At 42.6% G+C, this 257,639-nt stretch overlaps 1 protein-coding gene across 2 annotated transcripts; it reads left to right on the top strand.

The window, feature by feature from the left end:
• Positions 1 to 61,003: 61,003 nt before the first annotated feature.
• On the top strand, positions 61,004 to 197,556 carry atp10a (ATPase phospholipid transporting 10A). 2 transcript variants are annotated; one of them, XM_036978985.1, is made up of 21 exons: positions 61,004 to 61,211; positions 83,694 to 83,898; positions 94,259 to 94,344; positions 101,861 to 101,967; positions 102,524 to 102,655; positions 104,608 to 104,738; positions 111,937 to 112,189; positions 119,917 to 120,140; positions 123,621 to 123,815; positions 132,214 to 132,778; positions 145,398 to 145,501; positions 156,081 to 156,207; positions 160,747 to 160,931; positions 167,069 to 167,420; positions 173,382 to 173,458; positions 177,524 to 177,649; positions 181,674 to 181,874; positions 182,949 to 183,029; positions 184,187 to 184,291; positions 185,185 to 185,372; positions 193,319 to 197,556. In XM_036978985.1, exons 1-21 carry the CDS (start codon positions 61,198 to 61,200, stop codon positions 194,463 to 194,465), a joined length of 4,605 nt encoding a protein of 1,534 aa, XP_036834880.1. In that variant the 5' UTR covers positions 61,004 to 61,197; the 3' UTR covers positions 194,466 to 197,556. The 2 variants fall into 2 exon arrangements, with proteins under 2 accessions (XP_036834880.1, XP_036834808.1); XM_036978913.1 differs by lacking the exon at positions 61,004 to 61,211 and adding an exon at positions 62,430 to 63,274.
• Positions 197,557 to 257,639: the final 60,083 nt, after the last annotated feature.

Genomic DNA, 257,639 nt, shown 5'->3' on the forward strand with positions numbered 1-257,639 from the left:
ATACAGTAGGAAGGTATGTTACTGACCCACATACAGTAGGAGGGGCTGTTATTGACCCACATACAGTAGGAGGGGCTGTTACTGACCCACATACAGTAGGAGGGGCTGTTACTGACCCACATACAGTAGGAGGGGCTGTTACTGACCCACATACAGTAGGAGGGGCTGTTACTGACCCACATGGGGCCATATACAGCATTCCTCACTAATATTCCTTGAATTCATATTGGACCTTGTAGTCATGGCAGGTAATATTCCCTGGATCAGTCATACCCTGGATCAGTCATACCCTGAATCTGTCATATTCTGGATCAGTCATACCCTGGATCAGTCATACCCTGGATCAGTCATATCAAGGATCAGTCATATCCAGGATCAGTCATACCCTGGATCAGTCATATCCAGGATCAGTCATACCCTGGATCTGGGTTTGTCCTGTGGAATAAATATTGTAGATCTAAACGTTTTTTTCTCATAATCCTGGACTATCAGACTAGCATCTTATTATGTTTGCAATCTCAACAAATAATCTGCTCAGACGGCAACCAAACATTATCAAAATCTAGGCTATACATTCTCAGACAACCCAAAAATGCCCTTCCAGACTCCCTCCACCTCCCCAAGGGCGTCGAAGTTAACCACCTAACCGAGGATCTAAACTAACCTAACCACTTTGATGTCCTAACCCTGACCACTTTGATGTCCTAACCACTTTGATGTCCTAACCCTAACCACTTTGATGTCCTAACCCTAACCACTTTGATATCCTAACCCTAACCACTTTGATGTCCTAACCCTAACCACTTTGATGTCCTAACCCTAACCACTTTGATGTCCTAACCCTAACCACTTTGATGTCCTAACCCTAACCACTTTGATGTCCTAACCCTAACCACTTTGATGCCCTAACCCTGACTACTTTGATGCCCTGACCCTGACCACTTTGACCTAACTCTAACACAGAGGTTGGAACCAAAAATCTCAAATTTGGACTCATTAGACCAAAGCACACATTTCCACCGGTCTAATGTCCATTGATCGTGTTTCTTGGTCCAAGTAAGTCTCTTCTTCTTATTGGTGTCCTTTAGGAATTCGACCATGAAGGCCTGATTCACACAGTCTCCTCTGAACAGTTTATGTTGAGATGTCTGTTACTTGAACTCTGTGAAGCATTTATTTGGGCTACAACTTCTGATGCTGGTAACTCTAATGAAGTTATCCTCTGCAGCAGAGGTAACTCTGGGTCTTCCTTTCCTGTGGCGGTCCTCCTGAGAGCCAGTTAACTCTAATGAACTTATCCTCTGCAGCAGAGGTAACTCTGGGTCTTCCTTTCCTGTGGCGGTCCTCATGAGAGCCAGTTTCATCATAGCAGAAGTAACTCTGGGTCTTCCTTTCCTGTGGCGGTCCTCATGAGAGCCAGTTTCATCATAGCAGAAGTAACTCTGGGTCTTCCTTTCCTGTGGCGGTCCTCATGAGAGCCAGTTTCATCATAGCAGAAGTAACTCTGGGTCTTCCTTTCCTGTGGCGGTCCTCATGAGAGCCAGTTTCATCATAGCAGAAGTAACTCTGGGTCTTCCTTTCCTGTGGCGGTCCTCATGAGAGCCAGTTTCATCATAGCAGAAGTAACTCTGGGTCTTCCTTTCCTGTGGCGGTCCTCATGAGAGCCAGTTTCATCATAGCAGAAGTAACTCTGGGTCTTCCTTTCCTGTGGCGGTCCTCATGAGAGCCAGTTTCATCATAGCAGAAGTAACTCTGGGTCTTCCTTTCCTGTGGCGGTCCTCATGAGAGCCAGTTTCATCATAGCGCTTAATGGTTTTTGCATCTGCACTTGAAGAATCTTTCAAAGTTCTTGAATTGTTCCGTATTGCCTGACCTAAATGTCTTAAAGTATTGATGGACTTTGGTTTCTCTTTGCTTATTTGAGCTGTTCTTGCAATAATATGGACTTGGTATTTTACCAAATAGGGCTATCTTCTGTATACCACCTCTACCTTGTCACAACACAACTGATTGGCTCAAACGCATTAAGAAGGAAAGAAGTTCCACAAATGAACTTTTAAGAAGGTTTACAGTTTTTGAACATCTACATCTACTGTAATCTCTAATATACTACTGTCTGACACATACTACTGTCATCTCTAATATACTATCTGTCACATTCTACTGTAATCTCTATACTACTATCTGTCACATTCTACTGTAATCTCTAATATACTATCTGACACATTCTATAGTAATCTCTAATATACTATCTGTCTCATTCTACTGTAATCTCTAATATACTATTATATGTCACAATCTACTGTAATCTCTAATATACTATATGACACATTCTACTGTAATCTCTAATATACTATCTGTCTCATTCTACTGTAATTTCCAATATACTACCATCTGTCTCATTCTACTGTAATCTCTAATATACTATATGACACATTCTACTGTAATCTCTAATATACTATATGACACATTCTACTGTAATCTCTAATATACTATTTGTCTCATTCTACTGTAATCTCTAATATACTACTATCTGTCACATTCTACTGTAATCTCTAATATACTACTGTTTGACAAATTCTACTGTAATCTCTAATGTACTACTGTTTGACACATTCTACTGTAATCTCTAATATAATACTGTCTGACACATTCTACTGTAATCTCTAATATACTATATGACACAATCTACTGTAATCTCTAATATACTATCTGTCTTATTCTATTGTAATCTCTAATATACTATCTGACACATTCTACTGTAATCTCTAATGTACTACTGTTTGACACATTCTACTGTAATCTCTAATATACTGTCTCATTCTACTGTAATCTCTAATATACTACTGTCTGACACATGTGCTCCCTCTCCGGCCTCTTTATCACCAGGATACTCGTTTGTGGCGTACACCTGCCACCATTGTTACGCACATTTAGGCATAATGACATTCACCTGGACTCCATCACCTCCTTGATTACCTGGCCTTTATATATCCTGTTTGGCCCTGTCCGAGGGTGTCCTCGGATGGGGCCACAGTGTCTCCTGACCCCTCCTGTCTCAGCCTCCAGTATTTATGCTGCAGTAGTTTATGTGTCGGGGGGCTAGGGTCAGTTTGTTATATCTGGAGTACTTCTCCTGTCCTATTCGGTGTCCTGTGTGAATGTAAGTGTGCGTTCTCTAATTCTCTCCTTCTCTCTTTCTCTCTCTCGGAGGACCTGAGCCCTAGGACCATGCCCCAGGACTACCTGACATGATGACTCCTTGCTGTCCCCAGTCCACCTGGCCGTGCTGCTGCTCCAGTTTCAACTGTTCTGCCTTATTATTATTCGACCATGCTGGTCATTTAGGAACATTTGAACATCTTGGCCATGTTCTGTTATAATCTCCACCCGGCACAGCCAGAAGAGGACTGGCCACCCCACATAGCCTGGTTCCTCTCTAGGTTTCTTCCTAGGTTTTGGCCTTTCTAGGGAGTTTTTCCTAGCCACCGTGCTTCTACACCTGCATTGCTTGCTGTTTGGGGTTTTAGGCTGGGTTTCTGTACAGCACTTTGAGATATCAGCTGATGTACGAAGGGCTATATAAATCAATTTGATTTGATTTGATTTGATATCACTCCCTTTGGTTCCTTCCTCAGTCGTTGTTCCTGTTTCATGTCGGTGCGGCTGTTGGTTCTTGTTTTGTTAATTTATTAAATGTATTCACTCCCCGAACGTGCTTTCCGACTCGCAGCATTACAATAGTAGAGATCAATCAATCAAATGTATTTATAAAGCCCTTCTTACATCAGCTGATATCTCAAAGTGCTGTACAGAAACCCAGCCTAAACCCCCAAACAGCAAGCAATGCAGGTGTAGAAGCACGGTGGCTAGGAAAAACTCTCGAGGAAGAAACCTAGAGAGGAACCAGGCTATGAGGGGTGGCCAGTCCTCTTCTGGCTGTGCCGGGTGGAGATTATAACAGAACAAGGCCAAGATGTTCAAATGTTCATAGATGACCAGCAGGGTCAGATAATAATAATCACAGTAGTTGTAGAGGGTGCCTATACAAGTCCAGGTTAAACTATTCCTAATGTTCAAAACCCTCACCTCCCCTTCCTTTGTGTTTTTCCACCTGGATGATCATGTTGTGAAAACATGCTTATATTTATATTACTGTACCCTGAGAGATGAAGTGAATGAAATGAAACGGTGTGGAATGATTCGACGATGTATAACGCAGCAAAGTATTTTTGCAGAGTTGGAGATTGAAAGCACTTAGTCGGTTCCACTGTTTTCAAGTTTCCATCAACTTCTACATCAGGAGTTGAGAAACGCTCAGTAAGCAGTTTTAAAAAACACACACATTTCAAAAAAGCACTCCTTGAAAGGCTGAAGCCAATGATTTGTGTTTTAAGCAACTTCGAAGGAGGCTACTTTTTTGTTGGTGAAGTCCAGATTTCCAAAACCAAGATTGATCATCAATTATAGGTGCCTCCACACTGCTTCACAATGTAGACAGATCCCTAAAATATTCATCTGGGTGTCCTCTCTGAGGTGGTCTCCCTTTGTCCTTGTTGTGGACACATTTCAAAAACTACTATGTTAGACTGAAGATAATTGCTTTTTTAATGACTTGTGTTTTAATGACTTGTGTTTTAGGCCTGTTGTGAATGAACTTTGAGGCTACTTTTTTGGGGGAATTTATCTAAAATTGGAGACTTCCAAAGTAAGAGTGATCAAACATGCAGTCTAGAGACATCCCCATTGTAAGTCTCCATGCTGTTTCACTGTACAGAATCCTCACAAAAAGTTCCCCCTGTTCTTCTTGTGGGAAGCAGTGAGCAACATTGTCTTAATGTTGTCTTAATGTTGTCTTAATGTTGTAGCAACATTGTCTTAATGTTGAGGCATCCAACAGAAGACCTGACATGCTTCCTCCCTGACTGGCCATCTTTACACCAGACCTGACATGCTTCCTCCCTGACTGGCCATCTTTACACCAGACCTGACATGCTTCCTCCCTGACAGGCCATCTTTACACCAGACCTGACATGCTTCCTCCCTGACTGGCCATCTTTACACCAGACCTGACATGCTTCCTCCCTGACAGGCCATCTTTACACCAGACCTGACATGCTTCCTCCCTGACAGGCCATCTTTACACCAGACCTGACATGCTTCCTCCCTGACAGGCCATCTTTACACCAGACCTGACATGCTTCCTCCCTGACAGGCCATCTTTACACCAGACCTGACATGCTTCCTCCCTGACAGGCCATCTTCACACCAGACCTGACATGCTTCCTCCCTGACTGGCCATCTTTACACCAGACCTGACATGCTTAATCCCTGACTGGCCATCTTTACACCAGACCTGACATGCTTCCTCCCTGACAGGCCATCTTTACACCAGACCTGACATGCTTCCTCCCTGACAGGCCATCTTTACACCAGACCTGACATGCTTCCTCCCTGACTGGCCATCTTTACACCAGACCTGACATGCTGCCTCCCAGACTGGCCATCTTTACACCAGACCTGACATGCTCCCTCCCTGACTGGCCATCTTTACACCAGACTTGACATGCTTCCTCCCTGACAGGCCATCTTTACACCAGACCTGACATGCTTCCTCCCTGACAGGCCATCTTTACACCAGACCTGACATGCTTCCTCCCTGACTGGCCATCTTTACACCAGACCTGACATGCTTCCTCCCAGACTGGCCATCTTTACACCAGACCTGACATGCTTCCTCCCTGACTGGCCATCTTTACACCAGACCTGACATGCTTAATCCCTGACTGGCCATCTTTACACCAGACCTGACATGCTTCCTCCCTGACAGGCCATCTTTACACCAGACCTGACATGCTTCCTCCCTGACTGGCCATCTTTACACCAGACCTGACATGCGTCCTCCCAGACTGGCCATCTTTACACCAGACCTGACATGCTCCCTCCCTGACTGGCCATCTTTACACCAGACTTGACATGCTTCCTCCCTGACAGGCCATCTTTACACCAGACCTGACATGCTTCCTCCCTGACTGGCCATCTTTACACCAGACCTGACATGCTTCCTCCCTGACTGGCCATCTTTACACCAGACCTGACATGCTTCCTCCCAGACTGGCCATCTTTACACCAGACCTGACATGCTCCCTCCCTGACTGGCCATCTTTACACCAGAATTGACATGCTCCCTCCCTGACAGGCCATCTTTACACCAGACCTGACATGCTTCCTCCCTGACAGGCCATCTTTACACCAGACCTGACATGCTTCCTCCCTGACTGGCCATCTTTACACCAGACCTGACATGCTTCCTCCCAGACTGGCCATCTTTACACCAGACCTGACATGCTTCCTCCCTGACTGGCCATCTTTACACCAGACCTGACATGCTTCCTCCCAGACTGGCCATCTTTACACCAGACCTGACATGCTCCCTCCCTGACTGGCCATCTTTACACCAGACTTGACATGCTCCCTCCCTGACAGGCCATCTTTACACCAGACCTGACATGCTTCCTCCCTGACTGGCCATCTTTACACCAGACCTGACATGCTCTCTCCCTGACAGGCCATCTTTACACCAGATCTGACATGCTCCCTCCCTGACAGGCCATCTTTACACCAGATCTGACATGCTTCCTCCCTGACAGGCCATCTTTACACCAGACCTGACATGCTCCCTCCCTGACTGGCCATCTTTACACCAGATCTGACATGCTTCCTCCCTGACAGGCCATCTTTACACCAGACCTGACATGCTCCCTCCCTGACTGGCCATCTTTACACCAGACCTGACATGCTTCCTCCCAGACTGGCCATCTTTACACCAGACCTGACATGCTTAATCCCTGACTGGCCATCTTTACACCAGATCTGACATGCTTCCTCCCTGACTGGCCATCTTTACACCAGACCTGACATGCTCCCTCCCTGACTGGCCATCTTTACACCAGACCTGACATGCTTCCTCCCAGACTGGCCATCTTTACACCAGACCTGACATGCTTCCTCCCAGACTGGCCATCTTTACACCAGACCTGACATGCCTCTGTATTTGTATTGTTCAAAAATAATAATAAAGTGTTACTACAGTGTTTCCTAGCATGGCATGAACCATACTTTCCCATGATTCCATTCTCTGATCCCAACATTCCCATGAGCCTCTGTGTTCCAGTAAGTGGTGATGCTGAGGAACCTGTGGTCGCTGGGTTACCAGGTGATTGTCTCCTGTGAGCACAGCATGGTCAGCCTCTATAGCGACCTTTGGGCCAACAAGTGTAAAGCCGAGGATCTGATCCAGGAGTTCGAACACAGGAAAAACATGGCCGCACAGGTAACCTGCAGATGGTTACATATTGCTCTGAAATATTGTGCAGAGTAAGGATTATCTAACACTGCCAATCATGGGGCAGCTGGTAGCCTAGTGGTTAGAGCATTGGACTAGTAACCGAAAGGTTGCAAGATCAAATCCCCGAGCTGACGAGGTAAAAATCTGTGCCCCTGAACAAGGCAGTTAACCCACCGTTCCTAGGCCGTCATTGTAAATAAGAATTTGTTCCTAACTTTCTTGCCCAGTTAAATAAAGGTTAAAATAGAAGTGCTGCTGTGCACTTATAAGGGCCGATAATGTACGCACTTCTCAGTATAATGTATTCACTTCTCAGTATAATGTACGCACAATAATGTACGCACTTCTCAGTATAATGTACGCACTTCTCAGTATAATGTACGCACAATAATGTATGCACTTCTCAGTATAATGTACACACTTCTCAGTATAATGTACGCACTTCTCAGTATAATGTACGCACAATAATGTACGCACTTCTCAGTATAATGTACGCACTTCTCAGTATAATGTACGCACTTCTCAGTATAATGTACGCACAATAATGTACGCACTTCTCAGTATAATGTACGCACTTCTCAGTATAATGTACGCACAATAATGTATGCACTTCTCAGTATAATGTACGCACTTATCAGTATAATGTACGCACTTCTCAGTATAATGTACGCACTTCTCAGTATAATGTACGCACTTCTCAGTATAATGTACGCACTTATCAGTATAATGTATGCACTTCTCAGTATAATGTACGCACTTCTCAGTATAATGTACGCACTTCTCAGTATAATGTACGCACTTATCAGTATAATGTACGCACTTCTCAGTATAATGTACGCACTTATCAGTATAATGTATGCACTTCTCAGTATAATGTACGCACTTCTCAGTATAATGTACACACTTCTCAGTATAGTGTACGCACTTCTCAGTATAATGTACGCACTTCTCAGTATAATGTACGCACTTCTCAGTATAATGTACGCACTTCTCAGTATAATGTACGCACAATAATGTACGCACTTCTCAGTATAATGTACGCACTTCTCAGTATAATGTACGCACAATAATGTACGCACTTATCAGTATAATGTACTCACTTCTCAGTATAATGTACGCACTTATCAGTATAATGTACGCACTTCTCAGTATAATGTACGCACTTCTCAGTATAATGTACGCACTTCTCAGTATAATGTACGCACTTCTCAGTATAGTGTACGCACTTCTCATTATAATGTACGCACTTCTCAGTATAATGTACGCACTTCTCAGTATAATGTACGCACTTCTCAGTATAATGTATGCACTTCTCAGTATAATGTACGCACTTCTCAGTATAATGTACGCACTTCTCAGTATAATGTACGCACTTCTCAGTATAATGTACGCACTTCTCAGTATAATGTACGCACTTCTCAGTATAATGTACGCACTTCTCAGTATAATGTATGCACTTCTCAGTATAATGTACGCACTTCTCAGTATAATGTACGCACTTCTCAGTATAATGTACGCACTTCTCAGTATAATGTACGCACTTCTCAGTATAATGTATTCAGTTGCTTTGATGATCGGATGTTGTTGTTGTGTGTATGTTCTGTCATTTGTTTTATTTATTATACAAAGTATTATATACAACAATGTGACTTGTGCCTTCACTTTCCACATTTTGTGTTACAGCCTTGAATATGGATTAAATTCTGATTTGGTGTCACTGGCCTACACACGATATACACACCTCATATTGTCAAAGTGGAATTATGTTTTTATAAATGTTAACTAAGGAATTAAAAATGAAACGCTGAAATGTCTTGAGTCAATAAGTATTCAACCCCTTTGTTATGTCAAGCCTAAATAAGTTCAGGAGTAAATATTAGCTTAACAAGTCACATAATAAGTTGCATGGACTCACTCTGTGTGCATTACTAGTAGTTAACATGATTTTTGAATGACTAACTCATCTCTGTACCCTACACATACAATTATCTGTAAAGTCCCTCAGTCCAGCAGTGCATTTCAAACACAGATTCAACCACAAAGACCAGGGAGGTTTTCAACCACAAAGACCAGGGACGTTTTCAACCTCAAAGACCAGGGAGATTTTCAACCACGAAGACCAGGGAGGTTTTCAACCCTAAAGACCAGGGAGGTTTTCAATCTCAAAGACCAGGAATGTTTTCAAACACGAAGACCAGGGAGGTTTTCAATCACAAAAACCAGGGAGGTTTTCAATCTCAAAGACCAGGGAGGTTTTCAATCTCAAAAACCAGGGAGGTTTTCAACCACGAAGACCAGGGAGGTTTTCAATCTCAAAGACCAGGGAGGTTTTCAATCTCAAAGACCAGGGAGGTTTTCAATCTCAAAGACCAGGGAGGTTTTCAATCACAAAGACCAGGGAGGTTTTCAACCTCAAAGACCAGGGAGGTTTTCCAATGCCTCTCAAAGAAGGGAACCTACTTCTAAAAACACAACTCTGACCACTACAAGGTCCGGAGACTGAGGGTTTTCTGTTCTATCTGAAAATTAATTACACCCACCTGGTGTCCCAGGTCTAAATCAGTCCCTGATTAGAGGGGAATCACCCACCTGGTGTCCCAGGTCTATATCAGTCCCTGATTAGAGGGGAATCACCCACCTGGTGTCCCAGGTCTAAATCGGTCCCTGCTTAGAGGGGAATCACCCACCTGGTGTCCCAGGTCTAAATCAGGCCCTGATTAGAGGGGAACAATGGAAAAATGCAGTGGGTCGGGCTTCACGGTCCTCGGGTGGGTTTGAGGGCTATAGAGTGTACTCGCCTATACTAATTACCATGGAGAATAATTGAACATTTGAATGATCCATCTTAATTCCTTTCATCTCTGTCATTATTAGGTGGAGGGAAGGACCAGATATAGCTAACTAGCTACACCATATAGACAATTGCTGCTAATTAGTTCACACTCACTTGATGGCAGAGAGAGGGGGATGGTCAAAACTTGGTATGTCAAGCAGTGTTAGCTGGGGCTGAACGATCCTTGGACAGTGTACAGACAGACAGACAGACAGACAGACAGACAGACAGACAGACAGACAGACAGACAGACAGACAGACACCAGTTTGATATGATAGCTAGCTAGCTTTTGCCTTTAGCTCAATGCTTGGTGGCTTTCAATATAAGTCCCTGTCTTGTCTGTCATTAGTGCCACCAAGCATTGAAGCAAGGCAGCTAACTAGCTAGTTAGCTAACTAACTAATGTTACTTGTTGGGGGCCCTTATTATAACTAACCTGGCGAAAGCTACTTGGCTGGAGCGATAGTCATTGAACGTATCCAGTTGTTTTACTTTGAAAACCGCTACGAACACGTAACCTGTTGCTCCTCCTCTCCCCACCCACACGTCTCTGTGTATTCATTCAATCTTGTGGACGGCATTAGAAAAATGTATTAATGTAGTCAAAATTATTATCTGTCTTCGTTATTTAATTTTGGATATTGATTGAACGAACGATACACAGATAGCCTAGGTTCTATTTCCACTGGTTAATCTTTTCTCATGGCCACAGGTCTGTTATAATACAGGCAACAGGTATGTTATAATACACGCAACAGGTCTGTTATAATACAGGCAACAGGTCTGTTATAATACGGGCAACAGGTCTGTTATAATACGGGCAACAGGTCTGTTATAATACGGATAACAGGTCTGTTATAATACAGGCAACAGGTCTGTTATAATACAGGCAACAGGTATGTTATAATACAGGCAACAGGTCTGTTATAATACAGGCAACAGGTCTGTTATAATACAGGCAACAGGTCTGTTATAATAACAGGTCTGTTATAATACGGGCAACAAGTCTGTTATAATACGGGCAACAGGTCTGTTATAATACAGGCAACAGGTCTGTTATAATAACAGGTCTGTTGTAATACGGGCAACAGGTCTGTTATAATACAGGCAACAGGTCTGTTATAATACGGGCAACAGGTCTGTTATAATACGGGCAACAGGTCTGTTATAATAACAGGTCTGTTATAATACGGGCAACAGGTCTGTTATAATACGGGCAACAGGTCTGTTATAATACGGGCAACAGGTCTGTTATAATACAGGCAACAGGTCTGTTATAATACAGGCAACAGGTCTGTTATAATACGGGCAACAGGTCTGTTATAATACGGGCAACAGGTCTGTTATAATACGGGCAACAGGTCTGTTATAATACGGGCAACAGGTCTGTTATAATACGGGCAACAGGTCTGTTATAATAACAGGTCTGTTATAATACGGGCAACAGGTCTGTTATAATACGGGCAACAGGTCTGTTATAATACAGGCAACAGGTCTGTTATAATACAGGCAACAGGTCTGTTATAATACAGGCAACAGGTCTGTTATAATACGGGCAACAGGTCTGTTATAATACATCAACAGGTCTGTTATAATACAGGCAACAGGTCTGTTATAATACATCAACAGGTCTGTTATAATACAGGCAACAGGTCTGTTATAATACGGGCAACAGGTCTGTTATAATACAGGCAACAGGTCTGTTATAATACAGGCAACAGGTCTGTTATAATACAGGCAACAGGTCTGTTATAATACGGGCAACAGGTCTGTTATAATACGGGCAACAGGTCTGTTATAATACATCAACAGGTCTGTTATAATACGGGCAACAGGTCTGTTATAATACATCAACAGGTCTGTTATAATACGGGCAACAGGTCTGTTATAATACGGGCAACGGGTCTGTTATAATACAGGCAACAGGTCTGTTATAATACAGGCAACAGGTCTGTTATAATACATCAACAGGTCTGTTATAATACATCAACAGGTCTGTTATAATACAGGCAACAGGTCTGTTATAATACATCAACAGGTCTGTTATAATACAGGCAACAGGTCTGTTATAATACGGGCAACAGGTCTGTTATAATACGGGCAACAGGTCTGTTATAATACAGGCAACAGGTCTGTTATAATACAGGCAACAGGTCTGTTATAATACGGGCAACAGGTCTGTTATAATACGGGCAACAGGTCTGTTATAATACATCAACAGGTCTGTTATAATACGGGCAACGGGTCTGTTATAATACATCAACAGGTCTGTTATAATACATCAACAGGTCTGTTATAATACGGGCAACAGGTCTGTTATAATACATCAACAGGTCTGTTATAATACAGGCAACAGGTCTGTTATAATACGGGCAACAGGTCTGTTATAATACGGGCAACAGGTCTGTTATAATACAGGCAACAGGTCTGTTATAATACAGGCAACAGGTCTGTTATAATACGGGCAACAGGTCTGTTATAATACATCAACAGGTCTGTTATAATACGGGCAACGGGTCTGTTATAATACATCAACAGGTCTGTTATAATACATCAACAGGTCTGTTATAATACGGGCAACAGGTCTGTTATAATACATCAACAGGTCTGTTATAATACAGGCAACAGGTCTGTTATAATACGGGCAACAGGTCTGTTATAATACGGGCAACAGGTCTGTTATAATACAGGCAACAGGTCTGTTATAATACAGGCAACAGGTCTGTTATAATACGGGCAACAGGTCTGTTATAATACATCAACAGGTCTGTTATAATACGGGCAACAGGTCTGTTATAATACATCAACAGGTCTGTTATAATACAGGCAACAGGTCTGTTATAATACGGGCAACAGGTCTGTTATAATACGGGCAACAGGTCTGTTATAATACAGGCAACAGGTCTGTTATAATACATCAACAGGTCTGTTATAATACAGGCAACAGGTCTGTTATAATACAGGCAACAGGTCTGTTATAATACGGGCAACAGGTCTGTTATAATACAGGCAACAGGTCTGTTATAATACATCAACAGGTCTGTTATAATACAGGCAACAGGTCTGTTATAATACGGGCAACAGGTCTGTTATAATACGGGCAACAGGTCTGTTATAATACAGGCAACAGGTCTGTTATAATACATCAACAGGTCTGTTATAATACAGGCAACAGGTCTGTTATAATACAGGCAACAGGTCTGTTATAATACGGGCAACAGGTCTGTTATAATACGGGCAACAGGTCTGTTATAATAACAGGTCTGTTATAATACGGGCAACAGGTCTGTTTTAATACGGGCAACAAGTAACATTTTGATGAATGAACACTGCATTATCTCACCTAACAAATATGGGAGCCTGTCAAAATGTAATTTGTTTTCTAATTATTTGTGTGTCCTTGCATCTGAGGGAAATATGTGTGTCTCTAATATGGTCATACATTTGGCAGGAGGTTAGGAAGTGCAGCTCAGTTTCCACCTCATTTTGTGGGCAGTGTGCACAAGGCCTGTCTTCTCTCAATAGCAATAGTGTCTGTTCAGTGCAATAACAAAAACTGTTTAGGGCTAAATCGAATTTTAGTTTACTTTGAGATTTTGTGATGTCTACCCACTAGGGAATATCATTTTATTTTTGTTTGGTGATAATTCGTGCCAGATTGTCCGAGTGCAGTCCTGAGACTTTGTTGGGTTGGTCATTAGACAACTGAGCCTCAGAACAAGCTGGCTGAGGGGACTCTTCTCTATGGTCACCTCTTGGTATCTGAAGTTTTTGTTTTTGGTAGGAGTGGAGACTGCTTGTGTAGTAACCTGGTATACAGTGCCTTGCGAAAGTATTCGGCCCCCTTGAACTTTGCGACCTTTTGCCACATTTCAGGCTTCAAACATAAAGATATAAAACTGTATTTTTTTGTGAAGAAACAACAACAAGTGGGACACAATCATGAAGTGGAACGACATTTATTGGATATTTCAAACTTTTTTAACAAATCAAAAACTGAAAAATTGGGCGTGCAAAATTATTCAGCCCCTTTACTTTCAGTGCAGCAAACTCTCTCCAGAAGTTCAGTGAGGATCTCTGAATGATCCAATGTTGACCTAAATGACTAATGATGATAAATACAATCCACCTGTGTGTAATCAAGTCTCCGTATAAATGCACCTGCACTGTGATAGTCTCAGAGGTCCGTTAAAAGCGCAGAGAGCATCATGAAGAACAAGGAACACACCAGGCAGGTCCGAGATACTGTTGTGAAGAAGTTTAAAGCCGGATTTGGATACAAAAAGATTTCCCAAGCTTTAAACATTCCAAGGAGCACTGTGCAAGCGATAATATTGAAATGGAAGGAGTATCAGACCACTGCAAATCTACCAAGACCTGGCCGTCCCTCCAAACTTTCAGCTCATACAAGGAGAAGACTGATCAGAGATGCAGCCAAGAGGCCCATGATCACTCTGGATGAACTGCAGAGATCTACAGCTGAGGTGGGAGACTCTGTCCATAGGACAACAATCACTCGTATATTGCACAAATCTGGCCTTTATGGAAGAGTGGCAAGAAGAAAGCCATTTCTTAAAGATATCCATAAAAAGTGTCGTTTAAAGTTTGCCACAAGTCACCTGGAAGACACACCAAACATGTGGAAGAAGGTGCTCTGGTCAGATGAAACCAAAATTGAACTTTTTGGCAACAATGCAGAACGTTATGTTTGGCGTAAAAGCAACACAGCTGAACACACCATCCCCACTGTCAAACATGGTGGTGGCAGCATCATGGTTTGGGCCTGCTTTTCTTCAGCAGGGACAGAGAAGATGGTTAAAATTGATGGTAAGATGGATGGAGACAAATACAGGACCATTCTGGAAGAAAACCTGATGGAGTCTGCAAAAGACCTGAGACTGGGACGGAGATTTGTCTTCCAACAAGACAATGATCCAAAACATAAAGCAAAATCTACAATGGAATGGTTCAAAAATAAACATATCCAGGTGTTAGAATGGCCAAGTCAAAGTCCAGACCTGAATCCAATCGAGAATCTGTGGAAAGAACTGAAAACTGCTCTTCACAAATGCTCCCCATCCAACCTCACTGAGCTCGAGCTGTTTTGCAAGGAGGAATGGGAAAAAATGTCAGTCTCTCGATGTGCAAAACTGATAGAGACATACCCCAAGCAACTTACAGCTGTAATCGCAGCAAAAGGTGGCGCAACAAAGTATTAACTTAAGGGGGCTGAATAATTTTGCACGCCCAATGTTTCAGTTTTTGATTTGTTAAAAAAGTTTGAAATATCCAATAAATGTCGTTCCACTTCATGATTGTGTCCCACTTGTTGTTGTTTCTTCACAAAAAAATACAGATACTCCAGATACTCAACTAGTCTAAAGGCCAGTTTTATTGCTTCTTTAATCAGAACAACAGTTTTCAGCTGTGCTAACATAATTGCAAAAGGGTTTTCTAATGATCAATTAGCCTTTTAAAATGATAAACTTTGATTAGCTAACACAACGTGCCATTGGAACATGGATTGGGTCATTGTCCTGTTGAAAAACAAACGATGGTCCCACTAAACCCAAACCAGGTGGAACGGCATATCGGCATATCAGAGTCAAATGAAGCCCTTTATCTACTGACCCGGAGTCAGATAAGGCCCTTTATCTACTGACCCAGAGTCAGGTGAGGCCCTTTATCTATTGACCCAGAGTCAGATGAAGCACTTTATCTACTGACTCAGAGTCAGATGAGGCCCTTTATCTACTGACCCAGAGTCAGACGAGGTCCTTTATCTACTGACCCAGAGTCAGATGAACTCCTTTATCTACGGACCCAGAGTCAGATGAGGTCCTTTATCTACTGACCCAGAGTCAGATGAACTACTTTATCTACTGACCCAGAGTCAGATGAAGCCCTTTATCTACTGACCCAGAGTCAGATGAACTACTTTATCTACTGACCCAGAGTCAGATTCAATTTTTTTTGTGGAAGTCTATGGGTATCTTTTAGCATAGTAGTACATACCAATAGACTTCCAGTCATTGCGCGGAAGTTAGCAATGGCTCGCGAAACTACCTCTTAACTTCAATACCTTTTAGGTCACCACATACCAGCACATTACCTTCAAAATGGCAGATCTCAATTACAGGTCAAAGAATGTGATGTAAATAGTCTGGATACTCAGAGGGTGGTACATACAGTTAAAGTGGGAAGTTTACATACACTTCTGTTGGAGTCATTAAAACTCGTTTTTCAACCACTCCACAAATTTCTTGTTAACATACTATAGTTTAGGCAAGTCGGTTAGGACATCTACTTTGTGCATGACACAGATAATCTTTCCAACAATTGTTTACAGACAGATTATTTCATTTATAATTCACTGTATCACAATTCCAGTGGGCATGAAGTTTACAAACACTAAGTTGACTGTCCCTTTAAACAGCTTGGAAAATTCCAGAAAAAAATATGTCATGGCTTTAGAAGCTTCTGATAGGCTAATTTACATAATTTGAGTCAATTGGAGGTATACCTGTGGATATATTTCAAGGCCTACCTTTAAACTCAGTGCCTCTTTGCTTGCCATCATGGGAAAATCAAAAGAACTCAGCCAAGACCTCAGAAAAAATATTGTAGACCTCCACAAGTCTGGTTCATCCTTGGGAGCAATTTCCAAATGCCTGAAGGAACCACGTTCATCTGTACAAACAATAGTACGCAAGTATAAACACCATGGAACCACGCAGCCGTCATACCTCTCAGGAAGGAGACGTGTTCTGTCTCCTAGAGATTAACGTACTTTGGTTCGAAAAGTGCAAATCAATCCCAGAACAACAGCAAAGGACCTTGTGAAGATGCTGGAGGAAATAGGTACAAAAGTATCTATATCCACAGTAAAACGAGTCCTAAATTGACATAACCTGAAAGGCCACTCAGCAAGGAAGAAGCCACTGCTCCAAAACCACCATAAAAAGGCCAGACTACGGTTTGCAAACTGCACATGGGGACAAAGATCGTACTTTTTGGAGAAATGTCCTCTGGTCTGATGAAACAAAAATAGAACTGTTTGGCCATTATGACCATTGTTATGTTTGGAGAAAAAAGGGGGGGCTTACAAGCCGAAGAACACCATCCTAACCGTGAAGCACGGGGGTGGCAGCATCATGTTGTGGGGATGAATTGCTGCTGGAGGGACTGGTGCACTTCACAATATAGATGGCATCATGAGGCAGGAAAATGATGTGGATATATTGAAGCAACATCTCAAGACATCAGTCAAGTTAAAGCTTGGTTGCAAATGGGTCTTCCAAATGGACCCCAAGCATACTTGCAAAATGGCTTAAGGACAACAAAGTCAAGGTATTGGAGTGGCCATCACAAAGCCCTGACCTCAATCCCATAGAAACATTTTGGGCAGAACTGAAAAAGCTTGTGCGAGCAAGGAGGCCTACAAACATGACTCGGTTAAACCAGCTCTGTCAGGAGGAATGGGCCAAAATTCACCCAACTCATTGTGGGAAGCTTGTGGAAGGCAGCCTGAAATGTTTGACCAAAGTTAAACAATTTAACCACAATGCTACCAAATACTAATTGAGTGTATGTAAACTTCTGACCCACTGGGAATGTGATGAAAGAAATAAAAGCTGAAATAAATATTTCTCTCTACTATTATTCCAACTTTTCACATTCTTTTCTAGGATTAAATGTAAGGAATTGTGAAAAACTGAGTTTAAATGTATTTGGCTAAGGTGTATGTAAACTTCCGACTTCAACTGTATGTGGAACAGAAAAATACATCTCTTTGTGAGGGAATTCATTATTTTGGGATTTTCAACCAATGTGATTTTTTCCCATTTTTAGTGTTTGTTTGTTTGCTGAAGAGTTAAAGCCCTGTAAATTCCAGCAACTGATATTGAAAGAATGCCTTCTAAACAAAAACAATTATTTTCAGTTAAAAGATGAACGAAACATATTGTCACGATCGTTGAAAGATGGATTAGACAGTGCAGCGTGGTAAGCGTACATATTCTTTACTTGATTAACACCAAAAACCCACCAAAAACGAACTAACGTAACTTATTGTAGCGCTAACACAGCAACTATACAAAAAAAAACAAGATCCCACAAACTAAAGGTGGAAAAAAGGCTGCCTAAGTATGATCCCCAATCATAGACAATGATAGATAGCTGCCTCTGATTGGGAACCATACCAGGCCAACAAAGAAATTAGAATGCCCACCCAAATCACACCCCGACCTAACCAAATAGAGAAATAAAAAGTATCTCTAAGGTCAAGGCGTGACACATATAAAAGCTCTCTCTCTCTCTCTCTCTCTCTCTCTGTCTCTCTGTCTCTCTGTCTGTCTGTCTGTCTCTCTCTCTCTCTCTCTCTCTCTCTCTCTCTCTCTCTCTCTGTCTCTCAATTCAATTTCAATTTAAGGGTCTTTCTTAGCATGGGGAACATAGGTTACATTGTCAAAGCAATTTAATAGATAATAAAAAATAAACATTACACTCACAAAATACATATAAAATGTTATATTATGCATATATGCAGTGTTGTAATGTTATGCAAATAGCTAAGTACAAAAGGGAAAATGAATAAACATAAATATGGGTTGTTTTTACAATGGTGTTTGTTCTTCACTGGTTGACCTTTTCTTGTGGCAACAGGTCACAAATCTTGCTGCTATGATGCAACACTGTGGTATTTCACCCAGTAGATATGGGAGTTTATAGAAATTGGATTTGTTTTCAAATTATTTGTGGGCAGCTCAGTTTCCACCTTATTTTGTGGGCAGTGGGCACATAGCCTGTCTTCTCTTGAGAGCCAGGTCTGAGTCTGTACATGGTCAATGCTTTCCTTAATTTTGAGTCAGTCACAGTGGTCAGGTATTCTACAACTGTGTACTCTCTGTTTAAGTCCAAATAGCATTCTAGTTTGCTCTGTTTTTGTTGTTAATTCTTTCCAATGTGTCAAAGTAATTATCGTTTTGTTTTCTCATGATTTGGTTGGGTCTAATTGTGTTGCTATCCTGGGGCTCTGCGGGGTGTGTTTGTGAAAAGAGCCTCAGGACCAGCTTGCTTAGGGGACTCTTCTCCAGGTTCATCTCTCTGTTGGTGATGGCTTTGTTATGGAAGGTTTGGGAATCACTTCCTTTTAGGTGGTTGTAGAATTTAACTGCTCTCTTCTGGATTTTGATAATTAGCGGTGATATTACCAACCCTTATTTTGACTCTGGTGATGTTACCAACCCTTATTTTGACCCTGGTGATGTTACCAACTCTTATTTTGACCCTGGTGATATTACCAACCCTTATTTTGACCCTGATGATGTTACCAACCCTTATTTAACCCCCATTGATATTAACAACCCTTATTTAACCCCCAGTGATATTACCAACCCTTATACACCCAGTGATGTTACCAACCCTTATACCCCCAGTGATGTTACCAACCCATATTTCAACACGTGATGTTACCAAGTACCCCCAGTGATGTTCCCAACCCATATTTCAACCCATGATGTTACCAACCCTTATACCCTCAGTGATGTTACAACCCTTATACCCCCAGTGATGTTACCCACCCTTATACCCCCAGTGATGTTACCAACCCTTATACCCCCAGTGACGTTACAACCCTTATAACCCCAGTGATGTTACCAACTCTTATTTAACCCCCAGTGATTGTACCAACCCTTATTTAACCCCTGGTGATGTTACCAACCCGTATTTAAACCCTGGTGATGTTACCAACCCTTATTTAAACCCTGGTGATGTTACCAACCCTTATTTATCCCCCAGTGATGTTACCCACCCTTATAACCCCAGTGATGTTACCCACCTTTTATACCCCTAGTGATGTTACCCACCCTTATTTAACCCAGTGATGTTACCAACCCTTATACCCCCAGTGATGTTACCAACCCTTATACTCCCAGTGATGTTACCCACCCTTATTTAACCCCAGTGATGTTACCAACCCTTATACCCCCAGTGATGTTACCAACACTTATTTAACCCCTGGTGATGTTACAACCCTTATACCCCCAGTGATGTTACCAACCCTTATTTAACACACAGTGATGTTACCAACCCTTATTTTGACCCTGGTGATGTTACCAACCCTTATTTTGACCCTGGTGATATTACCAACCCTTATTTTTACCCTGGTGATGTTACCAACCCTTATTTTGACCCTGGTGATGTTACCAACCCTTATTTTGACCCTGGTGATGTTACCAACCCTTATTTTGACCCTGGTTATATTACCAACCCTTATTTTGATCCTGGTGATATAACAAACCCTTATTTTGACCTTGATGATGTTACCAACTCTTATTTTGACCCTGGTGATGTTACCAACCCTTATTTTGACCCTGGTGATGTTACCAACCCTTATTTTGACTCTGATGATGTTACCAACCCTTATTTTGACCCTGGTGATATTACCAACCCTTATTTTGACACTGATGATGTTACCAACTCTTATTTTGACCCTGGTGATGTTACCAACCCTTATTTAACCGCAGTGATGTTACCAACCCTTATACTCCCAGTGATGTTACCAACCCTTATACCCCCAGTGATGTTACCAACCCTTATTTAACCCCCAGTGATATTACCAACCCTTATTTTGACCCTGGTGATGTTACCAACCCTTATTTAACCCCCAGTGATGTTACCAACCCTTATTTTGACCCTGATGATATACCAACCCTTATAACCCCAGTGATGTTACCAAACCATATTTTGACCCTAATGATATTACCAACCCTTATTTTGACTCTGGTGATGTTACCAACCTGTATTTTGACTCTGATGATGTTACCAACCCTTATTTAACCCCCAGTGATATTACCAACCCTTATTTTGACCCTGATGATGTTACCAACCCTTATTTTGACTCTGATGATGCTACCAACCCTTATTTTTACCCTGATGATATACCAACCCTTATAACCCCAGTGATGTTACCAACCCTTATTTTGACAATAATGATATTACCAACCCTTATTTCGACTCTGGTGATGTTACCAACCTGTATTTTGACTCTGATGATGTTACCAACCCTTATTTAACCCCCAGTGATATTACCAACCCTTATTTTGACCCTGGTGATATTACCAACCCTTATTTTGACCCTGATGATGTTACCAACCCTTATTTAACCCCCATTGATATTAACAACCCTTATTTAACCCCCAGTGATATTACCAACCCTTATTTTGACCCTGATGATGTTACCAACCCTTTTTTTGACTCTGGTGAAGTTACCAACCTGTATTTTGACTCTGATGATGTTACCAACCCTTATTTAACCCCCAGTGATATTACCAACCCTTATTTTGACCCTGATGATGTTACCAACCTGTATTTTGATTCTGATGATGTTACCAACCCTTATTTAACCCCCAGTGATATTACCAACCCTTATTTTGACCCTGGTGATGTTACCAACCCTTATTTAACCCCCAGTGATGTTACCAACCCTTATTTTGACCCTGATGATATACCAACCCTTATAACCCCAGTGATGTTACCAACCCTTATTTTGACCCTAATGATATTACCAACCCTTATTTTGACTCTGGTGATGTTACCAACCCTTATTTTGCCCCTTGTGATAATACAAAACCCTTATTTTGACTCTGGTGATGTTACCAACCCTTATTTTGACCCTGGGAATGTTACCAACTCTTATTTTGACCCTGGTGATATTACAAACCCTTATTTTGACCCTGGTGATGTTACCAACCCTTATTTTGACCCTGGTTATATTACCAACCCTTATTTTGATCCTGGTGATATAACAAACCCTTATTTTGACCTTGATGATGTTACCAACTCTTATTTTGACCCTGGTGATGTTACCAACCCTTATTTTGACCCTGGTGATGTTACCAACCCTTATTTTGACTCTGATGATGTTACCAACCCTTATTTTGACCCTGGTGATATTACCAACCCTTATTTTGACACTGATGATGTTACCAACTCTTATTTTGACCCTGGTGATGTTACCAACCCTTATTTAACCGCAGTGATGTTACCAACCCTTATACTCCCAGTGATGTTACCAACCCTTATACCCCCAGTGATGTTACCAACCCTTATTTAACCCCCAGTGATATTATCAACCCTTATTTTGACCCTGGTGATGTTACCAACCCTTATTTAACCCCCAGTGATGTTACCAACCCTTATTTTGACCCTGATGATATACCAACCCTTATAACCCCAGTGATGTTACCAACCCTTATTTTGACCCTAATGATATTGCCAACCCTTATTTTGACTCTCGTGATGTTACCAACCCATATTTTGCCCCTTGTGATAATACAAAACCCTTATTTTGACTCTGGTGATGTTACCAACCCTTATTTTGACCCTGGGAATGTTACCAACTCTTATTTTGACCCTGGTGATATTACAAACCCTTATTTTGACCCTGATGATGTTACCAACCATTATTTTGAAGCTGATGATGTTACCAACCCTTATTTTGACTCTGATGATGTTACCAACCCCTATTTTGACCCTGGTGATATTACCAACCCTTATTTTGACTATAGTGATGTTACCAACCCTTATTTTGACCCTGGTGATGTTACCAACTCTTATTTTGACCCTGGTGATATTACCAACCCTTATTTTGACCCTGATGATGTTACCAACCCTTATTTAACCCCCATTGATATTAACAACCCTTATTTAACCCCCAGTGATATTACCAACCCTTATTTTGACCCTGATGATGTTACCAACCCTTATTTTGACTCTGATGATATTACCAACCCTTATTTTGACTCTGGTGATGTTACCAACCTGTATTTTGACTCTGATGATGTTACCAACCCTTATTTAACCCCCAGTGATATTACCAACCCTTATTTTGACCCTGATGATGTTACCAACCCTTATTTTGACTCTGATGATGCTACCAACCCTTATTTTTACCCTGATGATATACCAACCCTTATACCCCGAGTGATGTTACCAACCCTTATTTAACCCCCAGTGATATTACCAACCCTATTTTGACCCTGATGATGTTACCAACCATTATTTTGAAGCTGATGATGTTACCAACCCTAATTTTGACTCTGATGATGTTACAAACCCCTATTTTGACCCTGGTGATATTACCAACCCTTATTATGACTCTGGTGATGTTACCAACCCTTATTTTGACTCTGATGATGCTACCAACCCTTATTTTTACCCTGATGATATACCAACCCTTATAACCCCAGTGATGTTACCAACCCTTATTTTGACCATAATGATATTACCAACCCTTATTTTGACCCTGGTGATATTACCAACCCTTATTTTGACACTGATGATGTTACCAACTCTTATTTTGACCCTGGTGATGTTACCAACCCTTATTTAACCGCAGTGATGTTACCAACCCTTATACTCCCAGTGATGTTACCAACCCTTATACCCCCAGTGATGTTACCAACCCTTATTTAACCCCCAGTGATATTACCAACCCTTATTTTGACCCTGGTGATGTTACCAACCCTTATTTAACCCCCAGTGATGTTACCAACCCTTATTTTGACCCTGATGATATACCAACCCTTATAACCCCAGTGATGTTACCAACCCTTATTTTGACCCTAATGATATTGCCAACCCTTATTTTGACTCTCGTGATGTTACCAACCCTTATTTTGCCCCTTGTGATAATACAAAACCCTTATTTTGACTCTGGTGATGTTACCAACCCTTATTTTGACCCTGGGAATGTTACCAACTCTTATTTTGACCCTGGTGATATTACAAACCCTTATTTTGACCCTGATGATGTTACCAACCATTATTTTGAAGCTGATGATGTTACCAACCCTTATTTTGACTCTGATGATGTTACCAACCCCTATTTTGACCCTGGTGATATTACCAACCCTTATTTTGACTCTGGTGATGTTACCAACCCTTATTTTGACCCTGGTGATGTTACCAACTCTTATTTTGACCCTGGTGATATTACCAACCCTTATTTTGACCCTGATGATGTTACCAACCCTTATTTAACCCCCAGTGATATTACCAACCCTTATTTTGACCCTGATGATGTTACCAACCCTTATTTTGACTCTGATGATATTACCAACCCTTATTTTGACTCTGGTGATGTTACCAACCTGTATTTTGACTCTGATGATGTTACCAACCCTTATTTAACCCCCAGTGATATTACCAACCCTTATTTTGACCCTGATGATGTTACCAACCCTTATTTTGACTCTGATGATGCTACCAACCCTTATTTTTACCCTGATGATATACCAACCCTTATACCCCGAGTGATGTTACCAACCCTTATTTAACCCCCAGTGATATTACCAACCCTATTTTGACCCTGATGATGTTACCAACCATTATTTTGAAGCTGATGATGTTACCAACCCTTATTTTGACCCTGATGATAATACCAACCCTTATTTTGACTCTGGTGATGTTACCAACCCATATTTTGACCCTGGTGATGTTACCAACTCTTATTTTGACCCTGGTGATATTACGAACCCTTATTTTGACCCTGATGATGTTACCAACCATTATTTTGAAGCTGATGATGTTACCAACCCTAATTTTGACTCTGATGATGTTACAAACCCCTATTTTGACCCTGGTGATATTACCAACCCTTATTATGACTCTGGTGATGTTACCAACCCTTATTTTGACTCTGATGATGCTACCAACCCTTATTTTTACCCTGATGATATACCAACCCTTATAACCCCAGTGATGTTACCAACCCTTATTTTGACCATAATGATATTACCAACCCTTATTTCGACTCTGGTGATGTTACCAACCTGTATTTTGACTCTGATGATGTTACCAACCCTTATTTAACCCCCAGTGATATTACCAACCCTTATTTTGACCCTGGTGATATTACCAACCCTTATTTTGACCCTGATGATGTTACCAACCCTTATTTAACCCCCATTGATATTAACAACCCTTATTTAACCCCCAGTGATATTACCAACCCTTATTTTGACCCTGATGATGTTACCAACCCTTTTTTTGACTCTGATGATATTACCAACCCTTATTTTGACTCTGGTGAAGTTACCAACCTGTATTTTGACTCTGATGATGTTACCAACCCTTATTTAACCCCCAGTGATATTACCAACCCTTATTTTGACTCTGATGATGCTACCAACCCTTATTTTTACCCTGATGATATACAAACCCTTATAACCCCAGTGATGTTACCAACCCTTATTTTGACCATAATGATATTACCAACCCTTATTTCGACTCTGGTGATGTTACCAACCTGTATTTTGACTCTGATGATGTTACCAACCCTTATTTAACCCCCAGTGATATTACCAACCCTTATTTTGACCCTGGTGATATTACCAACCCTTATTTTGACCCTGATGATGTTACCAACCCTTATTTAACCCCCATTGATATTAACAACCCTTATTTAACCCCCAGTGATATTACCAACCCTTATTTTGACCCTGATGATGTTACCAACCCTTATTTTGACCCTGATGATATACCAACCCTTATAACCCCAGTGATGTTACCAACCCTTATTTTGACCCTAATGATATTACCAACCCTTATTTTACTCTGGTGATGTTACCAACCCTTATTTTGCCCCTTGTGATAATACAAAACCCTTATTTTGACTCTGGTGATGTTACCAACCCTTATTTTGACCCTGGGAATGTTACCAACTCTTATTTTGACCCTGGTGATATTACAAACCCTTATTTTAACCCTGATGATGTTACCAACCATTATTTTGAAGCTGATGATGTTACCGACTCTTATTTTGACTCTGATGATGTTACCAACCCCTATTTTGACCCTGGTGATATTACCAACCTGTATTTTGACTCTGGTGAAGTTACCAACCTGTATTTTGACTCTGATGATGTTACCAACCCTTATTTAACCCCCAGTGATATTACCAACCCTTATTTTGACCCTGATGATGTTACCAACCTGTATTTTGATTCTGATGATGTTACCAACCCTTATTTAACCCCCAGTGATATTACCAACCCTTATTTTGACCCTGGTGATGTTACCAACCCTTATTTAACCCCCAGTGATGTTACCAACCCTTATTTTGACCCTGATGATATACCAACCCTTATAACCCCAGTGATGTTACCAACCCTTATTTTGACCCTAATGATATTACCAACCCTTATTTTGACTCTGGTGATGTTAACAACCCTTATTTTGCCCCTTGTGATAATACAAAACCCTTATTTTGACTCTGGTGATGTTACCAACCCTTATTTTGACCCTGGGAATGTTACCAACTCTTATTTTGACCCTGGTGATATTACAAACCCTTATTTTAACCCTGATGATGTTACCAACCATTATTTTGAAGCTGATGATGTTACCGACTCTTATTTTGACTCTGATGATGTTACCAACCCCTATTTTGACCCTGGTGATATTACCAACCCTTATTTTGACTCTGGTGATGTTACCAACCCTTATTTTGACCCTGGTGATGTTACCAACTCTTATTTTGACCCTGGTGATATTACCAACCCTTATTTTGACCCTGATGATGTTACCAACCCTTATTTAACCCCCATTGATATTAACAACCCTTATTTAACCCCCAGTGATATTACCAACCCTTATTTTGACCCTGATGATGTTACCAACCCTTATTTTGACTCTGATGATATTACCAACCCTTATTTTGACTCTGGTGATGTTACCAACCTGTATTTTGACTCTGATGATGTTACCAACCTTTATTTAACCCCCAGTTATATTACCAACCCTTATTTTGACCCTGATGATGTTACCAACCCTTATTTTGACTCTGATGATGCTACCAACCCTTATTTTTACCCTGATGATATACCAACCCTTATACCCCGAGTGATGTTACCAACCCTTATTTAACCCCCAGTGATATTACCAACCCTATTTTGACCCTGATGATGTTACCAACCATTATTTTGAAGCTGATGATGTTACCAACCCTTATTTTGACCCTGATGATAATACCGACCCTTATTTTGACTCTGGTGATGTTACCAACCCTTATTTTGACTCTGATGATGTTACAAACCCCTATTTTGACCCTGGTGATATTACCAACCCTTATTTTGACTCTGGTGATGTTACCAACCCTTATTTTGACTCTGATGATGCTACCAACCCTTATTTTTACCCTGATGATATACCAACCCTTATAACCCCAGTGATGTTACCAACCCTTATTTTGACCATAATGATATTACCAACCCTTATTTCGACTCTGGTGATGTTACCAACCTGTATTTTGACTCTGATGATGTTACCAACCCTTATTTTGACTCTGATGATGCTACCAACCCTTATTTTTACCCTGATGATATACCAACCCTTATAACCCCAGTGATGTTACCAACCCTTATTTAACCCCCAGTGATATTACCAACCCTTATTTTGACCCTGGTGATATTACCAACCCTTATTTTGACCCTGATGATGTTACCAACCCTTATTTAACCCCCATTGATATTAACAACCCTTATTTAACCCCCAGTGATATTACCAACCCTTATTTTGACCTTGATGATGTTACCAACCCTTTTTTTGACTCTGATGATATTACCAACCCTTATTTTGACTCTGGTGAAGTTACCAACCTGTATTTTGACTCTGATGATGTTACCAACCCTTATTTAACCCCCAGTGATATTACCAACCCTTATTTTGACCCTGATGATGTTACCAACCTGTATTTTGATTCTGATGATGTTACCAACCCTTATTTAACCCCCAGTGATGTTACAAACCCTTATTTTGACCCTGGGAATGTTACCAACTCTTATTTTGACCCTGGTGATATTACAAACCCTTATTTTGACCCTGATGATGTTACCAACCATTATTTTGAAGCTGATGATGTTACCAACCCTTATTTTGACTCTGATGATGTTACAAACCCCTATTTTGACCCTGGTGATATTACCAACCCTTATTTTGACTCTGGTGATGTTACAACCCTTATTTTGACTCTGATTATGCTACCAACCCTTATTTTTACTCTGATGATATACCAACCCTTATAACCCCAGTGATGTTACCAACCCTTATTTTGACCATAATGATATTACCAACCCTTATTTCGACTCTGGTGATGTTACCAACCTGTATTTTGACTCTGATGATGTTACCAACCCTTATTTAACCCCCAGTGATATTACCAACCCTTATTTTGACCCTGGTGATATTACCAACCCTTATTTTGACCCTGATGATGTTACCAACCCTTATTTAACCCCCATTGATATTAACAACCCTTATTTAACCCCCAGTGATATTACCAACCCTTATTTTGACCCTGATGATGTTACCAACCCTTTTTTTGACTATGATGATATTACCAACCCTTATTTTGACTCTGGTGAAGTTACCAACCTGTATTTTGACTCTGATGATGTTACCAACCCTTATTTAACCCCCAGTGATATTACCAACCCTTATTTTGACCCTGATGATGTTACCAACCCTTATTTAACCCCCAGTGATGTTACCAACCCTTATTTTGACCCTGATGATATACCAACCCTTATAACCCCAGTGATGTTACCAACCCTTATTTTGACCCTAATGATATTACCAACCCTTATTTTGACTCTGGTGATGTTACCAACCCTTATTTTGCCCCTTGTGATAATACAAAACCCTTATTTTGACTCTGGTGATGTTACCAACCCTTATTTTGACCCTGGGAACGTTACCAACTCTTATTTTGACCCTGGTGATATTACAAACCCTTATTTTGACCCTGATGATGTTACCAACCATTATTTTGAAGCTGATGATGTTACCAACCCTTATTTTGACTCTGATGATGTTACCAACCCCTATTTTGACCCTGGTGATATTACCAACCCTTATTTTGACTCTGGTGATGTTACCAACCCTTATTTTGACCCTGATGATGTTACAAACCCCTATTTTGACCCTGGTGATATTACCAACCCTTATTTTGACTCTGGTGATGTTACAACCCTTATTTTGACTCTGATTATGCTACCAACCCTTATTTTTACTCTGATGATATACCAACCCTTATAACCCCAGTGATGTTACCAACCCTTATTTTGACCATAATGATATTACCAACCCTTATTTCGACTCTGGTGATGTTACCAACCTGTATTTTGACTCTGATGATGTTACCAACCCTTATTTAACCCCCAGTGATATTACCAACCCTTATTTTGACCCTGGTGATATTACCAACCCTTATTTTGACCCTGATGATGTTACCAACCCTTATTTAACCCCCATTGATATTAACAACCCTTATTTAACCCCCAGTGATATTACCAACCCTTTTTTTGACTATGATGATATTACCAACCCTTATTTTGACTCTGGTGAAGTTACCAACCTGTATTTTGACTCTGATGATGTTACCAACCCTTATTTAACCCCCAGTGATATTACCAACCCTTATTTTGACCCTGATGATGTTACCAACCCTTATTTAACCCCCAGTGATGTTACCAACCCTTATTTTGACCCTGATGATATACCAACCCTTATAACCCCAGTGATGTTACCAACCCTTATTTTGACCCTAATGATATTACCAACCCTTATTTTGACTCTGGTGATGTTACCAACCCTTATTTTGCCCCTTGTGATAATACAAAACCCTTATTTTGACTCTGGTGATGTTACCAACCCTTATTTTGACCCTGGGAATGTTACCAACTCTTATTTTGACCCTGGTGATATTACAAACCCTTATTTTGACCCTGATGATGTTACCAACCATTATTTTGAAGCTGATGATGTTACCAACCCTTATTTTGACTCTGATGATGTTACCAACCCCTATTTTGACCCTGGTGATATTACCAACCCTTATTTTGACTCTGGTGATGTTACCAACCCTTATTTTGACCCTGGTGATGTTACCAACTCTTATTTTGACCCTGGTGATATTACCAACCCTTATTTTGACCCTGATGATGTTACCAACCCTTATTTAACCCCCATTGATATTAACAACCCTTATTTAACCCCCAGTGATATTACCAACCCTTATTTTGACCCTGATGATGTTACCAACCCTTATTTTGACTCTGATGATATTACCAACCCTTATTTTGACTCTGGTGATGTTACCAACCTGTATTGTGACTCTGATTATGTTACCAACCTTTATTTAACCCCCAGTTATATTACCAACCCTTATTTTGACCCTGATGATGTTACCAACCCTTATTTTGACTCTGATGATGCTACCAACCCTTATTTTTACCCTGACGATATACCAACCCTTATACCCCGAGTGATGTTACCAACCCTTATTTAACCCCCAGTGATATTACCAACCCTATTTTGACCCTGATGATGTCACCAACCATTATTTTGAAGCTGATGATGTTACCAACCCTTATTTTGACCCTGATGATAATACCAACCCTTATTTTGACTCTGGTGATGTTACCAACCCTTATTTTGACTCTGATGATGTTACAAACCCCTATTTTGACCCTGGTGATATTACCAACCCTTATTTTGACTCTGGTGATGTTACCAACCCTTATTTTGACTCTGATGATGCTACCAACCCTTATTTTTACCCTGATGATATACCAACCCTTATAACCCCAGTGATGTTACCAACCCTTATTTTGACCATAATGATATTACCAACCCTTATTTCGACTCTGGTGATGTTACCAACCTGTATTTTGACTCTGATGATGTTACCAACCCTTATTTAACCCCCAGTGATATTACCAACCCTTATTTTGACCCTGGTGATATTACCAACCCTTATTTTGACCCTGATGATGTTACCAACCCTTATTTAACCCCCATTGATATTAACAACCCTTATTTAACCCCCAGTGATATTACCAACCCTTATTTTGACCCTGATGATATTACCAACCCTTATTTTGACTCTGGTGATGTTACCAACCCTTATTTTGACTCTGATGATGTTACAAACCCCTATTTTGACCCTGGTGATATTACCAACCCTTATTTTGACTCTGGTGATGTTACCAACCCTTATTTTGACTCTGATGATGCTACCAACCCTTATTTTTACCCTGATGATATACCAACCCTTATAACCCCAGTGATGTTACCAACCCTTATTTTGACCATAATGATATTACCAACCCTTATTTCGACTCTGGTGATGTTACCAACCTGTATTTTGACTCTGATGATGTTACCAACCCTTATTTAACCCCCAGTGATATTACCAACCCTTATTTTGACCCTGGTGATATTACCAACCCTTATTTTGACTCTGGTGATGTTACCAACCCTTATTTTGACTCTGATGATGCTACCAACCCTTATTTTTACCCTGATGATATACCAACCCTTATAACCCCAGTGATGTTACCAACCCTTATTTTGACCATAATGATATTACCAACCCTTATTTCGACTCTGGTGATGTTACCAACCTGTATTTTGACTCTGATGATGTTACCAACCCTTATTTAACCCCCAGTGATATTACCAACCATTATTTTGACCCTGGTGATATTACCAACCCTTATTTTGACCCTGATGATGTTACCAACCCTTATTTAACCCCCATTGATATTAACAACCCTTATTTAACCCCCAGTGATATTACCAACCCTTATTTTGACCTTGATGATGTTACCAACCCTTTTTTTGACTCTGATGATGTTACCAACCCTTATTTAACCCCCAGTGATATTACCAACCCTTATTTTGACTCTGGTGAAGTTACCAACCTGTATTTTGACTCTGATGATGTTACCAACCCTTATTTAACCCCCAGTGATGTTACCAACCCTTATTTTGACCCTGGGAATGTTACCAACTCTTATTTTGACCCTGGTGATATTACAAACCCTTATTTTGACCCTGATGATGTTACCAACCATTATTTTGAAGCTGATGATGTTACCAACCCTTATTTTGACTCTGATGATGTTACAAACCCCTATTTTGACCCTGGTGATATTACCAACCCTTATTTTGACTCTGGTGATGTTACCAACCCTTATTTTGACTCTGATTATGCTACCAACCCTTATTTTTATCCTGATGATATACCAACCCTTATAACCCCAGTGATGTTACCAACCCTTATTTTGAGCATAATGATATTACCAACCCTTATTTCGACTCTGGTGATGTTACCAACCTGTATTTTGACTCTGATGATGTTACCAACCCTTATTTAACCCCCAGTGATATTACCAACCCTTATTTTGACCCTGGTGATATTACCAACCCTTATTTTGACTCTGGTGATGTTACCAACCCTTATTTTGACTCTGATGATGCTACCAACCCTTATTTTTACCCTGATGATATACCAACCCTTATAACCCCAGTGATGTTACCAACCCTTATTTTGACCATAATGATATTACCAACCCTTATTTCGACTCTGGTGATGTTACCAACCTGTATTTTGACTCTGATGATGTTACCAACCCTTATTTAACCCCCAGTGATATTACCAACCATTATTTTGACCCTGGTGATATTACCAACCCTTATTTTGACCCTGATGATGTTACCAACCCTTATTTAACCCCCATTGATATTAACAACCCTTATTTAACCCCCAGTGATATTACCAACCCTTATTTTGACCTTGATGATGTTACCAACCCTTTTTTTGACTCTGATGATATTACCAACCCTTATTTTGACTCTGGTGAAGTTACCAACCTGTATTTTGACTCTGATGATGTTACCAACCCTTATTTAACCCCCAGTGATATTACCAACCCTTATTTTGACCCTGATGATGTTACCAACCTGTATTTTGATTCTGATGATGTTACCAACCCTTATTTAACCCCCAGTGATGTTACCAACCCTTATTTTGACCCTGGGAATGTTACCAACTCTTATTTTGACCCTGGTGATATTACAAACCCTTATTTTGACCCTGATGATGTTACCAACCATTATTTTGAAGCTGATGATGTTACCAACCCTTATTTTGACTCTGATGATGTTACAAACCCCTATTTTGACCCTGGTGATATTACCAACCCTTATTTTGACTCTGGTGATGTTACCAACCCTTATTTTGACTCTGATTATGCTACCAACCCTTATTTTTACTCTGATGATATACCAACCCTTATAACCCCAGTGATGTTACCAACCCTTATTTTGACCATAATGATATTACCAACCCTTATTTCGACTCTGGTGATGTTACCAACCTGTATTTTGACTCTGATGATGTTACCAACCCTTATTTAACCCCCAGTGATATTACCAACCCTTATTTTGACCCTGGTGATATTACCAACCCTTATTTTGACCCTGATGATGTTACCAACCCTTATTTACCCCCCTTTGATATTAACAACCCTTATTTAACCCCCAGTGATATTACCAACCCTTATTTTGACCCTGATGATGTTACCAACTCTTTTTTTGACTCTGATGATATTACCAACCCTTATTTTGACTCTGGTGAAGTTACCAACCTGTATTTTGATTCTGATGATGTTACCAACCCTTATTTAACCCCCAGTGATGTTACCAACCCTTATTTTGACCCTGGGAATGTTACCAACTCTTATTTTGACCCTGGTGATATTACAAACCCTTATTTTGACCCTGATGATGTTACCAACCATTATTTTGAAGCTGATGATGTTACCAACCCTTATTTTGACTCTGATGATGTTACAAACCCCTATTTTGACCCTGGTGATATTACCAACCCTTATTTTGACTCTGGTGATGTTACAACCCTTATTTTGACTCTGATTATGCTACCAACCCTTATTTTTACTCTGATGATATACCAACCCTTATAACCCCAGTGATGTTACCAACCCTTATTTTGACCATAATGATATTACCAACCCTTATTTCGACTCTGGTGATGTTACCAACCTGTATTTTGACTCTGATGATGTTACCAACCCTTATTTAACCCCCAGTGATATTACCAACCCTTATTTTGACCCTGGTGATATTACCAACCCTTATTTTGACCCTGATGATGTTACCAACCCTTATTTAACCCCCATTGATATTAACAACCCTTATTTAACCCCCAGTGATATTACCAACCCTTATTTTGACCCTGATGATGTTACCAACCCTTTTTTTGACTATGATGATATTACCAACCCTTATTTTGACTCTGGTGAAGTTACCAACCTGTATTTTGACTCTGATGATGTTACCAACCCTTATTTAACCCCCAGTGATATTACCAACCCTTATTTTGACCCTGATGATGTTACCAACCCTTATTTAACCCCCAGTGATGTTACCAACCCTTATTTTGACCCTGATGATATACCAACCCTTATAACCCCAGTGATGTTACCAACCCTTATTTTGACCCTAATGATATTACCAACCCTTATTTTGACTCTGGTGATGTTACCAACCCTTATTTTGCCCCTTGTGATAATACAAAACCCTTATTTTGACTCTGGTGATGTTACCAACCCTTATTTTGACCCTGGGAATGTTACCAACTCTTATTTTGACCCTGGTGATATTACAAACCCTTATTTTGACCCTGATGATGTTACCAAACATTATTTTGAAGCTGATGATGTTACCAACCCTTATTTTGACTCTGATGATGTTACCAACCCCTATTTTGACCCTGGTGATATTACCAACCCTTATTTTGACTCTGGTGATGTTACCAACCCTTATTTTGACCCTGGTGATGTTACCAACTCTTATTTTGACCCTGGTGATATTACCAACCCTTATTTTGACCCTGATGATGTTACCAACCCTTATTTAACCCCCATTGATAGTAACAACCCTTATTTAACCCCCAGTGATATTACCAACCCTTATTTTGACCCTGATGATGTTACCAACCCTTATTTTGACTCTGATGATATTACCAACCCTTATTTTGACTCTGGTGATGTTACCAACCTGTATTTTGACTCTGATTATGTTACCAACCTTTATTTAACCCCCAGTTATATTACCAACCCTTATTTTGACCCTGATGATGTTACCAACCCTTATTTTGACTCTGATGATGCTACCAACCCTTATTTTTACCCTGATGATATACCAACCCTTATACCCCGAGTGATGTTACCAACCCTTATTTAACCCCCAGTGATATTACCAACCCTATTTTGACCCTGATGATGTCACCAACCATTATTTTGAAGCTGATGATGTTACCAACCCTTATTTTGACCCTGATGATAATACCAACCCTTATTTTGACTCTGGTGATGTTACCAACCCTTATTTTGACTCTGATGATGTTACAAACCCCTATTTTGACCCTGGTGATATTACCAACCCTTATTTTGACTCTGGTGATGTTACCAACCCTTATTTTGACTCTGATGATGCTACCAACCCTTATTTTTACCCTGATGATATACCAACCCTTATAACCCCAGTGATGTTACCAACCCTTATTTTGACCAAAATGATATTACCAACCCTTATTTCGACTCTGGTGATGTTACCAACCTGTATTTTGACTCTGGTGATGTTACCAACCCTTATTTTGACCCTGGTGATGTTACCAACTCTTATTTTGACCCTGGTGATATTACCAACCCTTATTTTGACCCTGATGATGTTACCAACCCTTATTTAACCCCCATTGATATTAACAACCCTTATTTAACCCCCAGTGATATTACCAACCCTTATTTTGACCCTGATGATGTTACCAACCCTTATTTTGACTCTGATGATATTACCAACCCTTATTTTGACTCTGGTGATGTTACCAACCTGTATTTTGACTCTGATTATGTTACCAACCTTTATTTAACCCCCAGTTATATTACCAACCCTTATTTTGACCCTGATGATGTTACCAACCCTTATTTTGACTCTGATGATGCTACCAACCCTTATTTTTACCCTGATGATATACCAACCCTTATACCCCGAGTGATGTTACCAACCCTTATTTAACCCCCAGTGATATTACCAACCCTATTTTGACCCTGATGATGTCACCAACCATTATTTTGAAGCTGATGATGTTACCAACCCTTATTTTGACCCTGATGATAATACCAACCCTTATTTTGACTCTGGTGATGTTACCAACCCTTATTTTGACTCTGATGATGTTACAAACCCCTATTTTGACCCTGGTGATATTACCAACCCTTATTTTGACTCTGGTGATGTTACCAACCCTTATTTTGACTCTGATGATGCTACCAACCCTTATTTTTACCCTGATGATATACCAACCCTTATAACCCCAGTGATGTTACCAACCCTTATTTTGACCATAATGATATTACCAACCCTTATTTCGACTCTGGTGATGTTACCAACCTGTATTTTGACTCTGATGATGTTACCAACCCTTATTTAACCCCCAGTGATATTACCAACCCTTATTTTGACCCTGGTGATATTACCAACCCTTATTTTGACCCTGATGATGTTACCAACCCTTATTTAACCCCCATTGATATTAACAACCCTTATTTAACCCCCAGTGATATTACCAACCCTTATTTTGACCCTGATGATGTTACCAACCCTTTTTTTGACTATGATGATATTACCAACCCTTATTTTGACTCTGGTGAAGTTACCAACCTGTATTTTGACTCTGATGATGTTACCAACCCTTATTTAACCCCCAGTGATATTACCAACCCTTATTTTGACCCTGATGATGTTACCAACCCTTATTTAACCCCCAGTGATGTTACCAACCCTTATTTTGACCCTGATGATATACCAACCCTTATAACCCCAGTGATGTTACCAACCCTTATTTTGACCCTAATGATATTACCAACCCTTATTTTGACTCTGGTGATGTTACCAACCCTTATTTTGCCCCTTGTGATAATACAAAACCCTTATTTTGACTCTGGTGATGTTACCAACCCTTATTTTGACCCTGGGAATGTTACCAACTCTTATTTTGACCCTGGTGATATTACAAACCCTTATTTTGACCCTGATGATGTTACCAACCATTATTTTGAAGCTGATGATGTTACCAACCCTTATTTTGACTCTGATGATGTTACCAACCCCTATTTTGACCCTGGTGATATTACCAACCCTTATTTTGACTCTGGTGATGTTACCAACCCTTATTTTGACCCTGGTGATGTTACCAACTCTTATTTTGACCCTGGTGATATTACCAACCCTTATTTTGACCCTGATGATGTTACCAACCCTTATTTAACCCCCATTGATATTAACAACCCTTATTTAACCCCCAGTGATATTACCAACCCTTATTTTGACCCTGATGATGTTACCAACCCTTATTTTGACTCTGATGATATTACCAACCCTTATTTTGACTCTGGTGATGTTACCAACCTGTATTTTGACTCTGATTATGTTACCAACCTTTATTTAACCCCCAGTTATATTACCAACCCTTATTTTGACCCTGATGATGTTACCAACCCTTATTTTGACTCTGATGATGCTACCAACCCTTATTTTTACCCTGATGATATACCAACCCTTATACCCCGAGTGATGTTACCAACCCTTATTTAACCCCCAGTGATATTACCAACCCTATTTTGACCCTGATGATGTCACCAACCATTATTTTGAAGCTGATGATGTTACCAACCCTTATTTTGACCCTGATGATAATACCAACCCTTATTTTGACTCTGGTGATGTTACCAACCCTTATTTTGACTCTGATGATGTTACAAACCCCTATTTTGACCCTGGTGATATTACCAACCCTTATTTTGACTCTGGTGATGTTACCAACCCTTATTTTGACTCTGATGATGCTACCAACCCTTATTTTTACCCTGATGATATACCAACCCTTATAACCCCAGTGATGTTACCAACCCTTATTTTGACCATAATGATATTACCAACCCTTATTTCGACTCTGGTGATGTTACCAACCTGTATTTTGACTCTGATGATGTTACCAACCCTTATTTAACCCCCAGTGATATTACCAACCCTTATTTTGACCCTGGTGATATTACCAACCCTTATTTTGACCCTGATGATGTTACCAACCCTTATTTAACCCCCATTGATATTAACAACCCTTATTTAACCCCCAGTGATATTACCAACCCTTATTTTGACCCTGATGATATTACCAACCCTTATTTTGACTCTGGTGAAGTTACCAACCTGTATTTTGACTCTGATGATGTTACCAACCCTTATTTAACCCCCAGTGATATTACCAACCCTTATTTTGACCCTGATGATGTTACCAACCTGTATTTTGATTCTGATGATGTTACCAACCCTTATTTAACCCCCAGTGATGTTACCAACCCTTATTTTGACCCTGGGAATGTTACCAACTCTTATTTTGACCCTGGTGATATTACAAACCCTTATTTTGACCCTGATGATGTTACCAACCATTATTTTGAAGCTGATGATGTTACCAACCCTTATTTTGACTCTGATGATGTTACAAACCCCTATTTTGACCCTGGTGATATTACCAACCCTTATTTTGACTCTGGTGATGTTACCAACCCTTATTTTGACTCTGATTATGCTACCAACCCTTATTTTTATCCTGATGATATACCAACCCTTATAACCCCAGTGATGTTACCAACCCTTATTTTGAGCATAATGATATTACCAACCCTTATTTCGACTCTGGTGATGTTACCAACCTGTATTTTGACTCTGATGATGTTACCAACCCTTATTTAACCCCCAGTGATATTACCAACCCTTATTTTGACCCTGGTGATATTACCGACCCTTATTTTGACTCTGGTGATGTTACCAACCCTTATTTTGACTCTGATGATGCTACCAACCCTTATTTTGACTCTGGTGAAGTTACCAACCTGTATTTTGACTCTGATGATGTTACCAACCCTTATTTAACCCCCAGTGATATTACCAACCCTTATTTTGACCCTGATGATGTTACCAACCCTTATTTAACCCCCAGTGATGTTACCAACCCTTGTTTTGACCCTGATGATATACCAACCCTTATAACCCCAGTGATGTTACCAACCCTTATTTTGACCCTAATGATATTACCAACCCTTATTTTGACTCTGGTGATGTTACCAACCCTTATTTTGCCCCTTGTGATAATACAAAACCCTTATTTTGACTCTGGTGATGTTACCAACCCTTATTTTGACCCTGGGAATGTTACCAACTCTTATTTTGACCCTGGTGATATTACAAACCCTTATTTTGACCCTGATGATGTTACCAACCATTATTTTGAAGCTGATGATGTTACCAACCCTTATTTTGACTCTGATGATGTTACCAACCCCTATTTTGACCCTGGTGATATTACCAACCCTTATTTTGATCCTGGTTATAATACCAACCCTTATTTTGACTCTGATGATGTTACCAACCCTTGTTTTGACCCAGGTGATAATACCAACCCTTATACCCCCAGTGATGTTACCCACCTTTATTTAACCCCAGTAATATTACCAACCCTTATTTTGACTCTGATGATGTTACCAACCCTTATTATCACCCCAGTGATATTACCAACCCTTATTTTGATCCTGGTTATAATACCAACCCTTATTTTGACTCTGATGATGTTACCAACCCTTGTTTTGACCCAGGTGATAATACCAACCCTTATACCCCCAGTGATGTTACCAACCCTTATTTAACCCCCAGTGATATTACCAACCCTTATTTTGACCCTGATGATGTTACCAACCCTTATTTAACCCCCAGTGATATTACCAACCCTTATTTTGACCCTGGTGATAATACCAACCCTTATTTTGACTCTGATGATGTTACCAACCTTTATTTAACCCCCAGTGATATTACCAACCCTTATTTTTACCCTGATGATGTTACCAACCCTTATCTAACCCCCAGTGATATTACCAACCCTTATTTTGACCCTGATGATATTACCAACCCTTATTTTGACCCTGGTGATAATACCAACCCTTTTTTTTACTCTGATGATGTTACCAACCCTTATTTTGACCCTGGTGATATTACCAACCCTTATTTTGACCCTGATGATGTTACAAACCCTTATACCCCCAGTGATGTTACCCACCTTTATTTAACCCCAGTAATATTACCAACCCTTATTTTGACTCTGATGATGTTACCAACCCTTATTATCACCCCAGTGATATTACCAACCCTTATTTTGATCCTGGTTATAATACCAACCCTTATTTTGACTCTGATGATGTTACCAACCATTATTTTGATCCTGGTGATAATACCAAACATTATTTTGACCCTGATGATGTTACCAACCCTTTTTTTAACCCCCAGTGATGTTACCAACCCTTATTTTGACTCTGATGATGTTACCAACCTTTATTTTGACCCTGATGATATACCAACCCTTATACCCCCGTGATGTTACTAACCCTTATTTTGACCCTGATGATGTTACCAACCCTTATCTTGACACTGATGATATACCAACCCTTATACCCCCAGTGATGTTACCAACCATTATTTAACCCCCAGTGATATTACCAACCATTATTTTGATCCTGGTGATAATACCAACCCTTATTTTGACTCTGATGATGTTACCAACCATTATTTTGATCCTGGTGATAATACCAACCCTTATTTTGACCCTGATGATGTTACCAACCCTTTTTTAACCCCCAGTGATGTTACCAACCCTTATTTTGACCCTGGGAATGTTACCAACTCTTATTTTGACCCTGGTGATATTACAAACCCTTATTTTGACCCTGATGATGTTACCAACCATTATTTTGAAGCTGATGATGTTACCAACCCTTATTTTGACTCTGATGATGTTACAAACCCCTATTTTGACCCTGGTGATATTACCAACCCTTATTTTGACTCTGGTGATGTTACCAACCCTTATTTTGACTCTGATTATGCTACCAACCCTTATTTTTATCCTGATGATATACCAACCCTTATAACCCCAGTGATGTTACCAACCCTTATTTTGAGCATAATGATATTACCAACCCTTATTTCGACTCTGGTGATGTTACCAACCTGTATTTTGACTCTGATGATGTTACCAACCCTTATTTAACCCCCAGTGATATTACCAACCCTTATTTTGACCCTGGTGATATTACCGACCCTTATTTTGACTCTGGTGATGTTACTAACCCTTATTTTGACTCTGATGATGCTACCAACCCTTATTTTGACTCTGGTGAAGTTACCAACCTGTATTTTGACTCGGATGATGTTACCAACCCTTATTTAACCCCCAGTGATATTACCAACCCTTATTTTGACCCTGATGATGTTACCAACCCTTATTTAACCCCCAGTGATGTTACCAACCCTTGTTTTGACCCAGATGATATACCAACCCTTATAACCCCAGTGATGTTACCAACCCTTATTTTGACCCTAATGATATTACCAACCCTTATTTTGACTCTGGTGATGTTACCAACCCTTATTTTGCCCCTTGTGATAATACAAAACCCTTATTTTGACTCTGGTGATGTTACCAACCCTTATTTTGACCCTGGGAATGTTACCAACTCTTATTTTGACCCTGGTGATATTACAAACCCTTATTTTGACCCTGATGATGTTACCAACCATTATTTTGAAGCTGATGATGTTACCAACCCTTATTTTGACTCTGATGATGTTACCAACCCCTATTTTGACCCTGGTGATATTACCAACCCTTATTTTGATCCTGGTTATAATACCAACCCTTATTTTGACTCTGATGATGTTACCAACCCTTGTTTTGACCCAGGTGATAATACCAACCCTTATACCCCCAGTGATGTTACCCACCTTTATTTAACCCCAGTAATATTACCAACCCTTATTTTGACTCTGATGATGTTACCAACCCTTATTATCACCCCAGTGATATTACCAACCCTTATTTTGATCCTGGTTATAATACCAACCCTTATTTTGACTCTGATGATGTTACCAACCCTTGTTTTGACCCAGGTGATAATACCAACCCTTATACCCCCAGTGATGTTACCAACCCTTATTTAACCCCCAGTGATATTACCAACCCTTATTTTGACCCTGATGATGTTACCAACCCTTATTTAACCCCCAGTGATATTACCAACCCTTATTTTGACCCTGGTGATAATACCAACCCTTATTTTGACTCTGATGATGTTACCAACCTTTATTTAACCCCCAGTGATATTACCAACCCTTATTTTTACCCTGATGATGTTACCAACCCTTATCTAACCCCCAGTTATATTACCAACCCTTATTTTGACCCTGATGATATTACCAACCCTTATTTTGACCCTGGTGATAATACCAACCCTTTTTTTTACTCTGATGATGTTACCAACCCTTATTTTGACCCTGGTGATATTACCAACCCTTATTTTGACCCTGATGATGTTACAAACCCTTATACCCCCAGTGATGTTACCCACCTTTATTTAACCCCAGTAATATTACCAACCCTTATTTTGACTCTGATGATGTTACCAACCCTTATTATCACCCCAGTGATATTACCAACCCTTATTTTGATCCTGGTTATAATACCAACCCTTATTTTGACTCTGATGATGTTACCAACCATTATTTTGATCCTGGTGATAATACCAAACATTATTTTGACCCTGATGATGTTACCAACCCTTTTTTTAACCCCCAGTGATGTTACCAACCCTTATTTTGACTCTGATGATGTTACCAACCTTTATTTTGACCCTGATGATATACCAACCCTTATACCCCCGTGATGTTACCAACCCTTATTTTGACCCTGGTGATGTTACTAACCCTTATTTTGACCCTGATGATGTTACCAACCCTTATCTTGACACTGATGATATACCAACCCTTATACCCCCAGTGATGTTACCAACCATTATTTAACCCCCAGTGATATTACCAACCATTATTTTGATCCTGGTGATAATACCAACCCTTATTTTGACTCTGATGATGTTACAAACCATTATTTTGATCCTGGTGATAATACCAACCCTTATTTTGACCCTGATGATGTTACCAACCCTTTTTTAACCCCCAGTGATGTTACCAACCCTTATTTTGACTCTGATGATATTACCAACCTTTATTTTGACCTTGATGATATATCAACCCTTATACCCCCGTGATGTTACCAACCCTTATTTTGACCCTGGTGATGTTACTAACCCTTATTTTGACCCTGATGATGTTACCAACCCTTATTTTTACCCTGATGATATACCAACCCTTATACCCCCAGTGATGTTACCAACCCTTATTTAACCCCCAGTGATATTACCAACCCTTATTTTGACCCTGATGATAATACCAACCCTTATTTTGACTCTGATGATGTTACCAACCCTTATTTAACCCCCAGTGATATTACCAACCCTTATTTTGACCCTGATGATGTTACCAACCCTTATCTAACCCCCATTTATATTACCAACCCTTAGTTGACCCTGATGATGTTACCAACCCTTATTTTGACTCTGATGATGTTACCAACCCTTATTTTCACCCTGGTGATAATACCAACCCTGTTTTTGACTCTGATGATGTTACCAACCCTTATTTTCACCCTGGTGATAATACCAACCCTTATTTTGACTCTGAAAATGTTACCATCCCTTATTTTGACCCTGGTGATATTACCAACCCTTATTTTGACTCTGTTGATGTTACCAACACTTATTTTACCCCCAGTGATGTTACCAACCCTTATTTAACCCCTAATTTATGTTACCAACCCTTTTTTAACCCCATTGATGTTACCAACCCTTATACCTCCAATGATGTTACCCACCCTTATACCCCCAGTAATGTTACCCACCTTTACTTAACCCCAGTAATATTACCAACCCTTATTTTGACCCTGATGATATACCAACCCTTATACCCCCTTTGATGTTACCAACCATTATTTAACCCCCAGTGATATTAACAACCCTTATTTTGACCCTGATGATGTTACCAACCCTTATTTTGACTCTGATGATATTACCAACCATTATTTTGATCCTGGTGATAATACCAACCGTTATTTCGACTTTGATAATGTTACCAACCCTTATTTAACCCCCAGTGATATTACCAACCCTTATTTTGACTCTGATGATGTTACCAACCCTTATTTAACCCCCAGTGATATTACCAACCCTTATTTTGACCCTGATGATGTTACCAACCCTTATCTAACCCCCATTTATATTACCAACCCTTATTTTGACCCTGATGATGTTACCAACCCTTATATTGACTCTGATGATGTTACCAACCATTATTTTGACCCTGGTAATATTATCAACCCTTATTTTGACTCTGATGATGTTACCAACCCTTTTTTAACCCCCAGTGATGTTACCAACCCTTATTTTGACTCTGATGTTGTTACCAACCTTTATTTTGACCCTGATGATATACCAACCCTTATACCCCTGTGATGTTACTAACCCTTATTTTGACCCTGATGATGTTACCAACCCTTATCTTGACCCTGATGATATACCAACCCTTATACCCCCAGTGATGTTACCAAACATTATTTAACCCCCAGTGATATTACCAACCATTATTTTGATCCTGGTGATAATACCAACCCTTATTTTGACTCTGATGATGTTACCAACCATTATTTTGATCCTGGTGATAATACCAACCCTTATTTTGACCCTGGTGATGTTACCAACCCTTTTTTAACCCCCAGTGATGTTACCAACCCTTATTTTGACTCTGATGATGTTACCAACCTTTATTTTGACCCTGATGATATATCAACCTTTATACCCCCGTGATGTTTCCAACCCTTATTTTGACCCTGGTGATGTTACTAACCCTTATTTTGACCCTGATGATGTTACCAACCCTTATTTTGACCCTGATGATATACCAGCCCTTATACCCCCAGTGATGTTACCAACCCTTATTTAACCCCCAGTGATATTACCAACCCTTATTTTGACCCTGATGATGTTACCAACCCTTATTTAACCCCCAGTGATATTACCAACCCTTATTTTGACCCTGGTGATAATACCAACCCTTATTTTGACTCTGATGATGTTACCAACCCTTATTTAACCCCCAGTGATATTACCAACCCTTATTTTGACCCTGATGATGTTACCAACCCTTATCTAACCCCCATTTATATTACCAACCCTTATTTTGACCCTGATGATGTTACCAACCCTTATTTTGACCCTGGTGATATTACCAACCCTTATTTTGACTCTGGTGATGTTACCAACACTTATTTTACACCCAGTGATGTTACCAACCCTTATGTTGACCCTGATGATGTTACCAACCCGTATTTTGACTCTGATGATGTTACCAACCCTTATTTTGACCCTGGTTATATTACCAACCCTTATTTTGACTCTGGTGATGTTACCAACACTTATTTTACCCCCAGTGATGTTACCGACCCTTATTTAACCCCCATTGATGTTACCAACCCTTATTTAACCCCAGTGATGTTACCCATCCTTATTTAACCCCCAGTGATGTTACCAACCCTTATACCCCCAATGATGTTACCCACCCTTATACCCCCAGTGATGTTACCCACCTTTATTATCACCCCAGTGATATTACCAACCCTTATTTTGACCCTGATGATGTTACCAACCCTTTTTTAACCCCCAGTGATATTAACCACACTTATTTTGACCCTGATGATGTTACCAACCCTTATTTTGACTCTGATGATGTTACCAACCATTATTTTGATCCTGGTGATAATACCAACCCTTATTTAACCCCCAGTGATATTACCAACCCTTATTTTGACCCTGATGATCAATCAATCAATCAATCAAATTTATTTTATATAGCCCTTCGTACATCAGCTGATATCTCAAAGTGCTGTACAGAAACCCAGCCTAAAACCCCAAACAGCAAGCAATGCAGGTGAAGAAGCACGGTGGCTAGGAAAAACTCCCTAGAAAGGCCAAAACCTAGGAAGAAACCTAGAGAGGAACCAGGCTATGTGGGGTGGCCAGTCCTCTTCTGGCTGTGCCGGGTGGAGTTTATAACAAAACATGGTCAAGATGTTCAAATGTTCATAAATGACCAGCATGGTCGAATAATAATAAGGCAGAATAGTTGAAACTGGAGCAGCAGCACAGTCAGGTGGACTGGGGACAGCAAGGAGTCATCATGTCAGGTATTCCTGGGGCATGGTCCTAGGGCTCAGGTCCTCCGAGAGAGAGAAAGAAAGAGAGAATTAGAGAGAGCATATGTGGGATGGCCAGTCCTCTTCTGGCTGTGCCGGGTGGAGATTATAACAGAACATGGCCAAGATGTTCAAATGTTCATAAATGATCAGCATGGTCGAATAATAATAAGGCAGAACAGTTGAAACTGGAGCAGCAGCACAGCCAGGTGGACTGGGGACAGCAAGGAGTCATCATGTCAGGTAGTCCTGGGGCATGGTCCTACGGCTCAGGTCCTCCGAGAGAGAGAAAGAGAGAAGGAGAGAATTAGAGAACGCACACTTAGATTCACACAGGACACCGAATAGGACAGGAGAAGTACTCCAGATATAACAAACTGACCCTAGCCCCCCGACACATAAACTACTGCAGCATAAATACTGGAGGCTGAGACAGGAGGGGTCAGGAGACACTGTGGCCCACTCCGAGGACACCCCCGGACAGGGCCAAACAGGAAGGATATAACCCCACCCACTTTGCCAAAGCACAGCCCCCACACCACTAGAGGGATATCTTCAACCACCAACTTACCATCCTGAGACAAGGCTGAGTATAGCCCACAAAGACCTCCGCCACGGCACAACTTAAGGGGGGGGGGGGGGGGGGGGCGCCAACCCAGACAGGATGACCACATCAGTGACTCAACCCACTCAGGTGACGCACCCCCTCCAGGGACGGCATGAGAGAGCCCCAGTAAAGCCAGTGACTCAGCCCCTGTAATAGGGTTAGAGGCGGAGAATCCCAGTGGAAAGAGGGGAACCGGCCAGGCAGAGACAGCAAGGGTGGTTCGTTGCTCCAGAGCCTTTCCGTTCACCCTCCCACTCCTGGGCCAGACTACACTCAATCATATGACCCACTGAAGAGATGAGTCTTCAGTAGAGACTTAAAGGTTGAGACCGAGTTTGCGTCTCTGACATGGGTAGGCAGACCGTTCCATAAAAATGGAGCTCTATAGGAGAAAGCCCTGCCTCCAGCTGTTTGCTTAAAAATTCTAGGGACAATTAGGAGGCCTGCGTCTTGTGACCGTAGCGTACGTGTAGGTATGTACGGCAGGACCAAATCAGAGAGATAGATAGGAGCAAGCCCATGTAATGCTTTGTAGGTTAGCAGTAAAACCTTGAAATCAGCCCTTGCTTTGACAGGAAGCCAGTGTAGAGAGGCTAGCACTGGAGTAATATGATCAAATTTTTTGGTTCTAGTCAGGATTCTAGCAGCCGTATTTAGCACTAACTGAAGTTTATTTAGTGCTTCATCCGGGTAGCCGGAAAGTAGAGCATTGCAGTAGTCTAACCTGGAAGTGACAAAAGCATGGATTAATTTTTCTGCATCATTTTTGGACAGAAAGTTCCTGATTTTTGCAATGTTACGTAGATGGAAAAAAGCTGTCCTTGAAATGGTCTTGATATGTTCTTCAAAAGAGAGATCAGGGTCCAGAGTAACGCCGAGGTCCTTCACAGTTTTATTTGAGACGACTGTACAACCATTAAGATTAATTGTCAGATTCAACAGAAGATCTCTTTGTTTCTTGGGACCTAGAACAAGCATCTCTGTTTTGTCCGAGTTTAAAAGTAGAAAGTTTGCAGCCATCCACTTCCTTATGTCTGAAACACATTCTTCTAGCAAGGGCAATTTTGGGGCTTCACCATGTTTAATTGAAATGTACAGCTGTGTGTCATCCGCATAGCAGTGAAAGTTAACATTATGTTTTCGAATAACATCCCCAAGAGGTAAAATATATAGTGAAAACAATAGTGGTCCTAAAACGGAACCTTGAGGAACACCGAAATTTACAGTTGATTTGTCAGAGGACAGACCATTCACAGAGACAAACTGATATCTTTCCGACAGATAAGAACTTGTCCGTGTAGACCAATTTGGGTTTCCAATCTCTCCAAAAGAATGTGGTGATCGATGGTATCAAAAGCAGCACTAAGGTCTAGGAGCACGAGGACAGATGCAGAGCCTCGGTCCGATGCCATTAAAATGTCATTTACCACCTTCACAAGTGCCGTCTCAGTGCTATGATGGGGTCTAAAACCAGACTGAAGCATTTCGTATACATTGTTTGTCTTCAGGAAGGCAGTGAGTTGTTGCGCAACAGCCTTTTCTAAAATTTTTGAGAGGAATGGAAGATTCGATATAGGCCGATAGTTTTTTATATTTTCTGGGTCAAGGTTTGGCTTTTTCAAGAGAGGCTTTATTACTGCCACTTTTAGTGAGTTTGGTACACATCCGGTGGATAGAGAGCCGTTTATTATGTTCAACATAGGAGGGCCAAGCACAGGAAGCAGCTCTTTCAGTAGTTTAGTTGGAATAGGGTCCAGTATGCAGCTTGAAGGTTTAGAGGCCATGATTATTTTCATCATTGTGTCAAGAGATATAGTACTAAAACACTTGAGTGTCTCTCTTGATCCTAGGTCCTGGCAGAGTTGTGCAGACTCAGGACAACTGAGCTTTGAAGGAATACGCAGATTTAAGGAAGAGTCCGTAATTTGCTTTCTAATAATCATAATCTTTTCCTCAAAGAAGTTCATGAATTTATCACTGCTAAAGTGAAAGTCATCCTCTCTTGGGGAATGCTGCTTTTTAGTTAGCTTTGCGACAGTATCAAAAAGGAATTTCGGATTGTTCTTATTTTCCTCAATTAAGTTAGAAAAATAGGATGATCGAGCAGCAGTAAGGGCTCTTCGGTACTGCACAGTACTGTCTTTCCAAGCTAGTCGGAAGACTTCCAGTTTGGTGTGGCGCCATTTCCGTTCCAATTTTCTGGAAGCTTGCTTCAGAGCTCGGGTATTTTCTGTGTACCAGGGAGCTAGTTTCTTATGAGAAATGTTTTTAGTTTTTAGGGGTGCAACTGCATCTAGGGTATTGCGCAAGGTTAAGTTGAGTTCCTCAGTTAGGTGGTTAACTGATTTTTGTCCTCTGGCGTCCTTGGGTAGGCAGAAGGAGTCTGGAAGGACATCAAGGAATCTTTGTGTTGTCTGTGAATTTATAGCACGACTTTTGATGATCCTTGGTTGGGGTCTGAGCAGATTATTTGTTGCAATTGCAAACGTAATAAAATGGTGGTCCGATAGTCCCGGATTATGAGGAAAAACATTAAGATCCACAACATTTATTCCATGGGACAAAACTAGGTCCAGCGTATGACTGTGACAGTGAGTGGGTCCAGAGACATGTTGGACAAAACCCACTGAGTCGATGATGGCTCCGAAAGCCTTTTGGAGTGGGTCTGTGGACTTTTCCATGTGAATATTAAAGTCACCAAAGATTAGAATATTATCCGCTATGACTACAAGGTCCGATAGGAATTCAGGGAACTCAGTGAGGAACGCTGTATATGGCCCAGGAGGCCTGTAAACAGTAGCTATAAAAAGTGATTGAGTAGGCTGCATAGATTTCATGACTAGAAGCTCAAAAGACGAAAACGTCATTTTTTTTTTTGTAAATTGAAATTTGCTATCGTAAATGTTAGCAACACCTCCGCCTTTGCGGGATGCACGGGGGATATGGTCACTAGTGTAGCCAGGAGGTGAGGCCTCATTTAACACAGTAAATTCATCAGGCTTAAGCCATGTTTCAGTCAGGCCAATCACATCAAGATTATGATCAGTGATTAGTTCATTGACTATAATTGCCTTTGAAGTAAGGGATCTAACATTAAGTAGCCCTATTTTGAGATGTGAGGTATCATGATCTCTTTCAATAATGACAGGAATGGAGGTGGTCTTTATCCTAGTGAGATTGCTAAGGCGAACACCGCCATGTTTAGTTTTGCCCAACCTAGGTCGAGGCACAGACACGGTCTCAATGGTGATAGCTGAGCTGACTACACTGACTGGGCAGACTCCACTATGCTGGCAGGCTGGCTAACAGCCTGCTGCCTGGCCTGCACCCTATTTCATTGTGGAGCTAGAGGAGTTAGAGCCCTGTCTATGTTGGTAGATAAAATGAGAGCACCCCTCCAGCTAGGATGGAGTCCGTCACTCCTCAGCAGGTCAGGCTTGGTCCTGTTTGTGGGTGAGTCCCAGAAAGAGGGCCAATTATCTACAAATTCTATCTTTTGGGAGGGGCAGAAAACAGTTTTCAACCAGCGATTGAGTTGTGAGACTCTGCTGTAGAGCTCATCACTCCCCCTAACTGGGAGGGGGCCAGAGACAATTACTCGATGCCGACACATCTTTCTAGCTGATTTACACGCAGATTTATTTTGATGATGTTACCAACCCTTATTTTCACCCTGGTAATATTACCAACCCTTATTTTGACCCTGGTGATGTTACCAACCCTTATTTTGACCCTGGTGATATTACCAACCCTTAGTTTGACCCTGATGATGTTACCAACCCTTATTTTTACCCTGGTGATGTTACCAACCCTTATTTTGACTCTGATGATGGTACCAACCCTTATTTAACCCCCATTGATGTTACCAACCCTTATTTAACCCCAGTGATGTTACCCATCCTTATTTAACCCCCAGTGATGTTACCAACCCTTATACCCCCAATGATGTTACCCACCCTTATACCCCCAGTGATGTTACCCACCTTTATTATCACCCCAGTTATATTACCAACCCTTATTTTGACCCTGATGATGTTACCAAACCTTATTTTGACTCTGATGATGTTACCAACCCTTATTTTGACCCTGATGATATACCAACCCTTATACCCCCAGTGATGTTACCAACCCTTATTTAACCCCCAGCGAATTTCCCAACCCTAATTTTGACCTTGATGATGTTACCAACCCTTATTTTGACTCTGATGATGTAACCAACCCTTATTTTGACCCTGGTGATGTTACCAACCCTTATTTTGACCCTGGTGATATTACCAACCCTTATTTTGACTCTGGTGATGTTACCAACCCTTATTTAACCCCCAGTGATGTTACCAACCCTTATTTAACCCCAGTGATGTTACCCATCCTTATTTAACCCCCAGTGATGTTACCAACCCTTATACCCCCAGTGATGTTACCCACCCTTATACCCCCAGTGATGTTACCCACCTTTATTTAACCCCAGTAATATTACCAACCCTTATTTTGACTCTGATGATGTTACCAACCCTTATTTTCACCCTGGTAATATTACCAACCCTTATTTTGACCCTGGTGATGTTACCAACCCTTATTTTGACCCTGGTGATATTACCAACCCTTAGTTTGACCCTGATGATGTTACCAACCCTTATTTTTACCCTGGTGATGGTACCAACCCTTATTTTGACTCTGATGATGGTACCAACCCTTATTTAACCCCCATTGATGTTACCAACCCTTATTTAACCCCAGTGATGTTACCCATCCTTATTTAACCCCCAGTGATGTTACCAACCCTTATACCCCCAATGATGTTACCCACCCTTATACCCCCAGTGATGTTACCCACCTTTATTATCACCCCAGTTATATTACCAACCCTTATTTTGACCCTGATGATGTTACCAACCCTTATTTAACCCCCAGTGATATTACCAACCCTTATTTTGACCCTGATGATGATACCAACCCTTATCTTGACCCTGATGATATACCAACCCTTATACCCCCAGTGATATTACCAACCATTATTTAACCCCCAGTGATATTACCCACACTTATTTTGACCCTGATGATGTTACCAACCCTTATTTTGACTCTGATGATGTTACCAACCATTATTTTGATCCTGGTGATAATATCAACCCTTATTTAACCCCCAGTGATATTACCAACCCTTATTTTGACCCTGATGATGTTACCAACCCTTTTTAACCCCCAGTGATATTACCAACCCGTATTTTGACCCTGATGATGTTACCAACCCTTATTTTGACTCTGATGATGTTACCAACCCTTATTTTGACCCTGATGATATACCAACCCTTATACCCCCAGTGATGTTACCAACCCTTATTTAACCCCCAGCGATTTTCCCAACCCTAATTTTGACCCTGATGATGTTACCAACCCTTATTTTGACTCTGATGATGTTACCAACCCTTATTTTGACCCTGGTTATATTACCAACCCTTATTTTGACTCTGGTGATGTTACCAACACTTATTTTACCCCCAGTGATGTTACCGACCCTTATTTAACCCCCATTGATGTTACCAACCCTTATTTAACCCCAGTGATGTTACCCATCCTTATTTAACCCCCAGTGATGTTACCAACCCTTATACCCCCAATGATGTTACCCACCCTTATACCCCCAGTGATGTTACCCACCTTTATTATCACCCCAGTGATATTACCAACCCTTATTTTGACCCTGGTGATGTTACCAACCCTTTTTAACCCCCAGTGATATTACCAACCCTTATTTTGACCCTGATGATGTTACCAACCCTTATTTTGACTCTGATGATGTTACCAACCCTTATTTTGACCCTGATGATATACCAACCCTTATACCCCCAGTGATGTTACCAACCCTTATTTAACCCCCAGCGATTTTCCCAACCCTAATTTTGACCCTGATGATGTTACCAACCCTTATTTTGACTCTGATGATGTTACCAACCCTTATTTTGACCCTGGTTATATTACCAACCCTTATTTTGACTCTGGTGATGTTACCAACACTTATTTTACCCCCAGTGATGTTACCGACCCTTATTTAACCCCCATTGATGTTACCAACCCTTATTTAACCCCAGTGATGTTACCCATCCTTATTTAACCCCCAGTGATGTTACCAACCCTTATACCCCCAATGATGTTACCCACCCTTATACCCCCAGTGATGTTACCCACCTTTATTATCACCCCAGTGATATTACCAACCCTTATTTTGACCCTGGTGATGTTACCAACCCTTATTTAACCCCCAGTGATATTACCAACCCTTATTTTGACCCTGATGATGATACCAACCCTTATCTTGACCCTGATGATATACCAACCCTTATACCCCCAGTGATATTACCAACCATTATTTAACCCCCAGTGATATTACCCACACTTATTTTGACCCTGATGATGTTACCAACCCTTATTTTTACTCTGATGATGTTACCAACCATTAATTTTGATCCTGGTGATAATACCAACCCTTATTTAACCCCCAGTGATATTACCAACCCTTATTTTGACCCTGATGATGTTACCAACCCTTTTTAACCCCCAGTGATATTACCAACCCTTATTTTGACCCTGATGATGTTACCAACCCTTATTTTGACTCTGATGATGTTACCAACCCTTATTTTGACCCTGATGATATACCAACCCTTATACCCCCAGTGATGTTACCAACCCTTATTTAACCCCCAGCGATTTTCCCAACCATAATTTTGACCTTGATGATGTTACCAACCCTTATTTTGACTCTGATGATGTAACCAACCCTTATTTTGACCCTGGTGATGTTACCAACCCTTATTTTGACTCTGGTGATGTTACCAACCCTTATTTAACCCCCAGTGATGTTACCAACCCTTATTTAACCCCAGTGATGTTACCCATCCTTATTTAACCCCCAGTGATGTTACCAACCCTTATACCCCCAGTGATGTTACCCACCCTTATACCCCCAGTGATGTTACCCACCTGTATTTAACCCCAGTAATATTACCAACCCTTATTTTGACTCTGATGTTACCACCCCTTATTTTCACCCTGGTAATATTACCAACCCTTATTTTGACCCTGGTGATGTTACCAACCCTTATTTTGACCCTGGTGATATTACCAACCCTTAGGTTGACCCTGATGATGTTACCAACCCTTATTTTTACCCTGGTGATGTTACCAACCCTTATTTTGACTCTGATGATGGTACCAACCCTTATTTAACCCCCAGTGATATTACCAACCCTTATTTTTACCCTGATGATGTTACCAACCCTTATTTTGACTCTGATGATGTTACCAACCCTTATTTAACCCCCAGTGATATTACCAACCCTTATTTTGACCCTGATGATGTTACAACCCTTATTTTGACCCTGATGATATTACCAACCCTTATTTTGACACTGAAGATGTCACCAACCCTTATTTTGACCCTGGTGATGTTACCAACCCTTATTTTGACCCTGATGATGTTACCAACCCTTATTTAACTCCCGATGATGTTACCAAGCCTTATTTTGACCCTGATGATGTTACAACCCTTATTTTGACCCTGGTGATGTTACCAACCCTTATTTTGACCCTGGTGATGTCACCAACCCTTATTTTGATCCTGATGATATTACCAACCCTTATTTTGACCCTGGTGATGTTACCAACCCTTATTTAACCCTCAGTCATATTACCAACCCAGTCATGTGGGCCCCCCTGGGTGAAATCTTTCTCAGTCCTGGGGTCTCCATTGGGAGTAGTCTTTCTCAGTCCTGGGGGCCCACCTGGGAGAAATCTTTCTCAGTCCTGGTCCTGGGGCCCCCCCTGGGATTAGTCTTTCTCAGTCCTGGGTGCCCCCCTGGTTGTAGTCTTTCTCAGTCCCGGGGGCCCCCCTGGGAGAAATCTTTCTCAGTCCTGGGGGCCTCCCTGGGAGTAGTCTTTCTAAGCCCTGGTCCAGGGGGCCCCCCTGGGAGTAGTCTTTCTCAGTCCTGGGGGTCCCTCTGGGAGAAAGCTTTCTCAGTCCTGGGGGCTCCCCTGGGAGTAAGCATTACATGGGCTTGCTCCTACCTATCTCTCTGATTTGGTCCTGCCGTACATACCTACACGTACGCTACAGTCACAAGACGCAGGCCTCCTAATTGTCCTTAGAATTTCCAAGCAAACAGCTGGAGGCAGGGCTTTCTCCTATAGACCTCCATTTTTATGGAATGGTCTGCCTACCCATGTGAGAGACGCAAACTCGGTCTCAACCTTTAAGTCTTTACTGAAGATTCATCTCTTCAGTGGGTCATATGATTGAGTGTAGTCTGGCCCATGAGTGTGAAGGTGAACGGAAAGGCTCTGGAGCAACGAAGCGCCCTTGCTGTCTCTGCCTGGCCGGTTCCCCTCTTTCCACTGGGATTCTCTGCCTCTAATGGTGTGGGGGCTGTGCTTTGGCAAAGTGGGTGGGGTTATATCCTTCCTGTTTGGCCCTGTCCGGGGGTGTCATCAGATGGGGCCGCAGTGTCTCCTGACCCCTCCTGTCTCAGCCTCCAGTATTTATGCTGCAGTAGTTTATGTGTCGGGGGGCTAGGGTCAGTTTGTTATATCTGGAGTACTTCTCCTGTCCTATCCGGTGTCCTGTGTGAATTTAAGTATGCTCTCTCTAATTCTCTCTCTTTTTTTTCTTTCTCTCTCTCGGAGGACCTGAGCCCTAGGAACATGTCCCCAGTCCACCTGGCCGTGCTGCTGCTCCAGTTTCAACTGTTCTGCATGTGATTATTATTATTTGACCATGTTATTTATGAACATCACTGCTATATACTACAATACTAAAAGTACTGTATAAATTGAATGGTAATATATATCACCCTCTCTCTCACAGCTGCAGGAATTTCCCCCTCATAGCATACACTCTGATTGCGTTTAGACACGCAGCCCAATTCATAATTTATTCATTTTGTATTTTTTTTATCTTGATTACGATCTTGTCTCATCTCTGCAATTCCCCAACGGGCTCGGGAGAGGCGAACGTCGAGTCATACGTGTCCTCCGAAACATGACCCACCAAACCGCGCTTCTTAACACCTGCTGGCTAAGCCAGCCGAACCGCCAAAAGGAGATGCTAGAGCGTGATGAGCCAAGTAAAGCCCCCCAGCCAAACCCTCCCCTAATCCAGGCGACGCTAGCCCAATTGTGCACCGCCCTATGGGACTCACGGTCACGACCGGTAATGACACAGCCTGGGATTGAACCCCAGGCTGTAGTGACGCTCAACACTGTGATGCAGTGCCTTACAACGCTGCGCCACTCGGGAGGCCCCACGCAGTCCAATTTGGATCTTTCGGTCAATCAGATCAGCTCTGAAAAGGATCTGATGTCAAAATATCAAATAATAATATCATATCAAATAATAATATCAAATGTCAAATAAAGCAGCCTTAGCGGCACAGTGATGAGAGGTCATCTAAAGCGGTTGCCGACATGCTTTGGACTGGAGAATCAGATGAATTATCGGGAGTTAATCCAGAGTTAATGGTTTTCTGAGAATCAGGTGAATTTATCATTATTCAACTTCCTCAATTTCTCTCGGGGTAATTTATCTGGAAGTTATAGGCCTTGATAGCCTATTCCCTACCATTTGTATTTGTATTTGTATTTATTATGGATCCTGGGGTCCAGCAAAATTAAGGCAGTTTATTAGGCAGTTTCACAGCTAATACAGTGATCAGTTAATAATATGAATTATTGAATATGAATTGAAGTTCAGTGTCATAAAGCAACATGAGAGAGAGAGGACAGAGAGAGGACAGAGAGAGAGGACAGAGTGAGGGAGAGAGAGAGGACAGAGAGAGAGGACAGAGAGAGGACAGAGAGAGAGGACAGAGAGAGGGAGAGAGAGAGGACAGAGAGAGAGGACAGAGAGAGAGGACAGAGAGAGAGGACAGAGAGAGGGGACAGAGAGAGGACAGAGAGAGAGGACAGAGAGAGAGGACAGAGAGAGGACAGAGAGAGAGGACAGAGAGAGAGGACAGAGAGAGGACAGAGAGAGGACAGAGAGAGACAGAGAGAGGACAGAGAGAGGACAGAGAGAGAGAGACAGATAGAGAACAGAGAGAGGACAGAGGACAGAGAGAGGACAGAGAGAAAGACAGAGAGAGAGACAGAGAGAGGACAGAGAGAGAGGACAGAGAGAGAGGACAGAGAGAGAGGACAGAGAGAGGACAGAGAGAGAGGACAGAGAGAGATGACAGAGAGAGGACTGAGTGAGGACAGAGAGAGAGGACAGAGAGAGGACAGAGAGAGCGAGAGAGAGATGGAGAGAAAAAGAGACAGAGAGAAAGAGATATCATACAACATGGAGCTTCCAGGCCTCCCTCCCTGGTAAACAGTATCCTGGCCTCCCCCATGGTAAACAGTGTCCTGCCTCCCCCCTGGTAAACAGTGTCCTGCCTCCCCCCTGGTAAACAGTGTCCTGCCTCCCCCCTGGTAAACAGTGTCCTGCCTCCCCCCTGGTAAACAGTGTCTTGGCCTCCCTCCCTGGTAAACAGCGTACAGGCCTCCCTCCCTGGTAAACAGTGTCCTGGCCTCCCTCCCTGGTAAACAGCGTACAGGCCTCCACCTGGTAAACAGTGTCCTGGCCTCCCTCCCTGGTAAACAGCGTACAGGCCTCCCTCCCTGGTAAACAGTGTCCTGGTCTCCCTCCCTGGTAAACAGTATCCTGGCCTCCCCCCTGGTAAACAGTGTCCTGGCCTCCCTCCTGGTAAACAGTGTCCTGGCCTCCCTCCCTGGTAAACTGTGTCCAGGCCTCCCTCCCTGGTAAACAATGTCCAGGCCTCCCTCCCTGGTAAACAGTGTCCTGGCCTCCCTCCCTGGTAAACAGTGTCCAGGCCTCTCTCCCTGGTAAACAGCGTACAGGCAGCCCTCCCTGGTAAACAGTGTCTTGGCCTCCCTCCTGGTAAACAGTGTCCTGGCCTCTCCCCTGGTAAACAGTGTCCTGGCCTCCCTCCCTGGTAAACAGTGTCCTGGCCTCCCTCCCTGGTAAACAGTGTCCTGGCCTCCCTCTCTGGTAAACAGTGTCCAGGCCTCCCTCCCTGGTAAACAGTGTCCAGGCCTCCCTCCCTGGTAAACAGTGTCCTGGCCTCCCTCCCTAGTAAACAGTGTCCTGGCTTCCCTCCCTGGTAAACAGTGTCTCATAAGTGATTAGATGACTCATAAGTGTCGTCTGTCACCTGTCATCGGAAGGAGTGGACCAAAGCGCAGTGTGAAAAGTGTTCATGATTTCTTTTATTATCAAAAAAACACTCTAACAAAGTAACAAAACGAAAGCGAACAGTTCTGTCAGGTAACAGAGACTAAACAGAAAATAACTACCCACAAACACAGGTGGGAAAAAGGCTGCCTAAGTATGATTCCCAATCAGAGACAACGATAGACAGCTGCCTCTGATTGGGAACCATACTCGGACAAAACAAAGAAATAGATCACATAGAATGCCCACCCCAAATCACACCCTGACCTAACCAAATAGAGAAATAAAACGTCTCTCTAAGGTCAGGGCGTGACAGTACCTCCCCCCCAAAGGTGCAGAATCCCGGCCTAAACCTGAACCTATAGGGGAGGGTCAAGGTGGGCATCTACCCTCGGTGGCGGCTCCGGTTCGGGACGTATCCCCCACTCCCTACGATGATCCCTCCGCTTCTGTGGAACCGGACCGTGGCTCGTCTCCGAGAACTCCGGACTGTGAATCGTTGCCGGAGGAACCGGACCGTGGATCATCGCTGGAGGCTCTGGACTGGGAACCTCCGTGGAGGCTCTGGACTGCAGATCGTCGCTGAAGACTCCGGACTGCGGACCGTTGCTGGAGGCTCCGGACTGGGGACCGTCGCTGAAGACTCCGGACTGCAGCTCGTCGCTGAATACTCCGGACTGCGGACCATCGCTGCAGGCTCCTTTCCATGGATCATCACTGGAGGCTTTGTGCCATGGATTACCACTACAGGCTCCGGGCCATGGCACATCACTGGAGGCTTCATGCCATGGATCATTACTACAGGCTCCGGGCCATGGATCATCACTGGAGGCTTCGTGCCATGGATCATCACTACAGGCTCCGGGCCATGGATCCTCACTGGAGGCTTCGTGCCATGGATCATCACTGGTGCCTCCGGGCCATGGATCATCACTGGAGGCTTCGTGCCATGGATTATCACTGGAGGCTTCTTGCCATGGATCATCACTGGAGGCTTCTTGCCATGGATTATCACTGGAGGCTTCGTGCCATGGATCATCACTACAGGCTCCGGGCCATGGATCATCACTGGAGACTCCGGGCCATGGATCATCACTGGAGGCTTCGTGCCATGGATCATCACTGGAGGCTTCGTGCCAAGGATCACCACTGGAGGCTTCGTACGTGGAGCCGGAACAGGTCTCACCGGACTGAGGAGACGTATTGGCAGCCTAGTGAGTGGAGCTGACACAACACGTCCTGGCCGAATACTCACTTTAGCTCGGTGAGCTGGCACAGGACGCACTGGGCTATGACGGTGCACTGGAGGCATAGTGCGTAGAGCCAGCGCAGGACACACTGGGCTATGACGGTGCACTGGAGGCATAGTGCGTAGAGCCAGCGCAGGACACACCGGACCGTGGAGGGGCACCATAGGTCCTGAATGCAGAGCTGGCACAACTCGTCCTGGCTGGATACCCCCCGTAGCCCGGCATGTGCTGGGAGCTGAAACAGGCCGCACTGGGCTGTGCTGGCAAACCGGAGACACCGTGCGTAGAGCTGGCGCAGGATAACCTGGGCAGAAGAGACACACCGGAGGCCAGGAACGCTGAGCCGGCACAATCCGTCCTGGCTGAATGCCCACTCTGCTTTTTAAGTAGGAAAACCTGCAAAATCGGCAGTGTATCAAATACTTGTTCTCCACACTGTATCTACCTCCATCACTCCAGTATCCCTGTCTCCTTCCTCCTATACATACCTACCTCCATCACTACAGTATCCCTGTCTCCTTCCCCCTATACATATCTACCTCCATCACTCCAGTATCCCTGTCTCCTTCCCCCTATACATATCTACCTCCATCACTCCAGTATCCCTGTCTCCTTCCTCCTATATATGTCTACCTCCATCACTCCAGTATCCCTGTCACCTTCCCCCTATACATATCTACCTCTATCACTACAGTATCCCTGTCTCTTTCCCCCTATACATATCTACCTCCATCACTCCAGTATCCCTGTCTCCTTCCCCCTATACATATCTACCTCCATCACTCCAGTATCCCTGTCTCCTTCCCCCTATACATACCTACCTCCATCACTCCAGTATCACTGTCTCCTTGCCCCTATACATATCTACCTCCATCACTCCAGTATCCCTGTACATTGTTAATATGGTACTGACCCTGTATATAGTCACCTTCCCCCTATACATATCTACCTCCATCACTCTAGTATCCCTCCATCACTCCAGTATCCCTGTACATTGTTAATATGGTACTGACCCTGTATATAGTCACCTTCCCCCTATACATATCTACCTCCATCACTATAATATCCCTCCATCACTCCAGTATCCCTCCATCACTCCAGTATCCCTGTGCATGTTAATATGGTACTGAACTGACTTTTAAAATATTTCCTGTATATAGTATGCTTACTTTTATTTACTTATTTATTTATTTACTTACTTTACTTTGTTTTTCATATTTCTTATTCTTATTTCTCTATTTTTTTAAACAATAATACATTTATCGATTATTGAATTTTTGGGTTATGAGTTTGCAAGAAAGTAATTTCACTGTAATTGTGCATGTGACTGTCACAGTCTGACCTTTATTTCCTTTGTTTTGTCGTTATTTAGTATGGTCAGGGCGTGAGTTGGGGTGGGCAGTCTATGTTTGTTTTTCTATGTTTGGTTTCTGTTTCGGCCTAGTATGGTTCTCAATCAGAGGCAGGTGTCGTTAGTTGTCTCTGATTGAGAATCATACTTAGGTAGCCTGGGTTTCACTGTTGGTGTGTGGGTGTTTGTCGCCACACGGTACTGTCTCGGTTTTTGTAGATTTCACGTTATCGTTTATTGTTTTTGTTCGAGTGCTCATTTGTCTTGAATAAATCATCATGAACACTTACCACACTGCATCTTGGTCCGATCCTTACTCCTCCTCAGACGAAGAGATCTGCCATTACAGTGACATTAAAACTTGAAACTGACAGGCCTGCAAAAAAGGAAATTGGCCTCACATTGCAGAGTAATTACAATACACTGTAACCCGTGGTTGACACCTGGCACCGGCCGTCTCGTACAATGATCATCAACAGGTAGGAGTTCCATAATGGCCTGAGATCATTTGGTGTAGAATTCTTACCTGATTATTTGTGGCCTTTTCAAACCTAAATCCACTGTCAGGAAGCAAAACAAAGGAGATGATGCCCCCCCCCTCCCCCCCCAAAAAATGCAGCGAAATGAATCCTTAATGGTCCTTGAATTTAGGTTGAAATACTGTATTTCAAAACAACATGACGAAACAAATACCATTTAGCTTCTGCCTACTTTGGAAGTCCCCAGAGTGGGTTTCTGTAGGCCAGGGATGGGCAACTTTGATAGGGTTGGAGGCCACAACATATCTGAACTCATCATAGTGCCACAGTTGCATTTACAAAAATTTTTTGTGTTATTTTTGTGCAATTCTACTCATTGTGTCATGGGGTTAATAGTACAATAGCTCATTTCTTGCATTTCTACACATTTCTCAGTAGGTTGGAGTGAAATGTTTGCAGTTTTTAATATGATATCTAAGTGAGACTGACCAACAAAAATCAATGGGAGCCCCCCAGGCTCTAATTTGGCCTTAATTACTACAGGTTTAGATAGCTGGCCACTAGACTAATTTACTAATCTAACTAATTCTAGCTGAAATGGGCTACTTGAGTGACTATCAGTGACTGATGTCACAAGAGGACAACTGTTAATGCACAACCATATTTCAAAATTGCACCCTGGGTATTCTACTTTTTTACCTTGAGTTTTACATCCCTGATCTATGCCTAATAAACAAAACAAAACTTTAAAAAAATATATATAACCCACGACACAAAAGCTGGTTGAATCAATGTTGTTTCTATATCATTTCAACCCCCCAAAAATATATGTAATGACATTGAATAATTGGATTTTGTAAAAAAAACTCGTCAACATAAGGACATTTCGTTTTTTTAACCTAAATCCAATGAGATGGTGAAATGTTTTGTTGATGTAATTAATTAATTATTACTCAATCAAATGTAAATCAAAACTAGACTGAACTCTGTGGCCAGTTGGTAACGTTTAATTATGAAATAGTTTATCTCTTGACACAATCTCATCATCCATAGATCATCCAACATGAGGACTTTGTGTTTGGGCAGAGACGGATAGTACTTTAACTTCCAGGTAGGACAGTTTGAACTCAAATAATACCGCGTCGGGCCGCGTGGCACTTCCACCCAGACGATGTAAAAAAAGTGCTGTTTGGGGAGAGGGAGGAGCGTGGGGGTCAGACCGTGTCAGTAGTGACGGCCCTGTGTCCCCTCCTCTCTCTCTCTCTCTGCGCACAATCTGCACAGATCCCAGGCTTTTTAAACACATGGCCCCGGACTTTGCCACGACATCCCAAAGTCAAAGTCTATCCATGTGTTCTACAACTCACCGACTGAACGGCAAAAGTTCTGTTCTTCACAACTATGCCCTCTAGCTTTCCGAAGCATCTCTAAACGGCAAAATGAAAACATGTTAATAGTATAATGCTTTCGTCTGAATACGGGAAATCGAGGTAGATGATAGTAAAGAAGAGATTAGCGTGAAAACAGAGAATAATACAATGTCATTCTGAAGGTATGGAGCTCCATAATTACATAGGACATTTCTATGTTTAAAAAACGTTAAAAAAAAGAAAAGGAAAAGTTTGGGAGAGTTTGAGGCAAAGTATGGCGCGAGAGAAGATTGGAGAAACCGAAGTGGTGAACGTGAAGAAACAGAGGAAAAAGACCAAGAAAGAGCACAAAACACGGACTGTTCATTCTAACATTTTATATGATCGAACCAAAGGCGAGGACAACCCAAATAGACACTATTCAGACAATGAGATTAAAACCACAAAATATACTCTTCTCTCTTTTCTGCCGAAGAATCTGTTCGAGCAGTTCCATAGGTTTGCCAACGTATACTTCGTGTTCATCGCCCTGCTGAATTTTGTTCCAGTTTGTAATGCTTTCCAACCACAGCTGGCCCTGGCACCAGTGGTCTTCATCTTGTCTGTCACTGCCATCAAAGACCTTTGGGAGGATTACAGAAGACACAGATCCGATAAAGAAATCAACCACATGGATTGTTTGGTCTATAGCAGGTACAGTAGTTATCCTACGGATTATATAAACTGTGTTCAATAAGTAGCCTATACGTGGTGTTCAATTAGTAGTTTATACGCTGTGTTCAATAAGTAGCCTATACGCTGTGTTCAATAAGTAGCCTATACGCTGTGTTCAACAAGTAGCCTATGCGCTGTGTTCAATAAGTAGCCTATGCGCTGTGTTCAATAAGTAGCTTATGCGCTGTGTTCAATAAGTAGCCTTATGCGCTGTGTTACATAAGTAGCTTATGCGCTGTGTTACATAAGTAGCTTATACGCTGTGTTCAATAAGTAGCCTATACGCTGTGTTCAATAAGTAGCTTATACGCTGTGTTCAATAAGTAGCCTATACGCTGTGTTCAATAAGTAGCCTATACGCTGTGTTCAATAAGTAGCCTATATGCTGTGTTCAATAAGTAGCCTTATACGCTGTGTTCAATAAGTAGCTTATACGCTGTGTTCAATAAGTAACCTATACGCTGTGTTCAATAAGTAACCTATACGCTGTGTTCAATAAGTAGCCTTATACGCTGTGTTCAATAAGTAGCTTATACGCTGTGTTCAATAAGTAACCTTATACGCTGTGTTCAATAAGTAGCCTTATACGCCGTGTTCAATAAGTAGCCTATACGCTGTGTTCAATAAGTAACCTATACGCTGTGTTCAATAAGTAGCCTTATACGCTGTGTTCAATAAGTAGCTTATACGCTGTGTTCAATAAGTAACCTTATACGCCGTGTTCAATAAGTAGCCTTATACGCCGTGTTCAATAAGTAGCCTATACGCTGTGTTCAATAAGTAACCTATACGCTGTGTTCAATAAGTAGCCTATACGCTGTGTTACATAAGTAGCCTTATACGCTGTGTTCATTAAGTAGCCTATACGCTGTGTTCAATAAGTAACCTATGCGCTGTGTTCAATAAGTAGCCTATGCGCTGTGTTCAATAAGTAGCCTATACGCTGTGTTCAATAAGTAGCCTATACGCTGTGTTCAATAAGTAGCCTATACGCTGTGTTCAATAAGTAGCCTATATGCTGTGTTCAACAAGTAGCCTATACGCTGTGTTCAATAAGTAGCCTTATACGCTGTGTTCAATAAGTAGCCTATACGCGGTGTTCAATAAGTAGCCTATATGCTGTGTTCAACAAGTAGCCTATACGCTGTGTTCAATAAGTAGCCTATACGCTGTGTTCAATAAGTAGCCTATACGCTGTGTTCAATAAGTAGCCTATATGCTGTGTTCAACAAGTAGCCTATACGCTGTGTTCAATAAGTAGCCTTATACGCTGTGTTCAATAAGTAGCCTATACGCGGTGTTCAATAAGTAGCCTATATGCTGTGTTCAACAAGTAGCCTATACGCTGTGTTCAATAAGTAGCCTTATACGCTGTGTTCAATAAGTAGCCTTATACGCTGTGTTCAATAAGTAGCCTATACGCTGTGTTCAATAAGTAGCCTATACGCTGTGTTCAATAAGTAGCCTTATACGCTGTGTTCAACAAGTAGCCTATACGCGGTGTTCAATAAGTAGCCTATACGCTGTGTTCAATAAGTAGCCTTATACGCTGTGTTCAATAAGTAGCCTTATACGCTGTGTTCAATAAGTAGCCTTATACGCTGTGTTCAATAAGTAGCCTTATACGCTGTGTTCAATAAGTAGCCTTATACGCTGTGTTCAATAAGTAGCCTTATACGCTGTGTTCAACAAGTAGCCTATACGCGGTGTTCAATAAGTAGCCTATACGCTGTGTTCAATAAGTAGCCTTATACGCTGTGTTCAATAAGTAGCCTTATACGCGGTGTTCAATAAGTAGCCTATACGCTGTGTTCAATAAGTAGCCTTATACGCTGTGTTCAATAAGTAGCCTTATACGCTGTGTTCAATAAGTAGCCTTATACGCTGTGTTCAACAAGTAGCCTATACGCTGTGTTCAATAAGTAGCCTTATACGCTGTGTTCAATAAGTAGCCTTATACGCTGTGTTCAATAAGTAGCCTATACGCTGTGTTCAATAAGTAGCCTATACGCTGTGTTCAATAAGTAGCCTTATACGCTGTGTTCAACAAGTAGCCTATACGCGGTGTTCAATAAGTAGCCTATACGCTGTGTTCAACAAGTAGCCTATACGCTGTGTTCAATAAGTATTCTATACATGGTGTTCAATAAGCAGCCTTCTTTAGGGTACAAGGCTGCCACAGAAGATGTACTGGTGTGCTGGTGGTGTTCTGTTGAGTAAAAAAGTATATTTCAATCAAACGGATACAATTACTGCTACTGTTGCCAGTTCCACCTTTCTTCTCTACATTTCTATATATTTTATATCATTTTACAGCCGTTTTAAGGCCCATGACAGAGTCTTCATCACTACAGGACCTTCAACACTATGGAGCTAACTTTATACCTAAACCCATGTTATAATTGTATTCCCTAAATAAGCATAATGGTGTTGAACTACCCTCAGGTTTTCAAGCATACAGGGAAATTAGTGCTCTTGGAACCCATCCCAGCTAGCAATGAGGAATTGGGCCAGATCCACTGTGTTAGCTGGGAGAGGGGAGTTGCCGGTTTCATGGCTGTTGTGTCCACAATGCACGACATAGACATGTCTAATGGCAACATTTGATGTCTAGGGTACAGCATACATTTGATGTGCTTTCATTGCCTACTTGTAGAAACTACAGCGCCTTCAGAAAGCATTCACACCCCTTGACCTTTTCCACATGTTGTGTTACAGCCTGAATGTAAAAAAAATGATTCAATTCAATTGTTGTGTCACTGGCCTCTACAACACTCCATAATGTCACAGTGGTATTATGTTTTTCATTTAGTTTACAAATGAATCAGAAAACGAAAAGCTGAAATGTCTTGAGTCAATAAGTATTCAACCCCTTTGTTTATGTCAAGCCTAAATAGGTTCAGGAGTAAAAAATGTGCTGAATAAGTCACATAATAATTTGCATGGACTCACTCTGTGTTCAATAATAGTGTTTAACATTATTTTTGAATGACTACCTCATCTCTGTATCCCACACATACAATTATCTGTAAGGTCCCTCAGTCAAACAGTGAATTTCAAACACAGATTCAACCACAAAGAGCCCCAAGGTACTTGGAGTCAAACAGACAGGCCTGGATGAGATCTTTAAGGTCAGGGCCCTCCCCAAGGTACTTGGAGTCAAACACACAGGCCTGGATGAGATCTTTAAGGTCAGGGCCCTCCCCAAGGTACTTGGAGTCAAACACACAGGCCTGGATGAGATCTTTAAGGTCAGGGCCCTCCCCAAGGTACTTGGAGTCAAACACACAGGCCTGGATGAGATCTTTAAGGTCAAGGCCCTCCCCAAGGTACTTGGAGTCAAACACACAGGCCTGGATGAGATCTTTAAGGTCAAGGCCCTCCGCGGCTCACAAAATAATTTTAGACCAAAGCCACCCCCTATACCCGGACATTGAACTACTTCCCTCTGGACGCGGGTATAGGGCACCCCTCAGCAGGAAAAACACAACTAGACAATCATTTGTGCCAGGTGTGATATCCCTCCTATATAGCTCGGGCTAATGTTCCTATCGACTCAGTAAGGCCAGCAGGCTAGTCTTTAAAAAAAAAAATGTTATATTGGTATTTAACTGTTATGAATGTAATTTGGTTTTGTATTTAAATGTGTACATGACACTTCAACAACATTTCATCATGGGGACAATAAAATCAGTAATTAAGTAAGACTGTCCCTATCCTACTGCCAGTCTCTATCTAATCCACTCCCTGTCCTACTGCCAGTCTCTAGCTAATCCACTCCCTGTCCTACTGCCAGTCTCTTTAGCTAATCCACGCCCTGTCCTACTGCCAGTCTAGCTAATCCACTCCCTGTCCTACTGCCAGTCTCTAGCTAATCCACTCCCTGTCCTACTTACCAATACACTCATAACAACCTAGGCAAAACTTTTATATTAGATCAAATAAACCACATGTAGCCAAATAAACTATTACCTTTTTTTGTTAACTGAATTCGATCCTCTCTTATTGACCTTCACACAACTCCCTGCTTGGTGAGCCACCTGCTGGAGAAGACAGATTTTGGGCCCAGTTATCCCTCTCGCTTCGCCTCTTCCTCTGTGGTGTGATTCACAAAATCTGTATAGCGGGAAGCATCATTCACCCAAGGTTTGTCAAAATCAGGCCAGCGCTATCTGAGATCGAGTGTGACTAACGTACAAAAGTCGAACAGACGGAGACCGATCTACATTCCCCTCCTGATTTCATCATGGGGGACACAATTATGTTACTGTAATGCCAATCAGACTTTTTTCTGTTGAACTACCCTTGACATAAACGATTTACTGTAGGGTTGACCCCTGTGGACTGTAGGGTTACGGCCCTGTGGACTGTAGGGTTACGACCCCTGTGGACTGTAGGGTTACGACCCCTGTGGACTGTAGGGTTGACCCCTGTGGACTGTAGGGTTACGGCCCTGTGGATTGTAGGGTTACGGCCCTGTGGATTGTAGGGTTGCGGCCCTGTGGATTGTAGGGTTGCGGCCCTGTGGACTGTAGGGTTGACCCCTGTGGACTGTAGGGTTACAGCCCTGTGGACATTAGGGTTGACCCCTGTGGACTGTAGTGTTACGGCCCTGTGGACTGTAGGGTTGACCCCTGTGGACTGTAGGGTTACGACCCCTGTGGACTGTAGGGTTACGACCCCTGTGGACTGTAGGGTTACAACCCCTGTGGACTGTAGGGTTACGACCCCTGTGGACTGTAGGGTTACAGCCCAAATGGCATTACTTTTGACCAGGGACCCAATCTAGGTCTGATATCTGATATCTGATATCTATCTCTCAACACGATCACTGGGAAGTTAGTCATTCAACCATTGATTTCCTTGAAATGTTTCATATGCGGATGTCTTCATTTTTATTTTCCTGACTCCCTGTGCTGTCTAGAGGGCCTGTATTTCCTGACTCCCTGTGCTGTCTAGAGGGCCTGTATTTCCTGACTCCCTGTGCTGTCTAGAGGGCCTGTATTTCCTGACTCCCTGTGCTGTCTAGAGGGCCTGTATTTCCTGACTCCCTGTGCTGTCTAGAGGGCCTGTATTTCCTGACTCCCTGTGCTGTCTAGAGGGCCTGTATTTCCTGACTCCCTGTGCTGTCTAGAGGGCGTGTATTTCCTGACTCCCTGTGCTGTCTAGAGGGCCTGTATTTCCTGACTCCCTGTGCTGTCTAGAGGGCCTGTATTTCCTGACTCCCTGTGCTGTCTAGAGGGCCTGTATTTCCTGACTCCCTGTGCTGTCTAGAGGGCCTGCATTTCCTGACTCCCTGTGCTGTCTAGAGGGCCTGCATTTCCCGGATGAAAAGCATCACTGTGGGTCTGGCTGGTATAGGCCATGGTCCACAGGAATCAAAAGGAGCAGTGTTTAAGGCCTCTATTTGAGCTAGACCTGTTCTCAACCTTGGACATAATTGGGTTTTGCTCTGTGACTCCTGTTACTTTGGTACTAAAGATTTGATTCTAAACATCTCACTGTGAGATTGTGGATCGTTTTAGGGACGGCCTCCCGGGCCCTGGTTAAACATTGTTCATCTACGACCAGGAATATCGGTCTTAATGGAAAACATTCAATGTGCAAGATTTCCCCTGTCTAAACCAGGCGACACTTATTGTGATATTGGAGATCATCTAGGGATGATTTCCCAGGCCCAGATCTCAATGGGACTCCCTGCTAAAATACTGTTTAAATAATATATGCCTATAGCCCTGGATTATCACTATTTCTTAATGGAAAATCTCCATTCAAAGTCTTTTAACAGCCCCATATTTAAGGAAATAAGATTGATGGTGATTTCAGTAGCAGGTGGTTGGATCATGGTACTTTTGATTCCTGTATGACATAACTGGAAGTCTAAAAGGATAAAAAAGCATTACCTAAATGATCATATTTATCTTTTTGCGAGAAATGAAGTGAGTTCTTTAACTGTAAATCCGCACCACCCAGAACCCACCCTGATAATGACTGTCATTATACACTAGGCCGGTCTCATTTCAAGTGGAACTGACAGCGTTTTAACTACTTTGCAGAGGTGAAACAAAAAGACAATCATAATATCAGTCAAAAATATCAAATTCCCTGTTTATGCTACAAAACCAACTTCATAGGAGGCTTTGAAAATAGGTTCTATTTGGCTCAACAGGACAGGACACAGAGACATTGTTGGTAGAATAGATGGATGTAGTTCAATGCATGATTAATATAATTCACCAATACTTGGTAGTCTAAAACATATTGCTGTCAGGTTGTAAATCACAGCTGGCCTGGTACATTGTTTGCTGCCTTCATTCAGGATGCACTGTTTCAGTTTCAATGACTCAATATTTTGAACAAAAACAGATGACTGTAACTATGGCTGGGAATGTCAATGCAATCGAACTAGCAAGGGAAATGATCACAAGTCAGTCATAACGCGACTAATAGTCTAGCGCACGTGTCAAACAAAGCCCGTGGGCCTAATAGGACACACGAGAACATAAATGACTCAACACTTGAGTCATCTACTAAACTCAGCAAAAAAAGAATGTCCTCTCACTGTCAACTGCGTTACATTTTCAGAAAACTTAACATGTGTAAATATTTGTATGAACATAACAAGATTCAACAACTGAGACATAAACTGAACAAGTTCCACAGACATGTGTCTAACAGAAAGGGAATAATGTGTCCCTGAACAAAGGGGGGTTCAAAATCAAAAGTAACAGTCAGTATCTGGTGTGGCCACCAGCTGCATTAAGTACTGCAGTGCATCTCCTCTTCAAGGACTGCACCAGATTTGCCAGTTCTTGCTGTGAGATGTTACCCCACTCTTCCACCAAGGCACCTGCATGTTCCCGGACATTTCTGTGAGGAATGGCTCTATCCCTCACCCTCCGATCCAACAGGTCCCAGACGTGCTCAATGGGATTGAGATCCGGGCTCTTCGCTGGCCATGGCAGAACACTGACATTCCTGTCTTGCAGGAAATCATGCACAGAATGAGCAGTATGGCTGGTGGCAGGGTCATGTCAGGATGAGCCTGCAGGAAGGGTACCACATGAGGGAGGAGGATGTCTTCCCCGTAACACACAGCGTTGAGATTGCCTGCAATGACAACAAGCTCAGTCCGATGATGCTGTGAAACACCGCCCCAGACCATGACTGACCCTCCACCTCCAAATCGATCCCGCTCCAAAGTACAGGCCTCGGTGTAACGCTCATTCCTTCGACGATAAACGGCGAATCCGACCATCACTCCTGATGAGACAAAACCGCAACTCGTCAGTGAAGAGCACTTTTTGCCAGTCCTGTCTGGTCCAGCGACGGTGGGTTTGTGCCCATAGGCAACGTTTTTGCCGGTGATGTCTGGTGAGGACCTGCCTTACAACAGGCCTACAGGCCCTGGGCCCAGCCTCTCTCAGACTATTTCAGACAGTCTGAGCACTGATGGAGGGACTGTGCGTTCCTGGTGTAACTCAGCAGTTGTTGTTGCCTTCCTGTACCTGTCCTGCAGGTGTGATGTTTGGATGTACTGATCCTGTGCAGGTGTTGTTACACGTGGTCTGTCACTGCGAGGACGATCAGCTGTCCGTCCTGTCTCCCTGTAGCGTTGTCTTAGGCGTCTCACAGTACGGACATTGCAGTTTACTGCCCTGGCCACATCTGCAGTCCTCATGCCTCCTTCCAGCATGCCTAAGGCACGTTCACACAGATGGGCAGGGACCCTGGGAATCGTTCTTTTGGTGTTTTTCAGAGTCAGTAGAAAGGCCTCTTTAGTGTCCTATGTTTTCTGTGACCTTAATTGCCTACCGTCTGTAAACTGTTAGTGTCTTAACGACCGTTCCACAGGTGCATGTTCATTAATTGTTTGTGGCTCTTTGAAGAAGCATGGGAAACAGTGTTGAAACCCTTTACAATGAAGATCTGTGAAGTTATTTGGATTTTTACGAATTATATTTGAAAGACAGGGTCCTGAAAAAGGGACGTTCCTTTTTTTTTTGCTGAGTTGAGCTTAAAAAGTGAATGTTCCCTCGTTAGGTTTTAGCTCGTCTTGCTCTGGCTAACATTAGTTGTTTATCTTGTTGTTGTTGATGTGTATAACTGAGGGAGAGAGAGCCGACCTTTTCATGGTTGTTTGATCAATAGGACTGTGAAGTTCCCAAATGTAAGAGGACTCCCTTGGTATTTACATATTTACAGAAATACATTCAGGTGTATTTTGTGTCTTTTGCCAAAGTGTTCTAATGATCTAAAGTCACGCTGTTGTTACTGCCTGTAAACACACAGTCCAGTTCATAGTGAATGATGACAGGCCCTACTGCCTGTAAACACACAGTCCAGTTCATAGTGAATGGTGACAGGCCCTACTGCCTGTAAACACACAGTCCAGTTCATAGTGAATGATGACAGGCCCTACTGCCTGTAAACACACAGTCCAGTTCATAGTGAATGATGACAGGCCCTACTGCCTGTAAACACACAGTCCAGTTCATAGTGAATGATGACAGGTCCTACTGCCTGTAAACACACAGTCCAGTTCATAGTGAATGGTGACAGGCCCTACTGCCTGTAAACACACAGTCCAGTTCATAGTGAATGATGACAGGCCCTACTGCCTGTAAACACACAGTCCAGTTCATAGTGAATGATGACAGGCCCTACTGCCTGTAAACACACAGTCCAGTTCATAGTGAATGATGACAGGCCCTACTGCCTGTAAACACACAGTCCAGTTCATAGTGAATGATGACAGGCTCTACTGCCTGTAAACACACAGTCCAGTTCATAGTGAATGATGACAGGTCCTACTGCCTGTAAACACACAGTCCAGTTCAAAGTGAATGATGACAGGCCCTACTGCCTGTAAACACACAGTCCAGTTCAAAGTGAATGATGACAGGCCCTACTGCCTGTAAACACACAGTCCAGTTCATAGTGAATGATGACAGGTCCTACTGCCTGTAAACACACAGTCCAGTTCATAGTGAATGATGACAGGCCCTACTGCCTGTAAACACACAGTCCAGTTCATAGTGAATCATGACAGACCCTACTGCCTGTAAACACACAGTCCAGTTCACAGTGAATGATGACAGGCCCTACTGCCTGTAAACACACAGTCCAGTTCATAGTGAATGAGGACAGGCCCTACTGCCTGTAAACACACAGTCCAGTTCATAGTGATTGATGACAGGCCCTACTGCCTGTAAACACACAGTCCAGTTCAAAGTGAATGATGACAGGCTCTACTGCCTGTAAACACACAGTCCAGTTCATAGTGAATCATGACAGACCCTACTGCCTGTAAACATACAGTCCAGTTCACAGTGAATGATGACAGGCCCTACTGCCTGTAAACACACAGTCCAGTTCATAGTGAATGAGGACAGGCCCTACTGCCTGTAAACACACAGTCCAGTTCAAAGTGAATGATGACAGGCCCTACTGCCTGTAAACACACAGTCCAGTACATAGTGAATGATGACAGGCCCTACTGCCTGTAAACACACAGTCCAGTTCAAAGTGAATCTTTCCCACTCTGTATTGGTCTGTGTAGACTCTGGTCCTGGACAAGACCACTCTGTATTGGTCTGTGTAGACTCTGGTCCTGGACAAGACCACTCTGTATTGGTCTGTGTAGACTCTGGTCCTGGACAAGACCACTCTGTATTGGTCTGTGTAGACTCTGGTCCTGGACAAGACCACTCTGTATTGGTCTGTGTAGACTCTGGTCCTGGACAAGACCACTCTGTATTGGTCTGTGTAGACTCTGGTCCTGGACAAGACCACTCTGTATTGGTCTGTGTAGACTCTGGTCCTGGACAAGACCACTCTGTATTGGTCTGTGTAGACTCTGGTCCTGGACAAGACCACTCTGTATTGGTCTGTGTAGACTCTGGTCCTGGACAAGACCACTCTGTATTGGTCTGTGTAGACGCTGGTCCTGGACAAGACCACTCTGTATTGCGATTTTCACAAATGCTTTACTATACGTCATTCCCAAACATTCTATGAATTTATGACAGTGGTCGCTTGTCAGACAATGTGGGTGTATGTTAAAATACTCAGTTCCATTAACTTTACAGTGTAGCCACGAGTCCAGAATGATCAAACATAGGATCATATACAAAGGATGGAGGACTGGACAGTGCACCTGTCAAACAGAGAATGTTTCTCCCCTTCCCTTACTGCCGGGATGTTTCTCCCCTTCCCTTACTGCCGGGATGTTTCTCCCCTTCCCTTACTGCCGGGATGTTTCTCCTCTTCCCTTACTGCCGGGATGTTTCTCCCCTTCCCTTACTTCCGGGATGTTTCTCCCCTGCCCTTACTGCCGGGACGTTTCTCCCCTTCCCTTACTGCCAAGACGTTTCTCCTCTTCCCTTACTGCCGGGATGTTTCTCCCCTTCCCTTACTGCCGGGATGTTTCTCCTCTTCCCTTACTGCCGGGATGTTTCTCCTCTTCCCTTACTGCCGGGACGTTTCTCCTCTTCCCTTACTGCCGGGACGTTTCTCCTCTTCCCTTACTGCCGGGACGTTTCTCCCCTTCCCTTACTGCCGGGATGTTTCTCCCCTTACTGCCGGGATGTTTCTCCCCTTACTGCCGGGATGTTTCTCCCCTTACTGCCGGGATGTTTCTCCCCTTCCCTTACTGCCGGGATGTTTCTCCTCTTCCCTTACTGCCGGAACGTTTCTCCTCTTCCCTTACTGCCGGGATGTTTCTCCCCTTCCCATACTGCCGGGATGTTTCTCCCCTTCCCTTACTGCCGGGATGTTTCTCCTCTTCCCTTACTGCCGGGATGTTTCTCCTCTTCCCTTACTGCCGGGATGTTTCTCCTCTTCCCTTACTGCCGGGATGTTTCTCCTCTTCCCTTACTGCCGGGATGTTTCCCCTCTTCCCTTACTGCCGGGATGTTTTTCCCCTTCCCTTACTGCCGGGATGTTTCTCCTCTTCCCTTACTGCCGGAACGTTTCTCCTCTTCCCTTACTGCCGGGATGTTTCTCCCCTTCCCATACTGCCGGGATGTTTCTCCCCTTCCCTTACTGCCGGGATGTTTCTCCTCTTCCCTTACTGCCGGGATGTTTCTCCTCTTCCCTTACTGCCGGGATGTTTCTCCCCTTCCCTTACTGCCGGGATGTTTCTCCTCTTCCCTTACTGCCGGGATGTTTCCCCTCTTCCCTTACTGCCGGGATGTTTCTCCCCTTCCCTTACTGCCGGGATGTTTCTCCTCTTCCCTTACTGCCGGAACGTTTCTCCTCTTCCCTTACTGCCGGGATGTTTCTCCCCTTCCCATACTGCCGGGATGTTTCTCCCCTTCCCTTACTGCCGGGATGTTTCTCCTCTTCCCTTACTGCCGGGATGTTTCTCCTCTTCCCTTACTGCCGGGATGTTTCTCCCCTTCCCTTACTGCCGGGATGTTTCTCCCCTTCCCTTACTGCCGGGATGTTTCTCCTCTTCCCTTACTGCCGGAACGTTTCTCCTCTTCCCTTACTGCCGGGATGTTTCTCCCCTTCCCATACTGCCGGGATGTTTCTCCTCTTCCCTTACTGCCGGGATGTTTCTCCTCTTCCCTTACTGCCGGGATGTTTCTCCTCTTCCCTTACTGCCGGGATGTTTCTCCTCTTCCCTTACTGCCGGGATGTTTCTCCTCTTCCCTTACTGCCGGGATGTTTCTCCCCTTCCCTTACTGCCGGGATGTTTCTCCTCTTCCCTTACTGCCGGAACGTTTCTCCTCTTCCCTTACTGCCGGGATGTTTCTCCCCTTCCCATACTGCCGGGATGTTTCTCCCCTTCCCTTACTGCCGGGATGTTTCTCCTCTTCCCTTACTGCCGGGATGTTTCTCCCCTTCCCTTACTGCCGGGATGTTTCTCCTCTTCCCTTACTGCCGGGATGTTTCTCCCCTTCCCTTACTGCCGGGATGTTTCTCCCCTTCCCTTACTGCCGGGATGTTTCTCCTCTTCCCTTACTGCCGGGATGTTTCTCCCCTTCCCTTACTGCCGGGATGTTTCTCCCCTTCCCTTACTGCCGGGATGTTTCTCCTCTTCCCTTACTGCCGGGATGTTTCTCCTCTTCCCTTACTGCTGTGATGTATTTATAGGTTTCTTCCCTCATAACTTCAGATTGACCTGGCTGAGGTTTGTGGCCTCTCTGACCTGGTTTAGTGTTTTTGTTGTCAGACACCTGGTTCTTGATAAAAGCCAGTGGAAACTAGAGATGCTAGGAGCCAGTCACGGACTTGGCTTAGACTTGATCATATATCAAAACATCGTCGGTTTCCCAGACACAGATTAAGCCAACAGGTTTTGATTTAGACCTTCCTAATATTGAGTTGCCCCCCCCGTTTGACGTCAGAACAGCCTCAATTCGTCGTGGCATGGAATCTGCAAGGTGTGAAAGCGTTCCACAGGGATGCTGGTCCATGTTGACTCCAATGCTTCCCACAGTTGTCAAGTTGTCTGGATGTCCTTTGGGTGGTGGACCATTCTTTATACACACAGGAAACTGTTGAGTGTGGAAAAACCCAGCAGCGTTGCAGTTCTTGACACACACAAACCGGTGCGCCTGGCACCTACTACCATACCCCGTTCAAAGACACTTAAATCTTTTGTTTTGCCCATTCACCCTCTGAATGGCACACATTCACAATCCATGTCTCAATTGTCTCAAGGATTAAAAATCCTTATTTAACCCGTCTCCTCCCCTTCATCTACACTGATTGAAGTGGATTTAACAAGTGACGTCAATAAGGGATCATAGCTTTCACCTGGATTCACCTGGTCAGTCTGTCATGGAGAGAGAAGGTGTTCTTAATGTTTAGTAACCTACAGTATTTACAGTGCATTCAGAAAGTATTCAGACCTCTTAACTTTTTCCACATTTTGTTACGTTACAGCCTTATTATAAAATGTATAAAATAATTTTTCCCCTCATCAATCTACACACAATACCCCATAATGAGAAGGCAAAATACGATTACCTTTTTGTATAAAGAATATAAAACCAAAATACCTTATTTACATAAGTATTCAGACCATTTGCAATGAGACTCGAAATTGAGCTCTGTGCATCCTGTTTCCATTGATCATCCTTGATGTTTCTCCAACTTGATTGGAGTCCACCTGTGGAAACTCAAATTGATTGGACATGAAAAGGCACACACCTGTCTATATAAGATCCCAAAGTTGACAGTGCATGTCAGAGCAAAAACCAAGCCATGAGGTTGAAGAAATTCTCCGTAGAACCCCAGAGACAGGATTGTGTCGAGGCACAGATCTGGGTAAGGGTACCAAAACATTTCTGGAGCATTGAAGGTCCCCAAGAACACAGTGGCCTCCATCATTCTTAAATGGAAGAAGTTTGAACCACCAAGACTCTTCCTAGAGCTGGCTGCTCGGCCAAACTGAGCAATCGGGGGAGAAGGGTCTTGGTCAGATGAGGTGAGCAAGAACCCCAATGGTCTCTCTGACAGAGCTCCAGAGTTCCTCTGTGGGAGATGGGAGAACCTCCCAGAATGACAACCATCTCTGCAGCACTCCACCAATCAGGCCTTTATGGTAGGGTGGCCAGACGGAAGCCACTCCTCAGTAAAAGCCACATGAGAAGCCCACTTGGAGTTTGTCAAAAGGCACCTAAAGAACTCTCAGACCATGAGAAACAAGATTCTTGATCTGATGAAACCAAGATTGAACTCTTTGGCCTGAATGCCAAGTGTCACGTCTGGAAGAAACCTGGCACCATCCCTACGGTGAAGCAGGGTGGTGGCACCATCCCTACGGTGAAGCAGGGTGGTGGCACCATCCCTACGGTGAAGCAGGGTGGTGGCAGCATCCCTACGGTGAAGCAGGGTGGTGGCAGCATCCCTACGCTGAAGCATGGTGGTGGCAGCATCACTACGGTGAAGCAGGGTGGTGGCAGCATCACTACGGTGAAGCATGGTGGTGGCAGAGGTGCTTCAACAAAGTACTGAGTAAAGGGTCTGAATACAGATATATATTATATTTTTTTATTTTATGTAAATGCAATTATTTCTAAACCTGTTTTTGCTTTGTAATTACAGGGTTTTGTGTGTAGATTGAGTTAAAACAATTGTTTTATTTATTTTTTAGAATAAGGTTGTAACGTAAGAAAACGTGGAAAAAGTCAAGGGGTCTGAATACTTTCAAAATGCACTGTATTTGTTATAATTGTTTACGTCGTTGATTTTGATGTTTACAAAGTGGGATTCAAATGGATTTCATGGTCATTTTTTTTGTTGTTAACAACAAAATACTCAGATATAAATTCTAACATTTAAAAAAAAATGTATAAACACATCTTGATCAGATAAGTGTTCAACCACCTGACTGTTTACATGTCAGAATCACCTTTTGGCAGTGATTACAGCTGTGAGTGTTTCTGGGTACGTATTGTGAGAGCCTGTATTGTGCAACATTTGCCCATTTGTATTATTTTCTAAGTTCTTCACGCTCTGTCAAGTTGGTCATTGCTATCCAACCATTATGAAGTTTTGCCATAGATTTTCAAGCAGATTTAAGTCAACTGTAACTAGGCCTCTCAGAAACATTCACTGTCTTCTTGGTAAGCAACTCCAGTGTAGATTTGGCCTTGTGTTTTAGGTTATTGTCCTGCTGAAAGGTGAATTATTCTCCTAGTGTCTGGTGGAAAGCAGACCGAACCAGGTTTTCCTCTAGGATTTGCCCTGAGCTTAGCTCCATTCCATTTATTTTTATCCTGAAAAACTCCCCAGTTCTTAATGATTACAAGCATACCCATAACATGATGCAGCCACCACTATGCTTGAAATTATGGAGAGAGTGGTACTCAGTGACATGTTTGGGGCAAATCCAATATAACACAACACTTTGTATTCAAGACAAATAGTGAATTGCTTTGACAAATGTTTTACGGTATTACTTTAGTGCCTTACTGCAAACACGAAGCATGTTTTGGAATAATTTTATTCTGTATAGATGTTCTTATCTTCACTCTGTCAAGAAGGTTAGTTTTGTAAACAACTACAATGTTGTTGATCCATCCTCAGTGTTCTATCACAGCCATTGAACTCTGTAAATGTTTTAAAGTCACCATTGGCCTCATGGTGAACTCCCTGAGCGGGTTCCTTCTTCTCTGGCAACTGTGTTGAATCTGTGTTTGAAATTCACTGCTTGACTGAGGGACCTTACAATTCTATGTATGTGTGGGGTACAGAGATGAGGTAGTTGTTCAACACTATTATGCAACTCATTATGTGACTTGTTAAGCACATTTTCACTCCTGATTTATTTATTGAGTAACACACTGAATGAATTCTCCTCAGCTGAGTTTAGAAAGACTTAATCAGGATACCTAGTAGCTTTCCCGTGACAATAGAAATACCTCTCATTTCCTGTTGAGGTCCAGACTCAAGCAGGTGTTGATGCATGACATTGTTACCCAATCCTGTGCTTTGTGTGGCTTTTAGATCCGTTTATATAAACGATCACAGCTGTTTTGATTTGGTTTGATATCATTTCCTGGTTTGATATCATTTCCTGGTTTGATATCATTTCCTGGTTTGATATAATTTCCTGTTTTGATATCATTTCCTGTTTTGATATTGCAGCCTTGGCTGGAGTTCAGAGACAGTTGCAAGTTCCAGAGGAACAAGAATGCTGAATATTTTCTGCGTATTTGCCCAGTTTTCTTTAAAATGCCAAAATGCAGTGTTTTTTTTAAATGTTAAATATCCGTATCAAAATCAATTTTGGGTAACAATCAAGTATCTTATTGTAATAGATTTCCATTAAAATGGGGGGGAAAAATAGCTTCTTTTTTTTTAGCAAGACTAGTACTGCATGGGAGTGGTCTGAGTGGGCTGGGGAAAACCAAAAACTGTCTGCTATTGTCAGTGTGGTTTGGAACGCTGTTTGTTATTGGTCTATTAATCAATTTACAGCGTGGTGATGTCACCATAAACAAACAACTCCCGCACATACAAAAACTGCTGATTAGAAGGTCCTATGTAAATTGTATTTTGAAACCGCAACTATTAGGAAATAACACTGATTCCAAAAGAATCATACTTTTACAGTGTTAGTTTCATCAGGGGTTGTACAATTTATAAAACACAAATTTTATGACTTGAACCACTCTTTTATGTTGAGTTGGTTTAAACTGGTTTAAAAATGACAGATGTACAACTCGATGTTTATCTACTGATGGTGTTAAACCAGGTTTTCTGGATTTTGCGAAAGGTGTCCTGAAGGATGCCATTCTGGGTCCTGTACTTTTTACTGTTTACATTAACAATATCGACTTGTCTGTAAAAAATAAAAAAATGTTTTATCTCCACTTGTATGCTGATGATACTGTTGTGTTTGACCCCAAGGTTGACCAGGCTCTATCTGAACTTTCCTGCCTTCAATGTATTACAGAAAAATGTTATTGACCTGAAATTAGTATTGAATGCAGGAAAAACTAAACTAAGTATATGCTCTCCAGAGCACATAAAAATAACTCTGATTTGAGGTGGGGGAGTTACCAGGGGAGGGGTGAGGAGGGGGAGTTACCAGGGGAGGGGTGAGGAGGGGGAGTTACCAGGGGAGGGGTGAGGAGGGGGAGTTACCAGGGGAGGGGTGAGGAGGGGGAGTTACCGGGGGAGGGGTGAGGAGGGGGAGTTACCGGGGGAGTTACCGGGAGAGGGGTGAGGAGGGGGAGTTACCGGGAGAGGGGTGAGGAGGGGGAGTTACCGGGAGAGGGGTGAGGAGGGGGAGTTACCGGGAGAGGGGTGAGGAGGGGGAGTTACCGGGAGAGGGGTGAGGAGGGGGAGTTACCAGGAGAGGGGTGAGGAGGGGGAGTTACCGGGAGAGGGGTGAGGAGGGGGAGTTACCGGGAGAGGGGTGAGGAGGGGGAGTTACCGGGAGAGGGGTGAGGAGGGGGAGTTACCGGGAGAGGGGTGAGGAGGGGGAGTTACCGGGAGAGGGGTGAGGAGGGGGAGTTACCATGGTAGGGGTGAGGAGGGGGAGTTAACTGAGGAGGGGGAGTTACCAGGGGAGGGGTAAATCCCCCTCCTCACCCCTCCGCTGTTAGGAGGGAAGGTTACCAGGGTCGGTTGAGGAGGGAAGGTGGGAAGAACGAACGAGAGGGAGGGTTTTCTGTCCTGCAGACAAGGACTCCGGGCAGTCAAATCGACCCTGCCTTCAGAGGAACAAGGAATCTGTCAGTCATATCGACCCTGCCTTCAGAGGAACAAGGAATCTGTCAGTCAAATCGACCCTGCCTTCAGAGGAACAAGGAATCTGTCAGTCAAATCGACCCTGCCTTCAGAGGAACATGGAATCTGTCAGTCAAATCGACCCTGCCTTCAGAGGAACAAGTAATCTGTCAGTCAAATCGACCCTGCCTTCAGAGGAACAAGGAATCTGTCAGTCATATCGACCCTGCCTTCAGAAGAACAAGGAATCTGTCAGTCAAATCGACCATGCCTTCAGAGGAACAAGGAATCTGTCAGTCATATCGACCCTGCCTTCAGAGGAACAAGGAATCTGTCAGTCATATCGACCCTGCCTTCAGAGGAACATGGAATCTGTCAGTCATATCGACCCTGCCTTCAGAGGAACATGGAATCTGTCAGTCATATCGACCCTGCCTTCAGAGGAACAAGGAATCTGTCAGTCAAATCGACCCTGCCTTCAGAGGAACAAGGAATCTGTCAGTCAAGTCGACCCTGCCTTCTGCCTTCAGAGGAAGTTACCTCTGCTGCAGAGGATAAGTTCATTAGAGTTACCAGCCTCAGAAATTGCAGCCCAATAGATGATTCACAGAGTTCAAGTAACAGACACATGTCAACATCAACTGTTCAGAGGAGACTTCGTGAATCAGATGGGATATGCTTATCCTCTGGATAACTTCATTAGAGATACCAACCAAGAATAATAATAAGAAGAGATTTGCTTGGGCCAAGAAACACGAGCAATGGACATCTGTCCTTTGGTCTGATGAGTCCAAATTTGAGCATGTGTGGTTCCCACCGTGAAGCATGGAGGAGGTGTTGTGATGGTTCTTTGCTGGGTGGCACTGACAGTGATTTATTTAGAATTTAAGGCACACTTAACCACCATGGCTACCACAGCATTCTGCAGCGATACGCCATCCCATCTGGTTTGGGTTTAGTGGGACTATCATTTGTTTTTCAACAGGACAATGACCCAACACACCTCCAGGCTGTGTAAGGGTTATTTGACCAATAAGGAGAGTGCTGGAGTGCTGCATCAGATGACCTGGCTTCCACAATCACCTGACCTCATCCCAATTGAGATGGTTTGGGATGAGTTGGATCACAGAGTGAAGGAAAAGCAGCCAACAAGTGCTCAGCATATGTGGGAACTCCTTCAAGACTGCTGGAAAAGCATTCCAGGTGACTACCTCATGAAGCTGAGTGCCTTGTGTGCAAAGATGTCATCAAGGCAAAGGGTGGCTACTTTGAAGAATTTAAAATATTTAAAATACGTTTACTATTTTATTTAACACTTTTTTTTGGTTACTACATTATTCCATATGTGTTATTTCATAGTTTTGATGTCTTCATTATTATTCTGAAAATAGTAAAAATAATGAAAAACCCTTGAATGACTAGGTGTGTCAACTTTTGACTGGTAATGTATATGGAAAATTAGTTTTTAAAATCTTGATTAGAAAAGTATTCACACCCCATATACATATATATAAGTTAAATCCATTATAATCCTTCTTTGTAAAATAACAAAATGTGTTAAAAGTAAAGGGGTGTGAATAACTACTGAAGGCATGATTGTAATAGTTTGTTTTCTTTACCAGGAATAGATGTTGGGAAATTGGACTGAGTAGGAGATTCTGTTCTATTCACGACCAGACAAGGAAGACTATTTAGGCCCTTCCCTCTGGAGTGGGGCAGATTGTTCACCCATAACTGCATGACTGATCCTCAACACGGGGGCCCCTCAGGGGCGAGTGCTTAGTCCCCTCCCCTCCTGTACTCCCTGTTCACCCACGACTGCATGGCCAAGCACGACTCCAACACCATCATTAAGTTTGCTGATAACACAACAGTGGTAGGCCTGATCACTGACAATGATGAGACGGCTTATAGGGATGAGGTCAGAGACCTGGCCTGGTGGTGCCAGGACAACAACCTCTCCCTCAACGTGATCAAGACAAAGGAGCTGATCGTGGACTACAGGAAAAGGCGGTCCGAACAGGCCCCCCATTAACATCAACGGGGCTGTAGTGGAGCGAGTCGGGAGTTTTGAGTTCCTTGGTGTCCATATCACCAACGACCTATCATAGTCCAAACACACCAAGACAGTCGTGAAGAGGGCACAACAAAACCGTTTCCCCCTCAGGAGACTGAAAATATTTGTCACAGGCCCCCAGATCCACAAAAAGTTATACAGCTGCACCATCGAGAGCATCCTGACCCTTTGCATCACCGCCTGGTATGGCAACTGCTCGGCATCTGACCGTAAGGCACTACAGAGGGTAGTGCGAACGGCCCAGTACATCACTGGGGCCGAGCTTCCTGCTATCCAGGACCTATATAATAGCCGGTGTCAGAGGAAAGCCCAGAAAATTGTCATAGACTCCAGTCACCCAAGTTATAGACTGTTTTCTCTACTACCGCACGGCAAGCGGTACCGGAGCGCCAAGTCTAAGACCAAAAGGCTCCTCAACAGTTTCTACCCCCAAGCCATTAGACAATTTATATCGACCCCCCCCCCCCCCCCCCCCGCCTTGTACACTGCTGCTACTCACTGTTTATTTGTTACCTGTGCAGAGTCACTTCACCCCCACCGACATGTACAGATTACCTCAACTAGCCTGTACCCCCACACACTGACTCGGTACCGGTGCCCCCTGTATATAGCCTCCACACTGACTCGGTATCGGTGCCCCCTGTATATAGCCTCCACATTGACTCTGTACCGTAACACCCTGTATATAGCCTCCACATTGACTCTGTACCGTAACACCCTGTATATAGCCTCCACATTGACTCTGTACCGTAACACCCTGTATATAGCCCCCACATTGACTCTGTGCCGGTGCCCCCTGTATAGAGCCTTGTTTTTCTTATTGTGTTACTTTTTCTTATTACTTTATTTTAGTCTGCTTGGTAAATATTTTCTTCTTGAACTGCACTGTTGGTTAAGGGCTTGTAAGTCAGCATTTCACGGTAAAATCGACACTTGTTGTTTTTGGCGCATGTGACAAAGTTTGATTTGATTATTATGAACCTTGCTGAAGAGTCGTTTTGGTCTCCCTCTCTTAAACATTGTTTAATACGAATTGAAGTTTGTCTTATTTGTATCCAGAATTTCTCCACACCTTGACCGGTTTTCAAGCCATATTGATAACTGTCCCCTGTCTTCTTCCTCTAGGCCAGAGCACCAGTACATGGAGCGGTTCTGGAAGGAGGCGCGTGTTGGGGATTTCATTAGACTGCGCTGTAATGAGATCCTGCCTGCAGATGTTCTACTGCTCAGTTCCAGCGACCCGGACCGCCTGGTCCACATCGAGACAGCTACCCTGGATGGAGAGACCAACCTCAAACAGAGACGGGTTGTCTGCAGCTTCCTAGACCTGGTGAGACTATACATTTAACAATCAACCTCAGACCTGGTGGTCCCCAGCTTCCTAGAACTGGTGAGACTATACATTTAACAATCAACCTCACACCTGGTGGTCCCCAGCTTCCTAGACCTGGTGGTCCCCAGCTTCCTAGACCTGGTGAGACTATACATTTAACAATGAACCTCAGACCTGGTGGTCCCCAGCTTCCTAGAACTGCGGACCAGTCAAACTACGTTTCTAGTCAATCCTCACGTACCCTAAAATGTGAATGTATTTCATACGGAAAAAAATTGTTAAATAAAAAAGTAAAATTAGCAAGTGAGCGTCCTCTTCGTCACGCGCCCAGAGACTGATTTCCAACTGTGAGTCCCTGTACCAAAACTCCAAATTATTCCTTGTTTTGGAAGAAATAAGCCTAAAACTTTGAACAGACTGTTGACATCTAGTGGAAGCCATAGGAATTGCAATCTGGGAGCTGGAATTGCATAGGACCCATAGCTTTCCATTGTAAGAGCATGGGATCTCAAAAAATATATATATTGTTTGGTTTTTCTTTGGATTCTCTCTTACCATATCAATTGTGTTATAGTCTCATACTGTATTTTAACATTTCTACAAACTTCAAAGTGTTTTCTATCCAATGGTACCAACTATATGCATATCCTAGCTTCTGAGCCTGAGGAACAGGAGGTTTACTTTGGGCATGTCAGTCAGGCAGAAATTCTGAATATAGTTCTCCCTAGTCCTAACAAGTTTTAATGCAGACAGAGAAGAGCTCCAACTTCTTAATCATAGCCTCAATTTTGTCCCGCACATTGAATATAGTTCTGCCGACCTGGGGCGGCAGGGTAGCCTAGTGGTTAGAGCGTTGGGCTAGTAACCGGAAGGTTGCAAGTTCAAATCCCCGACCTGACGAGGTACAAATCTGTCGTTCTGCCCCTGAACAAGCAGTTAACCCACTGTTCCTAGGCCGTCATTGAAAATATGAAAAAAAAAAAGAATTTGTTCTTAACTGACTTGCCTAGTTAAATAAAGGTAAAAAGAAAAAAAAATAGTTACTGTAATCCCAGATTCAGATCATTCAGGTGAGAAAAAACATCACCCAGATAGGCCATTCTTGTGAGAAACTCGTCATCATATAAACGGTCAGACAAGTGAAATTTATGTTCAGTAAAGAACTTTAAGCTCGTCTCTCAATTAAAAATACGTGTTGATGCTTTGCCCCTTGATAACCAGTGCACTTCTGTATGTTGATATGGTCGCTGCCCATATCAGTGCATAGTGCAGAAAATACACAAGAGTTCAGGGGCCTTGCTTTAACAAAGTTAACCATTTTCACTGTAGTGTCCAAAACATCTTTCAAGCTGTCAGGTTTTCCCTTGGCAGTAAGAGCCTCTCGGTGGATGCTGCAGTGTACCCAAGAGCCTCTCGGTGGATGCTGCAGTGTACCCAAGAGCCTCTAGGTGGATGCTGCAGTGTACCCAAGAGCCTCTAGGTGGATGCTGCAGTGTACCCAAGAGCCTCTAGGTGGATGCTGCAGTGTACCCAAGTGGTGTCGGGAGCAACTGCTTGCACGTGCGTTACCACTCCACTATGTCTCCCTGTCATGGCTTGTGCTCCGTCAGTACAGATACCAACACATTTTGACCACCAAAGTCCATTTGATGTCACAAAACTTTAAAAAACATCCTCTCCTGTTGTCCTGGTATCCAGTGGTTTGCAGAAGAGGATGTCATCCTTAATTGACCCCCGTAAACGGTACGGACATATACCAGGAGCTGTGCCAGGCCCGCCATGTTTGTTGACTCATCCTGCTGTAACGCATAGAATTCACTGGCTTGTATGTGAAGCAGTAACTGTTTCAAAACATCTCCTGCCATGTTACTGATGCGCCGTGAAACAGTGTTGTTTGATGAAGTCATTGTCTGTATAGTTTCTTGGGCCTTTTCCCCCAGTATTGTCCCAGACATATCTGTGGCAGTAGGGAGAATTAAGTCCTCCACAATAGTATGAGGCTTGCCTTGGACAATGGATCTGATCCCAGTAGGCGACCCAAAACAACGGCTCCGCAGAGGGGGCAGACGGAGCAGGTCAGGTTCCGTAGACGGGCACATTGCTCACCGCTCCCGAGTATACTACTCGCCAATGTCCAGTCTCTTGACAACAAGGTAGACGAAATCCGGGCAAGGGTTGCCTTCCAGAGAGACATCAGAGATTGTAACATTCTCTGTTTCACGGAAACATGGCTCACTTGGGATACGTTATCAGAGTCGGTACAGCCACCTGGTTTCTTCAGCCATCGCACCGACAGAAACAAGCATATTTTTCTTCACCTGACCTAGAATCTTGCCATCTTTATGTAATACATGTATCACTAGCCACTTTAAACAATGCTACTTTATATAATGTTTACATACCCTACATTACTCATCTCATATGTATATACTGTACTATATACCATCTACTGCATCTTGCCTATGCCGTTCGGCCATCGCTCATCCATATATTTATATTGACATATTCTTATTCATTCCTTTACACTTGTGTGTATTAGGTGGTTGTTGGGAAATTGTTAGATTACTTGTTAGATTTTACTGCATGGTCGGAACTAGAAGCAAAGCACAAGCATTTCGCTAGACTCGCATTAACATCTGCTAACCATGTGTATATGACCAATAACATTTGATTTGATTTATACACATACCAGGCTTCTTACATCACCAATATATACATATACTGTACATCACTCTGGAACTGCAGGGAAATGTAGCCGTTTAACATTAGAAAAGAAGGGAGCCCACATTGCATAGAATTTGTCTTCAGACCCATTGAGTGTGTTGAATTTTTTCCAACTATGAAATTCAAAACGGATTTAATCCAATTGCATGAGAAGGGGGTATAGATAATTCCCATCTAAGTCAAATGAATCGTCTCGCTATCATAGTGACAAAGTCAATTACATCCTTGTTCATTTTGGTCAGTTGTATTGTGGGTAAGGAAACCCCAAATAGTGCAATGAAAGGGTCTGGCTCGATCTGTGTGCCGCTTAATTCTGAGAGTGTGTTAAAGATGTCTTTCCAGAAACCAACAAGAGATGGGCAACACCAAAACATGTGTACGTGATTAGCAGGATTACATTGTACACAATTAGGGTTCACATCCTTGTAAATTTTGCATTGAATGAGACCGTGTCAAGCGCGTATATAGAAGAGCTCTATACCCTTTTGATTGCCCCTTCCCATAGTTCATCAGATATTTCCTCACCCAGTTCCTCCTCCCATGAGGATTTAATATTGTTTAATGAGATCAAATTTGACTATAGATTATTGACAATGTGCCTTTCAGAGTAGAAAGTGGGATAAGAAACGTGTCGAACATTTTTCCCAGGAAGGGAATCCTGGATCTATGCTGTGGACGTAATTCAGGACTTGTAAGAACCTGTTCTTATAGCCTTTAGCCGTACCCTCATCCTACTCCTCCTCTGGTGATGTAGAGGTGAATCCAGCCCTGCAGTGCCTAGCTCCACTCCCATTCCCCAGGCGCTCTCATTTGTTGACTTCTGTAAAAAGCCTTGGTTTCATGCATGTTAACATTAGAAGCCTCCTCCCTAAGTTTGTTTTATTCACTGCCTTAGCACACTTTGCCAACCCGGATGTCTTAGCCATGTCTGAATCCTGGTTTAGGAAGACCACCAAAAACCCTGAAATGTCCATCCCTAACTATAACATTTTCAGACCAGATAGAACTGCCAAAGGGTGCGGAGTTAGCCTGCAGAGTTCTGTCTTTACTATCCAGGTCTGTGCCCAAACAATTTGAGCTTGTACTTTTAAAAATCCACCTTTCCAGAAACAAGTCTCTCACCATTGCCGCTTTCTATAGACCACCTTCAGCCCCCAGCTGTGCGCTGGACACCTGATATGTGAATTGATTCCCACCCCCCATCCATCTATCTTCAGAGCTCGTACTGTTAGGTGACCTTAACTGGGACATGCTTAACACCCCGGCCATCCTACAATCTAAGCTTGATGCCCTCATTCTCACACAAATTATCAATGAACCTACCAGGTACAACCCCAAATCAGTAAACACAGGCACCCTCATAGATCTCATCCTAACCAACCTGCCCTCCAAATACAACTCTGCTGTCTTCAACCAGGATCTCAGCGATCATTGCCTGCATCCGTAATGGGTCAGCGGTCAAACAACCTCCACTCATCACTGTCAAACGCTCCCTGAAACACTTCAGCGAGCAGGCCTTTCTAATCGACCTGGCCGGGGTATCCTGGAAGGATATTGACCTCATCCCGTCAGTAGAGGATGCCTGGTTATTTAAAAACAATGCCTTCCTCACCATCTTAAATAAGCATGCCCCATTCAAGAAATGTAGAACCAGGAACAGATATAGCCCTTGGTTCTCTCCAGACCTGAGTGCTCTTAACCAACACAAAAACATCCTATGGCGTTCTGCATTAGCATCGAACAGCCCCCGTGATATGCAACTTTTCAGGGAAGCTAGAAATCAATATACACAGGGAGTTAGAAAAGCCAAGGCTAGCTTTTTTAAGCAGACATTTGCTTCCTGCAACACAAACTCAAAAAAGTTCATCACACGCTGTTGTTGCTGTGTATTATCTATCCTGTTGACTCATCACACGCTGTTGTTGCTGTGTATTATCTATCCTGTTGACTCATCACACACTGCTGCTACTGTGTATTGTCTATCCTGTTGACTCATCACATATGCTACTGTGTATTATCTATCCTGTTGACTCACCACACGCTGCTGCTACTGAGTATTATCTATCCTATTGACTCCTCACACGCTGCTGCTACTGTGTATTATCTATCCTGTTGACTCACCACACGCTGTTGCTACTGTGTATTATCTATCCTGTTGACTCATCACATACGCTGCTGCTACTGTGTATTATCTATCCTGTTGACTCATCACATGCTGCTGCTACTGTGTATTATCTATCCTGTTGACTCATCACATGCTGCTGCTACTGTGTATTATCTATCCTGTTGACTCATCACACGCTGCTGCTACTGTGTATTATCTATCATGTTGACTCATCACATATGCTACTGTGTATTATCTATCCTGTTGACTCATCACACACTGCTGCTGGTGTGTATTATCTATTCTGTTGACTCATCACACACTGCTGTTACTGTGTATTATCTATCCTGTTGACTCACCACACGCTGCTGCTACTGTGTATTATCTATCCTGTTGACTCATCACACACTGCTGCTGGTGTGTATTATCTATCCTGTTGACTCATCACATATGCTACTGTGTATTATCTATCCTGTTGACTCATCACATACGCTGCTGCTACTGTGTATTATCTATCCTGTTGACTCCTCACATATGCTACTGTGTATTATCTATCATGTTGACTCCTCACATATGCTACTGTGTATTATCTATCCTGTTGACTCATCACATATGCTACTGTGTATTATCTATCCTGTTGACTCATCACATACGCTGCTGCTACTGTGTATTATCTATCCTGTTGACTCCTCACATATGCTACTGTGTATTATCTATCCCGTTGACTCATCACGCAGTGCTGCTACTGTGTATTATCTATCCTGTTGACTCATCACATACGCTGCTGGTGTGTATTATCTATCCTATTGACTCATCACATGCTGCTGCTACTGTGTATTATCTATCCTGTTGACTCCTCACATATGCTACTGTGTATTATCTATCCTGTTGACTCATCACATACGCTGCTACTGCTGTGTATTATCTATCCTGTTGACTCATCACACACTGCTGCTACTGTGTATTATCTATCATGTTGCTTAGTCACTTAATTCCTAGTTACAGTATATGTACATATCTACCTCACTCCCCTTCACATCGATTCAGTACTGTGTATATCACCATGTTATTACCTGGTACTCTGTGTATATAGCCATGTTATTACATGGTACTTCCTGTAAATAGCCATGTTATTACCTGGTACTTCCTGCATAGAGCCATGTTATTACCTGGTACTTCCTGTATAGAGCCATGTTAATACCTGGTACTTCCTGTAGATAGCCATGTTATTACCTGGTACTTCCTGTATATAGCCATGTTATTATCTGGTACTCCCTGTATAGAGCCATGTTATTACCTGGTACTCTGTGTATAGAGCCATGTTATTACCTGGTACTCTGTGTATAGAGCCATGTTATTACCTGGTACTTCCTGTATATAGCCATGTTATTACCTGGTACTCCCTGTATATAGCCATGTTATTACCTGGTACTCTGTGTATATAGCCATGTTATTACCTGTTACTCCCTGTATATAGCCATGTTATTACCTGGTACTCTGTGTATATAACCATGTTATTACCTGGTACGCCCTGTATATAACCATGTTATTACCTGGTACGCCCTGTATATAACCATGTTATTACCTGGTACTCCCTGTATATAGCCATGTTATTACCTGGTACTCCCTGTATATAGCCATGCTATTATCTGGTACTCCCTGTATAGAGCCATGTTATTACCTGGTACTCTGTGTATAGAGCCATGTTATTACCTGGTACTCTGTGTATAGAGCCATGTTATTACCTGGTACTTCCTGTATATAGCCATGTTATTACCTGGTACGCCCTGTATATAACCATGTTATTACCTGGTACGCCCTGTATATAACCATTTTATTACCTGGTACTCCCTGTATATAGCCATGTTATTACCTGGTACTCCCTGTATATAGCCATGTTATTACCTGGTACTCCTGGTATATAGCCATGTTATTACCTGGTACTCCCTGTATATAGCCATGTTATTACCTGGTACTCCCTGTATATAACCATGTTATTACCTGGTACTCCCTGTATATAACCATGTTATTACCTGGTACTCCCTGTATATAACCATGTTATTACCTGGTACTCCCTGTATATAACCATGTTATTACCTGGTACTCTGTGTATATTACCATGTTATCGTTACTCACTGTGTATTTATTATTATGAGTTATACTTGTTTATTATTATTTTTCTATATTATTTCTCTCTGCAGTGTTGAGAAGGGCCCGTCAGTACCATTTCATTGTTACTCTACACCTGTTGTTTATCAAGCATGTGACAAATTAAATTGGAGTGGATTTTAACACCTTGATGAAACTTTGTTTCTCCTTGCTGAAACAAGAAAACACGTCTTCCGCGGCATAGGCAATGTGCCCCACAATGCAGCAGTAGCCACAACACACACAGAATTAGAATGAATAGAATGGGCTTGAAAGTTGTAACCTCTAACCTTGGAAATTTGCCTTGTAAACTCAGGGGTACACGCTCAATGGCTGCCTGGTATTGTGATGCAATTTCCATGGTAATGTAGAATGTTCATTCAAGTGATTTAAAAAAAACAAACTGATGTGGCTCGTCCAATGTAATGTTAGTTGAGTTGAATCAACAAATCACAGCATGGATTTGACTTCCTGCTTCGGTACACTCACGATGGCCGCCTGTCCACCCATTATGACATCATTGACTTGAAAGGGAATTCCCGTTCTATTCATTTGGTTTCAATCCCATTTTACATGCAGTCTGAATGGGTATTACGATGCCCGTGGTCATTTGGCTGGCCGATTACCGTCATCCAAAATTACATGTCCGTTACAGTCCTACAAAGGTGTGAAAAAGTCACATCCACCTGTATTGTCTCGCCATAACTAAAATATTATTTGTTTGGGAGTTGACTGTAGCTCACTCCAATGTGATGAAGAGACTACTTCTACCCCCCCCCCCCCCACACTAAATGGAATAGGGTACCATTTTAAAGTTGCAGACGTTTTTATCTTAATATCAAATCATTTCTGGGTAACAATTAAGTAACTTTGTTTTTCAATTAAAATGTAAAAAAATAAACAAATTGCTTCTTAGCAAAGAGCGATTTCTCAAGAAAGAGTTTTGCTAGGACTGTCTGGAAGTGGTCTGAGAGGGAAGGGGAAATAATGAAAACTAGCTGTTATTGGCACAGTTCTTATTGGTCTATTACAAATTTACCGCATGGTGATGTCACCAGGCAAGCGAAAACTCCCTCCAATCAAAACAGGCTGACAATTCAGGTAGTCCTTTCAAACAGCTCTTACACTAAACAAGGGCATTGTCATTTTCACAGTAAGACACAGGCAAATCACATTTTTGACTAAACTGGGCATTTTAAGACGTAACCATAGAGTCGACCTCTGACATGAAGATTCTAGAACCTAATAATGCTGTCCATGTGAACCAACATTCCACACAGACTAGCGTTGCATTTTGACAAGCTTCTCGGTACACTGACACTAGCTTTATTGTTTGCTCAGGTCTCACACCGATTTGATAAGAATGCTTTGGTCATGACGATTCCTCTTCTACCCTATATAACCTTTACCATCTGAGAGACCAGGGGCTGTATTCACAGTCTGAGTATGAGTGCTGATTCAGGATCAGTTTTATCTGGGATCATAATAAATATGATTATATGGACAGGGAGTACCTGATCCTAGATCAGCACTCCTTCTCTAGGACTCTGTGAATACAGGCATGTTTTCTCTGGTTCTGACGACTCTGCCTCGATTTCACTCTCACTTGTACACATTTTGGATTCCTTTTAGAAATCAATGAAAATGAAATGACCTACAGAAGAGATGTGGTTTATTGATGAATAGACGTGCATATACAGTGCCTTGCGAAAGTATTCGGCCCCCTTGAACTTTGCGACCTTTTGCCACATTTCAGGCTTCAAACATAAAGATATAAAACTGTATTTTTTTGTGAAGAATCAACAACAAGTGGGACACAATCATGAAGTGGAACGACATTTATTGGATATTTCAAACTTTTTTAACAAATCAAAAACTGAAAAATTGGGCGTGCAAAATTATTCAGCCCCCTTAAGTTAATACTTTGTAGCGCCACCTTTTGCTGCGATTACAGCTGTAAGTTGCTTGGGGTATGTCTCTATCAGTTTTGCACATCGAGAGACTACATTTTTTTCCCATTCCTCCTTGCAAAACAGCTCGAGCTCAGTGAGGTTGGATGGAGAGCATTTGTGAACAGCAGTTTTCAGTTCTTTCCACAGATTCTCGATTGGATTCAGGTCTGGACTTTGACTTGGCCATTCTAACACCTGGATATGTTTATTTTTGAACCATTCCATTGTAGATTTTGCTTTATGTTTTGGATCATTGTCTTGTTGGAAGACAAATCTCCGTCCCAGCCTCAGGTCTTTTGCAGACTCCATCAGGTTTTCTTCCAGAATGGTCCTGTATTTGGCTCCATCCATCTTCCCATCAATTTTAACCATCTTCCCTGTCCCTGCTGAAGAAAAGCAGGCCCAAACCATGATGCTGCCACCACCATGTTTGACAGTGGGGATGGTGTGTTCAGCTGTGTTGCTTTTACGCCAAACATAACGTTTTGCATTGTTGCCAAAAAGTTCAATTTTGGTTTCATCTGACCAGAGCACCTTCTTCCACATGTTTGGTGTGTCTCCCAGGTGGCTTGTGGCAAACTTTAAACGACACTTTTTATGGATATCTTTAAGAAATGGCTTTCTTCTTGCCACTCTTCCATAAAGGCCAGATTTGTGCAATATACGACTGATTGTTGTCCTATGGACAGAGTCTCCCACCTCAGCTGTAGATCTCTGCAGTTCATCCAGAGTGATCATGGGCCTCTTGGCTGCATCTCTGATCAGTCTTCTCCTTGTATGAGCTGAAAGTTTAGAGGGACGGCCAGGTCTTGGTAGATTTGCAGTGGTCTGATACTCCTTCCATTTCAATATTATCGCTTGCACAGTGCTCCTTGGGATGTTTAAAGCTTGGGAAATCTTTTTGTATCCAAATCCGGCTTTAAACTTCTTCACAACAGTATCTCGGACCTGCCTGGTGTGTTCCTTGTTCTTCATGATGCTCTCTGCGCTTTTAACGGACCTCTGAGACTATCACAGTGCAGGTGCATTTATACGGAGACTTGATTACACACAGGTGGATTGTATTTATCATCATTAGTCATTTAGGTCAACATTGGATCATTCAGAGATCCTCACTGAACTTCTGGAGAGAGTTTGCTGCACTGAAAGTAAAGGCGCTGAATAATTTTGCACGCCCAATTTTTCAGTTTTTGATTTGTTAAAAAAGTTTGAAATATCCAATAAATGTCGTTCCACTTCATGATTGTGTCCCACTTGTTGTTGATTATTCACAAAAAAATAGTTTTATATATTTATGTTTGAAGCCTGAAATGTGGCAAAAGGTCGCAAAGTTCAAGGGGGCCGAATACTTTCGCAAGGCACTGTATCAGAGGTTAGTTGTTTTTAATAAAGGACAGAATTACTAAGTAAAATGTGTATTGTTCTACAGGATTGTGATTTTGACCCGTCCAAATACAACAGCGTCATAGAATGTGAGAAGCCTAACAATGACCTGGCCAGGTTCCGTGGCTACATGTGAGTACGCCTTCATTCTCTTACGTTTATACTACTCAACTTATACTCTTCTCCTACTCTTCTTCTTCATCGTGTCTTGTCTTTTTATTACAGAGAGAGGTTATTTTAATATTGATAGACATCATATGGATAAAAACTACTTCAGTGAGCTGCATTTAATCATAATAAATTACATCTGGTTATCCGTTCCAGTTGCTCTTTCTGCATTGTGCAGAGATGATGGTGGGTAAAAGTTGATTAGGAACTGGAATCAAACTAACTGGAGGAATGGATGTTTCTGACCCGCACACGGGCTATGTCTCAAGTGGCACCCTATTCCCTATATACAGTAGTGCACTACTTTAGACCCTGTGCACTATATAGGCAATAGGGTGCCACTACCATTACCACCATTACCACTACCATTACCACCATAACCACTACCATTACCACCATAACCACTACCATTACTACCACCACTACTACCACCACCACTAATACCACCACCACTACTACCACCACCACTACCACTACTACCACTACCACTACCACCACCACTATCACTACCACCCCTACTACCACCACCACTATCACTACCACTACCACCACTACCACCACTACCACCACCACCACTACCACCACCACTATCACTACCACCACTACCACTACCACCACTATCACTACCAACACCACTACCACTACCACCACTATCACTACCACCACTAACACCACTATCACCACTACCACTACCACCACTATCACTACCACCACCACCACCACCACTACCACTACCACCCCTACCACTACCACCACTATCACTACCACCACCACCACCACTATCACTACCACTCCCACCACTACTACCACCACCACTACTACCACCACCACTACTACCACCACCACTACCACTACCACCACTACCACTACCACTGTCACTACCACCCCTACTACCACCACCACTATCACTACCAACACCACTACCACTACCACCACTATCACTACCACCACTACCACCACTATCACTACCACCACTACCACCACTATCACTACCACCACCACCACTACCACTACCACCACTACCACCACTATCACTACCACCACCACCACTATCACTACCACTCCCACCACTACTACCACCACCACTACTACCACCACCACTACCACTACCACTACCACTGTCACTACCACCACCACTACCACCACCACCACCACCACCACTACCACCACCACCCCTACCACTACCACCACTATCACTACCAACACCACTACCACTACCATCACTACCACCACTACCACCACTATCACTACCACCACTATCACTACCACCACTACCACCACCACTATTACTACCACCCCTACCTCCACTATCACTACCACCACCACCCCCACTATCACTACCACTCCCACCACTATCACTACCACCACCACTATCACTACTACCACTATCACTACCACCACTACCACTATCATCACCACCACTATCACTATCACCACCATCACTATCACCACTACCACCACCACCCCTACCACTATCACCACTACCACTACCACCCCTACCACTACCACCACTATCACTATCACACCTATCACTACCACCACCACCACCACTATCACTACCACCCCCACCACTACCCCCACCACTACCACCACCACTATCACTACTACCACTATCACTACCACCACTACCATCACCACTATTACTATCACCACCACTACCACAACTACCACTATCATCGCCACCACTATCAATATCACCACCATCACTATCACCACCACCACTATCACTATCACCACTATCACCACCACACTATCACCAACACCACTATCACTATCACTATCACCACCACTATCACTATCACTATCACCACCACCACCACCACTATCACTATCGCCACCACCACTATCACTACTATCATCACTATCACTACTATCATCGCCACCACTATCACTATCACGACTATCACTATCACCACCATCACTATCACCACCATCACTATCACCACCACCACTATCACCACCATCACTATCACCACCACCACTATCACTATCATCACCACCACTATCACTATCATCACCACCACTATCACTACCACCACTGTCACCACTACCACTATCACTACCACTACCACCCCTACCACCACTATCACTACCACCACTATCACTACCACAACTACTACCACCACCACTATCACTACTACCACTATCACTACCACCACTACCATCACCACTTTTACTATCACCACTACCACCACTATCACTATCAACACCACCACTATCACTATCACCACCACCACTATCACTATCAACACCACCACTATCACTATCACCACCACTATCACCACTCTCACTATCATCACCACCACTATCACTATCATCACTATCACTATCATCACTATCACCACTATCACTATCACCACCACCACTATCACCACCACCACTATCATCACCACCACTATCACTACCACCACTATCACTATCACACCTATCACTACCACCACCACCACCACTATCACTACCACCCCCTCCACTACCCCCACCACTACCACCACCACTATCACTACTACCACTATCACTACCACCACTACCATCACCACTATTACTATCACCACCACTACCACAACTACCACTATCATCGCCACCACTATCAATATCACCACCATCACTATCACCACCACCACTATCACTATCACCACTATCACCACCACACTATCACCAACACCACTATCACTATCACTATCACCACCACCACTATCACTATCACCACCACCACCACCACTATCACTATCGCCACCACCACTATCACTACTATCATCGCCACCACCACTATCACTACTATCATCACCACCACTATCACTATCACGACTATCACTATCACCACCATCACTATCACCACCATCACTATCACCACCACCACTATCACCACCACCACTATCACTATCACCACCATCACTATCACCACCACCACTATCACTATCACCACCACCACTATCACCACCACTATCACTATCATCACCACCACTATCACTACCACCACTGTCACCACTACCACTATCACTACCACTACCACCCCTACCACCACTATCACTACCACCACTATCACTACCACAACTACTACCACCACCACTATCACTACTACCACTATCACTACCACTATCACTACCATCACCACTTTTACTATCAACACCACCACTATCACCACCACCACTATCACTATCACCACCACTATCACCACTCTCACTATCATCACCACCACTATCACTATCATCACTATCACCACTACCACTATCACTACCACCACTACCACCACCCCTACCACTACCACCCCTACCACCACTATCACTATCACCACTATCCCTATCACCACCACCACTATCACCACCACCACTATCATCACCACCACTATCACTACCACCACTATCACTACCACCACTATCACTATCACACCTATCACCACCACCACCACTATCACTACCACCCCCTCCACTACCCCCACCACTACCACCACCACTATCACTACTACCACTATCACTACCACCACTACCATCACCACTATTACTATCACCACCACTACCACAACTACCACTATCATCGCCACCACTATCAATATCACCACCATCACTATCACCACCACCACTATCACTATCACCACTATCACCACCACACTATCACCAACACCACTATCACTATCACCACCACCACTATCACTATCACTATCACCACCACCACCACTATCACTATCGCCACCACCACTATCACTACTATCATCGCCACCACCACTATCACTACTATCATCGCCACCACTATCACTATCACGACTATCACTATCACCACCATCACTATCACCACCATCACTATCACCACCACCACTATCACCACCACCACTATCACTATCACCACCATCACTATCACCACCACCACTATCACTATCACCACCACCACTATCACCACCACTATCACTATCATCACCACCACTATCACTACCACCACTGTCACCACTACCACTATCACTACCACTACCACCCCTACCACCACTATCACTACCACCACTATCACTACCACAACTACTACCACCACCACTATCACTACTACCACTATCACTACCACCACTACCATCACCACTTTTACTATCACCACTACCACCACTATCACTATCAACACCACCACTATCACTATCACCACCACCACTATCACTATCAACACCACCACTATCACTATCACCACCACTATCACCACTCTCACTATCATCACCACCACTATCACTATCATCATTATCACTATCATCACTATCACCACTACCACTATCACTACCACCACTACCACCACCCCTACCACTACCACCCCTACCACCACTATCACTATCACCACTATCACTATCACCACCACCACTATCATCACCACCACTATCACTACCACCACTATCATCACCACCACTATCACTACCACCACTATCACCACTATCACTATCACCACTATCACTATCACCACCATCACTATCACCACCACCACTATCACTATCACCACCACTATCACCACCGCTATCACCACCGCTATCACTATCACTATCTCCACTATCACTACCACCATCACTTTCACTACCACTATCACCACTATCACCACTATCACTACCACCACCACTACCATCACCACCACTATCACTATCACCACTATCCCTATCACCACTACTATCACTATCACCACTATCCCTATCACCACCGCTATCACTATCACCACCACTATCACTATCACCACTATCACCACCACTATCACTATCACTATCACCACTATCACTACCACCACCACTATCACCACTATCACTACCACCACCACTACCATCACCACCACTATCACTATCACCACCATCACCACCACTACTATCACTACCACCACTACTATCTCACTACCACTACCACCACTATCACTATCACTACCACCACTATCACCACCACCACTACTACCATTAATACTACATTGCCATCACCACCACTACCATTACCACCACCATTACTACCATTACTACTACCATTACCACCACCATTACTTCCATTACTACTACCACTAACATTACCAACATTACTTCCATTACTACCATTACTATTTCCATTGCCACCATTACCACTACCATTACTACCACCACTACTACAGCCTCTATAGAGTTACTGTAGAGAACAGTGTTACTGAATACTACAGCTTCTATAGTGTTACTGACTACTACAGCCTCTATAGAGTGTTACTGACTATTACAGCCTCTACAGTGTTACTGACTACTTCAGCCTCTATAGAGTGTTACTGACTACTACAGCCTCTATAGTGTTACTGACTACTACAGCCTCTACAGTGTTACTGACTACTACAGCCTCTATAGTGTTACTGACTACTACAGCCTCTATAGTGTTACTGACTACTACAGCCTCTACAGTGTTACTGACTACTGCAGCCTCTACAGTGTTACTGACTACTACAGCCTCTATAGTGTTACTGACTACTTCAGCCTCTATAGTGTTACTGACTACTACAGCCTCTATAGTGTTACTGACTACTACAGGCTCTACAGTGTTACTGACTACTACAGCCTCTATAGTGTTACTGTAGAGAACAGTGTTACTGACTACTACAGCTTCTATAGTGTTACTTACTACTACAGCCTCTATAGTGATAGACTACTACAGCCTCTATAGAGTTACTGTAGAGAACAGTGTTACTGACTACTACAGTCTCTACAGTGTTACTGACTACTACAGCTTCTATAGAGTTACTGTAGAGAACAGTGTTACTGACTATTACAGCCTCTATAGTGTTACTGACTACTACAGCCTCTATAGTGATAGACTACTACAGCCTCTATAGAGTTACTGTAGAGAACAGTGTTACTGACTACTACAGCTTCTATAGTGTTACTTACTACTACAGCCTCTATAGTGATAGACTACTACAGCCTCTATAGAGTTACTGTAGAGAACAGTGTTACTGACTACTACAGTCTCTACAGTGTTACTGACTACTACAGCTTCTATAGAGTTACTGTAGAGAACAGTGTTACTGACTACTACAGTCTCTACAGTGTTACTGACTACTACAGCTTCTATAGAGTTACTGTAGAGAACAGTGTTACTGACTACTACAGCTTCTATAGTGTTACTTACTACTACAGCCTCTATAGTGATAGACTACTACAGCCTCTATAGAGTTACTGTAGAGAACAGTGTTACTGACTACTACAGCCTCTATAGTGTTACTGACTACTACAGCCTCTATAGTGTTACTGACTACTACAGCCTCTATAGTGTTACTGACTACTGCAGCCTCTATAGTGTTACTGACTACTGCAGCCTCTATAGTGTTACTGACTACTGCAGCCTCTATAGTGTTACTGACTACTACAGCCTCTATAGTGTTACTGACTACTACAGCCTCTATAGTGTTACTGACTACTACAGCCTCTATAGAGTTACTGTAGAGAACAGTGTTACTGACTACTACAGCCTCTATAGTGTTACTGACTACTGAAGCCTCTATAGTGTTAATGACTACTACAGCCTCTATAGTGTTACTGACTACTACAGCTTCTATAGTGTTACTGACTACTACAGCCTCTATAGTGTTACTGACTACTACAGCCTCTATAGTGTTACTGACTACTACAGCCTCTATAGTGTTACTGACTACTACAGCCTCTACAGTGTTACTGACTACTACAGCCTCTATAGTGTTACTGACTACTACAGTCTCTACAGTGTTATTGACTAATACAGCTTCTATAGAGTTACTGTAGAGAACAGTGTTACTGACTACTACAGCTTCTATAGTGTTACTTACTACTACAGCCTCTATAGTGATAGACTACTACAGCCTCTATAGAGTTACTGTAGAGAACAATGTTACTGACTACTACAGTCTCTACAGTGTTACTGACTACTACAGCTTCTATAGAGTTACTGTAGAGAACAGTGTTACTGACTATTACAGCCTCTATAGTGTTACTGACTACTACAGCCTCTATAGTGTTACTGACTACTGCAGCCTCTATAGTGTTACTGACTACTACAGCCTCTATAGTGTTACTGACTACTGCAGCCTCTACAGTGTTACTGACTACTTCAGCCTCTATAGTGTTACTGACTACTACAGCCTCTATAGTGTTACTGACTACTACAGCCTCTATAGTGTTACTGACTACTACAGCCTCTATAGTGTTACTGACTACTACAGCCTCTACAGTGTTACTGACTACTACAGCCTCTATAGTGTTACTGACTACTACAGCCTCTACAGTGTTACTGACTACTACAGCCTCTACAGTGTTAAGTGCCTTCTAAGGAAAGACCACAATGCATTGCAGCATGAAGATCTATCGAGCTGTTCAGTGCAACTCACACACAGGTGGTCTGAGTTCAGAGGAATGTTACGTGTTGATGGGACCTTTGCAGTCAAAGGTCTTTTTATAATATGCAGATTATTCTAGAGGAATTGATCATATGTACATTTTGTGTCTCCTAGTCATCCAGTGATATTGAATGCTCTGTATCTTGTCTGTGAACAGTACCCATCGCAGTGGAAGGAGAGATGGCCTGTACAAAGACAACTTGCTGCTGAGGGGCTGTACCATCCGCAATACAGAGGAGTGTGTGGGGATCGTCATCTACGCAGGTAAACACCCCGGCTCTTTCCTTTCTCCTTACCTCCTTACCTCCTTACCTCCCAATCACAATGCATTGGAGGACACGGTCAAGGAGGTAAGGCAGCCCGATATACACCCTGGCTCTCTCTCAAATGAGTCTTTCCTCAGTTCCTCTCATCCTCTCACCTCCTTCTCAAAACGCATTGGAGGAAAAGGTTTGAGAGGCGCGACCTTGACCAATCATCTCCTCCAATGGGGTTTAGAAGCGAGCAAGGAGAGGAGGAGCCTCTGTTTCGCACCCTGTCTGGCTCCATATCCATAGTGTCTGAGGCGGAGTGCTGATCTGAGATCTGTCCATATAATCCTATTCATTATGATCTAGAAGGAAAACTGATCTAAGATCTGTCCATATGATCCTATTCATTATGATCTAGAAGAAAAACTGATCTAAGATCTGTCCATATAATCCTATTCATTATGATCTAGAAGGAAAACTGATCTGAGACCAGCACCTACTCTGAGCTGCTTTGTGGATTCTGGCCCTGTACTGTATGAACTGTATGTTAACAGCCAGTTGTGTTGTAGGTCACGAGACTAAAGCCATGCTGAACAACAACGGCCCTCGCTACAAACGCAGTAAACTGGAGAAACAGATGAACGTGGACGTGGGCTGGTGCGTCATCATCCTATTGGTCATGTGCCTGCTCTCTGCTATCGGTACGTATCGCAATATAGTACCGCTGTGAGGTAAACTACGTTCCCCAAAGAGCTGAAGGGGTTTAAGTCAGACAGTCCTGTGGAAATCTATTGGCACGTTGAGGATGTCCTCTACAAAACGGACTCCTGTTTTTGAAAGAGTTCCAACATACGGGACGTTATTAAACTCAGCAACAAACAACAAAAAGAAACGTCCTCTCACTGTCAACTGCGTTTATTTTCAGCAAACTTAACAGGTGTAAATATTTCCATGAACATAACAAGATTCAACAACAGCGGCAGGGTACAACAGCGGCAGTGGTTAGAGCGTTGGGCTAGGAACCAAAAGGTTGCAAGTTCAAATCCCCGAGCAGACAAGGTTCAAATCTGTCGTTCTGCCCCTGAACAAGGCAGTTGACACACTGTTTCTAGGCCGTCATTGAAAATAAGAATGTTCTTAACTGACTTTCAAATAACTGAGACCTAAACTGAGCAAGTTATTGATTTTGTCCCTGAACAATGGGGGGGGGGGGGTCAAAATCAAAAGTAACATGAGCCTGCAGGAAGTGTACCACATGAGGGAGGAGGATTTCTTGCCTGTAACACACAGCGTTGAGATTTCCTGCAATGACAAGCTCAGTCCGATGATGCTGTGACACACCGCCCCAGACCATGACAGACCCTCCACCTCCAAATCGATCCCGCTCCAGATTACAGGCCTCGGTGTAACGCTCATTCCTTTGACGATAAACGCAAATCCGACCATCACCCCTGGTGAGACAAAACCGTGACTCGTCAGTGAAGAGCACTTTTTGCCAGTCCTGTCTGGTCCAGCGACGGTGGGTTTGTGCCCATAGGTGACGTTGTTGCCGGTGATGTCTGGTGAGGACCTGCCTTACAACATGGCTACAAGCCCTCAGTCCAGCCTCTCTGTCTGAGCACTGATAGGCGACGTTGATGCCGATGATGTCTGATAAATACCTGCCTTACAGCAGGCCTACAAGCCCTCAGTCCAGCCTCTCTCAGCGTATTGTGGACAGTCTGAGCACTGATGGAGGGATTGTGCATTCCTGGTGTAACTCGGGCAGTTGTTGGTGCCATCCTGTACCTGTCCCGCAGGTGTGATGTTTGGATGTACTGACCCTGTGCAGGTGTTGTTACACGTGGTCTGCCATTGCGAGGGCGATCAGCTGTCCGTCCTGTCTCCCTGTAGCGCTGTCTTAGGCGTCTCACAGTACGGACATTGCAATTTATTGCCCTCGCCACATCTGCAGTCCTCATGCCTCCTTGCAGCATGCCTAAGGCATGTTCACACAGATGAGCTGGGCTCCTGGGCATCTTTCTTTTGGTCTTTTTTAGAGTCAGGAGAAAGGCCTCTTTAGTGTCCTAAGTTTTCATAACTGTGACCCTAATTGCCTACCGTCTGTAAGCTGTTAGTGTGTTAACGACGGTTCCACAGGTGCATGTTCATTAATTGTTTAATGTTCATTGAACAAGCCTGGGAAACAGTGTTTAAACTCAATCAACAAACATGGATGTAGAATATATACATAACAGCCTGTAACAAGGCCACAAACATGGACGTAGAATATATACATAACAGCCTGTAACAAGGCCACAAACATGGACGTAGAATATATACATAACAGCCTGTAACAAGGCCACAAACATGGACGTAGAATATATACATAACAGCCTGTAACAAGGCCACAAACATGGACGTAGAATATATACATAACAGCCTGTAACAAGGCCACAAACATGGACGTAGAATATATACATAACAGCCTGTAACAAGGCCACAAACATGGACGTAGAATATATACATAACAGCCTGTAACAAGGCCACTTCTTTTCTAGCTGTCATGACCTGACCTGAATTTGATTTAATTGATTTGACCTAATTGACCTGTTGATTCTCCAGGGTTGTGGATGTAGTTAGTCTATAATGACCTTTGACCTTGTTGTGTTAGGTCATGGCTTGTGGATGTATCAGTACGGAGATAAGAGACCCGTGTTTGATGTCCTTAGTCCTGAAGGAGCCGAGCTGTCACCTGTCCTGTCTGCCGTCTATCTCTTCCTCACCATGATCATCGTCTTTCAGGTACGCCCTCTCTATTCTATTCAATTCGCTCTCACTCCCTCTCGACCAATGGGCTTTAATTGGCATGGAAAACATACACTGAGTGTACAACACATTAAGAATAAATCAAATCAATGTTTATTTGTCACGTGCGCTGAATATACAGTGAAATGCTGAATATAACAGGTGTAGTAGACCTCACAGTGAAATGCTGAATACAACAGGTGTAGTAGACCTCACAGTGAAATGCTGAATACAACAGGTGTAGTAGACCTCACAGTGAAATGCTGAATACAACAGGTGTAGTAGACCTTACAGTGAAATGCTGAATACAACAGGTGTAGTAGACCTTACAGTGAAATGCTGAATACAACAGGTGTAGTAGACCTCACAGTGAAATGCTGAATACAACAGGTGTAGTAGACCTTACAGTGAAATGCTGAATACAACAGGTGTAGTAGACCTTACAGTGAAATGCTGAATACAACAGGTGTAGTAGACCTCACAGTGAAATGCTGAATACAACAGGTGTAGTAGACCTCACAGTGAAATGCTGAATACAACAGGTGTAGTAGACCTTACAGTGAAATGCTGAACACAACAGGTGTAGTAGACCTTACAGTGAAATGCTGAATACAACAGGTGTAGTAGACCTTACAGTGAAATGCTGAACACAACAGGTGTAGTAGACCTTACAGTGAAATGCTGAATACAACAGGTGTAGTAGACCTCACAGTGAAATGCTGAATACAACAGGTGTAGTAGACCTTACAGCGAAATGCTGAACACAACAGGTGTAGTAGACCTTACAGTGAAATGCTGAATACAACAGGTGTAGTAGACCTTACAGTGAAATGCTGAATACAACAGGTGTAGTAGACCTTACAGTGAAACGCTTACGTACAGGCTCTAACCAATGGTGCAAAAAAGGTATTAGGTGAACAATAAGTAGGTAAAGAAATAAAACAACAGTAAAAAGAGAGGCTATATACAGTAGAGAGGCTGTATACAGTAGAGAGGCTGTATACAGTAGAGAGGCTGTATACAGTAGAGAGGCTATATACAGTAGAGGCTATATACAGTAGAGAGGCTATATACAGTAGAGAGGCTATATACAGTAGAGAGGCTATATACAGTAGAGAGGCTATATACAGTAGAGAGGCTATATACAGTAGAGAGGCTATATACAGTAGAGAGGCTATATACAGTAGAGAGGCTATATACAGTAGAGAGGCTATATACAGTAGAGAGGCTATATACAGTAGAGAGGCTATATACAGTAGAGAGGCTATATACAGTAGAGAGGCTATATACAGTAGAGAGGCTATATACAGGAGAGGCTATATACAGGAGAGGCTATATACAGGAGAGGCTATATACAGGAGAGGCTATATACAGAGGCTATATACAGTAGCGAGGCTATATACAGTAGCGAGGCTATATACAGTAGCGAGGCTATATACAGTAGAGAGGCTATATACAGTAGAGAGGCTATATACAGTAGAGAGGCTATATACAGTAGAGAGGCTATATACAGTAGAGAGGCTACATACAGTAGAGAGGCTATATACAGTAGAGGCTATATACAGACATCGGTTAGTCAGGCTGATTGAGGTAGTATGTACATGTAGATATGGTTAAAGTGACTATGCATACAATGCCTTGCGAAAGTATTCGGCCCCCTTGAACTTTGCGACCTTTTGCCACATTTCAGGCTTCAAACATAAAGATAGAAAACTGTATTTTTTTGAGAAGAATCAACAAGTGGGACACAATCATGAAGTGGAACGACATTTATTGGATATTTCAAACTTTTTTAACAAATCAAAAACGGAAAAATTGTGCGTGCAAATATTTGTTCTTCACTGGTTGACCTTTTCTTGTGGCAACAGGGCACATCTTGCTGCTGTGATTCACCCAATAAATATGGGAGTTTATCAAAATTGGATTTGTTTTCTAAGGTCTGAGTGGGTCTGGGTAATCTGAGGGAAATATGTCTCTCTAGTATGATCATACATTTGGCAGTAGGTTAGGGATAGAATAGAACTTTATTGTCCATCCAGGTTGGACATTTATCCTTTTGCATCACCTTCCATTAAAAGGATCCCATCCACATTTAAATTCAGTCCCATCGTATAAACGAACAACATAGAGGACATTGATATATTCACTCACAACCGACCACTGTTCCAACTGCATTAGATAGAGAAGGTCATACAGTAGCAGTCAACAGTTAAGACACACCTACTCAAGGGTTTTTCTTTATTTTTCCTATTTTCTACATTGTAGAATAATAATGAAGACATCAAAACTATGAAATAACACATATGGAATCATGTAGTAACCAAAAACATTGTTCAACAAATCAAAATATATTTGAGATTCTTCAAAGTAGCCACTCTTAGCCTTCTAAATGAGAATTGTGTTACATGGAAACTTGTGCCCAGTCAGTAGCGACGACCACGTGAGCTCAGAGTTCATGTCAACATGATGGAACCGCCTTTCCGACCAGAGTGCTTAAAAGGACTCGCTAACGACATTTACATTAGACCAAAACATGCCGGCATGTAAAGTAGTGTTAGCTGTACCCTGAATAATCAACCATTGAGACCAGAGAACGTGAGGATGTGGTCCACACGCTGAAATGGTCAAAACTACAAGATCAGACAGCGTGGTGGCTAAGACCCTCTGAAACTCTCGACGATTGAAGAAGGTAAAGACACTAGACCAAACATTCAGTCTGCAACTGGGTATGTACAGTAGTCTAGGACATTCAACCAAAGACGAGAGTGTAGATCATTTCCCCCTCACCACCGTGTGGTATCCATTCTAAGTATCCATTCTAAGAACACTCCAAGACAAAAAAGCCTATAACTAAGGACACTGTGACCCCTGGTGGACAACCAGAGAATTACACCAAACTACTCCCCATAGACGGATTGAGTGGTTTCTACAGAGACTACAGAGAAAGACATCTATGCATAAATATATATTGCATTTGTAATCCGAATGAGCGGTTGTTAGGGTGCTAAAAATTCTGGCTACAGTGAATGTTTCTTCTTGGCCACGGGCATTCTGAAGCGCCGGCCAGAGGGACGCCTCTGCAACTGAGAGTGTAGAGAGTGGGAGGGGTCGCCAACAAAGTGCAGCTCAGTTTCTACCTATAAACTGTGCCCCCTTAGTATGGTAGAACCCTTAATGTCCCCTTAGTATGGTAGAACCCTTAATGTCCCCTTAGTATGGTAGAACCCTTAATGTCCCCTTAGTATGGTAGAACCCTTAATGTCCCCTTAGTATGGTAGAACCCTTAATGTCCCGTTAGTATGGTAGAACCCTTAATGTCCCCTTAGTATGGTAGAACCCTTAATGTCCCCTTAGTATGGTAGAACCCTTAATGTCCCCTTAGTATGGTAGAACCCTTAATGTCCCCTTAGTATGGTAGAACCCTTAATGTCCCCTTAGTATGGTAGAACCCTTAATGCCCCCTTAGTTTGGTAGAACCCTTAATGTCCCCTTAGTATGGTAGAACCCTTAATGTCCTCTTAGTATGGTAGAACCCTTAATGCCCCCTTAGTATGGTAGAACCCTTAATGCCCCCTTAGTATGGTAGAACCCTTAATGTCCCCTTAGTATGGTAGAACCCTTAATGTCCCCTTAGTATGGTAGAACCCTTAATGTCCCCTTAGTATGGTAGAACCCTTAATGCCCCCTTAGTATGGTAGAACCCTTAATGTCCTCTTAGTATGGTAGAACCCTTAATGTCCCCTTAGTATGGTAGAACCCTTAATGTCCCCTTAGTATGGTAGAACCCTTAATGTCCCCTTAGTATGGTAGAACCCTTAATGTCCCCTTAGTATGGTAGAACCCTTAATGTCCCCTTAGTATGGTAGAACCCTAAGTGTCCCCTTAGTATGGTAGAACCCTTAATGTCCCCTTAGTATGGTAGAACCCTTAATGTCCCCTTAGTATGGTAGAACCCTTAATGTCCCCTTAGTATGGTAGAACCCTTAATGCCCCCTTAGTATGGTAGAACCCTTAATGTCCCCTTAGTATGGTAGAACCCTTAATGTCCCCTTAGTATGGTAGAACCCTTAATGTCCCCTTAGTATGGTAGAACCCTTAATGTCCCCTTAGTATGGTAGAACCCTTAATGTCCCCTTAGTATGGTAGAACCCTAAGTGTCCCCTTAGTATGGTAGAACCCTTAATGTCCCCTTAGTATGGTAGAACCCTTAATGTCCCCTTAGTATGGTAGAACCCTTAATGTCCCCTTAGTATGGTAGAACCCTTAATGCCCCCTTAGTATGGTAGAACCCTTAATGTCCCGTTAGTATGGTAGAACCCTTAATGTCCCCTTAGTATGGTAGAACCCTTAATGTCCCCTTACTATGGTAGAACCCTTAATGTCCCCTTAGTATGGTAGAACCCTAAGTGTCCCCTTAGTATGGTAGAACCCTTAATGTCCCCTTAGTATGGTAGAACCCTTAATGCCCCCTTAGTATGGTAGAACCCTTAATGTCCCCTTAGTATGGTAGAACCCTTAGTGTCCCCTTAGTATGGTAGAACCCTTAATGTCCCCTTAGTATGGTAGAACCCTTAATGTCCCCTTAGTATGGTAGAACCCTTAATGTCCCCTTAGTATGGTAGAACCCTTAATGTCCCGTTAGTATGGTAGAACCCTTAATGTCCCCTTAGTATGGTAGAACCCTTAATGTCCCCTTAGTATGGTAGAACCCTTAATGTCCCCTTAGTATGGTAGATCCCTTAATGTCCCCTTAGTATGGTAGAACCCTTAATGTCCCCTTAGTATGGTAGAACCCTTAATGTCCCCTTAGTATGGTAGAACCCTTAATGTCCCCTTAGTATGGTAGAACCCTTAATGCCCCCTTAGTATGGTAGAACCCTTAATGCCCCCTTAGTATGGTAGAACCCTTAATGTCCCCTTAGTATGGTAGAACCCTTAGTGTCCCCTTAGTATGGTAGAACCCTTAATGTCCCCTTAGTATGGTAGAACCCTTAATGTCCCCTTAGTATGGTAGAACCCTTAATGTCCCCTTAGTATGGTAGAACCCTTAATGTCCCGTTAGTATGGTAGAACCCTTAATGTCCCCTTAGTATGGTAGAACCCTTAATGTCCCCTTAGTATGGTAGAACCCTTAATGTCCCCTTAGTATGGTAGAACCCTTAATGTCCCCTTAGTATGGTAGAACCCTTAATGTCCCCTTAGTATGGTAGAACCCTTAATGTCCCCTTAGTATGGTAGAACCCTTAATGTCCCCATGTACCAGCAGCACAAAGTTCAATAAATGTCTCCAGATAAATGTACGTCTTCTATCGGAGTTACATATGACGATGTTGTCTATGTCTTAAGGTGTTAGTCACGTAAATGTCTCCGTCTACAACCTTGTCAGTCACAAGACACCTCAAGCTTAGTCTCCCACAAAGCTCTGTTTTTGTGTGAAATGGAATCTGTGGTATTTTCTCTCCTGTTCCTAAATGTGTTGATCAGATACAGCGGCAAGAAAAGGTATGTGAACCCTTTGGAATCACCTGGATTTCTGCTGAAATTGGTCACTTAACATTTGATCTGATCTTCATCTAGGTCAGAACAATAGACAAACACAGTGTGCTTAAGCTAATAACACACCAACAATTATATGTTCATGTCTTTACTGAACACACCGTGTAAACATTCACAGTGCAGGGTGGGAGAAGTATGTGAACCCTTGGATTTAATAACTGGTTGACCCTCCTTCTTAATCTTAGATCTCTTTTTGTTCGATGGATGGCTCACATCAGGCAGTGCTTCTTGTGAATAGCCAACTCAGGTCAGCTCTAACCAACATCTCCAATCTCGTCTCAATGACTGGACTCCAGGTTAGCGGACTCCTGACTCCAATTAGCTTTTGGAGAAGTCATTAGCCTAGGGGGGTTCACATACTTTTCCCAACCTACACTGTGAATGTTTAAATTATGTATTCAATATAGACGAGAAATACAATTTGTGTGTTATTAATTTAAGCACACTGTGTGTCTGTTGTGACTTAGATGGTCAGATCACATTTTATGTCAAATGTATGCAGAAATCCAGGTTCTTCCAAATGGTTCACATACTTTTCTTCCAATGTAGATGTCTCCCTTCACATCCCTGTCAGTTACAAGTCACCACAATGATTTTTACAATGTTTCCGCCAAAGACACAGGATGTTGTTCAAATGGTCCATAGGGTGCTGGTCTTAAGTAGCGCACTATATAGGGAATAAGGCTCTGGTCTAAAGTAGTGCACTATATAGGGAATAGGGCTCTGGTCTTAAGTAGCGCACTATATAGGGAATAAGGCTCTGGTCTAAAGTAGTGCACTATATAGGGAATAGGGCTCTGGTCTAAAGTAGTGCACTATATAGGGAATAGGGCTCTGGTCTAAAGTAGTGCACTATATAGGGAATAGGGCTCTGGTCTAAAGTAGTGCACTATATAGGGAATAGGGCTCTAGTCTAAAGTAGTGCACTATATAGGGAATAGGGCTCTGGTCTAAAGTAGTGCACTATATAGGGAATAGGGCTCTGGTCTAAAGTAGTGCACTATATAGGGAATAGGGCTCTGGTCTAAAGTAGTGCACTATATAGGGAATAGGGCTCTAGTCTAAAGTAGTGCACTATATAGGGAATAGGGCTCTGGTCTAAAGTAGTGCACTATATAGGGAATAGGGCTCTGGTCTAAAGTAGTGCACTATATAGGGAATAGGGCTCTGGTCTAAAGTAGTGCACTATATAGGGAATAGGGCTCTGGTCTAAAGTAGTGCACTATATAGGGAATAGGGCCCTGGTCTAAAGTAGTGCACTATATAGGGAATAGGGCTCTGGTCTAAAGTAGTGCACTATGTAGGGAATAGGGCTCTGGTCTAAAGTAGTGCACTACATAGGGAATAGGGCTCTGGTCTAAAGTAGTGCACTATATAGGAAATAGGGCGCTGGTCCTAAGTAGTGCACTATATAGGGAAAAGGGCTCTGGTCCTAAGTAGTGCACTATATAGGGAATAGGGCTCTGGTCCTAAGTAGTGCACTATGTAAGGAATAGTGCTCTGGTCCTAAATAGTGCACTATATAGGGAATAGGGCTCCATTTGGAACACATCCTCAGACTCTGTAATCTGTCCTGCTCTTGTTGTTGTCTCCCTCCAAAAGACGTCTTTGTCTGTAACAGAATCTCTTCCGTCTTTAGGTCCTGATCCCCGTCTCGCTGTTCGTGTCCATAGAGATTGTGAAGATCTGTCAGGTGTATTTCATCCATCAGGACCAAGACCTGTACGATGAGGAGACTGACTCTCATCTGCAGTGTAGAGCTCTGAACATCACCGAAGACCTTGGGCAGATGCAGTACATCTTCTCTGACAAGACCGGAACACTCACAGAGAACAAGATGGTGTTCAGGAGATGTACGGTGGCCGGGGTGGAGTATAGTCACGATGCCAACGGTGAGACCATACTGTGGGGTTACGGTGAGACTGTAGGGTTACGGTGAGACTGTGGGGTTACGGTGAGACTGTGGGGTTACGGTGAGACTGTGGGGTTACGGTGAGACTGTGGGGTTACGGTGAGACTGTGGGGTTACGGTGAGACTGTAGGGTTACGGTGAGACTGTAGGCTTACGGTGAGACTGTAGGGTTACGGTGAGACTGTGGGGTTACGGTGAGACTGTAGGGTTACGGTGAGACTGTGGGGTTATGGTGAGACTGTGGGGTTACGGTGAGACTGTGGGGTTACGGTGAGACTGTGGGGTTACGGTGAGACTGTGGGGTTACGGTGAGACTGTGGGGTTACGGTGAGACTGTGGGGTTACGGTGAGACTGTAGGGTTACGGTGAGACTGTAGGGTTACGGTGAGACTGTAGGGTTACGGTGAGACTGTAGGGTTACGGTGAGACTGTAGGGTTACGGTGAGACTGTACTGTAGGGTTACGGTGAGACTGTGGGGTTACGGTGAGACTGTGGGGTTACGGTGAGACTGTGGGGTTACGGTGAGACTGTGGGGTTACGGTGAGACTGTGGGGTTACGGTGAGACTGTGGGGTTACGGTGAGACTGTGGGGTTACGGTGAGACTGTGGGGTTACGGTGAGACTGTGGGGTTACGGTGAGACTGTGGGGTTACGGTGAGACTGTAGGGTTACGGTGAGACTGTAGGGTTACGGTGAGACTGTAGGGTTACGGTGAGACTGTACTGTAGGGTTACGGTGAGACTGTGGGGTTACGGTGAGACTGTGGGGTTACGGTGAGACTGTGGGGTTACGGTGAGACTGTGGGGTTACGGTGAGACTGTAGGGTTACGGTGAGACTGTAGGGTTACGGTGAGACTGTACTGTAGGGTTACGGTGAGACTGTACCGTAGGGTTACTGTGAGACTGTACTGTAGGGTTACGGTGAGACTGTACTGTAGGGTTACGGTGAGACTGTACTGTAGGGTTACGGTGAGACTGTACTGTAGGGTTACGGTGAGACTGTACTGTAGGGTTACGGTGAGACCGGACTGTAGGGTTACGGTGAGACCGGACTGTAGGGTTACTGTGAGACCGGAATGTAGGGTTAGAAGATAGTACTGTAGGGTTAGAAGATAGTACTGTAGGGTTACGGTGAGACCGTACTGTAGGGTTAGAATATAGTACTGTAGGGTTACGGTGAGACCGTACTGTAGGGTTAGAAGATAGTACTGTAGGGTTAAGGTGAGACAGTACTGTAGGGTTACGGTGAGACAGTACTGTAGGGTTACGGTGACACAGTACTGTAGGGTTACGGTGAGACAGTACTGTAGGGTTACGGTGAGACAGTACTGTAGGGTTACGGTGAGACCGTACTGTAGGGTTACGGTGAGCCGTACTGTAGGGTTACGGTGAGACCGTACTGTAGGGTTACGGTGAGACCGTACTGTAGGATTACGGTGAGACCGTACTGTAGGGTTAAAAGATAGTACTGTAGGGTTAGAAGATAGTACTGTAGGGTTACGGTGAGACCGTACTGTAGGGTTAGAAGATAGTACTGTAGGGTTAGAAGATAGTACTGTAGGGTTACGGTGAGACTGTACTGTAGGGTTAGAAGATAGTACTGTAGGGTTACGGTGAGACCGTACTGTAGGGTTAGAAGATAGTACTGTAGGGTTACGGTGAGACTACTGTAGGGTTAGAAGATAGTACTGTAGGGTTACGGTGAGATAGTACTGTAAGGTTACGGTGAGACCGTACTGTAGGGTTAGAAGATAGTACTGTAGGGTTACGGTTAGAAGATAGTACTGTAGGGTTACGGTGAGATAGTACTGTAGGGTTAGAAGATAGTACTGTAGGGTTACGGTGAGACTGTACTGTAGGGTTAGAAGATAGTACTGTAGGGTTAGAAGATAGTACTGTAGGGTTACGGTGAGACTGTACTGTAGGGTTACGGTGAGATGGTACTGTAGGGTTAGAAGATAGTACTGTAGGGTTACGGTGAGACTGTACTGTAGGGTTAGAAGATAGTACTGTAGGGTTACGGTGAGACCGTACTGTAGGGTTAGAAGATAGTACTGTAGGGTTACGGTGAGACTACTGTAGGGTTAGAAGATAGTACTGTAGGGTTACGGTGAGATAGTACTGTAAGGTTACGGTGAGACCGTACTGTAGGGTTAGAAGATAGTACTGTAGGGTTACGGTTAGAAGATAGTACTGTAGGGTTACGGTGAGATAGTACTGTAGGGTTAGAAGATAGTACTGTAGGGTTACGGTGAGACTGTACTGTAGGGTTAGAAGATAGTACTGTAGGGTTACGGTGAGACTGTACTGTAGGGTTACGGTGAGATGGTACTGTAGGGTTAGAAGATAGTACTGTAAGGTTACGGTGAGACCGTACTGTAGGGTTAGAAGATAGTACTGTAAGGTTACGGTGAGACTACTGTAGGGTTAGAAGATAGTACTGTAGGGTTACGGTGAGATAGTACTGTAAGGTTACGGTGAGACCGTACTGTAGGGTTAGAAGATAGTACTGTAGGGTTACGGTTAGAAGATAGTACTGTAGGGTTACGGTGAGATAGTACTGTAGGGTTAGAAGATAGTACTGTAGGGTTACGGTGAGACTGTACTGTAGGGTTAGAAGATAGTACTGTAGGGTTACGGTGAGACTGTACTGTAGGGTTACGGTGAGATGGTACTGTAGGGTTAGACGATAGTACTGTAGGGTTACGGTGAGACTGTACTGTAGGGTTAGAAGATAGTACTGTAGGGTTACGGTGAGACCGTACTGTAGGGTTAGAAGATAGTACTGTAGGGTTACGGTGAGACTACTGTAGGGTTAGAAGATAGTACTGTAGGGTTACGGTTAGAAGATAGTACTGTAGGGTTACGGTGAGATAGTACTGTAGGGTTAGAAGATAGTACTGTAGGGTTACGGTGAGACTGTACTGTAGGGTTAGAAGATAGTACTGTAAGGTTACGGTGAGACCGTACTGTAGGGTTACGGTGAGACTGTAGGGTTAGAAGATAGTACTGTAGGGTTACGGTGAGACTGTACTGTAGGGTTAGAAGATAGTACTGTAGGGTTACGGTGAGACTGTACTGTAGGGTTACGGTGAGATGGTACTGTAGGGTTAGAAGATAGTACTGTAAGGTTACGGTGAGACCGTACTGTAGGGTTAGAAGATAGTACTGTAAGGTTACGGTGAGACCGTACTGTAGGGTTACGGTGAGACTGTAGGGTTAGAAGATAGTACTGTAGGGTTACGGTGAGACGGTACTGTAGGGTTAGAAGATAGTACTGTAGGGTTACGGTGAGACCGTACTGTAGGGTTAGAAGATAGTACTGTAGGGTTACGGTGAGACTGTAGGGTTACGGTGAGACCGTACTGTAGGGTTAGAAGATAGTACTGTAGGGTTACGGTGAGACTGTAGGGTTAGAAGATAGTACTGTAGGGTTACGGTGAGACTGTACTGTAGGGTTAGAAGATAGTACTGTAGGGTTACGGTGAGACTGTACTGTAGGGTTACGGTGAGATGGTACTGTAGGGTTAGAAGATAGTACTGTAAGGTTACGGTGAGACCGTACTGTAGGGTTAGAAGATAGTACTGTAAGGTTACGGTGAGACCGTACTGTAGGGTTACGGTGAGACTGTAGGGTTAGAAGATAGTACTGTAGGGTTACGGTGAGACGGTACTGTAGGGTTAGAAGATAGTACTGTAGGGTTACGGTGAGACCGTACTGTAGGGTTAGAAGATAGTACTGTAGGGTTACGGTGAGACTGTAGGGTTACGGTGAGACCGTACTGTAGGGTTAGAAGATAGTACTGTAGGGTTACGGTGAGACTGTAGGGTTAGAAGATAGTACTGTAGGGTTACGGTGAGACCGTACTGTAGGGTTACGGTGAGACTGTAGGGTTAGAAGATAGTACTGTAGGGTTACGGTGAGACTGTACTGTAGGGTTACGGTGAGATGGTACTGTAGGGTTAGAAGATAGTACTGTAAGGTTACGGTGAGACCGTACTGTAGGGTTAGAATATAGTACTGTAGGGTTACGGTGAGACCGTACTATAGGGTTAGAAGATAGTACTGTAGGGTTACGGTGAGATAGTACTGTAAGGTTACGGTGAGACCGTACTGTAGGGTTAGAAGATAGTACTGTAGGGTTACGGTTAGAAGATAGTACTGTAGGGTTACGGTGAGATAGTACTGTAGGGTTAGAAGATAGTACTGTAGGGTTACGGTGAGACTGTACTGTAGGGTTAGAAGATAGTACTGTAGGGTTACGGTGAGACTGTACTGTAGGGTTACGGTGAGATGGTACTGTAGGGTTAGAAGATAGTACTGTAGGGTTACGGTGAGACTGTACTGTAGGGTTAGAAGATAGTACTGTAGGGTTACGGTGAGACCGTACTGTAGGGTTAGAAGATAGTACTGTAGGGTTACGGTGAGACTACTGTAGGGTTAGAAGATAGTACTGTAGGGTTACGGTTAGAAGATAGTACTGTAGGGTTACGGTGAGATAGTACTGTAGGGTTAGAAGATAGTACTGTAGGGTTACGGTGAGACTGTACTGTAGGGTTAGAAGATAGTACTGTAAGGTTACGGTGAGACCGTACTGTAGGGTTACGGTGAGACTGTAGGGTTAGAAGATAGTACTGTAGGGTTACGGTGAGACTGTACTGTAGGGTTAGAAGATAGTACTGTAGGGTTACGGTGAGACTGTACTGTAGGGTTACGGTGAGATGGTACTGTAGGGTTAGAAGATAGTACTGTAAGGTTACGGTGAGACCGTACTGTAGGGTTAGAAGATAGTACTGTAAGGTTACGGTGAGACCGTACTGTAGGGTTACGGTGAGACTGTAGGGTTAGAAGATAGTACTGTAGGGTTACGGTGAGACGGTACTGTAGGGTTAGAAGATAGTACTGTAGGGTTACGGTGAGACCTTACTGTAGGGTTAGAAGATAGTACTGTAGGGTTACGGTGAGACTGTAGGGTTACGGTGAGACCGTACTGTAGGGTTAGAAGATAGTACTGTAGGGTTACGGTGAGACTGTAGGGTTAGAAGATAGTACTGTAGGGTTACGGTGAGACTGTACTGTAGGGTTAGAAGATAGTACTGTAGGGTTACGGTGAGACTGTACTGTAGGGTTACGGTGAGATGGTACTGTAGGGTTAGAAGATAGTACTGTAAGGTTACGGTGAGACCGTACTGTAGGGTTAGAAGATAGTACTGTAAGGTTACGGTGAGACCGTACTGTAGGGTTACGGTGAGACTGTAGGGTTAGAAGATAGTACTGTAGGGTTACGGTGAGACGGTACTGTAGGGTTAGAAGATAGTACTGTAGGGTTACGGTGAGACCGTACTGTAGGGTTAGAAGATAGTACTGTAGGGTTACGGTGAGACTGTAGGGTTACGGTGAGACCGTACTGTAGGGTTAGAAGATAGTACTGTAGGGTTACGGTGAGACTGTAGGGTTAGAAGATAGTACTGTAGGGTTACGGTGAGACCGTACTGTAGGGTTACGGTGAGACTGTAGGGTTAGAAGATAGTACTGTAGGGTTACGGTGAGACTGTACTGTAGGGTTACGGTGAGATGGTACTGTAGGGTTAGAAGATAGTACTGTAAGGTTACGGTGAGACCGTACTGTAGGGTTAGAATATAGTACTGTAGGGTTACGGTGAGACAGTACTATAGGGTTAGAAGATAGTACTGTAGGGTTACGGTGAGACTGTACTGTAGGGTTACGGTGAGACGGTACTGTAGGGTTAGAAGATAGTACTGTAGGGTTACGGTGAGACGGTACTGTAGGGTTAGAAGATAGTACTGTAGGGTTACGGTGAGACTGTACTGTAGGGTTAGAAGATAGTACTGTAGGGTTACGGTGAGACGGTACTGTAGGGTTAGAAGATAGTACTGTAGGGTTACGGTGAGACGGTACTGTAGGGTTAGAAGATATTACTGTAGGGTTAGAAGATAGTACTGTAGGGTTAGAATATAGTACTGTAGGGTTAGAAGATAGTACTGTAGGGTTACGGTGAGACGGTACTGTAGGGTTAGAAGATGGTACTGTAGGGTTAGAAGATAGTACTGTAGGGTTAGAAGATAGTACTGTAGGGTTACGGTGAGACTGTAGGGTTAGAAGATAGTACTGTAGGGTTACGGTGAGACTGTAGGGTTAGAAGATAGTACTGTAGGGTTACGGTGAGACTGTAGGGTTAGAAGATAGTACTGTAGGGTTACGGTGAGACTGTACTGTAGGGTTAGAAGATAGTACTGTAGGGTTACGGTGAGACTTTACTGTAGGGTTACGGTGAGACTGTAGGGTTACGGTGAGACTGTAGGGTTAGAAGATAGTACTGTAGGGTTACGGTGAGACTGTAGGGTTAGAAGATAGTACTGTAGGGTTAGAAGATAGTACTGTAGGGTTACGGTGAGACCGTACTGTAGGGTTACGGTGAGACTGTAGGGTTAGAAGATAGTACTGTAGGGTTACGGTGAGACTGTAGGGTTAGAAGATAGTACTGTAGGGTTAGCAGATAGTACTATAGGGTTACGGTGAGACTGTACTGTAGGGTTACGGTGAGATGGTACTGTAGGGTTAGAAGATAGTACTGTAAGGTTACGGTGAGACCGTACTGTAGGGTTAGAATATAGTACTGTAGGGTTACGGTGACACCGTACTATAGGGTTAGAAGATAGTACTGTAGGGTTACGGTGAGACTGTACTGTAGGGTTACGGTGAGACGGTACTGTAGGGTTAGAAGATAGTACTGTAGGGTTAGAACAAAGTACTGTAGGGTTACGGTTAGAAGATAGTACTGTAAGGTTACGGTGAGACCGTACTGTAGGGTTAGAAGATAGTACTGTAGGGTTACGGTGAGACTGTACTGTAGGGTTACGGTGAGACCGTACTGTAGGGTTAGAAGATAGTACTGTAGGGTTACGGTGAGACTATACTGTAGGGTTACGGTGAGACGGTACTGTAGGGTTAGAAGATAGTACTGTAGGGTTACGGTTAGAAGATAGTACTGTAGGGTTACGGTGAGATAGTACTGTAAGGTTACGGTGAGACCGTACTGTAGGGTTAGAAGATAGTACTGTAGGGTTACGGTTAGAAGATAGTACTGTAGGGTTACGGTGAGATAGTACTGTAGGGTTACGGTGAGACTGTACTGTAGGGTTAGAAGATAGTACTGTAAGGTTACGGTGAGACCGTACTGTAGGGTTAGAAGATAGTACTGTAAGGTTACGGTGAGACCGTACTGTAGGGTTACGGTGAGACTATGGTTAGAAGATAGTACTGTAGGGTTACGGTGAGACGGTACTGTAGGGTTAGAAGATAGTACTGTAGGGTTACGGTGAGACCGTACTGTATGGTTAGAATATAGTACTGTAGGGTTACGGTGAGACCGTACTGTATGGTTAGAAGATAGTACTGTAGGGTTACGGTGAGACCGTACTGTAGGGTTAGAAGATAGTACTCCCACGACGTGAACAGTGAGGGAGGCCTGGGGTGTATTCATTAGACACTAAACAGAATGAAACAGGGTGGGACTAACTGCAAAAAAAAGTAAACGTGTTACGTTGCGTGACCTAATGAATATAACCCATCTCACACTGCAGTCTGCTAGATCACACTGTTGTTGTTTATCTAGGATTGAGGAAGTTTGGATTCTAGTAACAGCTTTGTATTATAATATTCTGTGTTTTCTGTCCTCCCCAGCGAGGCGTCTGGCCATGTACCAGGACCTGGTGGACTCAGAGGAGGAGGACTGTACGTCCCACAGTGGCACCTTGCCCAGACGGGACAGCGTCACCAGCAACCAGAGTGCTGCCAAGGTGGTGCTGCGCTCCCAGAGCACCAAGTCCCACCGCAGGACTGGCAGCCGGGCCGAAGCCAAGAGGGCCAGCATCCTGTCCAAACACACTGCATTCAGCAGCCCCATGGTACTTACTAAAACACACTGCATTCAGCAGCCCCATGGTACTTACTACAACACACTGCATTCAGCAGCCCCATGGTACTTACTACAACACACTGCATTCAGCAGCCCCATGGTCCTTACTACAACACACTGCATTCAGCAGCCCCATGGTACTTACTACAACACACTGCATTCAGCAGCCCCATGGTACTTACTAAAACACACTGCATTCAGCAGCCCCATGGTACTTACTACAACACACTGCATTCAGCAGCCCCATGGTACTTACTACAACACACTGCATTCAGCAGCCCCATGGTACTTACTACAACACACAGCATTCAGCAGCCCCATGGTACTTACTACAACACACTGCATTCAGCAGCCCCATGGTACTTACTACAACACACTGCATTCAGCAGCCCCATGGTCCTTACTACAACACACTGCATTCAGCAGCCCCATGGTACTTACTACAACACACTGCATTCAGCAGCCCCATGGTACTTACTACAACACACTGCATTCAGCAGCCCCATGGTACTTACTACAACACACTGCATTCAGCAGCCCCATGGTACTTACTACAACACACGCATTCAGCAGCCCCATGGTCCTTACTACTCCATTATTACTCAACACACTGAATTCAGCAGCCCCATGGTACTTACTACAACACACTGCATTCAGCAGCCCCATGGTCCTTACTACAACACACTGCATTCAGCAGCCCCATGGTCCTTACTACTCCATTATTACTCAACACACTGCATTCAGCAGCCCCATGGTCCTTACTACAACACACGCATTCAGCAGCCCCATGGTCCTTACTACTCCATTATTACTCAACACACTGCATTCAGCAGCCCCATGGTACTTACTACCACACACTGCATTCAGCAGCCCCATGGTACTTACTACAACACACAGCATTCAGCAGCCCCATGGTCCTTACTACAACACACTGCATTCAGCAGCCCCATGGTACTTACTACAACACACTGCATTCAGCAGCCCCATGGTCCTTACTACAACACACTGCATTCAGCAGCCCCATGGTCCTTACTACAACACACTGCATTCAGCAGCCCCATGGTCCTTACTACAACACACGCATTCAGCAGCCCCATGGTACTTACTACAACACACTGCATTCAGCAGCCCCATGGTACTTACTACAACACACTGCATTCAGCAGCCCCATGGTCCTTACTACAACACACTGCATTCAGCAGCCCCATGGTCCTTACTACAACACACGCATTCAGCAGCCCCATGGTCCTTACTACCACACACTGCATTCAGCAGCCCCATGGTACTTACTACAACACACAGCATTCAGCAGCCCCATGGTCCTTACTACAACACACTGCATTCAGCAGCCCCATGGTACTTACTACAACACACGCATTCAGCAGCCCCATGGTACTTACTACAACACACTGCATTCAGCAGCCCCATGGTACTTACTACAACACACTGCATTCAGCAGCCCCATGGTCCTTACTACAACACACGCATTCAGCAGCCCCATGGTACTTACTACAACACACTGCATTCAGCAGCCCCATGGTACTTACTACAACACACTGCATTCAGCAGCCCCATGGTACTTACTACAACACACTGCATTCAGCAGCCCCATGGTCCTTACTACAACACACTGCATTCAGCAGCCCCATGGTACTTACTACAACACACTGCATTCAGCAGCCCCATGGTACTTACTACAACACACTGCATTCAGCAGCCCCATGGTACTTACTACAACACACTGCATTCAGCAGCCCCATGGTACTTACTACAACACACTGCATTCAGCAGCCCCATGGTCCTTACTACAACACACTGCATTCAGCAGCCCCATGGTCCTTACTACTCCATTATTACTCAACACACTGCATTCAGCAGCCCCATGGTACTTACTACAACACACTGCATTCAGCAGCCCCATGGTACTTACTACAACACACTGCATTCAGCAGCCCCATGGTACTTACTACAACACACTGCATTCAGCAGCCCCATGGTACTTACTACAACACACTGCATTCAGCAGCCCCATGGTACTTACTAAAACACACTGCTCAGAGCTGTGTCTATCAGCTACAGCAGGGGAATTCCAATCTTACTCTACGAGGTTCAGAGTACTGCTGTTTTTGTTTTTTTTACCTGACCATTTATTGCACTCACCTGGTGTCCCAGGTCTAAATCAGTCCCTGAATGGGGGGTGGGGGGGGGGGAGAAGCAGTGGAACTGGCTTGGAAGGTCCATAGTTGAGTTTGAGGTGATCTAAAGTATGACCGTAGGGCAGCAGGTAGCCAAGAGGTTGGAGAGGGCATCATGTTGGAGAGGGCATCATGTTGGAGAGGGCAGCAGCATGTTGGAGAGGGCAGCATGTTGGAGAGGGCGGCAGCATGTTGGAGAGGGCGGCAGCATGTTGGAGAGGGCGGCAGCATGTTGGAGAGGGCGGCAGCATGTTGGAGAGGGCGGCAGCATGTTGGAGAGGGCGGCAGCATGTTGGAGAGGGCGGCAGCATGTTGGAGAGGGCGGCAGCATGTTGGAGAGGGCGGCAGCATTTTGGAGAGGGCAGCATGTTGGAGAGGGCGGCAGCATTTTGGAGAGGGCGGCAGCATGTTGGAGAGGGCGGCAGCATGTTGGAGAGGGCGGCAGCATTTTGGAGAGGGCGGCAGCATTTTGGAGAGGGCGGCAGCATTTTGGAGAGGGCAGCATGTTGGAGAGGGCGGCAGCATGTTGGAGAGGGCGGCAGCATGTTGGAGAGGGCGGCAGCATGTTGGAGAGGGCGGCAGCATGTTGGAGAGGGCGGCAGCATGTTGGAGAGGGCGGCAGCATGTTGGAGAGGGCGGCAGCATGTTGGAGAGGGCGGCAGCATTTTGGAGAGGGCGGCAGCATGTTGGAGAGGGCGGCAGCATTTTGGAGAGGGCGGCAGCATGTTGGAGAGGGCGGCAGCATGTTGGAGAGGGCGGCAGCATGTTGGAGAGGGCGGCAGCATGTTGGAGAGGGCGGCAGCATGTTGGAGAGGGCGGCAGCATGTTGGAGAGGGCGGCAGCATGTTGGAGAGGGCGGCAGCATTTTGGAGAGGGCGGCAGCATGTTGGAGAGGGCGGCAGCATTTTGGAGAGGGCGGCAGCATGTTGGAGAGGGCGGCAGCATGTTGGAGAGGGCGGCAGCATGTTGGAGAGGGCGGCAGCATGTTGGAGAGGGCGGCAGCATGTTGGAGAGGGCGGCAGCATGTTGGAGAGGGCGGCAGCATGTTGGAGAGGGTTGTTTGTTACAAGTCAGACGAGTCAAATCTGGTGGGAATCTAATTATCCTAGATGCCTTTTTCTTCCGTTGTTCCCTTGAAGAAGGCATAGCTGATCCTGGGCTATGTTTCTGTGTGTAGGTTTCTCGTGGTGGGTTAAATGCAAAAAAAATACAAATTTCCATGACCTGAAAATGACAAAAAACATTCTTCTGAACCTACTCTCTCTCTTCAACAGGAGAAGGACATCACCCCTGACCCTCAGCTCCTGGAGAAAGTCAACCACTGCAGCAGCCAGATGACCTTCAAGAGGTTCCACAGCCAGTCCCTCTCTCAGCTGCCCTCTGACCTCACGGACATCATCGACTTCTTCATCGCCCTCACCATCTGTAACACAGTGGTGGTGTCATCACCCAATCAGCCACGGCAGAAGGTAGGCACTGAGTGTACAAAACATTAGGAACACCTTGCTGATATAGAGTGTATCCCCCTTTTGCCCTCAGAACAGCCTCAATTCGACAGGGCATAAGACTCTACAAGGTGTAGAAAGCGTTCCATAGCGCCACCCGCGGGTAGATTTAGGTATTGGTGGGTAAGAATGTCTTTCACCATCCACGTTTGCAGGGCTCTACAGTACTATAGATCCACGTCTGCAGGGCTCTACAGTACTATAGATCCACGTCTGCAGGGCTCTACAGTACTATAGATCCACGTCTGCAGGGCTCTACAGTACTATAGATCCACGTCTGCAGGGCTCTACAGTACTATAGATCCACGTCTGCAGGGCTCTACAGTACTATAGATCCACGTCTGCAGGGCTCTACAGTGCTATAGATCCACGTCTGCAGGGCTCTACAGTACTATAGATCCACGTTTGCAGGGCTCTACAGTACTATAGATCCACGTCTGCAGGGCTCTACAGTACTATAGATCCACGTCTGCAGGGCTCTACAGTACTATAGATCCACGTCTGCAGGGCTCTACAGTACTATAGATCCACGTCTGCAGGGCTCTACAGTACTATAGATCCACGTTTGCAGGGCTCTACAGTACTATAGATCCACGTCTGCAGGGCTCTACAGTACTATAGATCCACGTCTGCAGGGCTCTACAGTACTATAGATCCACGTCTGCAGGGCTCTACAGTACTATAGATCCACGTCTGCAGGGCTCTACAGTACTATAGATCCACGTCTGCAGGGCTCTACAGTACTATAGATCCACGTCTGCAGGGCTCTACAGTACTATAGATCCACGTCTGCAGGGCTCTACAGTACTATAGATCCACGTCTGCAGGGCTCTACAGTACTATAGATCCACGTCTGCAGGGCTCTACAGTACTATAGATCCACGTTTGCAGGGCTCTACAGTACTATAGATCCACGTCTGCAGGGCTCTACAGTACTATAGATCCACGTCTGCAGGGCTCTACAGTACTATAGATCCACGTCTGCAGGGCTCTATAGTACTATAGATCCACGTCTGCAGGGCTCTACAGTACTATAGATCCACGTTTGCAGGGCTCTACAGTACTATAGATCCACATCTGCAGGGCTCTACAGTACTATAGATCCACGTTTGCAGGGCTCTACAGTACTATAGATCCACGTCTGCAGGGCTCTACAGTACTATAGATCCACGTCTGCAGGGCTCTACAGTACTATAGATCCACGTCTGCAGGGCTCTACAGTACTATAGATCCACGTCTGCAGGGCTCTACAGTGCTATAGATCCACGTCTGCAGTGCTCTACAGTACTATAGATCCACGTTTGCAGGGCTCTACAGTACTATAGATCCACGTCTGCAGGGCTCTACAGTACTATAGATCCACGTTTGCAGGGCTCTACAGTACTATAGATCCACGTCTGCAGGGCTCTACAGTACTATAGATCCACGTCTGCAGGGCTCTACAGTACTATAGATCCACGTCTGCAGGGCTCTACAGTACTATAGATCCACGTCTGCAGGGCTCTACAGTACTATAGATCCATGTTTGCAGGGCTCTACAGTACTATAGATCCACGTCTGCAGGGCTCTACAGTACTATAGATCCACGTCTGCAGGGCTCTACAGTACTATAGATCCACGTTTGCAGGGCTCTACAGTACTATAGATCCACGTCTGCAGGGCTCTACAGTACTATAGATCCACGTCTGCAGGGCTCTACAGTACTATAGATCCACGTCTGCAGGGCTCTACAGTACTATAGATCCACGTCTGCAGGGCTCTACAGTACTATAGATCCACGTCTGCAGGGCTCTACAGTACTATAGATCCACGTTTGCAGGGCTCTACAGTACTATAGATCCACGTCTGCAGGGCTCTACATTGCTATAGATCCACGTCTGCAGGGCTCTACAGTGCTATAGATCCACGTCTGCAGGGCTCTACAGTACTATAGATCCACGTCTGCAGGGCTCTACAGTACTATAGATCCACGTCTGCAGGGCTCTACAGTACTATAGATCCACGTCTGCAGGGCTCTACAGTACTATAGATCCACGTCTGCAGGGCTCTACAGTACTATAGATCCACGTCTGCAGGGCTCTACAGTACTATAGATCCACGTCTGCAGGGCTCTACAGTACTATAGATCCACGTCTGCAGGGCTCTACAGTACTATAGATCCACGTCTGCAGGGCTCTACAAAAAAGTTGTCAAAAGTAAAGTATGAGCATATGAGCGAGTTTTATGCTTTATTTCTGTTTTGTTTCATAGCTGCTAATCGCACAAAGGAATACACAGCAACAGCTTTGCACTGATAGATCCATGTTTGGAGGCGCTGGCAACAGGCATAAGCAGTATTCCACAATACTACTTATTAATACATGATGAAATCCAGCAGTATTCCACATTACTACTTATTAATAATACATAATGAAATCCAGCAGTATTCCACAATACTACTTATTAATACATGATGAAATCCAGCAGTATTCCACATTACTACTTATTAATACATGATGAAATCCAGCAGTATTCCACATTACTACTTATTAATGCATGATGAAATCCAGCAGTATTCCACATTACTACTTATTAATAATACATGATGAAATCCAGCAGTATTCCACATTACTACTTATTAATACATGATGAAATCCAGCAGTATTCCACATTACTACTTATTAATACATGATGAAATCCAGCAGTATTCCACATTACTACTTATTAATAATACATAATGAAATCCAGCAGTATTCCACATTACTACTTATTAATACATGATGAAATCCAGCAGTATTCCACAATACTACTTATTAATACATGATGAAATCCAGCAGTATTCCACAATACTACTTATTAATACATGATGAAATCCAGCAGTATTCCACATTACTACTTATTAATAATACATAATGAAATCCAGCAGTATTCCACAATACTACTTATTAATAATACATAATGAAATCCAGCAGTATTCCACAATACTACTTATTAATAATACATAATGAAATCCAGCAGTATTCCACATTACTACTTATTAATAATACATAATGAAATCCAGCAGTATTCCACATTACTACTTATTAATAATACATTATGAAATCCAGCAGTATTCCACATTACTACTTATTAATAATACATAATGAAATCCAGCAGTATTCCACATTGCTACTTATTATTAATACATGATGAAATCCAGCAGTATTCCACAATACTACTTATTAATAATACATAATGAAATCCAGCAGTATTCCACATTACTACTTATTAATAATACATAATGAAATCCAGCAGTATTCCACATTACTACTTATTAATAATACATAATGAAATCCAGCAGTATTCCACATTACTACTTATTAATAATACATAATGAAATCCAGCAGTATTCCACATTACTACTTATTAATAATACATAATGAAATCCAGCAGTATTCCACATTACTACTTATTAATAATACATAATGAAATCCAGCAGTATTCCACATTACTACTTATTAATAATACATAATGAAATCCAGCAGTATTCCACATTGCTACTTATTATTAATACATGATGAAATCCAGCAGTATTCCACATTACTACTTATTAATAATACATAATGAAATCCAGCAGTATTCCACATTACTACTTATTATTAATACATGATGAAATCCAGCAGTATTCCACAATACTACTTATTAATAATACATGATGAAATCCAGCAGTATTCCACAATACTACTTATTAATAATACATAATGAAATCCAGCAGTATTCCACAATACTACTTATTAATAATACATAATGAAATCCAGCAGTATTCCACAATACTACTTATTAATAATACATGATGAAATCCAGCAGTATTCCACATTACTACTTATTAATAATACATAATGAAATCCAGCAGTATTCCACATTACTACTTATTAATAATACATAATGAAATCCAGCAGTATTCCACATTACTACTTATTAATAATACATTATGAAATCCAGCAGTATTCCACATTACTACTTATTAATACATGATGAAATCCACTACGTGATGATCTGTATGTCATTGTGTCAGTCAGGGGACAACACTACATAATGATCTGTATGTCGTTGTGTCAGTCAGGGGACAGACAACACTACATAATGATCTGTATGTCATTGGGTCAGTCAGGGGACAGACAACACTACATAATGATCTGTATGTCATTGGGTCAGTCAGGGGACAGACAACACTACATAATGATCTGTATGTCGTTGTGTCAGTCAGGGGACAGACAACACTACATAATGATCTGTATGTCATTGGGTCAGTCAGGGGACAGACAACACTACATAATGATCTGTATGTCATTGGGTCAGTCAGGGGACAGACAACACTACATAATGATCTGTATGTCATTGGGTCAGTCAGGGGACAGACAACACTACATAATGATCTGTATGTCAGTCAGGAGACAACACTACATAATGATCTGTATGTCATTGTGTCAGTCAGGGGACAACACTACATAAGGATCTGTATGTCAGTCAGGGGACAACACTACATAAGGATCTGTATGTCAGTCAGGGGACAACACTACATAAGGATCTGTATGTCAGTCAGGGGACAACACTACATAAGGATCTGTATGTCAGTCAGGAGACAACACTACAAAATGATCTGTATGTCAGTCAGGAGACAACACTACATAATGATCTGTATGTCAGTCAGGGGACAACACTACAAAATGATCTGTATGTCAGTCAGGGGACAACACTACATAATGATCTGTATTTCATGATGAATGAAACATTTACTCTTCAGTTAACACACACCACTCTGTCTATCCCACAAAAACACACATGCCTCTCTCTTCATTCCCCCCACACACACACACCTCTCTCTTCATTCCCCCCACACACACACACCTCTCTCTTCATTCCCCCCACACACACACACCTCTCTCTTCATTCCCCCCCCCCACACACACACCTCTCTCTTCATCCCCCCCCCCCCCACACACACCTCCCTCTTCATTCCCCCCCACACACACCTCTCTCTTCATTCCCCCCCCACACACACACCTCCCTCTTCATTCCCCCCCACACACACAACTCTCTCTTCATTCCCCCCCACACACACACCTCTCTCTTCATTCCCCCCCACACACACACCTCTCTCTTCATTCCCCCCCACACACACACCTCTCTCTTCATTCCCCCCCACACACACACCTCTCTCTTCATTCCCCCCCACACACACACCTCTCTCTTCATTCCCCCCCACACACACACCTCTCTCTTCATTCCCCCCCACACACACACCTCTCTCTTCATTCCCCCCCACACACACACCTCTCTCTTCACTCCCCCCCACACACACACCTCTCTCTTCATTCCCCCCCACACACACACCTCTCTCTTCATTCCCCCCCACACACACACCTCTCTCTTCATTCCCCCCCACACACACACCTCTCTCTTCATTCCCCCCCACACACACACCTCTCTCTTCATTCCCCCCCACACACACACATCTCTCTTCATTCCCCCCACAAACACACACACTGCTCCCTTCCCGTCACATCTAGACATGGATATGTAGAATAGTCACATCTAGACATGGAAATGTAAATCAGTAGAATAGTCACATCTAGACATGGAGATGTAGAATAGTCACATCTAGTCATGGAGATGTAAATCAGTAGAATAGTCACATCTAGACATGGAGATGTAGAATAGTCACATCTAGTCATGGAAATGTAGAATAGTCACATCTAGTCATGGAAATGTAGAATAGTCACATCTAGTCATGGAGATGTAAATCAGTAGAATAGTCACATCTAGTCATGGAGATGTAAATCAGTAGAATAGTCACATCTAGACATGGAGATGTAGAATAGTCACATCTAGACATGGAGATGTAAATCAGTAGAATAGTCACATCTAGTCATGGAGATGTAGAATAGTCACATCTAGTCATGGAGATGTAGAATAGTCACATCTAGTCATGGAGATGTAGAATAGTCACATCTAGTCATGGAGATGTAGAATAGTCACATCTAGTCATGGAGATGTAAATCAGTAGAATAGTCACATCTAGACATGGAGATGTAGAATAGTCACATCTAGACATGGAGATGTAGAATAGTCACATCTAGTCATGGAGATGTAAATCAGTAGAATAGTCACATCTAGACATGGATATGTAGAATAGTCACATCTAGACATGGAGATGTAAATCAGTAGAATAGTCACATCTAGACATGGAGATGTAGAATAGTCACATCTAGACATGGAGATATAGAATAGTCACATCTAGACATGGAGATGTAGAATAGTCACATCTAGTCATGGAGATGTAAATCAGTAGAATGGTCACATCTAGACATGGAGATGTAGAATAGTCACATCTAGACATGGAGATATAGAATAGTCACATCTAGACATGGAGATGTAGAATAGTCACATCTAGTCATGGAGATGTAAATCAGTAGAATAGTCACATCTAGACATGGAGATGTAGAATAGTCACATCTAGACATGGAGATGTAAATCAGTAGAATAGTCACATCTAGTCATGGAGATGTAGAATAGTCACATCTAGACATGGAGATATAGAATAGTCACATCTAGTCATGGAGATGTAGAATAGTCACATCTAGACATGGAGATGTAGAATAGTCACATCTAGACATGGAGATGTAGAATAGTCACATCTAGACATGGAGATGTAGAATAGTCACATCTAGACATGGAGATGTAGAATAGTCACATCTAGTCATGGAGATGTAGAATAGTCACATCTAGTCATGGAGATGTAGAATAGTCACATCTAGTCATGGAGATGTAGAATAGTCACATCTAGTCATGGAGATGTAGAATAGTCACATCTAGTCATGGAGATGTAGAATAGTCACATCTAGTCATGGAGATGTAGAATAGTCACATCTAGTCATGGAGATGTAGAATAGTCACATCTAGTCATGGAGATGTAAATCAGTAGAATAGTCACATCTAGTTATGGAGATGTAGAATAGTCACATCTAGTCATGGAGATGTAGAATAGTCACATCTAGACATGGAGATATAGAATAGTCACATCTAGTCATGGAGATGTAGAATAGTCACATCTAGACATGGAGATGTAGAATAGTCACATCTAGACATGGAGATGTAGAATAGTCACATCTAGTCATGGAGATGTAAATCAGTAGAATAGTCACATCTAGACATGGAGATGTAGAATAGTCACATCTAGTCATGGAAATGTAGAATAGTCACATCTAGTCATGGAGATGTAGAATAGTCACATCTAGTCATGGAGATGTAGAATAGTCACATCTAGTCATGGAGATGTAGAATAGTCACATCTAGTCATGGAGATGTAGAATAGTCACATCTAGTCATGGAGATGTAGAATAGTCACATCTAGTCATGGAGATGTAGAATAGTCACATCTAGTCATGGAGATGTAGAATAGTCACATCTAGTCATGGAGATGTAGAATAGTCACATCTAGTCATGGAGATGTAAATCAGTAGAATAGTCACATCTAGTCATGGAGATGTAGAATAGTCACATCTAGTCATGGAGATGTAGAATAGTCACATCTAGACATGGAGATGTAGAATAGTCACATCTAGTCATGGAGATGTAAATCAGTAGAATAGTCACATCTAGTCATGGAGATGTAAATCAGTAGAATAGTCACATCTAGTCATGGAGATGTAAATCAGTAGAATAGTCACATCTAGACATGGAGATGTAGATTAGTCACATCTAGTCATGGAGATGTAGAATAGTCACATCTAGTCATGGAGATGTAGAATAGTCACATCTAGTCATGGAGATGTAGAATAGTCACATCTAGTCATGGAGATGTAAATCAGTAGAATAGTCACATTTAGTCATGGAGATATCGAATGGTCACATCTTAGATCGAGAGCCATTTCACTTTCCTACTGTTTCTCGTTTGTTTCCCTTGTCCTTTAGTAACGGTCTTATTCACACAATGCTCTTGTGCCTCAGCCAGGCCATCAGGGTTTTATGCCAGACTGTATACCTAAGAGTAGGCCGTATCTGTGGCCAGATGCCTGGTGCTGTCCCTCAGCACCCGAGGGAGACGGATTAGCGAGAGGGAGACATGTCTCTCTCCCTCCGGTGTGGATGAGATTTGAGCTAATGTTTCCAACCCTCTGTCCCTCTCTCTCAGGTGCGGATGAGGTTTGGTCTAATGTTTCCAACCCTCTGTCCCTCTGTCTCAGGTGCAGATGAGGTTTGGGCTAATGTTTCCAACCCTCTGTCCCTCTCTCTCAGGTGCGGATGAGGTTTGGTCTAATGTTTCCAACCCTCTGTCCCTCTGTCTCAGGTGCAGATGAGGTTTGGGCTAATGTTTCCAACCCTCTGTCCCTCTCTCTCTCAGGTGCGGATGAGGTTTGGGCTGAAGTCCCCAGTGAAGACTATCGAGGACTTCATCAAGCGCTTTACCTCTAGCCGTCTCACCTCCAACTCCAACAGTAGCAGCTCTTCCAGCCTCAACCGCTCCTCCCACCGTGAATGTTCCAGTGTCCTCTCCTCCCCCTCAGCCGAGAGCACCCTGACTAAATTAGATGAGGAGCATCACCTTGGAGGTTCGGTGGGTTTGGAACATGCCTTCTCCCCCGTCCCTCCTCACACTACCGAGGGAGAGCCCGGGGCCCTAGAGGAAGGAGAGCTCCGCTACGAGGCAGAGTCACCTGACGAGGCTGCCCTGGTGTATGCGGCGCGTGCCTACAAGTGTTCTCTGGTTGGCCGGCTACCTGATCAGGTGACGGTGGAGCTACCTGACCTGGGGAAGCTAAGCTTTGAGCTGCTCCACACTCTGGGGTTTGACTCCACCAGAAAGAGGATGTCTGTGGTGGTGAGACACCCGCTAACAGATCAGATCACCGTCTACACTAAAGGAGCTGACTCTGTCATCATGGACCTCATCACACTGCCATCTACAGGTAGGAGGACCTCACAGCAGGCCAGGGGATGGGTGGTAGGGGGACTGGTCACTATGATGCATGACTTTATTAGGTAGAATCTCACCTACAGTGCCTTCAGAAAGTAATCATACCCCTTGACCTATTCCACATTTTGTTGTTATACAGCCTGAATTGAAAACAACTTGTCACCATCTGCACACCTCATAATGACAAAGTTTAAACATGTTTTTAGAATATTATATTATATAGAGTAGAATATTTAAGTATTCACGCACCTGGGTCAATACTTTGTAGAAGCACCTTTGGTAGCGATTACAGCTGTCTTTCTGGGTAAGTCACTTAAGAGTTTTGCACACCTGGATTGTACAATATTTGATAATTATTCTTTCCAAAACGTATTCTTGCTCTGTCATATTGGTTGCCGATCATTGCTAGGCAACCATTGTAAAGTCTTGCCGTAGATTTAAATCAAAACTGTAGCTCGGCCACTCAGGAATATTCACTGTCTTCTTGTTTAGCAACTCCAGTGTAGATTTGGCCTTGTGTTTTAGGTTTTTGTCCTGCTGAAAGGTGAATTCATCTCCCAGTGTCTGCTGGAAAGCAGACTGAAAAAGGTTTTCCTCTAGGATTTTGCCTGTGCTTACCTCCATTCTGTCCAGGGGTGGTACTGAGGAGATACAGTTGAAGTCAGAAGTTTATATGCACTTAGGTTGGAGTCATTAAAACTCGTTTTTCAACCACTCCACAAATTTCTTGTCAACCTCTCTGCGATATGTGCGATGCTAGCGTCCCACCTCGCCAACAGCCAGTGAAAGTGCAGGGCGCCAAATTCAAAACAGCAAAAATCTCATAATTACAATTCCTCAAGCATACAAGTATCTTACACCATTTTAAAGATACAATTCTCGTTAATCCAACCACAGTGTCTGATTTCAAAAAGGATTTACAGCGAAAGCACCACAAATGATTGTTAGGTCACCACCAAGTCACAGAAAAATCCAGCCATTTTTCCAGCCAAAGAGAGGAGTCACAAAAAGCACAAATAGAGATAAAATTAATCACTAACCTTTAATGATCTTCACCGGATGACACTCATAGGACTTCATGTTACACAATACATGTATGTTTTGTTCGCTAAAGTGCATATTTTTACATTGGCCTGTTACGTTCAGTAGTTCTAAAACATTGATTTTGCAGAGAGCTACATCAAGTTACAGAAAAAGCAAACCATGCAATAATCTGAGTACAGCTTTCAGACAACAAGCAGACAAAAAGATACCTGCCATATTGGGTGGTCAACATTACTCAGAAATAGCATTATAAATATTCACTTACCTTTGATCTTCATCAGAATGCACTTCCAGGAATCCCAATTCCACCATAAATGTTTGATTTGTTCGATAATGTCCATCATTATGTCCAAATAGCCTCTCTTGTTAGGGCGTTTGGTAAATAAATCCAAATGTGCGTTCATGTCCAGCCAACGAAAAGTTCAAAAAGTTATATTACAGGTCGTAGAAACATGCCAAACTAAGTATAGAATCAATCTTTAGGATGTTTTTAACATAAATCTTCAATAATGTTCCAACCGGAGAATTCCATTGTCTGTAGAAAAGCAATGGAACGAGAGCTAACTCTCTCGTGACCGCGCGTCATGGGCCCAAGGCACTCTGCCAGACCACTGTCTCAAACAGCTCTCATGAGCCCCTCCTTTATAGTAGACTCCTCAAACAAGTTTCTAAAGACGGTTGACATCTAGTGGAAGCCTTAGGAAGTGCAACATAAGCAATATCCCACTGTATCTACAATAGGGGCTGGGTTTAAAAAAAAAACTACAACCCTCAGATTTCCCACTTCCTGGTTGGATTTTTCTCAGGTTTTTGCCTGCCATATGAGTTCTGTTATACTCACAGACATCATTCAAACAGTTTTAGAAACTTCAGAGTGTTCTCTATCCAATACTACTAATAGTATGCATATATTAGCATCTGGAACAGAGTAGCAGGCAGTTTACACTGGGCACCTTATTCATCCAAGCTACTCAATACTGCCCCCATGTCACCAATAAGTTAACAAACTATAGTTTTGGCAAGTCGGTTAGGACATCTACTTTACACAAGTAATTTTTCCAACAATTGTTTACAGACAGTGAATTATAAGGGAAATAATCTATCACAATTCCAGTGGGTCAGAAGTTTACATAACCTATGTTGACTGTGCCTTTAAATAGCTTGGAAAATTCCAGAAAAAATTGGCATGGCTTTAGTGGCTTCTGATAGGCTAATTTACATAATTTGAGTCAATTGGAGGTGTACCTGTGGATGTATTTCAAGGCCTACCTTCAAACTCAGTGCCTCTTTGCTTGACATCATGGGGAAATCAAAAGAAATCAGCCAAGACCTCAGGAAAAAATTGTAGACCTCCACAGGTGTGGTTCATCCTTGAGAGCAATATCCAAACGCCACGTTCATCTGTACAAACAATAGTACACAAGTATAAACACGGAGCCGTCATACTGCTCAGGAAGGAGACGCGTTCTGTCTCCTAGAGATTAACGTACTTTGGTGCGAAAAGTGCAAATCAATCCCAGAACAACAGCAAAGGACCTTGTGAAGATGCTGGAGGAAACAGGTACAAAAGTATCTATATCCACAGTAAAACGAGTCCTATATCGACATAACCTGAAAGGCTGCACAGCAAGGAAGCCACTGCTCCAAAACCGCCATAAAAAAGCCAGACTACGGTTTGCAAACTGCACATGGGGACAAAGATCATACTTTTTGGAGAATTGCCCTCTGGTCAGATGAAACAAAAATAGAACTGTTTGGCCATAATGACCATCGTTATGTTTGGAGGAAAAAGGGAGAGGCTTGCAAGCTGAAGAACACCATCCCAACCTTGAAGCACGAGGGTGGCAGCATCATGTTGTGGGGGTCCTCTACTGCAGGAGGGACTGTTACACTTCACAAAATAGATGGCATCTTGAGGAAGGAAAGTTATGTGGATATATTGAAGCAACATCTCAAGACATCAGTCAAGAAGTTAAAGCTTGGTTGCAAATGGGTCTTCCAAATGGACACTGACCCCAAGCATACTTCCAAAGTTGTGGCAAAATGGCTAAAGGACAAAAAAGTCAAGGTATTGGAGTGGCCATCACATATCCCTGACCTCCATCCTATTGAAAATTTGTGGGCAGAAGGAGGCCTACAAACCTGACTCAGTTACACCAGTTCTGTCAGGAGGAATGGGCCAAAATTCACCCAACTTATTGTGGGAAGCTTGTGGAAGGCTACCCGACATGTTTGACCCAAGTTAAACAATTTAAAGTCAATGCTACTTGAGTGTATGTAAACTTCTGACCCACTGGGAATGTGATGAAAGAAATAAAAGACTAAATAAATAATTATTTCTACTATTATTCTGACCTTTCACATTCTTAAAATAAAGTGGTGATCTTAACGGACCTAAGACAGAACATTTTTGCTAGGATTAAATGTCAGGAATTGTGAAAAACTGAGTTCAAATGTATTTGGCTAAGATGTATGTAAACTTCCGACTTCAACTGTATTTTGCATTATTACTTTAGTGCCTTGTTGCAAACAGGATGCATCTTTTGGAATATTTTTATTCTGTACAGGCTTACTACTTTTCACTCTGTCAATTAGGTTATTGACAGAGTGGAGTATTGTGGAGTAACTACAATGTTGTTGATCCATCCTCAGTTTTCTCTTATCACAACCATTAAACTCTGTGACCGTTTTAAAAGTCACCATTGGCCAAATGGTGAAATCCCTGAGCAGTTTCCTTCCTCTCCGGCAACGGAGTTAGGAAGGACACCTGTATTTTTGTACTGACTGGGTTTATTGATACACCATCCAAAGTGTAATTAATAACTTCACCATGCTCAAAGGGATATTCAATGAACCAACAGGTTAATTCCTGATATAGGGGATGAGGCCCAGCAGGTTTATTCCTGATATAGGGGATGAGGCCCGCCTGGTTCCTTCCAGATATAGGGGATGAGGCCCTCCTGGTTCCTTCCAGATATAGGGGATGAGGCCCGCCTGGTTCCTTGCAGATATAGGGGATGAGGCCCGCCTGGTTCCTTGCAGATATAGGGGATGAGGCCCGTCTGGTTCCTTCCTGATATAGGGAATGAGGCCCAGTAGGTTTATTTCTGATATAGGGGATGAGGCCCAGCAGGTTTATTTCTGATATAGGGGATGAGGCCCAGCAGGTTTATTCCTGATATAGGGGATGAGGCCCAGCAGGTTTATTTCTGATATAGGGGATGAGGCCCAGCAGGTTTATTCCTGATATAGAGAATGAGGCCCAACAGGTTTATTCCTGATATAGAGAATGAGGCCCAGCAGGTTTATTCCCGATATAGAGAATGAGGCCCAACAGGTTTATTCCTGGCTGTTGTAGGAGGGAAATATATAGTAGAGTAGGTCTAAAAATCCTTAAGGGCGAAGGTCTACACACACACACACACACACACACACACACACACACACACACACACACACACACACACGTTGTTAGTCAGCCAGGATCGCAAAGAGCTACAGAGGCACTTTTTCACTAATTCTGTATACACACCGTCACTAGACACCTGTCCATGATTGCTTAGCAAGTCAGTATTCTGTGAGCAGTTGTGACAGGCTTTTTAAAACATGGTACCCCATTCAGTGTGACCCTGCCAGTAAATGCAACAGGGTTTCTGTGATGAATCAAAAACTTTGTCCTTACCCTGCAATAATGTATTCAGTATTGGACCTGTGTGAATGCTCTTCATTAATGAAGGCAGGTTGAACTGTAGTAGAAAGTTATCATTGTATCACCTTGAATAAAGGACCTTGGTAACCCCCGTAAATCAAGAGAAAGTGGTGCTTTTTTATTCTGGCATCTTTACTCAGTTACTCTGAAACAATCCTGGATTCATTTGTGAACGATGATATTGATTTTTCCAGTCCCAAATGGCACCCTATTCCCTAAATAGTTCTTTACTTTTGACCAGGGCCCATAAGGGGTTGCCATTTGGGACACAACCTAGGTGTTAGAGAGTACTGAACGTCCATTATTTGAACGGTCCTCTGTAGCCAATCTCACAGGCTTTTTACTAAGTGAAAATTCAGGATGTGTGGGACCATTTTGTAGTTTAGTTTATAGAGTGAGGCAAGTCTTTGGGGACAGAGTTCTCAATCTCACCCCTAGCCCAGCTCCTCTGAATAGTGTCAAATATTTTTTTTATATCTAACCCAAGATGAACTACAGCCTGTTGTTTCCAATGGGAGCAGAATAAACCAGGAGGTGGGCAGAGAGGAGCTGGCGAGATCCTATTGGCTCGTTATGGCACGTATTCACATATTTCCGTTAGGGAATGCGTACTCTGGTCGTAACCGATTCAAGATTTGGTAAGAGAGAACTGTGTTGAGATTAAATGTTTGATAGATGAGAACATTTGCAGAATGTCGGCCAAAATCCATCTTTCCCAATGGCCAGCCACTTGGCTTCCTCACATCACCATATTTGGGGGTGACTGGAAATGCCAACGAGATGCTTCACATTTATATGCCATCTCGGTCCAAGGATTTTTACTGATCCCCCAACCCAGCTCTGAATAGGCCAACCCTGTGCCTCAGCCCCCAACCCAGCTCTGAATAGGCCAACCCTGTGCCTCAGCCCCCAACCCAGCTCTGAATAGGCCAACCCTGTGCCTCAGCCCCCAACCCAGCTCTGAATAGGCCAACCCTGTGCCTCAGCCCCCAACCCAGCTCTGAATAGGCCAACCCTGTGCCTCAGCCCCCAACCCAGTTCTGAATAGATCCCCCAGCCCAGCTCTGAATAGGCCCCTCAACCCCCAGCCCAGCTCTGAATAGGCCCCTCAGCCCCCAGCCCAGCTCTGAATAGGCCCCTCAGCCCAGCTCTGAATAGGCCCCTCAACCCCCAGTCCAGCTCTGAATAGGTCCCTCAGCCCAGCTCTGAATAGGCCCCTCAGCCCCCAGCCTAGCTCTGAATAGTTCTACCCTGTGCCTCAGCCCCCAGCCCAGCTCTGAATAGGCCCCTCAGCCCCGCTCTGAATAGACCCCCCAACTCAGCTCTGAATAGGCCCCCCCAGCACCCAGCCCAGCTCTGAATAGGCCCCCCAGCCCCCAACCCAGCACTGAATAGGCCCCCCAGCCCCCAGCCCAGCTCTGAATAGGCCCCCCAGCCCAGCTCTGAACCCTGTGCCTCAGCCCCCAACCCAGCTCTGAACCGTGTTCCTCAGCCCCTAATCCAGCTCTGAATAGGCCTCTCAGCCCTCGCCCCATCTCTGAATAGGTCCCTCTTCCCCCAGCCCAGCTCTGAATAGGCCCCCAACCCAGCTCTGAATAGGACCCTCAGCCCAGCTCTGAATAGGCCCCTCAGCCCAGCTCTGAATAGGCCCCTCAGCCCAGCTCTGAATAGGCCCCAAACCCAGCTCTGAATTGGCCCCTCAGCCCAGTTCTGAATAGGTCTACCCTGTGCCTCAGCCCCTCAGCCCAGCACTGAATAGTCCTACCCTCTGCCTCATCTCCCAGCCCAGCTCTGAATGGGTCTACCCTGTGCCTCAGCTCCCAGCCCAGCTCTGAATAGTCTGTGCCTCAGCCACTTGCGTTTCTATATTTTTTGTTTTTTGTTCAGTATATAACTAATGGTCAATGGGATCATTCGTTTGACCATGCTAAACTACTATGTTTAGATAGCTGGCAATTAGACTGGCTTACCAATCTAAACCTTTGTGGCTGACATGGGCTTATTAAGGGACTGTTGATACATAACCAAATTTAGAAATTCCACCTTGTGTCATTTATTTCAATATAACTCTCAACAGTAAGTAGAGACCAAGACTGAGCTACTGAGCCCCCCCAGTAAAAACTGTCTGGCTTGAATAAGCAGCCAATAAGCAGAGGCCACCATATATTTGTGTCATACAAAACAAAACATCTATATACAGTGCCTTGCGAAAGTATTCGGCCCCCTTGAACTTTGCAACCTTTTGCCACATTTCAGGCTTCAAACATAAAGATATAAAACTGTATTTTTTTGTGAAGAATCAACAACAAGTGTGACACAATCATGAAGTGGAACAACATTTATTGGACATTTTAAACTTTTTTAACAAATCAAAAACTGACAAATTGGGCGTACAAAATTATTCAGCCCCCTTAAGTTAATACTTTGCAGCGCCACCTTTTGCTGCGATTACAGCTGTAAGTCGCTTGGGGTATGTCTCTATCAGTTTTGCACATCGAGAGACTGACATTTTTTCCCATTCCTCCTTGCAAAACAGCTCGAGCTCAGTGAGGTTGGATGGAGAGCATTTGTGAACAGCAGTTTTCAGTTCTTTCCACAGATTCTCGATTGGATTCAGGTCTGGACTTTGACTTGGCCATTCTAACACCTGGATATGTTTATTTTTGAACCATTCCATTGTAGATTTTGCTTTATGTTTTGGATCATTGTCTTGTTGGAAGACAAATCTCTGTCCCAGTCTCAGGTCTTTTGCAGACTCCATCAGGTTTTCTTCCAGAATGGTCCTGTATTTGGCTCCTTCCATCTTCCCATCAATTTTAACCATCTTCCCTGTCCCTGCTGAAGAAAAGCAGGCCCAAACCATGATGCTGCCACCACCATGTTTGACAGTGGGGATGGTGTGTTCAGCTGTGTTGCTTTTACGCCAAACATAACGTTTTGCATTGTTGCCAAAAAGTTCAATTTTGGTTTCATCTGACCAGAGCACCTTCTTCCACATGTTTGGTGTGTCTCCCAGGTGGCTTGTGGCAAACTTTAAAGGACACATTTTATGGATATCTTTAAGAAATGTCTTTCTTCTTGCCACTCTTCCATAAAGGCCAGATTTGTGCAATATACGACTGATTGTTGTCCTATGGACAGAGTCTCCCACCTCAGCTGTAGATCTCTGCAGTTCATCCAGAGTGATCATGGGCCTCTTGGCTGCATCTCTGATCAGTCTTCTCCTTGTATGAGCTGAAAGTTTAGAGGGACGGCCAGGTCTTGGTAGATTTGCAGTGGTCTGATACTCCTTCCATTTCAATATTATCGCTTGCACAGTGCTCCTTGGGATGTTTAAAGCTTGGGAAATCTTTTTGTATCCAAATCCGGCTTTAAACTTCTTCACAACAGTATCTCGGACCTGCCTGGTGTGTTCCTTGTTCTTCATGATGCTCTCTGCGCTTTTAACGGACCTCTGAGACTATCACAGTGCAGGTGCATTTATACAGAGACTTGATTACACACAGGTGGATTGTATTTATCATCGTTAGTCATTTAGGTCAACATTGGATCATTCAGAGATCCTCACCGAACTTCTGGAGAGAGTTTGCTGCACTGAAAGTAAAGGGGCTGAATAATTTTGCACTGCCAATTTTTCAGTTTTTGATTTGTTAAAAAAGTTTGAAATATCCAATAAATGTCGTTCCACTTCATGATTGTGTCCCACTTGTTGTTGATTCTTCACAAAAAAATACAGTTTTATATCTTTATGTTTGAAGCCTGAAATGTGGCAAAAGGTTGCAAAGTTCAAGGGGGCCGAATACTTTCGCAAGGCACTGTATATGATGTATACAATACCTATGCATTCATACTATGAGTCTCCCAATCAATGTAATGTCAACAACCCTCATATGTCATGTATGCTAAAGGGTTTTATCTGGTTCTTCAATGATGGACGGAACAGACAAGGTTAATTTATATTCTATACAAGTAAAGACCAAACAAAATCCAACGTATTACATGGAATGTGCACAGGCTCCATGTTGGCCCAAAAAATACAAAAAGCTTAATGTTCTTGGACATTTAAAGATGCACTATGCAGAAATAGGTCATTTCCTGGTTGCTAAAGTTCTAATAGTTTGCCTAATTTCAGTTTATGTAACAACACAAGCAAGTATACTGTAGAGAATCTCATTGTACAATCTAAACAGCTGTGAATAATCATTTTCAATAACCAATAATATAGTATTTTCATCTGTTTGAAGCTGGTGTACAAAACCCAAAGGAAAAGACGCAAAGATGAAACTTAAGAACGGCAAGCATAGAACACACAGAACAGATCCACCTCTTCTTAGACTTGCTGTCAATGAGAATGACAGATCTACAACTCACATTTCTACGTGCATTTGGTCGGGTCGGCCAACAAGTGACATATTGCAGCTTTGAAGAGATGTTTCCTGCTAGAATTAAATGACCGAAAGGAGGTCTTGAACATTTAAAGAGGAGCTGGGTTGGAGAGGCCTATACTGCCTCACAGCATAGGAGCCTTACTTTTTTTCACCCACCTACCAATCGGTGCCCTTCTTTGAGGCATTGGAAAACCTCCCTGGTCTTTGGTTGAATCTGTGTTTGAAATTCACTGCTTGACTGGGGTACAGAGATGAGGTAGTCATTGAAAAATCATGTTAAACACCATTATTGCACAGAGTGAGTCCATGCAACTTATTATGTGACTCGTTAAGCACATTTTTACTCCTGAACTTATTTAGGCTTGACATAACAAAGGGGTTGAATACTTTTTGACTCAAGATATTTCAGCTTTAATTTTTTTATTAATTTGTAAAAATTTTGACAAATATAATTCCACTTTGGCTTTATAAGGTATTGTGTGTGTGTGTGGGGGTCAGTGACACATCTCAATTGAATACATTTTAAATTCAGGCAGTAACACAACAATGTGGCGTGAATACTCTCTGAACGTGAATACTCTCTGAAGGTGAATACTCTCTGAACGTGAATACTCTCTGAACGTCAATACTCTCTGAAGGTGAATACTCTCTGAAGGTGAATACTCTCTGAAGGTGAATACTCTCTGAAGGTGAATACTCTCTGAAGGTGAATACTCTCTGAAGGTGAATACTCTCTGAAGGTGAATACTCTCTGAAGGTGAATACTCTCTGAAGGTGAATACACTCTGAAGGTGAATACACTCTGAAGGTGAATACACTCTGAAGGTGAATACTCTGAACGTGAATACTCTGAACGTGAATACTCTCTGAAGGTGAATACTCTCTGAAGGTGAATACTCTCTGAACGTGAATACTCTGAACGTGAATACACTCTGAACGTGAATACACTCTGAACGTGAATACTCTCTGAATGTGAATACTCTCTGAATGTGAATACTCTCTGAATGTGAATACTCTCTGAATGTGAATACACTCTGAACGTGAATACTCTCTGAACGTGAATACTCTCTGAATGTGAATACTCTCTGAATGTGAATACTCTCTGAATGTGAATACTCTCTGAATGTGAATACACTCTGAACGTGAATACTCTCTGAACGTGAATACTCTCTGAATGTGAATACTCTCTGAATGTGAATACTCTCTGAACGTAAATACTCTGAACGTGAATACACTCTGAACGTGAATACTCTCTGAACGTGAATACTCTCTGAATGTGAATACTCTCTGAACGTGAATACTCTCTGAATGTGAATACTCTCTGAACGTGAATACTCTCTGAATGTGAATACTCTCTGAATGTGAATACTCTCTGAACGTGAATACTCTCTGAATGTGAATACTCTCTGAATGTGAATACTCTCTGAATGTGAATACTCTCTGAATGTGAATACTCTCTGAATGTGAATACTCTCTGAATGTGAATACTCTCTGAACGTGAATACTCTCTGAATGTGAATACTCTCTGAATGTGAATACTCTCTGAATGTGAATACTCTCTGAACGTGAATACTCTCTGAATGTGAATACTCTCTGAACGTGAATACTCTCTGAATGTGAATACTCTCTGAATGTGAATACTCTCTGAATGTGAATACTCTCTGAACGTGAATACTCTCTGAATGTGAATACTCTCTGAACGTGAATACTCTGAACGTGAATACTCTCTGAACGTGAATACTCTCTGAACGTGAATACTCTGAACGTGAATACTCTGAATGTGAATACTCTCTGAACGTGAATACTCTGAACGTGAATACTCTGAATGTGAATACTCTCTGAACGTGAATACTCTCTGAACGTGAATACTACGTTTTCTGACACTACGTTTTCTGTTTGAAAAAAAAACTAAAATTCAGTCACTACTTGCCTGAAGGACAATTAGCAAAACATTTTAATGTCAAGTCATGGAATGTAGGCTTACATTGAACAGCACACATTGGCTGCTACTGTAGAATAGCTATTGGCTGTTTCATAGAATAACTATTGGCTGTTTCATAAAATAACTATTGGCTGTTTCATAGAATAACTATTGGCTGTTTCATAGAATAACTATTGGCTGTTTCATAGAATAACTATTGGCTGTTTCATAGAATAACTATTGGCTGTTTCATAGAATAACTATTGGCTGTTTCATAGAATAACTATTGGCTGTTTCATAGAATAACTATTGGCTGTTTCAAAGAATAACTATTGGCTGTTTCATAGAATAGCTATTTCCATGTGAAGGTGGTATGATGGTAAGCCACTCTTATAGGTCTACATTATGATCAGATAACCACAGAAGCCTAGTTGGCCACTGTTAGTTTTAACTGCCTCGCGCCGGAATTTGCAGAGAACGTTCACGTTTCTGCTCAGCAGACCTGAAATTTGGTCAGTGCTGAAAAAAACCATTGGATCATTAAATCAGAACAAGGTGAGGTTGGCAGCCTCCCGTGAGGCTCCCGTGAGCCTCCCGTGAGGCCTCCAGACAGAGTTTTTGACTATTATCTGCAGATAAATATGGAAACATTCGATGAAGATGTTGAATCCTCACTGCAGGAACAATAAGGTAGTAGAGAGAGAGCCTCATTCTGGTCCAAAATATTATAAAAGAAAACCGATTTAATGTTATAAATGCTAATGTCATACTTGGTAATTAATTCCTTGCAGTAACACTGTAAATATGAATTTAATCTTGAGATTTAATGTTAAAAATAGCTTTTAATGTTCTTTAACTCAGAAAGTAGTCCTGATCATAATCGCCAAGACAATATCCAAAACAACTAACACACTGAATTCATACCTTTTCACTTATTTAAATTGTCTTCTTACTCATTTTACCAATCTGATAAAGTCGTTAAAGTGTTTAATCATTTAGCTATGTATTTCAGATGAAATCAAGGCGTTAGAATGTACCAGAGGAGGTCGTTCTGCACAAACTATTTCAGGGGCATGTCCCCCCCGGACTCCCACATCCCAGAACTCCCTGGCTGGCTACTTTTATATTTACTTACTTACAGAAAGCACTATAGACAGCACAAACAGATATGGGACCAAGCTAAGTCGACAATAGGTTCATTGTAGCAAAGCTATCATATTTTGACTTGACCAAATGGACAAGAAGAAATGTTGTCATACCACTGAAACTTCTGGATGCCAGAGCCTCGATTGAACAGGGAGGGAATGACTCTAATTACAGCGAAATTAATAGGTCTCAGTTGAAACCCGACTCTCAGAGCTGAGTCAGAAGCAGCATGTGGACTGGTTGTGGTGACGTTATAGAGGAAACTGTTACTGAATAGCACTTTAGAAGTTTCCTAAATGTTTGGTGATGATGTGTGGAGTAACTTTCCTGCCAGATACATTACAGGGACTTGATGTTAATGCAAACTTCCATTTGTTTAATTCATTCATCTTTCACTTTTCAGATGATTCCAAAGGGAAACGCCAAAGAAAGATCCTATACAAGACCCAGAATTACCTGAACCTCTATGCTGCTGATGGTCTTCGTACTCTCTGCATCGCAAAAAAGGTAACACAGCTTCAGCAATACAACAATACATCTTCAACAACTAATAGGACTTTTATTTTTAAACTATTTCCATCATTAAACTCAAACACATGAGAAATCAGGGCCTGGGCCTAGAGCAAGGAGAACTGACTATCCTAACGCCTTGTAGTGGACTGGAAAACATTCAGTAGTGGACTGGAAAACATTCAGTAGTGGACTGGAAAACATTCAGTAGTGTAGTGGACTGGAAAACATTCTGTAGTGGACTGGAAAACATTCAGTAGTGGACTGGAAAACATTCAGTAGTGTAGTGGACTGGACAACATTCTGTAGTGGACTGGAAAACATTCAGTAGTGGACTGGAAAACATTCAGTAGTGGACTGGAAAACATTCTGTAGTGGACTGGAAAACATTCTGTAGTGGACTGGAAAACATTCAGTAGTGGACTGGAAAACATTCAGTAGTGGACTGGAAAACATTCTGTAGTGTAGTGGACTGGAAAACATTCAGTAGTGGACTGGAAAACATTCAGTAGTGGACTGGAAAACATTCAGTAGTGGACTGGAAAACATTCAGTAGTGGACTGGAAAACATTCTGTAGTGGACTGGAAAACATTCTGTAGTGGACTGGAAAACATTCAGTAGTGGACTGGAAAACATTCAGTAGTGGACTGGAAAACATTCTGTAGTGTAGTGGACTGGAAAACATTCTGTAGTGGACTGGAAAGCATTCTGTAGTGTAGTGGACTGGAAAACATTCTGTAGTGGACTGGAAAGCATTCTGTAGTGTAGTGGACTGGAAAGCATTCTGTAGTGTAGTGGACTGGACAACATTCTGTAGTGTAGTGGACTGGAAAACATTCTGTAGTGGACTGGAAAGCATTCTGTAGTGTAGTGGACTGGAAAACATTCTGTAGTGGACTGGAAAACATTCTGTAGTGTAGTGGACTGGAAAACATTCTGTAGTGGACTGGAAAGCATTCTGTAGTGTAGTGGACTGGAAAACATTCTGTAGTGGACTGGAAAGCATTCTGTAGTGTAGTGGACTGGAAAACATTCTGTAGTGGACTGGAAAGCATTCTGTAGTGTAGTGGACTGGAAAACATTCTGTAGTGGACTGGAAAACATTCTGTAGTGGACTGGAAAACATTCTGTAGTGTAGTGGACTGGACAACATTCTGTAGTGGACTGGAAAACATTCTGTAGTGTAGTGGACTGGACAACATTCAGTAGTGGACTGGAAAACATTCTGTAGTGTAGTGGACTGGACAACATTCTGTAGTGGACTGGAAAACATTCAGTAGTGGACTGGAAAACATTCAGTAGTGGACTGGAAAACATTCAGTAGTGGACTGGAAAACATTCAGTAGTGGACTGGAAAACATTCAGTAGTGGACTGGAAAACATTCAGTAGTGGACTGGAAAACATTCTGTAGTGGACTGGAAAACATTCAGTAGTGGACTGGAAAACATTCTGTAGTGTAGTGGACTGGACAACATTCTGTAGTGGACTGGAAAACATTCTGTAGTGGACTGGAAAACATTCAGTAGTGGACTGGAAAACATTCAGTAGTGGACTGGAAAACATTCTGTAGTGGACTGGAAAACATTCAGTAGTGGACTGGAAAACATTCAGTAGTGGACTGGAAAACATTCAGTAGTGTAGTGGACTGGAAAACATTCTGTAGTGGACTGGACAACATTCTGTAGTGGACTGGAAAACATTCTGTAGTGGACTGGAAAACATTCAGTAGTGGACTGGAAAACATTCAGTAGTGTAGTGGACTGGAAAACATTCAGTAGTGGACTGGAAAACATTCAGTAGTGGACTGGAAAACATTCTGTAGTGGACTGGAAAACATTCAGTAGTGGACTGGAAAACATTCAGTAGTGGACTGGAAAACATTCAGTAGTGGACTGGAAAACATTCAGTAGTGGACTGGAAAACATTCTGTAGTGGACTGGAAAACATTCAGTAGTGGACTGGAAAACATTCAGTAGTGGACTGGAAAACATTCAGTAGTGTAGTGGACTGGAAAACATTCTGTAGTGGACTGGACAACATTCTGTAGTGGACTGGAAAACATTCTGTAGTGGACTGGAAAACATTCAGTAGTGGACTGGAAAACATTCAGTAGTGGACTGGAAAACATTCAGTAGTGTAGTGGACTGGACAACATTCAGTAGTGTAGTGGACTGGAAAACATTCAGTAGTGGACTGGAAAACATTCAGTAGTGGACTGGAAAACATTCTGTAGTGTAGTGGACTGGAAAACATTCTGTAGTGGACTGGAAAGCATTCTGTAGTGTAGTGGACTGGAAAACATTCTGTAGTGTAGTGGACTGGAAAACATTCAGTAGTGGACTGGACAACATTCTGTAGTGTAGTGGACTGGAAAGCATTCAGTAGTGGACTGGACAACATTCTGTAGTGGACTGGAAAACATTCAGTCGTGTAGTGGACTGGAAAACATTCTGTAGTGGACTGGAAAGCATTCTGTAGTGTAGTGGACTGGAAAACATTCAGTAGTGTAGTGGAAAACATTCAGTAGTGGACTGGAAAACATTCAGTAGTGTAGTGGACTGGAAAACATTCTGTAGTGGACTGGAAAACATTCAGTAGTGGACTGGAAAACATTCAGTAGTGGACTGGAAAACATTCAGTAGTGGACTGGAAAACATTCAGTAGTGGACTGGAAAACATTCTGTAGTGGACTGGAAAACATTCAGTAGTGGACTGGAAAACATTCTGTAGTGGACTGGAAAACATTCTGTAGTGGACTGGAAAACATTCAGTAGTGGACTGGAAAACATTCAGTAGTGTAGTGGACTGGAAAACATTCAGTAGTGTAGTGGACTGGAAAACATTCAGTAGTGTAGTGGACTGGAAAACATTCAGTAGTGTAGTGGACTGGAAAACATTCAGTAGTGTAGTGGACTGGACAACATTCAGTAGTGGACTGGACAACATTCTGTAGTGGACTTGAAAACATTCAGTAGTGTAGTGGACTGGAAAACATTCAGTAGTGTAGTGGACTGGAAAACATTCAGTAGTGTAGTGGACTGGAAAACATTCAGTAGTGGACTGAAAAACATTCAGTAGTGGACTGGAAAACATTCAGTAGTGGACTGGAAAACATTCAGTAGTGGACTGGAAAACATTCAGTAGTGGACTTGAAAACATTCTGTAGTGGACTGGAAAACATTCTGTAGTGTAGTGGACTGGAAAACATTCAGTAGTGTAGTGGACTGGAAAACATTCTGTAGTGGACTGGAAAACATTCTGTAGTGTAGTGGACTGGAAAACATTCTGTAGTGGACTGGAAAACATTCTGTAGTGGACTGGAAAACATTCAGTAGTGGACTGGAAAACATTCAGTAGTGTAGTGGACTGGAAAACATTCAGTAGTGGACTGGACAACATTCTGTAGTGTAGTGGACTGGAAAGCATTCAGTAGTGGACTGGACAACATTCTGTAGTGGACTGGAAAACATTCAGTCGTGTAGTGGACTGGAAAACATTCTGTAGTGGACTGGAAAGCATTCTGTAGTGTAGTGGACTGGAAAACATTCAGTAGTGTAGTGGAAAACATTCAGTAGTGGACTGGAAAACATTCAGTAGTGTAGTGGACTGGAAAACATTCTGTAGTGGACTGGAAAGCATTCTGTAGTGTAGTGGACTGGAAAACATTCAGTAGTGTAGTGGAAAACATTCAGTAGTGGACTGGAAAACATTCAGTAGTGTAGTGGACTGGAAAACATTCTGTAGTGGACTGGAAAACATTCAGTAGTGGACTGGAAAACATTCAGTAGTGGACTGGAAAACATTCAGTAGTGGACTGGAAAACATTCAGTAGTGGACTGGAAAACATTCTGTAGTGGACTGGAAAACATTCAGTAGTGGACTGGAAAACCATCTGTAGTGGACTGGAAAACATTCTGTAGTGGACTGGAAAACATTCAGTAGTGGACTGGAAAACATTCAGTAGTGTAGTGGACTGGAAAACATTCAGTAGTGTAGTGGACTGGAAAACATTCAGTAGTGTAGTGGACTGGAAAACATTCAGTAGTGTAGTGGACTGGAAAACATTCAGTAGTGTAGTGGACTGGACAACATTCAGTAGTGGACTGGACAACATTCTGTAGTGGACTTGAAAACATTCAGTAGTGTAGTGGACTGGAAAACATTCAGTAGTGTAGTGGACTGGAAAACATTCAGTAGTGTAGTGGACTGGAAAACATTCAGTAGTGGACTGAAAAACATTCAGTAGTGGACTGGAAAACATTCAGTAGTGGACTGGAAAACATTCAGTAGTGGACTGGAAAACATTCAGTAGTGGACTTGAAAACATTCTGTAGTGGACTGGAAAACATTCTGTAGTGTAGTGGACTGGAAAACATTCAGTAGTGTAGTGGACTGGAAAACATTCTGTAGTGGACTGGAAAACATTCTGAAGTGTAGTGGACTGGAAAACATTCTGTAGTGGACTGGAAAACATTCAGTAGTGGACTGGAAAACATTCAGTAGTGGACTGGAAAACATTCAGTAGTGGACTGGAAAACATCCAGTAGTGTAGTGGACTGGAAAACATTCAGTAGTGGACTGGAAAACATTCAGTAGTGTAGTGGACTGGAAAACATTCAGTAGTGGACTGGAAAACATTCAGTAGTGGACTGGACAACATTCAGTAGTGTAGTGGACTGGAAAACATTCAGTAGTGGACTGGAAAACATTCAGTAGTGTAGTGGACTGGAAAACATTCAGTAGTGGACTGGAAAACATTCAGTAGTGGACTGGACAACATTCAGTATAGGACTGGACAACATTCTGTAGTGGACTGGAAAACATTCAGTAGTGTAGTGGACTGGAAAACATTCAGTAGTGGACTGGACAACATTCTGTAGTGGACTGGAAAGCATTCTGTAGTGTAGTGGAAAACATTCAGTAGTGTAGTGGACTGGAAAACATTCAGTAGTGTAGTGGAAAACATTCAGTAGTGGACTGGAAAACATTCAGTAGTGTAGTGTAGTGGACTGGAAAACATTCAGTAGTGTAGTGGAAAACATTCAGTAGTGGACTGGAAAACATTCAGTAGTGTAGTGTAGTGGACTGGAAAACATTCAGTAGTGTACTGGAAAACTTTCAGTAGTGGACTGGAAAACATTCAGTAGTGTAGTGGACTGGAAAACATTCAGTAGTGTAGTGGAAAACATTCAGTAGTGGACTGGAAAACATTCAGTAGTGTAGTGGACTGGAAAACATTCAGTAGTGGACTGGAAAACATTCAGTAGTGGACTGGAAAACATTCAGTAGTGTAGTGGACTGGAAAACATTCAGTAGTGGACTGGAAAACATTCAGTAGTGGACTGGAAAACATTCAGTAGTGGACTGGAAAACATTCAGTAGTGGACTGGAAAACATTCAGTAGTGGACTGGAAAACATTCAGTAGTGGACTGGAAAACATTCAGTAGTGGACTGGAAAACATTCTGTAGTGGACTGGAAAACATTCTGTAGTGGACTGGAAAACATTCTGTAGTGGACTGGAAAACATTCAGTAATGGACTGGAAAACATTCTGTAGTGGACTGGAAAACATTCTGTAGTGGACTGGAAAACATTCAGTAGTGGACTGGAAAACATTCAGTAGTGTAGTGGACTGGAAAACATTCTGTAGTGGACTGGACAACATTCAGTAGTGGACTGGAAAACATTCAGTAGTGGACTGGAAAACATTCAGTAGTGGACTGGAAAACATTCAGTAGTGGACTGGAAAACATTCAGTAGTGGACTGGAAAACATTCAGTAGTGTAGTGGACTGGAAAACATTCTGTAGTGGACTGGAAAACATTCTGTAGTGGACTGGACAACATTCAGTAGTGTAGTGGACTGGACAACATTCAGTAGTGGACTGGAAAACATTCAGTAGTGTAGTGGACTGGACAACATTCAGTAGTGGACTGGAAAACATTCAGTAGTGGACTGGACAACATTCTGTAGTGGACTGGAAAACATTCAGTAGTGTAGTGGACTGGAAAACATTCAGTAGTGGACTGGAAAACATTCAGTAGTGGACTGGAAAACATTCAGTAGTGGACTGGACAACATTCTGTAGTGGACTGGAAAACATTCAGTAGTGTAGTGGACTGGAAAACATTCTGTAGTGGACTGGAAAACATTCAGTAGTGGACTGGAAAACATTCAGTAGTGGACTGGAAAACATTCAGTAGTGGACTGGAAAACATTCAGTAGTGGACTGGAAAACATTCAGTAGTGGACTGGAAAACATTCAGTAGTGGACTGGAAAACATTCTGTAGTGGACTGGAAAACATTCAGTAGTGGACTGGAAAACATTCAGTAGTGGACTGGAAAACATTCAGTAGTGGACTGGAAAACATTCAGTAGTGGACTGCAAAACATTCAGTAGTGGACTGGACAACATTCAGTAGTGGACTGGAAAACATTCAGTAGTGGACTGGAAAACATTCAGTAGTGCACTGGAAAACATTCAGTAGTGGACTGGAAAACATTCAGTAGTGTAGTGGACTGGAAAACATTCAGTAGTGTAGTGGACTGGAAAACATTCAGTAGTGTAGTGGACTGGAAAACATTCAGTAGTGTAGTGGACTGGACAACATTCAGTAGTGGACTGGACAACATTCAGTAGTGGACTGGACAACATTCAGTAGTGGACTGGAAAACATTCAGTAGTGGACTGGAAAACATTCAGTAGTGTAGTGGACTGGAAAACATTCAGTAGTGTAGTGGACTGGAAAACATTCTGTAGTGGACTGGAAAACATTCAGTAGTGGACTGGAAAACATTCAGACAATTGAGAAACAGATGTACCCTCTCGCCTCTGGTATCTTAACGAAGAAAAATGGGATAAGTGATGCTTTTAATCATTTCATCTCGGCTTTTCCTTTGACAGAAACGTTGGTTTTAATTGACGCTAGTAAGTCAATTGAATGCGTCCAAGCTTACACATCCCCTGCCTAAGCAAGTTCTTTCTGACTCTGGCAACATAACTGAGAAGAATGGGATAAGTGAACCTTTTAATCATAATTTTATCACGACAGGCTTGAGAGAAACAGTAGTTTAATTGACCCTGGACAGTCAATCGACTGCTCTTCCCTCTGCCAGCCTCCAGCTGACTCGATAGTTAACCCGTCAACATTTTAGTGAATCTTTTTTTTAGATTTCAACAATTTCCTGTCTGTGATGTGCTAGATGCCTTGCTTAAGATTGACGTAAACAATTAATCCACTCGGGCTGATATGCTTGATTAATTTCTGCTGCAGGCCCATGTATTCCTCCTAACCTGATGATTATACTTGGTACTATCCCCAAGGTCTGGAAGGAGGCCCATGTACTCCTCCTAACCTGATGATTATACCTGGTACTATCCTCAGGGTATGGAAGGAGGCCCATGTACTCCTCCTAACCTGATGATTATACCTGGTACTATCCCCAGGGTCTGGAAGGAGGCTCATGTACTCCTCCTAACCTGATGATTATACCTGGTACTATCCCCAGGGTCTGGAAGGAGGCCCATGTACTCTACCTAACCTGATGATTATACCTGGTACTATCACCAGGGTCTGGAAGGAGGCCCATGTACTCCTCCTAACCTGATGATTATACCTGGTACTATCCCCAGGGTCTGGAAGGAGGCCCATGTACTCCTCCTAACCTGATGATTATACCTGGTACTATCCCCAGGGTCTGGAAGGAGGCCCATGTACTCCTCCTAACCTGATGATTATACAGTGCCTTGCGAAAGTATTTGGCCCCCTTGAACTTTGCGACCTTTTGCCACATTTCAGGCTTCAAACATAAAGATATAAAACTGTATTTTTTGTGAAGAATCAACAACAAGTGGGACACAATCATGAAGTGGAACGACATTTATTGGATATTTCAAACTTTTTTAACAAATCAAAAACTGAAAAATTGGGCGTGCAAAATTATTCAGCCCCCCCAAGTTAATACTTTGTAGCGCCACCTTTTGCTGCGATTACAGCTGTAAGTCGCTTGGGGTATGTCTCTGTCAGTTTTGCACATCGAGAGACTGAAATTTTTTCCCATTCCTCCTTGCAAAACAACTCGAGCTCAGTGAGGTTGGATGGAGAGCATTTGTGAACAGCAGTTTTCAGTTCTTTCCACAGATTCTCGATTGGATTCAGGTCTGGACTTTGACTTGGCCATTCTAACACCTGGATATGTTTATTTTTGAACCATTCCATTGTAGATTTTGCTTTATGTTTTGGATCATTGTCTTGTTGGAAGACAAATCTCCGTCCCAGTCTCAGGTCTTTTGCAGACTCCATCAGGTTTCCTTCCAGAATGGTCCTGTATTTGGCTCCATCCATCTTCCCATCAATTTTAACTATCTTCCCTGTCTCTGCTGAAGAAAAGCAGGCCCAAACCATGATGCTGCCACCACCATGTTTGACAGTGGGGATGGTGTGTTCAGCTGTGTTGCTTTTACGCCAAACATAACGTTTTGCATTGTTGCCAAAAAGTTCAATTTTGGTTTCATCTGACACCTTCTTCCACATGTTTGGTGTGTCTCCCAGGTGGCTTGTGGCAAACTTTAAACGGCACTTTTTATGGATATCTTTAAGAAATGGCTTTCTTCTTGCCACTCTTCCATAAAGGCCAGATTTGTGCAATATACGACTGATTGTTGTCCTATGGACAGAGTCTCCCACCTCAGCTGTAGATCTCTGCAGTTCATCCAGAGTGATCATGGGCCTCTTGGCTGCATCTCTGATCAGTCTTCTCCTTGTATGAGCTGAAAGTTTAGAGGGACGGCCAGGTCTTGGTAGATTTGCAGTGGTCTGATACTCCTTCCATTTCAATATTATCGCTTGCACAGTGCTCCTTGGGATGTTTAAAGCTTGGGAAATCTTTTTGTATCCAAATCCGGCTTTAAACTTCTTCACAACAGTATCTCGGACCTGCCTGGTGTGTTCCTTGTTCTTCATGATGCTCTCTGCGCTTTTAACGGACCTCTGAGACTATCACAGTGCAGGTGCATTTATACGGAGACTTGATTACACACAGGTGGATTGTATTTATCATCATTAGTCATTTAGGTCAACATTGGATCATTCAGAGATCCTCACTGAACTTCTGGAGAGAGTTTGCTGCACTGAAAGTAAAGGCGCTGAATAATTTTGCACGCCCAATTTTTCAGTTTTTGATTTGTTAAAAAAGTTTGAAATATCCAATAAATGTCGTTCCACTTCATGATTGTGTCCCACTTGTTGTTGATTCTTCACAAAAAAATGCAGTTTTATATCTTTATGTTTGAAGCCTGAAATGTGGCAAAAGGTCGCAAAGTTCAAGGGGGCCGAATACTTTCGCAAGGCACTGTATCTGGTACTATCCCCAGGGTCTGGAAGGAGGCCCATGTACTCCTCCTAACCTGATGATTATACCTGGTACTATCCCCAGGGTCTGGAAGGAGGCCCATGTACTCCTCCTAACCTGATGATTATACCTGGTACTATCCCCAGGGTCTGGAAGGAGGCCCATGTACTCCTCCTAACCTGATGATCATATCTGGTACTATCCCCAGGGTCTGGAAGGAGGCCCATGTACTCCTCCTAACCTGATGATTATACCTGGTACTATCCCCAGGATAAGGAAGGAGGCCCATGTACTCCTCCTAACCTGATGATTATATCTGGTACTATCCCCAGGGTCTGGAAGGAGGCCCATGTACTCCTCCTAACCCGATGATTATATCTGGTACTATCCCCAGGGTCTGGAAGTAGGCCCATGTACTCCTCCTAACCTGATGATTATATCTGGTACTATCCCCAGGGTCTGGAAGGAGGCCCATGTACTCCTCCTAACCTGATGATTATATCTGGTACTATCCCTAGGGTCTGGAAGGTGGCCCATGTACTCCTCCTAACCTGATGATTATATGTCATCACCACATTCTCTATCAGACAGTTGGTTGGTCCTCTGTGATGTCACCTAGGTTGATACGTTGCTATGTTTTCATTTATAAAGCCCTTTTTGTAAAAGTCCCACTGTAACTAACATCATTACTAAACTATAGACATACAAGTTACCAACCCAGGTCTCAGGGCTGGCTAACTCTGGAAATTCCTGGTAAATCAGCTTGTAGTTTTCCTGCACCTTAGTTGTGGAACAATCTTCAAAAAAATTCTTAAATGGAATGTTCTGATGCCTCTAGGTCAATTCAGAAAGCTGATTTTGAGGACTTTATCACTGATGAATGTGTGTTCTTCTATGACCGTGTTTTTCTTGCTGCTTGCATTTGGTTTCTATATTTTGATGTGTGTGTTTTCTGTCATTTATGTCAAATACACCTTGGTCTCAGTATGACTCCCTGATAAATAAATATAAAAAATGATCTGACTAGTTTTTTTGTGTCTGTCTCTGTCTGTCTGTGTCTCTGTCTGTCTGTGTCTCTGTCTGTCTGTGTCTCTGTCTGTCTGTGTCTCTGTCTGTCTGTGTCTCTGTCTGTCTGTGTCTCTGTGTCTCTGTCTGTGTCTCTGTCTGTCTGTCTGTCTGTGTCTCTGTCTGTGTCTCTGTCTGTTTGTCTGTCTGTGGCAGGTTATGACTAAGGAGGAGTATGCTGTCTGGTTGCGACATCATCTGGAGGCAGAGACGGCCATACAGGGAAGAGAAGAGCTGCTGTTTCAGTCTGCTCTGAGACTGGAGATTAACCTGCATCTATTAGGTAAAGTTGTTACCCTTAACACTAGGACCGCTGGGCCTCCACGGACCCCCCACCCTTAACACTAGGACCGCTGGGCCTCCACGGACCCCCCTTACCCTTAACACTAGGACCGCTGGGCCTCCACAGATTTTTTTACGATGACGGCCTGACCAAAGTCCTCCTGTACATAAAACCTCTGGGGGCTTGATAACAACATCCAGGCTGAAAACCTCTGGGGGCTTGATAACAACATCCAGGCTGAAAACCTCTGGGGGCTTGATAACAACATCCAGGCTCAAAGCCTCTGGGGGCTTGATAACAACATCCAGGCTCAAAACCTCTGGGGGCTTGATGACAACATCCAGGCTCAAAACCTCTGGAGGCTTGATAACAACATCCAGGCTCAAAGCCTCTGGGGGCTTGATAACAACATCCAGGCTCAAAACCTCTGGGGGCTTGATAACAACATCCAGGCTCAAAACCTCTGGAGGCTTGATAACAACATCCAGGCTCAAAGCCTCTGGGGGCTTGATAACAACATCCAGGCTCAAAACCTCTGGGGGCTTGATAACAACATCCAGGCTCAAAGCCATTGGGGGCTTGATTACATCATCCAGGCTCAAAGCCTCTGGGGGCTTGATTACATCCAGGCTCAAAGCCTCTGGGGGCTTGATTACATCCAGGCTCAAAGCCTCTGGGGGCTTGATTACATCCAGGCTTAAAACCTCTGGGGGCTTGATTACATCCAGGCTCAAAGCCTCTGGGGGCTTGATTACATCCATTTCACATCAACTCCAACATTCACAGAAAAAAACACGATTTCCACTCCTGTAACTCCTGTATAACTTTGTTAGTTACAGCGAGCAAAGACAACCAGCACCATCGATCATAGTTAACGAGTTTTAATGTTATTCCGCCATTGCCACACACATACCACAGCTGTGGTAAACCATCACTCAGAACCCCATCAATACGGTCGGGACGGGGTGTCCGTTCTGTTGCTCCTGTGTGAGGGGGACGTCCTACATGGGATATTCAAGTCCAGGGTGGAGTGGTGGGCCAGGTAGGGACTGCTGCCTTGTAGAGGGGGATATTCAAGTCCAGGGTGGAGTGGTGGGCCAGGTAGGGACTGCTGGTTCATGGTTGGCTGTTGAATGGATAAATGGTTCATGGTTGGCTGTTGATTGGATAAATAGTACATAGTTGACGGTTGATTGGATAAATGGTAGTAGCCTGATAATAAACCAGTCAGAAAAAGAAACATGTCCAGCAATATGATTATGATTTAGACCAGGGGGTCGTCAAACTCTTATGCCCAGGGACCCCCTCACAGGAAAACCAGGGACCCCCATCATACATTAGCAACACAAAAAAAGGCCTACGTTTTAATGTTTTCATTAGGCCACTGCTCCACTCGGGAGGCCTCAGGCCTACGTTACGTTTTAATGTTTTCATTAGGCCACTGCTCCACTCGGGAGGCCTCAGGCCTACGTTACGTTTTAATGTTTTCATTAGGCCACTGCTCCACTCGGGAGGCCTCAGGCCTACGTTTTAATGTTTTCATTAGGCCACTGCTCCACTCGGGAGGTCTCAGGCCTATGTTTTAATGTTTTCATTAGGCCCCTGCTCCACTCGGGAGGCCTCAGGCCTACGTTACGTTTTAATGTTTTCATTAGGCCACTGCTCCACTCGGGAGGCCTCAGGCCTACGTTTTAATGTTTTCATTAGGCCACTGCTCCACTCGGGAGGCCTCAGGCCTACGTTACGTTTTAATGTTTTCATTAGGCCACTGCTCCACTTGGGAGGCCTCAGGCCTACGTTTTAATGTTTTCATTAGGCCACTGCTCCACTCGAGAGGCCTCAGGCCTACGTTACGTTTTAATGTTTTCATTAGGCCACTGCTCCACTCGGGAGGCCTCAGGCCTACGTTACGTTTTAATGTTTTCATTAGGCCACTGCTCCACTCGGGAGGCCTCAGGCCTACGTTTTAATGTTTTCATTAGGCCACTGCTCCACTCGGGAGGCCTCAGGCCTACGTTACGTGTTAATGTTTTCATTAGGCCACTGCTCCACTCGGGAGGCCTCAGGCCTACGTTACGTTTTAATGTTTTCATTAGGCCACTGCTCCACTCGGGAGGCCTCAGGCCTACGTTTTAATGTTTTCATTAGGCCACTGCTCCACTCGGGAGGCCTCAGGCCTACGTTACGTTTTAATGTTTTCATTAGGCCACTGCTCCACTCGGGAGGCCTCAGGCCTACGTTACGTTTTAATGTTTTCATTAGGCCACTGCTCCACTAGGGAGGCCTCAGGCCTACGTTACGTTTTAATGTTTTCATTAGGCCACTGCTCCACTCGGGAGGCCTCAGGCCTACGTTTTAATGTTTTCATTAGGCCACTGCTCCACTCGGGAGGCCTCAGGCCTACGTTACGTTTCTAATGTTTTCATTAGGCCACTGCTCCACTCGGGAGGCCTCAGGCCTACGTTTTAATGTTTTCATTAAGCCACTGCTCCACTTGGGAGGCCTCAGGCCTACGTTACGTTTTAATGTTTTCATTAGGCCACTGCTCCACTCGGGAGGCCTCAGGCCTACGTTTTAATGTTTTCATTAGGCCACTGCTCCACTCGGGAGGCCTCAGGCCTACGTTACGTTTTAATGTTTTCATTAGGCCACTGCTCCACTTGGGAGGCCTCAGGCCTACATTTTAATGTTTTCATTAGGCCACTGCTCCACTCGGGAGGCCTCAGGCCTACATGACGTTTTCATGTTTTCATTAGGCCACTGCTCCACTCGGGAGGCCTCAGGCCTACATTACGTTTTAATGTTTTCATTAGGCCACTGCTCCACTCGGGAGGCCTCAGGCCTACGTTACGTTTTAATGTTTTCATTAGGCCACTGCTCCACTCGGGAGGCCTCAGGCCTACATTTTAATGTTTTCATTAGGCCACTGCTCCACTCGGGAGGCCTCAGGCCTACGTTACGTTTTAATGTTTTCATTAGGCCACTGCTCCACTCGGGAGGCCTCAGGCCTACGTTACGTTTTAATGTTTTCATTAGGCCACTGCTCCACTCGAGAGGCCTCAGGCCTACGTTTTAATGTTTTCATTAGGCCACTGCTCCACTCGGGAGGCCTCAGGCCTACGTTACATTTTAATGTTTTCATTAGGCCACTGCTCCACTCGAGAGGCCTCAGGCCTATGTTACGTTTTAATGTTTTCATTAGGCCACTGCTCCACTCGGGAGGCCTCAGGCCTACGTTACGTTTTAATGTTTTCATTAGGCCACTGCTCCACTCGGGAGGCCTCAGGCCTACATTTTAATGTTTTCATTAGGCCACTGCTCCACTCGGGAGGTCCCAGGCCTACGTTACGTTTTAATGTTTTCATTAGGCCACTGCTCCACTCGGGAGGCCTCAGGCCTACGTTACGTGTTAATGTTTTCATTAGGCCACTGCTCCACTCGGGAGGCCTCAGGCCTACGTTACGTTTTAATGTTTTCATTAGGCCACTGCTCCACTCGGGAGGCCTCAGGCCTACGTTTTAATGTTTTCATTAGGCCACTGCTCCACTTGGGAGGCCTCAGGCCTACGTTTTAATGTTTTCATTAGGCCCCTGCTCCACTTGGGAGGCCTCAGGCCTACATTTTAATGTTTTCATTAGGCCACTGCTCCACTCGGGAGGCCTCAGGCCTACGTTACGTTTTAATGTTTTCATTAGGCCACTGCTCCACTTGGGAGGCCTCAGGCCTACGTTACGTTTTAATGTTTTCATTAGGCCACTGCTCCACTTGGGAGGCCTCAGGCCTACGTTACGTTTTAATGTTTTCATTAGGCCACTGCTCCACTTGGGAGGCCTCAGGCCTACGTTACGTTTTAATGTTTTCATTAGGCCACTGCTCCACTCGGGAGGCCTCAGGCCTACGTTTTAATGTTTTCATTAGGCCACTGCTCCACTCGGGAGGCCTCAGGCCTACGTTACGTTTTAATGTTTTCATTAGGCCACTGCTCCACTTGGGAGGCCTCAGGCCTACGTTTTAATGTTTTCATTAGGCCCCTGCTCCACTTGGGAGGCCTCAGGCCTACATTTTAATGTTTTCATTAGGCCACTGCTCCACCCGGGAGGCCTCAGGCCTACATTTTAATGTTTTCATTAGGCCACTGCTCCACTCGGGAGGCCTCAGGCCTACATATTAATGTTTTCATTAGGCCACTGCTCCACTCGGGAGGCCTCAGGCCTACGTTTTAATGCTTCTATTTGCCTACCATTATTATACTCCAAGTGCATAACTCCTCTATTCCCCCAAAATAACAATGTTAGCTTGCAATACAGTTCATCAACCACTAGAAGTTGTGCGTACACATGATTTGAGATTTGTGTGAAGATACGCACAGCACACTATCCCGTCAAATTCAAAATGGAGAAATACCAAACGTTGGTGTTGAATGAGGCCCCAGGGAGGTTCATACTGGTACTGCATCCCTTCAACACTGATGTCCCCTGAAGACCTCGTCAAAGATGATGTTTTAATGCAACAGCTGTTGATATTCGTATGGTTTTCTAGGAGCAACGGGTGTAGAGGACCGTCTACAAGATGGTGTCCCAGAGACCATTGCGTCGCTGCGGAAGGCAGGGCTCCAGATCTGGGTTCTGACGGGGGACAAACAGGAGACAGCCATCAACATCGCCTATGCTTGCAAGCTGCTGGAACCTGACGACGAGATCATCACACTCAACGCTGACTCTCAGGTGAGATCATCACACTCAACGCTGACTCTCAGGTGAGATCCTCACACTCAACGCTGACTCTCAGGTGAGATCGTCACACTCAACGCCATACTTGAGTAAAAGTAAAGATACCTTAACCCATTTAATCCCTATTCCCCCCCCACAGGCATGAAAATATCCTAATATTGTGCCTTTGAAATAATCTATCATAATTCTTTAACATTTTCTTGGAAAAGTAGGTGAAAAAGTGTGTTTAATGGTCGGTCACAATTGTGACTGATGGGATTAAATAGGCTAATAGAAAATGAGTTAAGTGAAAGTCACCCAGTCAAATTCTATTTGAGTAAAAGTCTAAAAGTATTTGGTTTTAAAAAACAAGAATATTGTGCCTCCTGGTTTGCTTAATATGAGGATTTTTTTGTTAATGGCATTTTTACTTTTGATACTTAAAAACCTCTTAGGGCTCCCCTGAATTATTTCAACATTTTGTTAAAAATCGCGCAACATTTCAACGTCCTGCTACTCATGCCAGGAATATAGTATATGCATAGGATTAGTATGTGTGGATAGAAAACACTCTGACGTTTCTAAAACTGGTTAAATGATGTCTGTGACTATAACAGAACGTGAACAGCAAGCGAAATCCCAAGAAAAACCTGGTCACAAGAACCACAAAAAAGTATTCATCCGCCAGTCTCTGAATTGTCTATCACAAGAGAAAATAGATAACGGTGATGTTGCAGTACCTACAGCTTCCACACGATGTCGCCAGTACTGGCATTTTCATTGGTTTAAATCCTTGGTGGAATAAGAAATAGGCCCTTCCTGTCATCCAGGAACAGGAAGAGGCTTATGGGAGAGAGACAATGCACACTGATTTCAAGAGTAGCTGCTATTGAATACAGATCGCCCAGTGATCAATTTGATCGATTATTAACGGTTACAAACGTAGTTTGAAGTGTTTTGTAAAAGTTTATAGGCAACTTTTTTAATTTTAAAAAATGACGTTGCGTTTTGGAACGGAGTTTTGCCATGGATCAGACGGGCTATATAAATTGACATTTTGGGTATTCTCTGCATGTGTGTTTTAATGGAAGTTTGAGTTTTATCGAGTACGATTAGCATTTGGCGTTGCGCATTTCCGCAGATTATTGGCCTTAAGAGGTTGCGACGAGCAATCCCGTATCCGGGATCCTATTTACAGGAGCGTAATTATAGCCTCAAGCTCATTACCATAACGCAACGTTAACTATTCATGAAAATCGCAAATGAAATGAAATAAATATATTAGCTCTCAAGCTTAGCCTTTTGTTAACAACACTGCCATCTCAGATTTTCAAAATATGCTTTTGAACCATAGCTAAACAAGCATTTGTGTAAGAGTATTGATAGCTAGCATACCATTAAGCCTAGCATTCAGCAGGCAACATTTTCACAAAAACAATAAAAGCATTCAAATAAAATAATTTACCTTCAGATGTTTTCAATGAGGAGACTCTCAGTTAGATAGCAAATGTTCAGTTTTTCCAAAAATATTATTTGTGTAGGACAAATCGCTCCGTTTTGTTCATCACGTTTGGGTAAGAAAAAAAACGAAAATTAAGTCATTACAACGCAAACTTTTTTCCAAATTAACTCCATAATATCGACAGAAACATGGCAAACGTTGTTTAGAATCAATCCTCAAGGTGTTTTTCACATATCTATCGATGATAAATCATTCGTGGCAGTTGACTTTCTCCTCTGAAGAAAATGGAACGCGCATGGAGCTGGAGATTACGCAATAATTTCGACGGAGGACACCGGGCGGACACCTGGTAAATGTAGTCTCTTATGGTCAATCTTCCAATGATATGCCTACAAATACGTCACAATGCTGCAGACACCTTGGGGAAACGACAGAAAGTGCAGGCTCATTCCTGGCGCATTCACAGCCAAATAAGGAGACATTGGAACACAGGGCATTCAAAATCTGGACCATTTCCTGTATGAAATTTAATCTTGGTTTCGCCTGTAGCATTAGTTCTGGGGCACTCACAGATAATATCTTTGCAGTTTTGGAAACGTCAAGAGTTTTTTCTTTCCAAAGCTGTCAATTACATGCATAGTCGAGCATCTTTTCGTGACAAAATATCTTGTTTAAAACGGGAACGTTTTTTATCCAAAAATTAAAAGAGCGCCCCCTATCTCAAAGAAATTAATTGACGGATAGCCAGGGGCGCACTCCCAACACTCAGACATCATTTACAAATGAAGCATGTGTGTTTAGTGAGTCCGCCAGTAGGGATGACCGGGGATATTCTCTGTTTAGTGAGTCCTCCAGATCAGAGACAGTAGGGATGACCGGGATGTTCTCTGTTTAGTGAGTCCTCCAGATCAGAGTCAGTAGGGATGACCGGGTATGTTCTCTGTTTAGTGAGTCCTCCAGATCAGAGACAGTAGGGATGACCAGGGATGTTCTCTGTTTAGCGAGTCCTCCAGATCAGAGGCAGTAGGGATGACCAGGGATGTTCTCTGTTTAGTGAGTCCTCCAGATCAGAGGCAGTAGGGATGACCAGGGATGTTCTCTGTTTAGTGAGTCCTCCAGATCAGAGACAGTAGGGATGACCAGGGATGTTCTCTGTTTAGTGAGTCCTCCAGATCAGAGACAGTAGGGATGACCAGGGATGTTCTCTGTTTAGCGAGTCCTCCAGATCAGAAGCAGTAAGGATGACCGGGGATGTTCTCTGTTTAGTGAGTCCTCCAGATCAGTTAATGGTTACATGGTTAGCAGATGTTATTGGTCACATGGTTAGCAGATGTTATTGGTCACGTGGTTAGCAGATGTTATTGGTCACGTGGTTAGCAGATGTTAATGGTCACGTGGTTAGCAGATGTTAATGGCCACATGGTTAGCAGATGTTAATGGTCACATGGTTAGCAGATGTTATTGGTCACATGGTTAGCATATGTTAATGGTCACATGGTTAGCAGATGTTAATGGTCACGTTGTTAGCAGATGTTAATGGTCACATGGTTAGCAGATGTTAATGGTCGCATAGTTAGCAGATGTTATTGGTCACATGGTTAGCAGATGTTATTGGTCACATGGTTAGCAGATGTTATTGGTCACATGGTTAGCAGATGTTATTGGTCACATGGTTAGCAGATGTTAATGGTCACGTGGTTAGCAGATGTTAATGGTCACGTGGTTAGCAGATGTTAATGGTCACGTGGTTAGCAGATGTTATTGGTCACATGGTTAGCAGGTGTTATTGGTCACGTGGTTAGCAGGTGTTATTGGTCACGTGGTTAGCAGGTGTTATTGGTCACGTGGTTAGCAGATGTTATTGGTCACATGGTTAGCAGATGTTATTGGTCACATGGTTAGCAGATGTTATTGGTCACATGGTTAGCAGATGTCAATGCGAGGGTAGCGAAATGCTTGTGCTTCTAGTTCTGACAGTGCAGTAATATTTAACAAGTAATCTAACAATTCCACAACAACTACCTAATATACACAAATCTAAAGGGATGGAATAAGAATATGTACATATAAATATATGGATGAGCGATGGCCGAGCGGCATCGGCAAGGTGCAGTAGATATATATAAAATACATGTGATATGAGTAATGTAAGATATGTAAACATTATTAAAGTGGCATTATTTAAAGTAACTAATGATACCTTTTATTAAAGTGGCAGCAGCCTCTCTGAGTTAGTGGTGGCTGTTTAACAGTCTGATGGCCTTGAGATGGAAGCTGTTTTTCAGTCTCTCGGTTCCAGCTTTGATGCACCTGTACTGACCTCGCCTTCTGGATGATAGCGGGGTGAACAGGCAGTGGCTCGGGTGGTTGTTGTCCTGGATGATATTTTTGGCCTTCCTGTGACATCGGGTGGTGTAGGTGTCCTGGAGGGCAGTTAGTTTGCCCCCGGTGATGCATTGTGCAGACCTCACTACCCTCTGGAGAGCCCTACGGTTGTGGGCGGTGCAGTTGCAGTACCAGGTTGTGATACAGCCCGACAGAATGCTCTCAGTTGTGCGTCTGTAAAAGTTTGGTTTTGGGTGACAAGTCATATTTCTTCAACCTCCTGAGTTTGAAGAGGCGCTGTTGCTCAACGTTGAGGAACTTAAAACTTTGTCTGTGGACCTGTTGGGGCGGTATGCAAACTGAAGTGGGTCTAAGGTGGCCGGTAAGGTGGAGGTTATATGATCCTTGACTAGACTCTCAAAGCACTTCATAATGACAGAAGTGAGTGCTACGGGGCGATAGTGATTTAGTTGAGTTATCTTTGCCTTCTTGGGTGCAGGAACAATGGTGGCCATCTTGAAGCATGTGGGGACAGCAGACTAGAATAAGTAATGATGGACTGTCATTTCTCTTTGCTTATTTGAGCTGTTCTTGCCATAATATGGACTTAGCCTTATTTGGTAAAATACCGTGTTCTGTATACCCCCCCCTACCTTGTCACAACATAACTGATTGGCTCAAACACATCAAGAAGGAAATACATTTCACAAATTAACTTTTAACAAGGCACAGCTTTTAATTGAAATGCATTCCAGGTGACTTCCTCATGAAGCTGGTTGAGAGAATGCCAAGAGTGTGCAAAGCTGTCATTAAGGCAAAGGGTGGCTACTTTGAAGAAACTCTAATATAAAATATATTTTGATTTGTTGAACACTTTTTTGGTTACTACATGATTCCTTCCATATGTGTTATTTCATAGTTTATGTCTTCACTATAATTCTATCCATGTCCTGCGTGAAACAGAATATTACAATTCTTCAGGTCCTGTTGATAGGATATTCTTGAGCGGAGCTCATCCAGTTTATTCTCTAGTGATTGTACATTCCATTAGCGAACGGACAATCAGGTAGAGGCAGTTTATTTACTCGCCAACGTAGTGTCTTCAGGATGCTGGCTCATTTTCCCTCTCTTGCTCCGTCACTTCCTCTTTCTAGTCCCGGGTATTAGGGCCTGTTTCGGAGTAAGAAGAATGTCCTGCCTACTCCGTAAAGTAGAAATTTACATCCAAATTGTGGTTAGTGATCGATGTTCTAATGTCCAGAAGTTGTTTTCATACATAGGAAATTATGGCAAAGACATTATGTACCAAAATAATTAAGATCAGGAGCCTGTAAAACGGCTTGTATCCACTGCAGCACCATCTAACTGGAGGGGAGTTTCTACTACTGCTATGTCTGTCTCTCTGACCCTATGCCTCTCTCTCCCTCTGTCTGTCTCTCTGACCCTATGCCTGTCTCTCCCTCTGTCTGTCTCTCTGACCGTATGCCTCTCTCTCTCCCTGTCTGTCTCTCTCTGATCCTATGCCTGTCTCTCTCTTTCCCTCTCTGCCTGTCTCTCTCGCTTTCCCTCTCTCTCTCTCTGCCTGTCTCTCTCTCTCCCTCTATGCCTGTCTCTCTCTCCCTCTCTGCCTGTCTCTCTCTCTCTGCCTCTCTGCCTGTCTCTCTCTCTCTGCCTCTCTGCCTGTCTCTCTCTCTCTGCCTCTCTGCCTGTCTCTCTCTCTCTCCCTCTCTGCCTGCCTGTCTCTCTCTCTCTCCCTCTCTGCCTGTCTCTCTCTCTCTGCCTGTCTCTCTCTCGCTGCCTGTCTCTCTCTCTGCCTGTCTCTCTCTCTGCCTGTCTCTCTCTCTCTGCCTGTCTCTCTCTCTGCCTGTCTCTCTCTCTCTGCCTGTCTCTCTCCCTATCTGCCTGTCTCTCTCCCTCTCTGCCTGTCTCTCTCCCTCTCTGCCTGTCTCTCTCCCTCTCTGCCTGTCTCTCTCCCTCTCTGCCTGTCTCTCCACCTCTCTGCCTGTCTCTCCACCTCTCTGCCTGTCTCTCCACCTCTCTGCCTGTCTCTCCCCCTCTCTGCCTGTCTCTCTCTCTCCCCCTCTCTGCCTGTCTCTCTCTCTCCCCCTCTCTGCCTGTCTCTCTCTCTCCACCTCTCTGCCTGTCTCTCCCCCTCTCTGCCTGTCTCTCTCCCTCTCTGCCTGTCTCTCTCCCTCTCTGCCTGTCTCTCCACCTCTCTGCCTGTCTCTCCACCTCTCTGCCTGTCTCTCCCCCTCTCTGCCTGTCTCTCTCTCTCCACCTCTCTGCCTGTCTCTCCCCCTCTCTGCCTGTCTCTCTCCCTCTCTGCCTGTCTCTCTCCCTCTCTGCCTGTCGGTCTCTGCAACAGGAGGCGATGGCAGTCCTTCTAGAGGAGAGTCTACACTACATCCAGGCTAAGTTCCTGTCCTCGGATCCTTCCAGATCCTTTCAGAAAGACTACGCTCCAGCCTACTCCTTCCCCCCTCCTCCTCCTCCCTCCCCCTCCTCCTCCCAGACCCAGTCCTTCCTGGTGCACCGGCTGGGTTTGGTGATTGACGGGCGGACGCTGGCCTACGCGCTGGACAGCAGCCTAGATGAGAAGTTCCTGGCGGTGGCGAGGAGCTGTCGGTCAGTCCTCTGCTGTCGCTCCACACCACTGCAGAAGAGTATGGTGGTTAAACTGGTCCGGAACAAACTGAAGGTCATGACACTGGCCATAGGTATGTACCAGTCTAGTTCCTCAACACTGGCCATAGTTATGTACCAGTCTAGTTCCTCAATGCTGGCCATAGGTATGTACCAGTCTAGTTCCTCAACACTGGCCATAGTTATGTACCAGTCTAGTTCCTCAACACTGGCCATAGTTATGTGCCAGTCTAGTTCCTCAACGCTGGCCATAGTTATGTGCCAGTCTAGTTCCTCAATGCTGGCCATAGGTATGTACCAGTCTAGTTCCTCAACACTGGCCATAGGTATGTACCAGTCTAGTTCCTCAACACTGGCCATAGGTATGTACCAGTCTAGTTCCTCAACACTGGCCATAGGTATGTACCAGTCGAGTTCCTCAACACTGGCCATAGGTATGTACCAGTCTAGTTCCTCAACGCTGGCCATAGGTATGTGCCAGTCTAGTTCCTCAACACTGGCCATAGTTATGTGCCAGTCTAGTTCCTCAATGCTGGCCATAGGTATGTACCAGTCTAGTTCCTCAACACTGGCCATAGGTATGTACCAGTCTAGTTCCTCAACGCTGGCCATAGGTATGTACCAGTGTAGTTCCTCAACGCTGGCCATAGGTATGTACCAGTCTAGTTCCTCAACGCTGGCCATAGGTATGTACCAGTCTAGTTCCTCAACACTGGCCATAGGTATGTACCAGTCTAGTTCCTCAACACTGGCCATAGGTATGTACCAGTCTAGTTCCTCAACACTGGCCATAGGTATGTACCAGTCTAGTTCCTCAACACTGGCCATAGGTATGTACCAGTCTAGTTCCTCAACACTGGCCATAGGTATGTACCAGTCTAGTTCCTCAACACTGGCCATAGGTATGTACCAGTCTAGTTCCTCAACGCTGGCCATAGGTATGTACCAGTCTAGTTCCTCAACGCTGGCCATAGGTATGTACCAGTCTAGTTCCTCAACACTGGCCATAGGTATGTACCAGTCTAGTTCCTCAACACTGGCCATAGGTATGTACCAGTCTAGTTCCTCAACACTGGCCATAGGTATGTACCAGTCTAGTTCCTCAACACTGGCCATAGGTATGTACCAGTCTAGTTCCTCAACACTGGCCATAGGTATGTACCAGTCTAGTTCCTCAACGCTGGCCATAGTTATGTGCCAGTCTAGTTCCTCAACGCTGGCCATAGGTATGTACCAGTCTAGTTCCTCAACACTGGCCATAGTTATGTGCCAGTCTAGTTCCTCAACGCTGGCCATAGGTATGTACCAGTCTAGTTCCTCAACACTGGCCATAGGTATTTACCAGTCTAGTTCCTCAACACTGGCCATAGGTATGTACCAGTCTAGTTCCTCAACACTGGCCATAGGTATGTACCAGTCTAGTTCCTCAACACTGGCCATAGGTATGTACCAGTCTAGTTCCTCAACACTGGCCATAGGTATGTACCAGTCTAGTTCCTCAACACTGGCCATAGGTATGTACCAGTCTAGTTCCTCAACGCTGGCCATAGGTATGTACCAGTCTAGTTCCTCAACACTGGCCATAGGTATGTACCAGTCTAGTTCCTCAACACTGGCCATAGGTATGTACCAGTCTAGTTCCTCAACACTGGCCATAGGTATGTACCAGTCTAGTTCCTCAACACTGGCCATAGGTATGTACCAGTCTAGTTCCTCAACGCTGGCCATAGTTATGTGCCAGTCTAGTTCCTCAACGCTGGCCATAGGTATGTACCAGTCTAGTTCCTCAACACTGGCCATAGTTATGTGCCAGTCTAGTTCCTCAACGCTGGCCATAGGTATGTACCAGTCTAGTTCCTCAACACTGGCCATAGGTATGTACCAGTCTAGTTCCTCAACACTGGCCATAGGTATGTACCAGTCTAGTTCCTCAACACTGGCCATAGGTATGTACCAGTCTAGTTCCTCAACACTGGCCATAGGTATGTACCAGTCTAGTTCCTCAACACTGGCCATAGGTATGTACCAGTCTAGTTCCTCAACACTGGCCATAGGTATGTACCAGTCTAGTTCCTCAACACTGGCCATAGGTATGTACCAGTCTAGTTCCTCAACACTGGCCATAGGTATGTACCAGTCTAGTTCCTCAATGCTGGCCATAGGTATGTGCCAGTCTAGTTCAACAAAGTTTAAAAAATATATATATATATATTGAATCTTTTAACGGTTACAGAGACACACCTACTCATTCAAGGGTTTTTCTGTATTTTTACTATTTTCAACATTGTAGAATAGTAGTGAAGACATCAACACTATGTAATAACACATATGGAATCATGTAGTAACCAGAAAAGTGTTAAACAAATCAACATATATTTGAGATTCTTCAAAGTAGCCAGCCTTTACCTTGATGACAGCTTTTCACACTCTTGAAATTCTCGCAATTCTCTCAAATTCTTACACAGCTATATAAGTCATACTTCACATACACAGCTATATAAGTCATACTTCACCCACCACATACACAGCTATATAAGTCATACTTCACCCACCACATACACAGCTATATAAGTCATACTTCACCCACCACATACACACTCAGATATAAGTCATACTTCACCAACCACATACACACTCAGCTATAAAAGTCATACTTCACATACACAGATATATAAGTCATACTTCACCCACCACATACACAGATATACAAGTCATACTTCACCCACCACATACTCAGATATATAAGTCATACTTCACCAACCACATTCACACTCAGCTATAAAAGTCATACTTCACCCACCACATACACAGCTATAAAAGTCATACTTCACCAACCACATACTCAGCTAAAAGTCATACTTCACCCCCCACATACACAGATATAAGTCATACTTCACCAACCACATACACAGATATAAGTCATACTTCACCAACTACATACACAGATATAAAAGTCATACTTCACCCCCCCACATACACAGATATAAGTCATACTTCACCAACCACATACACAGATATAAAAGTCATACTTCACCCCCCACATACACAGATATAAAAGTCATACTTCACCCACCACATGCACAGATATATAAGTCATGCTTCACCAACCACATACACACTCAGATATAAGTCATACTTCACCAACCACATACACACTCAGCTATAAAAGTCATACTTCACCAACCACATACACACTCAGCTATAAAAGTCATACTTCACCAGCCACATACACACTCAGCTATAAAAGTCATACTTCACCAGCCACATACACACTCAGCTATAAAAGTCATACTTCACCCACCACATTCACACTCAGCTATAAAAGTCATACTTCACCCACCACATTCACACTCAGCTATAAAAGTCATACTTCACCCACCACATACACACTCAGCTATAAGTCATACTTCACCAACCACATACACACTCAGCTATAAAAGTCATACTTCACCCCCACATACACAGATATAAAAGTCATACTTCACCCACCACATACACAGATATATAAGTCATGCTTCACCAACCACATACACACTCAGATATAAGTCATACTTCACCAACCACATACACACTCAGCTATAAAAGTCATACTTCACCCACCACATACACAGATATATAAGTCATACTTCACCAACCACATTCACACTCAGCTATAAAAGTCATACTTCACCAACCACATACACACTCAGCTATAAAAGTCATACTTCACCCATCACACACTCAGCTATAAAAGTCATACTTCACCAACCACATACACACTCAGCTATACAAGTCATACTTCACCCCCCACATACACAGATATAAAAGTCATACTTCACCCCCCACACACTCAGATATAAGTCATACTTCACCAACCACATACACACTCAGCTATAAAAGTCATACTTCACCAACCACATACACACTCAGCTATAAAAGTCATACTTCACCAGCCACATACACACTCAGCTCTAAAAGTCATACTTCACCAGCCACATACACACTCAGCTATAAAAGTCATACTTCACCCACCACATTCACACTCAGCTATAAGTCATACTTCAACCACCACATACACAGATGTATAAGTCATACTTCACCCACCACATACACAGATAAGTCATGCTTCACCAACCACATACACACTCAGATATAAGTCATACTTCACCCACCACATTCACACTCAGCTATAAAAGTCATACTTTACCCACCACATACACACTCAGCTATAAAAGTCATACTTCACCAACCACATACACACTCAGCTATAAAAGTCATACTTTACCCACCACATACACACTCAGATACGTCATACTTCACCCACCACATACAGACACTCAGCTGTTTGTAAGTACAGGAACCTTTGTGGGAACTGTTTCCTCTATGAAGCTGTAGTGTATTAGAGCTGACCGTGGAAACTGGACCTTACTGAGGTCTTCCCCTGTTTACTGACTTACTGAGGTCTTCCCCTGTTTACTGACTGTTACTGAGGTCTTCCCCTGTTTACTGACTGTTACAGAGGTCTTCCCCTGTTTATTGACTGTTACTGAGGTCTTCCCCTGTATACTGACTGTTACTGAGGTCTTCCCCTGTATACTGACTGTTACTGAGGTCTTCCCCTGTTTACTGACTGTTACTGAGGTCTTCCCCTGTTTACTGACTGTTACTGCTGGTCTTCCCCTGTTTACTGACTGTTACTGCTGGTCTTCCCCTGTTTACTGACTGTTACTGAAGTCTTCCCCTGTTTACTGACTGTTACTGAGGTCTTCCCCTGTTTACTGACTGTTACTGAGGTCGTCCCCTGTTTACTGACTGTTGTTACTGAGGTCTTCCCCTGTTTACTGACTGTTACTGCTGCTTGGGGTCTTCCCCTGTTTACTGACTGTTGTTACAGAGGTCTTCCCCTGTTTACTGACTGTTACTGCTGGTCTTCCCCTGTTTACTGACTGTTGTTACTGCTGGTCTTCCCCTGTTTACTGACTGTTGTTACTGAGGTCTTCCTCTGTTTACTGACTGTTGTTACTGCTGGTCTTCCCCTGTTTACTGACTGTTACTGCTGCTTGGGGTCTTCCTCTGTTTAGTGACTGTTGTTACGGAGGTCTTCCCCTGTTTACTGACTGTTGTTACTGAGGTCTTCCCCTGTTTACTGACTGTTACTGCTGGTCTTCCCCTGTTTACTGACTGTTGTTACTGCTGGTCTTCCCCTGTTTACTGACTGTTGTTACTGCTGGTCTTCCCCTGTTTACTGACTGTTGTTACTGCTGGTCTTCCCTTGTTTACTGACTGTTACTGGTGGTGGGGGTCTTCCCTTGTTTACTGACTGTTACTGGTGCTGCTGGGGGTCTTCCCCTGTTTACTGACTATTGTTACTGCTGGTCTTCCCCTGTTTACTGACTGTTACTGGTGGTGGTGCTGGTGGGGGTCTTCCCCTGTTTACTGACTGTTACTGCTGCTGGGGGTCTTCCCCTGTTTACTGACTGTTACTGGTGGTGTTGGAGGTCTTCCCCTGTTTACTGACTGTTACTGGTGGTGGTGGTGGGGGTCTTCCCCTGTTTACTGACTGTTACTGGTGGTGGTGCTGGTGGGGGTCTTCCCATGTTTACTGACTGTTACTGGTGGTGGTGCTGGTGGGAGTCTTCCCCTGTTTACTGACTGTTACTGGTGGTGGTGCTGGTGGGGGTCTTCCCCTGTTTACTGACTGTTACTGGTGGTGGTGGTCTTCCCCTGTTTTGCTGTTTTAGCACTAAGGTGGAGTACAGAGGACAAGGGGTTGGGAGCTACTAGCTCCTCTTACTGAGTGTGTCTCCCTCTCTCCCTCCCTCCTCCCCCTCCTCTCTCCCCCTCTCTCCCTCCCTCCTCCCCCTCTCCCTCCCTCCTCCCCCCTCCTCTCTCTCCCCTCTCCCTCCCTCCTCCCCCCTCTTCTCTCTCCCCTCTCCTCCTCTCTCTCCCCTCTCCCTCTCTCTCCTACCATCCCCCTTCCCTCCCCCTCTCCCTCCCTCCTCCCCCCTCCTCTCTCTCCCCTCTCTCTCTCTCTCCCCCCATCTCATTAATCTCAGGTGATGGGGCTAATGATGTCAGCATGATTCAGGTGGCTGATGTGGGCGTCGGCATCTCAGGACAGGAGGGCATGCAGGTAAAGAGAAACATGAGCTGGGCCTTGATGCAGGGAGAGGACGAAGGGAGGGTGGAGAGGGGGAGGTGGAGACAGAAAGGAGAGACTGATAGAGACAGTGAGAGCACGAGAAGGGGATGAGTGGGAAAAGAGGGGGGAGCCGAGGGAGGAGGAGAGATGGGGAGACAAGGAGGAAAAGAGAGGACGGAGGAAAACCACAGGAGGGGAGAGGACAGAGGAGGAGATCCAGAGAGGAGGAGATCCAGAGAGGAGGAGATCCAGAGAGGAAGAGATCCAGAGAGGAGGATAACCACAGAGGAGGAGAACCACAGAGGAGGAGAACCACAGAGGAGGAGAACCACAGAGGAGGAGAACCACAGAGGAAGAGAGGACAGAGAGGAGGAGAACCACAGAGGAGGAGAACCACAGAGTAGGAGAACCACAGAGTAGGAGAACCACAGAGTAGGAGAACCACAGAGGAGGAGAACCACAGAGGAGGAGAACCACAGAGGAGGAGAACCACAGAGGAGGAGAACCACAGAGGAAGAGAGGACAGAGAGGAGGAGAACCACAGAGGAGGAGAACCACAGAGGAGGAGAGGACAGAGAGGAGGAGAGGACAGAGAGGAGGAGATCCAGAGAGGAGGAGATCCAGAGAGGAGGAGATCCAGAGAGGAGGAGATCCAGAGAGGAGGAGATCCAGAGAGGAGGAGAACCACAGAGGAGGAGAACCACAGAGGAGGAGAACCACAGAGGAGGAGAACCACAGAGGAGGAGAACCACAGAGGAGGAGATCCAGAGAGGAGGAGATCCAGAGAGGAGGAGATCCAGAGAGGAGGAGATCCACAGAGGAGGAGAACCACAGAGGAAGAGAGGAGGAGAACCACAGAGGTGAGAGGACAGAGAGGAGGAGAGGAGGAGATCCAGAGAGGAGGAGAACCACAGAGGAAGAGAGAGGAGGAGATCCAGAGAGGAGGAGATCCAGAGAGGAGGACCACAGAGGAAGAGAGGACCAGAGAGGAGGAGAGGACAGAGAGGAGGAGAGGAGGAGAGGACAGAGAGGAGGAGAACCACAGAGGAGAGAGGACAGAGAGGAGGAGAACCAGAGAGGAGGAGAACCACAGAGAAAGAGATGACAGAGAGGAGGAGAACCAGAGAGGAGGAGAACCACAGAGGAGAGAGGACAGAGAGGAGGAGAACCACAGATGAAGAGAGGACAGAGAGGAGGAGAACCAGAGAGGAGAGAGGACAGAGAGGAGGAGAACCAGAGAGGAGGAGAACCAGAGAGGAGGAGAACCAGAGAGGAGGAGATCCAGAGAGGAGGAGATCCAGAGAGGAGAACCACAGATGAAGAGAGGACAGAGAGGAAGAGAGGACAGAGAGGAAGAGAGGACAGAGAGGAAGAGAGGACAGAGAGGAGGAGATCCAGAGAGGAGGAGATCCAGAGAGGAGGAGATCCAGAGAGGAGGAGATCCAGAGAGGAGGAGAACCAGAGAGGAGGAGAACCAGAGAGGAGGAGAACCAGAGAGGAGGAGAACCAGAGAGGAGGAGAGGAGGAGAGGACAGAGAGGAGGAGAGGACAGAGAGGAGGAGAACCAGAGAGGAGGAGAACCAGAGAGGAGGAGAACCAGAGAGGAGGAGAACCAGAGAGGAGGAGAACCACAGAGGAGGAGAGGACAGAGAGGAGGAGAGGACAGAGAGGAGGAGATCCAGAGAGGAGGAGATCCACAGAGGAGGAGAACCACAGAGGAGGAGAACCACAGAGGAAGAGAGAGGACGGAGGAGGAAAACCACAGAGGAGGAGGAGGAGTAGATAAGGAGAGAGGATGATAAAATATATAAAGTAATGAGGGATGAGGAAGGACAGGAGGGAGGGAACATGGTGGAACGGTGTGACTTGAGGTTGTTTGTTAGAGGTGACAGATGGGTGGTGCCTACCAGAGAGAATATAGATCTTTCCTTTTTGTTTGTGAGGGAATGAGTGCCATCTGGTCCTTGAAGTCTACACCAATACAAAGGACTCATGTAAAAGTCAGGATGGAAATATACTTTTCATAAACCCTTAAAACATTGGAAATCACTTCAAAACAACTATTCTTTTGTGTGGGTTGTATTAGCAACATAAATGATTACACACACATATAATAATATCACAATGAGTTCTGGTTCCTCCAGAAATGTCCCGTACCTCGGGCCTAAATAGAGCCCAGCCCGGTAAAGAAGTTCAGGGAACTCAAGTGACCTTAGTCACGCCATGTTTGTCCGTTCATACAAGTGTAGCATAAACCCAGTATTAATCATACAATCAACATGTCAAACTCTTTTACCACACAACCATAAAGTATCATATCTCAGTAGTCTTCAACTACAACTGAGCACAAGTCAATACGGTATAAATCACACTCAAACAAATTTAAATACCGTATGCAAAAAGGTTGTAGTCAGTCGGTCAGTCAGACAATCCAATCCGCCAACAGATCTCCAGCGGAGAAAGGCCACGAAGAATCAGCAGAGACCAACTGAGATGTGAAGTCCAAAGGAAGCAATGAGTGGATCCGATCCTGGTTAAACTTGAGACAAGGCTACAAAGCAGCACTTTCAAATACAACAAAACAAACGGAGTGAAGAAGCTTCGGAACTGAGGGTTGAACACTTCCTCATTCGCACCACCATCACAAACCCCACTTTTTGTGCAGCTGATGCTGGCTATTTAATAGGGAAGGGGGAAGCGCCCTATCGGAAGGAGAAGCACTGAGACGGTTCAGACACATTCAGGCCCGTCACAACAGATAGAAAGAAGGTGGTTTCTGTTGGAACAGAATAATCATTCTCTCTCTACATTTCACATTTGTAAAATAACGTGGTGATCCTAACTGACCTAAGACAGATAATTTTTACTAGGATTAAATGTATTTGGCGAAGGTGTATGTAAATTTCCGACTTCAACTGTATGGGAGGTTACCAAATTTGGATTTGTTTTCAAATTATTTGGGGGGGGGGTCTGTGTAATCTGAGAGAAATATGTGTCTCTAATATGGTCATACATTTGGCAGGAGGTTGAAACTAGATCCTAAAATCAGCAATGTGTTCACAACCCCCAAAAAGCAGTGGTTCAGAGCTCGTGACCCCCCCCCCACACACACACTAAAACATCCCAAACAGCAGGAAACAGCCGTTATCTATGGAGATGTCCTTACATCCACGTCTGTCTGCTCTCTCTCTCTGAGTATTCTGTGTGTCTCTCTCTCTGAGTATGTTGTGTGTCTCTCTCTGAGTATTTTGTGTGTGTGTCTCTCTCTCTCTGAGTATTCTGTGTGTGTCTCTCTCTGAATATTTTGTGTGTCTCTCTCTGAGTATTTTGTGTGTGTGTGTCTCTCTCTCTCTGAGTATTCTGTGTGTGTCTCTCTCTGAATATTTTGTGTGTGTGTGTGTCTCTCTCTCTCTCTCTCTGAGTATTTTTTGTGTGTGTGTCTCTCTCTCTCTCTCTCTCTCTCTCTCTGAGTATTCTGTGTCTCTCTCTCTCTCGCTCTGAGTATTTTTTGTGTGTCTCTCTCTCTCTCTCTCTGAGTATTCTGTGTCTCTCTCTCTCTCTCTGAGCATTCTATGTGTCTCTCTCTCTCTCTCTCTCTCTCTGAGTATTATATGTCTCTCTCTCTCTCTCTCTCTCTGAGTATTTTGTGTGTCTCTCTCTCTCTCTCTCTGAGTATTCTATGTCTCTCTCTCTCTCGCTGAGTGTTCTATGTGTCTCTCTCTCTCTCTCTCTCTCTCTCGCTGAGTATTTTGTCTCTCTCTCTCTCTCTCTGAGTATTTTGTGTGTGTGTGTGTCTCTCTCTGAGTATTTTGTGTGTGTCTCTCTCTCTGAGTATTTTGTGTCTCTCTCTCTCTCTCTGAGTATTTTGTGTGTGTGTGTCTCTCTGAGTATTCTGTGTGTGTCTCTCTCTCTCTCTCTCTCTCGCTGAGTATTTTGTCTCTCTCTCTCTCTCTCTCTCTCTCTCTCTGAGTATTTTATGTGTGTGTGTGTCTCTCTGAGTATTTTATGTGTGTGTGTGTCTCTCTCTGAGTATTTTGTGTGCCTCTCTCTCTACAGGCTGTGATGGCTAGTGACTTTGCCCTACCGCGTTTCCGGAACCTTCAGAAGCTCCTGCTGGTCCATGGTCACTGGTGTTACTCCAGACTGGCCAACATGATACTGTACTTCTTCTACAAGAACGCTGTGAGTCTCTCTCTCTCACTCACTCACTCACTCACACAGCTAAAAGTAATGGTTGGACTTGCGATCGTCTGCTGGGGCTCAAACAGTGGGGATTCAACATTGAGAACAGTCAGGAAATGAACAGGAAATTACTGCTGATGTTTGGTGGATTGTATCACAATTCCAGCGGGTCAGAATTTACATACACTAAGTTGACTGTGCCTTTAAACAGCTTGGAAAATTCCAGAGAATGATGTCATGGCTTTAGAAGCTTCTGATAGGCTAATTGGCATCATTTGAGTCAAGTGGAGGTGTACCTGTGGCTGTATTTCAAGGTCTACCTTTAAACTCAATGCCTCTTTGCTTGACATCATGGGAAAATCTAAATAAATCAGTGAAGACTTAAGAAACAAATTGTAGACCTCTAACCTCTACAAGTCTGGTTCATCCGTGGGAGCAATTTCCAAACGCCTGAAGTACCACGTTCATCTGTACAAACAATGGTTCACAAGTATAAACACTATGGGACCACGCAGCCGTCAATCCGCTCAGGAAGGAGACGCGTTCTGTCTCCTAGAGATGAACGTACTTTGGTGAGAAAAGTTAATATCAATCCCAGAACAACAGCAAAGGACCTTGTGAAGATGCTGGAGGAAACAGGTACAAAAGTATCTATATCCACAGTAAAACAAGTCCGATATCGACATAACTTGAAAGGCCGCTCAGCAAGGAAGAAGCCACTGCTCCAAAACCACCATAAAAAAGCCAGACTACGGTTTGCAAACTGCACATGGGAACAAAGATACTTAAATGTCCTCTGATCTGATGAAACAGGAATAGAACTGTTTGGCCATAATGACCATCGTTATGTTTGGAGGAAAAAGGGGGATGCTGCAAGCTGAAGAACAAAATCCCAACTGTGAAGCACGGGGTGGCAGCATCATGTTGTAGGGGTGCTTTGCTGCAGGAGGGACTGGTGCACTTCACAGAATGGATGGCATCATGAGGCAGGAAAATTATGTGGATATATTGAAGCAACATCTCAAGACATCAGTCAGGAAGTTAAAGCTTGGTCGCAAATGGGTATTCCACATGGACAATGACCCCAAGCATTCTTCCAAAGTTGTGGCAAAATGGCTTAAGGACAACAAAGTCAAGGTATTGGAGTGGCCATCACAAAGCCCTGACCTCAATCCTATAGAACATTTGTGGGCAGAACTGAAAAAAGCATGTGCGAGCAAGGAGGCCTACAAACCTGACTCAGTTACACCAGCTCTGTCACGAGGAATGGGCCAAAATTCACCCAACTAGTGTGGGAAGCTTGTGGAAGGCTACCCAAAATGTTTGACCCAAGTTTAACAATTTAAAGGCAGTGCTACCAAATACTAATTGAGTGTATGTAAACTTCTGTCCCTCTGGGAATGTGATGAAAGAAAATAAAAGCTGAAATAAATCATTCTCTCTACTATTATTCTGACATTTCACATTCTTAAACTAAAGTGGTGATCCTAACTGACTTAAGACAGGCAATTTTTACTAGTATTAAATGTCAGGAAAAACTGTGGAAAAACTGAGTTTAAATGTATTTGGCTAAGGTGTATGTAAACTTCAAACTTCAACTGTATGTGTATTTTTGGCCCTGTTTTTAACAACCTACACTAAATCAACTTGGCTTGATATGGCCATCAGGTATTGAATGTTCAACTGTACGTAGTTATACAGGTTCACATACAGAACAGATCCTCGTCATCAAGAACAATGAATAAACAGACATGAAACAGCCAACATCATCAGGCTAAATGAGCTGCTCTTCTGTCATTTTCTCTATAAAGACATGAAACAGCCAACATCATCAGGCTAAATGAGCTGCTCTTCTGTCATTGTCTCTATAAAGACATGAAACAGCCAACATCATCAGGCTAAATGAGCTGCTCTTCTGTCATTTTCTCTATAAAGACATGAAACAGCCAACATCATCAGGCTAAATGAGCTGCTCTTCTGTCATTTTCTCTATAAAGACATGAAACAGCCAACATCATCAGGCTAAATGAGCTGCTCTTCTGTCATTTTCTCTATAAAGACATGAAACAGCCAACATCATCAGGCTAAATGAGCTGCTCTTCTGTCATTTTCTCTATAAAGACATGAAACAGCCAACATCATCAGGCTAAATGAGCTGCTCTTCTGTCATTTTCTCTATAAAGACATGAAACAGCCAACATCATCAGGCTAAATGAGCTGCTCTTCTGTCATTTTCTCTATAAAGACATGAAACAGCCAACATCATCAGGCTAAATGAGCTGCTCTTCTGTCATTGTCTCTATAAAGACATGAAACAGCCAACATCATCAGGCTAAATGAGCTGCTCTTCTGTCATTTTCTCTATAAAGACATGAAACAGCCAACATCATCAGGCTAAATGAGCTGCTCTTCTGTCATTTTCTCTATTAAGATATTATTTTTGCGCATGTGCAGGATCCGCTGGCCTCTTCCCCCCTCTCCGAGTCCTTTCCATTCCTCCTCATTGACTCCGTGACTCTGCTGCCGTTTTGTAGTTCTTTGTCTTGAACAGTAATCGAAGCAAACGTAAGCACGACAGGAGGGGAGTTAGCCTGCATGCAGCTATTTAGACAAGCTATACGTACACAGTATGTCAACAAGCAAGATACAGCCAGTCAGTAGCGATTTAATGGGCAAACATTGGCTATTGGGAGGCAGTTTTTTTTTTTTCAGCAACTCTGGCTAATGGCAGCGTAACTAATGAAGATGACGTCACACAAAACACTGTTAGTTTTGCTCCAATGTGTAGACTGCATCTTGCTTGTACTACAGCAATATCCATTAAAACAGACAGCCTTCATACAGTGTGCATATTTTTTTTTTTGGGGGGGGGGGGGGGGGGGGGGGGGGGTGTTGGTTCAAATCTCCACCAAGGTTTTATTTGATTTCAGCTGTTCAGAAATATAAGGCAGAGGCTTCATCATCATGTTGATCAAACTGGTTTTATGTTCAGAAGAGAAGCTCAGAAATATAAGGCAGAGACATACAGAACCAGTCAACCGTTTGGACACAGATAATCATTCCAGGGTTTTTCTACATTGTACAATAAAGGTGAAGACATCAAAACTATGAAGTAACACATATGGAATCATGTAGTAACCAAAAAAAAGTGTTAAACAAATCAAAATATATTTTCTATTTGAGGTTCTTCAAAGTAGCCACTCTTTGCCTTGATGCCAGCTTTGCACACTCTTGGCATTCTCTCAACCAGCTTCATGAGGTAGTCACCTGGAATGCATTTCAATTAACATGCCTTCTTAAATTGTGGAATTTCTTTCCTCCTTAATGTGTTTGAGCCAATTAGTTGTGTTGTGGCCCTATACAGCTCGTTGAGTGCCGTCTTAGTGTCAGTATTTGTTTTTCTTTTCCTTGCATACAGAATTTTACAAAACGGTTAATTCTGGTCTTTGTTTTTCTCTGATATTTCGTTGTATTATTATTTTGAGTGCCATCCTGATACAGGTACAGGAATGTATGAGATATGAATGTATGAATATATCTGTGTTATACCTGTTACCCGCTTCTGTAAAATGACAAACTAAATCGAAAGTTGGTCACAAAAAAAGGCCCAAATCTACAAATCAATCAGCATTAGAAATAAAGTTCTGAATTTGTGAGTGGGCCGAGACTGGGCCGGGCCGAGACTGGGCCGAGACTGGGCCGAGACTGGGCCAGGCCGAGGCCGGGCCGAGACTGGGCCGGGCCGAGGCCGGGCCGAGACTGGGCCGAGACTGGGCCGAGACTGGGCCGAGACTGGGCCGGGCCGAGACTGGGCCGAGACTGGGCCGGGCCGAGACTGGGCCGGGCCGAGACTGGGCCGAGACTGGGCCGGGCCGAGACTGGGCCGGGCCGAGACTGCAGTGGTATCCTGAAAGAGCTGTACATTTATTTCTAGCCCACAGACTGAACAGCTGTAGAACCTCTGTCAGTCGACTCATCTCCTTCCCTCTCTTTGTCTCCCCATCTCCCTCTCTGTCCTCCCCAGATGTTCGTAGCGCTGATCTTCTGGTACCAGTTCTACTGTGGTTTCTCTGGGTCAGCCATGATAGACCAGTGGTATCTGATCTTCTTCAACCTCATGTTCTCTGCCTTCCCTCAACTCATCACCGGTACCCTGGATAAAGATGTATCCTCAGAGACCCTCCAAGAACTGCCTCAGCTCTACATGAACGGACAGAACTCAGAGGTGTTAATGACTATTGATAGATGATATGGTGTTAATGACGAGTGATAGATTAGAACTACGTTAGCTCTACATGAACGAGCAGAACTCAGAGGTTCAAACAATAAAGTTGATGTGTAAAGTAAATATATAACTAGTGACTAGATAACATGGATATATAATTAAGATATTTAATGATATTGTGGTTATCCTGTCTGGTATCTATTAAATATATATATATATATACAGACAAGATAACCATTGGATCAAGATAACACACTTCAAAGATGAGGAAGTTATTATTCTGTGCTTTTGTTCCTCTGGACAGCAGCATGTGTATCCCCCACTAAGTTGTAGTTGTAATCCATTGTGGGGGGGGAAAGTCTCCAGGGACAATAGTTTCAACTGAAGGACATCTTTATGAAAGTCTATGATAGAACTCATAGCGCTGGGTACAGTCCAACAGGGACATCATACCCAGCTGGCTGTGGTCCAACAGGGACATCATACCCAGCTGGCTGTGGTCCAACAGGGACATCATACCCAGCTAGCTGTAGACCAACAGGGACATCATACCCAGCTGGCTGTGGTCCAACAGGGACATCATACCCAGCTGGCTGTGGTCCAACAGGGACATCATACCCAGCTAGCTGTAGACCAACAGGGACATCATACCCAGCTGGCTGTGGTCCAACAGGGACATCATACCCAGCTGGCTGTGGTCCAACAGGGACATCATACCCAGCTGGCTGTAGACCAACAGGGACATCATACCCAGCTGGCTGTGGTCCAACAGGGACATCATACCCAGCTGGCTGTGGTCCAACAGGGACATCATACCCAGCTGGCTGTGGTCCAACAGGGACATCATACCCAGCTAGCTACAGTCCAACAGGGACACCATACGCAGCTGGCTGTGGTCCAACAGGGACATCATACCCAGCTGGCTACAGTCCAACAGGGACATCATACCCAGCTGGCTGTGGTCCAACAGGGACATCATACCCAGCTGGTTCTGTTTTAGAACACACCTGCTTGGTGGCTGCTGCTCTGAGGGTGTTGTTGATGATGTGAAACGCTCATGTGTTTGTGTTTCAGGAATACAAGCCATATATGTTCTGGATGACCATGATAGATGCCTTCTACCAAAGCCTGGTGTGCTTCTTTATACCCTACTGTGTGAGTTAGGATTGGTTACTTTATACCCTACTGTGTGAGTTAGGATTGGTTACTTTATACCTTACTGTGTGAGTTAGGATTGGTTACTTTATACCCTACTGTGTGAGTTAGGATTGGTTTCTTTATACCCTACTGTGTGAGTTAGGATTGGTTACTTTATACCCTACTGTGTGAGTTAGGATTGGTTTCTTTATACCCTACTGTGTGAGTTAGGATTGGTTACTTTATACCCTACTGTGTGAGTTAGGATTGGTTACTTTATACCTTACTGTGTGAGTTAGGATTGGTTACTTCATACCCTACTGTGTGAGTTAGGATTGGTTACTTTATACCTTACTGTGTGAGTTAGGATTGGTTACTTCATACCCTACTGTGTGAGTTAGGATTGGTTACTTTATACCCTACTGTGTGAGTTAGGATTGGTTACTTTATACCCTACTGTGTGAGTTAGGATTGGTTACTTTATACCTTACTGTGTGAGTTAGGATTGGTTACTTCATACCCTACTGTGTGAGTTAGGATTGGTTACTTTATACCCTACTGTGTGAGTTAGGATTGGTTACTTTATACCCTACTGTGTGAGTTAGGATTGGTTACTTTATACCCTACTGTGTGAGTTAGGATTGGTTACTTTATACCCTACTGTGTGAGTTAGGATTGGTTTCTTTATACCCTACTGTGTGAGTTAGGATTGATTACTTCATACCCTACTGTGTGAGTTAGGATTGGTTTCTTTATACCCTACTGTGTGAGTTAGGATTGGTTTCTTTATACCCTACTGTGTGAGTTAGGATTGGTTACTTTATACCCTACTGTGTGAGTTAGGATTGGTTACTTTATACCCTACTGTGTGAGTTAGGATTGGTTACTTCATACCCTACTGTGTGAGTTAGGCTTGATGACGTTATACCCTCCTGTGTGAGTTAGGATTGGTTACTTTATACCCTACTGTGTGAGTTAGGATTGGTTTCTTTATACCCTACTGTGTGAGTTAGGATTGGTTTCTTTATACCCTACTGTGTGAGTTAGGATTGGTTTCTTTTGGAACATTTTGATGGATGAACTTAAAATAAATGTAATAACCCTGTCATGACATCTTCTACTATCTCTCTCTCACACACAGACCACTGATCCCTTTGTCTGTCCGTCTCCTCCAGGCCTATGCTGACTCTGATGTGGACTTGTTGACCTGGGGAACCCCCATCACCACCTTGGCTCTGTTTACTATACTGATACACCTGGGCTTGGAGACCAAGACCTGGGTAAGAAGACACTCCTACGAATTTACTGATTGTCTAAATCAACTTATTTTGAAGTACTTTCAAAGCCTCAATTACAAAATATTGAATATGGGCTACTTTGTAAATCAATTAATTTGAAAACTAAGAGTTTTGGACATAGGCTTTTATTCAGCCCAAAAAATAACTGTCTACACCGCGTCACTCTGCACCGCGTCGCTCTGCACCGGGTCGCTCTGCACCGGGTCGCTCTGCACCGGGTCGCTCTGCACCGGGTCGCTCTGCACCGGGTCGCTCTGCACCGGGTCGCTCGGCACCGGGTCGCTCGGCACCGGGTCACTCTGCACCGGGTCACTCTGCACCGCGTCACACTGCACCGCGTCACACTCCGTGCCGCTTTGAACCGATCCTAGGTAGGTGGTTAGTCAGTCAGTGGTTTGGCGTCCTGTGTACTCATCTGGCTTTGAGTCTCTAATTCCGTTTGTTCCTCTCCCCTCTTCCTCCTCTTTCTCTCCTCTGTTCTTCCGCTCCTCTATTCCTCCGCTTCCTCCTCTCCTGTCTTCTCCCTCCTCTCCTGTCTTCTTCCTCCTCTCCTGTCTTCTCCCTCCTCTCCTGTCTTCTTCCTCCTCTCCTGTCTTCTCCCTCCTCTCCTGTCTTCTCCCTCCTCTCCTGTCTTCTCCCTCCTCTCCTGTCTTTCTCTCCTCTCCTGTCTTTCCCTCCTCTCCTGTCTTTCCCTCCTCTCCTGTCTTTCCCTCCTCTCCTGTCTTTCCCTCCTCTCCTGTCTTCTCCCTCTTCTCCCTCTTCTTCCTCCTCTCCCCTAATCTTCTTCCTCTTCCTCCTCTCCCCTCATCTTCCTCCTCTTATGTCCTCTCCCTCCTCTCCCTGCTCTTCCTCCTCTCCCCTCTTTTTCCCTCCAGACGTGGATGAACTGGGTGTCCATCACCTTCAGTGTGGGTCTGTTCTTTACTGTGGCTCTGTGTTACAACGCTTCCTGTCCCACATGCTACTCCCCCTCCAACCCTTACTGGACCATGCAGAGACTGCTGGGGGAACCGGTCTTCTACCTGCTCTGTGTCATCACTCCTGTAGCCGCCCTGCTGCCCAGGTTAGTAAGGGGGAGGTGTGTGAGTGTGTATGAGAGAGAGAACGTGTGGGATGTGCATGTGTAGGTTGTTGTTTAAGAGTCCTCTGTTATTAATTATAGCCTTTCATGTTTATTCCAAGGAGCTGGTATTTCTATCGCAGTGCGCCGTCTGGTGTGTCTGTCTCTGTGTCAAATCAAATGTTATTTGTCACGTGCCAAATACAACAGGTGTAGTAGACCTTACAGTGAAATGCTGAATACAACAGGTGTAGTAGACCTCACAGTGAAATGCTGAATACAACAGGTGTAGTAGACCTTAGTGAACTGCTAAATACAACAGTTGTAGTAGACCTTACAGTGAAATGCTGAATACAACAGGTGTAGTAGACCTCACAGTGAAATGCTGAATACAACAGGTGTAGTAGACCTTACAGTGAAATGCTGAATACAACAGGTGTAGTAGACCTTACAGTGAAATGCTGAATACAACAGGTGTAGTAGACCTTACAGTGAAATGCTGAATACAACAGGTGTAGTAGACCTCACAGTGAAATGCTGAATACAACAGGTGTAGTAGACCTTACAGTGCAATGCTGAATACAACAGGTTTAGTAGACCTCACAGTGAAATGCTGAATACAACAGGTGTAGTAGACCTTACAGTGAAATGCTGAATACAACAGGTGTAGTAGACCTTACAGTGAAATGCTGAATACAACAGGTGTAGTAGACCTTACAGTGAAATGCTGAATACAACAGGTTTAGTAGACCTTACAGTGAAATGCTGAATACAACAGGTGTAGTAGACCTTACAGTGAAATGCTGAATACAACAGGTGTAGTAGACCTTACAGTGAAATGCTGAATACAACAGGTGTAGTAGACCTTACAGTGAAATGCTGAATACAACAGGTGTAGTAGACCTTACAGTGAAATGCTGAATACAACAGGTTTAGTAGACCTTACAGTGAAATGCTGAATACAACAGGTGTAGTAGACCTTACAGTGAAATGCTGAATACAACAGGTGTAGTAGACCTTACAGTGAAATGCTGAATACAACAGGTGTAGTAGACCTCACAGTGAAATGCTGAATACAACAGGTGTAGTAGACCTCACAGTGAAATGCTGAATACAACAGGTGTAGTAGACCTTACAGTGAAATGCTGAATACAACAGGTGTAGTAGACCTCACAGTGAAATGCTGAATACAACAGGTGTAGTAGACCTTACAGTGAAATGCTGAATACAACAGGTGTAGTAGACCTCACAGTGAAATGCTGAATACAACAGGTGTAGTAGACCTCACAGTGAAATGCTGAATACAACAGGTGTAGTAGAACTTACAGTGAAATGCTGAATACAACAGGTGTAGTAGACCTCACAGTGAAATGCTGAATACAACAGGTGTAGTAGACCTTACAGTGAAATGCTGAATACAACAGGTGTAGTAGACCTCACAGTGAAATGCTGAATACAACAGGTGTAGTAGACCTTACAGTGAAATGCTGAATACAACAGGTGTAGTAGACCTTACAGTGAAATGCTGAATACAACAGGTGTAGTAGACCTCACAGTGAAATGCTGAATACAACAGGTGTAGTAGACCTCACAGTGAAATGCTGAATACAACAGGTGTAGTAGACCTTACAGTGAAATGCTGAATACAACAGGTGTAGTAGACCTTACAGTGAAATGCTGAATACAACAGGTGTAGTAGACCTTACAGTGAAATGCTGAATACAACAGGTGTAGTAGACCTCACAGTGAAATGCTGAATACAACAGGTGTAGTAGACCTCACAGTGAAATGCTGAATACAACAGGTGTAGTAGACCTTACAGTGAAATGCTGAATACAACAGGTGTAGTAGACCTCACAGTGAAATGCTGAATACAACAGGTGTAGTAGACCTTACAGTGAAATGCTGAATACAACAGGTGTAGTAGACCTCACAGTGAAATGCTGAATACAACAGGTGTAGTAGACCTCACAGTGAAATGCTGAATACAACAGGTGTAGTAGAACTTACAGTGAAATGCTGAATACAACAGGTGTAGTAGACCTTACAGTGAAATGCTGAATACAACAGGTGTAGTAGACCTTACAGTGAAATGCTGAATACAACAGGTTTAGTAGACCTTACAGTGAAATGCTGAATACAACAGGTGTAGTAGACCTTACAGTGAAATGCTGAATACAACAGGTGTAGTAGACCTTACAGTGAAATGCTGAATACAACAGGTGTAGTAGACCTTACAGTGAAATGCTGAATACAACAGGTGTAGTAGACCTCACAGTGAAATGCTGAATACAACAGGTGTAGTAGACCTTACAGTGAAATGCTGAATACAACAGGTGTAGTAGACCTTACAGTGAAATGCTGAATACAACAGGTGTAGTAGACCTTACAGTGAAATGCTGAATACAACAGGTGTAGTAGACCTCACAGTGAAATGCTGAATACAACAGGTGTAGTAGACCTCACAGTGAAATGCTGAATACAACAGGTGTAGTAGACCTTACAGTGAAATGCTGAATACAACAGGTGTAGTAGACCTCACAGTGAAATGCTGAATACAACAGGTGTAGTAGACCTTACAGTGAAATGCTGAATACAACAGGTGTAGTAGACCTCACAGTGAAATGCTGAATACAACAGGTGTAGTAGACCTCACAGTGAAATGCTGAATACAACAGGTGTAGTAGAACTTACAGTGAAATGCTGAATACAACAGGTGTAGTAGACCTCACAGTGAAATGCTGAATACAACAGGTGTAGTAGACCTTACAGTGAAATGCTGAATACAACAGGTGTAGTAGACCTCACAGTGAAATGCTGAATACAACAGGTGTAGTAGACCTTACAGTGAAATGCTGAATACAACAGGTGTAGTAGACCTTACAGTGAAATGCTGAATACAACAGGTGTAGTAGACCTCACAGTGAAATGCTGAATACAACAGGTGTAGTAGACCTTACAGTGAAATGCTGAATACAACAGGTGTAGTAGACCTCACAGTGAAATGCTGAATACAACAGGTGTAGTAGACCTCACAGTGAAATGCTTATTGAGAAGCCCTTAACCAACAATGCAGTTTAAAGAAAAATAAGTGTAAAGAAATTGAAAAGAAAAGTAACAAATAACAGCTGCAGTAAAATAACAATAGTCGAGGTAATGTAGGTAGAGTTAAAGTCACCGGTTAGTCGAGGTAATGTAGGTAGAGTTAAAGTCAACGGTTAGTTGAGGTAATGTAGGTAGAGTTAAAGTCACCGGTTAGTCGAGGTAATGTAGGTAGAGTTAAAGTCACCGGTTAGTCGAGGTAATGTAGGTAGAGTTAAAGTCACCGGTTAGTCGAGGTAATGTAGGTAGAGTTAAAGTCAACGGTTAGTCGAGGTAATGTAGTTAGAGTTAAAGTCACCGGTTAGTCGAGGTAATGTAGGTAGAGTTAAAGTCACCGGTTAGTCGAGGTAATGTAGGTAGAGTTAAAGTCACCGGTTAGTCGAGGTAATGTAGGTAGAGTTAAAGTCACCGGTTAGTCGAGGTAATGTAGGTAGAGTTAAAGTCACCGGTTAGTCGAGGTAATGTAGGTAGAGTTAAAGTCACCGGTTAGTCGAGGTAATGTAGGTAGAGTTAAAGTCACCGGTTAGTCGAGGTAATGTAGGTAGAGTTAAAGTCACCGGTTAGTCGAGGTAATGTAGGTAGAGTTAAAGTCACCGGTTAGTCGAGGTAATGTAGGTAGAGTTAAAGTCGCTGGTTAGTCGAGGTAATGTAGGTTGAGTTAAAGTCACCGGTTAGTCGAGGTAATGTAGGTAGAGTTAAAGTCACCGGTTAGTCGAGGTAATGTAGGTAGAGTTAAAGTCACCGGTTAGTCGAGGTAATGTAGGTAGAGTTAAAGTCACCGGTTAGTCGAGGTAATGTAGGTAGAGTTAAAGTCACCGGTTAGTCGAGGTAATGTAGGTAGAGTTAGTGACTGCGTAGATAATTTTTTTTTTATTTAATTTCACCTTTATTTAACCAGGTAGGCAAGTTGAGAACATCTTTATTTAACCAGGTAGGCCAGTTGAGAACAAGTTCTCATTTACAACTGTGACCTGGCCAAGATAAAGCAAAGCAGTTCGACACAAACAACACAGAGTTACAAACATACAGTTAATAATACAGAAAAATAAGTCTATATACGATGTGAGCAAATGAGGTGAGAAGGGAGGTAAAGGCAAAAAAAATGGCCATGGTGGCAAAGTAAATATAATATAGTAAGTAAAACACTGGAATGGTTGATTTACAGTAGAAGAATGTGCAAAGTAGAAATAGAAATAATGGGAGGGTTGTAAATAATAATTATTAACAGAGAGGGCCTCCCGGGTGGCGCTGTACTGCAACGCCAGCTGTGCCTGTAACCGGCCGCGACCGGGAGGTCCGTGGGGCGACGCACAATTGGCCTAGCGTCGTCCGGGTTAGGGAGGGTTTGGCCGGTAGGGATATCCTTGTCTCATCGCGCACCAGAGACTCCTGTGGCGGGCCGGGCGCAGTGCGCGCTAACCAAGGTTGCCAGGTGCACAGTGTTTCCTCCGACACATTGGTGCGGCTGGCTTCCGGGTTGGATGCGCGCTGTGTTAAGAAGCAGTGCGGCTTGGTTGGGTTGTGTATCGGAGGACGCATGACTTTCAACCTTCGTCTCTCCCGTACGGGAGTTGTAGCGATGAGACAAGATAGTAGCTACCAAAAACAATTGGATACCATGAAATTGGGGAGAAAAATGGGGTAAAATTTAACAACAAAAAAGAAGAAAAAAAACAGAGTTGCAGTAAAAGGGGGGGTTGAGGCCATTTGATTGGCTGTTCAGGAGTCTTATGGAACCTGGACTTGGCGCTCCGGTACTGCTTGATATGCGGTAGCAGAGAGAAGTTGGCTGGAGTCTTTGAACATTTTTAGGCCCTTCCTCTGACACCGCCTGGTATAGAGGTCCTGGATGGCAAACAGCTTAGCCCCAGTGATGTACTGGGCCGTTCGCACTACCCTCTGAAGTGCCTTGCGGTCGGAGGCCGAGCTGTTGCCATACCAGGCAACCAGTCAGCATGCTCTCTATGTATAGAACCTTTTGGGGATGTGACCCACGCCAATCTTTTCAGTCTCCTGAGGGGGAAAAGGTGTTCTCATGCCCTCTTCACGACTGTCTGTCTTGGTGTGTTTGGACCATGATAGTTTCTTGGGGATCAGGCCTACCACTGTTGTGTCATTGGCAAACTTGATGATGGTGTTGTAGTCGTTCCCGGCCATGCAGTCATGAGTGAACAGGAAGTACAGGAGGGGACTGAGCACACACCCGAGGGCCCCAGTGTTGAGGATCAGCGTGGCAGATGTGTTGCTACCTACCCTCACCACCTGGGGGCGGCCCGTCAGGAAGTCCAGGATCCAGTTGCAGAGGGAGGTGTTTCGTCCCATGGACCTTAGCTTATTGATGAACTTTGAGGGCAATATGGTGTTGAACGCTGAGCTGTAGTCAATGTTTACATACACCTTAGCCAAATGCATTTAAACTCAGTTTTTCACAATTCCTGACATTTAATCCTAGTAAAAATTCCCGGTCCTAGGTCAGTTAGGATCACCACTTTATTTTAAGAATGTGAAATGTCAGAATAATAGTAGAGAGAACTATTTATTTCAGCTTTAATTTCTTTCCTCACATTCCCAGTGGGTCAGAAGTTTATGTAAACTAAATTAGTATTTGGTAGCATTGCCTTTAAATTGCTTAACTTGGGTCAAACATTTTGGGTAGCCTTCCACAAGCTCCCCACAATAAGTTGGGTGAATTTTGGCCCATTCCTCTTGACAGAACTGGTGTAACTTAGTCAGGTTTGTAGGCCTCCTTGCTCGCACACACTTTTTCAGTTCTGCCCACAAATGTTCTATAGGATTGAGGTCAGGGCTTTGTAATGGCCACTCCAATACCTTGACTTAATTGTCGTTAAGCCATTTTGGAAGTATGCTTGGGGTCATTGTCCATTTGGAAGACCCATTCGCGACCAAGCTTTAACTTTCTAACTGTCTTGGGATGTTGCTTCAATATATCCACATAATGTTCCTTCCTCAAGATGCCATCTATTTTGTGAAGTGCACCAGTCCCTCCTGCAGCAACGCACCCCTACAACATGATGCTGCCACCCTCGTGCTTCACGTTTGGGATGGTGTTCTTCGGCTTGCAAGCCTCCCCCTTTTTCCTCCAAACATAACAATGGTAATTATGGACAAACAGTTCTATTTTTGTTTCATCAGACCAGAGGACATTTCTCCAAAAAGTACGATCTTTGTCCCCATGTGCAGTTGCAAACCGTAGTCTGACTTTTTATGGCGGTTTTGGAGCAGTGGCTTCTTCCTTGCTGAGTGGCCTTTCAGGTTATGTTGATGTAGGACTCGGTTTACTGTGGATATAGATACTTTTGTACCTGTTTCCTCCAGCATCTTCACAAGGTCCTTTGCTGTTGTTCTGGGATTGATTTGCACCTTTCGCACCAAAGTACATTCATCTCTAGGAGACAGAACGCATCTCTCTCCTGAGTGTTATGAAGGCTGCATGGTCCCATGGTGTTTATACTTGTGTACTATGGTTTGTACAGATGAATGTGGTACCTTCAGGCATTTGGAAATTGCTCCCACGGATGAACCAGTCTTGTGGAAGTCTACAATTTATTTTCTGAGGTCTTGGCTGATTTCTTTTGATTTTCCCATGATGTCAATCAAAGATGCACTGAGTTTGAAGGTAGGCCTTGAAATACATCCACAGGTACACCTCCAATTGACTCAAATTATGTCAAATATCAGAAGCTTCTAAAGCCATGACATAATTTTCTGGAATTTTCCAAGCTATTTCAAGGCACAGTCAACTTAGTGTAGTGTATTCTGACCCACCCATTGTGATACAGTGAATTATAAGTGAAATAATCTGTCTGTAAACAATTTTTGTGTCATGAACAAAGTAGATGTCCTAACTGACTTGCCAAAACTATAGTTTGTTAACAAGAAATTTGTGGAGTGGTTGAAACACAAGTTTTAATCAATCAAATCAATCAAATTTATTTTATATAGCCCTTCGTACATCAGCTGATATCTCAAAGTGCTGTACAGAAACCCAGCCTAAAACCCCAAACAGCAAGCAATGCAGGTGAAGAAGTGACTCCAACCTAAGTGTATGTAAACTTCCCACTTCAACTGTATGTGTTCTTTTTGTCCAGGTGTGAAAGGGCAGTGTAGAGTGCAATAGAGACTGCATCATCTGTGGATCTGTTTGGGTGGTATGCAAATTGGAGTGGGTCTAGGGTTTTTGGGAAAATGGTGTTGATGTGAGCCATGACCAGCCTTTCAAAGCACTTCATGACTACAGACACTAAGGCAGGTTACCTTAGTGTTCTTGGGCACGGGGACTATGGTGGTCTGTTTGGTCTGGTCTGTCTGGTCTGGGACTGTGTCCCTAATGGCAGCCAGCCCACAGGGCTCTTCAAAAGTAGCCAGCCCACAGGGCTCTTCAAAAGTAGCCAGCCCACAGGGCTCTTCAAAAGTAGCCAGCCCACAGGGCTCTTCAAAAGTAGCCAGCCCACAGGGCTCTTCAAAAGTAGCCAGCCCACAGGGCTCTTCAAAAGTAGCCAGCCCACAGGGCTCTTCAAAAGTAGCCAGCCAACAGGGCTCTTCAAAAGTAGCCAGCCAACAGGGCTCATCAAAAGTAGCCAACCCATAGAGCTCTATTCAAAAGTAGTTTGCCGACTGGGCTCTTCAAAAGTAGCCAACCCATAGGGCTCTATTCAAAAGTAGCCAACCCATAGAGCTCTATTCAAAAGTAGCCAGCCCATGGGGCTCTATTCAAAAGTAGCCAGCCCATAGGGCTCTATTCAGTAGTGCACTATATAGAGAGTATGGTTTCATTTAGGGCTCACCCTGACTCATTTCTCCTCTCCTTTCTCTCGCTCTCCATTCAGATACTTCTACAGGGCGTGTCAGAGCTCTCTGTTCCCCACTCCAGTCCAGGTCGGCAGGCAGCTGGACAAACTGCCCAGTGACACCCGTAGAAACATCCTCAGTCTCAGCCGAGTCCAGGCCGGGTCACTTCTGCATCTCAGACCGCCCTTCCTGTCTTCACTTTCCTTCACTGGACCCTTGACTAAAGACTGCAGCCACAGGGCCACTTCCACACAGAACCAGTACAGCTTCACCAGGGGCCCGGCCAAGAGTCCTGAGGGCCGTCTGGACCTGTCCTTACGGGGGGATGAGGCTGGGAAGGATCAGGGGAAGGGCTGGGGCTCTGGCAGTCCTGGAGACAGTCAGAGGAGGCTTGAAGATGATGATCAGTACACACTGGCCTCCACAGAGACTGATACTCTGCCGTATACCAAAGCCAAAGAAGCTCCTCGGCCTGAGGCAGGGTTTATGGCTGGAGCAGGGGCCGGGAGTATGGCTGGAGCAGGGGCTGGGAGTATGGCTGGAACAGGGGCTGGGAGTATGGCTGGAACAGGGGCTGGGAGTATGGCTGGAACAGGGGCTGGGAGTATGGCTGGAACAGGGGCTGGGAGTATGGCTGGAGCAGGGGCTAGGAGTATGGCTGGAGCTGGGAGTATGGCTGGAGCAGGGGCTGGGAGTATGGCTGGAACAGGGGCTGGGAGTATGGCTGGAACAGGGGCTGGGAGTATGGCTGGAACAGGGCCTGGGAGTATGGCTGGAACAAGGGCTGGGAGTATGGCTGGAGCAGGGGCTAGGAGTATGGCTGGAACAGGGCCTGGGAGTATGGCTGGAACAGGGGACGGGCCTGATTACCTTCAGGCTCCTCTCACCCAGGACAATGACTGTCAGGACATTACTCTTCTTGATCCCTCGGACCTAAATCTGTCCAGCTTTATCACCTCCACACCCCTTCTGACCACAACCCAGTCAGAGACCATCCAACTGACTCTGCCCCCTGCTGGTGGTTCCCAGTCTGCAGCCTACAGACGGAACTATGAGAACCATGACACTACGCCACACAGACCACCTGACCACAGGCTCCTCCCTCCTACAGACAGACCAGAACACCCCCAGGCCACGCCTACCTGTCCTAAAGAAAACGTGTGGCTCCAAACCACCTCTCTATGATGTATTATAGCCTTAATATCTATGTATTGTTCTTCTCAGATTTACATGATAGCTCTATTGAATTCTATTTTTCAAGAGGATTTATTTTATCAAAGTTATTATCATCATTATTCATGTACATTTAGATGTTTTATGTTATAGGTCCAATAGCAGCCGCTTTCATCTCCATATCAAATCATTTCTGGGTAACAATTAACTACCGTAACTGATTGTTTTCAATTAAAAGGGTCAAAAAGAAACATATCAATTTCTCAAGCAAGAATTTAGCTAGGACTGTCTGGGAGTGGTTTGAGTGGGGAGGGGAATACTAGAACTCTTTCTTATTGGTCTGTTAACTCATTTACCGCATGGTGATGTCACCAGGCAGGTCAAAACGACATCCCACCAAACAGGCTGAAATTTGAGGCGGTCTTTTCAAACAGCTTTTACACTAAAAGGGCATTATTATGATTTTCACAATTTCACAGTATTATTCCAATATCATAGTATGGAAATATACACTCACTGGACAGTTTATTGGGTACACCCATTTAGTACCGAGTCGGACCCCCCTTTGCCTCCAGAACTTTGTGTCTTTGTGGGCATGGATTCTAAAAGATGTTGGAAACATTCCACAGGGATGTTGGCCCATGCTGAGATGATGGCATCGCATAGTTGCTGCTGATTGGACAACGGTACGTTCATGCTGCCAGCGGCCTGCTCCTTCTCATCCCAAAGGTACTCTATTGGGTTTGGACAGCAACAATGTTCACATGCTGTGGCCTTCAATCCTTGCTCAATTGGTATCAAGGGACCTAAATGTGTGCAAGCAAAACATTCCCAACAGCGCCATCTTGTACCATTGAGACCAGGCAGGATGCTGACTCTGCCATGAGCATGACGCTACAGAAATCGTGTTTCGACGGACCAGGCGATGTTTCCACTCCTCAAATTGTCCAGTGTTGTTGCCCACTGGAACCTCTTCTTCTTGTTTTTATCTGATGGGAGTAGAACCCGGTGTTGCAATAGAACCATCCGTGACAAAGGCCGACGAGTTGTGCGTTTCCGAGATGCTGTTCTGCACACCACTGTTGTACTGTGTCGTTAATGGTCTGTTTGTGGCCCGCCTGTTAGCTTGCACGGTTCTTCTTCGACCTCTCATCAACGAGCTGTTTTCACCCACAGGACTGTCGCTGACTGGATGTTTTTGTTAGTCGCACCATTCTTGGTAAACCCTAGACACTGTCATGTGTGAAAAGCCCAGGAGGGCAGCCGTTTCTGACATACTGGATCCGGCGTTGTGATCCACTTTTGTGAACATGGTGTTGTACCTATTAAACTGGCTGGTAAAACACAGGGAAATCACGTTTTTGACTGCACTGGGCCTTTATATAAAAATACAAAACATTCAGAGTAGAGTTTATACAACTGGATTTTCTGTGTGTATTATCATTTTGGGAAGAAAGCTGTCCGTTATGTGAATACTGGAAGGGTTTGTTTGAAACCAGAGAGCAAGACCACACAGGCTTTCTGTTATCAGTGTGTTTGGAATGATTTCTTGTCTCTGATAGGAAGGGAAGCACAGAGCTGCTGTTCTGCTTCGTATCCATCCCCTCAGCCTGGTAACCTATTGACTGTGTACCAAAGTGCCGTTGCTCTTCAATCTTGTTAATAAGAATAATTAGCTGGGGGTTTATTTCTTCTATTTCACACATGTACAAGACTGTATTATTACACATGTGAATTGGAAATGTATTTTTTTGCACATCCCCCTGAGACACATCCTCAGAGTGTGGTCAAGGCCTGGGATATTAGCCATTAATGATGGTGACCCTGGACAACTCCCCGTGAGACACAGCCTCAGAGTGTGGTCAAGGCCTGGGATATCAGCCATTAATGATGGAGACCCTGGACAACTCCTCCTGAGACACAGCCTCAGAGTGTGGTCAAGGCCTGGGATATCAGCCATTAATGATGGCGACCCTGGACAACTCTGGACAACAATTCGAGCCAGCGACCTTTCGGTTACTGGCTCAACACGCTTAACCGCTTAGGTTCCTGCCTTTCAGTGTTCCTCCTTAATGTACTGTGAGCAGGACTTGATGCAGGGCTTGATGCAGGGCTTGATGCAGGGCTTGATGCAGGGCTTGATGCAGCCAATGCTACCTGCTTGTTTAGAAGTCTGCTTTTCAGAAGCAATGTGCCTTTAACAGTATGCTTGAAAATAAATCAACGTGACTCTGGATGAAAACATAATGATGTTTGTTTCCAACATTAGGGCTGTTTTCCTAAAGAAGTTAGATTTAGTTTCGTTGTTTTGCTTCCTTGCTTGTGTCTTCCCGGGCCCTATGAGTTACCTGTTATTGTGTCCCAAATGGCACCCTATTCTCTGTATAGTGACCTATATTTGACCAGGACTCATTGGGAATAGGGTACCATTGAGAACTAAAAGTTACTTAGTTAGCGCTATTGAGATTATCGCTGCGGTAGTTTTCCTACTTTAACCTCAATGTAATCCACTGTCACATTCCAATATGCAGAGAACTCTGTAACAAGTCATAAAATACACCAAGAAGTGGATTTAAAACTATTTTTGAATGATGTTTTCCTTTTCACAGTTGATGTAAAATGGGTAATTCTGTATGACATTCTTACAACAACAACAAAAATGTTCCTATGCTCTTTGTCTTGTTGTAGAATATTGACATGGAAGAGTTAATTGCAACCATACCAAAGCCAAATCTTTTGTTACTCAACGTTATTATATTATTAAGTTTAGATGAAGTTAAACCATCTCAAAAGTGTTGTCAGTGTCCATATTGTGATGCTCTCTTTAAGCCAAATACACACAAAGGAAGTGCTTGTTCCTGAATTGCAGGGACGTTTTAAGCAGTCTATGGTTTTCTTGATGTTTTTAAAACGACTGTTTGCTGCCTTTGTCTTTTCATAAATCAGACCAGCCTTTTATCAAATGTTCCTTTATGTGCCAGGAAGTGTGCCTTAACACTGGATTAATTAAATATATTTCTTCATACATGTTCATCATATTGTTCAGTTAATTGAGAAGGATAACAAATAAATGAATCGTTTTTCTTAATGTTTTTTAAACAGACACGATGCAGTGGTACATTTCTTTGTCTCTGTTCCCAGGTTAGTCTGTCTCTGTTCCCAGGTTAGTCTGTCTCTGTTCCCAGGTTAGTCTGTCTCTGTTCCCAGGTTAGTCTGTCTCTGTTCCCAGGTTAGTCTGTCTCTGTTCCCAGGTTAGTCTGTCTCTGTTTCCTCTGTCTCTGTTCCCAGGTTAGTCTGTCTCTGTTCCCTCTGTCTCTGTTCCCAGGTTAGTCTGTCTCTGTTCCCAGGTTAGTTTGTCTCTGTTCCCTCTGTCTCTGTTCCCAGGTTAGTCTGTCTCTGTTCCCAGGTTAGTCTGTCTCTGTTCCCAGGTTAGTCTGTCTCTGTTCCCAGGTTAGTCTGTCTCTGTTCCCAGGTTAGTCTGTCTCTGTTCCCAGGTTAGTCTGTCTCTGTTCCCAGGTTAGTCTGTCTCTGTTCCCAGGTTAGTCTGTCTCTGTTCCCAGGTTAGTCTGTCTCTGTTCCCTCTGTCTCTGTTCCCAGGTTAGTCTGTCTCTGTTCCCAGGTTAGTCTGTCTCTGTTCCCTCTGCCTCTGTTCCCAGGTTAGTCTGTCTCTGTTCCCAGGTTAGTCTGTCTCTGTTCCCAGGTTAGTCTGTCTCTGTTCCCAGGTTAGTCTGTCTCTGTTCCCAGGTTAGTCTGTCTCTGTTCCCTCTGTCTCTGTTCCCAGGTTAGTCTGTCTCTGTTCCCAGGTTAGTCTGTCTCTGTTCCCTCTGTCTCTGTTCCCAGGTTAGTCTGTCTCTGTTCCCAGGTTAGTCTGTCTCTGTTCCCAGGTTAGTCTGTCTCTGTTCCCAGGTTAGTCTGTCTCTGTTCCCAGGTTAGTCTGTCTCTGTTCCCAGGTTAGTCTGTCTCTGTTCCCAGGTTAGTCTGTCTCTGTTCCCAGGTTAGTCTGTCTCTGTTCCCAGGTTAGTCTGTCTCTGTTCCCAGGTTAGTCTGTCTCTGTTCCCAGGTTAGTCTGTCTCTGTTCCCAGGTTAGTCTGTCTCTGTTCCCAGGTTAGTCTGTCTCTGTTCCCTCTGTCTCTGTTCCCAGGTTAGTCTGTCTCTGTTCCCAGGTTAGTTTGTCTCTGTTCCCTCTGTCTCTGTTCCCAGGTTAGTCTGTCTCTGTTCCCAGGTTAGTCTGTCTCTGTTCCCAGGTTAGTCTGTCTCTGTTCCCAGGTTAGTCTGTCTCTGTTCCCAGGTTAGTCTGTCTCTGTTCCCTCTGTCTCTGTTCCCAGGTTAGTCTGTCTCTGTTCCCTCTGTCTCTGTTCCCAGGTTAGTCTGTCTCTGTTCCCAGGTTAGTTTGTCTCTGTTCCCTCTGTCTCTGTTCCCAGGTTAGTCTGTCTCTGTTCCCAGGTTAGTCTGTCTCTGTTCCCAGGTTAGTCTGTCTCTGTTCCCAGGTTAGTCTGTCTCTGTTCCCAGGTTAGTCTGTCTCTGTTCCCAGGTTAGTCTGTCTCTGTTCCCAGGTTAGTCTGTCTCTGTTTCCTCTGTCTCTGTTCCCAGGTTAGTCTGTCTCTGTTCCCAGGTTAGTTTGTCTCTGTTCCCTCTGTCTCTGTTCCCAGGTTAGTCTGTCTCTGTTCCCAGGTTAGTCTGTCTCTGTTCCCAGGTTAGTCTGTCTCTGTTCCCAGGTTAGTCTGTCTCTGTTCCCAGGTTAGTCTGTCTCTGTTCCCAGGTTAGTCTGTCTCTGTTCCCAGGTTAGTCTGTCTCTGTTCCCTCTGTCTCTGTTCCCAGGTTAGTCTGTCTCTGTTCCCTCTGTCTCTGTTCCCAGGTTAGTCTGTCTCTGTTCCCAGGTTAGTCTGTCTCTGTTCCCAGGTTAGTCTGTCTCTGTTCCCAGGTTAGTCTGTCTCTGTTCCCAGGTTAGTCTGTCTCTGTTCCCTCTGTCTCTGTTCCCTCTGTCTCTGTTCCCTCTGTCTCTGTTCCCTCTGTCTCTGTTCCCAGGTTAGTCTGTCTCTGTTCCCAGGTTAGTCTGTCTCTGTTCCCAGGTTAGTCTGTCTCTGTTCCCAGGTTAGTCTGTCTCTGTTCCCAGGTTAGTCTGTCTCTGTTCCCAGGTTAGTCTGTCTCTGTTCCCTCTGTCTCTGTTCCCTCTGTCTCTGTTCCCTCTGTCTCTGTTGCCAGGTTCCCTCTGTCTCTGTCACCAACCCTGTTCCTGGACCCTACACACCAGGGGTAGACAACCCTGTTCCTGGACCCTAAACACCAGGGGTAGACAACCCTGTTCCTGGACCCTACACACCAGGGGTAGACAACCCTGTTGCTGGAGTTCTGCAGGTACTGCAGGATTTTATTCCAACTAGACACCACACTAAGCTAATGAGTTAATTGATCAGTGATTACCTAAATTCATCACACCTGGTCTTCCAGTTTGTTTCAATCAAAAACATGAAGTGGCTGATGCCCTCTGGGACCAAGGTTGCATATGTCTGGTCTATATAGTGCACTACTTTTAACCAGAGTTCTTATCAAAAGAAGTGCATTATATAGGGAATAGGGCATAGAAGTGTAGTTCTAGTTCTGTGAAAAAGGGTGCCATTTAGGATGCATACATGGTTGTAACTCTTTCCCTGTTACATTTCATATGGTTGTTACTGTCGTCTTGTTCACATGGTTGTTACTGTCGTCTTGTTCACATGGTTGTTACTGTTGTTTTGTTCACATGGTTGTTACTGTCATCTTGTTCACATGGTTGTTACTGTCGTTTTGTTCACATGGTTGTTACTGTCGTCTTGTTCACATGGTTGTTACTGTCGTCTTGTTCACATGGTTGTTACTGTCGTCTTGTTCACATGGTTGTTACTGTCGTCTTGTTCACATGGTTGTTACTGTCGTCTTGTTCACATGGTTGTTACTGTCGTCTTGTTCACATGGTTGTTACTGTCGTTTTGTTCACATGGTTGTTACTGTCGTCTTGTTCACATGGTTGTTACTGTCGTCTTGTTCACATGGTTGTTACTGTCGTCTTGTTCACATGGTTGTTACTGTCGTCTTGTTCACATGGTTGTTACTGTCGTCTTGTTCACATGGTTGTTACTGTCGTCTTGTTCACATGGTTGTTACTGTCGTCTTGTTCACATGGTTGTTACTGTCTTCTTGTTCACATGGTTGTTACTGTTCTGTTCTAAGCGTTCTGGTCTTGTTTTAAAGGCATCATTCTGTGTTGTCTCTTACCTTCATGTGGGGGTTGTTTTTCATGCTGTATGTGCAGCAGTTATTGTTTCGTTGTCCGTATGTCTGATCTTCTGGTGATTATTTCTTATTACCTTGTTTGTTTTTAAGAACAATTGTCACAATATAATTCAAAATAAATGTTTAAAACTGATACAAAATAAGAACATGTGTATGCAGATTGTCATATTGTTTATTTATATTTTGATTCAGGGGTGGGATTGTAGCATATGTTCTCCCAGATTCATACCACTTCACACATCCCATGAAGAACCTTGAATGAGGCATAATTTGGCTCAAACTTTGTATTATTTTTTTTTACCTTAATTTTATAACTAGGCAAGTCAGTTAAGAACAAATTCTTATTTACAATGATGGCCTACCAAAAGGCAAAAGGCCTCCTGTGGGGACGGGGGCCTGGGATTCAAAATAAATTAAAATATAGGACAGAACACACATCATGACAAGAGAGACAACACTACATAAAGAGAGACTTAAGACAACAACATAGCATGGCAGAAACACATGACATGCCGATGATGCGTTTGAAGTCTGAGCAGAGCAGCTACAGTTGACTGAAATCGGTTTGAAAGTCAAGAAGAATTTTGAAAAGAATAATGGGCAAATATTGAACTATACAGATGTGCAAAGCTCTTCGAGACTTACCCAGAAATACTCACAGCTGTAATCACTGCCAAAGATGATTGTAACATGTATTGACTCAGGGGTGTGAATATTTATGTGAATTAGATATTATCGTAATTCATTTTCAATAAATGTGCAAACATTTCTAAAAACTTGTTTACACTTAGTCATTATGGGGTGTTGTGTAAAAATGGGTGAGGGGAATCCAAAAGAAAAGTTTTGAATTCAGGCTGTAACAAGAAAATGTGGAATAAGTCAAGTGGTGAATACTTTCTGAAGTCACTGTATCTATTCTCTGGGGAACAATGTGACCATCCATATTCCAGTTGAGCCCAGGGACAAAAAGCATCCCAAATGGCACCCTATTCCCTATAGTGGTGTACTACAGTCGAACAGAGCCCTATGGGCATCCCTACAGGCCCTGGTCTGGAGAAGTGCACTATTAAGGGAATAGTGTGCCATCTGGGATGTGTCTCTGGTGCTCCAGTGGCAGAGAAGTTGTATCCCTTTTAAACACAATTTCTTTCATGCAAATATGTACAAAAAGTATTTAGGCAGATTTTGTGCAATTTTGTTTGACTGAATTCATAGGAAATTACTTTTTGGGGGAGGGCAAACTTCAGTACAATCTTTTGAAAGTTATTTGAGCAATGCATGATGGGCAACGGTGTTCTACCCTGCCTTTTTTTTTTTGCCACATTTATTTACAAACGAACTAAATATTTGTATGAACATAACAAGATTCAACAACTGAGACATAAACTGAACAAGTTCCACAGACATGTGACTAACAGAAATGGAATAATGTGTCCCTGAACAAAGGGGGGTAAAAATCTAAAGTACAGTGCCTTGCGAAAGTATTCGGCCCCCTTGAACTTTGCAACCTTTTGCCACATTTCAGGCTTCAAACATAAAGATATAAAACTGTATTTTCTGTGAAGAATCAACAACAAGTGGGACACAATCATGAAGTGGAACGACATTTATTGGATATTTCAAACTTTTTTAACAAATCAAAAACTGAAAAATTGGGCGTGCAAAATTATTCAGCCCCTTTACTTTCAGTGCAGCAAACTCTCTCCAGAAGTTCAGTGAGGATCTCTGAATGATCCAATGTTGACCTAAATGACTAATGATGATAAATACAATCCACCTGTGTGTGATCAAGTCTCCGTATAAATGCACCTGCACTGTGATAGTCTCAGAGGTCCGTTAAAAGCGCAGAGAGCATCATGAAGAACAAGGAACACACCAGGCAGGTCCGAGATACTGTTGTGAAGAAGTTTAAAGCCGGATTTGGATACAAAAAGATTTCCCAAGCTTTAAACATCCCAAGGAGCACTGTGCAAGCGATAATATTGAAATAGAAGGAGTATCAGACCACTGCAAATCTACCAAGACCTGGCCGTCCCTCTAAACGTTCAGCTCATACAAGGAGAAGACTGATCAGAGATACAGCCAAGAGGCCCATGATCACTCTGGATGAACTGCAGAGATCTACAGCTGAGGTGGGAGACTCTGTCCATAGGACAACAATCAGTCGTATATTGCACAAATCTGGCCTTTATGGAAGAGTGGCAAGAAGAAAGCCATTTCTTAAAGATATCCATAAAAAGTGTTGTTTAAAGTTTGCCACAAGCCACCTGGGAGACACACCAAACATGGTCAGATGAAACCAAAATTTAACTTTTTGGCAACAATGCAAAACGTTATGTTTGGCGTAAAAGCAACACAGCTCATCACCCTGAACACACCATCCCCACTGTCAAACATGGTGGTGGCAGCATCATGGTTTGGGCCTGCTTTTCTTCAGCAGGGACAGGGAAGATGGTTAAAATTGATGGGAAGATGGATGGAGCCAAATACAGGACCATTCTGGAAGAAAACCTGATGGAGTCTGCAAAAGACCTGAGACTGGGACGGAGATTTGTCTTCCAACAAGAGAATGATCCAAAACACAAAGCAAAATCTACAATGGAATGGTTCAAAAATAAACATATCCAGGTGTTAGAATGGCCAAGTCAGACCTGAATCCAATCGAGAATCTGTGGAAAGAACTGAAAACTGCTGTTCACAAATGCTCTCCATCCAACCTCACTGAGCTCGAGCTGTTTTGCAAGGAGGAATGGGAAAAAAATTCAGTCTCTCGATGTGCAAAACTGATAGAGACATACCCCAAGCGACTTACAGCTGTAATCGCAGCAAAAGGTGGCGCTACAAAGTATTAACTTAAGGGGGCTGAATAATTTTGCACGCCCAATTTTTCAGTTTTTGATTTGTTAAAAAAGTTTGAAATATCCAATAAATGTCGTTCCACTTCTTGATTGTGTCCCACTTGTTGTTGATTCTTCACAAAAAAATACAGTTTTATATCTTTATGTTTGAAGCCTGAAATGTGGCAAAAGGTTGCAAAGTTCAAGGGGGCCGAATACTTTCGCAAGGCACTGTAACAGTCAGTATCTGATGTGGCCACCAGCTGCATTAATATTACGATTTTGTCATTTGAATTTGGCGCGGATGACAACATCACAGGATGTTGTCAATTTTGATCCCGGTGACGGGATCCGTGCGCTAAGAGGTTTTAAGTACTGCAGTGCGTCTCCTCCTCATGGATTGCGCCAGATTTGCCAATTCTTGTTGTGAGATGTTACCCCACTCTTCCACCAAGGCACCTGCAAGTTCCCGGGCATTTCTGGGGGGAATGGCCCTAGCCCTCACCATCCGATCCAACAGGTCCCAGATGTGGTCAGTGGGATTGAGAGCCGGGCTCTTTGCTGGCAATGGCAGAACACTGACATTCCTGTCTTGCAGGAAATCACGCACAGAATGAGCAGTATGATTGGTGGCATTGTCATGCTGTCAGGATGAGCCCGCAGGAATGGTACCACATGAGGAAGGATGACAACAAGCTCAGTCCAATGATCCTGTGACACACCGGCCCATACCATGATGGACCCTCCACCTCCAAATCGATCCCGCGCCATAGTACAGTCCTCGGTGTAATGCTCATTCCTTCAACGATAAACGCGAATCCAACCATCAGTCCTGGTGAGACAAAACCTCGACTTGTCAGTGAAGAGCACATTTTGCCAGTCCTGTCTGGTCCAGCGACGGTGGGTTTGTGGCCATAGGTGACATTGCTGCCAGTGATGTCTGTTGAGGACCTTACAACAGACCTACAAGCCCTCAGTCCAGCCTCTCTCAGACTATTGCGGACAGTCTGAGCACTGAAAGAGGGATTGTGCGTTCCTGGTGTAACTCAGCAGTTGTTGTTGCCATCCTGTACCTGTCCCGCAGGTGTGATGTTTGGATGTACCGATCCTGTGCAGATGTTGTTACACGTGGTCTGCCACTGCGAGGACGATCTGCTGTCCGTCCTGTCTCCCTGTAGCGCTGTCTTAGGCGTCTCACAGTATGGACATTGCAATTCATTTCCCTGGCCACATCTGCAATCCTCATGCCTCCTTACAGCATGCCTCATCACGCAGATGAGCTGGGACCCTGGGCATCTTTCTTTTGGTGTTTTTTCGGAGTCATTAGAAAGGCCTCTTTAGTGTCCTAAGTTTTCACAACTGAACTTAATTGCCTACCGTCTGTAAGCTGTTAGTGTCTTAACGACCGTTCCACAGGTGCATGTTCATTAATTGTTTAATGTTCATTGAACAAGCATGGGACACAGTGTTTAAACCCTTTACAATGAAGATCTGTGAAGTTATTTGGATTTTTACAAATTATCTTTGATAGACAGGGTCCTGAAAAAGGGATGTTTCTTTTTTTTGCTGAGTTTATAAAAAACAAACGTGTTAACAACACAATATTGTTAATCAACCAGGTTGTCACCTAAGTAATTATAATGTAATAGTAGCCTTACATTGATTTGTTTTTTATTCACCCCAATACTGTTTTCTATGCTTCTTTTCCCTTAATACTTTGGGATTCTGGTGCACTTGTAGTCAGAAAGGTCCTTTTCCTGTCGGCCTACACGATTTTCTTAATAACACATATTTCGTGGAGCCTACATTACACAATTTTCTAGCTGATGCATTTAATACAAGGCTCAACTTGTTTGTGTACATTACACCATTTCTTTTATAATGCATTTTATACAAGGCTATGTCAAATGTTCTGAGGGTGGTCAGATTGGAGAAAAAATACAGGTTTTTCTGTTTTATTTTTTGTTGTTGTGGTATTGATGAAGGTATTTTAATACATTTTATGATGGGAAATTATAATGTACACCATGATACATACATACACACCCCCACCAACACACATATACACACACACACTTTGTTTATACTCATGTTATAGCTAACTCTTGTCGTTTGTAGGAATATTTTTTAATTCAATATTTGTCATGTATTCATTATCTTCAACTGGTTAAATGTTTGTAGTTTTCATGTTTCAGATTTAACATGGTTAAATAAATAGTATTTTAGCTTTTGGTATATTTGGCATTTTTATACATATTCTGTATTTCCACTGAAGAAAGCAATAACTAATCAACACACTACTGTAAATAAATGAACACTGCCTGCTAAAAAATGGAAAATGCTCTCCGTAAATAAATGGTGAGAAATTCTCAGTCTGAAGCCATTCGGCTATGGGTTTCACAGCCCTATAATAATGATACAAGTTATATCAGCTCACCCAATCAAATACCTTCATCGATACCACAAAAAAAAGACAAATTCAGATTTTTTGCTCCAATCTGGCAACCCTCATCAAATCCGACATAGCACCAATATCCCAAAGTATGTAGTGAAAACAACCATAGGAATCAGAATTGCCATTAATAAAAAATTAAACATAAGGCTACTATTATATTATAAGTGTTTCAGTAACAACCTGGTTGATTAACAATATTGTGTTAACACGTTTGTTTTTCTATATAAATAAATGTGGGGGACAATTAAAAGCAGGGTAGAACACCATTGCCCAAAATGCATTGCTCCACTAACTTTCAAAAGATTGCTCTGAAGTTTTCCCACCCAATTTATTTTTCCTATGAATGAAGTCGCACAAAAATGTGTATTTTCACACAAATTAAAGCACACAGACGTGCACAAAATCTACTGAAATACTTTTTGTACATGCAGGGGGTGTAGAAGCACTGCCACAACATACTGCCCAATTGCACAAGAGGCCGCGCAGTGAGACACCTCTTATTAATTTCAATGGAAGGAAAGCGGAGAGGGCGGGGACCTTTTGGCGGTGCGAAGGTGGCGTGGGAGGCGGTGAAAAATATGAACTTAAATCACCAGCCGCCGACCCCTGGGCGATAACCAATAATTTCGGGTGGTTCCCATGATGAATTTGATGCTGCGCGACCCAAGGCTGGAGACTTTTTTTCACCAAAGATGGCTGGCAAAAATACTAGGATGGAAGCAAATGTAACATCATGTCTAATCATGCAAAAAAAATAGTTTACAGGAATATGTTAATGAAGAGACAAACAATTAGGCATACTTTTTTGTCATAAAGTTCATTTCCAAAAATTGCGATTTAACAAAGCTAGCTGACTAGCTAACATTAGCCAGCTAGCTGGCTAGCTTTATGGGTATTGTGACATGAGTATGAAATTGAAATTCTGTTTATTTAATGTTTTAGGGATTCCTGAAACAACCAGCAAACCAGTCTGTCGTCTTGTGAAACAGTGAATGTATTAGAATTATGCACTTCAACAGTGTCTACCAATCTTGGTCCTGGGACATCAGTGGTTACACTAACTATGCAATAGACTAGAAACATGATTTAACTAGTTAGAGGCTGATTTGTAGTTCATATATACAGAAATATATATTTTTTAAACAGTACACTACACTTCCAATGCATCATCTAAATACTGTAAAACCGGTTCATCACAGTATATAGTTTCCTTCATCTGCATTGATCTGATAAACACATGAGAGGTGTAGTATTTCATCAAATGAGAGACTTAATTTCAACCAGTAGAGAATGTGAAACACTTTATTGAAAGAAGTTCATCATCCAAGTGTTATAAATACACAATACAAGACAAAAATAAAGAACATAGGAGCAGGGAAGGCAGCATGTGATTAATGAATCACAGTGCTACCCTAATATTCTATCAGTTCATCACAATGACATAAGTCTCTGGTGGTGTCTCCTAACCAGCCTTGGGCCCCCAGTCGGCCCCCAGGTTATCTTCAGAGCGGGTGAGGTAGTGATGACGGGACTGGGGGTTGGCATCATTTCATGTCAAAACATACCTGCAGATGAGAGACAGATGGAGAGCGAGAACATGATTAAGCCTTGTGTTTTGTTTTTATTCTAATATCTTCAGTCATCATAATCATCAGGAGCGGAAATGCTGACCTTGGATCATTAACTCTGGGACTACTACATCTCTGTCTGTATTTCAATGTAAAGCATCTCTTTAATAATACTTCCTGTTGGAAGCACTGATTTCATTCTGATGAGCCTATGATGCACTGATTTCATTCTGATGAGCCTATGATGCACTGATTTCATTCTGATGAGCCTATGATGCACTGATTTCATTCTGATGCACTGATTTAATTTTCATGTGGCTGTGATGCCCTGATTTAACTTTGGTGTAAATAAATGAAACCAAGCAGAATCACTACTCTTGTAAGGAATTCTTTATTTATTTAACTCACAACTTGCAGGCTTGATTTATGAGTGATTTATGATTTATGAGTGTGAGAGAACCAGACAAAAAATGGGTATTTCCTAGTGTGAATATTTATCACTTCCTGGTGTCAATTCAGCTACAGGAGGCATTCTCTAGAGTTGATCCTCAACACTGAAAGGTGTTGCTGCTTAATACTGAGGGTGTTGAAAAAACACTCCCATGGGTCATTTGAAGAACTTATGAAGTGTTATATTTTAACACTCCAAGTGTTTCAATATGAACACTACCAAAAATGTTAAATTAACACCGACCTTATATAAACATTGGATGAGTGTTGAAAAAAACACTCCCTTTGGTCATTTGAACAACACCTGAAGTGTTATATATTAACACTTTGTTTCAATATTAAATTAAATTAACACTGAGAGTGGACCTATATAAACACTGGATGAGTATTAAAATTAACACACCTGGTGTTAAATTAACACTTGCAACTGTGCTGAGGAGGTTGACTGATAACCTGAACCAGGTAGCAGGTTACAGTTTGAAGCTTTTTCTTGAGTGGGCAGCTTGATGAAAGCCAGTCAATATTTAAATCACCCAGAAAATATACCTCTCTGTTGATATCACATACATTATCAAGCATTTCACACGTTATCCAGATACTGACTGTTAGCACTTGGTGGTCTATAGCAGCTTCCCACCAGAATGGGCTTTAGGTGAGGCAGATTAAGTAATATGGCTACAGGTTCAACAGTATTTAACACACCACCTCAGTGTTAACAGTGGTCTTCCTATAGGACACACCACCTCAGTGTTAACAGTGGTCTTCCTATAGGACACACCACCTCAGTGTTAACAGTGGTCTTCCTATAGGACACACCACCTCAGTGTTAACAGTGGTCTTCCAATAGGACACACCACCTCAGTGTTAACAGTGGTCTTCCTATAGGACACACCACCTCAGTGTTAACAGTGGTCTTCCTACTAGGACACACCACCTCAGTGTTAACAGTGGTCTTCCTACTAGGACACACCACCTCAGTGTTAACAGTGGTCTTCCTACTAGGACACACCACCTCAGTGTTAACAGTGGTCTTCCTACTAGGACACACCACCTCAGTGTTAACAGTGGTCTTCCTACTAGGACACACCACCTCAGTGTTAACAGTGGTCTTCCTACTAGGACACACCACCTCAGTGTTAACAGTGGTCTTCCTACTAGGACACACCACCTCAGTGTTAACAGTGGTCTTCCTACTGGGACACACCACCTCAGTGTTAACAGTGGTCTTCCTACTAGGACACACCACCTCAGTGTTACCAGTGGTCTTCCTATAGGACACACCACCTCAGTGTTAACAGTGGTCTTTCTACTAGGACACACCACCTCAGTGTTAACAGTGGTCTTCCTACTGGGACACACCTCCTTAGTGTTAACAGTGGTCTTCCTACTAGGACACACCACCTCAGTGTTAACAGTGGTCTTCCTACTAGGACACACCACCTCAGTGTTAACAGTGGTCTTCCTACTGGGACACACCTCCTCAGTGTTAACAGTGGTCTTCCTACTAGGACACACCACCTCAGTGTTAACAGTGGTCTTCCTACTAGGACACACCACCTCAGTGTTAACAGTGGTCTTCCTACTAGGACACACCACCTCAGTGTTAACAGTGGTCTTCCTACTAGGACATACCACCTCAGTGTTAACAGTGGTCTTCCTGCTAGGACACACCACCTCAGTGTTAACAGTGGTCTTCCTGCTAGGACACACCACCTCAGTGTTAACAGTGGTCTTCCTACTAGGACACACCACCTCAGTGTTAACAGTGGTCTTCCTGCTAGGACACACCACCTCAGTGTTAACAGTGGTCTTCCTACTAGGACACACCACCTCAGTGTTAACAGTGATCTTCCTACTAGGACACACCACCTCAGTGTTAACAGTGGTCTTCCTACTAGGACACACCACCTCAGTGTTAACAGTGGTCTTCCTATAGGACACACCACCTCAGTGTTAACAGTGGTCTTCCTATAGGACACACCACCTCAGTGTTAACAGTGGTCTTCCTACTAGGACACACCTCCTCAGTGTTAACAGTGGTCTTCCTATAGGACACACCACCTCAGTGTTAACAGTGGTCTTCCTATAGGACACACCACCTCAGTGTTAACAGTGGTTTTCCTACTAGGACACACCACCTCAGTGTTAACAGTGGTCTTCCTACTAGGACACACCTCCTCAGTGTTAACAGTGGTCTTCCTACTAGGACACACCACCTCAGTGTTAACAGTGGTCTTCCTACTAGGACACACCACCTCAGTGTTAACAGTGGTCTTCCTGCTAGGACACACCACCTCAGTATTAACAGTGGTCTTCCTACTAGGACACACCACCTCAGTGTTAACAGTGGTCTTCCTACTAGGGCACACCACCTCAGTGTTAACAGTGGTCTTCCTACTGGGACACACCTCCTCAGTGTTAACAGTGGTCTTCCTACTAGGACACACCACCTCAGTGTTAACAGTGGTCTTCCTATAGGACACACCACCTCAGTGTTAACAGTGGTCTTCCTATAGGACACACCACCTCAGTGTTAACAGTGGTCTTCCTATAGGACACACCACCTCAGTGTTAACAGTGGTCTTCCTATAGGACACACCTCCTCAGTGTTAACAGTGGTCTTCCTATAGGACACACCACCTCAGTGTTAACAGTGGTCTTCCTACTAGGACACACCACCTCAGTGTTAACAGTGGTCTTCCTACTAGGACACACCACCTCAGTGTTAACAGTGGTCTTCCTATAGGACACACCACCTCAGTGTTAACAGTGGTCTTCCTACTAGGACACACCACCTCAGTGTTAACAGTGGTCTTCCTACTAGGACACACCACCTCAGTGTTAACAGTGGTCTTCCTACTAGGACACACCACCTCAGTGTTAACAGTGGTCTTCCTATGGGACACACCACCTCAGTGTTAACAGTGGTCTTCCTACTAGGACACACCACCTCAGTGTTAACAGTGGTCTTCCTACTAGGACACACCACCTCAGTGTTAACAGTGGTCTTCCTACTAGGGCACACCACCTCAGTGTTAACAGTGGTCTTCCTACTGGGACACACCTCCTCAGTGTTAACAGTGGTCTTCCTACTAGGACACACCACCTCAGTGTTAACAGTGGTCTTCCTATAGGACACACCACCTCAGTGTTAACAGTGGTCTTCCTATAGGACACACCACCTCAGTGTTAACAGTGGTCTTCCTATAGGACACACCACCTCAGTGTTAACAGTGGTCTTCCTATAGGACACACCTCCTCAGTGTTAACAGTGGTCTTCCTATAGGACACACCACCTCAGTGTTAACAGTGGTCTTCCTACTAGGACACACCACCTCAGTGTTAACAGTGGTCTTCCTACTAGGACACACCACCTCAGTGTTAACAGTGGTCTTCCTATAGGACACACCACCTCAGTGTTAACAGTGGTCTTCCTACTAGGACACACCACCTCAGTGTTAACAGTGGTCTTCCTACTAGGACACACCACCTCAGTGTTAACAGTGGTCTTCCTACTAGGACACACCACCTCAGTGTTAACAGTGGTCTTCCTATGGGACACACCACCTCAGTGTTAACAGTGGTCTTCCTACTAGGACACACCACCTCAGTGTTAACAGTGGTCTTCCTACTAGGACACACCACCTCAGTGTTAACAGTGGTCTTCCTACTAGGACACACCACCTCAGTGTTAACAGTGGTCTTCCTATAGGACACACCACCTCGGTGTTAACAGTGGTCTTCCTATAGGACACACCACCTCAGTGTTAACAGTGGTCTTCCTACTAGGACACACCTCCTCAGTGTTAACAGTGGTCTTCCTATAGGACACACCACCTCAGTGTTAACAGTGTTGTTCCTCCTAGGACACACCACCTCAGTGTTAACAGTGGTCTTCCTGCTAGGACACACCACCTCAGTATTAACAGTGGTCTTCCTACTAGGACACACCACCTCAGTGTTAACAGTGGCCTTCCTATAGGACACACCACCTCAGTGTTAACAGTGGTCTTCTTATAGGACACACCACCTCAGTGTTAACAGTGGTCTTCCTACTGGGACACACCTCCTCAGTGTTAACAGTGGTCTTCCTACTAGGACACACCACCTCAGTGTTAACAGTGGTCTTCCTACTAGGGCACACCACCTCAGTGTTAACAGTGGTCTTCCTACTAGGACACACCACCTCAGTGTTAACAGTGGTCTTCCTATAGGACACACCACCTCAGTGTTAACAGTGGTCTTCCTACTGGGACACACCTCCTTAGTGTTAACAGTGGTCTTCCTACTAGGACACACCACCTCAGTGTTAACAGTGGTCTTCCTACTGGGACACACCTCCTTAGTGTTAACAGTGGTCTTCCTACTGGGACACACCTCCTCAGTGTTAACAGTGGTCTTCCTACTAGGACACACCACCTCAGTGTTAACAGTGGTCTTCCTACTAGGACACACCACCTCAGTGTTAACAGTGGTCTTCCTACTAGGACACACCACCTCAGTGTTAACAGTGGTCTTCCTACTGGGACACACCACCTCAGTGTTAACAGTGGTCTTCCTGCTAGGACACACCACCTCAGTGTTAACAGTGGTCTTCCTGCTAGGACACACCACCTCAGTGTTAACAGTGGTCTTCCTACTAGGACACACCACCTCAGTGTTAACAGTGGTCTTCCTACTAGGACACACCACCTCAGTGTTAACAGTGGTCTTCCTATAGGACACACCACCTCAGTGTTAACAGTGGTCTTCCTATAGGACACACCACCTCAGTGTTAACAGTGGTCTTCCTATAGGACACACCACCTCAGTGTTAACAGTGGTCTTCCTACTAGGACACACCACCTCAGTGTTAACAGTGGTCTTCCTATAGGACACACCACCTCAGTGTTAACAGTGGTCTTCCTACTAGGACACACCACCTCAGTGTTAACAGTGGTCTTCCTATAGGACACACCACCTCAGTGTTAACAGTGGTCTTCCTACTAGGACACACCACCTCAGTGTTAACAGTGGTCTTCCTACTAGGACACACCACCTCAGTGTTAACAGTGGTCTTCCTACTAGGGCACACCACCTCAGTGTTAACAGTGGTCTTCCTATAGGACACACCTCCTCAGTGTTAACAGTGGTCTTCCTATAGGACACACCACCTCAGTGTTAACAGTGGTCTTCCTATAGGACACACCACCTCAGTGTTAACAGTGGTCTTCCTATAGGACACACCACCTCAGTGTTAACAGTGGTCTTCCTACTAGGACACACCACCTCAGTGTTAACAGTGGTCTTCCTATAGGACACACCACCTCAGTGTTAACAGTGGTCTTCCTACTAGGACACACCACCTCAGTGTTAACAGTGGTCTTCCTATAGGACACACCACCTCAGTGTTAACAGTGGTCTTCCTACTAGGACACACCACCTCAGTGTTAACAGTGGTCTTCCTACTCGGGCACACCACCTCAGTGTTAACAGTGGTCTTCCTATAGGACACACCTCCTCAGTGTTAACAGTGGTCTTCCTATAGGACACACCACCTCAGTGTTAACAGTGGTCTTCCTATAGGACACACCACCTCAGTGTTAACAGTGGTCTTCCTACTAGGACACACCACCTCAGTGTTAACAGTGGTCTTCCTACTAGGACACACCACCTCAGTGTTAACAGTGGTCTTCCTACTAGGACACACCACCTCAGTGTTAACAGTGATCTTCCTACTAGGACACACCACCTCAGTGTTAACAGTGGTCTTCCTACTAGGACACACCACCTCAGTGTTAACAGTGGTCTTCCTATAGGACACACCACCTCAGTGTTAACAGTGGTCTTCCTATAGGACACACCACCTCAGTGTTAACAGTGGTCTTCCTACTAGGACACACCTCCTCAGTGTTAACAGTGGTCTTCCTATAGGACACACCACCTCAGTGTTAACAGTGGTCTTCCTATAGGACACACCACCTCAGTGTTAACAGTGGTCTTCCTACTAGGACACACCACCTCAGTGTTAACAGTGGTCTTCCTACTAGGACACACCTCCTCAGTGTTAACAGTGGTCTTCCTACTAGGACACACCACCTCAGTGTTAACAGTGGTCTTCCTACTAGGACACACCACCTCAGTGTTAACAGTGGTCTTCCTGCTAGGACACACCACCTCAGTATTAACAGTGGTCTTCCTACTAGGACACACCACCTCAGTGTTAACAGTGGTCTTCCTACTAGGGCACACCACCTCAGTGTTAACAGTGGTCTTCCTACTGGGCCACACCTCCTCAGTGTTAACAGTGGTCTTCCTACTAGGACACACCACCTCAGTGTTAACAGTGGTCTTCCTATAGGACACACCACCTCAGTGTTAACAGTGGTCTTCCTATAGGACACACCACCTCAGTGTTAACAGTGGTCTTCCTACTAGGACACACCACCTCAGTGTTAACAGTGGTCTTCCTATAGGACACACCACCTCAGTGTTAACAGTGGTCTTCCTATAGGACACACCACCTCAGTGTTAACAGTGGTCTTCCTATAGGACACACCACCTCAGTGTTAACAGTGGTCTTCCTACTAGGACACACCACCTCAGTGTTAACAGTGGTCTTCCTATAGGACACACCACCTCAGTGTTAACAGTGGTCTTCCTACTAGGACACACCACCTCAGTGTTAACAGTGGTCTTCCTATAGGACACACCACCTCAGTGTTAACAGTGGTCTTCCTACTAGGACACACCACCTCAGTGTTAACAGTGGTCTTCCTACTAGGACACACCACCTCAGTGTTAACAGTGGTCTTCCTACTAGGGCACACCACCTCAGTGTTAACAGTGGTCTTCCTATAGGACACACCTCCTCAGTGTTAACAGTGGTCTTCCTATAGGACACACCACCTCAGTGTTAACAGTGGTCTTCCTATAGGACACACCACCTCAGTGTTAACAGTGGTCTTCCTATAGGACACACCACCTCAGTGTTAACAGTGGTCTTCCTACTAGGACACACCACCTCAGTGTTAACAGTGGTCTTCCTATAGGACACACCACCTCAGTGTTAACAGTGGTCTTCCTACTAGGACACACCACCTCAGTGTTAACAGTGGTCTTCCTATAGGACACACCACCTCAGTGTTAACAGTGGTCTTCCTACTAGGACACACCACCTCAGTGTTAACAGTGGTCTTCCTACTAGGGCACACCACCTCAGTGTTAACAGTGGTCTTCCTATAGGACACACCTCCTCAGTGTTAACAGTGGTCTTCCTATAGGACACACCACCTCAGTGTTAACAGTGGTCTTCCTATAGGACACACCACCTCAGTGTTAACAGTGGTCTTCCTACTAGGACACACCACCTCAGTGTTAACAGTGGTCTTCCTACTAGGACACACCACCTCAGTGTTAACAGTGGTCTTCCTACTAGGACACACCACCTCAGTGTTAACAGTGATCTTCCTACTAGGACACACCACCTCAGTGTTAACAGTGGTCTTCCTACTAGGACACACCACCTCAGTGTTAACAGTGGTCTTCCTATAGGACACACCACCTCAGTGTTAACAGTGGTCTTCCTATAGGACACACCACCTCAGTGTTAACAGTGGTCTTCCTACTAGGACACACCTCCTCAGTGTTAACAGTGGTCTTCCTATAGGACACACCACCTCAGTGTTAACAGTGGTCTTCCTATAGGACACACCACCTCAGTGTTAACAGTGGTCTTCCTACTAGGACACACCACCTCAGTGTTAACAGTGGTCTTCCTACTAGGACACACCTCCTCAGTGTTAACAGTGGTCTTCCTACTAGGACACACCACCTCAGTGTTAACAGTGGTCTTCCTACTAGGACACACCACCTCAGTGTTAACAGTGGTCTTCCTGCTAGGACACACCACCTCAGTATTAACAGTGGTCTTCCTACTAGGACACACCACCTCAGTGTTAACAGTGGTCTTCCTACTAGGGCACACCACCTCAGTGTTAACAGTGGTCTTCCTACTGGGCCACACCTCCTCAGTGTTAACAGTGGTCTTCCTACTAGGACACACCACCTCAGTGTTAACAGTGGTCTTCCTATAGGACACACCACCTCAGTGTTAACAGTGGTCTTCCTATAGGACACACCACCTCAGTGTTAACAGTGGTCTTCCTATAGGACACACCACCTCAGTGTTAACAGTGGTCTTCCTATAGGACACACCTCCTCAGTGTTAACAGTGGTCTTCCTATAGGACACACCTCCTCAGTGTTAACAGTGGTCTTCCTATAGGACACACCACCTCAGTGTTAACAGTGGTCTTCCTATAGGACACACCACCTCAGTGTTAACAGTGGTCTTCCTACTAGGACACACCACCTCAGTGTTAACAGTGGTCTTCCTACTAGGACACACCACCTCAGTGTTAACAGTGGTCTTCCTATAGGACACACCACCTCAGTGTTAACAGTGGTCTTCCTACTAGGACACACCACCTCAGTGTTAACAGTGGTCTTCCTACTAGGACACACCACCTCAGTGTTAACAGTGGTCTTCCTACTAGGACACACCACCTCAGTGTTAACAGTGGTCTTCCTATTGGACACACCACCTCAGTGTTAACAGTGGTCTTCCTATAGGACACACCACCTCAGTGTTAACAGTGATCTTCCTACTAGGACACACCTCCTCAGTGTTAACAGTGGTCTTCCTATAGGACACACCACCTCAGTGTTAACAGTGGTCTTCCTATAGGACACACCACCTCAGTGTTAACAGTGGTCTTCCTACTAGGACACACCACCTCAGTGTTAACAGTGGTCTTCCTACTAGGACACACCTCCTCAGTGTTAACAGTGGTCTTCCTACTAGGACACACCACCTCAGTGTTAACAGTGGTCTTCCTACTAGGGCACACCACCTCAGTGTTAACAGTGGTCTTCCTACTGGGACACACCTCCTCAGTGTTAACAGTGGTCTTCCTACTAGAACACACTGCCTCAGTGCTGACTGTATAACTCTGGTTCATAGGCTCATAATTACTGCATACAATATCTGTAGAATCAGCAGAGGCATTCAGGGCAGTTAGAGGGACATAAATTAGGTTACTTACATTGTGTCTACCAGCACCCCTGGTATAATGTACATTTGCTAAAGCATTATTGTAATGGTCGTCGGTGGAAGAAGGTGAGGACCACCAGCTCACGTGGTACTTGTTCATGGTATTTATTTAAACTGAACACTACCAAACAAAGAAACAAAAAGCACAACGGAAACAGCTCCGTCAGGTGCAAAACACACTAAACAGAAAATAATCACCACACCACACAGGTGGGAAAAGGCTACCAAAGTATGATTCTCAATCAGAGCCAACGAACGACACCTGCCTCTGATTGAGAACCATACCAGGCCAAACACAAAACCACAACATAGAAAAAAGAACATAGACTACCCACCCAACTCACGCCCTGACCATACTAAAACAAAGACATAACAAAAGAACTAAGATCAGAACTTGACACTACCCTCTACCCCCCGCCCAAAGGTGCGGACTCCGGCCGCAAAACCTGAACCTATAGGGGAGGGTCTGGGTGGGCGTCTGTCCGTGGTGGCGGCTCTGGCGCGGGACGTGGACCCCACTCCACCATAGTCTTTGCCCGCTTCTTTCCCCGCCTCAGTGGCACCCTTAGAGCGGCGACCCTTCGCCGCCGACCTCGGACTGGGGACCCTAGCAGCGGGCCCCAAATGGACGGGAGATTCCGGCAGCACCGGACAGGCGGGCGGCTCTGGCAGCTCCTGACTGGCGGGCGGCTCTGGCAGCTCCTGACTGGCGGCGGCTCTGGCAGCTCAGGACAGACGGGAGACCCTGGCAGCTCAGGACAGACGGAGGACTCTGGCAGCTCAGGATGGATGGTGGGGACTCTGGCAGCTCAGGACGGATGGGAGACTCTGGCAGCTCAGTGCGAACGAGAGACTCTGGCAGCTCAGGACGGACGAGAGACTCTGGCAGCTCAGGACGGACGGGAAACTCTGGCAGCTCAGGACAGATGGGAGACTCTGGCAGCTCAGGACAGACAGGAGACTCTGGCAGCTCAGGACAGACGGGAGACCCTGGCAGCTCAGGACAGACGGAGGACTCTGGCAGCTCAGGACGGATGGGGGGGACTCTGGCAGCTCAGGATGGATGGGGGAGACTCTGGCAGCTCAGGACAGACGGGAGACTCTGGCAGCTCAGGACAGACGGGAGACTCTGGCAGCTCAGGACAGACGGGAGACTCTGGCAGCTCAGGACAGACGGGAGACTCGGGCAGCTCAGGACAGACGGGAGACTCTGGCAGCTCAGGACAGACGGGAGACTCTGGCAGCTCAGGACAGACGGGAGACTCTGGCAGCTCAGGACAGACGAGAGACTCTGGCAGCTCAGGACAGACGGGAGACTCTGGCAGCCCAGGACAGACGGGAGACTCTGGCAGCGCTGGAGAGGAGGAAGGCTCTGGCAGCGCTGGACAGGATGGAGCACCTGTAAGCAGAAGGCGGAGAGACAGCCTGGTGCGGGGGGCTGCCACCGGAGGGCTGGTACGTGGAGGTGGCACCGGATAGATTGGCCGGATAGATTGGACCGTGAAGGCGCATAGGAGGTCTCGAGCACCGAGCCTGCCAAAACCTACCTGGTTGAATGCTCCCCGTAGCCAGGCCAGTGCGGCGAGGTGGAATAGCCCGCACTGGGCTGTGCTGGCGAACCGGGGACACCATGCGTAGGGCCGGTGCCATGTACACCGGCCCGAGGAGACGCACTGGAGACCAGATGCACTGAGCCGGCTTCATGGCACCTGGCTCAATGCCCACTCTAGCCAGGCCAATACGAGGAGCTGGGATGTACCGCACCGGGCTATGCAAACGCACCGGGGACACCGTGCGCCTCACGGCATAACACGGTGCCTGCCCGGTCCCTCTCTCTCCGGTAAGCACGGGAAGTTGGCGCAGGTCTCCTACCTCCCTGTGTGCCGCCATCAATACATTTTTGGGGCTGCCTCTCGGGCTTCCTTGATCGTCTTGCCAACTCCATTCGCCGGTATCCCTCCTCACACTGCTCCAGAGAATCCCAGGCGGGCTCCGGCACTCTCCCTGGGTCGACCTACCACCTGTCTATCTCCTCCCAAGTTGTGACATAGTCCAGATCTCGCTCCCATGTCCAGGAGTCCTGTGATCGCTGTTCCTGCTGCTGCTGCCTGTTACCACGCTGCTTGGTCCTTTTTTGGTTGGTGGGTGGTTCTGTAACAGCTGTCGTGGGTGGAAGAAGGTGAGGACCAAGTTGCAGCGTGGTAAGTGTTCATGGTTTTTAATAATACTCAAAACTGAACACTGAATAACAAAAACAACAAAGAAACAACCGAAACAGTTCTGTCTGGTGCAAACAAACAAAGACTGAAAACAACCACCCACCAAACACAATTGAAAACAGGCTACCTAAATATGGTTCTCAATAAGGGACAACGATTGACAGCTGCCTCTGAATGAGAACCATACAAGGCCAAACACAGAAATAGAAAATCATAGAAAAACTAACATAGACAACCCACCCAACTCACACCCTGACCATACTAAAACAAAGACAAAACAAAGGAACTAAGGTCAGAACGTGACAACTGTCTCTATTATATTATGACAGACCATCTAGATCTACTGTCTCTATTATAATATGACAGACCAGCTAGATCTACTGTCTCTATGATATTATGACAGACGAGCTACATCTACTGTCTCTATTATATTATGACAGATCAGCTAGATCAACTGATCCTATTATATTATGACAGACCAGCTACATCTACTGTCTCTATTATATTATGACAGATCAGCTAGATCAACTGTTCCTATTATAATATGACAGACCAGCTAGATCTACTGTCTCTATTATAATATGACAGACCAGCTAGATCTATTGTCTCTGTTATATTATGACAGACCAGCTAGATCTACTGTCTCTATTATAGTATGACAGACCAGCTAGATCTACTGTCTCTATTATAATATGACAGACCAGCTAGATCTACTGTCGCTATTATATTATGACAGACCAGCTAGATCTACTGACTCTATGATATTATGACAGACCAGCTAGATCTACTGTCTCTATGATATTATGACAGACCAGCTAGATCAACTGTCTCTATTATAATATGACAGACCAGCTAGATCAACTGTCTCTATTATAATATGACAGACCATCTAGATCTACTGTCTCTATTATATTATGACATACCAGCTAGATCTATTGTCTCTATTATAATATGACAGACCAGCTAGATCAACTGTCTCTGTTATAATATGACAGACCAGCTAGATCTACTGTCTCTGTTATAATATGACAGACCAGCTAGATCTACTGTCTCTATTATAATATGACAGACCAGCTAGATCTACTGTCTCTGTTATAATATGACAGACCAGCTAGATCTACTGTCTCTATTATAATATGACAGACCAGCTAGATCAACTGTCTCTATTATAATATGACAGACCAGCTAGATCTACTGTCTCTATTATATTATGACAGACCAGCTAGATCTACTGTCTCTATGATATTATGACAGACCAGCTAGATCTACTGTCTCTATGATATTATGACAGACCAGCTAGATCTACTGTCTCTATGATATTATGACAGATCAGCTAGATCAACTGTCTCTCTTATATTTTGACAGACCAGCTAGATCTACAGTATCTATGATATTATGACAGACCAGCTAGATCTACTGTCTCTATTATATTTTGACAGACCAGCTAGATCAACTGTTCCTATTACAATATGACAGACCAGCTAGATCTACTGTCGCTATTATATTATGACAGACCAGCTAGATCTACTGTCTTTATTATATTATGACAGACCAGCTACATCTACTGTCTCTATTATATTATAACAGATCAGCTAGATCAACTGTTCCTATTATAATATGACAGACCAGCTAGAACTACTGTCTCTATTATAATATGACAGACCAGCTAGATCTACTGTCGCTATTATATTATGACAGACCAGCTAGATCTACTGTCTCTATTATATCATGACATACCAGCTAGATCTATTGTCTCTATTATAATATGACAGACCCGTTGGATCAACTGTCTCTATTATAAAATGACGCACTGGAGACCAGATGCACTGAGCCGGCTTCATGGCACCTGGCTCAATGCCCACTCTAGCCAGGCCAATACGAGGAGCTGGGATGTACCGCACCGGGCTATGCAAACGCACCGGGGACACCGTGCGCCTCACGGCATAACACGGTGCCTGCCCGGTCCCTCTCTCTCCGGTAAGCACGGGAAGTTGGCGCAGGTCTCCTACCTCCCTGTGTGCCGCCATCAATACATTTTTGGGGCTGCCTCTCGGGCTTCCTTGATCGTCTTGCCAACTCCATTCGCCGGTATCCCTCCTCACACTGCTCCAGAGAATCCCAGGCGGGCTCCGGCACTCTCCCTGGGTCGACCTACCACCTGTCTATCTCCTCCCAAGTTGTGACATAGTCCAGATCTCGCTCCCATGTCCAGGAGTCCTGTGATCGCTGTTCCTGCTGCTGCTGCCTGTTACCACGCTGCTTGGTCCTTTTTTGGTTGGTGGGTGGTTCTGTAACAGCTGTCGTGGGTGGAAGAAGGTGAGGACCAAGTTGCAGCGTGGTAAGTGTTCATGGTTTTTAATAATACTCAAAACTGAACACTGAATAACAAAAACAACAAAGAAACAACCGAAACAGTTCTGTCTGGTGCAAACAAACAAAGACTGAAAACAACCACCCACCAAACACAATTGAAAACAGGCTACCTAAATATGGTTCTCAATAAGGGACAACGATTGACAGCTGCCTCTGAATGAGAACCATACAAGGCCAAACACAGAAATAGAAAATCATAGAAAAACTAACATAGACAACCCACCCAACTCACACCCTGACCATACTAAAACAAAGACAAAACAAAGGAACTAAGGTCAGAACGTGACAACTGTCTCTATTATATTATGACAGACCATCTAGATCTACTGTCTCTATTATAATATGACAGACCAGCTAGATCTACTGTCTCTATGATATTATGACAGACGAGCTACATCTACTGTCTCTATTATATTATGACAGATCAGCTAGATCAACTGATCCTATTATATTATGACAGACCAGCTACATCTACTGTCTCTATTATATTATGACAGATCAGCTAGATCAACTGTTCCTATTATAATATGACAGACCAGCTAGATCTACTGTCTCTATTATAATATGACAGACCAGCTAGATCTATTGTCTCTGTTATATTATGACAGACCAGCTAGATCTACTGTCTCTATTATAGTATGACAGACCAGCTAGATCTACTGTCTCTATTATAATATGACAGACCAGCTAGATCTACTGTCGCTATTATATTATGACAGACCAGCTAGATCTACTGACTCTATGATATTATGACAGACCAGCTAGATCTACTGTCTCTATGATATTATGACAGACCAGCTAGATCAACTGTCTCTATTATAATATGACAGACCAGCTAGATCAACTGTCTCTATTATAATATGACAGACCATCTAGATCTACTGTCTCTATTATATTATGACATACCAGCTAGATCTATTGTCTCTATTATAATATGACAGACCAGCTAGATCAACTGTCTCTGTTATAATATGACAGACCAGCTAGATCTACTGTCTCTGTTATAATATGACAGACCAGCTAGATCTACTGTCTCTATTATAATATGACAGACCAGCTAGATCTACTGTCTCTGTTATAATATGACAGACCAGCTAGATCTACTGTCTCTATTATAATATGACAGACCAGCTAGATCAACTGTCTCTATTATAATATGACAGACCAGCTAGATCTACTGTCTCTATTATATTATGACAGACCAGCTAGATCTACTGTCTCTATGATATTATGACAGACCAGCTAGATCTACTGTCTCTATGATATTATGACAGACCAGCTAGATCTACTGTCTCTATGATATTATGACAGATCAGCTAGATCAACTGTCTCTCTTATATTTTGACAGACCAGCTAGATCTAACGTATCTATGATATTATGACAGACCAGCTAGATCTACTGTCTCTATTATATTTTGACAGACCAGCTAGATCAACTGTTCCTATTACAATATGACAGACCAGCTAGATCTACTGTCGCTATTATATTATGACAGACCAGCTAGATCTACTGTCTTTATTATATTATGACAGACCAGCTACATCTACTGTCTCTATTATATTATAACAGATCAGCTAGATCAACTGTTCCTATTATAATATGACAGACCAGCTAGAACTACTGTCTCTATTATAATATGACAGACCAGCTAGATCTACTGTCGCTATTATATTATGACAGACCAGCTAGATCTACTGTCTCTATTATATCATGACATACCAGCTAGATCTATTGTCTCTATTATAATATGACAGACCCGTTGGATCAACTGTCTCTATTATAAAATGACAGACAAGCTAGATCTACTGTCTTTATTATAATATGACAAATCAGCTAGATCAACTGTTCCTATTATAATATGACAGACCAGCTAGATCTACTGTCTCTATTATAATATGACAGACCAGCTAGATCTACTGACTCTGTTATATTATGACAGACCAGCTAGATCTACTGTCTCTATTATAATATGACAGACCAGCTAGATCTACTGTCTCTATTATAATATGTCAGAGCAGCTAGATCTACTGTCTCTATTATAATATGACAGACCAGCTAGATCTACTGTCTCTGTTATAATATGACAGACCAGCTAGATCTACTGTCTCTGTTATATTATGACAGACCAGCTAGATCTACTGTTCTATTATAATATGACAGACCAGCTAGATCTACTGTCTCTATTATAATATGACAGACCAGCTAGATCTACTGTCTCTATGATATTATGACAGCCCAGCTACATCTACTGTCTCTATTATATTATGACAGATCAGCTAGATCAACTGTCTCTATGATATTATGATAGACCAGCTATATCTACTGTCTCTGTTATATTTTGACAGACCATCTAGATCAACAGTCTCTATGATATCATGACAGACCAGCTAGATCTACTGTCTCTATTATATTTTGACAGACCAGCTAGATCAACTGTTCCTATTACAATATGACAGACCAGCTAGATCTAGTGTCTTTATTATAATATGTCAGAGCAGCTAGATCTACTGTCTCTATTATAATATGACAGACCAGCTAGATCTACTGTCTCTGTTATATTATGACAGACCAGCTAGATCTACTGTTCTAATATAATATGACAGACCAGCTAGATCTACTGTCTCTATTATAATATGACAGACCAGCTAGATCTAGTGACTTTATTATAATATGACAGACCAGCTAGATCTACTGTCTCTATTATATTATGACAGACCAGCTAGATCTACTGTCTCTGTTATATTATGACAGACCAGCTAGATCTACTGTCTCTATTATAATATGACAGACCAGCTAGATCTACTGTCTCTATTATAGTTTGACGGACCAGCTAGATCTACTGTCTCTATGATGTTATGACAGATCAGCTACATCTACTGTCTCTATTATATTATGACAGATCAGCTAGATCAACTGTTCCTATTATAATATGACAGACCAGCTAGATCTACTGTCTCTATTATATTATGACAGACCAGCTAGATCTACTGTCTCTATGATATTATGACAGACCAGCTAGATCTACTGTCTCTATTATATTATGACAGACCAGCTAGATCTACTGTCTCTATTATATTATGACAGACCAGCTAGATCTACTGTCTCTATGATATTATGACAGACCAGCTAGATCTACTGTCTCTATGATATTATGACAGATCAGCTAGATCAACTGTCTCTATGATATTATGACAGACCAGCTATATCTACTGTCTCTGTTATATTTTGACAGACCATCTAGATCAACAGTCTCTATGATATTATGACAGACCAGCTAGATCTACTGTCTCTATTATATTTTGACAGACCAGCTAGATCAACTGTTCCTATTACAATATGACAGACCAGCTAGATCTAGTGTCTTTATTATAATATGTCAGAGCAGCTAGATCTACTGTCTCGATTATAATATGACAGACCAGCTAGATCTACTGTCTCTGTTATATTTTGACAGACCGGCTAGATCTACTGTCTCTATTATATTATGACAGACCAGCTAGATCTACTGTCTCTGTTATATTATGACAGACCAGCTAGATCTACTGTCTCTGTTATATTATGACAGACCAGCTAGATCTACTGTCTCTATTATAATATGACAGACCAGCTAGATCTACTGTCTCTATTATAGTTTGACGGACCAGCTAGATCTACTGTCTCTATGATGTTATGACAGATCAGCTACATCTACTGTCTCTATTATATTATGACAGATCAGCTAGATCAAATGTTCCTATTATAATATGACAGACCAGCTAGATCTACTGTCTCTATTATATTATGACAGACCAGCTAGATCTACTGTCTCTATGATATTATGACAGACCAGCTAGATCTACTGTCTCTATTATATTATGACAGACCAGCTAGATCTACTGTCTCTATTATATTATGACAGACCAGCTAGATCTACTGTCTCTATGATATTATGACAGACCAGCTAGATCTACTGTCTCTATTATAATATGACAGACCAGCTAGATCTACTGTCTCTATTATAGTTTGACGGACCAGCTAGATCTACTGTCTCTATGATGTTATGACAGATCAGCTACATCTACTGTCTCTATTATATTATGACAGATCAGCTAGATCAAATGTTCCTATTATAATATGACAGACCAGCTAGATCTACTGTCTCTATTATATTATGACAGACCAGCTAGATCTACTGTCTCTATGATATTATGACAGACCAGCTAGATCTACTGTCTCTATTATATTATGACAGACCAGCTAGATCTACTGTCTCTATTATATTATGACAGACCAGCTAGATCTACTGTCTCTATGATATTATGACAGACCAGCTAGATCTACTGTCTCTATGATATTATGACAGATCAGCTAGATCAACTGTCTCTATGATATTATAACAGACCAGCTATATCTACTGTCTCTGTTATATTTTGACAGACCATCTAGATCAACAGTCTCTATGATATTATGACAGACCAGCTAGATCTACTGTCTCTATTATATTTTGACAGACCAGCTAGATCAACTGTTCCTATTACAATATGACAGATCAGCTACATCTACTGTCTCTATTATATTATGACAGATCAGCTAGATCAACTGTTCCTATTATAATATGACAGACCAGCTAGATCTACTGTCTCTATTATATTATGACAGACCAGCTAGATCTACTGCCTCTATGATATTATGACAGACCAGCTAGATCTACTGTCTCTATTATATTATGACAGACCAGCTAGATCTACTGTCTCTATTATATTATGACAGACCAGCTAGATCTACTGTCTCTATGATATTATGACAGACCAGCTAGATCTACTGTCTCTATTATATTATGACAGACCAGCTAGATCTACTGTCTCTATTATATTATGACAGACCAGCTAGATCTACTGTCTCTATGATATTATGACAGACCAGCTAGATCTACTGTCTCTATTATAATATGACAGACCATCTAGATCTACTGTCTCTATTATAGTTTGACGGACCAGCTAGATCTACTGTCTCTATGATATTATGACAGACCAGCTAGATCTACTGTCTCTATGATATTATGACAGATCAGCTAGATCAACTGTCTCTATGATATTATGACAGACCAGCTATATCTACTGTCTCTGTTATATTTTGACAGACCATCTAGATCAACAGTCTCTATGATATTATGACAGACCAGCTAGATCTACTGTCTCTATTATATTTTGACAGACCAGCTAGATCAACTGTTCCTATTACAATATGACAGACCAGCTAGATCTAGTGTCTTTATTATAATATGTCAGAGCAGCTAGATCTACTGTCTCTATTATAATATGACAGACCAGCTAGATCTACTGTTTCTGTTATATTTTGACAGACCGGCTAGATCTACTGTCTCTATTATATTATGACAGACCAGCTAGATCTACTGTCTCTGTTATATTATGACAGACCAGCTAGATCTACTGTCTCTGTTATATTATGACAGACCAGCTAGATCTACTGTCTCTATTATAATATGACAGACCAGCTAGATCTACTGTCTCTATTATAGTTTGACGGACCAGCTAGATCTACTGTCTCTATGATGTTATGACAGATCAGCTACATCTACTGTCTCTATTATATTATGACAGATCAGCTACATCAAATGTTCCTATTATAATATGACAGACCAGCTAGATCTACTGTCTCTATTATATTATGACAGACCAGCTAGATCTACTGTCTCTATGATATTATGACAGACCAGCTAGATCTACTGTCTCTATTATATTATGACAGACCAGCTAGATCTACTGTCTCTATTATATTATGACAGACCAGCTAGATCTACTGTCTCTATGATATTATGACAGACCAGCTAGATCTACTGTCTCTATTATAATATGACAGACCAGCTAGATCTACTGTCTCTATTATAGTTTGACGGACCAGCTAGATCTACTGTCTCTATGATGTTATGACAGATCAGCTACATCTACTGTCTCTATTATATTATGACAGATCAGCTAGATCAAATGTTCCTATTATAATATGACAGACCAGCTAGATCTACTGTCTCTATTATATTATGACAGACCAGCTAGATCTACTGTCTCTATGATATTATGACAGACCAGCTAGATCTACTGTCTCTATTATATTATGACAGACCAGCTAGATCTACTGTCTCTATTATATTATGACAGACCAGCTAGATCTACTGTCTCTATGATATTATGACAGACCAGCTAGATCTACTGTCTCTATGATATTATGACAGATCAGCTAGATCAACTGTCTCTATGATATTATGACAGACCAGCTATATCTACTGTCTCTGTTATATTTTGACAGACCATCTAGATCAACAGTCTCTATGATATTATGACAGACCAGCTAGATCTACTGTCTCTATTATATTTTGACAGACCAGCTAGATCAACTGTTCCTATTACAATATGACAGATCAGCTACATCTACTGTCTCTATTATATTATGACAGATCAGCTAGATCAACTGTTCCTATTATAATATGACAGACCAGCTAGATCTACTGTCTCTATTATATTATGACAGACCAGCTAGATCTACTGCCTCTATGATATTATGACAGACCAGCTAGATCTACTGTCTCTATTATATTATGACAGACCAGCTAGATCTACTGTCTCTATTATATTATGACAGACCAGCTAGATCTACTGTCTCTATGATATTATGACAGACCAGCTAGATCTACTGTCTCTATTATATTATGACAGACCAGCTAGATCTACTGTCTCTATTATATTATGACAGACCAGCTAGATCTACTGTCTCTATGATATTATGACAGACCAGCTAGATCTACTGTCTCTATTATAATATGACAGACCAGCTAGATCTACTGTCTCTATTATAGTTTGACGGACCAGCTAGATCTACTGTCTCTATGATATTATGACAGACCAGCTAGATCTACTGTCTCTATGATATTATGACAGATCAGCTAGATCAACTGTCTCTATGATATTATGACAGACCAGCTATATCTACTGTCTCTGTTATATTTTGACAGACCATCTAGATCAACAGTCTCTATGATATTATGACAGACCAGCTAGATCTACTGTCTCTATTATATTTTGACAGACCAGCTAGATCAACTGTTCCTATTACAATATGACAGACCAGCTAGATCTAGTGTCTTTATTATAATATGTCAGAGCAGCTAGATCTACTGTCTCTATTATAATATGACAGACCAGCTAGATCTACTGTCTCTGTTATATTTTGACAGACCGGCTAGATCTACTGTCTCTATTATATTATGACAGACCAGCTAGATCTACTGTCTCTGTTATATTATGACAGACCAGCTAGATCTACTGTCTCTGTTATATTATGACAGACCAGCTAGATCTACTGTCTCTATTATAATATGACAGACCAGCTAGATCTACTGTCTCTATTATAGTTTGACGGACCAGCTAGATCTACTGTCTCTATGATGTTATGACAGATCAGCTACATCTACTGTCTCTATTATATTATGACAGATCAGCTAGATCAAATGTTCCTATTATAATATGACAGACCAGCTAGATCTACTGTCTCTATTATATTATGACAGACCAGCTAGATCTACTGTCTCTATGATATTATGACAGACCAGCTAGATCTACTGTCTCTATTATAATATGACAGACCAGCTAGATCTACTGTCTCTATTATAGTTTGACGGACCAGCTAGATCTACTGTCTCTATGATGTTATGACAGATCAGCTACATCTACTGTCTCTATTATATTATGACAGATCAGCTAGATCAAATGTTCCTATTATAATATGACAGACCAGCTAGATCTACTGTCTCTATTATATTATGACAGACCAGCTAGATCTACTGTCTCTATGATATTATGACAGACCAGCTAGATCTACTGTCTCTATTATATTATGACAGACCAGCTAGATCTACTGTCTCTATTATATTATGACAGACCAGCTAGATCTACTGTCTCTATGATATTATGACAGACCAGCTAGATCTACTGTCTCTATGATATTATGACAGATCAGCTAGATCAACTGTCTCTATGATATTATGACAGACCAGCTATATCTACTGTCTCTGTTATATTTTGACAGACCATCTAGATCAACAGTCTCTATGATATTATGACAGACCAGCTAGATCTACTGTCTCTATTATATTTTGACAGACCAGCTAGATCAACTGTTCCTATTACAATATGACAGATCAGCTACATCTACTGTCTCTATTATATTATGACAGATCAGCTAGATCAACTGTTCCTATTATAATATGACAGACCAGCTAGATCTACTGTCTCTATTATATTATGACAGACCAGCTAGATCTACTGCCTCTATGATATTATGACAGATCAGCTAGATCTACTGTCTCTATTATATTATGACAGACCAGCTAGATCTACTGTCTCTATTATATTATGACAGACCAGCTAGATCTACTGTCTCTATGATATTATGACAGACCAGCTAGATCTACTGTCTCTATTATATTATGACAGACCAGCTAGATCTACTGTCTCTATTATATTATGACAGACCAGCTAGATCTACTGTCTCTATGATATTATGACAGACCAGCTAGATCTACTGTCTCTATTATAATATGACAGACCAGCTAGATCTACTGTCTCTATTATAGTTTGACGGACCAGCTAGATCTACTGTCTCTATGATATTATGACAGACCAGCTAGATCTACTGTCTCTATGATATTATGACAGATCAGCTAGATCAACTGTCTCTATGATATTATGACAGACCAGCTATATCTACTGTCTCTGTTATATTTTGACAGACCATCTAGATCAACAGTCTCTATGATATTATGACAGACCAGCTAGATCTACTGTCTCTATTATATTTTGACAGACCAGCTAGATCAACTGTTCCTATTACAATATGACAGACCAGCTAGATCTAGTGTCTTTATTATAATATGTCAGAGCAGCTAGATCTACTGTCTCTATTATAATATGACAGACCAGCTAGATCTACTGTCTCTGTTATATTTTGACAGACCGGCTAGATCTACTGTCTCTATTATATTATGACAGACCAGCTAGATCTACTGTCTCTGTTATATTATGACAGACCAGCTAGATCTACTGTCTCTGTTATATTATGACAGACCAGCTAGATCTACTGTCTCTATTATAATATGACAGACCAGCTAGATCTACTGTCTCTATTATAGTTTGACGGACCAGCTAGATCTACTGTCTCTATGATGTTATGACAGATCAGCTACATCTACTGTCTCTATTATATTATGACAGATCAGCTAGATCAAATGTTCCTATTATAATATGACAGACCAGCTAGATCTACTGTCTCTATTATATTATGACAGACCAGCTAGATCTACTGTCTCTATGATATTATGACAGACCAGCTAGATCTACTGTCTCTATTATATTATGACAGACCAGCTAGATCTACTGTCTCTATTATATTATGACAGACCAGCTAGATCTACTGTCTCTATGATATTATGACAGACCAGCTAGATCTACTGTCTCTATTATAATATGACAGACCAGCTAGATCTATTGTCTCTATTATAGTTTGACGGACCAGCTAGATCTACTGTCTCTATGATGTTATGACAGATCAGCTACATCTACTGTCTCTATTATATTATGACAGATCAGCTAGATCAAATGTTCCTATTATAATATGACAGACCAGCTAGATCTACTGTCTCTATTATATTATGACAGACCAGCTAGATCTACTGTCTCTATGATATTATGACAGACCAGCTAGATCTACTGTCTCTATTATATTATGACAGACCAGCTAGATCTACTGTCTCTATTATATTATGACAGACCAGCTAGATCTACTGTCTCTATGATATTATGACAGACCAGCTAGATCTACTGTCTCTATGATATTATGACAGATCAGCTAGATCAACTGTCTCTATGATATTATGACAGACCAGCTATATCTACTGTCTCTGTTATATTTTGACAGACCATCTAGATCAACAGTCTCTATGATATTATGACAGACCAGCTAGATCTACTGTCTCTATTATATTTTGACAGACCAGCTAGATCAACTGTTCCTATTACAATATGACAGATCAGCTACATCTACTGTCTCTATTATATTATAACAGATCAGCTAGATCAACTGTTCCTATTATAATATGACAGACCAGCTAGATCTACTGTCTCTATTATATTATGACAGACCAGCTAGATCTACTGCCTCTATGATATTATGACAGACCAGCTAGATCTACTGTCTCTATTATATTATGACAGACCAGCTAGATCTACTGTCTCTATTATATTATGACAGACCAGCTAGATCTACTGTCTCTATGATATTATGACAGACCAGCTAGATCTACTGTCTCTATTATATTATGACAGACCAGCTAGATCTACTGTCTCTATTATATTATGACAGACCAGCTAGATCTACTGTCTCTATGATATTATGACAGACCAGCTAGATCTACTGTCTCTATTATAATATGACAGACCAGCTAGATCTACTGTCTCTATTATAGTTTGACGGACCAGCTAGATCTACTGTCTCTATGATGTTATGACAGATCAGCTACATCTACTGTCTCTATTATATTATGACAGATCAGCTAGATCAAATGTTCCTATTATAATATGACAGACCAGCTAGATCTACTGTCTCTATTATATTATGACAGACCAGCTAGATCTACTGTCTCTATGATATTATGACAGACCAGCTAGATCTACTGTCTCTATTATATTATGACAGACCAGGTAGATCTACTGTCTCTATTATATTATGACAGACCAGCTAGATCTACTGTCTCTATGATATTATGACAGACCAGCTAGATCTACTGTCTCTATGATATTATGACAGATCAGCTAGATCAACTGTCTCTATGATATTATGACAGACCAGCTATATCTACTGTCTCTGTTATATTTTGACAGACCATCTAGATCAACAGTCTCTATGATATTATGACAGACCAGCTAGATCTACTGTCTCTATTATATTTTGACAGACCAGCTAGATCAACTGTTCCTATTACAATATGACAGATCAGCTACATCTACTGTCTCTATTATATTATGACAGATCAGCTAGATCAACTGTTCCTATTATAATATGACAGACCAGCTAGATCTACTGTCTCTATTATATTATGACAGACCAGCTAGATCTACTGCCTCTATGATATTATGACAGACCAGCTAGATCTACTGTCTCTATTATATTATGACAGACCAGCTAGATCTACTGTCTCTATTATATTATGACAGACCAGCTAGATCTACTGTCTCTATGATATTATGACAGACCAGCTAGATCTACTGTCTCTATTATATTATGACAGACCAGCTAGATCTACTGTCTCTATTATATTATGACAGACCAGCTAGATCTACTGTCTCTATGATATTATGACAGACCAGCTAGATCTACTGTCTCTATTATAATATGACAGACCAGCTAGATCTACTGTCTCTATTATAGTTTGACGGACCAGCTAGATCTACTGTCTCTATGATGTTATGACAGATCAGCTACATCTACTGTGTCTATTATATTATGACAGATCAGCTAGATCAAATGTTCCTATTATAATATGACAGACCAGCTAGATCTACTATCTCTATTATATTATGACAGACCAGCTAGATCTACTGTCTCTATGATATTATGACAGACCAGCTAGATCTACTGTCTCTATTATATTATGACAGACCAGCTAGATCTACTGTCTCTATTATATTATGACAGACCAGCTAGATCAAATGTTCCTATTATAATATGACAGACCAGCTAGATCTACTGTCTCTATTATATTATGACAGACCAGCTAGATCTACTGTCTCTATGATATTATGACAGACCAGCTAGATCTACTGTCTCTATTATATTATGACAGACCAGCTAGATCTACTGTCTCTATTATATTATGACAGACCAGCTAGATCTACTGTCTCTATTATATTTTGACAGACCAGCTAGATCAACTGTTCCTATTACAATATGACAGATCAGCTACATCTACTGTCTCTATTATATTATGACAGATCAGCTAGATCAACTGTTCCTATTATAATATGACAGACCAGCTAGATCTACTGTCTCTATTATATTATGACAGACCAGCTAGATCTACTGTCTCTATGATATTATGACAGACCAGCTAGATCTACTGTCTCTATTATATTATGACAGACCAGCTAGATCTACTGTCTCTATTATAATATGACAGACCAGCTAGATCTACTGTCTCTATTATAGTTTGACGGACCAGCTAGATCTACTGTCTCTATGATGTTATGACAGATCAGCTACATCTACTGTCTCTATTATATTATGACAGATCAGCTAGATCAAATGTTCCTATTATAATATGACAGACCAGCTAGATCTACTGTCTCTATTATATTATGACAGACCAGCTAGATCTACTGTCTCTATGATATTATGACAGACCAGCTAGATCTACTGTCTCTATTATATTATGACAGACCAGCTAGATCTACTGTCTCTATTATATTATGACAGACCAGCTAGATCTACTGTCTCTATGATATTATGACAGACCAGCTAGATCTACTGTCTCTATGATATTATGACAGATCAGCTAGATCAACTGTCTCTATGATATTATGACAGACCAGCTATATCTACTGTCTCTGTTATATTTTGACAGACCATCTAGATCAACAGTCTCTATGATATTATGACAGACCAGCTAGATCTACTGTCTCTATTATATTTTGACAGACCAGCTAGATCAACTGTTCCTATTACAATATGACAGATCAGCTACATCTACTGTCTCGATTATATTATGACAGATCAGCTAGATCAACTGTTCCTATTATAATATGACAGACCAGCTAGATCTACTGTCTCTATGATATTATGACAGACCAGCTACATCTACTGTCTCTATTATATTATGACAGATCATCTAGATCAACTGTTCCTATTATAATATGACAGACCAGCTAGATCTACTGTCTCTATTATAATATGACAGACCAGCTAGATCTACTGTCGCTATTATATTATGACAGACCAGCTAGATCTACTGTCTCTATTATATTATGACATACCAGCTAGATCTATTGTCTCGATTATATTATGACATACCAGCTAGATCTATTGTCTCTATTATAATATGACAGACCAGCTAGATCAACTGTCTCAATTATAAAATGACAGACAAGCTAGATCTACTGTCTTTATTATAATATGACAGATCAGCTAGATCAACTGTTCCTAATATAATATGACAGACCAGCTAGATCTACTGTCTCTATTATAATATGACAGACCAGCTAGATCTACTGTCTCTGTTATATTATGACAGACCAGCTAGATCTACTGTCTCTATTATAATATGACAGACCAGCTAGATCTACTGTCTCTATTATAATATGACAGACCAGCTAGATCTACTGTCTCTATTATATTATGACAGATCAGCTAGAACTACTGTCTCTATTATATTATGACAGACCAGCTAGATCTACGGTCTCTATTATATTATGACAGATCAGCTAGAACTACTGTCTCTATTATATTATGACAGACCAGCTAGATCTACTGTCTCTATGATATTATGACAGACCAGCTAGATCTACTGTCTCTATGATATTATGACAGATCAGCTAGATCAACTGTCTCTATGATATTATGACAGACCATCTATATCTACTGTCTCTGTTATATTTTGACAGACCAGCTAGATCAACAGTCTCTATGATATTATGACAGACCAGCTAGATCTACTGCCTCTATTATATTTTGACAGACCAGCTAGATCAACTGTTCCTATTACAATATGACAGACCAGCTAGATCTACTGTCTTTATTATATTATGACAGACCAGCTAGATCTACTGTCTCGATTATATTATGACAGATCAGCTAGATCAACTGTTCCTATTATAATATGACAGACCAGCTAGATCTACTGTCTCTATGATATTATGACAGACCAGCTACATCTACTGTCTCTATTATATTATGACAGATCATCTAGATCAACTGTTCCTATTATAATATGACAGACCAGCTAGATCTACTGTCTCTATTATAATATGACAGACCAGCTAGATCTACTGTCGCTATTATATTATGACAGACCAGCTAGATCTACTGTCTCTATTATATTATGACATACCAGCTAGATCTATTGTCTCGATTATATTATGACATACCAGCTAGATCTATTGTCTCTATTATAATATGACAGACCAGCTAGATCAACTGTCTCAATTATAAAATGACAGACAAGCTAGATCTACTGTCTTTATTATAATATGACAGAGCAGCTAGATCTACTGTCTCTATTATAATATGACAGATCAGCTAGATCAACTGTTCCTAATATAATATGACAGACCAGCTAGATCTACTGTCTCTATTATAATATGACAGACCAGCTAGATCTACTGTCTCTGTTATATTATGACAGACCAGCTAGATCTACTGTCTCTATTATAATATGACAGACCAGCTAGATCTACTGTCTCTATTATAATATGACAGACCAGCTAGATCTACTGTCTCTATTATATTATGACAGATCAGCTAGATCTACTGTCTCTATTATATTATGACAGACCAGCTAGATCTACTGTCTCTATTATATTATGACAGACCAGCTAGATCAAATGTTCCTATTATAATATGACAGACCAGCTAGATCTACTGTCTCTATTATATTATGACAGACCAGCTAGATCTACTGTCTCTATGATATTATGACAGACCAGCTAGATCTACTGTCTCTATTATATTATGACAGACCAGCTAGATCTACTGTCTCTATTATATTATGACAGACCAGCTAGATCTACTGTCTCTATTATATTTTGACAGACCAGCTAGATCAACTGTTCCTATTACAATATGACAGATCAGCTACATCTACTGTCTCTATTATATTATGACAGATCAGCTAGATCAACTGTTCCTATTATAATATGACAGACCAGCTAGATCTACTGTCTCTATTATATTATGACAGACCAGCTAGATCTACTGTCTCTATGATATTATGACAGACCAGCTAGATCTACTGTCTCTATTATATTATGACAGACCAGCTAGATCTACTGTCTCTATTATAATATGACAGACCAGCTAGATCTACTGTCTCTATTATAGTTTGACGGACCAGCTAGATCTACTGTCTCTATGATGTTATGACAGATCAGCTACATCTACTGTCTCTATTATATTATGACAGATCAGCTAGATCAAATGTTCCTATTATAATATGACAGACCAGCTAGATCTACTGTCTCTATTATATTATGACAGACCAGCTAGATCTACTGTCTCTATGATATTATGACAGACCAGCTAGATCTACTGTCTCTATTATATTATGACAGACCAGCTAGATCTACTGTCTCTATTATATTATGACAGACCAGCTAGATCTACTGTCTCTATGATATTATGACAGACCAGCTAGATCTACTGTCTCTATGATATTATGACAGATCAGCTAGATCAACTGTCTCTATGATATTATGACAGACCAGCTATATCTACTGTCTCTGTTATATTTTGACAGACCATCTAGATCAACAGTCTCTATGATATTATGACAGACCAGCTAGATCTACTGTCTCTATTATATTTTGACAGACCAGCTAGATCAACTGTTCCTATTACAATATGACAGATCAGCTACATCTACTGTCTCGATTATATTATGACAGATCAGCTAGATCAACTGTTCCTATTATAATATGACAGACCAGCTAGATCTACTGTCTCTATGATATTATGACAGACCAGCTACATCTACTGTCTCTATTATATTATGACAGATCATCTAGATCAACTGTTCCTATTATAATATGACAGACCAGCTAGATCTACTGTCTCTATTATAATATGACAGACCAGCTAGATCTACTGTCGCTATTATATTATGACAGACCAGCTAGATCTACTGTCTCTATTATATTATGACATACCAGCTAGATCTATTGTCTCGATTATATTATGACATACCAGCTAGATCTATTGTCTCTATTATAATATGACAGACCAGCTAGATCAACTGTCTCAATTATAAAATGACAGACAAGCTAGATCTACTGTCTTTATTATAATATGACAGATCAGCTAGATCAACTGTTCCTAATATAATATGACAGACCAGCTAGATCTACTGTCTCTATTATAATATGACAGACCAGCTAGATCTACTGTCTCTGTTATATTATGACAGACCAGCTAGATCTACTGTCTCTATTATAATATGACAGACCAGCTAGATCTACTGTCTCTATTATAATATGACAGACCAGCTAGATCTACTGTCTCTATTATATTATGACAGATCAGCTAGAACTACTGTCTCTATTATATTATGACAGACCAGCTAGATCTACGGTCTCTATTATATTATGACAGATCAGCTAGAACTACTGTCTCTATTATATTATGACAGACCAGCTAGATCTACTGTCTCTATGATATTATGACAGACCAGCTAGATCTACTGTCTCTATGATATTATGACAGATCAGCTAGATCAACTGTCTCTATGATATTATGACAGACCATCTATATCTACTGTCTCTGTTATATTTTGACAGACCAGCTAGATCAACAGTCTCTATGATATTATGACAGACCAGCTAGATCTACTGCCTCTATTATATTTTGACAGACCAGCTAGATCAACTGTTCCTATTACAATATGACAGACCAGCTAGATCTACTGTCTTTATTATATTATGACAGACCAGCTAGATCTACTGTCTCGATTATATTATGACAGATCAGCTAGATCAACTGTTCCTATTATAATATGACAGACCAGCTAGATCTACTGTCTCTATGATATTATGACAGACCAGCTACATCTACTGTCTCTATTATATTATGACAGATCATCTAGATCAACTGTTCCTATTATAATATGACAGACCAGCTAGATCTACTGTCTCTATTATAATATGACAGACCAGCTAGATCTACTGTCGCTATTATATTATGACAGACCAGCTAGATCTACTGTCTCTATTATATTATGACATACCAGCTAGATCTATTGTCTCGATTATATTATGACATACCAGCTAGATCTATTGTCTCTATTATAATATGACAGACCAGCTAGATCAACTGTCTCAATTATAAAATGACAGACAAGCTAGATCTACTGTCTTTATTATAATATGACAGAGCAGCTAGATCTACTGTCTCTATTATAATATGACAGATCAGCTAGATCAACTGTTCCTAATATAATATGACAGACCAGCTAGATCTACTGTCTCTATTATAATATGACAGACCAGCTAGATCTACTGTCTCTGTTATATTATGACAGACCAGCTAGATCTACTGTCTCTATTATAATATGACAGACCAGCTAGATCTACTGTCTCTATTATAATATGACAGACCAGCTAGATCTACTGTCTCTATTATATTATGACAGATCAGCTAGAACTACTGTCTCTATTATATTATGACAGACCAGCTAGATCTACTGTCTCTATTATATTATGACAGATCAGCTAGAACTACTGTCTCTATTATATTATGACAGACCAGCTAGATCTACTGTCTCTATGATATTATGACAGACCAGCTAGATCTACTGTCTCTATGATATTATGACAGATCAGCTAGATCAACTGTCTCTATGATATTATGACAGACCATCTATATCTACTGTCTCTGTTATATTTTGACAGACCAGCTAGATCAACAGTCTCTATGATATTATGACAGACCAGCTAGATCTACTGCCTCTATTATATTTTGACAGACCAGCTAGATCAACTGTTCCTATTACAATATGACAGACCAGCTAGATCTACTGTCTTTATTATATTATGACAGACCAGCTAGATCTACTGTCTTTATTCTATTATGACAGATCAGCTAGATCTACTGTCGCTATTATATTATGACAGACCAGCTAGACCTACAGTCTCTATTATATTATGACATACCAGCTAGATCTACTGTCTCTATTATAATATGACGGACCAGCTAGATCTACTGTCTCTATGATATTATGACAGATCAGCTACATCTACTGTCTCTATTATATTATGACAGATCAGCTAGATCAACTGTTCCTATTATAATATGACAGACCAGCTAGATCTACTGTCTCTATTATAATATGACAGACCAGCTACATCTACTGTCGCTATTATATTATGACAAACCAGCTAGATCTACTGTCTCTATTATATTATGACATACCAGCTAGATCTATTGTCTCTATTATATTATGACATACCAGCTAGATCTATTGTCTCTATTATAATATGACAGACCAGCTAGATCAACTGTCTCTATTATAAAATGAAAGACAAGCTAGATCTACTGTCTATTATAATATGACAGAGCAGCTAGATCTACTGTCTCTATTATAATATGACAGACCAGTTAGATCTACTGTCTCTGTTATATTATGACAGACCAGCTAGATCTACTGTCTCTATTATAATATGACAGACCAGCTAGATCTACTGTCTCTATTATACTATGACAGACCAGCTAGATCTACTGTATCTATGATATCATGACAGACCAGCTACATCTACTGTCTCTATTATATTATGACAGATCAGCTAGATCAACTGTTCCTATTATAATATGACAGACCAGCTAGATCTACTGTCTCTATTATAATATGACAGACCAGCTAGATCTATTGTATCTGTTATATTATGACAGACCAGCTAGATATACTGTCTCTATTATAGTATGACAGACCAGCTAGATCTACTGTCTCTATTATAATATGACAGACCAGCTAGATCTACTGTCGCTATTATATTATGACAGACCAGCTAGATCTACTGTCTATATTATATTATGACAGACCAGCCAGATCTATTGTCTATATTATAATATGACAGACCAGCTAGATCTACTGTCTCTGTTATATTATGACAGACCAGCTAGATCTACTGTTCTAATATAATATGACAGACCAGCTAGATCTACTGTCTCTATTATAATATGACAGACCAGCTAGATCTAGTGTCTTTATTATAATATGACAGACCAGCTAGATCTACTGTCTCTAGTATATTATGACAGACCAGCTAGATCTACTGTCTCTGTTATATTATGACAGACCAGCTAGATCTACTGTCTCTATTATAATATGACAGACCAGCTAGATCTACTGTCTCTATTATAGTTTGACGGACCAGCTAGATCTACTGTCTCTATGATGTTATGACAGACCAGCTAGATCTACTGTCTCTATTATATTATGACAGACCAGCTAGATCTACTGTCTCCATGATATTATGACAGATCAGCTAGATCAACTGTCTCTATGATGTTATGACAGACCAGCTAGATCTACTGTCTCTATTATATTATGACAGACCAGCTAGATCTACTGTCTCTATGATATTATGACAGACCAGCTAGATCTACTGTCTCTATTATATTATGACAGACCAGCTAGATCTACTGTCTCTATTATATTATGACAGACCAGCTATATCTACTGTCTCTGTTATATTTTGACAGACCATCTAGATCAACAGTCTCTATGATATTATGACAGACCAGCTACATCTACTGTCTCTATTATATTATGACAGATCAGCTAGATCAACTGTTCCTATTATAATATGACAGACCAGCTAGATCTACTGTCTCTATTATATTATGACAGACCAGCTAGATCTACTGTCTCTATGATATTATGACAGACCAGCTAGATCTACTGTCTCTATTATATTATGACAGACCAGCTAGATCTACTGTCTCTATTATATTATGACAGACCACCTATATCTACTGTCTCTGTTATATTTTGACAGACCATCTAGATCAACAGTCTCTATGATATTATGACAGACCAGCTACATCTACTGTCTCTATTATATTATGACAGATCAGCTAGATCAAATGTTCCTATTATAATATGACAGACCAGCTAGATCTACTGTCTCTATTATATTATGACAGACCAGCTAGATCTACTGTCTCTATGATATTATGACAGACCAGCTAGATCTACTGTCTCTATGATATTATGACAGATCAGCTAGATCAACTGTCTCTATGATATTATGACAGACCAGCTATATCTACTGTCTCTGTTATATTTTGACAGACCATCTAGATCAACAGTCTCTATGATATTATGACAGACCAGCTAGATCTACTGTCTCTATTATATTTTGACAGACCAGCTAGATCAACTGTTCCTATTACAATATGACAGATCAGCTACATCTACTGTCTCTATTATATTATGACAGATCAGCTAGATCAACTGTTCCTATTATAATATGACAGACCAGCTAGATCTACTGTCTCTATTATATTATGACAGACCAGCTAGATCTACTGTCTCTATGATATTATGACAGACCAGCTAGATCTACTGTCTCTATTATATTATGACAGACCAGCTAGATCTACTGTCTCTATTATATTATGACAGACCAGCTAGATCTACTGTCTCTATGATATTATGACAGACCAGCTAGATCTACTGTCTCTATTATATTATGACAGACCAGCTAGATCTACTGTCTCTATTATATTATGACAGACCAGCTAGATCTACTGTCTCTATGATATTATGACAGACCAGCTAGATCTACTGTCTCTATTATATTATGACAGACCAGCTAGATCTACTGTCTCTATGATATTATGACAGACCAGCTAGATCTACTGTCTCTATTATATTATGACAGATCAGCTAGATCAACTGTTCCTATTATAATATGACAGACCAGCTAGATCTACTGTCTCTATTATATTATGACAGACCAGCTAGATCTACTGTCTCTATGATATTATGACAGACCAGCTAGATCTACTGTCTCTATTATATTATGACAGACCAGCTAGATCAACTGTCTCTATTATATTATGACAGACCAGCTATATCTACTGTCTCTGTTATATTTTGACAGACCATCTAGATCAACAGTCTCTATGATATTATGACAGACCAGCTACATCTACTGTCTCTATTATATTATGACAGATCAGCTAGATCAAATGTTCCTATTATAATATGACAGACCAGCTAGATCTACTGTCTCTATTATATTATGACAGACCAGCTAGATCTACTGTCTCTATGATATTATGACAGACCAGCTAGATCTACTGTCTCTATTATATTATGACAGACCAGCTAGATCTACTGTCTCTATTATATTATGACAGACCAGCTAGATCTACTGTCTCTATGATATTATGACAGACCAGCTAGATCTACTGTCTCTATGATATTATGACAGATCAGCTAGATCAACTGTCTCTATGATATTATGACAGACCAGCTATATCTACTGTCTCTGTTATATTTTGACAGACCATCTAGATCAACAGTCTCTATGATATTATGACAGACCAGCTAGATCTACTGTCTCTATTATATTTTGACAGACCAGCTAGATCAACTGTTCCTATTACAATATGACAGATCAGCTACATCTACTGTCTCTATTATATTATGACAGACCAGCTAGATCTACTGTCTCTATGATATTATGACAGACCAGCTAGATCTACTGTCTCTATTATATTATGACAGACCAGCTAGATCTACTGTCTCTATTATATTATGACAGACCAGCTAGATCTACTGTCTCTATGATATTATGACAGACCAGCTAGATCTACTGTCTCTATTATAATATGACAGACCAGCTAGATCTACTGTCTCTATTATAGTTTGACGGACCAGCTAGATCTACTGTCTCTATGATGTTATGACAGATCAGCTACATCTACTGTCTCTATTATATTATGACAGATCAGCTAGATCAAATGTTCCTATTATAATATGACAGACCAGCTAGATCTACTGTCTCTATTATATTATGACAGACCAGCTAGATCTACTGTCTCTATGATATTATGACAGACCAGCTAGATCTACTGTCTCTATTATATTATGACAGACCAGCTAGATCTACTGTCTCTATTATATTATGACAGACCAGCTAGATCAAATGTTCCTATTATAATATGACAGACCAGCTAGATCTACTGTCTCTATTATATTATGACAGACCAGCTAGATCTACTGTCTCTATGATATTATGACAGACCAGCTAGATCTACTGTCTCTATTATATTATGACAGACCAGCTAGATCTACTGTCTCTATTATATTATGACAGACCAGCTAGATCTACTGTCTCTATTATATTTTGACAGACCAGCTAGATCAACTGTTCCTATTACAATATGACAGATCAGCTACATCTACTGTCTCTATTATATTATGACAGATCAGCTAGATCAACTGTTCCTATTATAATATGACAGACCAGCTAGATCTACTGTCTCTATTATATTATGACAGACCAGCTAGATCTACTGTCTCTATGATATTATGACAGACCAGCTAGATCTACTGTCTCTATTATATTATGACAGACCAGCTAGATCTACTGTCTCTATTATAATATGACAGACCAGCTAGATCTACTGTCTCTATTATAGTTTGACGGACCAGCTAGATCTACTGTCTCTATGATGTTATGACAGATCAGCTACATCTACTGTCTCTATTATATTATGACAGATCAGCTAGATCAAATGTTCCTATTATAATATGACAGACCAGCTAGATCTACTGTCTCTATTTTATTATGACAGACCAGCTAGATCTACTGTCTCTATGATATTATGAGAGACCAGCTAGATCTACTGTCTCTATTATATTATGACAGACCAGCTAGATCTACTGTCTCTATTATATTATGACAGACCAGCTAGATCTACTGTCTCTATGATATTATGACAGACCAGCTATATCTACTGTCTCTGTTATATTTTGACAGACCATCTAGATCAACAGTCTCTATGATATTATGACAGACCAGCTAGATCTACTGTCTCTATTATATTTTGACAGACCAGCTAGATCAACTGTTCCTATTACAATATGACAGATCAGCTACATCTACTGTCTCGATTATATTATGACAGATCAGCTAGATCAACTGTTCCTATTATAATATGACAGACCAGCTAGATCTACTGTCTCTATGATATTATGACAGACCAGCTACATCTACTGTCTCTATTATATTATGACAGATCATCTAGATCAACTGTTCCTATTATAATATGACAGACCAGCTAGATCTACTGTCTCTATTATAATATGACAGACCAGCTAGATCTACTGTCGCTATTATATTATGACAGACCAGCTAGATCTACTGTCTCTATTATATTATGATATACCAGCTAGATCTATTGTCTCGATTATATTATGACATACCAGCTAGATCTATTGTCTCTATTATAATATGACAGACCAGCTAGATCAACTGTCTCAATTATAAAATGACAGACAAGCTAGATCTACTGTCTTTATTATAATATGACAGAGCAGCTAGATCTACTGTCTCTATTATAATATGACAGATCAGCTAGATCAACTGTTCCTAATATAATATGACAGACCAGCTAGATCTACTGTCTCTATTATAATATGACAGACCAACTAGATCTACTGTCTCTGTTATATTATGACAGACCAGCTAGATCTACTGTCTCTATTATAATATGACAGACCAGCTAGATCTACTGTCTCTATTATAATATGACAGACCAGCTAGATCTACTGTCTCTATTATATTATGACAGATCAGCTAGAACTACTGTCTCTATTATATTATGACAGACCAGCTAGATCTACTGTCTCTATTATATTATGACAGATCAGCTAGAACTACTGTCTCTATTATATTATGACAGACCAGCTAGATCTACTGTCTCTATGATATTATGACAGACCAGCTAGATCTACTGTCTCTATGATATTATGACAGATCAGCTAGATCAACTGTCTCTATGATATTATGACAGACCATCTATATCTACTGTCTCTGTTATATTTTGACAGACCAGCTAGATCAACAGTCTCTATGATATTATGACAGACCAGCTAGATCTACTGCCTCTATTATATTTTGACAGACCAGCTAGATCAACTGTTCCTATTACAATATGACAGACCAGCTAGATCTACTGTCTTTATTATATTATGACAGACCAGCTAGATCTACTGTCTTTATTCTATTATGACAGATCAGCTAGATCTACTGTCGCTATTATATTATGACAGACCAGCTAGACCTACAGTCTCTATTATATTATGACATACCAGCTAGATCTACTGTCTCTATTATAATATGACGGACCAGCTAGATCTACTGTCTCTATGATATTATGACAGATCAGCTACATCTACTGTCTCTATTATATTATGACAGATCAGCTAGATCAACTGTTCCTATTATAATATGACAGACCAGCTAGATCTACTGTCTCTATTATAATATGACAGACCAGCTACATCTACTGTCGCTATTATATTATGACAAACCAGCTAGATCTACTGTCTCTATTATATTATGACATACCAGCTAGATCTATTGTCTCTATTATATTATGACATACCAGCTAGATCTATTGTCTCTATTATAATATGACAGACCAGCTAGATCAACTGTCTCTATTATAAAATGAAAGACAAGCTAGATCTACTGTCTATTATAATATGACAGAGCAGCTAGATCTACTGTCTCTATTATAATATGACAGACCAGTTAGATCTACTGTCTCTGTTATATTATGACAGACCAGCTAGATCTACTGTCTCTATTATAATATGACAGACCAGCTAGATCTACTGTCTCTATTATACTATGACAGACCAGCTAGATCTACTGTATCTATGATATCATGACAGACCAGCTAGATCTACTGTCTCTATTATATTATGACAGATCAGCTAGATCAACTGTTCCTATTATAATATGACAGACCAGCTAGATCTACTGTCTCTATTATAGTTTGACGGACCAGCTAGATCTACTGTCTCTATGATGTTATGACAGATCAGCTACATCTACTGTCTCTATTATATTATGACAGATCAGCTAGATCAAATGTTCCTATTATAATATGACAGACCAGCTAGATCTACTGTCTCTATTATATTATGACAGACCAGCTAGATCTACTGTCTCTATGATATTATGAGAGACCAGCTAGATCTACTGTCTCTATTATATTATGACAGACCAGCTAGATCTACTGTCTCTATTATATTATGACAGACCAGCTAGATCTACTGTCTCTATGATATTATGACAGACCAGCTAGATCTACTGTCTCTATGATATTATGACAGATCAGCTAGATCAACTGTCTCTATGATATTATGACAGACCAGCTATATCTACTGTCTCTGTTATATTTTGACAGACCATCTAGATCAACAGTCTCTATGATATTATGACAGACCAGCTAGATCTACTGTCTCTATTATATTTTGACAGACCAGCTAGATCAACTGTTCCTATTACAATATGACAGATCAGCTACATCTACTGTCTCGATTATATTATGACAGATCAGCTAGATCAACTGTTCCTATTATAATATGACAGACCAGCTAGATCTACTGTCTCTATGATATTATGACAGACCAGCTACATCTACTGTCTCTATTATATTATGACAGATCATCTAGATCAACTGTTCCTATTATAATATGACAGACCAGCTAGATCTACTGTCTCTATTATAATATGACAGACCAGCTAGATCTACTGTCGCTATTATATTATGACAGACCAGCTAGATCTACTGTCTCTATTATATTATGATATACCAGCTAGATCTATTGTCTCGATTATATTATGACATACCAGCTAGATCTATTGTCTCTATTATAATATGACAGACCAGCTAGATCAACTGTCTCAATTATAAAATGACAGACAAGCTAGATCTACTGTCTTTATTATAATATGACAGAGCAGCTAGATCAACTGTTCCTAATATAATATGACAGACCAGCTAGATCTACTGTCTCTATTATAATATGACAGACCAGCTAGATCTACTGTCTCTGTTATATTATGACAGACCAGCTAGATCTACTGTCTCTATTATAATATGACAGACCAGCTAGATCTACTGTCTCTATTATATGACAGACCAGCTAGATCTACTGTCTCTATTATATTATGACAGATCAGCTAGAACTACTGTCTCTATTATATTATGACAGACCAGCTAGATCTACTGTCTCTATTATATTATGACAGATCAGCTAGAACTACTGTCTCTATTATATTATGACAGACCAGCTAGATCTACTGTCTCTATGATATTATGACAGACCAGCTAGATCTACTGTCTCTATGATATTATGACAGATCAGCTAGATCAACTGTCTCTATGATATTATGACAGACCATCTATATCTACTGTCTCTGTTATATTTTGACAGACCAGCTAGATCAACAGTCTCTATGATATTATGACAGACCAGCTAGATCTACTGCCTCTATTATATTTTGACAGACCAGCTAGATCAACTGTTCCTATTACAATATGACAGACCAGCTAGATCTACTGTCTTTATTATATTATGACAGACCAGCTAGATCTACTGTCTTTATTCTATTATGACAGATCAGCTAGATCTACTGTTGCTATTATATTATGACAGACCAGCTAGACCTACAGTCTCTATTATATTATGACATACCAGCTAGATCTACTGTCTCTATTATAATATGACGGACCAGCTAGATCTACTGTCTCTATGATATTATGACAGATCAGCTACATCTACTGTCTCTATTATATTATGACAGATCAGCTAGATCAACTGTTCCTATTATAATATGACAGACCAGCTAGATCTACTGTCTCTATTATAATATGACAGACCAGCTACATCTACTGTCGCTATTATATTATGACAAACCAGCTAGATCTACTGTCTCTATTATATTATGACATACCAGCTAGATCTATTGTCTCTATTATATTATGACATACCAGCTAGATCTATTGTCTCTATTATAATATGACAGACCAGCTAGATCAACTGTCTCTATTATAAAATGAAAGACAAGCTAGATCTACTGTCTATTATAATATGACAGAGCAGCTAGATCTACTGTCTCTATTATAATATGACAGACCAGTTAGATCTACTGTCTCTGTTATATTATGACAGACCAGCTAGATCTACTGTCTCTATTATAATATGACAGACCAGCTAGATCTACTGTCTCTATTATACTATGACAGACCAGCTAGATCTACTGTATCTATGATATCATGACAGACCAGCTACATCTACTGTCTCTATTATATTATGACAGATCAGCTAGATCAACTGTTCCTATTATAATATGACAGACCAGCTAGATCTACTGTCTCTATTATAATATGACAGACCAGCTAGATCTATTGTATCTGTTATATTATGACAGACCAGCTAGATATACTGTCTCTATTATAGTATGACAGACCAGCTAGATCTACTGTCTCTATTATAATATGACAGACCAGCTAGATCTATTGTCGCTATTATATTATGACAGACCAGCTAGATCTACTGTCTATATTATATTATGACAGACCAGCCAGATCTATTGTCTATATTATAATATGACAGACCAGCTAGATCTACTGTCTCTGTTATATTATGACAGACCAGCTAGATCTACTGTTCTAATATAATATGACAGACCAGCTAGATCTACTGTCTCTATTATAATATGACAGACCAGCTAGATCTAGTGTCTTTATTATAATATGACAGACCAGCTAGATCTACTGTCTCTAGTATATTATGACAGACCAGCTAGATCTACTGTCTCTGTTATATTATGACAGACCAGCTAGATCTACTGTCTCTATTATAATATGACAGACCAGCTAGATCTACTGTCTCTATTATAGTTTGACGGACCAGCTAGATCTACTGTCTCTATGATGTTATGACAGACCAGCTAGATCTACTGTCTCTATTATATTATGACAGACCAGCTAGATCTACTGTCTCTATGATATTATGACAGATCAGCTAGATCAACTGTCTCTATGATGTTATGACAGATCAGCTACATCTACTGTCTCTATTATATTATGACAGATCAGCTAGATCAACTGTTCCTATTATAATATGACAGACCAGCTAGATCTACTGTCTCTATTATATTATGACAGACCAGCTAGATCTACTGTCTCTATGATATTATGACAGACCAGCTAGATCTACTGTCTCTATTATATTATGACAGACCAGCTAGATCTACTGTCTCTATTATATTATGACAGACCAGCTATATCTACTGTCTCTGTTATATTTTGACAGACCATCTAGATCAACAGTCTCTATGATATTATGACAGACCAGCTAGATCTACTGTCTCTATTATATTTTGACAGACCAGCTAGATCAACTGTTCCTATTACAATATGACAGATCAGCTACATCTACTGTCTCTATTATATTATGACAGATCAGCTAGATCAACTGTTCCTATTATAATATGACAGACCAGCTAGATCTACTGTCTCTATTATATTATGACAGACCAGCTAGATCTACTGCCTCTATGATATTATGACAGACCAGCTAGATCTACTGTCTCTATTATATTATGACAGACCAGCTAGATCTACTGTCTCTATTATATTATGACAGACCAGCTAGATCTACTGTCTCTATGATATTATGACAGACCAGCTAGATCTACTGTCTCTATTATATTATGACAGACCAGCTAGATCTACTGTCTCTATTATATTATGACAGACCAGCTAGATCTACTGTCTCTATGATATTATGACAGACCAGCTAGATCTACTGTCTCTATTATAATATGACAGACCAGCTAGATCTACTGTCTCTATTATAGTTTGACGGACCAGCTAGATCTACTGTCTCTATGATGTTATGACAGATCAGCTACATCTACTGTCTCTATTATATTATGACAGATCAGCTAGATCAAATGTTCCTATTATAATATGACAGACCAGCTAGATCTACTGTCTCTATTATATTATGACAGACCAGCTAGATCTACTGTCTCTATGATATTATGACAGACCAGCTAGATCTACTGTCTCTATTATATTATGACAGACCAGCTAGATCTACTGTCTCTATTATATTATGACAGACCAGCTAGATCTACTGTCTCTATGATATTATGACAGACCAGCTAGATCTACTGTCTCTATGATATTATGACAGATCAGCTAGATCAACTGTCTCTATGATATTATGACAGACCAGCTATATCTACTGTCTCTGTTATATTTTGACAGACCATCTAGATCTACAGTCTCTATGATATTATGACAGACCAGCTAGATCTACTGTCTCTATTATATTTTGACAGACCAGCTAGATCAACTGTTCCTATTACAATATGACAGATCAGCTACATCTACTGTCTCTATTATATTATGACAGATCAGCTAGATCAACTGTTCCTATTATAATATGACAGACCAGCTAGATCTACTGTCTCTATTATATTATGACAGACCAGCTAGATCTACTGTCTCTATGATATTATGACAGACCAGCTAGATCTACTGTCTCTATTATATTATGACAGACCAGCTAGATCTACCGTCTCTATTATATTATGACAGACCAGCTAGATCTACTGTCTCTATGATATTATGACAGACCAGCTAGATCTACTGTCTCTATTATATTATGACAGACCAGCTAGATCTACTGTCTCTATTATATTATGACAGACCAGCCAGATCTATTGTCTATATTATAATATGACAGACCAGCTAGATCTACTGTCTCTGTTATATTATGACAGACCAGCTAGATCTACTGTTCTAATATAATATGACAGACCAGCTAGATCTACTGTCTCTATTATAATATGACAGACCAGCTAGATCTAGTGTCTTTATTATAATATGACAGACCAGCTAGATCTACTGTCTCTAGTATATTATGACAGACCAGCTAGATCTACTGTCTCTGTTATATTATGACAGACCAGCTAGATCTACTGTCTCTATTATAATATGACAGACCAGCTAGATCTACTGTCTCTATTATAGTTTGACGGACCAGCTAGATCTACTGTCTCTATGATGTTATGACAGACCAGCTAGATCTACTGTCTCTATTATATTATGACAGACCAGCTAGATCTACTGTCTCTATGATATTATGACAGATCAGCTAGATCAACTGTCTCTATGATGTTATGACAGATCAGCTACATCTACTGTCTCTATTATATTATGACAGATCAGCTAGATCAACTGTTCCTATTATAATATGACAGACCAGCTAGATCTACTGTCTCTATTATATTATGACAGACCAGCTAGATCTACTGTCTCTATGATATTATGACAGACCAGCTAGATCTACTGTCTCTATTATATTATGACAGACCAGCTAGATCTACTGTCTCTATTATATTATGACAGACCAGCTATATCTACTGTCTCTGTTATATTTTGACAGACCATCTAGATCAACAGTCTCTATGATATTATGACAGACCAGCTAGATCTACTGTCTCTATTATATTTTGACAGAACAGCTAGATCAACTGTTCCTATTACAATATGACAGATCAGCTACATCTACTGTCTCTATTATATTATGACAGATCAGCTAGATCAACTGTTCCTATTATAATATGACAGACCAGCTAGATCTACTGTCTCTATTATATTATGACAGACCAGCTAGATCTACTGCCTCTATGATATTATGACAGACCAGCTAGATCTACTGTCTCTATTATATTATGACAGACCAGCTAGATCTACTGTCTCTATTATATTATGACAGACCAGCTAGATCTACTGTCTCTATGATATTATGACAGACCAGCTAGATCTACTGTCTCTATTATATTATGACAGACCAGCTAGATCTACTGTCTCTATTATATTATGACAGACCAGCTAGATCTACTGTCTCTATGATATTATGACAGACCAGCTAGATCTACTGTCTCTATTATAATATGACAGACCAGCTAGATCTACTGTCTCTATTATAGTTTGACGGACCAGCTAGATCTACTGTCTCTATGATGTTATGACAGATCAGCTACATCTACTGTCTCTATTATATTATGACAGATCAGCTAGATCAAATGTTCCTATTATAATATGACAGACCAGCTAGATCTACTGTCTCTATTATATTATGACAGACCAGCTAGATCTACTGTCTCTATGATATTATGACAGACCAGCTAGATCTACTGTCTCTATTATATTATGACAGACCAGCTAGATCTACTGTCTCTATTATATTATGACAGACCAGCTAGATCTACTGTCTCTATGATATTATGACAGACCAGCTAGATCTACTGTCTCTATGATATTATGACAGATCAGCTAGATCAACTGTCTCTATGATATTATGACAGACCAGCTATATCTACTGTCTCTGTTATATTTTGACAGACCATCTAGATCTACAGTCTCTATGATATTATGACAGACCAGCTAGATCTACTGTCTCTATTATATTTTGACAGACCAGCTAGATCAACTGTTCCTATTACAATATGACAGATCAGCTACATCTACTGTCTCTATTATATTATGACAGATCAGCTAGATCAACTGTTCCTATTATAATATGACAGACCAGCTAGATCTACTGTCTCTATTATATTATGACAGACCAGCTAGATCTACTGTCTCTATGATATTATGACAGACCAGCTAGATCTACTGTCTCTATTATATTATGACAGACCAGCTAGATCTACCGTCTCTATTATATTATGACAGACCAGCTAGATCTACTGTCTCTATGATATTATGACAGACCAGCTAGATCTACTGTCTCTATTATATTATGACAGACCAGCTAGATCTACTGTCTCTATTATATTATGACAGACCAGCTAGATCTACTGTCTCTATGATATTATGACAGACCAGCTAGATCTACTGTCTCTATTATAATATGACAGACCAGCTAGATCTACTGTCTCTATTATAGTTTGACGGACCAGCTAGATCTACTGTCTCTATGATGTTATGACAGATCAGCTACATCTACTGTCTCTATTATATTATGACAGATCAGCTAGATCAAATGTTCCTATTATAATATGACAGACCAGCTAGATCTACTGTCTCTATTATATTATGACAGACCAGCTAGATCTACTGTCTCTATGATATTATGACAGACCAGCTAGATCTACTGTCTCTATTATATTATGACAGACCAGCTAGATCTACTGTCTCTATTATATTATGACAGACCAGCTAGATCAAATGTTCCTATTATAATATGACAGACCAGCTAGATCTACTGTCTCTATGATATTATGACAGACCAGCTAGATCTACTGTCTCTATTATATTATGACAGACCAGCTAGATCTACTGTCTCTATTATATTATGACAGACCAGCTACATCTACTGTCTCTATTATATTATGACAGATCAGCTAGATCAACTGTTCCTATTATAATATGACAGACCAGCTAGATCTACTGTCTCTATTATAATATGACAGACCAGCTAGATCTATTGTATCTGTTATATTATGACAGACCAGCTAGATATACTGTCTCTATTATAGTATGACAGACCAGCTAGATCTACTGTCTCTATTATAATATGACAGACCAGCTAGATCTACTGTCGCTATTATATTATGACAGACCAGCTAGATCTACTGTCTATATTATATTATGACAGACCAGCCAGATCTATTGTCTATATTATAATATGACAGACCAGCTAGATCTACTGTCTCTGTTATATTATGACAGACCAGCTAGATCTACTGTTCTAATATAATATGACAGACCAGCTAGATCTACTGTCTCTATTATAATATGACAGACCAGCTAGATCTAGTGTCTTTATTATAATATGACAGACCAGCTAGATCTACTGTCTCTAGTATATTATGACAGACCAGCTAGATCTACTGTCTCTGTTATATTATGACAGACCAGCTAGATCTACTGTCTCTATTATAATATGACAGACCAGCTAGATCTACTGTCTCTATTATAGTTTGACGGACCAGCTAGATCTACTGTCTCTATGATGTTATGACAGACCAGCTAGATCTACTGTCTCTATTATATTATGACAGACCAGCTAGATCTACTGTCTCTATGATATTATGACAGATCAGCTAGATCAACTGTCTCTATGATGTTATGACAGATCAGCTACATCTACTGTCTCTATTATATTATGACAGATCAGCTAGATCAACTGTTCCTATTATAATATGACAGACCAGCTAGATCTACTGTCTCTATTATATTATGACAGACCAGCTAGATCTACTGTCTCTATGATATTATGACAGACCAGCTAGATCTACTGTCTCTATTATATTATGACAGACCAGCTAGATCTACTGTCTCTATTATATTATGACAGACCAGCTATATCTACTGTCTCTGTTATATTTTGACAGACCATCTAGATCAACATTCTCTATGATATTATGACAGACCAGCTAGATCTACTGTCTCTATTATATTTTGACAGACCAGCTAGATCAACTGTTCCTATTACAATATGACAGATCAGCTACATCTACTGTCTCTATTATATTATGACAGATCAGCTAGATCAACTGTTCCTATTATAATATGACAGACCAGCTAGATCTACTGTCTCTATTATATTATGACAGACCAGCTAGATCTACTGCCTCTATGATATTATGACAGACCAGCTAGATCTACTGTCTCTATTATATTATGACAGACCAGCTAGATCTACTGTCTCTATGATATTATGACAGACCAGCTAGATCTACTGCCTCTATGATATTATGACAGACCAGCTAGATCTACTGTCTCTATTATATTATGACAGACCAGCTAGATCTACTGTCTCTATGATATTATGACAGACCAGCTAGATCTACTGTCTCTATTATATTATGACAGACCAGCTAGATCTACTGTCTCTATTATATTATGACAGACCAGCTAGATCTACTGTCTCTATGATATTATGACAGACCAGCTAGATCTAATGTCTCTATTATAATATGACAGACCAGCTAGATCTACTGTCTCTATTATAGTTTGACGGACCAGCTAGATCTACTGTCTCTATGATGTTATGACAGATCAGCTACATCTACTGTCTCTATTATATTATGACAGATCAGCTAGATCAAATGTTCCTATTATAATATGACAGACCAGCTAGATCTACTGTCTCTATTATATTATGACAGACCAGCTAGATCTACTGTCTCTATGATATTATGACAGACCAGCTAGATCTACTGTCTCTATTATATTATGACAGACCAGCTAGATCTACTGTCTCTATTATATTATGACAGACCAGCTAGATCTACTGTCTCTATGATATTATGACAGACCAGCTAGATCTACTGTCTCTATGATATTATGACAGATCAGCTAGATCAACTGTCTCTATGATATTATGACAGACCAGCTATATCTACTGTCTCTGTTATATTTTGACAGACCATCTAGATCTACAGTCTCTATGATATTATGACAGACCAGCTAGATCTACTGTCTCTATTATATTTTGACAGACCAGCTAGATCAACTGTTCCTATTACAATATGACAGATCAGCTACATCTACTGTCTCTATTATATTATGACAGATCAGCTAGATCAACTGTTCCTATTATAATATGACAAACCAGCTAGATCTACTGTCTCTATTATATTATGACAGACCAGCTAGATCTACTGTCTCTATGATATTATGACAGACCAGCTAGATCTACTGTCTCTATTATATTATGACAGACCAGCTAGATCTACTGTCTCTATTATATTATGACAGACCAGCTAGATCTACTGTCTCTATGATATTATGACAGACCAGCTAGATCTACTGTCTCTATTATATTATGACAGACCAGCTAGATCTACTGTCTCTATGATATTATGACAGACCAGCTAGATCTACTGTCTCTATTATAATATGACAGACCAGCTAGATCTACTGTCTCTATTATAGTTTGACGGACCAGCTAGATCTACTGTCTCTATGATGTTATGACAGATCAGCTACATCTACTGTCTCTATTATATTATGACAGATCAGCTAGATCAAATGTTCCTATTATAATATGACAGACCAGCTAGATCTACTGTCTCTATTATATTATGACAGACCAGCTAGATCTACTGTCTCTATGATATTATGACAGACCAGCTAGATCTACTGTCTCTATTATATTATGACAGACCAGCTAGATCTACTGTCTCTATTATATTATGACAGACCAGCTAGATCAAATGTTCCTATTATAATATGACAGACCAGCTAGATCTACTGTCTCTATGATATTATGACAGACCAGCTAGATCTACTGTCTCTATTATATTATGACAGACCAGCTAGATCTACTGTCTCTATTATATTATGACAGACCAGCTAGATCTACTGTCTCTATTATATTTTGACAGACCAGCTAGATCAACTGTTCCTATTACAATATGACAGATCAGCTACATCTACTGTCTCTATTATATTATGACAGATCAGCTAGATCAACTGTTCCTATTATAATATGACAGACCAGCTAGATCTACTGTCTCTATTATATTATGACAGACCAGCTAGATCTACTGTCTCTATGATATTATGACAGACCAGCTAGATCTACTGTCTCTATTATATTATGACAGACCAGCTAGATCTACTGTCTCTATTATAATATGACAGACCAGCTAGATCTACTGTCTCTATTATAGTTTGACGGACCAGCTAGATCTACTGTCTCTATGATGTTATGACAGATCAGCTACATCTACTGTCTCTATTATATTATGACAGATCAGCTAGATCAAATGTTCCTATTATAATATGACAGACCAGCTAGATCTACTGTCTCTATTATATTATGACAGACCAGCTAGATCTACTGTCTCTATGATATTATGACAGACCAGCTAGATCTACTGTCTCTATTATATTATGACAGACCAGCTAGATCTACTGTCTCTATTATATTATGACAGACCAGCTAGATCTACTGTCTCTATGATATTATGACAGACCAGCTAGATCTACTGTCTCTATGATATTATGACAGATCAGCTAGATCAACTGTCTCTATTAAAGA

The sequence above is a fragment of the Oncorhynchus mykiss genome, chromosome 1, assembly GCF_013265735.2.
Source record: "Oncorhynchus mykiss isolate Arlee chromosome 1, USDA_OmykA_1.1, whole genome shotgun sequence".
Lineage (NCBI taxonomy): Eukaryota > Metazoa > Chordata > Actinopteri > Salmoniformes > Salmonidae > Oncorhynchus > Oncorhynchus mykiss.

What these genes read in the sequence shown, in the direction of transcription:
- atp10a (XM_036978913.1), top strand. Translation starts at nt 62,856, where the DNA reads ATGGCGCGAGAGAAGATTGGAGAAACCGAAGTGGTGAACGTGAAGAAA. An exon ending in GCCAGGTTCCGTGGCTACAT is followed by an intron (nt 94,345 to 101,860) that starts GTGAGTACGCCT and finishes GTCTGTGAACAG; the next exon opens with TACCCATCGCAGTGGAAGGA. An exon ending in GTGCCTGCTCTCTGCTATCG is followed by an intron (nt 102,656 to 104,607) that starts GTACGTATCGCA and finishes TTGTTGTGTTAG; the next exon opens with GTCATGGCTTGTGGATGTAT.